At 45.6% G+C, this 288358-nt stretch overlaps 1 protein-coding gene and 1 long non-coding RNA gene across 2 annotated transcripts; one reads left to right on the top strand and one right to left on the bottom strand.

Annotated features, from left to right (window-relative positions):
- Positions 1-86255: 86255 nt before the first annotated feature.
- Positions 86256-243976, bottom strand: Kif5c (kinesin family member 5C). Its single transcript, XM_052182458.1, has 27 exons — positions 243921-243976; positions 242230-242826; positions 191274-191364; positions 181405-181478; positions 174652-174756; positions 169748-169796; positions 169445-169500; positions 168657-168744; positions 166630-166754; positions 164197-164301; positions 163696-163844; positions 153165-153313; positions 141786-141958; positions 136841-136909; positions 134685-134891; positions 132282-132428; positions 128917-129105; positions 125409-125526; positions 122785-122861; positions 122131-122240; positions 119568-119669; positions 119267-119327; positions 114169-114240; positions 111780-111884; positions 105116-105332; positions 103787-103897; positions 86256-89897 (listed from the first exon to the last, which is right to left on the bottom strand). Exons 2-26 carry the CDS (start codon positions 242353-242355, stop codon positions 103794-103796), a joined length of 2868 nt encoding a protein of 955 aa, XP_052038418.1. The 5' UTR covers positions 242356-242826; positions 243921-243976; the 3' UTR covers positions 86256-89897; positions 103787-103793.
- Positions 134800-167175, top strand: LOC127685353 (uncharacterized). The gene is made up of 4 exons (XR_007977851.1): positions 134800-134912; positions 149864-149964; positions 159128-160489; positions 163321-167175. It is a non-coding gene; the product is annotated as an uncharacterized LOC127685353 (long non-coding RNA).
- Positions 243977-288358: the final 44382 nt, after the last annotated feature.

Genomic DNA, 288358 nt, shown 5'->3' with positions numbered 1-288358 from the left:
GCGGCAGCAGAGAGCAGGCTTGCAGGCGGAGGGAGGCGGAGTTCTGGCAGCCGAAACCCTAGCCAGCAGGCTTTCAGTCTAGAAAGTAATCCCTTCATCCTAACTGCGGGCCAGGCTTGGCTCTGTGTGCTGAAGGCTTTTCTGGGGAGGGCATTGTTTGACTGGCAAACAGGCTTTGAGATTAGCAATTTGTAAAGTGGCCACATGTTTGCCCGCCTGGGTTTTGCCGGTGGAGAGGTTTCAGTGGGGGGAGGGGAGGAGTGATGTGAAAAAGTACGTTTGGCAGAAAAGCCCAACTTCCTTCTAGAGGCTCTGGCTGATGGAATTGGACCAGCCCAACCCTTAGAATCCATCCCAGCAAGGGCAGCTCTGGATAAATTACTGAAAGAAATCTTAAATGGCCATTCCTTCATCTCTTCCTGTTACCTGGCTGGTGGGTTTGGCCTGGGGAGAGGGGCGGAGCACTGTTGTAACTGGTATCTGAACTTGTGGAATCCAGGCTCTTTTTCTTGTAATCCTAACACAAACAAGCAGAAAGGTCACTGGCTGGAGAGAACCGGAGACTCGCAGTTCTTTGACAGGGTCGCCTGATTTATGAGCTATCTGCTATTTGGATTATCTGTCACCTTGATGAACTCCATTAGAGGAATTAGTGAGCCACCATAATAACATGGGTGACGGCCCTGCTGCTTCAGCTTCAGAGGCATTAGAAATGATCCCACTTCTGAGGGTTGCTAAGGACACAGGGCTGAAAACACAAGACTACTCTTGCATGCACACCTGTTGGTAATATCATATGATCCCAACTTATACAATGTTTCACAACCCCTGCCTGCAGAACAGACCTATGCTCAAAATGCCCAACACACACCACCTGGATTTCCCATGGGCATATACCTGCCCTGAGTGTGTGTGTGTGTGTGTGTGTGTGTGTGTGTGTGTGTGTTCGTGCGCCTGTACATGCGTGTGCGTGTGTATTATCTGCTATCAGCAAACTGGAGACTATTTTCTCTCCCAAACTGCTGCTGGCAGGTGCAGTTTGTTCTGTATCCAAAAAGAATTGCATGTTGGTAATCCCCAAGAAGTCTGGACTTCATCAAGGGCATTCTTAAGTAGGACAGTAAGAGTCAAAAGCCAGAGATTATTATTTTCAAAAAAATGGAGTTTATACTTTAGAAAAAGAGTCAGTGATTATTATTTGTTTTTGATTTTGTTTTTGGTTTTGAGTTATTTTGAGTTGTTTTTGGATTATTATTTTGTTTTTTGGTTTGTTTTTTATTTTGTTTTTGTTTTGTTGTTTCTCTGTGTAGCCCTGGCTGTTCTGGAACTTGCTCTGTAGAACAGGCTGGCCTTGAACTCACCGGGCTTCCCCTGCTTCCCCCTGGCTCCCCCTGCCTCCCGCGTGCTGAGAGTAAAGTCATGGGAATCAGTGATTATTTATTATGAAGAGTTAGTTATGAAGCCGTGGCCGTAGGAAGATCAGTCCTTTCATGTCACAGGGAAGAGGAGAAAGCACAGCGCAAGTGAGCCAGGTGGGTAGCACCACTCAGACATCTCCTAGGTACGGGCTACTGCACCACTCAGACCTCAGGAATTCTTGAAAGGAAGATTCATAAGGTCTTTTTAGAACATTTTGAAAAATCATTCTCCCTCCCCCTCCTCTTGCTTAAGTCAGTTCACAGAGGCCAAGGTCACCAGTTAGCCATCCTCACCTCCGTACATCAATAATATAACTTGAGTAATGGATAGAACGTTTTTAACAGAGAGTGTTTTCTTCGATATTAACCTTAATTATTCTTATTAGTGTGCCACCTAGACAACTACCAACAAAAACTCAGGGACAAGATCTGTAGAGATAGTAGTGCCCTAACTTACACAAACAAAGGAACAGGTTGAAGCAAGGCATAAAGCCAGTAGCACACAGATTAGTCCCATTAATTTAACACATTGTGTAAGGCTCTGCCAAACACACTGCTGTCCAAAGGGTCATAGCCAGTACTGCTCGCTGTGGCAAGAGCCCTCTTGCCCTCATCAGGCATTCCCTCCCAGGCTCCAAGTGAGGAGTGGATTTTCCTACCAAAGTTCCTAGGAGATCTACTGGGTAACTCTTCTTTATTGACTGTGAGCAACGGTCATTGGCTGTAAACAGTATGTTGGTGTCATTTATGAAGACCCTTCATTTTTACCTAGGGATGTGGTTCAGTGGTAGAGTATTTGCCTAGCATGTGTAATGCTCTACCTGAGTCCCAGTACCTCAAGAAGGGAAAGAAAAGTAAGGATGTAGGGTACAAGGGAGGGAAGAAAGTGTTGCTATTTACCATCAAAACTGCTCAAATTGTCCCAGCTGCAAATGGTACAAGTTCCTTGCTACCCGCCCCAATGTTCTGGATTCCCAAGTGAAAGACACACAGGCAGCTTTATATCGTAATATGCCCTAAACAGCTCAATGACCAGACCACTCCCAAACCTCCACGTGGCTAGCACTCTCTCCTCTCTGATATTCCTGAATTATTACTTACTAAAACCTATATTGTATCCTGGCTGCCATGGACCCAAACCTACAAGCCCTCCTGGGCCATGATCCCTGACTCTTACTTACATGTTGTCTGTCTCTCTGTCCTCTCTGTCTGGCCTGATCTTCCTACTTTCTTGGCATGGCAGTTCTATATCCTACTTCTCTCTGTCCCCTTGCCCATGAATCCTAAAGTTCTGCCTCTGTCTCCCTGCCCAGTCACTAGCCAACATCAACTTTATTTACTAATCAGAACCAACTGGGGGTAGGGACCTTCAGTGTCTTACATGTAGAATTTTCATGCAATTTTGGGAGTCCAATTAATATAATACAAGTGTGAAACCAAATCCACCACAGGGAGGGAGGGATCCTTGACCTTAAAAGCAGTTCTTTAAAATCATGCCCCAGTGTTCAAGCCTAAAACAGTAATCTAATGATCCAGAATTTGTTTATATTAAACCCACAAACCCCCAGATTCGTAAATGCCCAGAGACCCTCAGCCAGATCCCAGAATGCTATCTGGCCATCAAGTTCTTTCTCAGACAAGCTGTGTAGCGTGTAGCCAACACTGGAAACTTTGTTCCACCAAACATGGAGTGGGTAGATAAGGGAACTTAGAGGGATGGAGATGTGGACACGCTGATGTGAGGAGTGAAGCCAGAAGTGCTGTGGGTGACAAGACTGCCAAGGGACTGCCAAGAGACTTCCTCTTGTCTTGTCTTCCTGGGTGATTTTTCCAACACTTCCACTAGGGAGACAGTTTTAATGACAAAGGAAATGCAGTCCTTCAAGCCTTGAAGCCCTTCAAGCTTTCTGAGAGGGATGTGAAATACAATGACCCAAATGAGATTCTATATGTGCCCACACTGCTGTGAACACAAACTTCCCATCATTACTGTGCTGGGCTGGGTCTTATTGTATTTGTTTGTTTGCTATTTGCCCCCCCCCCTTCGTCTAGCCATCAGTGTCTTCTCTGCTCTGTCCCAGAAGGGTGAACACCTGTCCTTGGTTGATTTTTCTTGCCCCTGTGACTCAACATCTTACAAGAAGCAACCTAAGAAAGGATTTGATTGGGTTCTTGGTCTGAGGGGATACAGTCAATCAGTCCTGATGACAATAGAATGATTGAAGAAGGGAGGCAGTCATTTGCACCCAGAGGCAGCCAGGAGGCAGAAGAGGATTCCAGTGGAAGTGGGGCTGACCTTTAACTCCCAGGGCCCTAACTCTGAAAGGTTCTACAATCTCACAAAACTGTATCATCAGATGGGGACCAAGCATCCAAACACAGACATCTACAGGGGACATCTCATATAGATATTCAGGCAATGAAATCATTCTGTGAGGTTAGTGTCAACCAGGTGCCTGTACCAGGGAACTACTAGCTGGGAAACGAGGAGGAATGAAGAGCCAGAGGTATGAGGCCTATGTCTTGTTCCAGCCATTATTGATACAATTATCACACTTGGTTAGGCGGCAAGTCAATACTATGTCTATTCATGAATACTAGTTTGGCCTCTCCAAAATCAACAATGTAAATAAAGAAGAAAGGTCACTTGATGTCTCTCAAAACCTATAAAGGTAAGTTATACAAACAGTAAAATGACCTTGACCCTCTAAATCCATTCTTCAAAACTTTAACTTAAGAAAATATCTTAGGTGCTAAAGAAATAGCTCAGTGGTTAAGAACACTGACTGTTCTTCCAGAGGTCCTGAGTTCAATTCCTAGCAATCACGTGGTGGTTCACAACCATCTGTAATAGGATCTGATGCCTTCTTCTGGTGTGTCTAAAGAGATCTACAGTGTTAATAAATAAATACATCTTTTAAAAAAATCTTAGAAAATGAAAACGGTATCCTTATGAAGGAATTGTTTCATTATCATAGTCATCAGAGGAAATATTACAATTTAAATGTACAAAAGGAAGAAAATGGATAAACTGTAGCACATCAACTTGATGAATTAAAAAGATTATTAAGAAACGTTAATGATAAAACTTCATAACTGCAAAAGTTTATATTAACACTGATTTAAAAACATATTTGAAATGCATCAGAATTTTAATTATATAAAAACATATGCATGTATCTAAAAGTGAAATAGAAATTTCACAAAGCTAACTCCTATGTTGGAGGACTGGAATTCTAAGTACTATATTCTTATTTTCTTTAAAATAAGTATATTATCCTTTAAAATAAAGCAAAAGGAATAAGACAAAGGACACGACACTCCCTAGAAATCTCATGGCTACAGCTAGCGTGGCAGGGGTACCTTCTGGGAGCAGGGCCCTCAAGGCTGTCCTCTGCCTTCCAATCCATTCTCAGCTTTACCAGAGCCTTTCAGTCTCAGCATAGCAACTCCTCACCCACTCACCTCGATGTGAAGTTAATAAAACCTCATCGAACAGCAAAATGCACTTTCCCACTTTCATATTCGTGCCTGGCTGTATATACTGACTATTTGCTGACTCTAGCTGGAACAATTTCGAACAAAAGCATTTTCTCAGATGATTCGTGTTGTGCAGTGATTGTGGGCTCTTCCAGACACTGCATGCTTTCATCAGGAAGCGGCAAGACAAGCTCTGTCATTGGAACCCTCATTGGTGGCTTTAAGACATGCCTCGTACCCCCCTTAAAGAGAGCCCATCTAGCACAGTGATAACAGATTGATGGCCATGACCTTCTTCGCATTCTTCTAACTCCTTTTAAAATGAAATCAAGGCTCTTGCTGCTGGTGTCTATGGGCAGGGTGCCAAGGCGATGTAATGAGGGCTACATATCATCGCTCACTCTCAAGACTGTCTTCAAGTTCATCGTTAATGTGCTATGCCACCGAAGAGCATGCCAGAGTGGGGGTGGGCAGTCCAAGGGAAATGTGCCCTCCCCGTACCCAAGGCCTATTTTCTTGAAATAGTGGTTGTCACAAAGGCAATGTCTTCCTATTGAAGACAAACATGACGCCACATTGACATTACAGCAAAACGCTTCACAGACGTGCCGCACTTTATGTCTTAACGTTCGACTGACGACTTGACATTGCCCTGAAGTTTCGAGCCTAACAGGATTTCCTGTCTAAAACATTTACCATCCAGAGCACATTCTGACTTGAAATAGTGCTATTTCTATTCCACATCTAAGCAAATGGTAATCTTCTGTAACCACACATCAATTGCAGTGTACTCCTTGGATTGGCTGCTATTGTTTTAATAAGGCAGGGCACTAATAGGCGGGTCCTCTATCATCACCTGACCGAAGGAGAAAAACAGAAATTGTGCACGGCTCATTTTCCTCCTCTGCTGAGCTGATTAATAACGCTGCGATCGTGCGCTTATAATGCACTTTTCAGCTGTAAAGTGTTTTCATACCCAGAGTTACCTTTTACCTTTGACAGGGCCTTTCAAATAATGCACAACTCCAAAGCTTTTCAGTTTTCTGATTTTCAAATATTGTGGGGTATATGTATGTGTATGTGTATATGTATATGTATGTGTATGTGCATGTGTGCGTGTGTGTGTGTGTGTGCGTATGCATATGCATATGTATATGTGTGTGTACATGTATTTTTGTATATGTGTGTCTGTAAAACAGAGAGAGTGGGGGCTGGAGAGATGGCTCAGTGGTTAAGAGCACTGACTGCTCTTCCAGAGGTCCTGAGTTCAATTTCCAGCATCCACATGGTGATTCACAACCATCCATAATGAGATCTGATGCCCTTTTCTGGTGTGTCTGAAGATAGCTACAATGTACTCATATAAGTAAAATAAATAAATCTTTAAAAAACCAACATAGCAAAAACAGAGAGTGTATACATATGTGTACATTAATATAATACAATACAATAGGAGGCAGTAGATTTCCCTTGGCCTTCAAAGATAGACACTGGTTCAAGTCTCAGACCACACGTCCACTTGTATGCCTTGTATGCATTATTCTGTCTGTTTGCTGGGTTTAGAATGGAGATGTCACCTTCTGTGCCTGGCCTTTCGAAGGACTATATAAGATGTGACTTACAGAGAGGGCCTGGATCACACTTTGCTGATTGTTCCTGTGGAAGCTATCTCTACTCTCTTTTCAAGATCCTTGTGCTTCCTGACTGGTCCATTTTCTTTAAAATATTTACAGTCTGAGAAGAGGGAAGAGAGTGGAAAAGGTTACAAATTACAAGGTTAGACTGGGAAACTGTTCCTGAAGGCACTGCAACCTGTAGCCTCAGAAACTCTCTGACCCTCAGGTGTTCAAGCAAGTGACCCACAAGAGGCTATCCTTAACCACATATTCAGTCCTGTGTGAGGTGAGTTACACATTAAGCAATGCGCAGGGCTCATCAGTTGGCATTCCTGAATTTTGATTAAATAATCATACAATGGTCCCAAAACATATTTGGTATTACACCTTTGGCACCTAGTACACACACTGAGGCACATAACCAATAGAATTGAGTAGAAATGACAATATGCAACCTTAAAAACATTTATTTATTTACTTATTTATTTATTTATTTATTTGGGGGGAGGGGTGCTATGGCATGTGGGTGGGGGGGCTCACAGAGCAACTCGCAGAAATCAGTTATCACCCCTGACCCTGTATATTCTAGTAATCAAACTCAGGTGGCTGGGCTTGGCAGTATGCCAATTTACTAATGATTTCTCACCAGCCTATGATATGCTTCTACATTTAAGGAGCCCGCTGTCTATCTACATCATTCAACATCATTTCATATAACTGTACAATCCCTCGGAAGATAGAGGACATCTTGAAACTTCCATAGAGAAAAAAATAAAATTACATACAAAGCATCAAAACTCTGGATGACATTCAATCCTCCTCTCCCTTTCTCTCTGTCTCTCTGTCTCTCTCTGTCTCTATCTCCACCCCCCACCCCCATGTGTGTGTGTGTTTTAATACATGTCTCATATTTTAGCCCTGCTCACCTAGATCAGAGATCCAATGTTTGAGGCTCCATCTTCCAGCCTCTGGAATGCTAGCATTATAAGCTTGCGTCACCAAAACACGGCGTGACATCTCATTGTCTTTTATTCTAACACAAAAGGAGCAGGTTTCCCTTCAATGTTTTTATACATACTTGATTTTAGTTGACCCTCTCTCTACCTCTTTCCCGAAATCTCCTTGCCTGTTTCTTCCACTTACACCCTCACTCCCCAACACTCCCCCTTCACGTTCGCACCACACCTGGTGCTCTTGACCTTTCTATTTCCCTTCTCTAAACTCTTCCTCCCTCCTTTCATGGGCCTCTTTCTAATCCCCTGCCATCTCCATATAGTCATGCCCACACAAATGCACACATACAAGACCAGATACTAAGGTCGGCATACGAGAACATGCAGTATTTGGCTCACATGATCCGGTTACCACTTTAGATCATATCCCCCAAAAGACTCTTTATGTTATTATAAAGGATTTTGTTCATCCATGCTGATGCCTTTTCTAGTCACAATATCTAGGAAATAGAATCAGCACAGACATCAATCAACAGATGGAAGGATAATGCAAATATGGTGCTTGGGATTTTGATCACCTTTGACATGTGACGTCTGAATTTAAACTGGAGTTTCTTCCTTGGTTGCTTATATAGCCTTCACAGGAAAGCCAACACATGCCTTGAGGATTCTCGGGAGCTATGTGAAGCAGCCCGGATGGAGAGAGACCTACTTGTCAGCACCAAATGCTAGGTGTGTATGCCACCTTAGAAGTAAATCTTCCCAGTCCCAGAAAAACTTGTAGATGACTGCAGTCCTGGTCAACATCTAACACATCATGAGTGAATGATCCAGAATTGCCCAGCGGAGTTCACAGATGATAAATGCGTTGTTACATAATGTCTACTTGTTATAGTAACAAAGAATATTTGGTAAGAATAAGGCTAAGAATAGCACAGAGCTATATGATGCAAGGAACGTGGCCAAATAATGATGAGCAACTGCCATCGCCCAATTCTACAAAGAAAAGTGGCTTTCATACACAGACCATTCTCGCATGTTTAACAGGATCACCTCACATGATGACAATTGGCCCAACTCCTTCCCTAATTGCAAAATCTAAAAAAAAAAAAGCCTTAACTGATGCATTTGTGTAATTAAGTAAATAATTTAGATGAAAAGACAATAACTAAAGTCAAAATCCAACAGCCTATTAGGAAAATTATTAGCAATGAATAGACAGAGGGTTATGACTCTATGTATAAAGGAATGGACACATCATTAAAGCAATTACTCAATAATAAAATAGAATGCAGATATTACTGAAAGATTTAAAGAAAAAGGGTCTGGAGTCTGAAGGCAAGTGCACGCTGGTATTTGGAATAAGAATGAAAATTCAGCAAAGGAGACTGAAGAGCAGTCGCTGAGACAAGAGGGAAATGGCAAGATTCTGGAGTCCAGGAAAGCTTGGCTCAAAATAGTTTGAAGTTGTCTTTTGTTGCTAAGAACACAGCGCCACAGACTGGATTCTTTATATGCAAATGAGCTTTGTTTATCTCTGCAGTTTTGGTGGCTGGGAATCCACAAGCCATGACATCAGCTCTAGTGAGTGCTTGGTGGGTCACAGCATCACAGAAGCAGAAATGTACAACAGAGGAAGACATTGCATCACAAGGTGAAGAGGAGCCATAGAGCTAGGGTGGAGTCAGGCTCAGGCTTTTGTAAGAACTCACTCTGTGAGAGCTTAACTCGGGGGTTTCTGCAAAGCTAGTTTCAGGCAGCCACAGCGATACAGAGATGCCCTGTCAAAAATAATAGAAGAAAGGAAGGAAGGAAGGAAGGAAAGAAGGAAGGAAGGTAGAGAAAGAGGGAGAGGGAGGGAAGGAAAAGAAGGAGGGGGAGGGAAGGAGGGAAAGAAGGAGGGAGGGATGGATAAAGGTGATGGAAAGGAAGGGAGGAAAGAAGGAAGGAGATGGAAAGAAAGATGGAAAGATGGGCATAAACAAGTGTTCTCAATAGAACTCAATCTAGATCTATTTCTTCTTGCTCAGAGTCCACTGTGGGTCAAAGCACCTCTCCCATATCCTAGCTTCCTTGATGTAACATCCCAAGTGACTCTGAACTCTGGAAGCAAATCTCCTAAGTCACCAGAACACAACATGAGAGATCCAACGGACCAACACCATCAATCCAATGTCTCACACTGAAGTGACTCATGCCAAAGCACCACTCACATGGCCAATCACATGATGTGTGGAGTCAGAAAGATGAATTCTCCCACATGATCAACTAAACACAGGTGAACATGGAAGCCTCCATCACAATCATACTTTAAGTTCCTCAAAGGCTCTGGCACCCAATCATCCATGTCCATGAAAATATCCCAATACACTCTGTAGAAACTAAAACAACAGAGTCAAGGAGATGTGTCCAAAGGTAAAGGTGTTTGCTGCTGACCCTAGTGACCCGAGTTCAAAACAGGGGACAACTGGACTGGAAAGAACATTGGCTTCTTTTCCAGAGAATCTGGGTTCAATTCCCAGTGTACACACAGTGACTCATAACCATCTGGAACTTCAGTTCCAGGGGGTCTAGTACAATCTTCTGGCCTCTGTGGGCATCAGGCATGCAGGCAGAAAACAGACACACATGCAAACAAAACATTCACATACTTAAACATAAATAGGGAAGAGCTCTGCCCTGCAGAGTGGGAAGGAAGGACACACTCCTCCCACAAGTTATTTTCTGATCACAGGCATATGTACACAAATCATTAATGTAATAAAAATTTTTAAGTAGAAAAAGAAATCGAGGCATCAAAAGTACCATCAATGTACCTAATAGTTGTAATAAGGACTCAAGCCTCTATGATGTGGACTGTCTTCCAGTTATACAAAGTTTCTTTTCACAAGCTTATATTGGTATTAGCTCAAGAAAAACATCAAGGCGATTGAAATCTTAGCGACTGTGGTATGTATACCATAGAATGTGACACTCAGTGAGTCTCTAAATACATTATGCCAAAGATAGGCCTTTTGAAATGGCTGGGATCAGTTCCTTCAGACATCTTCTTGGCGGTTACTGACTAATACCTACATACGAAAGCCAAAAGGGCTCAGGATGGAAGAAGGCTTGGGGTTTCCTAATAACACTTGAGTCTCCTGTCTCTGCATCTGTCACTGAAGATTAGCCCTCAGAATAGTTGTGTGTGAACATCCTCCATGCTAATGATCAACTTTAGATTTCAACATTCCCTACAGTTCCAATTTGCAGACTGCTGACAGCCCAGATTTAAAAGGAGACCAGCCTCTATGACTTATGTGTTAAGCCTTAAGGTACAATTTCCTTCTCTCAGATACGGTTTTAATACATCAGAAAGAGTTGCAGTGGGGGGAGAGGTCTTTATCAGGAGTTACTTAATTAACCAGAATAGAATTAACATTTTCCCAAAGAAATATTTATTTAAAAAAAATCTAGATTCCAAGATCAAAACAAAATACAACTTGGCATTGAAATAAAAGCATTACTCAGGATGGTAAGATGTTTCTCCAAATAGTATTTATTCAGGAGTGATTAGTATAAGCTCTTTTTTTCTTCCTTTTAATCTTTAAATTCCATGCAGTAGCTGTTGACTCAGAAGTTGGTGTGTGATGGAAGTACTCAGCAAGAGCCTTGGCTGGCACCAGGTTGGGTCCTTGAAGTCTGGTCCTCAACTTCCCTTTCCTGTTTACTGAGCTTTTGAACAGAAAGATAGAAGGATAGCAATTCCTACGTCAAGATGAGAGGCACATAACCAGACATCACAATGCTCAACCAGCTTCACGTCAGAAATGAACAAGTGAGTTCGGCATTAAAACTCCACATCTGTTTCTCAATGCTTTATGTAGCAAAGGACCTTGACACAGTGTAGATGACTTGGTAACTAGGAAGGGGGCCACTCAGATCACTCCAGAAAGCCACCCCAGCTCACTCCGTTGTCACAGAAGTTCCTGCAAGAGTATATGGCTGGGCCTCCCAGAAATATGTTATCATGGAAAAAGCATGAGAAAAATATCTATATTTTTATTCCTCTATCAACCAGCTTTCAGAAATACCCATTTCTATTTTTTAACCTCTAGAGAATATGGTGGGTCTCAGATGGAATCATATGCATGAAAAGACTGTACGTTTGAATCTTTTCAAGGCTAATAGTTTGCAACGTATTTCACTTAATAGAATTTCCCTGGACTCTAAGAACTCATTCTTATACCGCTCACTTAACCAGGACAGAAAATTTCACGGGAGAGACTCTTCCCTCGTGACTGTTGTTCATTTTTCACCTCTTCATCATAGAATCCTGAATCCAGAAATTGACCTTGAATCTTTATTTTATATGCATTGGTGTTTTGTCTGGATGTGTGTCTATGTGAGGTGTCACATCCCCTGGAACTGGAGTTCCAAACAGACTGAGCTGCCATGTGGGTGCTGGGAATTGAACCCAGGTCCTCTGGAAGAGCAGCCAGTGCTCTTCACCACAGAGGCATCTCTCCAATTCTTGACTTTGATTTTTTTTTAAATCAAATTGACTAATCATCCAACTCCCTAATAAATGAAACATGCGCAATACCACCAAAGAGCATTACTGGGCTGTGTGAAAATCTTTAAGGGTTCCACATTCCTGAAACAGAGGGAGCACAGCATTCATCAGCCCAATTAGGGCATTTCTCAAAAGAAAGGGGGACTATAAACAAAGGCACTACAATGAACAAAACTTACTAGCCACCCTCCCTCAGTCTCACAATTAGACTTCAGCTTGAACCAAAGAGGAAAGCCTGAAAAGTGTAAATTAAATAACTTTTTCGTTCTGGTACCAGGTATTAGACCCAGTGCCCTGGGTCCTTGCTAGACTAGTGCTCCGCCACCAGGCTATGCCCTGCCTGAAATCCCATGTTTACTCTTTTTTTTTTCTTTTTAATTTCCTCCCATTGATTTTTAAACTGTCGGTACCATCTGAGCTTTTTGTTCCAACCATAGGCATTTTTAAAACCTCCTTTTGTTGGCAGTTGAATTTAAAGATCGATATTTGAATGAACACAAAATGCCTATCAGTGCAGACAACCAGCAGCTGCTTTTCTGGTATATTTTCAAAGCTTCCATTTTTAAATTACAATAGTCAACTATGACTAGTTTGCCATTTTTAAAACTTTAAAAAAATGTAGAAAATTAGAAAAATACTATAATGACCAAGAACCTGGTGATTTGGAGGCACTTAGCATACATTATTTCATTAAGTCTCATACTCTTCCCTGACAGTGAGAGATAATTAGCCCTAAACTAAATTCTACTATGGGCAAGTCTAGAAAATATCAAACTAGCACCAAAAGTGGCAAACTGTTCCCAAGAACTTTAAACGTATCCTAGAACCAAGTTCAGGAATAAATAAAGGTCCCCCAAGACTCGTGGATCTATGCAGAGAAGGGGACAAAAAGATTGTAAGGGCCAGAGGTAGAAAATGGCCTCAGGAAATGGTGATTTGGAGATGCTACAGAGCAGGCGCACATGTGAACTCACAGAGACTGGGACAGCACACATAAGGCCTGCACTAGCTCAAGCCAGACAAAAGCCCAGTACAGAGGCAGGGAAGTGGGCTTGAAGAGCCACCCCTAGCCAAGAAGTCACTGGTAACTGGTAGCTGCGAGCAGAGAGAACATCAGCCTTCTTCAAAGGAGTGACAGTAGGTCTGTCAGCAGCAGTCTAGGACAAGATCCATGCTCAGGATTAGTTATCCAACACAACTGGACTGCGTGTCGGTCTTTTTTTTTTTTTTTTTTGTTTGTTTGTTTGTCTTTAACAGAGCTGAGGACCAAACCCAGGGCCTTGTGCATGTCTGTCTTAAGAAAGAGAAAGAACATAAAGTAGGGCGTTTTGGGAGGTGGGGGGAGGGTCTGGGAGGACTTGAGGGGCGAGGAAGAATATGATCAAAATATACTATATGAAATTCTCAAATAAAATGAAACTATTACTCAAAAGATTTCTTACAGAAATGCAAAAGCAGCTAACACTGCACAATAAAAATCCCCAATGTAAAGTATCCAGTTGTAGATTCTGGAGCCGCAATGGTTGGGAAGCCAAGCTGCACAATCATAACAACCCACAACCGATGGGTTGGAGAAAGCCAGTTAAAACCAGCCAGAGCACAGATGTTAAAATTAGCTTCCAAGAATGCTGAACTATTATAACAGTAGTTCATAAGAAAGGTTACCAGGTTTAAGATTAATATGTAAAAGTCACCTGTATTTCTTTGAAAAAATAACCAATCATCAGAGATTAAAATTTCAAACAAAAACCAAAACAAAACAGAATCACTCATTGTGCCTTCCCAAAGAAGCACTGAGGGGAAATCCTGACAAAATAAGAAAATATTGGTCACTGTAAATTATATTACATTGTTACATTACTGCAAGAATACAGAAAACAAACTACACAGTGTTGTTCATGGGCTGGAAGGTTAAACCTGGGCTGCAACGGTGCTTCTCCACCAATCATCTACATATTCTACTGCTAATCGAAGTTCTACCAGGCTTTCTGTAGAAACTGGCAGGCTCCTTCTATAATGTATATGAAAATTCAAAGGGACCCAGACTAGCCAAGACAACTTGATTGCAAGACTTACTACCCAGCTGCAGTAATCAAGACAGCATCAGCGCACAGATCGGTGTAACAAGAGTCCAGAAAGAGAAGCAGATAGAAAATTAGACAAATGACTGAAGGAGTATGCAGGATGATGAAGTAGTCAATGAAGGAGTCAGTGAACATGGACATGGTATAGAATAGAGTTTATTCAGAATAGGGGATGGGAGTTAGTGGAGAGAGAGAGAGAGAGAGAGAGAGAGAGAGAGAGAGAGAGAGAGAGAGAGAGAGAGAGTGAGTGGAGGCCGGCCATGACCACGTGGAGGGGGGGGGAAGAGCCCCAGGGGCAGAGAGGTGAGAGTAAGTGGGAGAGCGGTGAGCAAAAGAGAGAGAGGAGGAGCAAGTAGCCCCTCTTATAGTGGGCCAGATCTCTGGGGCGGGGCATACCTGGCTATTGCCAGGTAGGTGTAGGGTGGAGCTTACACAAAACCCCAACAATGACTGCTTCTCACAAATATGCAGCAGCCAGTCAATGAAGAGAAGGATCAACTGTCACAAGAGGTGCTGGAGCAAATATAAATTTGCAAAAGGTGAACCAGATCTTACTCCCTGTGTGGAAAATCATCCGAGTGGATTGAAGAGCCGAAAGCAAGACCCGAAATCAGGAAAGCTCCAGTAGGAACCGACGAAGAAAATCTTTGTAACTTTGGGTTAAGGGACAATTTCTTCATTTTCACATGCAAATGCAAGATCCATTTTAGCAAAACAAAAGAGTTGACACATTGAATGTTATCAAAATTTAAAATTGCTCTTCTTTGAGAGACACTATGATAACATAAAAAAGCAATACAACACACAGATGAGAAAGGAAAAGTTTGCCACCCCCCACACACACCTCCCCACCCCCAGCCAGGGAAGGGGTGGAGAGGAACTGAAGGCATGAATTTCCAAGAAGACCTGAACACATCTGAGGTGATAAATGTGTTCATTGCCTTGATTGTGCTGATAATTCCACTGATGATGGGTGTCTAATCTTGGTATAGAATTCATAGAACTACTCAAAAAAAAAAAATGGAAGAGCTGACAACACAGTAAAAATGTTCAGACATCTCACAAAAGAAAATACACAAAGAGTCAAGAGGCCATAAAGAGTCCTCAGCACATGGCAGTACGGTCTGCTTGAGTAAGGATGTGGTGAAACCGGGACTCTCAGGTACCGCTTGTAGGAAGCCAGGAATAACAACACCCCTTTCCTTGATAAACAGTGTGACAGCTTATTAAATTGGTCTGACCATTTAATCAACAACCACAGGAACTTTACAACTACTCCACTCTTAGGTGTTTACTTGAGAAAAATTAAATGATACACACATAGATAGATAGATAGATAGATAGATAGATAGATAGATAGATGATAGATAATCATACACATACAAAGATTTTTACACAAATGCTTACAGTAGCTTTCTATGTAATAGCTCAAAGCTAAAACAACCCAAACGCCCATCAGCAGGTGAGCATATAAACAGATCATGGCATTTATGCCAATGGAATGTCTTTCAGCAGTAAAACAGTCTGAGCTACTTATACACGTGACAGGCATAAAACTCTCGAAAATTACCTAGAGTGAGCAAAGCCAGACCAGAAGATAATACACTACACTCTTAATTTAAGATTAGAGAATATGCAAAGTAAACTACCCTGACATAATGCACCCCCACCCCCAGGAAAGGGGCGGAGAGGAACTGGAGGCGAGAACTTCCAAGAAGACCTGGAAACACTTGAGGTGATAAATGTGTTCATTACCTTGATTGTGCTGATAATCCCACAGACAATGGGTGTCTAAACTTGGCAAATCGTATGCTTTAAATATGCCAGCTTATTGTAGGTCAATTATACCTCAGAAAAGCTGTTAAAAATAATAAGACAAGACTGCCTATTTGAGGTCACCCTTTGCCAACCTAAATTTTGGCCTCATTGCAAAAATGTCTTGAACAGCATTTAAGAACAGACTGGCATTGTTAGGCTTAATGTCCTGTGAAATAGTCTAAAACTAATTGTTTCAAAGGCCTGTGGCAGCAGTTTTCAGAGATTATATCAGGCGACACTTTTTTTCTTTGTATCTACATAAGCTATGTTGCCACTGGATACCAAACAATGCTTTTATTGCAGTCATCTCCCCGCAGCGGGGATGTGTTATTTCACTCAAGAGAACTGAGAACAATGCCCACGTTCCCTGTGTCTGGGCCAAGCCTGTGCCTGTACTGTTGTGGCTTCCGGCTTCTGCAGCAAACTGTTCAATGAGGAGTACTGGTCTGAATCTCTGGCAAGTCGGTTGGTTCCCAAGCACTCAGAAGGGAGAGAGAAAGATAGAAACAGGGAAAGAATGAAGGACAGAGAGACTCAGAAAGAGAGCCTGAGTCAAGTACCAGTTCATGGATGGGCCCCCCCCCCATCCCCCGCCACTGCCGCAGCCACCACCACCTTTGCCCAAAACTTCTAGCTCCAACCAGCTATCTCTGCCCTTCAGAAAGGAATGCGGTGGTAACTGCTTATTTCTAAATAGCTCTCCCAGCTGCATCTTCTCATTCTAGCCTCAGGATCTCAGAGGCCGCAGACAGTTTCTCAGCATGTGTTTAGGGAACAAGCACACACAAAAACACGGAGACATGCACGCACGTGTCCATCTGAAGTCAACTCCCCCACAACAGCGCAGACATTTCCTTTCTTCTGCCTCTTAGCAACACTGTCAGAGCCCTGCCTTTCTGTGAAGGCCTCTGTACCTCACAACGATTCCACCCCGTAGTAGGTCTCATGCTAATCCATGTTTCCGGAGCTGGGCAGATAGATCAGTTCATAAAGCACGTGCTGTACAAAGCATACGAACATGGGTTTGCACCCCTAGAAGCCACACAAAGCCAGGCACAGGAGTATGTCTGAAACCCCCGGGACAGGGTCACAGGCAGGAACAAGAGAACCCCAGGAAGCTTGCGGACCAACTAGCCTGGAATAAGCGATGGCAAGGCCTTGTCTCCAACAAGGCAAAGGTGAGAACCAAGGACATCCAAGGTGTCCTTTGATATCCAAATTCATGCTATGGTACCCCCTTCCCTCACACACACACACAAACACTCTCTAAATCCATGTTTCTTAAATGCAGTCTCCAACAGTGACAGCTTGGGTTTTATTAAATCAACATCTCTATTTACCAACTATGTTTTTTTAAATAACTCACTTCCTGTACATATTTATGTTTAATAAAACTCTTCCTTCCATGTTCTTCTTCAATAGGAGAGCATGATCTCTCGATCTCTCCATCCTTGAGGTCAAAAGGGTTCAAATAAAAACCCAGTTTACTCTGCTGACCTGTTGGGAGCTGAAGGAAAGGAGAGATGGTATCCAGACAGATCATCTACACAGCCCTCTACACAGATCAGAGAGGGGATGGTTTCCTTGAGAGAATTTTAAAAGGCCTCCTTCTTTCCAGGTCAACACAACTTCTGACAAGCAGCTCGTGAGCTGAGTTTGGCCATGTTTAACCCTTGGTGAAGCAGAGCGCCCAGCTCCACATGGTGACTTGCTCAGTGTGACCAGAGCTTGCTCGCTCGCTCCACTGACTTTAACTCCCTGATTCCTTTTCATTCCCAGCTCTTGGGCTGTGCAGTCAGTCACTCCACCAACAGTACTTCCATGGGGGCGTAGAAGGAGACTATATTAGGGACAGAGCAGTTCCTTTGAGGTTTCCCAGCATGCTCCAGGCAAGGCAATGATGGACGGCTGAGGAAATGGCCCTCTTGGAAGTGTGCCTCTTTGGCCAGTGGCATGCTAATGAACTTCAAGTCAAGGTGAGTTACTGACACCAGCAGACATAACAAGAGGGCCCATTATTACTTCAGGTGCTGGACTGTCTGAAGACACAGCTCTTCCCTGAGAAAGGAGGGCACTGACAAAGTTGGTTCAAACCGTGGATGTGTAGATTTCAAATAGCAGAAAGAGCTGGGCACAGGAGAGGCTAAGGTTAGCACACAAAGGAAGAAGACTGTTTGCTTTGTTTAGTCCATGCTGAATGTGGGGTAATCAAAGCCCTACATCCATGGGTATTTTTAAAGTCTTTTTCTTTTTATTTAAATAGGAACTCACCATGTCTCCAAGGCAGACTTCTAGCACATGCCTCTGTCTCCTTAGTTAGTGCTGGGATTATAATGTGGCCACCACAAGCATGGGTCTTTTTAAATATTCCAAATTACTAGTGTTAGTACCGAGACCTGAGAGACCTGTGACATCATGTATGCGACAATTAGCACAGTGTGACTATAGGCCTGTTGCCAAGGCAACAGCCACCATCACCCGTATATAATTGGGTAGCGTTTCTCTCTCTCTCTCTCTCTCTCTCTCTCTCTCTCTCTCTCTCTTTCCTTCCTTCTTCCCGCCCGCTATACCTTTCCCCATCTTAAATAAAGCCCCACGTGGAACTGTTTGGCCTGGTGTGATCTCATTGTGGCCCGAATCCCCACCACATCCCCGCCGCATCCCTGCCACATCCCTGTGGCCCACAAGGCGGGCAAACAGGTGACCTGGGTGGCATAGGTGTGGAAAAACCAACAACTAGCAAATTCAAAGACTGTTTTGTTTAGTGTGTAGCCACTGGTAGATGTCCCATTCTTCAGGGGATTTTGCCATACCAACAGCATAAATTGGACTTAGTTATTAGTTTATTTTCTGTTGTTGTGAGAAAATACCATGTCCAAAGAGTTTATTTTGGCTTACAGTTTCAGAAGGATAAAGTCCTTCATGAGAGTAAAGACAGTGCAGCAGAAGGAGGAAAACTGACCCCTTTATCCACACAGACGGAGACAGCAAGACCAGGAAGGCACTAGAAAGCCCAGAGCTCACCAGGTCACCTACTGCCTCCAACAAGGCTCTAGCTCACAAAAGGTTCTATACTCTCTCCAAAAGGCACCGTTAACTTCGGTGCCTTTGAGCTGGGGTTCAAATATTCAAACTGTAGTGGTTTGAACAAGAATGGTTCCCAAAGGCTCTTAGATTCAAATGCTTGTCACAGGGCAATGGCTCTATTTGAAAGGATTAGGAGGCAGGACCTTGTTGGAGGAACTGTGTCACTTGGGGGCAGACTTTGAGGTTTCAAAAGCCCAAGCCAAGCTCAGAGTCGCTCTCTTCCCGCTGACTCCAGGTTCAGATACAGAAGTCTTACTACTTCTCCAGCAACACGTCTGCCTCCATGCCTCCATGTGCCATACTATTGCTGAAACTGTAAGCAAGTCCCCCAATGAAATGCTTCCTTTTATAAGAGTTTTGTCGTCACGGTGTCTCTTTACAGTAATAGAACACTAAGACAGAAGCCCATAGGGAATGTTTCTCATTCGAGCCATCACTGTGGGCTATTTAAAAAAAAAAAAAGACATGAGGTTGAGAGGAGTATCAGGGACAGGGTACTCACATACATAAAATAAATAAATCTTTTTGAGAGAGAGAGAGAGAAGTTGGTAGGAGAGTTCTCCTCAAAGCAGAAATATAAATCCAAACACAAGGAGTGCCGAACATTCTCTGCTGCCTCCGGCTGAGAAAGCGCCATGAGGCCGATGAACTTGGGAAACAGCTGCGAGGCAAGCCCAGCACCACCGTCACAAAGCTGGGCCCAGTAGGCTCACACATGGGAAATCCTGTGCTGGCAGTTGTGCTCTGACTCAGAAGAAATTATGGTTTCAAAATCTCTGGGTTTTATATGTGTATTCAGAAACACTGAGACACTAAAATCAGAGCCGTTCCACCCTAGACTGAGCTTGTCTCTGGTCCCACACACAGAGTTTTGAAAACTCCAGATGGCCCAAAATGGACCCGGCGGCTACCTATGGTCATCAGTTAGGACTCACTCACTTCACGACATGGAGTCTGTGGCATCTGCCAGCTTTAGAATTAACTACTGGGTTCCCTCCTATTGGCACTGATGTGATCCTGCCCGGAGAGAAACCTTACGTGGTTCAGAGCCCTCTTCCTCTATAGGAAACAGATGGGAGAGAAGTGTGGCCATCCTCAGTCAAAGGGCCAGCAGCCAAGCTGTCTGTCACACAGAACACCAAGTACAGCCACCCAGCCGAGCCTCAGGCTCAGCTCCTAGCCAGCTGCAGTAGGGAGTGTTAATGGTCACTGGCCCCAGGAAACATTTACTTAAGCAATTGTTTTGGCAGGCAGTGAGGAATGCAGGAGGCATTTTAAGCTACTGGCCATTGCTATGACAGTTTACTGTGTGGGAAACCAAACTGACTGGGAGCCTTGTAAAAGTGCAGGACATGACCTGCATCCAAGTCCTGTTATCTCACGTTTATCTCAAGCTGTCCACTAGAAAGCAATGTGTGGAAAAAGAAAAGCATATATAGCATATACAGATGTAGATATGCACATATACACACATAAACATACAGACTCACACTCACACACATAAACATATACACAAACATACATACATACACATACATACACACACTCACATACACAGGCACAAACATACACATACACACTCACACATACACATACACATACACACATACACACTTACACCTACATACACACACATTCACATACACACACATAAACATACACATACACACATATACACTCACACATACACACATACACAGCACATACACACATACACACATACACACTCACACACTCACACATACACACATACACACTCACACATACAAAACATATACACATACACACATACACACACATACACAACACATACACACATACACATTCACACATATACAACACACACACATATACACTCACGCATACACATATACCACACACATACACTCACAACACATACACACACATACACTCATACACAACACATACACACATACACACTCACACATACACAACACATACACACATACACACTCACACATACACAACACATGCACACATACATACTCATACATACGCATACACGTACGCCACACACATACACTCACATATACACTCAAACACATACACTCACACACAAACATACACACATATACTCACACACATACACACACAATGTGATCACACAGTAAACTATTCTGAGCAAGTTGTGTATAAAATCAGATCTATTTAAAAAAAATTCCTTGGTCAGGTTCTACAGAATTCACACAGGAAAAAACAGATTAAAAACATGGATCAAAACAACCTGCAAGTGTAGAAAATTAGAACAACTTCAACACTGGTACTCACTCACGAGGCGCCCTGAAGTCCAGCTTCAAGCACGGGCCTGGGACTTCTAACTCCTTGGATTTTCCACCTCAAAATCAAACAAAGGACAAAGTTAACATTCCCAGTTTGTAATTTTTGAGATCGTTGAAAGATGGCACCTCAACAGGATAAGAAATGCAGTTTTAGCTCTTCGGTGGCACATCTTATGTCTGTCATAGGAATCGTGGGAGGAGCTGAAGAGACATCGTGGCTGAGAAGGTACCAGGTCTAGCCCCAGGGCCCCCATTTCTAAAAGGCACATTGATAATTCCAGTGCTGCAGAGGTAAGAACCTCCCTGAGGCTGACCAGACCAGTGACAAGATTCGTCTCAAAAAAAAAAAAAAAAAAAAAAAGAACACCTGACGTGTCCTCTGGCCTTCAAACACACACACACACACACACACACACACACACACACACACAGAGTAATCATATAGGGATATAGTGAGATGAAAAATTCCTCAAGGGAACTGCCAGTGTTCAGATTCATGCACGCTTATGTTTATCACAAATTAATCAACACCTATGATCTTTACCAAAGTTGGTAATTCAACCTAATGGATTCTAAAGGCCTTTTGTTTGGTTGGCTGGTTGGTTTGGTTTGTTTTTTCCAGACAGGGTTTTTGTGTGTAGCCCTCGTTGTCCTGGAACTCGCTCTGATTTGGTCTGGCTTCCAAGTCAGAGAGATCCACCCAAGTGGATCCCAAGTGCTGGGATTAAAGGCATGTGCACTACTACCCAGCTTCTAAAGGCCATTTTTGGTGCCTTCTACTGCTTCATTTATATCTCTAGTGACCCCCAGATCCACAAAGTTGTTTTCTTTACTCACAGTTATTTCAAAATCCATACACTCTACCTACTAGAAGACAGAAGGATTCCCACAGCCCTGGGAATGGCACTTGTAATTACTGCCCAATTACGAGGCAAACGGTCTGGCAACATCCAATTCAGGTGACTCGCCAAGTTAGCAAAACAAGCATGGGATTCTCAGTCAAATTTGAGTTTCAGACAAACAACCAGTCATTTTGTACGAGTTAGACTTGGTATCCTATCCTTTACCTGGCAAAGATGCTACCCTCTGAAAGCATTCCCGTACTCCACAGTGTGTATGAAATGATAGTTTTAGCGTTCTGCAGAAGAGCTTGCAACTTGAATGGGTGCAGAGTTGTGAAGAACAGTGCCCACTTATTTCTGTAATTGGTCCCCCAAGACTTCCTGTTTCAAGACTTTCAAAGCAGCCCTGCCTCCCACTGTCAGAGGGAGAGGACTCATCGAGTCTGGACTACATCAGAGGACAAGGGAACCTAGTACTTGTAATCTTATAAGTATCAATTTCTCTAATAACACACAGATCCCATAATATTATCGCCCTCCTCTTCTGTATGTTGTGGTTTTAAACAACTGTTTATTTTACAGAAACTGAAATGGGAAACATGTTTGGTGTTTCCCTCCCATTAAAGACGTAGAGCAAGCTCCACCTTCTAAGGGCTGGCTCAAACATCCGACAAGATGGCTCAGTGGCTAAAGGTGCTTGCCCTGCAAGCCTAGCAACCTGTGACAGCTCCCCAAACTCCACATACAGGTAGAAAAGGAGGACGGACTCCAAAAGTAGTCCTCTGACCTACGCACACTAAATACTTTTCATTTGGAAAATTCTTGTATGAAAACAACTGGAGTTTTCAAGATTCCATTCCATTTTTGTTTTTAAGTTTTCTCTTGGGGGAAAAAAAAGCTGAGTTTTTTATTTTTGGGTTTTTTTGTTTGTTTGTTTGTTTGTTTTTTTTTCACCATCAGCTCTAAAACATTCCAGTCATTCCCTCCTTTGGTTGATGAGAGTTCTGCCTGCCTCAACTAATGAACCCTCGTCAGCAACTCGCTTCTTTCTCCACCTGCAAAGTTTAGTGGGAAAAGAAACCACACACACACACACACACACACACACACACACAGAGGAAACAGAAAAGAAACATCAACCACCCAGAGTTTTAATTGTAGCCTGGAAAGCAACACCCTTCCGCAGCTCATTAGGACTGATTTTCATAATTACTTACTGATTGAAACTGGGGCTTGCAGCCTGGCAACATTTCCATATTAATATTAAGCAATGACTAATGCAGCCCAGGACCCATGCTTAGGATCGGAAAGGAAAGCGTGGACTTGGTGGGAACTAAAGCTGGTTAACCTGTGGTTAATCTGCTACTTTTCACAACTTTCCATTTGCGAAGCAGCAAGTCATAATCTTATTCTTGTTCCACAGCAGTCACAAGGAGGGCGTGTGGGTGGATGTCACCACAGCACAGGGAGGACCTCCTCAGACCCAGTCCCTTGCTGTTTCCCACTTCTGTCCCCTTCAGGCTCCTTCTGTCCCCCTCTGGCTCGCTTCTGTCTCTCCATCTCTGTATGTCTCCCCTGCCACTGCTATCCCTGTCTCTCCATCTCTGCATGTCTCCCCCCAATCCCCACACTCCACCCCATCTCTGTCTCTGCCTGTTAGAAAAGTGTCTCCCTCTGTCCTTCCGCCTAACCCCTTCAGTCAGTCTCACACCTCAGGGTGACACAATCTCCCTGCTTCACTAACATCATCTCTTCTTCAGGACTCTGCACTCATTACTTTCCCCCTCTGCAATCCCTTACACAGCAAACGGCAGTAAATGACCTACAAAGGGGAGACATTTTTATTTTCAAGTCATGTGTGTTACAAAGCACTAAGCACTCCTGGGTTTTACCAAGCTCCTACTTGGAAGAAGAGAAAAATTACAGGCAGGCAAAATGGCTCAGAGGATAAGCGTACGTCATAGACATGTACAATATTCTTCATTGGAAGTCAAATGGCTTCTGCTGCATTTATCTAGAACACGGTTCTAGATTGGACTGTTACTTTCATGGCATAGTATCCTTAAAATTCTTAAGCATTAAAGAAACATCCAAGCTAGAAGAGCGATAAGGCAATGCTCTCTTATCCTCTTGAGAGCAATTTGGAAATTCCCCTTGATAAGAGCCTTGTCCAGCTTAGAAAGCCCTAGAATACTGGGAAACAATGCCAAGTATACTCAATATGGTAGGACTTAAAGTTCACTCACACAACCAAAACACAAGTTAAGTTGTTGACAAGGATTAGAAATGAAGGTTTAGGGGCTGGAAAGAGGGCTCAGCGATTAAGAGCACTGGCTGCTCTTCCAGAGGTCCTGAGTTCAATTCCCAGCAACCACATGGTGGCTCACAACCATCTGTGATGGGATCCAGTGCCCTCTTCTGGTGTGTCTGAAGACAACAGTGAACTCATATACATTAATAAGTAAATCTTTTAAAAGGAAAGAAAGAAATGAAAGTAGAAAATACAAATGAGGTGTATGGTTATATATTTCCTCATTACAACTTGTGATTTTTATAAATGGTTTATAATAGTATAGAATAAAATAAGGTCTATTTCTGGCTTAGTACAGTATAGAATAAGGTCTATTTTATTTCTTCTCCTTCACAAAGATCCTGAGAGCTACAAAATGTGCTCAAGATGGGCAGCCTCATGGAAAATGCAGCATTATTTTATGTCCAAGGCAGTGAGCCACTTATAATCGCACGGGCCTGGATGTGTGGGAGGTGGGGGCCGTCAGGGCATTTTTCAAACAAGCCTTTGGATATTTGGTTTAGCAAATCGAATTAGGATCTTTATGAGCAAAAATGTTTTCACAAAACAAGTCCCTGGCTTTCTAGAAGTTACAAGTTTTTAATCAATTTTTCCTTTGGGAACTAAAATTCCATTGTCAAAACTTCATGTATATTTATTTGATAAAGCTACATGCTGAATGAAACACATTGGGAAAGTGTGCTCCTTTATATATCATTTATTATGCCTATTCATTCTCACACTGGGACCAAAAATAATTAAATCAGTACCAAACATTAAAGAGATAATTATTTTCTTATTTCCTGGACAAAATTTCCTCATGCATTATACATGTTTATTTTATCTGTTATGGCCCTAAGACTTTATACCAACTCCATAATATCAAAAGCAGCTTTCATCAGAAATAAAACTCTTTTGTCATTATAATTAGAAAGGTAGAGTTGTCGTAACAGGGTGTCAGAGTGATTGATAAGATCGCAGATGAAGGAACAGATACATTAGTAGACCAGCACAAGAGATGAAGAATACAAAAGAAAATGAAAGTGACCATCATGAATTTAAAAAAAAAAAATCAATTTAGTCACAGATAAGAGATGAAAAGGTAAATCAAAGTATAAGTTCATAGTACATGCAGGAAATGTAAGAGAAAACTTCCAAGGAAAACCGAAAATTGCAAACTCTTGTGACAGCTCTGAGTGTGGAACTGCATGTGGTAGTAGAAAGTAAAGTGGAGAGAAGAAAGATGCCTAGCCCTGTCCAGATAATAAACAACCAACCACGCAGAGCTCAAAGGCCAAATCTCAGGGGAAAGACCTGAATGTGAGCTCTAAAGAGATGACCAGTGAGCCCTCTCAGGGAATGTGCAGATCATTAAAGCACCACACACGTCCAGAAAGTTGAACGATAGTCTACACTCCCTTCCTTTTTGAATAGTGTTTCCAGTCTTAATGGGAATATGGTAAAAGAGCTGACAGTTTATCAGAGGTCCCTTTAAACCACGGTCTAAGCTTTGGCACCCACAGACTTTACCTCCACACATGTTAAGCCTGCAGTGATGGAGACCCTTGGAGGCCAGCTTCTACACCGTGCACACATGTTCTTTGTTTGTGTACTTCTCTGTTCTCTATCAAAAACAAAAGCCCCCATGTGTCCCGAGGGCCCTGTGTCCCTTCTCACTGTTGTTTGGTTTTGTCTCTCCAGCACTTTCCTCTATTCCCTGCCTTCCAAACTTTTCTTCCCCACTCTGCCTCTGGTAACTTCGTTTAGGCAGCAGTGCTTAGGCGTCCATGGGCTTCCCGGAATACTGTTTCTAACTTTAGACTTCAGTTGAGATCTGGCTCCCTCTTGAAGATACTGCATCTTCTCCTGATAGAAACAATCTCTTCCTCCCATCCTGAGATATGGAGGACTAGTTTGTCTACACTGGGCAGAAGCCCAAAGGTAGCAATGGCTTTAGAGACTAAGAGGATGGGGTCTTGCCTTTACCCTTTGAGAAGGAAGACTTCAGGTCAATTGGATCTATCAAAGCTACTGACACCCTACTGGCCAGAACTCGGTCACGAGACGACATGTAGACACAGGCAGCTTGTGAAATGGCTTACTCTGAAGGGCCACATACTGACAGAAAAGTCATCTGTGTCTTGCTAAGGAAGACCCCACACAGGCAGTCAGCACATGATATCTGCCTCAGACACTCGACCTCTAGTTGCTTCTGTTTACTCTCTGGACCATCTCAAAGCCTGTCATCATTTTCTTCTTTTTCAGTTCATGCACATGGATATTTTGCCTTCATATATGTTTGTGCACCATAGGCATACCTGCTGCCCTTAAGGGCTGGAAGAGCGTGTTGGGTGCCTTAGACGTAGAGAGATAGACTGTTGTGAACCACCCGGTGGGTGCTAGGAGTTAAACACAGATCCTCTGGAAGAACAGCCTCTTAACCTCTGAGCTATCTCTCCAGGGGTCCCTTTATCATCACCTTAGACACCCATCCCATTCATGTACAAAGTCTACCTAATTAGCAAGCACTGTAACACTTTAGTTGTTCCATTTCCTAGATCTCACAGCTTCCTCCATCCCAGATTTCCATTCTCATCCACACGTCAGACTCAGTCATACAGAAGATCCCCAGTTCCCTGCTTGCTGCAATTCTTCCTTCCCACTTTGTTGTTCCTGTCTCCTCCCCCTCCCTCTCCATCTCTTCTCTCTCCCTCTCTTCTCTCTCCATCTCTTCCCTCTCCCTCCTCCTCCCCCTTCACCTAACTTGGATACCACAGCTCAAATAAACTGTCTGCAGCATCCCAGATTTCCCATGGAAGCACAACTCATCTTGTCGGCAAACCCCTATCCCATGGCAGTCAATACTAGGAACTGGCTTACATTTGTTGGTCTCAGTCCTAGGGTGCCCCATTCTCCTCTCTTGGATCTTATTCATAGCCTCTGTGCATTTAATTTGCAAAAAGAGGCACGGTGTGTCATAAATGTCCATTGGTTTATGAACGGAGTAATGGAAAGCAGCATAAATGAATTAATGACAAAAAGAATATCAACTACACTCAATATGCTCCCATAGATTTCTGCATGTGTACCTTTGAAAAACAAACAGTGTCATTTAAGATGAAAATAAGCCCCAAGAAGACCAAAAAGGTGCAGCTCATGATTTTACCACCAGCTCAAAAGTGAAGACAACATAGTTGGAATGATTAAAACTATTAAAGTACTGAAGCTAGGAGTAACTGATGACAACAATTCAGAAGCAAGATCCAAACTCCAATAGACAAGAATAATGTCCAAATCTCTAACCTTTACATACATTAATATGCATTCTACATAATGTTAATACAACATTTTAAAATATGTGTGTATAACCTCTTAGAATGTATAGAATCTCTAGATATATAAACACATTTATTGTGTACATATAATCATAGTGTTAAATATTTAACATATTATGTACTATATATATTTAATATGTATATTAATATATGTATGTATTTTAAAAAGACAAAGGTTAAGTCCTTCATTTCATTTAGGTCCTTTACTTGGGTTCTAACCTCTTACAGACACAACATAGAATAAACAAAGTAATTCACATGAAAATACATACAAAATTTTATTCTATAGCAAAGCTCAAATAGAGAGTGCCCTAAAAGGTAATCCCACTTCCACCTTAGTAGACATAAGACATCAAGAATGGAGAACTCCTTTATTGCATGCATAACCACACGTTAGTGTATAAAATTCCAACATTTGAAAACATCAGTGACTGGGCATGGGAAATCCAATGGTGACTGTAAGGTACCATTGTTTGAATGTTCTGGTCCATTCAAAATACTCTGAAAATGTGTGGATGCCCTACTACAAGTTTGACTCCCCTGACTTGCAAGCCGTATCTAAGAAATGTCCTGATCGGCTTAACTGATGTGGGGAGACACACCTGAATGTTGGCAGTGCCTTCTGGCAGCAGCCTGGGTGAAAGGGGCGTGGCAGCGGCAGCACAGTATTCTTTGGCAGCAGGTCTGCACCAGCCCCTTCTGTGGCCTCCCCATTGGCCATAGAACTGATACAAATGCCTGCTGCTGATTCATTCACTGATAGCAAAACCGGTCTTTCCAGGTTTCTATCACTGGCTAAGGACCAGTGTTCTCCACGATTTTCTGTGCCACATTGGAACTGCTGAGGGACCCAGCCGTGTGAATTAAGCAACTACAGGGTTGCGTGTGGGCCTCCACAGTGTGGGCCTGCCACTGGTAGGCCCTCAGCTGCTCAGAGCTGTTATTGTTTTAACAAAGGCTGATTCAACAATTTTTTCATACAGAAATAAATACAAGGTTAGATAGATAGATAGATAGATAGATAGATAGATAGATAGATAGATAGATACAGAAATACAGACACAGATATGCATCCTATTGACTCTGTTTCTCTACAGAACAGAATGGAAATATTTAAAAAATTAACAAAGATGATTTTCACTCTTAACATCTCTATGACTATGTTTGTTTTAAACCAAAAGAAGAAAAATCTAAAATAGAAATGAAAGATGAAGAAATGCGTTATTTCAGGGCAAGCCAATTCACTTGTCATTTAATTTACTACAACCCTCTCTCGCCAGTTAGGAATTATATCTAAACAATCCTTGAAAAATCAATCCACATGCCAAAATACAATATAATTGTGTGTAAGTCTATGTGATGTTAATGGTGTGGACTCAGTCTATGCATCTTAGAAACCAATTCACATATTTCTGACCTGTATGGTCTTTTAAAGGATGTCACCTACTTTTGGCATTAATTCCTCACCTTGTGATGACACAACATTTTCACCACACCAGAACAGTGATTGATACACAGAAGGAACCACCCAACTTCCCCACGCCATACAGACAATTCGGGGCAGAGCCGCAGATTTTAAACTTTCCAAATAGGTTGTCTCCATTCCTATCACACACTCAAAAGTGAATTCTACAAAAGAGGGAGAGAGAGAGAGAGAGAGAGAGAGAGAGAGAGAGAGAGAGAGAGAGAGAGAGAACAAAGATACAAGTACAAGTGGCCAATGACTCCATCCCAGCTCTGCAGAACGCATGTTTTAGAGCATTGACTGTGTTCTGACCTTCACGAATGCAGCCTCTGCACAGCACAGTCTGTTAATGAGTTTTCCATTGCTGGGATGAAACACGCGAGACAAACAAATGAAGGATTATCAGGGCCCACCATTTCAAAGGCTTTAGCCCATGCTACTTTAGGTCTGTGGAAGCATGGCACATCAACAGGAGTCTGGTATTTGTCTCCTGGAACTATGAAGCAAAAGCAGAAGATGGGTCTGAGTCCACAGAAGCTCCCTTAAGGGATGCCCTAGTGACTTGATCTTCTCCCCTAGTCCCACCTTCTAAGGTCCCACCACCTCCCAGTGGTGACACAGGCTGGTAACTAATGTTTTAACATGTAGGCCTTAGAGGGACCTTTGATATTCAATTTATAATATAAGTGGTTTTTCTTTTTATAGATTTTGAATAATGTTTCTTACTGGACCAGTTAATACTTTTCAGTAAATAGTTTTTGAAACTTGACAGGTTCGGAACCAGCAAAACTACACAACAATTAAAATTAATCAACAACAACCAAAAAAAAAAAAAAAAACCCCAGAAAGTTGCTAACAGATGAAAAAAGCTGGCTATCTGAAGCTTATTTCTTTTATTCATTTGAAGTGAACACCTTCTATTCATGTTCTACCATAAATACATAGATCGCAAATATCATTCAGGAAAACTATTAACACCAGCTGGACCTCTTTTAGTTTCAAGATCATGGGTTGACATCAAACATAATAAGAGGGAAGTATAGAAGAAAGCATTGCTAGATCAAAGAACTTAGCTATGAGCTAGAGGGAAGGTGGGCAAATGTTTGCCTTGCGCATTCCCATCATCCCTCTAGAACCTGTACAGTTTATCCCAGATCTTCTCACTGCACCCCGATGCAGCCTCACCAGCCTCAGTGCAGCGTGCCAATCAGCCCCTTCCAATTTGCAAGAGAACCTATTAGCCAGTCCCAAGCAGAGCTCATAATAGATCTCTACACAACAGAAGGAGCACTAATTGCCTGGCATGTTCTCTTCCCTTTGTTTGCTATACTACAAGCCAAATGGCTCTTGCTTTAGAAACAACATTCATACAATTTGGAATATGTAAACAAATGCACCTCTAAAACGCCAATTCAGTACTATACCCTTTACGTGCACACATTTATTCTCTGGGCCTCACTCTGTCAGGTATTATCACTGTGTTCAAAGAGAGAAACCCGAGTCTTCAAGAATTGGAATAGCTCCTCAAAAGACGCCCAGGACATATCTGGTAGTTCTGTCCAGTCCTTGTTCCAGAAGCCATGTTCTTAGATGATGTAATAAATGTCTCTTATAAAATGACTTTTTTTCAACAAGAGAATTTTGAAACTTCTTTTGTCCCGTTGTCTCAACTCTAAAACAGTTAATCACCATTTCCAAATTTCCCTACATTGTCAATGGTTTCACACTGAAACTGTTAATCATTATAACCACTGCCTATGGTCCCAACATGAAGCCTGTAACGTTTAGTTTTGCAAAATGTTTTTGTACATAATTAAGAGAATTACTTCTCCTAGATTCCCTCAGAACCAGCAGGCCACTCTGACCAGCAAAGTAGCTAGGCTAACTATAGATTTTCATCTCTCCCCGCATTCCTGCAAGTCTCACCCCAGCTCCGGAGCAAGCCTCCTGTACCCTCTCCTCACTCTCTACCCCCATTCCTGCTGAACTAAGCAAATCCTGGTGACACACACTGATTTCTCCCTCCTGGGCACACTTACCCCTTCCCCAGCCTATGCTCATTCCTAGGTGTCAGCTCTCAATACCTAGAAACAAGTTTTACCTGGAGAACCAAAGTGGCCGCACCTAGGGGGAATCCCAGAAGAATTTCCTACCAGGCAATACACTCACCTAAGAACCAGACAGGGCAACCGAAACCATGGAGTAAACACCCATCCAACAAAGACAAGACCAAAAATCAGCACCTAGAATTACAATCTTCCCAAACCCAGATGCCTAAAATGCCAGTGTAAAAACACAATAACAACCAGGATAATATGTCTTTGTTAGAACCCAAAAAGCCTATCACAGCAGACCTTGAGTATTGCAACATAGGAATCTACAGAAACACAAACAAATTGTGAAAGGAAATGAATAAAACAGTTCAAGACCTTAAAGTAGAAAAATAATCAATTAAAAAAACTCAAAATGAGGGAAAATTGGAAATGAAAAATTTAGGAACTGACCAACAGAGTACAAGAGATGGAAGAGAGAATCTCAGGCATTGAAGACATCATAGAAGAAATGGCTATCTCAGTCAAAAAAAAATAATGTTAAATTTAAAAAAAAAACAATCCTGGCACAAAACATCCAAGAAATCTGGGACACTATGAAAATAATAAGAATAGAGGATAAGAATAATAGGAATAGAGAAAGGAAGAAAAACCTAGGTCTAGGGCACAGAAAATACTTTCAACACAATCATAAAAGAAAATTTCCCTAACCTAATGAAGGAAGTCCCTGTCAAGATACAAGAAGCATACAGGACACCAAATAGATTGGACCAAAAAAGGAAGTCCCCTAAGCACATCATAATCAAGACATGAAATGTAAAGAGCAAAAAAAACCTATATATATATATATATATATATATATATATATATATATATATATATATATATATATATTGGAAGCTGCAAGGAAAAAATACCTAGTAGCATATAAAGGTAGACCCAACTTCTCAAAGGAGACTTTAAAAGCCAGATGGGCCTGGACAGATGATCTAAGGACTCTTTAAGACCACAGATGCCAGCCCAGACTACTTTACCCAGCAAAACATTCAATCACCATGGATGAAGAAAATAAGACATTCCATGATAAAACCAAATTTAAGCAATATCTATCTGCAAACCCAGCCCTAAAGAAAGCACCTGAAGAAAAATTTAAACCTAAAAAAAGTTTGTTTGTTTGTTTTTTTAATAGGCAGTGGAAATTGGAAATATGATAGGTAGTAGATGATTTAAAAACAAGATCTCTGTTTATTCTCTTAGGGATAATATTGTACAAAGGTGGTCTAGAAAAATGTCGCTCTTCTCGAGGTGCTTTCTAAAGTATTTAGGGGCGGAATGCTATGAATGAAATGAGGAAGGGAGGGGCAGATACAGAAGCATGGAGCTGTTGGCAGCCGCATCCCACCTGGAAATACATGAGCCACTCTCCTCTGCGGTAGCTGTCCTACATATTACCCTACTGTGCCTTCGATTCCCAGCAAGGACACTCTGCTCAGCACCCCTAGACTCCAGCAGAGGAACCTGGTGGGGCATTGGCTTTGTCATCTGGCAGCAGGAGCATTCCTGTTCCAGCACTCAGCCTCTCTCTCCGGAGGCACAGCAGTTCAGCCAGGCATTCAGGGGGAAGACCGTTCCACACCCTGAATTCCTTATTTCCTGAGGGCAACAGGGTAGAAAGGGACCCTTGAATTATGGCTGCTCTCAGCTAGGTTCGGCTCACAAGCCTTTCCGCCTGCCTCACTACAGTGTGATCATTAACCCCATAACACAGAAACCTGCCAAACCTGGGGCCTCCACTGGGACAAAACAGTAATAATAATTTAAACCAGAGCGAGCACTACGGTTCTTGAGGTCTTATCATTCGCCAGGCGCCAAGTCTCTTATGAGTATCCTGATTCATGGATCCCCACGTGGGATGAGATTAGCCACCATCATTAAGCACTACTATCAAGAAGCAAGTGAAACACACCTAGAAAAGGCGAAAATAGTAACATAGACTTCATATTCAGAAGGCTAAGTCACCTTTGCATTTAAAGGAAGGAATTAGGGGTTAGGAGGATTATGTCTCCTAAAGCCATTCATCACACACACACACACACACACACACACACACACACACACACCTCCATCCAAGCTGCTGCTAGTCTCAGCACTCACGGTCATTTATCACGAGAAAGAATGCACCTCCATCAAAATCACAGCTTGCTTCCTGACACAGGCCCAGTCTCCCCTGCAATCAAAGCAAGAATAGCAAGGACAGACTAGCTCACCCTGCCCTGGCTCCAGGGCATTCCTGAGTGGCCTGGTTGCCCTTGCTCACATCTTTCTTCTCAGGCATTACTGTTAGAAACTGCATGGTATTGGCACAGTGACAGACAAGTGGACGAATGATATAGAACTGAAGATCCAAAAATGAACCCACACACCTATGGTCACTTGATCTTCGACAAAGGAGCCAAAAACATCCAGTGGAAAAAAGATAGCCTTTTCAACAAATGGTGCTGGATCAATTGGAGGTCAGCATGCAGAAGAATGCGAATTGATCCATTCTTATCTCCATGTACTAAACTTCACTCCAAGTGGATCAAGGACCTCCATGTAAAACCAGACACACTGAAACTAATAGAAAAGAAACTAGGGAAGACACTTTAGGACATGGGCACAGGGGAAAAGTTCCTGAACAGATCACCAATAGCTTATGCTTTAAGATCAAGAATTGACAAATGGGACCTCATAAAATTACAAAGTTTCTGTAAGGCAAAGGACACTGTTAAAAGGACAAAACAGCAACCATCAAATTGGGAAAGGATATTCACCAACCCCCACATCTGATAGATGGCTAATATCCAATATATACAAAGAACTCAAGAAGTTAGACACCAGGGAACCAAATAACCCTATTAAAAAATGGGGTACAGATCTTAACAAAGAATTTTCACCTGAAGAAATTCGGATGGCCGAGAGGCACCTTAAGAAGTGCTCAACATCATTAGTCATTAGGAAAATGCAGATCAAAACAACCCTGAGATTTCACCTTACACCAGTCAGAATGACCAAGGTCAAAAACTCAGGAGACAGCAGGTGTTGGCGAGGATGTGGAGAAAGAGGAACACTCCTCCACTGCTGGTGGGGCTGTAAGATGGTACAACCACTGTGGAAATCAGTCTAGAGGTTCCTCAGAAAACTGGACATGGCACTTCCAGAGGACCCTGCTATACCTTTCCTGGGCATATACCCAAAGGATTCCTCGACATGCAATAAAGACACATGCTCCATTATGTTCATAGCAGCCTTATTTATAATAGCCAGAAGCTGGAAAGAACCCAGATGTCCCTCAAAGGAGGAATGGATTCAGAAAATGTGGTATATTTACACAATGGAATAGTACTCAGCAATTAGAAACAATGAATTCACAAAATTTTTAGGCAAATGGTTTGATCTGGAAAATATCATCCTAAGTGAGGTAACCCAATCACAAAAGAATACACATGGAATGCAATCTCTGATAAGTGGATATTAATTAGCCCAGAAGCCCTGAATACCCAAGGCACACATTGCATAACAAATGACTCCCATGAAGAACTATGGAGAGGGTCCTGATCCTGGAAAGGATCGATCTAGCATGGGAAGGGAATATAAGGAGGAGGGAGGTTATTGGAGAAGGGATGGAGAGAAGAAGGTTTATGGGACATATTGGGAGGGGGGATCCGGGAAAGGGGAAATCATTTGGAATGTAAACAAAGAATATAGAAAATAAAAATATTTTTAAAAAAAAGATACAAGGAAAAAAAAAAGAAAGTTCCAAATACCCAACTAGGAGTTCCCCTCAACATCGCTGCCAACACCCTTTAAGGAGAAAAATATAAGCTCCACACATCCCACGGGCACAAAATAAAGATCTTTGGGAGACCTTCAAACATCGCATCTTAGAAAGCTGCAAATAAATTATATGAGTGTTTGTTTGTTTGTTTGTTTGTGAGAAAGAAGGGGGAGGGGATATAGTCAGAATGTGTCTCCTGTACAGCAGGACAATGCAGAGAAACAGTATTTGTCATTACTAAAATAGGAAGGCTTCCTGGAATATCACACAAAAGTTAGGAAACATGAACTCTCAATGTAGCTACAGCATAGATGACACCTCATGTGGCAACCGATAGAAAGAAGCCAGGGACTGACAGCACAGCTAGCGTGGCCAAAGCTCTGATTTCGATCCTTAGCACTGGGGAAAAACAGATAATTGTAAAAAAAATTTTCTTATTATGGGAGCTGGGATGCTGGGCCAATCGTAGAGTGCTTGCTTTGTAAGCACAAGGACCTGAATCTGATCCCCTGCACCTTTGTTTGTTGTTGCTTAGTTACAGTGGTTTGGGGTTTTAGGTTTGTTTTTGTTTTTCTAAATGAGTGTTTTGTCTACATGTATGTGTGTGCACCACTCACATTCAAGTGCCAGGGATAGAACCCACGGTAACCGTAGTGCTGGGAAGTAGAGATAGGATCCCCATGGGACTCACAGACTACGCAATCTAGCCTGTAGGCGAGCTTCAGACCAGTGACAGATTCTTTCTCAAAGGAGGGAGATGCCATTCTGGAGGGTAATATCCACAGCTATCCTCTGTCCACCACAGACACACACATACACACACACAAATATACACAGACACACATACAAACTCACATACACAGACATGCACATGTGCACACTCATGCAAATATACCTTTTAAAACATGCATACCAAAGCTGGGCAGTGGTGGCGCATGCCTGTAATCCCAGCACTCTGGGAGGCAGAGGCAGGTGGATTTTTGAGTTCGAGGACAGCCTGGTTTACAGAGTGAGCTCCAGGACAGCCAGGGCTACACAGAGAAACCCTGTCTCAAAAACCAAATCCAAAAAAACCAATAAATAAATAAATAAATAAATCAAAAACAAAACAAACAAACAAACATGCATACCAGAACAGTCAGGGCTACAGAGACTCTACCTCTTGTGTGTGTGTGTGTGTGTGTGTGTGTGTATACACAATATGATATATATTATATATCACATATCATTTATTATATATCATATATATATACATAAAATTCTATACTAGAGAGGGATAGTAACCATGAGGAGACATAACAGAGGGATCATTGATAAGGATCTATATCTCCAAAACTTTCTAAAAGTTCTGTTCAGTGAACTGTGTTTTTATGGGTTTTCTGTAAGCATGCTACACCTCAATAAAAGAGTTATATAAAGTTGTGAATATGATATAAAATATTGCACGAAGAGCTCTCTGAGCTAAGCTTCTGAAGCAGCCCCAGCAATGATGGTGTTACATAAAACCATCAACTTAAAGACAGAGAAGAGCTCAAGGCAATTTGGAGGCAACATCTAAGTCTATATGTAAAGTGAAATTAGACACAGTCCCAGCAACAGCTGACAAATAACTCTGCAGGCATTTGCAAGAATTGCTGGGGGGGAAGTAATTACAGAGGCCTTTGATCTTCTATTATGTCTATCTGGGATCTCAGAAAAGCCAATAAACAAGAGAGGCCGCCACAAGGCCACCTGTGGCTTCATCTGTCTACAGCCCAGGCCAGATGTAGTCACCTTTGCACACTGCAGCTCAAACTGGGAAAGAAAACATCATGACATAAACCAAGGCTTCACACATGCATACTTCTGTCTGCTCTGCTGTCATAGACTGAATCTACCAGTTAGCATTTCCTGATTTATTAGATATTTTTGGTTTGGTTTGGCTTGGTTTGTTCTTGTACCTTTTTTTTTTTATAAATGTGCATGAGTATTTTGCCTGTGTGTATACTCTGTGCCTGGTTCCTGTGTGACCGGCGGAGGATCTTCTAGAACTGGAGTTACAGAGCATTGCAAGCCACTATGAGGGTACTGGGAAACCAGACCTGAGTCTTCTGCAAGAACAGTAATACTTACCTGCTGACTTGTCTCTCAGTGTCTCCAGCCACATATGAGATTGCTGAAAGCAAGAAGGGAACCTGTATGACCTGTCCCCCACATTGCCCAGGAAGTGAGAGAGGAAGCACGACCTGCCCCCACCCCTGCCCTGTGCTGTTTGACTTCCTCACTGTTACTTGCCCTGAATCAAATTGTCATGGTCACATTCACATACTCCACCCAAATCCAAATGCTCATTTCAAGTCGTAAGTTTCAGAACTCAACCTTATTTAGAAAGCAGATTCCTCACAGATATAATTAGGCAAGATGAGCTCCTTCTGGAGGAGGGTGGGTCGCATCCATCCGACTGGTGCCCTCTTAAGAAGGGTACGTTTGGGTACAGACATGCCCACAGGGAAAAAAACATCAGATGCAGATTGGGAGTTACGTTGTCGCAAACCAAGGAAGTTCCAGAAGCCAGAGAAAGGGGAACAGCAGGGACAGAGGGGCACAGCCCTGTCAACTGCTGGTATTCAGTTTCACCTCCCAAGTGAGTCAGACCATTGCTGCTGTGTGCCCCTCCCCCAGCCCCTTGCCTCTCCACCCTACCCCACCCCCACCCCTACCCCCACCCTACCCCTTTTGGATCCTTCACCATTAATTAATATTATGGTGGTTCTACCTTCACAGTCCCTGCTGGCAGGTGACCATTGAGCCTGAGCCATTCTTGCTTAACAGACTAAGAAACAAGCACAGAAAGATAAACAATCACCTGGGATGGCGGGCCACAGCTGAGTATAGGATGCAGCAAGCGAGAGAGACTGTGCTGCAGAAAACTGCAAGAGCAAAGCATCAAAGAAATGACAGGCTGTGCCTGCCTGCAGACTCTCATCGAGTCCTCCATGCCGACTGGCTTAAGAGGCCTCCGTTACTGCACGGGACAAAAGCACCTTCCAGAAGGTGCCTCCAAACCCCCCAGATCGAAACACCGTGCAACATTCCCTGTGGGCTGGTAATTCTCACTGTGGGAATGAATTAGTTTCCAAATTCCTGGATCTGCTTTTTAAAAAAAAAAAAAAATGTAGTTGCTGAAAAAGAGGCGCACAGGGTTGGGGAGAATGGAATAGAAATGGCATTTTAATAAGTAATGAGACTTCAAAGGAGTGTGGGGGTTCACAACCATTTTTGAACTTTAACACAGAGTGAATCTATGTTGTCTTCCAAAAATGTCGGCCCAGCCGCAGGCAAATACTGTGCCACAGAAAACAGAAAACAAAACAAACAAAACAAACAAACAAACAAACACATGCCTCAGAAAGCAATCAGCATTACTGTGGGTCTTAAGATTTGGACTCTGGTATATACCCGCTATGGCTCAAATCCAAATTGCATTAAATGTCTGTGATATCTAGATTAGATGTAATACTAGCTGGAACTGTGTGGCTAGAGTTAGATTCTGCAAAATGCAAATGCGCTCATTTAAACCACTAATTGAATGTCCTTACACAATGGACACTAAAAGGTCGGCCAGAGGGGAATGAGTACTGACTGTTCTTACAGGCACTACAGCTTAGCTCACAACCGCAGTTCAAAGGTGGTTGCACAGCTGGCGTGGTGGCATACACCTGTCATCCCAACCCTGCAGAGGCTGGGTTGTGAATTCAAGGCCAGCCTGAACTACATCGTCCTACCCTGGCTCTCAAGTCGGACAAACAGGTTAAACTCGAAGACAATAGCATCCGAAATTTCCATTTCTGACTCCGAATTTTGAAATCAGCCATTCCTCTGTGACTATCTCTGAAATCATCTTAATGAACTGTATAAAAGGGACAACCTCCCTTTGTGCTGTGTGGGAAACAAACTCAAGACTCCACTGGAAAAAGCCAAAGATTAATCCTCAAAAGACCAGGTGACTGCTGGTCCTCATTACCCCTGCTGACAGCCCACTTGTCAAGCCACTGGTTTGCAGGAAGGGATTGTGCCCTCCAAACCCTCACAGCTGGTGTGAGCAGAGCAGTCCATGCATACAGGAGAAAGCAAAATGACCATTCCACTGTGGCCAGACACCGACACGGAACCTCTGTCTGCAGCCTTGGCGCCTTCGGGGAGCAGATAAGGCTGAAATAGCAGGAACTACCTGCCACTACTGGTTGGATCTCCTCAGTCCAGGGACCCTAAAGCCAGCCTGTGGTGAGGCATTATTACCTGACAATGTTAGCGCACCAGACAAGCTAGCAGTGTTGACTGTCACATTCCTCAAGTGAATCCTGCTGCGAATCCAACAGCACAGAGACAGCCTCTTTCCAGGTTTGTCATCAGGGAACAGCAGCACGGCCAGCCTAAAGCCACACCATCACGACTTACGGTCATTCCAAAACACCTTCTTTCTTGGTGTCATATGGTCACCTTTGGCCTATTGACAAGTTGGAAGAACAGGTACCAGCTTGACCAGACGATGTGAGAACTTCAGCATTTGCATTATTAAATTTGATATCTGTCTACCAAAACAATGCTTGCCAAGGAAGGTTAAACACTGTTAATGGTACGTGTCTTTCGCTGGGGTTCAAAATAGGACAATTAAGCCAGACATAGAGGCATGCACCAGAAGTCCCACTCTGCAAGAGGATCACTTGAGTTTAAGAGGTCAAGACCACCTTGGTAACATAGCATGGGCTCACATGATCGCTTGCTTTCAGTAATAAACCACATTTTTAAAGGTAAGGAGACCGTCCTTCGAAGCCATTCCATTCCCATCCAGTCACTTTAAAAAAAAAAACAGGCTAAAAATAAATACTGTTCTTTCTACAAGCCACACTGTCTTAAAGAAAAGAAAAATGTAGTTGGGACACATGCCCAGAATCCCAGCATATGAGAAGCTGAGACCAGCAGGGTAGTGAATATGAAATCCCCGGAGTGAGGAAAAGACAGGAAAAGAGAGTGGAAGAGAGAGATGGGGAGGTGTTAGATCAAACTGTAAAAAAAATAAGATTTCTGTGTGAAAGGAGAACATGCTTTCTGAGTAGACCTACTATGTGCAGGGAGTCAGCTTTCCCAGATACTGAAGGTTGGAAGTCTTGGTGCTCTGCAGAGCTTTGTGCAAAGACAGGAAACAGGCAGCTTATCCTACAGGCACACCTGTACTTTGATCCTTTGCAATCGACTTCCTGGGAAACCCACTGAGCAGACACCTGTGGAATTCTCCTTCCTAGACTGGTCACTAAGTGTCTATGACTATAGTCACTGCAGATGACTAATATTGAGGGATGCACTGGGTTAAGGTGGATGCTGTCGGTCATCTACACCCTGGATTAGCAATGGTTCACTTCACCCAATTGTCCTTGACACACAATCAACTCTAGTAACAGTGCAGCGTTGCCTAGACACTATACAGCTAAAGAACTTACCAAAATGCCTTCAAACACTTAAACTCTAATTACTCGTGTTAGAACCCTTTACTGAATAAAGATAACAATGTGTTTTAACCCATTTCCATCTCCTGGTTTGTTTGTGTATTTATTTATTTATGCTACTTTTTAAAGTAATATGTCCTCATTATATTTCACTAATAGATCCAGAATGGGTTTTGTTCTTGTTGGTTTTGTTTGTTTGTTTGTTTGATCGTCTTACATGGGCTGTATAGCTCTAGGGTTAGGTGTGCTTTGAAGACCCAAGGTCAATTCACAGCACCCATTACAAGCAGCACACTACCACTTGTAGCTCCAGCCCCAGGGCATTCCCTCTTCTGACCTCTATAAGCATCCTTGTTAGCATAATCACAAAAAACATATAAATACAAATAAAATATTTTTCAATCATTTTGTACATTTATAACCATTGCTACCGTTTCCTTCCTGACTTTTCTCCATACAGCTTTTACTTCCTAAATATTATTTAGCTATAAAACAGCCCATTGTGTGAATCCACTAGGATTTACACATCCGTGCTCTCTAGTTAGATACAACCTCACTTTCAATTATTTATTATGTATTACCTTTGGGGGTGATTTGGAGGTTTTTTTTTTTTTGTTTTGTTTTGTTGTTTTGTTTTGTTTTGTTTTGTTTTTCTGAGGCAGGGTTTCTCTGTGAAACATGCCTGGCTGTCCTAGGACTCCCTTTGTCGATAAGGCTGACCTTGAACTCACAGACAAGTGCCTGCTTCTGAGTGCTAGAATTAATGTATTCTATTAATGCAGTCAATTCTATTATGTATGTAGAAAGTATGTCTTCTACTGTAAAGAGCATGTTTATGCCAAGTTGTCATCTGTATGTCAAGCGTTTCCTCACAAACAGATTTGTAGAGTTAAAATTACTCCGGGTGTGATTGTTCAGGTAGGCGAATCATTTTAAAGTTTTAATAATGACGCTGTCAAGGGGCTCACATTCGGTTTGGGGTTAAACCTGACATTTCATTTGTCACGCTGCAAAGCCATCCTGCCACTCATCTGGAATTCTTCTCCGGGGCTTTGCTCACTCTAGACCATCCCTGCCTCCCTCACCTTCCTGCCTCAGGAGCAGAGCTGGGCCCCCCTTCCAAGACATCAAGCTCACTTTCTGTTGCTGTGATAAAAGACCATACAAAGCTGACTGGGGAAGAAAGAGTTTCTTGGCTTACGTGAGTTCATAACTGAGGGAAGCCAGAGTAGACACTCAAAGCAGGAACTGAAGCAGAGACTAAGGTGGGCTGCTACACATTGGCTGGTCCCGAGGCTCGCTGAGTTTGCTCTCTTATATAGGAACTTGTGCCTAAGGTGGGTGAACCAGCCACAGTGGGCTGGGCTCTCCCACATCAATTGTAACTGAAGACAATGCCCCCAGAGACTTACCTGCAGATCCATCTGATAGAGGCACTTTCTTAAGGAAGGTTCCCCCCTTTCCAGATGACCCTGGCCCATGTCACAATGACAAGACACTCAGCAGCACTTCCTGTACACAGTCTCACTTCTGGGGGTTGATTTATATTTTCTTTTTGCTTCTGTTTATTTTTTGTTCATCCACCTGTCCTGACGTCCTGACACACTGGGTTCTATTAACACTGCTTTTCAAAATAGGTCAGCCATGCCTGTGTTTTGGAATATGAACATTTATTTGATTATCTGCCTCCTGCTCTCCCAGATACCTAGACAGTCTTGTGATCAACCTTATCACCTTTGGTTTTTTTTTTGTGGGAGGCATTCGGTTTTGCTTTAGAATGATCTGCAAGCTCCTGGAAAGCTCAGACTGCTCTGAAATTGTTCTCTTTGAAAATCCCTTCTACAGAGGAGTGTCCAGTCATTTCTGCCTCTGGTCCTTCATTTGTACAAAACAGACAATTTTCTTATTTTTTCCCACAACTTTGGCACCTTTTGCAGGGTAGCAGCTGCCAGTGTGTAGCTGAGGCTGGCCTCCTGGCTTAGTCTCTCCCTTGAACTGCTGGGACTCCAGATGTACTCCACCACAACCCAGGTCTGGAGAGTTTTTTTTTTAAGGAGTTTAAAATCATGGTTTTCTGGTTTACATCCTGCCCCCTCCCCCAATATCTCTTTATATATTACCCCATGAACAGAGTTAGGTCAGCCATACAAGTTTAACTGCTTGTCCACTGGTGTGGAGTTCAGTAAAATATACACAGTACAAAACACAATGCAAAAACATCATATGCACATAGACGGCAGCCCAAGCAGCTGCTTCCAACCCTTTTCACTCTTGTTTGTTTCTTGCTCTCAGTCAGAACCTGCACTAGACCCTAGAGAAGCAACAGGAGCAGCCAAATAACTCAAGACAAATTTAGGAAATGAGGAAGAGCCCAAGGAAGAGGAACAGTCCAAACTGAAAAGCCAGAGCCAAACATGGTGGCACACAGGCATGACCATGGTTTAAGGAGTCAGAGGCCAGCGTGAGCAGCTAAGGACGAGCCTCTTTGGAAAAGGAAAGGAATGAAGTCCAATTATAGGCGTCCGAAAGAGCCTGAACTGCGGTTCTAACCAAGAAATGGTCACCCTCATGGGCCTTCGGCCCCGCAAGCCTCCAGAGAAGGAATGAGGGCGGCAAAGATCTCCTTCCACAGCAATCTCTCCCTCGTGTCCCTCCACATAGACACAGGACTGGCCAATTCCTACTGTCAAGGTCCTGTCTCATCCCCTGCATGTGGAAAGCAGGTACTGATCTCCAAAGGCCAGACCGAGTTGCAAGGATGTATTATTTGCCATCTAGGGACCTTACAACTTGAGCTTATGATTTCAACAAATGATTGTCCTGCTCACTCTGCTTTATAAAATCAAGTTGTTACACACCTCAGGATCTGAGAGGCATGGGCTCCTACACCCCCTCAGAGGTATACAAGCCCCTAGACACCCACGTCCCCCTCATATTGAGTGGCATCAATTCTGCAATTAGCCAATAGTTAGCCCCGTTCCTGTTTCCTCTGATTGAACCTAGGGCCTTGCCCATACTGTGTGAGTATTCTAATGTGGGACTGGTAACACAGGCTCAGCCTTTTTTTTTTTTTTTGCTTTTTAATTTTAATAGAGGATCCTGATAAATTGTTGAAGCTGCCCTCGGACTCACTTTGTACCCCAGATAAGCCTTGACCTTGCAGTCTTCTCCCCCAGCTTTGAAGTTCCTGAGATCACAGGCCTGAGCTCCTAAGTCTAGCTTCCCATGTTCTTTAAATCATCTCTAGATTAATGCCATGTCAGCACTATGTAAATAGTCATTATGTTGCATGGTTTAGGGGATCATGACAAGAGAAAAGGTCTATATGTGTTCTATACAGGTGCAATTTTCTTCAAATATTTTCCAATTGGGGGAACTGTGGGTGTGGAATCTAGTGATGTCCCCTTACAGTTACTATCACTTCCTGGACACGGCACATCATGTGTTAACATACAAACACGGTTTACTTGTTAGGCTATCTGAGGAAACTCACCAAGTGGAATAGGAGGGAGGGGAGACTTTCTCAGCTTTTCAATATTGAGTCATACGAGTAAATGACCTATTTAGGGAGTAAATTGTATTTTAGCATTTTTTAAGCAACTCCATAGAAAGTTCTGGAAGCTCAGTAAATGTTCATTCAAATTCATCTACTCATCAGGAACATAAGTAATAGGTACAGGGAGACATCCTCCTTACATAAACTAGTTAAGGGAACACACTATTATGTAGCTGCCTTCGAGGATAATATTATGTCTTTACCATAACATTTCTTCAGCCCCATGACTCATCTCTGGGGCTAAAGGAGCAGAGAGCTTACAACAAGTCATGGTCAAGTGGAAAAGGCTCCGTGTACACATTGTAGGTCAAGTTCCTATGGCCGGAAGCAGGAAGAAAAACAGTAAGAGAGCACGCACCCGTACACTGCTCTGTGACTCTGAGAGTCCTGCCTGTTTGTGCGATAATTGCTCAATCAGTGACATGAAAGTTGGTGTTTTAGAAGGAACCGCAACAACAAAATCTGAAGTCAAAAGAGAGGAGGGAGAGGGAGGGGAAGAAAGAGAGAGAGAAAGAGAGAGAGAGAGGGAGAGAGAGAGAGAGAGAGAGAGATCAGAGAGAGAGAGGCGACCTGATGGATGACCCACCTGAACCTGTGCTAACTGAACCCTGCCGCCGCTGTGCACTCACAGGTCCTCATGCCTCACATTCTCCTTCCCATAGTTTGGTTATGACTTGGCTCAGTGTCTCTCGGAAAGCACTCTCCATCTGCACTTAATTAATATTTGCCCTTAAACCTTTAAACCTTATCTGGTTTCTGGTCATCTATCCAGCCATCATGGAGCCAACAGAACCCTGTGTGTGGAAGCTGCCTCTCCCCAGACCCTTGATTTGTGTTGTCCTTCTGTACATGCACCACTATCATCCTGTCCCTGTCATCTCTGTGGGCCTGTGCTCGTCCCTAAGAGGACCAGCAGCCTCTTAGGATAACAGGATAAAACAGGCAAGTCCAGCCTCCAAGGAGGCTGCACGCTGCCTCTTGCTACCCCACACGTCTTGACAAGAGTCAAGCATGTGTGCCGGCGGAAGCAGAGCCCACCGTAACACTGCAGCTTCCAACCCCATTGCCCATGCAGTGGTATAGAAGTGGTCGGTACACGGGCACATGCTCCTTTCTGTCCTTCCTGCTTCCAGCCACAGGAACTTGGCCTACAATGTGTACCTGGGGAGCAGAATCAAGGCCTCAACACGCACTGTCACTCTTCCTAACTTGTCTGTCATGAGGCCCAAAGAGCTGCAAGAACGGCCCCAAAACCAACAACCCCTGGAACATGTAGCCGTTCTTCAACAGTAGAGCAGCTGGAACTAGGCAGATCCAGCATCCAGCCAATGGGACTGCAGATCCTGCTCCAGCAAGAATGCATACAGCACCACACAGAAGACTGGAATAGAAACCAGGGAGTGGAGGCAAGGACGACATGCCTGCTTCCTCCCAGGCTTGAGCTGGTTTCTCACCTGCCTGTGCAGCTGCCGTCTCACCTGTGCCCACATCAACAGTGGGTCAAGAACGGAGACGCTAAGCTGGGCCTGCCAGCGGTGCAAAGCACGGGGTTGAAAAGAAGTTACATCAAAGCTCCTCTTAACAGCGGCCATTATCGTCACCACAAAGCCAACAGCACAGAGCAGGTGACCCCTCTGCTTCGTCATTCACTGCTTCCCAGCGCTCTGGCCAAGTCTGTGCTCCTTAAACTAGGCACAGTGGCATCCCAGGGCACTGGAGCTTGCTGTTCCCTCTTCCTAGAAGGCTCTTCTTCCCAGCACTTCCTCCAGGCCTCTTCCCTCCAATGCCTCAGTGGTTCCTACCAATTTATCATTGTGAGCCCCACCCCCTTTCTCCACCTTGCTTCTCCGTTTCCAGTTGTTTTCCTAGCATGTGTGGCATTGCCATTCCGTGTTCTCTGCTTATGTGTTTGTGGTTTCCTTCACCAGAAGACACGTGTTGAAAGTCTAGAAGGGCCGCAGGAGACAGAAGACGTGACAAGCAGGGCATACGTTTGGTCAGGTTCCCTCTTGCCATTCCACTGCTGTTACCATCACTTCCTGACCAATACCAGGCATGGAGGAAAAAACCCGTTTTCCTTCAGGGTTCCTGCTGCTTCGTTTCCAGACTTCCATGCTCTTGTCTAGTTCACATGAAAGTTCACACCAGCTACCGTACCCACCTCACTGGGCTGCTTAGAGAATTAAATGAGATAATTCACCCTCAGAAGAACACTAGGCCAGTGACTCAACCCTTCTTTTATGCCGTGCCCAATAAATCCCACCCACTGTAATTACCTGGGATGTGTGTTCTGCACTGTGTATACTGACTCCGGCTGTATTTCTGCAGCTAGGACTCAGGCAAAGCCAGGACAGAGACCTCATCCTGTGATTCGGAAATCCCCAGAGTATTTACTACAAAATCTTTTCTTGGTACATATTTATTTTATTCTATTTATCTATCTTCTTTGTGGTGATGGTGGTGGCAGTAGAGATTGAACTTGGGCAGGTAATACAGATTTTTAGTAACTGCTTGCCAATTGCTTAAAACAAAACAAAAAGTTCACCTTTTAAAATCCAGTTGAAAACCCCTAGAACTTCTGTTTAGACAGAGATTCCCAGCCTTCCATGTTCCGGGACTGACCTGGTGTGCAAACACAGCAAATCCTTAAAAAATAGCATTTATAATAGGAACTGTGCTATAGCACAAATACCAAAGCCAAAATACTATATAAAAGATCAAACAAATATTGACTCAAAGAATTTTCCCCGAGGCAACTGTTATAGTCTTATCTTGAATAGAATGTTTGCACAGTTAATTAAGTATTCCAGTAGACTCAGCAAGATCTCAGGCAGACCCTGCCAAGCTGAGCACCACATCCTACAGCTTACCACTGTTTACAAAGTCCTACAGGAATCCCGCTCCTCCTAGCCCCTCACCTAGCAGTGGGGCTAATGGAGGGTGTAGGACTCAGTGTTAACTGAATCCTACACCTTTTATGTGTGGACAAAAGAAAATGGAGTCTCAGTGCCGGAGATTCCATTTGCCTATCCCACGGCGAATATGCTCCATCATTACCTCCCAAAAATCCACAGGCTGCATCTGTTACCACCTGTCTACTTCCTAGAAACATATGAAAGACTAGAAATGTATATACACAGAGAGAACTGATTCTGGCTTCCCTGAACATATTTTCCAACCCCAAACTCAACTGAGAGCTCATTTCCTGTCAGTGCTAACAGCCAGGCCTGCCTCAAAACTCACCTCAGAGTGACAGCCCAGTCTGCACAGCGAGTGGGCTGACTCACAGCTAATTTTGGGTCTAAACTGTGGAGGTCAGCAATGACCAACAAGTGTCGGTAGTACTTCTTCTCTCCCTCCTATATGGTGAGAGTTTATGATGTTCCACATGCTAGAATCCAACTGGGAATAAAAATCTAAACTCTGCCATGCCCTTAGGAACAGTATATTAGATGTATCCAAGCGTGAGATAGAAAGTAGTCAGCAAGGTAATTAATATATCTTATGCTATTTGACGTTGGTAATTCCAAGGTTAAGAGAAAAAGGGCAGGAAGCAGGCTATAGACTGCGGGAGGCCCACAAGGCGAGGCTGACATCACAGATGGCTAGTCAGGGACACGCTCAGTGAGAAGGCACTCTTTGGTCTTGAAGGAGAGGGGCTAGAACATTCCAGGCAGAAGAAATGTTTGTACCAAGGTCCTGCAGCAGACCGGCCAGCAGGTTAGAATGCGGAGGAGGTCTGGAGCCTTGTGTTCAACACCACAGACAGAAGAGGAGAGACGAGAGAAGGGCAGGAGTGAGCTCATGCAGAGCCTTGGTGCGGGATGTCCTCATTTCTCAGTCACAGGAAAGCCACCCAGTTACAAATTTTCATTTATTCAAAACCCCAATGGTTATTTTCCCAAGAACTTTTACACCAACACTTCAAAAGAGCAATTTGGGGGTGTAAGGGGGGAACTTCGGGGATTAAAAAAAAAGTTATACATCAAGTTAACATGCTTGCCTGAGGGGTAAATCCTAAGCTTCTTTGAATACAAAAGCAAACTGTTCATGCTTGCACTATAAATCTCCAGAGATCTGGGAGCAGCTGGGACAAAGCAAAGCAGCTACGTTCCACAGACAACCACATGATGCTATACAAAGATGGCGGCTTGACCAACAAGAACCTGTAACCTGCAGCCGCAGGGTGTAAGAATTTTGAAATTCACCACAAGGACATTTTAAAAAGCATAACAAGGCCTCAACATCTTTGGCAAACTTCAATCAGGCTCATGTAATATACAGATGATACCTCCTTCCTCCCCAGACAGCTTCTCAACAGCAGACACTATCAGCCAAGATCTGCAGCACAGCCTAGATTGGGATGATACCTCAAGATCTGTTATCCTCCGTCAAGTCTCTTCAGTCCTGATTAACTTCAGTCTCGTATTTGGTGTAAACAGTTGTCTATTAAGAAATGATCCTAAACAACTCTAAGGCAGTGACTCGTTAATCTACATAGTCTGTCACCAAGATAACAGGTGTGGACTGCAGGGCACGGCCTAGAGCTTGTGTAACAAAAAGATTATACTATTAATGACTCATTAGCCACGGTCCTTCCCACCAAGCTTGCCCAAGGCCGCTCCCACTCTCTACCCACAAAATGGACAAATCTTTTTTTGCTGGTTTTGCTGGTTCACTCCCTTGCGTTCCTGGGAAGAAAAATAAAAGCCGTCGCAGAAGCTAAACTGATCTGTATAATAACCGTTTCAGGGAGAAGTGCCTGAAACTTTAACAAAGTAGGGAATAAGCACTGAGGATGGGTTTTGAGAAGAAATCCTAAAAACTGTGTGAGGCAAGACAGAGTAGAGAAAGTTATCATGGTTATTACTTGGGATTTTTGGAAATGCGCTTTGAATCTCTGCTAATGTTCTCTGAAAGACACGATCAGAATGAATGTTTGGAAATGCTTTCTGGTTGCCTCTGTTTCTGAGCTGTGTCCTGGGCAGCACATGAGCAAACACCTAGAATTTAGCAGTCTGGTCCACTGACAGAAGGATGTTCCTGCTTCCTCGACTGTCATAACTCATCCTGAATTGTCTAGGATGGTGATGTGTTCTACAGCCAAATGTGGCAAAGAAGCTTCGGGGAAAACCCTAACAGACCTTTCTTCCCTGTCTTGAAAATAAAAGCCAGTTATTCTGAAGAGGTTAAAAGCCACGTGTCAATTTCCTCTCAAACTGCCTTAGGAAGGTAGAAACATGGGCCAAAGTGTTTCTACCTTGCATTTTCCCAGTATAAGCAAAGAGGCCCAAATAATAAAGTGAGCTTCCACTATCACTTAAAATCTTCTGAGCAGTTGAGCTGATGTTGTCTAAGTCTGCACTCCCCCTCGCCATCCAGGGATCGGACCAATGGTAAAGGGGGGAGTGTCCACACCGTGTTTCCTCCAAAAGCAAGAGTCACCTATAGTTCAGAAAGTTTGTGGCAGAAAAACTGACGCATCTGAACACAAGATATGCCACACTGGTGAGTCGTTAATCAAAATCTTCAGTTGTACAAAGATGAAATCATAAATCTTACCTATTTCAGACGTCAGTAGTTAGGATGATTATACTAGAACTCTTTTTATACAAAGTAAACTCAGAGAAATGATGGTCTTTCAAGACTAAAAGTATCTTAAGAGATTTTCTAAATCTAAAGGAAAGCAAGAAGGCCTGTGAAAAGCTACTTTGTAACATAAAAAAAAAACCTCTAACACCTAAATTAGCAAATCTCTATCTCCAACTTTTACACTTTTTTACTATTGCTTTACTTTTCTACAGTAACTACACAGAATGCCTACAATCAGGAAAAAGCACAATTTCTCAAAATTATGGACAGAAAAGAAGATGGACTTGTAGAATAATCAGAGGGGAGTGAATTATTTTACTTTTCACTTTTGTGTATTCTCGGGGCTTTTATAGTGAGATTTTAAAAATTTATCATAAAAACAAATTTGAAATGTTTTAATTTTTGAAATGTGATGGGACTAGGTTATTAAGGGCCATGGTATGTAATAAAAAGCAGGATCAGAATAAAGCTTTCGCTGACAGCCAGCTATTTTGACCAGTTAAAGACGCGGCAACGGTAAATCCCCAAGCTTAAACATCTCAAGAACCACCTGGAAAATGCATCAAGTTGCAGATGATGCGGATCAAGAAGAAAGCTGTGGACCTGCCCATCTAAGCTCCCAGGTGGGTCGATGCTGCCAAACTGCAGACTGCATCCCTTACAGGCAGGTTTGAGACAGTAAGACGTTAAACAGAGTCTTCTAGAAAGCACACAAACGCATTCTCCTTAGAAACAAAACACACTCAAGAACCCACCACCTTCTCTCAAAGTCCTAAAGCAGGAGCACATGTCATCCCTGTGCAGCCTACCAGTGATTAAACACTTAGTCCTAACAAGGAGGGCCAATGGAATTCAGATAAGCACGATCCTATGATTAATGAGCTTTTAGGACATATGATGGAACTAGCCTTTGGCTCGAACTTGGCAGAGTGCCTCTGCCCTTCCAGTTCTTGGCAGTACTCGCCAAGCACTATGCTGTTTCCTACAAGCATCTTGTCAGATGCCCACAGACAGCTGGCCACAAACTCAGTGCCTACAAAGGAGGACAAAGACAAGGGTGAATGTCACAGGCTGATCACAGGTGCCCTGCAGGGGCCTCTGAGAGCAGTGGAGCGACAGAGGCAAAGAGAACTGTAAACAGTCAGGTCAGCCCCTACCCTTCATTCCCAACCTCACCCTGCCCAGGCGCACTGAGATCCTTCAAGAGAAAGCAACATAAACCACAGTGGGAAACTCCAGAAAGGCTGAAATGCTTTTAAAACTTACTCAGGCCCACACCCAGTATCATCAGCCAGTGAGCCCGTCAAACACCTTGGGGTGACTGAGGTGTTTTCCTTTAACCTAAGGAAGAAGTACTGAGAGGCTTCCACATTCTATATAGTGAGACCGTCCATGAGACACTAAGTTAATTAACCATTAAGAAGAGTACAGAGCATTCCCACCAGCTACCAGGTCCCCAAACACCACACCTGTCATTTATTCCCAGCGCTACCATTTCCTGCCTGCGGTGAACTAATTACACACAGTGGGAATTCAGGAGCTGCCTGTTCCAGTGTTTACCTGCTGTTAACTTGTCCTGTGACCTCAAAGACAGGTCTCTAGTGCCTTTATTTCCTCTGCTATAAAAGCAAGATAAGGGACTGGCATGCTTGACAAAAAGCCCCGGCCTAATACTATGGTCATGCCAGCCTGGAGACGCTCCAGGATGGTAATTAGTGTGTCTCTTTTGGTAAAGCCTTTAAAGATAATGATGACGTGCTGTGAAGAGCGTGGGACCTCAGATGGTATTTCCTCTTTTGCTAAGACAGGTTTCAATGGCAAATGCCTCTTTTAGAACAGTGGATAAAAGCAATCGCTCAGGCCTCTTGGTAAACCATTCAGTTTTGTTAAACATCTGTCCATAACCACAGTTTTAATGATAGATTCTGACTACATAAGTAGATGAAGTACTAGGAAAAAAGCACAAACAAACAAACAAACAAGCAGAAAAGCTCCTTGATTTCCCTAATCCTGAAATCCAGCACTGAAAGCATAGTTTGATATTTAAAACTTAGTTAACTTGGGGCGCCACTGTTTCACCAACAAACACTCTGACACTGTGTAAAACTATGCCAAAGAACTGTTAGAGACATGAGTTGTGCTAATCTGTGAGAAGAGCCAATCACGATAAATTCTGAACGCATAACAATCAGTATAATCAAATTCTGTAAATACTAAATACAGATGGACACAGAAAAATATGCACTAAGGGGTAGCTATTATATTTCACACCCACCATATTAGGATCCCAGCCCTTTTCTTCTACAACATTTCAGTAGGAGATGCACCAAAATTGTGTGTTATAAACTACTTAATGTAAATTTCCCAAGTCTCTTGCATCTTCATCTGTACAAGTTTTAGCTTGTTTTGTTTTGTTTTGCTTTGCTTTTTTGAGACAGGGTTTCTCTGGAACTCACTCTGTAGACCAGGTTGGCCTAGAACTCGGAAATCTGCCTGCCTCTGTCTCCCACGTGCTAGGATTAAAGGCGTGCGCCACCACTGCCCAGCATGCTGGTTCTTTCATAATTGGCTTTATAAAGTTCAATTCTCTGGAGTTTATTTTTGTGTACAGCATGTTTGTGGGGTTTAAACTGATAACTTATTGTGTGTGGATCATTAATTAAATAAATCTTAGTTATTATCATGCTTGGAAAACTTTAGCATCTTTGACCAAAAATAGTTTGTAAATTATTTCAAATCGTTGTAATATAAAGTTTAAATACATATATCGAAGCAAACATATACATTATTTTAAAAGAAATCTCTAGGAAACTATGAGCAAATCCCATTATTATTGAGTCAGTTCAGCAGGAAGTCGGTCGCCTCAATAATAACACGGGTTTGAAATCAGTTCACCCATTCACGGAGGACTGTGAGAGTAATTGCAGGGTTGGTAAGTACTTACCAGCTGAGTCACTGACTACTGTTTGAATTTTCTGCTTATTTCATGGGCAGGGCTATTACTTCTTGGGTGGTAATGTTATTCTTTGTCTGAAACATCTGGAAATAACACCCCTTAGCTTGAAAAAAAATGTAAACCAAAACAGAAGAGTAGAAGATTCCATTGTTTAGTATGAGCAAGGTTTAGAACCTTCCAGTTCTATGGTATATGAATATAGATTCACACTTGTATTCAATTCTCTATTCACATTAAAATTAGAAGTTCTTGGAAGCAAAGGGTATGTCCATTTGGAGAAGGAGGAGAGTGTGTGAGGAAGGAGGAGGGCAGATACCTGCTCACAGCTACCTGCTTGCAGAGGTGGACACTCAGGAAGGCTGACAGCCGACCAACCAGTCTAGTGTTTCAACTGTCAGTGATGCTTCAGGGTGGGGGAGGTACACCTGGCCCTGACAACTTCCATGTGAAATCCACCCCCTGCATAGAATAACATGGTCCAGCCCTTGCCATCAGTTCACACCCCAAAGCCCAAGACCTGATGATCTTCCTTCCCATTTGCATAGCTAGGATTCGTCATTAGCCAACCCTATTTTTTTTACTCAACAAAACAGCATTGCACCATTAAGATTTCAACATGTTTATTCTTGCAGCGAATTTGACTTGTGCCTTTTAGAAGCAACCACTTGAAGAAGAAGAAGAAGAAGAAGAAGAAGAAGAAGAAGAAGAAGAAGAAGGAGAAGGAGAAGGAGAAGGAGAAGGAGAAGGAGAAGGAGAAGGAGAAGGAGAAGGAGAAGGAGAAGGAGAAGGAGAAGGAGAAGGAGAAGGAGAAGGAGAAGGAGAAGGAGAAGGAGAAGGAGAAGGAGAAGGAGAAGGAGAAGGAGAAGGAGAAGGAGAAGGAGAAGGAGAAGGAGAAGGAGAAGGAGAAGGAGAAGGAGAAGGAGAAGGAGAAGGAGAAGGAGAAGGAGAAGGAGAAGGAGAAGGAGAAGGAGAAGGAGAAGGAGAAGGAGAAGGAGAAGGAGAAGGAGAAGGAGAAGGAGAAGGAGAAGGAGAAGGAGAAGGAGAAGGAGAAGGAGAAGGAGAAGGAGAAGGAGAAGGAGAAGGAGAAGGAGAAGGAGAAGGAGAAGGAGAAGGAGAAGGAGAAGGAGAAGGAGAAGGAGAAGGAGAAGGAGAAGGAGAAGGAGAAGGAGAAGGAGAAGGAGAAGGAGAAGGAGAAGGAGAAGGAGAAGAAGAAGAAGAAGAAGAAGAAGAAGAAGAAGAAGAAGAAGAAGAAGAAGAAGAAGAAGAAGAAGAAGAAGAAGAAGAAGAAAAGTACATACTTGGTGTTAGAAATTAAACTTTCCGAGTGCATTTTTCCTGTTGCTTTTTGGGTGGAAAAGGAAGAACTTGATGTCTCAGCCCTGTGCTCCATGCCTTTGCTTGCCTCCCCAACAGACAAATGTATCATCAGAGCTACATTTATTTCTCCCACAACAACCACATCACCCATTCCTTCTTCTATACACGTTATACTTGCTAGCCAATTCTAGAATGCATTCCCTTTTCTTCCTTGAAAAAACGTGCTGTTTTATGTGTTAATATACTTAATGACTAAGAGCAATCTAGAGACATTGTTTAACTTTTAATCTAATAAGTGCCTAAGATTCAACAAATCTGTTGTGCAGCTGCTTAAATCCTCAGTGCGTAAAATCAAAAAAAGCAAGCCTAGCAGAGAGAGCATCTTCCTTCTGTTTCTCTCTCTTCCTTGTATTGCCCAACAAGGAGGCCAGAGACTGAGAAAGAAACTACCTCACATGCTGGCAAAGGAAGCCTCCCTGACACCTCCCATCACTGTTCCGCCCCCTCCCAGTCCCCGAGGAGTCTAGGGAATCTGAGGGTTAGACTCACACAGCAGTAAATGTTACCCGACTGCCCCTCCCTGTCCTCTACCCCAGTGTTTGCCTAGGGAGGTCAACTGAAGGCTCAGACCAACTCCAGAAGAGCTTGCAAGCAAACACACACATACACACACACACACACACACACACACAGGTCCAGAGCAATTCCTGGCAACTAAAAGAATATGTGTAGTTTTGTACATTTGTGTTTCTGTTACAAAATACGCAAAGCTGAGAAACACAAAGAATAGGTTAATTTTGCCTACAATTCTAGTGACTGTAAAGTTCAGGTTACATGGTACCAGCATCTTACATGGTACCAGCATCTGGCAAGGAATTCCTGGCTATGATACAACAAAGGAGAGAGAGTCGGAAACAGAGACAGAGAGAGATTCAAATGCAAAATAAGACTAGCAGTCCTCACCTATTAAAACAACCCCAGACCTACATTCTTCCTTCCAAAGGCAATTCCAAGTAATTCACACCCTCCAATGGGTTCTTCTCCTAAAGGTGCTACCATTTATAAGTACACTGGGGACAACTCTTTCAGCATGAACCTTTGGAACACAAACCACATCCATACCATAGTGACATAGAAACACACACTTCATTGCTGAATTCAAATAAAATCTCACTCCAGAAGACCACACTCACTGCAGTCATGCTCAAGAATCAACTGCATTCCAAAAGCCTGCAAGAGTACAAGGAATGCTGCTGCAGACACAGCCCTGACCATCTATTTCAACTGGAAGCCTCCATCTAGCCAATTCCATGGGATCTAGAACCAATCACGCTAGCATAGTTTTCCTAAAACATGCACTTTCTACTAAAGACTGAGAAACAGGGAAGAGGGTCTGAGCACAAGTCCCGGTTACTGCTCCTGATGCTGTGATCTAACTCCATGGCATAAGCAGCCTATGGGAGACACGATTTTCTTTGGCCTCATAGTTCAAAGGTACAGTCCACCGTGGCAGGGAGCTCTGTGCAGCAGGGACTTGAGAAAGATGGTCACATTGCCTCTGAGGTTGGAAAAGAGAGAACACCGAGAGCTTACATCACTGAGATTTCTCTTTTTAAAGCTGCCCAGGTCCCAAGCCCAGGGAATGGTGGTTGCCCACTGTTACAGGTGTCTCCGCACTTCTGTTAGAGCGAATCAAGATAATCCCTCACAGACATGACCAGAGGCTTACCAAACCTAGACAGTCCCTCACGAGCACGCCCACAGGCTTGTCTGCTCGCTTATTCTGGATAAGTATGAAGTACTTATCATATGAACCAACACAGCAAGGCTCATAAGGCAATTGTGGGAACCCACCCAACTCCACACCTTCTTTCTCTCCTTAGGAAACCAACGGGTGAAAAAAAAACTATCAAAAGAAAAGGAAAAAGCAGAAGAAACACACAAACTCCAATAAACAACTATACAACCATAATATACAACAAAAGGCTAGTAACCAACAACAAATAGCTACCCAAACAAAGCACTATGAGGCAAAACATCTACAAAAATACCATAGAGTTCATTCTGAGTTGGCCACGTACTACTGGGTATAGTAGCCAAACGTATGGGAAGGCTACAGGCCTACTGGGCCTACCCATACATTTGGCCTCTATGCCCAGTGAGACTCCACTGGAGAGACTCCACTGGAGAGACTCCACTGGGGAACACTCATCTTTCCTTTGCAAGGGGATGCCAATGTCTTGGTTAGGGACAGGTACTCCTGTTTTCTTCACTCCCCTCAGTGCTGGGACCTCATCTGGCTGGGACCCCGTCTGGCTCAAACCTCTGCATGGGCCTGTTGCCATGTTCTCTGAGTTTATTTGTGTGTCAGTCTTGCTGTGTCTAGATGTGGAGAAGATATAAGAGAAGTCCAGGGAGGGAAACTGTGATCAGAATATATTGTATAAAATGTATTTCGTTCAATAAAAAAAGAAAGAAAGAAAACTCCCAAATGAAGCCAGGCTAGGTCCTGGCTCACACTAAGCAGGTGGTGAGTGTCTTTACTTCTTGGAGAGGTCGCCTCTTAAAATCTACAAAGCAGCAGATGCAGGAGCCAATGAGCATTGCCCGTGGCCCTCATTAGTGACCCTAAGTGTCCTATTCCCCCATGGCTTCAGCCGCTAATCTACTACAAGGAGCAGTATGAAGCCCCTTGGTTCTAGATTTTTCACTAGTGAAAGGCCCTGCAGGTGAGAGCACTTGGTGAACGTACTTAGTTATTCCTCTTTAACAATGGGGTTTTTATCACTGTTTTAAAGATGAGGCCACAGAGACTGCAGAATGATCTACCCACAAGTGGATTCAAACACCAGTAAACTCAAAGCCCTTGCTCATAGCAACCATGCCTTGGAAGCCTCAAAGCTCACCCTGCTTACATCTTTTTCTGTGGATTTTGCACCCTTGGGATCAAATCCAAACTGACCAGCATATTAGTACAGTAATTAGTACAATATCCAAGATTCTGCACAGCCTGGTACTCATCATTCCATCCTGTCACCTGCCCTACTGCCTCCTCATGCTCTGGCCTCTGGTCCCCCAACCTTGCTCCAAGCATCTGAGCATACAACCTTCCCAACCTTCACAACCTGCCTGTGAGTTAACCTTGTTCCTGCCTCTCCCTCTGCCCAGATTTCATGGCTGCTGCTCTAGAATGCAGGCCTGGCGCAGACTCCTTGGAGAACGTCTGTGCAAGGCTCCCTCTTTACACGGCTCCTGTCCACACAGCTCTCTCTTGAGGCCAGCTGCCAAGCCCCAGAGGCAAGGTCTGGATGCTTGCCTGCCTGTCCTCCCACCAGTGGTTAGCAGAGTGCCTGGCCTCCCCAAGGACACTCAATAAAAACTAGCAAAAGTAGGAGGCAGGCGAAAGGGACAAGTGCATAATGGAGAGATAGACAGGGAGACAGGAGATGCGGGTTTCCATTTGTAAATTGTCAGCCTTCGCTCCCAGTAAGCATTAATTAAACTGCTCACCACCCCTGGGTCTGTAGCCCTGTGCTCCCCAATTAAAGGGTTCTTTCATGACAGTTCCCTCTGCCAAGTCTTCTTTCAAAGAAGGCTTTCTGTGTTCACCAGGGCATCTAGATCTAGAAACAAAAGGGCACTGCATTTTCTTAAGACAACAGGGAAAGTCAAGGTTCCCCCAAGCATTCGCCCCCTGAGACACAGAAGTATATGCCCTGTGCCCAAAACACAGAGAAGAAGTGTGTGGCAGAGGAAGATGCATTATTAAGGAAAATGGTCCCAGGGCAAAGAGGAGACAGATGAAGGCCTTGCATAGACAAACCCAGACCCACTTAACAGGAGCTAGGAGGCAGTTTGCGGGGGAGGGAGGCCGGTCTCAGAAGCCCATGGGTAGCAGACAGATGCTAATCACCCCTTAACCTCAGAGCCTATCATTAAAGGGTCAGGGCTTAGGGTCTGATAGGTGCCCTGAAGAGCTATTGAGTGCAGGAAGGGTAGACTGAGGCTGCCCTCAAAACCCTGTGGCACCCAGAGTGCTTCCAGTCCTATAGTAAAGAAGAGAGATAAAGTATGAGTAAAAGTGTGGTGGGCCAAAGTGAAGTTGTGCAAACACCATGCCACCCAGAAGCTTCTTAATGGAACATGTGTGTCCATCACTTAAGACCCACATTCCTGTGTTACCTGAGAAAGGCATGTAGCTCCGCCTCCCCATGACAAAAAGTCAAGCTGGGGCGTTGGTGGTGCTCACCTTTAATCCCAGCAATTGGGAGGCAGAGGCAGGCAGATTTCTGAGTTCGAGACCAGCCTAGTCTATGGAGTGAGCTTCAGGACAGCCAGGGCTATACAGAGAAACCCTATCTTGAAAAACCAAAGGAAAAAAAGAGAGACACAAGTCATAGGCTTCAAGCACTCTAATATTAGAATGCGTTCAAACAAAGCTTGCAGAGGCATAAAAGGAGGAGAAGCTGAGGCTCCCTCTTGGAGTAACCGCCAAGGAGCTCCGGAGAAGGTGTGGGCTAATCGGAGATGGATTAATAAGGGACTCTTGTGAGTTCAGCTTGGGATCACACATTTAGTACAAATCTGAATTTTGCAGATATGGCCAGAATGGTTCAGAGGGGCCAGGTACCTTGTCCAAAGTCACACAGCAAAGGCAAGAGAATCTAGAGCAAGACTCAGTTATCTGCTAGTTCAAATTCTCCTGCCTCAGTAACAGCCCTCCACACCCTACTCTGCCTTCCTCCCCATCAGCAAACCCTGAAAGGGAGCTGGAGCAGCCCCTTTCAATAACCAAGGAATAACCAAGCAGTAACCAAGTATCGCTGTGCCTTCTGAACTGCTTTCAGACAAGCACATAGGGTGCCAAAATCACACCACCACCCTCAGGGTGAGTGACCCCCCCCAACAGGTCACAGAAGCTTAAATGCCCTGCAACTTTCTTGGAGCCCTCTGCGCCTCCTTTCCTAGTCTCCCTTAAGCACTAACGTTGGGGTTGTCCGTGAACCTGCCATTCTCCAGTCTGCTCAGTTTGCCCCTATACAGTATTGGTGTCTGATGCTTAAAGTGCTGTTCGCTCCACTTTTTAATCTTATTTTAGAAATCTGCAGGGAGAAAGACCAGTGCTCCATTACAGCAACTGGATGGGACTTCACAAAACATTTACAAGATACAAATAGAGTTGCGGTTTTTCCGGTCCCCTCTGACAGAACTGGCTGCCTCGTCGTGTGTAGTAAACGACGTGAAGCAGAGGATGGATATTCAGCCTTATCTCACTCCCTCACGTAACATAATCAAAGGGGAAAAAGAAATTGCAGTTAAAAAAAAAAGAATTTCAGATTTGTTTAAAAGTTAATTAAACCTGAAAGGTTTGTGGAGCTCATACATTTCTTTTGTAGCCGAGGTCCTCCAGGTTTCCATTCCATTGCACCAGTGGGACAATAAAAACCTGATGCTGTTTTTCATCGCTATAATAAATAGTATATAATAAAGCTAGGACAAAGTATTTCTTTTAAATAGAAAAGTAAAAAAAAAAAATGGAAACACATGTACCATAAAATTCAGAATGGGCATTAAGAACTGTGTAAAAATTTTTGAGGTGTGACCTATTTAATTGCTTCTGCTAATACTGCGTTCGTTCTCATCTGGAAAGACGACTTAACAGTAAGCACACAAGTATGACTTTATATATATCCCAGTTAATCCTCCGAATTGACAAGTTTAAAAGAGATGGAGCGTCCTCTTTTCAATGAAAGTTGAACATGCAATTAAACTGAACAGGAAGCCTCCCCCAAAGCTTTCTCCACAGCTCAGCTTGGCAGTTAGATTGCACATCTCCCCACCCCCACCACCCCCACCCCCGTCAGTTCCATGTCATAAGCATCTACTGGAAGGACAATGCCTTGCACTCTGCACAGGCTAGCAATCCTAGACGAGTCATATTAAAGATGATCGTGGGGACCGGTGTTGGATTACCCACACCAGACACAACAAATGGAGCCAGGAGTGGGCTGCGCATGGATTGCTGACTGCTGAGAAAGAGCGTGAGTGGGTGTGCACACGCCCCCCTGGTGAGTATTTTGGGAGAAAAGACAGCTACTGTTGAGTAAGGTAAGAGGGTCCTTCTGCTGAAAGGTAAGGGCTGGCCAAGAGAATTTAAGTCTGTGGTTCGAGGCAGGTTTATTCTGTGCTGCAGAAATAAATGTTCCAGCCAGGGCCAAAGGGTGAACTCCATATCTGTTTCTTCCCCCACAAGTTACTTCAATGGGAATGGCAGGATATTTAACTAATATCTGTGTCTCCCCTACAAAATCTTCATAAGCACCTTGAGGTGCTCCATCTAATTCATCTTGGTGACTCCAGCACAGTACCTACCACACACAGTGGGCCCCCAAACTATGAAAGGGCAGGATGGAAAAATGAGTATCTAATGTGATCTTCAAATGATGGGTGTCTACGTGCTTGATAGTGTCAGTCAAACTCACTGGCATCTAGATGTCACCTGAATAGACAGATGCTTCAGGGACAATACTTCTTTTCTTCTGGCCACAATACTAAACCTCCTAATGGACAGAACAGAGGAGTTTTTATTTCTAGTTTGCACCAAGTAACTTCTGCTCACTCATCTGGACTCTTATGGTCTAAAACAATCATAGGAAACCAGCACATGTAAGAGTCGGTTACCTTACACTCAGGGCCATCAGACATGTGGGGCAGGATGTCTCTTCTCATCATGTTAGTTCAATATGGCATGGTGATTTCTAGTAACGTCACTTATCTCGAGTATCTCCCCCACAAAGTCTCTGTGAGCATCTTGAAGTGCTTCATCTAATTCATTTTGGTAATGAGATGAAATAAGAGGAAAGAAAAGGAAGGAAGGAAAGACAGAAGGAAGGAAGGAAGGAAGGAAGGAAGGAAGGAAGGAAGGAAGGAAGGAAGGAAGGAAGGAAGGAAGGAAGGAAGGAAGGAAAGACGGAAGGAAGGGAGGGAGGAAGGAAGGAAAGACAGAAGGAAGGAAGGAAGGAAAGACGGAAGGAAGGAAGGAAGGAAGGAAGGAAGGAAGGAAGGAAGGAAGGAAAGACAGAAGGAAGGAAGGAAGGAAAGACGGAAGGAAGGGAGGGAGGAAGGAAGGAAGGAAAGACAGAAGGAAGGAAGGAAAGATGGAAGGAAGGAAGGAAGGAAGGAAGGAAGGAAGGAAGGAAGGAAGGAAGGATACAAACCTAGGAGAAAGATGGTAAAATGCTCCCATTTGTAAATTGCATGATGTCGCGTCTATAAAATCATAATGAATCTTTTAAAATATTGCTAGAGTTAATAAACGAGGCCAGCAATGTTTCAGAATGCAAGATCAAAGCACAAAACAACCATTTCTATGTACTAACAGGCTTCAAATGAAACTAACAATTCACACACACAGCACTAGTAGGTGATAGGTAGACAGATGATAGATATGAATATAGATGACAGATAGATGGGTAGATAGACAATAGATAGTTGATAAGATGCTGAAGAATTTAATAATAGAGCTTCAAGCCTTGTACAATTGAAGTTATAAAAGATCAATGAAAAACTTTAATGAATGGTGGGTGAGATTAAGTCTGATGACAGATTTTGATCCTGGAGCCCATATGTCAGAAGGATTGAAGTAACTCACAAGTTGACCTCTGACCTCCATATATATGCCTTAGCATTCCCATTTGCATGCACAGGCATGTGCATGTGCACACACACACACACACACACACACACAATAAGTAAGATTTTTAAAGTTGTCAAGAACATAAGGAAGACATACACAGTCACTGGATATACTTGTCAGCTTTTTTCACTGTGCCAAACTCCTACAGTTCAAAGTTCAAGGAAGGCAGGACTGTGGGATCATGGTTGACTAGCTCTACAGCTTTTGGACCTGAAGTAAAGGAAGGCATCACAGGAAGGGTCATATGGTAAAGCAATACTGCTCAGCTATGGCAGACAGGAAGAGGAGAGGGGAAGCGGGAGGGGAGGGGAAGAGGGAAAGGGAGATAGTGCTTTGTGTGTGTGTGTGTGTGTGTGTGTGTGTGTGTGTGTGTGTGGTCTTTCATTCATTAATTCAAAGCTCTTGGGTGGGTGCAGTGCATGCATGACCCTCCAGGAGCCAAATGAGATTAACTAAATCACTGATATACTGCCTTGCAAACTATTTGAAAGAAAGTTATGCTCCACTACTTGCTTGGGCACACACACACACACACACACACACACACACACACCAGGTGTGTGTTTACCCATTCATCAGTGTGTGGCCTATTGGGTCTCTCCCACCACTACTATGATTAATGGTTCTCACATGATTGCACACACTGCTGATAACACTCAAAGGGAGAGTTCTCAGAGATAGGACAACAGGCACCAACTTTGTTGCTATGATGTTTTAACACACTGTCTTGCTGGTAGCTCTGGCTGATCTAATACTGTGTACCACAAACTGACCTCAAACTCATGGCCTTCTGAATGATACAATTACTAGGTGAGCAATACCCTAGGTGAGCAATACCCTAGGTGAGGCTCTGGGTCCTCAGTTGCTCTGGGATCATGACAAGAGCTAAGCCACCACATTGGGCTGGTGACTATGTACAAGGAAAAACCAGGGTCTCCATCAAAGAAGGCCCTATTGGAATGAGCCAATACCAGGCAGGCTTATGTGTGCATTATATTTTCTTCTCTTCATATTTGTTTTCAAGTTTTCAATAATAAGCAATTATATAAGAATGATTTTAAGTGCAGATTTAAAAGAAAAATTGAAGGAGGGGCTGACAAAGATGGCTCAGGGGTTAAGAGCACTGTCTGCTCTTGCAGAGAACCCCAGTCCAGTTCTCAGCACCCACACCAGGCAGCGCACAACCATCTATAAGTACAGTTCTAGGGGCTCCAATGCCATTTTCTGACCTCCAGAAGCATGTGTGCACACACGCACACCTGTGAGTTCACATGCACAAGGAAACAATAAAATTCGTCTTAAAATGAAGTAATAAATGAAAATGGAAGTGGAACTGAAAAAAAAAGAAATGGAAAAAAGTGAGGCCCACAATCTCCCCCACCCAGGTTGCACCCCTGCACCCTAGACTGCACCCCTGCACCCTAGGCTAGGGCAGTGAGGACGGGACAGTATCCCCAGCCAGGCAGGACCACTACTCTTGCTAAAAGCTCAGCAGTTTCTGTCATGAAGCCCTCTTCGGTTATTCCAATCTTTGATGGATTACCAGAGTGGTAACATGGTGGTGTCTGTTCATTTTGTTCAGATTTATAGCAGCTTTCAAGGAAAGAGGATTTGCCTATCTCCTCACTGGCCCATGGACAGAAGTTCTAACTCTTAATACAGACTTAAAAAAATAATCGTCTTCTTATAGGGAAGGCTTGGGAAAGAGGCTTCTCACTCTAGGCTATTAGACAGAGCAGTTCATGCTTTCTGAAAGACAATGTGGAGACACACATCCAGAGCCTTAAAAACATTCTAGCTCTTGGCCCAATTATGACACGTCCAGCAGTGTACTCCAAGAGAGTGATGGTGTGTGCACTCTGAGGTTTAGCTGTAAGAATGTACCTGGCAGAACTGTCTGTAACAGCAAGGAGCCCAATTCAAGCTCTGAAGCAACTTGATACATCCTCACCATTAAGGGAAGACGTTGTGGCATTGGAAGCGCTCATTAAGTTTTAGGCTTAAAAATGAGTTTTAACACACCATAAAAGGCAGCGTTTTATTTTTGTGATACATATGTACACATGTACGCAGAATAAATTACAATGACTGTAATGAAGTCAAGACTATTTCTGTGTGAAAGGAAAATATTTAGTTGGGATTAGAAATTGTTATGTCATGATTTTAATAATGAATTTATATGTATGTATATATATATATATATATACATATATATACATATATATGTATATATATCACCATGGTAATAAAAAAGTTATTTTTTTAAAAAAGGGCAAAATCATAGTAAGACAAGAAATATCTATATCTATAACTTGAAAAAAATTATTACTATAATTATTTCTACATTTAGTTCCAAACTTCCTAGCTGCCAAGGCAAAAGAAAATAAAAAGAATTTGATAGATCTTCATTGTTTTATCAGCTAGTAGTATTCTGGCACTGGATTCTAGGAGGAATTTACGATGCTCCTATGTTACACTGACAGTCACCAGGTGGGCCCAACAATGGCTCCCACATGACACTGACCCACGTCCTAACTCCTCTGGCAGCTGGTGAAGGCCTGGCTCCCACCCTTGCTAAGAAGCAAACAACACTGGTTCTGTATAGCACACCCTTCCCTGTTTCCTACCACAGTAAATCAGGCCCAGCACGACGCCGTGTTCTCAACACTGCCATGGCACTGGTACCTTTCGCTGTGAATAAGGACATCCAGTCTGCCTCACAGACAAGGCAGGTCATCAAGAATAGTCATATGATGGGTGCTGAGAATGTACCTTTCTCTGTAAGGCATCTATCTGCTGGAGGGCTCCTGACCAGACAGAGCAAACAAACATTAGCGCAGTGGCTAGGGGTGTCCACTCTGAGACTCTACAGAAGTCACAAGGGCTTCAAGGGCTTCAAGGGCTTCAAGGGCCTTGCCCTGTAGTGGCCACAACAAGCAGAGCACCCTTCCCAAGCCATAGCCTCCAAGGCAACCGACTCACCATTTTTGTCTGGGTCAGATTCCCCAAAGGCTCAGGCATGGTGGAATGATGGCGACCGGGAGGGGGTGGGGTGGGGGGAGAGGTCAAGCCCACTGCCTCCTATGGGCTTTGTCTAAGGCAGTGGTTCTTTTCCTAACACTTCAACCTTTTAATACAGTTCCTCGTGTTGTGGTGACCTTCAACCATAAAAATGACTGTGTTGCTACCTCACAACTGTAATTTTGCTACTGTTATAGATTGTAACGTAGATACTGAATATGCAGAATATGTGAACACAAAAGAGGTTGCAGCCCACAGATTGAGAAACCACTGGTCTAGTGGAAAAGTCCGAAGTAGAATTCCCCTTTGAACCTAACCTTCGACTTCTCTCAGAGCTTGTAGCTCCAAGCCTTAAGATGACAGACCTTGAAGACTACTCAAGCAGCCTCCTCTGCCACATCCTCTCTACCCCAAGCACCCTCTTCTCCACATGCTTCACACTTATCCCCAAGCCTCCCAGGCAACTGTGCCCTTACCAGCGGTATGAATTTTCTTACATATGTGACCTCTGAGAAATCTCGCCCACTGAATGACTCTTTGGTGGGAATCATGCATATGGTGAGTTTTCGCCCAGGCCAGGCCAGGCCAGGCCAGGTCACCAACTGTCTCCCTTGGTGCTTCCCATGGTGCCTGGTACATAAAAGTGGTTGGGATAGTGAGGAAGGTCGAAACATTGCTGGAAGAACCACAGATAGCAAACCCAAGAGCGCTTGCTTTGGGGCAGCAAGCGGCCTGTTCTGTAATACTTCAAAAGCTTGTTTGCTGAGAGATGTGCTGGACAGGTATTTTCATTCTGCAAGAAACAACGCATTTGTGCAGCATGAAATGAATTTAGGAGCAATGGAAGAGTATGTAAAATGAGAACAAGTACTGTTTCATAAAATCTTCGCCATGAGCTCTTGCGCACAGGCACAACTGAGTGTGTGTGTGTGTGTGTGTGTGTGTGTGTGTGTCTGTGTAAACAAGCGTTGAACCATGGATTTCTTCCAGAACTTCATGTAGCATCCAAACCACTGATTGTCCTGAAGGGCATTAGTGCAAACATTGGAAAGTTGGATGAAAACTTTTAAGCGTCCTCCCCGTTCTGTAAAAGCATCAGTCTAGATCTCAGGCAACTCATTACCACTGAGACACAGTAAGAAGAGAAACAATCCCACGGGGTGGATCTATACAGCCTGAAGCTTCATTCATTCATATTGGAATACCGCACCCATGAAAGAGGACGCTCCTTGTGATATTCAGACCAAACCTAGGTGAATGCCAGAATTACCCAAGAAATAGGCAAGACTTGCTTATGACTAGATCATAAAGAAGACCATCTGAGACACTGGCACTCATGTCTGAGACGGCTAACACTCACATGCTGATCTACTGCTTCCTGTGTGAGAACTGAGACCTGCTGAGAGGTCGATTCCTGCTCAGGACATACAGAACCAAAAGGAGTATCTTCCCCATGCTTATGCCAAATAAAAGGTCACACAAATTTCAAGTTCATTGCCTTTTCAAATCCACTGAACAAATCCACAGACTACCCAATCCAAGGAGAAATGTGACCTGCAGGGCAGGAAGTCGTGAGCATTTGTTTACCTGGGCAGATGCACGTCCAAGCTTCAAGAAACAGACAGCAAAGGATTATCAAGAGAAGAGCTGGGAGAGCATGGTGCAGACCACTGTGAGGCACAAAACAAACAGAAGACCTGAGGCCAACAGTGGAACAGCCACTGTGAAAAGCCTAATTCTAAACATAAGGGCAGTGTTTGAAGGAATCTGAAGTCTGCCACCTGGAGGTGCACCAGATCCCGTTCATCTGCGGGCTACACTGCTCTCAAGTCCTCACACAGAACACAAACCGGCAACAGGAAGGCGCACTCATGTCCAGGCAGGACACTTTATCCTTCTTCAGTGTCCTATCAAAGCGTCTAGACCTCACCACCAACAAAATTGTGGGGTATATGAACAGCAAGGAAAACCTACACTGAAAACCACAAGGCAGTAAATAAAACTGAAACAGATGTCATTTAAACATTAAGCTTTCAGGGAAAGAATTTAAAACTATCATTTATTTATATTTTAAAAAAACTGTGGAATGAATAGACAACATAATCATTTATCCATCTGGGAGGAAATAGGTTATTTTAACAGAGAAACACAAACAAACAAACAAACAAACAAAAGACTCCAATGTAAATACTCTAAGAATACTGTTAGGGTCCTGTCTAAGCTCCACCCCACAATTACCTGGCAACATCCAGGTATGCCCCTCCCCACAGTTGCCTGGCAACAGCCAGGTAGGCCTGGCTTATAAAAGAGGGTGCTAGGCCCTTCCTCTCTCTCTTATTCCTCTTACTCCTCTCTCCTACCCTCTCTGCCCCTCTTGGGCTCTCCTCCCCTCCCCCTCTCCCCACGTGGTCATGGCCGGCCTCCACTTCTCTACTCTCTCCCTCTCTCTGCCTTTCTCTGCCTCCTCTACCCCATTAACTGCCATCCTCTGCCCTGAATAAACTCTACTCTAACCATGTCTGTGTGTGTCTGGTCTCTCAGGGGAAGGGATGCCTACTAGGGCACCCCTTCTCCCCATACCACCGTATACCATTCTCTCTAAACCTCTTTCTCTTTTTATGAACATAACAAATACTCCAAAGGCCAAACTCAGAAATAAGTGAAAAATACTCTCAACAAGGATTCTCAGAGTTCACACAGCCAAGTTTAAAGAAAAGAAAAAGAAATAGCAAACTTGAAAACAGGTGAATTAAAAATTACCCAAACTAAACAAAAACAAAAGCGATAAACACAGAAAATACCACCATGCTCAAGATGAAAAGCTATATCAAAAGCTGTAAGCTAACTATAATTGAAATTTCAGAAGGGAAAGAGAGAGAGGTGTGGGGGAGAGGAAGAGAGAATAAAGCAAATTAAAAAAAAAAAAAAGCTGCTCTAAATTTTCCAAAATGAATGAAAGCTACAAACCACAAACCTGAGAAGTTAAGAAAGTCTGGCTAAGGGTTGGTAGATAACCAAGGGGACCCCACTCACTCAAAGAAGAAGGGGAAGGAGGGTGGGGGAAGGATTATGGGCGGGGTCACTGGGAGGGAGCAGTGAGTGGGATGCAAAGTGAATGAGGAAAAAACTTTCAATGAAAAAGAAGGAAGGAAGGAAGGAAGGAAGGAAGGAAGGAAGGAAGGAAGGAAGGAAGGAAGGAAGGAAGGAAGGAAGGAAGGAAGGAAGGAGAGAGAGAGAAAGCCTGTCTAGATAATCAGCAGACGCATGCCTGAATGCAGTAAGACTAAATGCTTCCATACTAGAATCAAAAACCGTGAAAGCCAAAAACAAAGAGGAAATCTTAGGAGGAACAGAGAAGAAAAACTTCTTATCAGAAGGCACAGGAACAAAAAAAAAGCAATAAAAAGATATCTTAAAACTGTTCCAAAGAGAAACAGCAACTGGGAAGTCCGCATCTATTTCTAATTGTTATCAGGGCTAAGAGAGCATCTAAAACTAGAGTCAGAAAGCATAGACCTCAAGCCCAACCCCTGGCCTGTTTTAGTTTGAAAAATTAACAAGTGAACAACTAACAGGTTGTCTCCTCCCTAGGAAAGAATCAACGCCAAGGAGTGCTCTCTCGCCGCAACCAAATATGGTAGAATTCTTAGCCAGCACAGCCAAGCAAGAAAGACATAGAAGACATATGTATTGGAAAAGAAAACTATTTCTGTTCACAAAGCATGTGATTCTCTTTGTTAAAACTCTGAATCAACCTACCAACAAGTCTGCTGCAATATACAAGAAATAATTTTAGCAAGTTCACTGAATATAAATTCAGGACACCAATATAAGCCATATTTCTATATAGTGACTGAAGCCCCTAAAACTAAATACTTAAAGTATAAGCATAGCAAAACCTTATATATGAAACCATTTTTCCTAAAATCTATAAAACATTCCAATGATAGAAACCAGAGGCAAATGACTGGTTATTTGTGGGTTTCAAGACTCAAATATTATAAAATGTCAATCAATTTACAGATCACCTGCAACTCCAACTAAAGAAGCCATGACAATCCTGAGAAAGAACAACACCGGAGAACTAGACTGCACACTTTCAAATGGTACTAAAAAAATGTAATCCAGTGAGTCAGGGTAATATTTACACATAGTAGGAAGAATAGAACCGACAGTTCCAGAGTCAATTAATCTTTATATTTATGACATTTTATCTAATGTATGCAATGGTGCATACATTAGATATGGTGGTCTGAAGCATCAAAATTTATTTTCTCACCGTTTAAATAATGAGCCCTGAGCACAAATGAGCACCTCTGTGGTGTAGCCAGACTCCCTCTGTCTCTGCCACCCAAACTAAACAACTCTGGAACGAAGCGATGACAGGAAAGGCCCTGATTTCCCTTTGCTCACGGTTCTCCACTTGTTCCTCACCACCTGGTATTATGTTCTGCAAGTCACTATAGGAACAAGGTAAGATACAACAAAGAAAAAAATTCTGTTTTAAAATAAATAAATAAAAGATTAAGAGTTGACAGAGTCAGTGGAGATGACTCTGTCCGGAAAAAGCTAGCCACGCTCAAGCATGAGGGCCCAAGTTCATATCCCAGAAGCCACACAAAACAACCAGCTTCAGGGCTGTGCACATGCAATCCCAGGGCTAGGGCCGGGGAGACAAGCAGATCCCTAGGGCGTCCTGCCTAGCCAAACTTGCAAGCTCCAGGCCAGCAAGAAACCCTGTCCCAAACAAACAGGATGGAACTGTTTCACAAACAGTGTGGATCCTCCTGAGGCTGTCTTCTGGCATACACACACACACACACACACACACACTTCACACACTTCTAAGTAATTTAATATTTAACCCACCTCTAGGCAAACGTTTGTTCTCTTTTACATACCAAACCATACCTACTCACTCAGGCAACAATTGTCTGCAGTAAATAAGAGAGAAAGCTTCCAGGATTGTGGCCAGGTGTTCCAGTGACTCTCTCAACCTGGCTCTCAACCCTCCCTGTTACCTCTGTGCGCAGCATCCAAAATGTCGTCTAAAACATGAACGTCTCCTCCTGGGGGACACGGAAATCTCCACGAGAACAATGACTTTCTCATTTCGAAGGATTTTTGGATTTCCCGAACTTTAAACAGTATGTGGCGCACAGTAGGTGCTTAGTGCTCCTTTACGGAATGGATACTGGTCCCGGCTTTAGTCATTCTCACTTCCCTCTGATCCTGCTGACAGCAATCGCTAAATGAGCTGGCCCTTCCCACCTACTTTTTCCTGCGGATCACTCATCCTTCCAACTTCTGGACTGACTAGGAACTGAGGAGAGAGAACTATGGGAAGCTGTGTGTCAGACTCCACAGCAGGACACCAAATGTCCAAAGATGTCCACCATGTCCAATGGAAACAAAGAGCATTATTCACCTGGCACTTCAATTAAAAACAGGATAAATAAATACTTCAAAGCAGCGCTTAACACGGTCCCTAAAGGTCTCCCACTGAGTTCAGTATCCGGACGCCTGTTCACCAAGCCCCGGCCTGTTAGTCTGCAGGCAGGTAACGATGCTGAAACCAAGCCATGGCTCTGAGAAAGGGAGTGCTCTCAGAAGGACTGAGAAAGCCCTGGGCTAGGGTGGGTCGCTAGGGGAAGACCATAGACATCTGTGAGATTTCAACTACACACAGCCCCTCCTGGACCTCTTCCAAGCCATGACTGCTCTGTAAACGACAAGGATACATAGAAGACTGTCACTCATCCTAAGAGGCACACAGACAGCTTAGAAAGTCTTTTCCGGGTTTCGTGTGTAAGTTGTCCAACAAACACCACACTGGGGTCCCAAAGAAGGGTGCCCTGTCTTTCCTGCTATGCCACACCCAGTTCTTTCTTCCCCGCTGCCCCCAGCCACAGCCTACACTTTTCCTATTGAACTAAACTCTGCATTTGCAGGAGGCTTGACTGAGTGCCCACTCTTGCCTGGGTCCTTGCTTGAGGACTTCCGATTGTGCTAGATGCAGGGCTGAGGGAAGATGAGCCCCAGCCCCAGCTCAGAAGAATATCTAGCAAAAGTGGTCACAACCCCAAATCTGCTGCTCAAGGTTGGTCTAGGGGTAGGCTGCCCATTCCAGCCAAGAGCACATGGCCAATGACAAGAACTGTAGGGGAAATGAAATGTTCTTATTATCTAAAGGAAGACAGAGAAGTGAGCCCTGTCCTTCCCTCTGCTGTGGATGCAAAGAAGTCAATGGGATTGACCATAGGACTCCCCACGGAGATCAGGGAAAGCTTATAGAAATTTCTAGAAGGCAACCTATAGCTATAAACACCTCCTTCCCTCTCCCCTCCCCCAGACATCCCAGGGAAAAGGTAATGTGACCTAACCAAAGCTGTATACATTAAAGTGTGACCTTTCAGACCCCCTACCCTGTGACCCAGACAGTACCCCATTGATACTGCTCTACAGTCTGTTCCTCTCCATTTAGAGCTAAGCCGCACTTTCCTAGGGACACTTCACATTGTCCTATGTCCCCATTGAGACAACCTCCAACACTGCCATCGCACATACATCTCTCAGAGCATCCACCCTCACTCTCGGCAGAGGCTCTGGCATACGCCGGGCATTGAGCAAGTGTGGAATGACTGAATGAATTAAACACTGGATACAAGCTGGCAGGCTGGGCAGCCAGGTTGTCCACACTGAGCAAGGCCTCCTTGAGGTGTCCTCAAGGAAAAGCAGACACGGCTCAACATACAGTCCTATTTTTGTCTACCCAGAATCGAAACTGCTTGGGAGCTGGCTTTTAAATGCGCCTGTGCTTGAGTGAGGCAGGGCTGTCCATCCCAGTAGCTGAGCTAATCCTCCACAGAGCTGGTAGCCTCTGGGTAATAGAGAGCCACTCCTCTTAGGGAAACCCACTCTTGATCTACTGAGATGGCTTGAACTTACTATGGTCCAGTGCACCAGGAAAGTCTGCTGAAGGACAGAATAATGGAAGATCTCTCTCTCTCTCTCTCTCTCTCTCTCTTTCTCTCTCTCTCTCTCTCTTTCTCTCTCTTCACTTTTACTCCTTCTGTTTCCTTCAGTGGTAAGCCTGAAGATAGGTGCCTGCTCTAATGACCATTGCATACAAAAGAACATGTCAACCTAGTGGGGAAAGAACTAAGATGACCCTGAGGAGAGGATGTGTCCTGGGAGCTCACAGGCGTGACAAGATCCAGCTTCACTGGAAACTGCAACCCTCAGACATTTCCTTTGGAGGACCCAGCCAATCAATTCCTACGTTGCGTAAGACAACAAGACAACTTTTGAGACACCAAACCCTAACCTTAAGAAAAGAATTCTGACAGTTCATAATGGCAGGAGCAGGTTAATTATACCCTTCTACAAGGGGGGACACGTGCACTGACTGTCTTGATCTTAGCAGCTAGGAATAGCCCCACCCCCCACCATCCCTCCCACTACAATCAGTGTGTCAGAAGGGTGCCTACAACCCTCCCAGGCACACAGACACTACCACTCCTTCTCCTCCCCCCCACCCCCACCCTGGGCCCGATGGATGTCTTCTCTTCCGAAAGATGCAGGGACCTCTGGAGAAGGTGTGGAAGGTGTGTGGAAGGTGTGAAGAAGTGTAGAATACTTTAACACCTGGGGACTAAACCGGGAGGAAAAACCCTCAAGCATCATGCTAGGTACTTCATGGGCATCGGATAATTTAATCGGATGATTATAACACCTATATTATCTTTTGGGAAACAGGCTCAGAGAAGTTAAGGAGCTTGCTCAAGGTCACAGAACTAGGAAGTGAACTGAAATTTAAACCCCATTCTGGGCCACTCTTCCCACTCCATCACTCCGACCACCAAGCACCAGGAGGTGGGCAGCCCCCTTTCACTCCACAACACCCTCGGGCACACAGACCCGCGCGAACTTACTACCTCCTCCTCCACCCCTGCAGTACCCCGCCGACCCGGCTTTACCGAAGCCTACAAAACTAAACTAACCAATGCACTGGTTAGTGATTTAACAACAAAGTCAAGCGCCAGGCAGGAGAGACGGCGGTCCCCGCGGGCCGGGCTGAAGCGCCGCAGAGGGAAGGGCGGGAGCTGGCTCGCACTTGGCCGTGCTGTCGGGGTCCCAGCCTCCGCTGTGGCCTCCAGCCCCGGAGTCACCCAGGAGACCCACGCAGCTCCCCACAGCGCCTGCTAGGCTCTCCCGACCCAGATGTGGGCAGCTGCGCTCCCCCGCGGCTCGGAGAGTCCCCGGGCTCCGCGGGGCGTTTCGCAGTGCTCGCCGCAGCCGCGCGCCCCTCCCAGCGTCTGCTCTGCGGGCTCCGCACGCGGTCGCCCCGCAGAGCTCGCCCGGCTCACCTGCGCGGTCGTGGCCGGCCGCCTGGCTCCCAGCGCCTCGCTCGGCTCCCGGCCTGGGCTCCAGGCACCCGCTCCGGGCAGGCGACGGCTGTGGCCGCGCGGGGCGGGGCGCGGCTCCTCCCCTCCCCGAGCCACCTGGGGCGTCCGGGAGAGGCGGGCCGACAGGTGAGCTCCGCACGCGGGGGAGCGGCCCGGGTGCCCGATGGGGGACGCCGCCTGGGTCCTGAGCCCGGTGGCAAGAAGCCCAGTGAACGCGAGCAAGTCGCTTAATGCACCCGTGCAGGAGGAGCTGTTCCCACCTAGCCTGGCCGGCTGGGAAAAGAGCGCAGACCCGGCGCGGAGCAGCCAGAGGGACACTGCAGCCCTCACAGAGTCGGGTGCAAGAGTCACTCCGGGTGAAAACCGTGAGGCAAAGAGTACAACTGACTTGAGAGACAGAACTCCGGCCTTTTAGACCGTTGGGTCTTACCCCTTCCACGCTTCACCTACCCCTCAAGCGTCGGCTCCCCCTCTTTTAATAATTTCCGATTGCTATGCCCTCCGTAACTCTGGATTTTAGCTTCTCTATAGCTAAATCCCCAAAGCCTTACACAAAGTCAGGGCAGCCCAGGGCTCCGTGAATAGCAAAAAGTATGGTCCCCAGGCCAGATTGGCTCTGGTGTTACTCTCTGTTGTCATTTGAAAGCAAGCTTCCTGGCTTTCAAGCCACTCTTTTTTTTTTTTTTTTAAATCACTTTCCTTCCTTCCTAACACCTCCGATGAGACAGCAGGTTTGTAGATCTATACTCTCAGGACGGCTGTGTAAGTTCAGGCACATCTCTAACTTAGAAAGCGGTCACTCAGAGAGAAAATCACAGAAAGGATGGCTTGTCAGTCAGGCTTGCGCCAGTGGGAACCAAGACAGAGTTTGGACAACTGACCCAGGATGTGGCAGAGTTGAATCTGAGGCTCGGGTCTGTCCATCTCCAAAGAGAACGTGGTGGCCGGGAGGCCTGAGGGCTTGGCATGTTGCAAATCTCCTGTAGAAATGAGGCATGGAGGTGACCACTATAGAGACATGCAGGTTAAGGGACGCCTAAGCCACAGGCATTAATGGGGGTCCCTCACACATTCTAAAAGAGGAACATTTTTTAATTTTTCCTCTTAACAGACAGATGACCTTAACACACATGCAAAGGGTATGTGGTATGGCTGGTTCCCCACTGGTTTCATTTATGCGCTCACAGAGAAAACCTACCCAAATCTGCTACAGAAAGCAGTGTTCATCTTTCAAGATGTACCACGCCCATCCTTCCTATAACTGCTTCAGAGCCCTGCCATGGCTGCGTACTAAACCTGCAAGGCAGAAGTTGAAGGCGCTCTGCCAAGGTGATGTCAGGGACAAGCGAGCTCCTCCATCCCTCCCCCGTGGATCAGACATAAGGAAGAGTTTAAGATCTGGTGCTCCCTGGCAGGTCTGGTGCTCCCTGGCAGGCCTGGTGCTCCCTGGCAGCCCTGGTGCTCCCTGGCAGGCCTGGTGCTCCCTGGCAGGCCTGGTGCTCCCTGGCAGGCCTGGACACCCTAGACAGTCCATCCTGGAGAAAAGTTACAGAGGAAGCCCCACCTGGGTGTGTCTGACCACAGCTGCAGCTCCCCCATGACAAGTGTGGAGGCTGGTGTCCCAGGCTGGAGGCTTGGCAGGGCCTGCCTTGTGGGTCACCTGCAGGTGGGGCTGAACAAAGGAACCGCCCCAGGTCCCACCCGGGAGCAGTGGGCCCAGCCCTCCTGATGTTTTGGTTTCAGTCAATGGAGCGTGCGGTTTAAGATCCTCTGTTGTGTGTGTGATCACGGCTGGGCCAGCCTTGCATCGAGCTGATGCCACCTGGAGAGGCTGCAAACCTTCCTGAAAACACTGAGTTCTGCTGTAGAGCCCCGCCCTTCCCCTTCCTCTCCCTTCCTGCAGCATGTCTCTCTTTTGTTTGGTTTGGGACACACACACACACACACACATTTTTCTTTATTATTGAGACTTTTGTACACATATGCAGTAAATCACGATCGTATTTGCCCTATTCCCCCAGGATCGCCCAATGAGTTCATGTTTTCTTTTCTCTTCTTTCTTATAACCTACTAAGTCCAGTTGGTGTTGCCCTTGTGTGTATGGGTGTTGGGTTACACAGGGGAGCATGGGAAATCTACCCGTAGGCACACACATCTTAAAGCAAAAGAATACTTCTCCCTCTCCAGGTTCCAAGAGCTTCTCAGTAAGGAACGGGGCCAGGAGAACACCTCCCGTACCTGTTTTGGCTGGATTAACCTTGTGCAGGGGTTGTGCGGTAACCACAGCTGGTATGAGTTTATGTGCACATCACTGTGTCAAGGCTGGAAGCTTTATTGCACTGTGCTCTGTCCCAGCCTATGGTGGCTCTTAGAGTCTCTTCCCTTCCCCAAGCCAGGGAGGAGGGAGGAGGGAGAAGGGAGGAGGGTTTAGAGGAAGATGTCCACGTAGGCTCTGCCTCTTATTCTCAGCTTCCTGACCAGTTAAGCACGTTTCTATTGTTGTCATTGTTGTTGCTGTTAATTTTATGTTAATTTATGTATGTGTTTTAATTCATTAGTGCTCTGTCCGCATCTATGCCTGGATGCCAAGAGAGGACATCAGATCCCATTATAGATGTTTGGGGGCTGTCATGTGCGTTCTGGGAATTGAACTCAGATCTGGCATAATAGCCAGACACTGTGCTTAATGGCTGAGCCATGGCTCCTGACCACATGCTACTTGATAGGATATTTCTTCTGCCTGGAAAATGTGAAGCCCCCAAACGAGGCAAGATTTTTTCTGCTGGAAACCCTCTGCTGAAAAGTAGCTTGTGAGATCTGGAGGTCTGGTGCTGCTGTGAGGGAGGGTGAAATAAGGCCTCGGGAGTGTGTGTGCACATTTGCAGGAGGCTCAGGAAATGGGGCTGTCTTAGCTAGGGGTTCACTGTTGTGAAGAGATACCATGACCAAGACAACTCTCATAAAGGCAAACATTTCTTTGGGGCTGGCTTTTAGTTTCAGAGGTTTAGTCCATTATCATCACGGTGGGAAGCAGGGCAGCATCTAAGCAGATATGGTACTGGAAGAGCTGAGAGTTCTACATCTCGATCTGAGAGTTCTACATCTCGATCTGAGGTCAGCCAGGAGGAGACAATGTCTTTGCAGGCATAGAAGGAGGCTCTTTTCTGCACTGGATGGAGCTGGAGCATAGGAGCCTCAAAGCCCACCCCCACAGTGGTATATATCCTCCAACAAGGCCACACCTACTCCAACATTGCCACACCTCCTAATAGTGCCACTTCTCACGGGCCAAGCATATTAAATCCACCACATGCACCCTAGCCACATTGCCACGGCTCTGCCTGCCAGTGTGGAAGCCCACTTGTGTCTACTAGATATTAAAGATCTGGAGAAAAGGACAAAGCTACCGAAGGGCTGGTGAAGATTCTAGGAGGAGGGGGGTAAAATCACTCTATTTGCTATTATCCTTTCTGGTGCCTAGGAAAATTATGTTGAACTCCGTTTTCTCTCAACGTCTAGTTCTCTGACGGAATAATACAAGAGAAACTGAGGCTGGGGGATGGCTCGATCTGTAAAGTATTGGCTGCATCAGCTTGAGGACTTGAACTCAGATTCCCCAGCACCCAGGTAAAAGCCAGGCCTGGTAGCATTGCCTCTGTCACCCCAAGGCTGAGGCAAGAGGTTAGAGAAACAGGAGCAGGAGGAGTCTGGCCTAATCAGTGAGCTCCAGGTTCAGTGAAAGACTCCATCACAAAAATTAATTAATTAATTAAGGTGGATAGTAACTGATGAAAATACCCAGCAGAGACTACTGGCCTGCGCACACAGCACACATGTGTGTGAACCTCCCCTCAACATGAACATGTGTGCACATACACTACACACAATAAAGTATGGATGAACAGAGAAGACATCTAAATAGGGGCAGAATCTTTTTAAAGGGAGCCCTAGGATTAATTTACTTTCTAGATTCCTGTATACATTAACACTTGGTCATGTCTATGTTCTTTTTGTTGTTTGTTTGTTTGCGTTTTGTTTGAGACAAAGTCCCTCTATATAGCTTTAGCTACCCTGGAACTCTCTATGAAAACCAGGCTGGCCTAGAACTCATGGAGATCAGCCTGCCTCAGCCTCCCAAGTGCTGGGATTAATGATGTGTGCACCTACCACTTTGGAAATCAGTCTGGCGGTTCCTCAGAAAACTGTGCATGTCACTTCCTGAGGACCCTGTTATACCACTCCTGGGCATATATCCAGAGGATTCTTCAGCATGCAATAAGGACACATGCTCCACTATGTTCATAGCAGTCCTATTTATAATTGCCAGAAGCTGGAAAGAACCTAGGTGTCCTTCAACGGAGGAATGGATACAAAAAATGTGGTATATTTACACAATGGAGTACTATTCAGCCATTAGAAACAATGAATTCATGAAATTCTTAGACAAATGGATGGAGCTGGAAAACATCATACTAAGTGAGGTAACCCAGTCTCAAAAGATCAATCATGGTATGCACTCACTGATAAGTAGATATTAGCCTAGAAACTTTGAATACCCAGGACATAATCCACAAATTAAATGATGTCCAAAAAGAATGGAGGAGTGGCCTCTGGTTCTGGAAAGACTCAGTGCAAGAGTATAGGGGAATTCCAGAACAGGGAAGTGGGAAGGGGTGGATGGAAGAACAGGGGGACGGAAGAAGGCATATGGGACTTGCGGGGAGTGGGGACCCAGAAAAGGGGAAATCATTTGAAATGTAAATAAAAAATATATCAAAAAAAAAAAAAACTATGTGTGCACCTGACCTGAGAGCACTCTGCTCTTGGTACATTTTTTTCTTTTAAATTGACACTATGTGTGTAGAGTTCTGGGCACCAAGAATCCACTGAGTTATAGTTAACACAGGAGTAGTAGAGAGAGAGAAATAGCCAGAAAGATTTGGATCAGAAAGAGGCAAGCGTGTAGATTTAGTGTCCATGGCTCTGGATAAGAACATGTGAGTTTAAATGAGAAGTTGGGAGATGGAAGACAGAACGATAACTCAACCTAAGGGAGTGGCTATTGTGTGCCAGGCACTGTCCTAAATGCTTAGTCTTAACCTGGAACCCTAGACCCTGCAAATGGATCCAGCGTGTTGGACTTCTCTCCGTTCCCCCGTGTCAATCCTCTTAATTACATTTAGCATCACTATTGGAGTCGAAACTCTTCGTGTGACGAGTCTATGAAAGGTGACAGATGCTGCACTCTGAGGATTAGTCAGCACTGATGTGGGACTTCACGGGAGGGGAGGAGACCAGTTAATGTCATGGGAGTTGTATGATCCCCACCACCTGGGGAACCGTGTGCTTTCCATGCTGGGTCTGACCTGAGAACCGAGCAGGCAGACACAGAAGGAGAGATTAGCAAAGCAACTTTTCCAGGGCTCCTGGGAATGTCAGCTCCAGGGGGATCAGAAGAAAAAAAAATCCAGAATCCTCTTACTGATTGTGAAACTTGACACGTGTATCAAGGACGGCCAAGGACTGTGCGTTTCTTAAGGTTTTTGATGTTCATCAGAGTCCTGATGTAGCAAAAATAAAAAAGTTGAAGTCACCTTCCCGCAGTGTTTGGGGTACAAATCTCACGTACAAGGGCAGCATGCAGAATTTTCAAGGCAGCATACTGTAGCTCTGTAACCTTGAGGAGACTTTAAAAAGATGGCGGTGCCCCCTCCCAAGGCTGAGCTGCAAACCAGATCTTTCTGTCTGCCTTACTCTTCACAGTCCCACTGGGGACCAGAGGGAATTTGCTTGGCTGGCTTGGTCCAGCAGCGGGAGAACATCCTTATCTTTACCTGAATTCACAGCAGCACTAAGCATGTGATGCCAGCCCAGGGTCTGCTCTCAGAATTCCTGGCTAGAAGAATATTCAAATGTCTTTCAGGCTCTATTTGTCTTCTTTTGAGGTACCAGCAGTCAAGGCCCAAGGCTCACGGGCACACTCTCCCACAGAGCTGCCACACTAGCCCCTGGCCTTGTGTTCCCCAGCCCAGGAATCAGTTCTTGAGCATTCCGACTTGTGTTACTCTGGAAGGCAACCCAAACACCCTTATCATCCCCTTCACTGAGTGGGTAGAGAAGAGACTGTTTTCCCAACTAGTATGGGGGAAACTTTTTGTGTTCAAAACCAGTTCTGTAAGTTACTTCTAATATTCCAGCTAGACTCTTCTTCAGCGGCCTTCACAGCTGGCTCCTTCGGCTACAGAAGTCTTCCCTGACCCCATATTTTCTTCACAGCACTGGAATGTTCTAAGTTGTTTTACAGAGTGCTGCTCCCTGGTTTGCAATTTACTCTGAGAAAATGAATATTTTGACTTATTTGCTACCATTCCCCAGTTCTACCGTATACAAGGTAGGCACTTGCCCTAATGTGCTTTCTGTTGCTGTGATGAACACCATGACCAAAAGCAACTTGGGGGGCTTATTAATGGGTTTATTTCAGTTTATAGCTCCAAGGAACAGCTCATCGCTGAGGAAGTCAAGGCAGGACTAAAGCAGAGACTGTGAAGGAACGCGGCACACTAGCTCATGGCTTGCTCGGTTGGCTTTCTCATACAATCCAGCACACCCGCGCAGGAAGGGCACTTCCCTACACCACCAGTGACCTGAGCCCTCCTATCTTAGCCCTTCAACAGAAAATGCCCTCCAGACATCATACCAGCAGATCCATCTGATGGAGGCACTTCCTCAACCAAGGCTCCCCCTGCCTGGATCTCTTTAGCTTTGTGTCAAGTTGACTAAACCAACCCAGCCCTGTGTTCGGATGTTGGTGGAAAGAATGCATAAGTGCTTGCACTTCTGCAACTTTCTAAAGTTCACCACATGTACAACTTACCTGGTCTTACGTGAGGCAGCATGAATTTGAGGATAAGTTCTGATCTGAGAGGAAAGCAGGGTTTGAATTGTTTCCTCTAATTCCAAGCAGCCATGAATGTGGGCTGCTTGAAACTCTAGTCAAGAATGTGGACTCTGACACGCATGCCACCACTTCCTGTCCCTGCTGCTGGGAAGCTCACTCTGCGTTCTTCTCCTCTTCCCGCCGAAAAGGATTCCAAAAGCCAGCATTAATTATTGAGTCAGGCTTGGTCTGAGAACTTTGCCAGGAGGAGCTCACGACTGAAACATTTGATTCACCAAGGGAGGGGAGCAGCTACTGGAAAGCTACTCTTTAAACCATCTAGAAACTGCTCTTAGTCCCAGGATCCCTGGCCCATACTACACACGCAATAAATGACCACGGCAAGGCTAGATACGACTGGTCATGTCACAAGAGCTTCCCATGCTGGGGTGCTTTCTGTGATATGACCGGAGCTTTGATCTTGCTGTGTCAAGTGTTGGTACAACACAGACCCTGCCTGGACAGCTCTGCCTCCCACGTGCAGGAAGTGACCTGCAGAATAGAACCGGGTGGTTCTGTATGCTCCTCTTCTATGCTGCTGTTCCACTGTCTGCCAGAAGACCCTCGAGTCACCTCTACATATTTAGTGACTTGTTCTTTAAGAGTTCCTCTGTTTATTTGCTCCGTGTAAATAAACAAAAACCACTCTGAAAGGCACTGTTTATTTTATTTATAACTGTGGCCTTCCGTAATAGCTACAAGCCTGAACCTTTGAGATAGACCATAACAGAAGGAAGGACCTGAGCTCTGGGACACCGGCAGGTCCCTCCAACCTTCTGCTACGTTGAGTTTCTCATAGGTTTCTAGAGATAACGCATACAGAGCAGTCTGTGGCCACAGTTATCTCCTATTTTTGCACAGCAAGCCCGTGGGCACAATGGCTGCTGCAGTGTAGTGGGTAACTTCTTGTGTCTGTGGAGTCAGGAAGAGAGTCCTCGGGTACCTAGTCTTGCTATAAAAAATAAGCTAGATTCTGGCAGAAGCTGAATGTGCTTTGTGTGCAACTTGGCTTAATGACTCCTGAGTGTCTCTAGTTCCCTGTGGGGAATTTGCTAAGCTCCTCCAAAAGCCACTGGGATTTCATCTCCTGGCATTAACTATGATTACCACTACCGATTCTTCTTCCATCCATGGGAAACTGCATGGGCTTGGCCCATTATCCAAGGTCAGGACTCAACTCCTGTGAAAAGCCTGAAGGCACAGTGTGGAAACTAGCCTGAAACCTCACCACAGTTGCTTACAGGCCGTGGCATGCTCTCTACTCAGGTAACATCTGAGCTGCTTTTCCTCTAAGGAAAAGAGGGTGGGGAGGTCTCCACCCCAACCCCGACTCATATGCCAAAACTTAATTCCAGTGTGATGGTCTACAGAGCTTGGGCCTGTGGGAAGGTGTCTTAGTCACTATTCTATTGCTGGGAAGGGAAACTATGACCAAGGCAACTAATTTTTTTTAAGCATTTAATTGTGAGCTTGCTTACAGTTTCAGAGGTTAGTCCATTACCATCGTGGCGAGGAACATTGTGGCATGCAGGCAGAGATGATGCTGGAGACGTAGCTGAGAGTTCTCTGATGGAGAGAGGGGAGGTAAGGGAGGGAGGGAGAGAGAAGGAGACGGAGATGGGAAGAGAAAGAGAGACCCTGGTTTTGGCATGGGCTTTTGAAAACCTCAAAGTCCATCTGCAATGACCCGCTCTCTCCAACAAGGCCTTCTAATCCTTTCAAATAGTGCTACTTCCTGGTGACCAAACATTTAAGTATATAAGCCTATGGGGGCCTTCTCATTCAGCCTACCACACAGAAGGTGACTAGATCCCCAGAACGGAACCCTCATGAATGAGATTAGCTCTCTTAGGAAAAGGTCTCCAGAAAACCCCTGTTCTGTGAACGTTAAGACACTAGAAGAGTCAGAAGCATGCAACTTGGAGGCCTTCACCAGACGGCAACCGCACTGGCATCTGACCTTGGACTCCCAGGCTCCAGAGTAGTGAGAACAGATGTGCTGTGTATGTGACCTGGTCTCATGGCACTTCATTATAGCACCGTAGCTGATCAGGAAAGAATAAAGGAGCCTCTAAACAGAGGGCAACAAAGAGATTTAACTTCAATGGGTAGAAGCCACCGATTGCCAATGCCCCCTTTATAGTTGGTTCTTCTATGTGTTGGCCGAGATCCATAGAAGGCAATAGATAGAACAGATAGAATGCAAATGCTTTCTCCTAGGATGTCTGCCGCAGTAGCACTCACTTCTGTTTAAGAAGCACCATCACAGAATACTTTCCTACACACACTCATTTGATCCCTACAATACAAATACATATCCAATGGGCAATGAGCTAAATCTTTAAGATCTGAGCATGGACATGAGATCTTTGAGTCTGCAATGTTGAATGCTTGATTATTATCCTGTAGCTGGTCCAACAGGAACTGAGTGTTGGCTCCAGGGTCGAGTCCGTCTTCCTTTGTGCTGTGGAATAGTTCTGCTGACACACTGCCCAATCATCTATCCTCTAGGAGCATCGTGTGTCTACAAGGATTTTGGAGCCGAGAGCTGCGACTGTCTGATGAAGTTAGCAACCCCTCAGCCAGACATTACATGCAGCCCTAGCTGACCTTCGGCAGCTCATCAGAAAAGTCCCCATAGGCCAGGCCCAGGTAATTGGAATCTATGGCTAAGTGGGGGAGCTTGCAAGGGAGCCCCATTGTGTTTCCACCCCTTCCTGCAGTTTGGCTTGCGTGTACATGTGTGGTATGATTGGCATGTTTGCTTTTTCTAAAACTTAAGCTTTAAAATGAAGTCCTATTAATCATTGTGACAGGCCAGGGGGTGGAGCGGCAGCTGTCAGCAGGGGTTGTGTGTGCCTCTAGAAGGCCTCCCATGTCCATGGCGACAACAGAGCTACTGGCCGGTACCACTGGACTTCCCTCAGGAGCCTGTTGAGGTAGGGCAAGCGTGTGTTGGTCCTTCTGACGTAAGTACATGTCATATACTTTAAACGCAAAGATCATTGTCTTAAAGAGAAAACTTACACATGTCAGATTTTTACAGATATACAGTTAGCAAGTTATGACAAGGGTCGATGCACGATTAAGTATGTTATGTATTGAGGAGATTCTGCCGGGGACAAGGGTGCAGCTGAAGTACAGCCTTCCTTCCTAGAGCTCAGTGTCTGCAGGCACCCTCGCAGCCCACTCCATATCACTCCAAGTGACCCTGACTGGTTGAAGCGATTCAAACTATGAGGTCATCTTCAATTCCTGTGAAAAGTTACCAAAGTATGAAATTTTGTGTCTAGTCTTAATAAAAGGTTTCTGAGGCTGGTCACTGATTGTCGATCTGTGTAACACACACACACACACACACACACACACACACACAATCGTTGTTTTGAGAGGCAGTGTTACTGGCTATTGAACACTCAAACCTTGGAAGCATATTTTAAATCCTGCCTCCTCCCCTTGCCAGCTGAGAGAACTTGGACAAGCTATTTAACCTCTCTGTGCCCTTTCCTCACCTGTGAAAAGAAGATAAGAGTGCCTAGCTCATGGGGTTATTAGGAGGATTAGATGGATTAATACATGTAAAGCACTTAAAATAGTGTCTGGCGCACAGCCAGAATGCTCTGACAAACTCATTGACTACTTACCGTGGCTTTCTGGGTTTTTTAAGTTCCTGATGCTGTCACATGTCATCTAAATCTAGTTCAGAGATTTCCCTAATTTACACATTCTGTAGGAATAACATTCTGCTATGCATAAATCTCCATAATAGCTGTATTATGAAAATCTTTTACAGTTCCATCAGGGGTATGGTGAGGGGTTGGAAAGTGCTAGGCTATCTGGGATGTGAAGATGAAATAAAAGCACACCTTTCACAAAGGGAAGAACTAATGCAGAACGCAGCCTTGGCCTCCCATGGTGGTTCTGAGCCACCACTAACCACACAGAAACTGTTTTCTCTGCAGTTTGTACAACCACCAAATGCCAAGGAGAGAGAACCAAACCCACAGCTCGAGGCCTCTTGTCAGGGATCCCAGGCTGTCACCTCGGGTGTGGGAGCAATGCCTCATCCCACTTCTGTTCAGTGTATTATGTCCCTAAGACACATTACAAGACATGGCTGTCACAATGTCAGGATTACACCTGCCAATGTCACCGGCAGCACTGCTCCTGTCACAAGTGACTGCCTTGGCGAATCTCTCTTCAGTTCACTTTGCTTCGAAGATGCTTCAGCTCAGAGGTTCTTGGGAAAGCTTAGGAATATCCCAGAGCCAGGGACGGGAGACCCGGAGAAAGACCTCCTCCCAGGGACTGCCATGGTAGCCCGACTGCAGTGCAGGGCCATGTTCCTGATCTGTGGGGTCACCTTCTAACACCGAAATGTGCTCGGTGATCTGTTTCTTTCAGAGGACTGCTCCCCATCTTAAACAAACAAGGGCGATGTTAACCACATCCATTACTTTCAACAATGTCCTATGTGGATAGCGCCTCGTCTGAGTTGTGTGGAGAATGATTTCTAGATAGGTGGATAGACATCTTGAAAGCACACCATTTGTGGTGCCCAGTTACCCTTATTAGGCATTCATTTAGCACTCCTCTTTTCTATTTAGACATTCTTTAAGTCGTTTATTATCTTGTTTGGGTGATTTTCCTGCATGTAGGTCTATGCGCCATGTGCATGAAGTGCCCTCAGAGGCCAGAAGAGGATATCAGAACCTCTGGGACTAGAGTTAGGAAGGGCTGTGAGTCACCATGTGTGTGCTGGTGACTGAACCCTGGGCCACCTGGAAGAGGAGCCAGTGCTCTTAAACACTGAGCCTTCACGCCAGCCCCAGCTTCTCCATTTTTAATTGATTAAAGTGGAGAGGCTCCCTTGCATCATTAACAATAGCAACAAAGATGTTGTTACATGCAGTTACACATGCAATTCCAGTTGTAGTCACATGGCCCCAGTCACAGGAGGCAGGGAGTTTCTTGTTTAAAAAAAAAATGCAATTAAGAAAATAATCCAGGGTCCTGTCATTGGTTATTCTCCAAAGGCCTCCAACTCTAGTGTCATCTCATGAGACTTCAGATCTGTACCTTAAGATTAAGAACCAACCTACAGCAGGAGCACAAGTGGCCCCATCGGTCTCACAGGATTCCAGGAGGCCTTCAGCAGAGGCAGGACTCCTGTTTTCTCAGATGAAGGACAACAGTGCTCCACACCTGCCAGGAGAACCGGCACTTTCCTCAGGCAGGAAGAAGTTCAGACACTCACCGGCTTGCTGGTCTTCTGAGCTTTGGCTCGACTCTGCCTTTATATAGTTGATGCTACCATTTGAATCTTTTTTGTCTTGCTTTCCAAGATGAGATTTCTCTGGTGTAGCTCTGGAACTCACTCTGTAGACTAGGCTGGCCTCTAACTCACAGAGACCCACCTGCCTCTGCCTTCTGGGTCCTGGGATTAAAGCAGGTGCCACCACACAGCACCCCTGGAATCTTAAACGTTCCCTACAGGCTTATGTGTTTTGAACAGTCAGTCTCCAGCTTCCGTGTGGCTTTGAAGGCTGTGGAGCCTAGCTAACTGAAGCAGGATGTGTAAGGATTATACCGGGCTGGGGTTCCAGCCTCTTTCTCCTATTTCCTGGTAACCGTGATGTTGGTGAGTACTCCCACTGCCAGGGCAAAGCCTCGTAGCCATGCTTTCTCCTAGTATAGTGGAGATACTTTGAAACCATAAGCCAAAATAGAAATCTTCCTCCATTTATTTCTGTCACTCTGATGAGAAAAGACACCTACAAATCCATGTCTATTATTTTAGAGATAAAAGTAGAATTATTATTATTTTAGTTTTATTGTGAAAGCAATTTTTTGTTTGGTTTGGTTTGGTTTTTTAAAGATGGGGTTTCTCTTTGTAGCCTTGGCTTTCCTGAAACTCACTCTATAGTTCAGGTTGGCCTCACACTAAGAGATCAATCTGCCTCTGACTCCTAAGTGCTGGACTAGGATTAAAGGTATGTACCACCACTGGCAGGCAGATACCAAGAGGGGGGAAAAACCCAACCACAGAAAGCCAATAACAAAAGAGAACAAAGCTTTGACTAAGGTAGTGCATATTGGAGTGGCTCATTCCAACACACACTTCCTGACTTCATGTCAGACACCCTGCTGAGGCTGGAATAAGGAAGCCAGACCAGTCAAAGTTTAACTCAGTTTTATTGTCCAGTTTTGAGTATTTTCAAATTATACAACATGCAGTCTGCCAGAGTATCCGTACATCTTCATTTTAGAACCTAGGAGATAACCAGAGTTTTCCAAGGGCCAGGGAGGGTTACTTCCAGATCTTTGGGGACATTTCCATTTCACAGAATAGCTATTTAAATACACATTGCCTTTCTCCCCCATCAAACCACAGAAACAAGTTTATCCACAATTTCTCTTAATGAAATCTACTGTACAGAACATAAAGCCCAGAGAAGACACATCTGCAGTACACGTGACACTTTACAGACTAGACAGAAAGAATTCTACAGAAAGCCCTATTCCCCTTTTATCCACACACATGGCAAGTGTTTAAAATTGATACACGGTTCTCAGTAAATAAGCAGACTTCCCAGACCAGTGTTTCCTTTGGCAGTTATCTGGTCCTTACTCGATAGTTGTTTAAAAACTCAAAATTACGTTAGGAAGCAGTTTTAAACCGAGGTGGTTCTTCAGCTTGCTCAAGATAGTCAGAATGGGACAAGGAAGTGAAGCGGCCCAACGTCAAGCTCCCGCTCAGGACAAGCTTTCCCCGTGTCTTCTACCTGGAGTCCCCATGGCGATGGCGCCTGGCCCACCAAGGAAGGGGGCAATGGAAGCTGTATGCCCCCTTAGCTACTCTTCCAGGAAGAAGAACCCCATTCCCTCAAGCTCCCGTGAAGCCCTGGGCGCGAACTGAGATGGAAACATCCTGTCTCTCTATGGACTTGAAGGCTTCAAGGTGTCACTGCATCTACATTCTAGACAAACGTTTTTAGCCCTTCATTTATTCCAACATTTCTACGAATTCTTTACCATGCGATTCTATATTTTTTAAAGGGCTTAACACCTCTTACCGTTCTACCTGCCATCCACTAAAGCAGACTGCTCCCCATTTGAGGGGATGAGACCTACATACAGGATTCTATAAGGATAAAGCAAATGCAGCTGGTGTTAAGCCCCAACCATAACTGCTATCTTCAATAACATTCATAATCATCACCCCAACAGCTGGCAGGCAGAGGGTATTTGTCTAAATCATCTGGCTGTTCTCATATAGTACCTCAGAGTAAACTTTCAAGAAGTAGGCATGAGATAGTAAATTATTCAGAGAGTATACATTGGCATACATTCCAGCAATGTGGAGCATGTGACCGGAATGGAACGATCTACTTGGTTGTTCAGAGGTGGGATTTTTACAGTTAGCATATAGGATGCAATAGCCTGTCAACAATGAAAACTTTATAAACACGGCCTTTTAAAAAGGTGGCCCGAGAGCACACTGTTCTGATAAAGGAATTAATAGACAATGTGAGATTAGGGATTGCTTGAATAGACCGCATAATCTGTTCCAATGATGTGCCTAGCTTTTAGTCACAGTGTGAGAAAATTAGACTAGAGGTCTTATAAAGACTGGCGCTAGATGAACTGACTGGCTGATCAGCAACTAGCAGAATTATCTCTAAAAGACATCAAAGCCAACTTTCTCTGTGAATAAAAGTACAGTGAATTTTGTAAGGCCCTTGTAGAGATCAAGTAATGTGAACTACAAGCGAATGCTGCCTTTGAAAACTTGAAAGTGCGCCCACAGTTCTTCAGAAGCAGAAAATGGGAACCTAGGGGGCATTGCTTTAGAAAGAATCTAAAATCATCCATTTTATAATGGCTGCTAATGAAAGCCAAGAATAGGATATTACTGACCGGTACCCAATTTCCAAACACAAAGTAGCACAGTTGTTGTCTAGAAGATAACAGCAGTTCTTATAGACAAGAACCATTTCATTGGTGGTCCTCTGAAAGGCCAACATTTCAGCTTCCAAGTTGGAGGCCAACACAGACAGTAAGCTTCTAATCTGGCATCAGTTCGTACTGATGAGGTTGCAAACTCGCCCGGGAAGGACCCTTCCATCAGACCCCAAACAGCAGCCAAGCAGTTATGTCGAGCAGACAGTGGCAACAACATTAAACAAAGTGAACACAGGTAAACAAACACAAAATCATCTTTGTAAAATAAATACTTCAATAGAAGTTGTCTTCTTTCCGTGCCTAGTTAAAAACAAAACACTGTTATAAAGGGCATCATCTAACAAATAAATTAAGTCAAATCAGTGTTAGGAAAAGTCTATACAAAAGAATCTGGAAGGTAATATACGCAACCCCCACCATTTCACACACATGTGCATAAGCACACATGATAACTACATTTTGTACCCCACCCTCACAGCCGTAAGAAAGCCTAAAGTCTCCTCTCACTGCAGAGGTGCCAGCTTCAGAAGACAGTGTGAGCTCACACTTCTTGGGCACATAAGATGGCACCATGGGTAATTTCTCTGAGATGGTGGGGATGTTACTATCTAAACCACGAACGAATGAAAACAAATAGCAGCACATAGTACCGACTTATGTAAGCCAAAGAGTTTCTCTTGAAACTCCTACTACTTGGCAACTGATCCTTTTAGTAGTTACCTTTCAGTTCATGGATCTGACTAAAGTAATAATTAAATGTACAAAAAAAATCCACAAAAAAGAAAAAGAAAAAAAAAACCAATCCAGTTATACTGATTTTTCTGCCCCGTAACTGTGCCTCAAAGAAGAAAAAACTTATCTGGTGCCAAAGGAAAAAATTCAAATCAGCAGTTTGCCAATGATAGGTTACAATAACAACAGACAGGCATAAATCTCATCAATGACTTTCCCCTGAGGGAATTCTTGTCCAACTACTGTATTGACGCTGGATCTCTTTAGGAATATCTCCTCAAGCACACGATGTTTTGCGAGAGAAAGAGGCTAGCCCAAGGCAGGTCCCAGGGGATCCAGAGGAAGCTGTGAGGAGGGGAGGCAGCCTCGTCTCCACTCACCCAGTTCTGCAGCATTTTCCACATGTATAGGAATGGTGTTCAAACAACCGGGCTGGCTGGGACTAGTGACCAGCGAACGGCTTGGAGGTGAATTCTGTGGCTCTTCACATTTTCACAGATGTGTCTGAATGAGCAAATTCTACACTGCTATTGTCAAACTGTTTTTCTGCCTTGAAGAAATCTGCTTTGCATTTTAACAGGTGCCATACTCCATACTAAAAGGTCTATTTTACAGATCCAAAGATATGACCAGGATATTTAAAATGCTCTCTGGGGTTGGTTTTGGAAAAGTGTTCAGAATGAAAATTTTGAACCCTATAGCAGCACTTTTTTTCCCTAAAAATATAAAGTAATGTGTTTATCTTACAGGAAACCAGACAGTCGAGGCAGAGCATGATCATGGGTTCCACAGTACTTGGTTGTCCCTCTAGGATGGCCCAGAAGGGTGTTGCATTTCAGTGAGCCAGTGCCACAGGGGCCTCCAGAGACCACACAACCCGGGAGGCTGGGAAGCGGCGAGGTCTGAGCAGGAAGTGGGTACTGCATAACCACCTCCTTCCAGCTTCTTAGAAGGATCCAAGCACGTATCTGTGCACACAAATTCTACACAGCGCAAACACCTGAATCTGGTGTACTACAGACGGCTGGGCAAGCACGTGTAAAAAGAAACGGAAACTGCCTAGGAGGAGAAATAAAGGAACTGGTGACTAATATAGTCCTTTTCATGCTACGTGGAGTCGTATCTGTTGAAAAAGAATGAAAGAGAGAACACAGGCGTTAGACATCAGCAGATTCACTCCTCAGACTTCTGTTTCAGTCTAGACATTTTGAGCAGAGCTGTCCAATACAAGTACGACACGAGCCTCTTATTTTATTTCTTTCAGTATCTGCATTAAAAAGTAAAGTTGAAAGGAAAAACTAATCTCGATGATACGTTTATGTAGTCCACTATTAACAAATGACTCCAATTGTATGTATGTAGCAATTTTTCACCACGGTGTTGCTACCAGGGGATTTGCACATACCCCACCCCTCGGTGAGTGTGCTCAGCCTGGTGTCTACTGCTCTCTTCTCAGCTGAGACCTGGCCAACATAATGGATAACAGAGCTTCCTACATCCTGGATCTAAGTAGTTTGTCCTGACACAGTCACTGTATTCTCCCAAAAGTCAGTACATTCTGAATCTATGTGTAATCAAAGTAACGCAAAGCACTTCCTGTCCCAAGGGACAATCAGACATCGCTCATTAACCAGTACACACATCACCGAGCAGGTGAGACATGGTCCTGACCGAGGCATTCTACAAAGAGAGAGCAATTTGAAAGTGTGTTTCACACCAATGGAGTCATAAGGGTTTCAGTACAACACCCCCTTCCAGTTGACTCTGTCTCTCAGTAGAGGTCTGCCCATCTGACCTTAGGCAGGTCCTCAGGGTGGGATTCTTGGACCTCTCCTGACTAGAAACCAGCCCTGAGTCACCTTCCATTAACTCTTGTAAGTTTGACACTCGGCATATCAAATGAGTCAAGCCCTGACAGCATCGAGGAGCCCTAACCCTGTGTAATCTGCCCTGTGGATTCCTAGCAGAAGTCCTGGAACCCTCCGGCCGAAGGGGTGGGGAAGGAACCCAATGAGTAGGTACAGCCTTGTCCTCGGAAGTCAAAGGATGTGGCACAACCAGAAATGTGATGGAACCAAAGAAAAACTCATCTGCTACCCTGACTCCATAGCCTGACACACTGTACTTCTGTTTACCTCCAGCCTTCTGTTCATCTGTGGAAGTCTCACAGCCCTGACATGATACTTTCCTCCATGTTGTTTTTCTACAACCTCCTCGTTCATAATAGTGTAAGCAACACATGTTTTGTGTAAATAAACATGACATAAATTATACGTGAATACAAAAAACGGAAAGGTGAGGGGACAATTTGTGCTTTCTGATAACCATTCCTCCTGGACCCACACAGTAAATATGAAGAAATCTCAGTCTATCATTCCCCTGCTTAAAGGGGGAATGATTACCTTCCCTGATTAAAGGGGATGGAAACAACCTTTGATGATAATCTTGTAATTTCTAGAAGTTACAGAGAGATAAAACAGTTTATAGGAAGGACGAGTTTCACATTTGGCCTTTCTTGAAAGACCATGCTTCCTGTTGAGTGCAGAATTACGTAGTCCTTTACAATCCACTTTGAGCTGAAAACCAAAGGAAGGCTTCTGAGCAGCAGCACTGAGGTCCTACTTCACCCACAAGCTGTCCCACTGGGCAGAAGGGACTGGCCTTCCTGTGTGCCTGAGGGCAGGGAGGTGCTGGTGGCATACTTTACTTGAGATTATGGCCTGCAGCAACTACAGGTTACCCGTGTTGACACAGGAGTCTTTCAGCACACAAATGCTGTGGCCCAGCCTCAATAACTCCAGCAGACCATGAAGTGAGGAGATTTCCACTAGAAAGGTGGTATTCAAGTCCCACACTGCCCCCGCATACAAGTCCCAGCACATTTAGGCTGACAGCTTCAAAGAAATGGGGGCCACAATGGAGAGCTTACTTTATTCACTCCAGGGGCAGTGAGAAAGGTAGACTGTGACAGGCTGCTGAATGAAAAAGCAGATCTGCTCCAGTTAACCTCCTCTCCCAGTCTATAGAAAAGATGCTCCCCCACTCGGCAGCAAGGGACTACACCAAGACACCAGGCAGCACTGACCCGAGGCTCTGCCAACCTGAGGCCAGCGATGCAGAGTGGGAATGTGTGGCCGGACTTAGAAGGAAATAAAATCACCTTGTTTTAGAAGGGGCGGAGAAGGCTGAAGAAAGAAGCTAATTATATATATATATATAAGGGGTTGGTAAGAAGTATTTAGACTCCAACCCTCAACTTTGGCTTTTGAAATCGCTTGTGGTAGATTTAAGCTTAATCCAAACAGTACATAGTTTTATCTTTCCCTTTGCCTTTCTACAGTTCAATCCCCATTTATAAGAATTACCAGTTGCCTTTGCTTATCTCGGTGATGCAATCAGCCACGAAGGAACCGTTCCGCATTTTTGCCTGGGAGAAACGCATAAGCCAGACTACTGAAGCAAGGTCTTCCTGGTGCCACCGAGTCTCCTTCTGAGTTCCGGGTGTTGGTCTCCAGGCCACCAGCACTGCCCACCTCAGGTCCCTCTGTCCTGGCCCCTGCGGACTCACCACTTTTCTTTAGACCCTAGCCTCATAACTACTATAACATTAGTACTCTAAGGTCAAGTCTTGCTATGCTCTTGTCTGGGTTTCCTTTAATTCCTTCCATATTGTTTTATCAGACCCTACATAAGGACCCTTCCATCCCTGTGCAATGGCCAAGACTCTTCTCTGAAGGGACAAGGATGGCTGCTCTCTTCATATACTCCCAGCCAAGGCCAGGCAGAGAGACAGATGCAGAAGCAGCTCGGAGAAGCAGCCGCTATCCATTAAAGCAGACAAGGAGAGTTACGAAAATGTAAAGTAATGCCAATTAGCTAAGGGTTTTTAAAAACAATGAGTCATTTCTTAAAAATGCTATTTATGCTTGCACTCATATGCACATAACCACATAAAGACACATAGATGCATAACGTAATAAAAATAAATTGTTTATAAAGGGGCTAGAGAGATGGTTCAGTGGCTAAGACCACATATTGTTCTTGCAGAAGACCAGAGTTCAGTTCCAGCACTCACATAAGTCAGTTCACACCCTTCTGTAATTCCAGCTCCAAGAGATTTAAATCTTCTTCTGGCCTCTGGAGGGATCTGTACTCATGTGTACATTTCTACACATAAACATCCACAAATTTAAAAATAAAAAGTCATTTATGATAATTTATTTAAATAAATCATTCATTTAATGTTTTAGTTTTTAAATTTTATATGATACATATGACAAATAGATACTCTCTGATGCCACTGATCCTCTTGAAGGATACACAGGGTACCTACCTAAAGTCAAGACCCTAAGAACGGGCACACAGAGGCTCCAAGTTTCTGGTCTCAGGCCCACCTTAGTTTGGCCCTTCTCTTTGGAACACAGAATAAGAAGCCCTGGCTAAGTGGTGCGAACATGCACAGAAACAGCATGAACAGAGGCTGCTTCTGCCAGCAACCACTGACTCTCCTGTGGGCCCACAGGGTCCCTGGAAAGCCGGATGAAAACATGGCGTCCTCTGCATACCTCTTCAGTTTGGCACGTCAGCTACTCATAGAGCTCGGTCTAACCTAGTTCATCCCCTTTCAAGACTAGAGGCACAGCAATGTCCTTGTCCTAACGGAGTTTCAGGAAGAGGAAAACCCTCATGATTATTCTTACCCCTAACTTCCTACCCTGCAACACTGTACCCCTGGACCCCCTTTTCCTACATGAAAACAATTATCCATGAGGGTCTTAATGGCTATAATCTGAATTAGAAGTGACCATCTCCTGAGAAACATTGGCCCCGCCAGCAATAAGGGCTTCTGCAGACCTCCCCCCTGAGCCAGAACTGAGACAGAGGATAACCAGTCCACACCTTGACCAGGTCTGCCCAAGGATAACCAGACCACACCTTGACCAGGTCTGCCCAAGGATAACCAGACCACACCTTGACCAGGACTGCCCAACTCTGCTTACACCTCTTGCCTCCTGTATGTTCTCCCTTGTGTAAATGTACAACTTGTGCAAGCGCCCGGAGACAGACTTGGAGTCAGTAGGACCTTCCTAATGTGGCAACACTGAATAAATCTATTTCCGACTTTTACGGTTATTGTCTCTTTGCCTGGTATTCCAGGCAGGTGGTCCAGCCTAGGTGCCCATGGCTACCGGTGGAACCTGCATTTTCACCTTAAAAATCTCCACGTTTTCTCTGGTTATGAGGCTTGCAAATGCCTGGTCTAGGCACAGAGACCCTATACTTTAGGTTCATACTGACACACTTGATCCTCCACGGACCTGTAAGGAGAGGCACAAAGACAAAGTGACTTGGCCAGAGGGTAAGAACCAGGCTCAGACCACAGTGATCTAGTCATTGCTTCTGCCTATAGTGGGCTCCTTGAGTGAACAAATTTTGTGATCATCCAGTTACCAATGGTCTGGGGGTTTAGAGGTGGGGTCCACCTGTCTGGAGGATCCCTGCATGCCATCAGTTCAGTGTCACAGTCTTAGGGACTAAGCTGACAAGCCGCATCTGGTCTACCCTCCCGTGCAGTGGGACCCCATTTCTGCTGAGAACCTCTAGCTGTGTGAACATCTTGGGGGCACACAAGATTTACTTGTGACTGGGTGCCACAACCCTGAAGGGGAGACAGTGAAGGGTCACCCTAACAATGGTGCAGGACAAATGAGATTCAGGTGATTAAGACAAGTCACAGATGACAAGACAGGAGAGAGTCCGAGAGAGATAGGGGCAGAGAGAGGGGGCGGCCTCTTGGGAAGCTCAGCGCACAGCCAAAGACCCAAGCGGAGGTTTTGGTGCTGGAGTAGTCAAGTGCTTAGAGAGGAGACTCCATTCTGCCTGGATGGAGGAAGGGAAGGGGTGGAGAAGACGAGGGTTCTGAGGAGGTTGAAACTTCTGTTCAAAGGGAGACATGCTCATACCCTAACTGGGCCAGGGGTTTATGGCTCCAGCTTCAAGTATGTGAGGATGATGAAGGGTGGGGGGGCACTGGGAGCCATGGAGACATGCAGGAGAAGCCTGCGTTAGAAATACTGACTCTCCTCTCTCTGCCACATATCTGGAGTCTTCCTTGCACGAGCCCAGTTTACTGTGAGGAGACTAGAACACAGTGTGTGCATTCCAGGTCTATGACTCCATCGGGTCAGGGCCAAGGTCTGTACTGGAGCAGAGGGGCACTGGCCAGGCCACCCAGCAGTCAGGATTTCAGGCTGAGTTACAGCTGACTGCTGAGGCAGCAAACAGCAGTGAACACGGGCACAGCTTCATTATCCGTCTATTTCCATCCTGTTACCCAGGAATTTAAAGGTGCTATTAATAATTCACAATTATTTATTTTATTCACATTAGAGATCCTGAGGACGTAGGACCTATACAGGGCAGATATCCTTCAATGATAGTCCAGGGCGTGTGATGTGGAGCAGAGACAGAGGGTTATAGATGATACCCAGGCATCCCCAGGGGCCAGGCCAACCAGGGGATCCTGTCAGGCAATGGAAGGGGCTGTTTAAGCGCTCTGTGTCTCAAAACAAGAAAGCAGAACAGTAAAAAAGAAACCAAAAAAACAAAAACCACTTATTTGCTTTATTAAATATATGTCCCAAGCACTAAAAGAGTCCCTGTAGAATACCAATATGGTTCCAAAATGGCACCAGACATTTTACCAATGGTCACATCTCCATATACCTACAGCTTCACACTTGATTTTTCTCTGACCTTAACTGTCTGCAAACTAGCCACTCGGTAGGAAAGAGATGCATTCCAGACACAAGAAGAGGCATGGTGTGATTCTAACAAAAGCAGTGTGACACCTTGGTCTGCTCAAGGCACATGCATGCGAGGGCACACAAGACTGCAGCAGCAGCAGCAGCACACAGTCACACTACAAACTTCTGCTTATTTTCAACGAAAATTCAATTCATCTTTTATTAAATTATGATACGGTTAAGTGGTTTGGATTTCTGACTTGTGGCTTTGCTTTAATATAATTTTAAAATTTGTTTTGACTTTATGGCTGTGTTAAATATGTAAGAATGGGAAATGTATATTATTTTGAATTTATAAATATTTAAGTATTATAATAAAATAAGTTCAAGCAATATTGGGTACCTCTGAGAATTGTATTTCTTGGAAATATTCCTTTACCTTTCATGTTTGAGAAAATTTAACTGTTAAATATAAGGGAAATAAAGGAGATAAATAGGTATTCCCCCTCTCTATATATGTAGATAGATAAATATCCCCTATACACACACACACACACACACACACACACACACACACACACGGGGTGGGGACAAAGGGCAGAGCACACAAATGGGAGGTTGACATAAATGAGGATTCAGCAATGCCTTTACAGCGCCATCTGGTGGATACATTCAAATAAGTCCTCATTTGGGTTGCCAAAGCATTGTCAAGAAAAGGAGCTCTCTCCAGAGCCCTCAGCACCAGAGAGCTGGATAAATATTTAACTGGGTTTCTACGCTCAGTGTGGAGCCTCAAACAAGCACTCCACACAGCCTGAGAGGTCCGTTTCACACCTTCTCCTTCTCTATTCTCAGGCCTGCAGCCCTTAGCTCCTCAGCCCCTGTTGATAATCTATGCGTACTTGCAAAAAAAAAAAAAAAAAAAAAAAAAAAGGCGGCCCAGTGCTGAGCAGTTTGACCTCTGCCTACCCCACTGCACCTCCACTCCTTCCACCTTAATTGGATGGATACCATCAGTTGACAATTGGCAATAATATCTGCTTTTTAAGAGAAAGGCACTTACCTCAGCCCACATCCCCCGCATCTCTGGCCTCCAGCAATGTAGTTCACAGCTTTTGGCTCATTCTTCACCATCACTATCATCAGCATCAGCATCAGCACCACCACCAACAGCAATAGCATCAGCATCAGCACCAGCACCACTCAACATCCATTTCCACACAAATTGCCTAAAGCTGCCCAAGCCTACCATCTGGCTTTCACCCACTACCCAGTCTCTGTCCCTCTGTGACTTTACATCCTCTCACTCAGATCTTACCCTTGTGTCACTTCACTATTGTCAGTTTTCAGGCCAGTCTACCTGTTCTCACCTTCCACTCCCCTCTCTACCTGAGGACTCCAAGACATAAGATTGTAAACACAATCTGTGGGTCTTCACTCTCTATGCCTCTGACTCTGGCCTCTGCTAAGCTCCAGACTCCTGCCCACCTGTTGTAGAGCAATTTCTCCCAAATTTAAAGGCTCTATTCTTAAGACTATGGAAGTAAGCAACCCACAAGTCTCAGGAAGTCCCTGAAACTAACCAGATATATAAGCATTCCTCCTACCCCAGCAATGTTAGATAAGTAGTAAGGACTACAAAGGAGATTTACTTTCAGTGAGGAAGCTGCCTCGGAGCTACCTACAAGACAAGCAGAGAGGACCAGGGTCCCAGCTGGAGTGGGCATTCAGTGAGGCAGCTGTCTTTGAGTCATCTTTGCCCTTGTTAGTAACTCTAATGAATCTCATTGGTTTGCCAAATTGGACTTTTGTGTAATCATTTCTTTTGTGTGTCATCAGTTCCTTATCTGGGATGAAAATACATCAGTGTTGTATCTCCAGGAATACTGTCACACAACATAAATAGTACCTAATCAGGGATGGATAGGAAACAAAGAAGGGATGGGGAAGAGGGTCACATGGTCCCCAAAATGGTGCTAAGACAAGTAAGTAAGGCTGATCTGTGTGAAGGTGGACTATCTGTGAGAGAAATTCTAATATGGCCACCCTTCCCTATGTGGTATGGGATGGTGTCTGTACCCTCTTGCTGTAAGTGGTGGCTGTAGTTCTCATGAGATTTGTGACAGGACATAAAACCAAGGCCAAGATGTCCTACAGTGGATTTCCCACCTTGGTGGAGAATCCCAGAGTAGCCATCTTCCTCTGCTTGGTATGGGCAGCATGGATCCTTGATGAATGGGGTCTATCTTATGACTATGGGATGACTCCAAAGAGCTGATGGATTAAAGAACGTGTTATAGTCTCTGAGGTAACATGGAGGAGATGAGGTGGTCAGTTGCCAGGACCCTGGTATGAGTCGACAGGCATTCAGCTGTCTTCCCAGGGAGAACTCTGCTGGCTTACAGGGGACTTAGAATGGGAAAAGAACATGTAGTAATGGCTTGCCTTTATATTTGCCCTATTTTGAAGGAGATAGAGATACTGGCTTGCCACCTCTCATGGATGGATACAAAAAATGCAAAATGTTCTGTTAGAGAGCACTTTATGGGATCCACAAAGATGGAGTTTGTGGAAGAAGTCAGCTAATGAGGGAGAAGAGAAAAAGGTAAAAGTGATTCAAAACAAAACAAAAAACCCTCAGGTCTAACCATTAATATAGAGAAAGAGAAAATCCATGGCTCAACATGTACATGGGGTCCTTGCATGGGGGCCCGTGCAGCCAGGTGATGTGATACAGGTCTTTAATCCCAGCACCCAGGAGGCGGAGGCAGGTGTATCTCTGAGTTGGAGGTCAGCCTGGTCTACAAAGTGAGTTCCAGGACAGTCATAGTTACACAAAGAAACCCATGCAAGACCATGATAACCAGGAACTATCGCCCCTCAGCTTCTTGAGCTGGGAAAGATTTCTACTCAGGCCACAAGAAGGACCTGTCACGGGCTAACCTGTGAGGCTGTGGGGCATGAGTGGGGGCAGGAGTGCAGACAGAGCAATCCGAGTGCTGTGGCAATGAAGAAGCTAAGCAGTATTTCTTGGGACAGAACTGTCAACATGAAGGAAACCAATGTCTGATGGACTGGCTCATAGGAGCCATTAGGTCTCAAGGTTTTCCACCAGGTGAGGTCTTCATGAATATGAGGGACCAGAAGATAATCAAAGAACAGATAATCAAAGAACAGGTGTCAGTCACGGAGAGAATCAGCTTGGGAGAGACAGTGTTGATGTCTGGCTCACTGGGCCTGGCCTGGTGGGCCTGTTTACCCAAAGTTAAAAAGGAGACTAACTCAACGGGGACCCCGGAAGAGCAGGGGGCTCCGGTGGCTTTGCTGAGCACCAATGTGACCCTTATCATGTGAGAGAGTCTGAGATCTGAACACGGCCACCATGTAAACTGGGTTCACAAAACACAACAGCAAAATCCAGAGATAAGGAAAGGGAAGTAAAATGGAGAAGAGATCTGCCCGGGTCAGCAATGGTAACAAGATTTGTGTTAGCCAAATGCTGTGCTTCTGGGCTTCTAAAAGTCTTTAAAGCCCGAGCAGGAGCTCACAAAGGTCATAAGTGATAAAATAACATAGATGACAAAGAGTGACCTGGGGTGAGCAGAGTATGTGATATTAACATGCTAAGGTGCACACTATTCACCTAGTCCAGGCTGGTGAAATGACACGGCACAGGTCACAGTGCCACACTGCAGCCTATCTGAACCCAGGGGTCGGTTCTAGCAGCAGGCACAGAATGCAACCCTTTGGACTAAGCTCTAAGTTGGCTGCACCGACAACAGCATAGGTAAAGAGATGACCAGCAGCCTGTGACAGCAGAGTGTGAGACTGGATGGCTTGAGGGTACGGTCTACAGATACAGAGGGCTAAAGGGACAGTGCCTCCCATCCACACTACTAGACCTAACACTGCACAGTGTTTGGTTTGTTTGTTTGGGTTTTTTGTTTTGTTTTGGTTTGGTTTGGTTTTTTGGTTTTTTGGATTTGGTTTTTTCGAGACAGGGTTTCTCTGTATAGCCCTGGCTGTCCTGGAACTCACTCTGTAGACCAGGCTGTCCTAGAACTCAGAAATCTGCCTGCCTCTGCCTCCCAGAGTGCTGGGATTACAGGAGTGAGCCACTACCACCCAGCTACAACAGTGTTTGTTTTTGAAGACAGTTTCACTGTGACACGGCCCTGGCTGTCCTAGAACTCACTTTGTAGACCAATCTGGCATCAAACTCACAGATATCTGCCTGCCTCTACCTCCTGAGTGCTGGGATTAAAAACATCCATCACTATGCCCAGCTTCTAACATTGCATTTTGAAGAAATAATTTGTAAGTGTGATGGGACCTTTTTGTGCTTGTTAAGGTTTTCTAATATTCTCTTAGCTGCTCAAGGCCAGTGGTACTACTTTAAATGGATGAAGATGATCCTTTCAAGGGTTCCGTCCACACTCTGTAAAAAGGTTTCTTTATAGAACGCCAGCTCTTGAGTGTCTCACAGATTTATAAAAGCCTGTGGAAGAACAATTAAGGCAGCTGCTGAGCTTACATGAAGGCATCCTGCATGAGCAGGAGACATCACTAGAAACCAAAATATTGTTACATATTCCCAGTGAAAATTCTCAGTAACAGCATTGAGCTAACTCTCTAGGAGTTGTAGTCTACAGAGAGTTCCACCTCCCCACCCCACAAAACATGGAAAGGCTAGTGCCACTCCTGTGGGCTCCATGACAGAACTAAATGGTGGGCTATGACTGTCAAACAGTGCATGCATTGATTACAAAACAGAGAAATCCAGTTGGAACTGGAGGCTTCCTCCCCTGCTAGCTGGCTTTCATAATGTTGTGAGGTACTGCACAGGCTACTGGGGGAGAATCGTCACCAACAGACCTTCTGGACCCTGCATGCCACACTATCCAAAGGCCAGGCAAGATGTGACTACAGGTACAATAGCAGCACAGATGATTTGGGGTATGACTAACTGCTTTCTGACTAGACTTAAACCCCACTCTGCAGGGGAGAATTCACTTCTGGTACTGTAAGAGACATCAAAAGTCTGAGACTGAGGATGTCCGCAGGCCCAAGTGGAAAATAGCTGCCAGGGTTTTATTAAAGAGATGTGATGTGGCTATCAAACTGCTTTCTAAATACTTGCACATATGCCTGTGAATCACTGATGCTCTCAGAAGTTGGTCATGGAGGGAAACTTCTGTTTGTAAATGATGGCATCCTACAGAAACTCAAAAATCTCTGGTGAAGCTCTTAAGGACAACATAACGTTGCTGTGATATAGTAGCTTAATATAGGCCTTAGATAGACATCTAGGTCATCCCCTCTGAGGTTCAGGGTCATCATAGAAAAGAGTATAGAAAGAACTGTTCAGAGTCAGAGGAAGCCATGGAATGCTGTGTAGCAATTTCCTCTGAATTAAAACATTCCATCCTAGAAGGAACATTTAGGATGAGAACAATTCACAAATCTCAAAAAGTCCCTGAAATTTACCAGGTACACGGAAAGCACCTAGTTATGGGAACTGGATGGATAAAGTATACTTAAGGGGCTTCAATTTCAGCTCAAGTCATTATAAACCACGTGCAACTCACTGAGTACAAAATTATATATATATATATATATGGATGTGAGGATGACCATGAATTCCTGATATTCCTGTTTCTATATCCCAAATACTCAAATTAAAGGTTTGGAGCGCCTTACCGTGTTTGTCAGAGAAGTTGTGACTTTTCAGTCTTCAGTATAAGAGGCCATACCAGTGACAAATGATCAACCTTTGGTTGTGCATACCTAACACAAAATGTGTTTTAAATCTACTGTGGTAGCTCACAGTTCTGACTCCCACACTCAGGAGGCTCAGGCAGGCAGAATGTTGTGAGTTCAAGTCAAGTCTAGGCTACGTAGTGAGTCCCAGGTCAACCTGAACTTGAGAAGGGTTGGCAGAGCTTTACTGAATCCCACGAGGAGGGCGCCTAGTCAATACATAGTCAGGAATCCCTGGCCCAGGATATTTACTAAGAACTAGTTGGAAGGTAAGAACTACAGTTTTTTTCATCATGTGACAACCTACCTACACACTGCATGTTGCCCAGAGTACTAAGCATTCACCCCACCATCCATCCTTCTTATCCTAAAACCATGACTCTTGCTGTAGTCTAAATCCCTCTCCCATAGCCCATGCTTGATAAACACTTGTTCCTCGCTTGGCAATACTATTTAGAGAGACCATGAACTGTTAGAAGGTGCGGCCCTGGAAACCCCTCCCTAGCCCTTCTTCCTGCCGCCTTCTCTGCTTCCTGGTCCGACATGATGTATAGAGCTCCTGTCTCCAGGAACTAAGCTTCTTCTACCACCTTCCCCTCTGTGACACTGAATCTTCTAAATCCAGGAGTCAGAAACAATCTTTCTCTCATTAGGTTATCGCTGCAGGAATTATGTTCACAATGCTGTAAGACCTAACTCCCCTTTGGGGCACCAACGGACCTAGATAAAGCTGCCTTTTCTAGTCTCCTACGTGGCCACATGCCTCTGACCCAATCATGGGGATGTAGACTTCCGCTTTCCACGGGTGCTCTGAGGGAGGCTGCTGTGGCCGGGAGAGCTGCCTTGGCCTCTCCCTGGCTCTCCCTGGCTTTCTCTTGGGATACAACTCCTGGAAGGAAGGCACAAGGCTGAAGGTGTAGCAGAAGTCATTCTGGAGACCATGAGGTGACCCCAAGGAAAGGAGGCACCCACAGAGGACAGTCTAATGGTCTGAGTTTCTGTGGTCTCTGCGGACCTTACTAACTATACCCAGCCCTTGTATTTCCTTCCCATGAGAAACAAACTATAATTGTATATGAGCCCTGCTTACTACAGGGAGGCAGCTAGTACATTTTTTTCTGGATATCAAAACCACTGGCCATTCTTGTTACAAACAGAGAGGCCCAGGTAGGCCCCACCTCACTAACAGCCTGGCCTGTTGTCTGAGGTGCTATCTTTACCTGCCTATGCTGCACTGTACTGAACCCAGGTCCCATACTTGCTAAGTGCATGCCCCACCCCTGCTCTCTGCCTCCAGCCTCCAGAAGAATTTGAGGCCCCCCCCCCCGTTTTTTTTGTCTAAACTGCCCCTAATAACCACCTTTCAGATTTTTTCCTTGGTCCTGACAACACACAATCAAAAATAATTCAGTAATATCCAATTTGATTTTATTTTGGACTAGAAGCCCAGTTTGGACATGAATGGGTGGCTTACTGGTAAACTCACTGAGATACGGTGATATTCCTGGTGTGTTACCCCAGTGCAGATTGCCTAGCCTGCCCTCTGGTTCCCACTCACCTGACCAGACCTTGGCTAAGTCCTTGCTGTTCATGTAAAGGTACACGGAAGCACCCCTCCTGAAGCCTTCAGCTGGGCCTGAGCAATGCTGTCATCGTGCCCTGTTCGAGGGCACTGGTCCGTTCACTTCACATGCCGATTCGAAAAGCACTGGATAAATCAGCTGCTCCCCATCACCAAGGCATTCCTTGATAGAGGCTCCCCTGCTCTGTCAGCTAGCCTCCCAAGTGACCTCGGAGCCCAAGGGTCACTTCGTGACCCCCCTCCCCATACACTCCAAGTCTGAGATTTTCTGAGCCACGTTTTTGGGCCCTCTACTGTCCCCTGTCAGCCCGACTGGGAATCTCTTTCTCTATTCAGTTACTAAGGACAGGCTTGACTCTTCCTCTTTCTCTTCCAAAAGCACATCCGTTTTATTTTCCCTCTGTTACTGTCAGAGCAATGATGGCATCTGAGTTGCAGGAACCGGGGCTCATGGACCACTGTCCCAAAGAAAAAGTGGCCCAGCCCCCTTGAATACAAACCAGACATTCCTCAAAACCCCACGTGTGGAGGTTCACAATAAGGATAAAAACATGACTCTTAACCTGCTCTTTGCAGTCCATTCCTGAGACTTAAAGCCACCTCCTACTCTGTCTTGCTTTATAAATACAAGCTGCAGAGGGAAGTCCCACAGACCAAACCCCGGACGAGGTGATTAGTCCAGGCCTGGCTCAGGCTTGTACCAACCCCAAGCTAGAGCATCCTTTGGCTGTATGTGCTGGTAAAGCTAGGCCCAGATTTCTCTTACCTGGATCCCAGGCCTCTTCCTGGAACAGAGATGAACTTATCTCTATTAGAGAATATGGCTATGGGCCAGGGAGGGGATTCAGGGTGGCAAGAGGGCTGTGCCCCGAATAAGCCCCAGGGCTGCTTTGAAGAGAAGATACCCCAGACTGCAGGACTCACTCTGCATTTATTTCTGGTAGTGAGTAGAGTTTGAAGAGCCACCTCCTCCTCGGACGGCGTGGACAGCTGTTGGAGATGATGCTGGATAATGTCCTGGGCGGATGGGCTTGGCTATATCCCAGAGAGAGGAGAGAGAAGAATGTCACTGGTGACGACAGTTATCAACATTGCGCTGCTTCCTTACCCTCAGAGCTTCCCGGGAAGCAGGCCTGGCCTCTGAGAGAGAAACTAAGGGCACCACATAATTCAGGGAGCAGAGAGAACTTATATATTCATCTTCCTTGTTACAAAAAGATTCTTTTTTCTTTAATAATTTATTTATTTGTATTTTATGTACATTGGTGTTTTGCCTGCCTGTATGTCTGGCGGAGGGTGTCAGGTCCCCTTGAACAGGAGTTACAGACAGTTCTGCGAGCTGCCATGTGGTTGCTGGGAATTGAGTCTGGGTCCTCTGGAAGAACAGCCAGTGTTTTTAACTGCTGAGCCATCATCTCTCCAGCTTCTAACCATTTTATTTTTAAGTGTGAAATTTTTAAATAAATAAATAAATATTAGAAACAAAGGACTTTGGTTTTTATCTGCAGCAGATCCATAGTTCCCGACAGATTTCACAAGAATTCTGCCTGTGATGAGCTTTCTAGGACAAGAGGCCACAATTTTCAGTAGCCTCTCAAAGGGTAAGAAACTGAGCAAATTCAATATATCACTAATCTAAGGGATTTTAAAGGTGGAAACACAAAGGTGCTGTCTCACAATATAGCTACAAAACAATATCTGATGGGAAATAATGGTGCAGGTTATTAAGGCTGTTTCAATTAAAAATAACTCTAGACACCACCTGAGTCCCATTATCCCTCTGGCTTCAGCTGGGCATCTATGATGGAGCAGCTACAATGCTCTTCCTATTTGAGTAAAGTGTCCAACTCCACAGGCCTTGGGGCTTGAACTTCCAGCCACCACTCAGCTTACAACACTATGCTCAGAGTTGCCAGCCTGGCTCTTTGCAGGTTTTTCCAAACCAGAGGCTTTCCCTGAGGCAGACAGATGGTATTCTTCACAGCCCTGCTGAGAAATATTCATGTATTATACTATTTCCAAGAGTGTGCCTCTGTTGACAGCCAAGAGCTCCAGCACGGCTGGCTCCGGATGCTTAGCACACAGTTCTGAAGAACACGCTATGCTCAGGTGGACAGTGCTGCCTGGATCTCATGCTTTTCCAGGATGAACACCATGTCTCCAGGAATCCCAAGTCCCACTGGCTCTACCCTATCCTTCCAGATGAGTGAGGTCCTACGTAAGGTCACTGCAGCAGCTGTAGCGCACACATACCTATCTGAGCAGAGTGCGCCCTCCTGGCCATGTTCTTGGCTCGCACGGCCTCCTTGATGCGGTCCACTTCCTGCTGATAGCGCTTTCGGTCCCTCATGGCGTTCTCCTTGGCCTCTTTCAGCGCGCTCTCCAAGGCCTTGACGCGCTCTGCAGTAGCACGGAGCCGCTTCTCCAGCTTGGGGAGTTCACAGCGCAAATCCGCATTGTCCCGGACCAGCTGCAGCAGGGAGGCAAAGAAGCGAGTTTTGAGCAAGGCCGTGCTACTTACTCCCTGGCAGGACAGGGACATGGAAGAAGAGACATCCCTGATCAGCGGCCTGCTGGGTTGTCTTGATGGTCCCTGTAACTCCAACTGTCAGGAGCAGCAGTGAGGGAATACATGGAAGTAGAGGCTATGCCCCGCCATAGGACAGGTTTATTGTGGGACAGTGCAAGCTCTCTCTTTTGTTTGAGCGTGTTTGGGAAGGGAAGAGGCTGTGAGGGATTTATTAATCTAGAATGTACAAGTAAGCTGAGAAATTCCAGGTCAGTAAATGAGCACATTCCAGAGTCCTCTGCAGACCTAGCAGACCATGGGCTGTACTGGCATTAGGTTGGAACCCAGCTCTGCGACAAAGAGATACAGGAGGGGGCCATTTGTCCCATCTCACTTAGGATCTTAGGTATTGATAGGCTCCAATGCCAGGGCTCTCATCCCTGCCATCTGATTCTGAATCTTACGTGTTGCACCACATAAAACAAAGGGACCAAAGTGAGACCGAAGGTCTGCAGAGATGTGCTCACAGAAAGGCCCACATGGGAACACACTCCTTCCAGCACAACCACAAGCCAATTTCCACCATGCTTTTCCCATCTGAAGGGACTCTACCCTCAAGCCAAGGCCTCAAGCCTTTCACCCTCGACCTCCCTTTTGTCAGGTATTTGGCCAAAGAAAAACAGTTACAAACACAGCAGAAGAGTGAACCCAGAGTGGGAGGGCACCGCTGTGAGAAGCCTGCTGGGCCTTTGGGACAGTTTACGTGAGGGATGAACTGGAAGAGCGCTGCAGTGGGCCTGCGGGTTGAAGGGGCTGCAAGCAGCTTGGTGGACTATTCTCGTGGGGCTTTGGAGAATGCCAACAGAAAGGAGGCCAGTGGTGCCAGGCTCATGAAGTGACATGAGTAACATGGACTCTGTTGTGAACCTACCTAGAGATCATTCATGTTACAACATGAATGGAAAAAAGAAAAAAAAATCTAGCTGTGTTCTCTGTGTATTGTATCCACTCACAATGTAGCTTTGCCTGGACTCCACCACAGTGATCTGTATTCTCTGCCCTGACATCTGGAGCAGAGTTAAATTCAAAAGTTATGGACTAATTAATTTGAGAAGAATATTTCAAGACAGTACAAGATTGAGGCTGTCGCACAGTTATTGTTATTTGTTCTTAGATCTACGGTGACAAGGTGTGGAAAGATCTAAAACACTGAAGTCTGGCGAGGAAAGGTGCCTGAGCTCACGGCTGGTACGGACAGGATGGCAGTAACTGCTAAAGGGATTCAAGCCCTTAAGGGCAAACTTCAAATGCTGGAAATCAGACAGAAGAAAAGTTGCCTTTAGGGAAAGATCCTCACCCTACCCACAAACATGGTTGGAAAACTTTCCTTTGAAACAGAGTACTTGAACTATGACAGCTTCTAGGGCACAGTGCTCATGTAGGGCCAGGTAGGGAAGTGTTTTTGTCAGGCTCAGCCTGGAAGACACCCAAAGAACATTGTAGCTGCGGTCGGATAGGACAAGGCTACATTTTGAGTAGGTAGCAGAAGTTTGTATCATTCACATGATACTTATTTTAAAGGCATGTAACATCCGAAACAGAGGGGACGTGCCTTAGAAGCTAGCACCAGTGTTCAAAGAGCCACTAAGGCGGGTGGCTCTTAAGGACGTGTATTCTACAAAGATTACCTGCGTGGGACGTACGAGTGAGTTGAGCATAAAGCTGTGAAGGTGATGCCTAAGCTGTGGTAGCTGAGCAGCCAGCCCAAGAGAGCACCCACAGGTATCCATGGCAACGGAGCCTGAGGGGCGGGGCTACACAAGACAGGAGCATAGATGATGCTATCACAAACCCAAGATGCTGGAAATGGAGCAGTAGGGCTTGGTGTTTGCCCTGCTGGGTTTCTAACTTGATTTGGCCTAATCTTTTCAGGCTTTCCCCTTGTTTCTTCTTTTAGAAATACTGACTCTGTGCCACTGCCTATTAGAAACACACGTACCATTTTGTTGGTTGTGTTGTTCCCATGCAGGTGCTCACAGTTAAAATATTACCTTGAGTCTCAGGGCAGACTCCGAACTTGGGCTTTCAAACAATGTTGGTGTTGGTCAGACTTAGGGGATTCCTGGAGGCTAACTAAATGCATTTTGCATCTTAAGATGGCTACAGATCTTTAAGGACCAGAAGTGTAATGTTTTGGTTTAAAGGTGATCAGTGAGCTGGAGAGTTGGCTTAGTGTATAAGGGCACTTGTTCCTTGTACAAGACCAGGTTCACTTCCCAGCACCCACACAGTGGCTCACATTGTCACTCTAGTTTTGGCAAATCTGGCACCTTCTTCTGGCCTCCTTGGGCACCAAGCATGTACATGGTACACAGACATGCATGCAAGCAAAACACTCATACACATACAAATACATTAAGAAAATAAAACCAACTTTACAGGGCAGTTGGTGGCACACACCTAATCCTAGCACTCACAAGGCAGAAAGAGGCAGGGGGATCTCTGAGTTGGGGACCAGACTGGTCTATAGATCAAGTTCCAGGACAGCAGGGTTACACAGAGAAACTGTGTCTCAAAAAACCAATGGATGGATGGATAGATAGATAGATAGATAGATGATAGATGATAGATATAGATGATAGATAGATAGATAGATAGATAGATAGATAGATAGATAGATAGAAAGAAAAACATATTGTTTTGGGTGTTCAGTTGACAGGTAGTAAACTTATGATGAATAATTGTCAACATGACTGTCTAGGTATATCTTTGACAATTTCCAGAGAGGTTCTTAACTAAGGAAGGAAGTCCCACCCTTAATGGTGGGCATATAATCCCACCATTCCTATAGGATCTTGAACTGAGGAAAAAGTAAAAGAGGGCCTGATGAACACCGGCTTTCCACTCTGTCTCCATCTGCCCGACTGTGAGCAGATTCTTTCCACTACAGCCATCCTGGCAGGAGTTAAGACCTACAGAGAGACACTTGTATCCCTTCCTTTGGTTACTACTGAGACAATGGTCCCAAGGAATTAGAATTTCCTGAGAAATTTCACAATGGAGAAACAGAAAGGCTGATGCCTGGTGCTGGTCAAAGGAGGAGCTTGTTTCTCAGGGAGAGATTTCATGCAGTTTGAACAATTTGCAAGAATTTGTACCAGAAGCATAGACAGAGACGATGACTGTCAATGATGGGTGGCCATATCTTGGGCAGCTTAGTTATACATCCCTCTTGCCTGTCATTTAGACCTAAACCTCATGTACATACTCCAAAGATAAATCTGGGGTCACTGAACCTCCTTGCTTGTTCCTCTTCCCAATGTGGTCACACTGCAGAACCATCTCTCTGCTTTTCGCTGTTAACTCATCATTTTAATGGATATTATCGATGGCAGTGGCTGAACTTAGCTTGTTATGATTAAAGGTCCAGGTCTGTACCCTAAAAACTCTAGTAATACCCTACAGCTGTTAACTAATCCTGTGTTCATGCACTCTTTGTCACAAAGGATGCTTTCATACTTTCAAGCTGTGAATTAGAACAAATCTGTTTCCCCTGAAGGTGCTTCTTGTTAGGTATTTGGTCACGAGGATAAGAAAAATAAGTGATACAGGTTCACGAGATCCTACTAAAGAAGGGTGAGAGTCTGGTGCAGTTTTATTCTGTCTCTCTTCTTTGGATCGGAATCCTAATTTTTCCACCCCTGCCTAATTTGCATCATCTCCTTCAAGGTTGAAGGCACAGAGATAAGTCACTGTCCTTAATCTTTCCTCTTGAATTATTGTGGATTCCAAGAGCAGCAGGACTGATGCGTAGATACCTTTGTGACAAGGGCCTGACACTGTCCCAAGGAAGAGGCAAGTCTGCAGAACGCCCCACCCCAGGATGAGAACCGTCAAGAAGAAGTTGTTGCAGCACTGCCTGCAGATCACCTTGCTTGGGACCTGCCCAGCCTAGCTGGATGGTGCTGCTGCCAGACGAACTGAGAATTTTGGTTTCTTAAAGAAGCCACAGAAATATTATAAGACAATGTTTTTGTTTTAATCCCAGATATGGGGATGTGAGGCTGCTTCACAGCAGCTGATTATGATTTGCCTTGCACTCTAGCAGGGGCATGATTTTGCCAGGGGCAGACAGTTTCCGCAAATATGTGATATTTGGAATTCTGGGGAACTTTTCAGAGGATATATAAATGCTAGGGCCCCAAGAGGCATGTGGGTTGTTGGTTTTTGGCTGGATGCTGTTGGTTGCAATTTGTCATGTAGTCATGTGCAAATAAAAAACAAGAAGAAGACATTAGATATCCTGACGATGAAGATCAAAATTGCTAAGGAACTGGATGCCCCTAATCAGCAGGAAGTAATCTAAGATAACAGCACCCCCTTGTCCGTCTATCCTTTTCTCTCCTATCTAGCATTAGCGGTTTGAAAGGGTGAAAGATAAAAGAACCCACGAAGTAGCCGGGAGCCTGGTTGCAGCAGGACCCAGGGTTTTGCACTTAAACTCCAGCTACAATTATTGGAATACAGACAGATCAGGGAAAGGCTCAAAACTCAGAAAAAGCTTTATCAAAGCAAGCTAGCGCTGTTCTGACCTATTTTGCTTATGTCAGCAGCAGCTCCATGCCTGGCAGACTTGGATTTTAATAAATATTCCTTGAATTCATGAATAAAATAGTGAGTTGCGGAGCCAGATTTCAAGATGCCTGGCAGTCTTTGCTTCTGTATTTCTCATTATCAATTTGCTTGAATGATTTCACTATATTGATCTGCCATCTTCTCTCTGGGGAAAATGTGATCACCAGCACTATGGAAACAGATCTAGCATGTCAAGAGAAGTGACATGTGGCCAAAAGAATTAGACCATTCGTATCCCAGACCAAACACTAAAGAGGGAAGAGTCACAGACATGCTGGCATTTATAGACAAGGGAGGCGAGTAGCTTGCATAAACCACTGGCTTACTGGACATACTGACTGTACAGATGTCAGAGCAATGATCCTAAGGTTCCAGCCTCTGGGTTCCCACCTGTCTTAGTTACTGTTCTATTACTGTGAAGAGACACCATGGCTACTGCAACGCTTATCAAAGAAAGTGATTGACTGGGGCTTGCCTACAGTTTTAGATGTCAGCCCATTATCATCATGATGGGGAACATAACAACATGCAAGCAGACATGGTGCTGAAGAAGTATCTGAGAGTTCAACATTCTAATCCACAGGCAAATGAAGAAAGCTTAGGCCAAGCACGGGATTTTGAAACCTCAAAGTCCAAACTCCCAGTGACACAGTTCCTCCAATAAGGCCATACCTATACCCAACGAGGCCTTCTAATCCTTTCAAATAGTGAGCCTCCCAGATGACTAGGCATTGAAATATATGAGACTATAGGAGCCATTCTTATTCAAACTACAACACCACCTGTGAACGGAAGCAATGTCTCCTCAGATGGAAACTAAGGGGTCTGAACCGTCATGATCGGTCATGCACTCTGTGGGGACTTCTGCTCTATAGAGAAGCCTAAGAGATGCTGTGGGAGAGCACAAGGCCAGTCAGGATCCAAGGACAGAATGAAAGCAAGATGGAAACACAAAGAAACACAAGGATCAACACCTTACTCTCTTCAAGCTGCGGAGAGCTCCTTCTCTATAAATGGATCCCATCAAAGAAAATCAGTCTCCCTCCCTCTCTCTCTCCCTCCCCCCTCTATCTATCTATCTGTCTGTCTGTCTCTCTGTCTGTATCTCTGTCTGTCTCTCTCACTCACACACATACATACAGGAATATATATGGGAACATATGAGTATATATATTTTTGCCTCATATTTGTATATGTGCAGCTACATGTGTTCTGTGGCACATGTGCAGAGGTCACAGGACATCCTGCAGAAGTCGCTTTTCTTTCTCTACTCTGTGGGTTTCTTGGGATCAAACTCAGATCACTAATCATGCAGCACACGATTATGTAATGAGGTATCCTGTTAGCCAAAGAAAGTTTTTCATACATAAAGGAAGTTTCTGAGGCTACAGGCAAGGGCTTTTTTTCTGTTTTGTTTATTAATTCTCTTAGAACGTATACGATGTATTTTGATCACATCCACCCCTCACTCCTCACCCTGCCTCTCCCTAGATCTACCATCTTCTCGTCACTTTGAGACCGGATCTCACTATGGCGCCCAGGCTGCTCTTCAGCACCTCAGCTTGGGTGACCCCCCCCCCCACCTTAGTAGTCAGGAATACAGTTACTGTTCCAGGGATTTTTGAGGACTTGCATTTTTTTTCCAGCACACATTTTCTCTGACCGTGAACAGACATCTAACATCAGAACTGTTCTCCCTGTCTATATCGATATAGACAAAGCTGTGCCCAGGAGAGAGCAGAGGCTGGGGCGGGCTGCAGTGAGTTTACTCACCTGCTTGTGCACCTTGGTAAGCTGCTCCAGGTTGTTCTCCAGGAAGGAGATCTTCTGCTTCTGGGCAGCACTGCCCCCTCCGTCGTCGCTGTCCAGCTCCACACTCTGTATCCACACACGACAGTCAGTGGCATGAGCCGCGCCCCCGCCCCGATCACCTACCTACCCAGTGTTCAAGATACATTATCACTCTTGAAAAAGAAAAATCCTCAACCCCACTAACGGACAGTCTGAAATGAAGGACAGTTGTAAAAGTTTCCAGTCAGGGGACTTCCCAGTAAAAGTCCCTGCTGGAATAAGAATACCTTCAGATCTGCTTTTGTATGCTACACGCACATTTCTCGCTAACGAAATGTACCTCTCCCCCGAGGATAAAGAGATTTCTCTTTTCAAAAAAAAAAAAAAAAGCTCACAACTTATTAAGAAGATCCGGTGTGAAAATAAGCAGAAGACTCAAGTTCAGCTTAGCCATCAAGATCAGATGAGAAATTACCAAGCCTGTCAGCCAGAGCCATTGTTGCCACTCGGGGATCCTAACAGCTCCTGTTTGTCTCTTAAACACCCAAAGCTACGCAGCTCCTCAGTGAGTCAGGCTCAGCCCGTCACAGCATCCAGGTGCTGGGAAAATCCTTCAGATTTATCAGATCTTGAAACTGGCGGCAGCACCACACTCTTGACAAGCGAGGTGCCACAGATAAATTAGGAAGTGCATGTGGAAACACAACCTGATGTTCAAAAATAGCAAAACATGCCTATCTGACGTGACAGCAGAAGGATCCATCTTCTCCAGCAGGGTAATGGTTTCTACCATCAATTCAGCCCCACACAGGAACTCTCAAACATGATTATATATCAGGAGCCCAGGCCACTAAAACTCAGAGTGCTGGGCCCACTTCTGCCTCTGATTTCTCAGATCTGGGGCGTATTATGTATTTAAACAAATTCCCAGGCAATGCCAATATAACTGCCAGAGGCCCCGAGGCTGGAAGTCTAAAAATAGGTCATCCTTAGGAAGTTTTATAAAATCAAGTCAGGGGATCCTGATACCACGTCTTAACCTTCCTCTGGACAGCACTCCCACCCCCACCCCCAAGGCACAGAGTTCTTCTTCCTTGTTCTCCTAAGCCCTTCAGGTGCCCTTCTAGCCCATCACATCTATGTTGGCCTCCTCCTCCTCCCTGCTGCAGGCCCCAAGGTAATATGTGCTTTGCAGAGTGTGTTCCTCCTACAGTGCACTGACTGTAGCCACTCAGGCTTTGAAAATCTCCCAGGAGTCTCCGCCTTTGCTTTTGCATTACCAAGACTTCAGCTTGCTAGAGCAATGCTGTCAGAGGTGCTTGCCAATTGCACACTGTTGCCTGTTGGGCATGCACTGCACTTCTTCCTAGTAGATTCTACATGCACAAACATCTGAATCTTATCTCCCTGGGCCCCTCCTTGTCTTCCCTCCTCCCTTGAGGACATCAGCCATCAGCTATGGCTTCTTTCCACTGCCCTGGAACTCCCTGCAAATGCTTCCAGCTCGACCCTCTCTGAGCTCTGGGGAAGATCAGCGCTTTCTCTTTACCAAGCAGGACATCCATTTGTGCAGTTAGTTCTGCCCCTCTCAGACCTGCTTCTGGAAATCACTCCCTTTTTACTATATCTGACCTTTTTCTCCTTTGCTCCTTCAAACACACCCATGTGTACAAGCACACACACATGAACTCACACTCAGACGTGTGTGCCTTTCCTGAACATCTGCGCGTGCTTTTCTTAATTCCTCCCTTTAATATTCCCATGCCTCTTCTGGGTCCACGCTCCTCAATTAAGTTTCTGAGCTGATCTACTGAGCCAGCAATTGGGAGCTGATCACGTGATTCTGAGATCTTGCAGACTTACGCAGCCCTTTTCAGTCCCACAATCACACCCAAGCCTAGATCCACACCTACAATGCAGTGATGGCGAACCTACTGTGGTGGCTAGGGAAACAAGCACAAACTCAACGCTAACGCAGCCCACACACTGCACAGACAAACGTGAGGCTCTGTCCGTCTCTCTTCTGTCCACTAGGGGGCCATGCTGTCTTCTGACAAGAAATGTTCCGGACTTTTCTGGTACAACTCAGTGACTTTCACACCGTGGGGCCAGACTAATACATGTCATTTTGAATGAAGGCCAGCCAGGGACAGCATTATAACTTCCTTTTGCTAAGAAGGAAAATCAGATCGTAAAATATTCCTAAGTAATTTCAGCCTGAAGCACATTCTTTTAATAAGGTCTTCTAGCATGAGGCAATTAATTTTTAAGCATAACCAGCCTTAATTTGAGCAAATGATATTTCAACCAAAGATGACGCCTTCCGGCTCCATCTTTTCTCTTCAACTTGTTCAGACATGACACGACTCACCTTTTTCACCCGGGTAGTCAAGTCCTGGACGAAGAGTTTGCGCAGGTTATGAAGGGTCTGGAGTTCTCTAGACTGGAAGAGATTTTTCAGGCGCAGTCAGTGGGGTGATGGACTGAACTGATGCTGCATTTGCTCTAGATGCCATTAGCCCCACCCCACCCCACCCCGCCCCACCCCCGCCCCACCCCGCGACGTCGATGTTGGAGCCGCCATTGACACTGTTGCCCCTGGGATACCACCTGTGCCTTGGCCACTTTTCGCCTCTCACGGCTTCCTGGAGCACATGGAGCAGGAGCCTGGGCCCTCCAAGCACTGCCTGGAAGGCGCTACACAGCCAGCTCCTCTCCTCTGCTCTCAATGGAGCCAAACACAAATTCCTAGTAAGTTACCTGGCAGAATGGGGTCTCCTGTTGGTTTGGTTTTGTCTACTCCCTATACAAATAGTACATCTTATACCAACACGAAAAAAACAAAAGAGAACCATGGTTTATCTGCCCTGGCAGGCATTTCCCATGATTCTTCACCCACCCCAGGCACACACATGTTTGCCTCACATGAGCAGCTCAGGGATGAGCAGTTCTCAGACTCTCCACCTGGTGGCGCTGCACAACTCACCTGAACTGCCTGTGAGTTGTCTCATTTTTGAGATGAAGATTAATGGAATTTGACTCACTGGCTTTGAGACTAAACAGGAAGATCTAAAAATCTCTCAGGATGATTTCTGGCCTCAGTAAGTGGTCAATATGATGACTAATATGAGTTCAGATCCCAAGAGCTGGCAACTGTGATTTCGTCCTTCAATTTGGATTATTTTCTGTGAATGAACTAAGACTGTGAGTGAGGAGAAAGGGACCTGAACCCAACCTATGATCTTTGGAAACAAAACCGGAAGATCTAAACAGTTCCTTCTAGTTAAGTCTTTGTCTATATCTACACACACACACACATACATACATGTAAATATGTATAATTTTTGCATATAAATTTTAGCTGGGATATTATTTTCTGTAGTTATCATTGGTCTGAAATTCATGCCTATGTACATACATAAATGCAGGTGCTGGAGGGTTTGAGAAGAGGGCATTGGACCATCTGGAGCTGAAATTATATGTGGTTATGAGCTGCCCTGTGAGGGCGCTGGGAACTGAACTCAGGACGTCTATAAAAGTAGCAAGTGCTCTTAACTACAGAGTCATCTTTCCAACCTGCTTCTTGATTTTTTTTTTTTTAATTTTTCAAGATAGGGTTTCTCTGTGTAGCCCTGGCTGTCCTAGAACTTACTCTATAGACCAGGCTGGCCTTGAACTCAGAAATCCGCCTGCCTCTACCTCCCAAGTGCTGGGATTAAAGGCGTGTGCCACCACTGCCCAACCTGTTTCTTGATATGTTATTTTACACAGGCATGCATTAGTTTCATGTCAATTACTTCCTTATAAATGAGGAGGAGACAGAGAATCTTCAATGTTTTCATCTATATAAATGGAACTGATTTCTGGGGATGAAATTTACACAGGCTTGCATTAGAAAGGTTGAAACAGGACCCAGAGTTAAGGAAACACTAAGTTCCTTGGAATAAGGTTCTCTGTTAATTTAAGACCTTATTACTAGATCCAATTCTGTGCTGAAATAAGAAGCCCCTGAAGTCAATTGCATCCTTGGACGGGGTAAATTGGGTTCTGCAGGAAGCCGAGCAGGCCTGGTAAATGAGTGCTGTGCAGACAGCCCCGTCCATGAGTGAGTGGCCTCACAGCACAGAAACAGGGCTGCGGGCCAGTGCTCACCAGTATCCGGACTGCCCTACGCCCCTGCCCGCAGGGATGCAGTCCCAGCATCCCTTCATGTTCACAAGTGCTCTGCATGCTGCCTCTCTGCCTCAGATCTCCTCTTTCTGCCTGCCCTGTGATCACAGTTGATATTTTCTGATGAAAAGCACCACCACACAAAGGAAGCCAAGAAGGCCTGACCCCCTGCCCAAGAGCCAGGCCTTCCTGTGCTGGCTCCTTTCTCTTGTCTTTACTCATTTGGCAGGGGCAGTCGAAGGCATTTGAGGTGGTTGATGCTGCTGTCAGGTGGGTCCCTGCAGCAATGACCTTTCCTCCACCACAGTCATAATTATTTCTGCATCCTCCACCTCCACAAGCTACTGACTTCCATGCAGGACTTCGAGGAGGAGCTTCCTATCATGGTGGAAAGCGAGGCTAGCACCTGAGAGGCAGTCCGTGTGGTGCGAGGTGGGATCAGGAGGAAGTGGCCAGCGTCCTGCCTTCAGCATAGAATGGCATAGATGGCGGCCTGGGGTGCGGTTCTCAGAGTCCAATCTGTGGGCAGCGTCCTAGCCCTCCGCACAGTACTCAGGAGGCAGGGAAGGCTGGCACGGAGGCCGTGAGGACAGAATGGGCAGCCAAGGGCAGCACAAACCTGTCTTGAAGATTATCCACTCTCAGCATGGGAGGGATCCAACACTCCAGTCTAAACCAGCACACACTGCAGGAATCGAGTCCTGGACGGGGCACGAAGGCAGTGAGGGAGAGAGGAAGGGAAGCCACCCCGCCTGTGAGTCTGTCCTTGTGTGGGGTGGATGTTTGTAAGTGGGGGACAGCCTGTGAGAGCGAACGTGTGTAGGCACGGCCAGATTACTAAAGAAATAAGGAAATGAGCGTGTGGGAGGGAAGGAGGGAGAATAATGGCGTAGATGACGGAGGCTACTGAGGAAATGTGCCACTTACTACACAGTCAAGAGCCTAAGGCAGCAAAGGGGCTGGCTACTGGGCCTGCATTCATCGTGCTCACAGGGAAAGGAACAAGGAAGGGTAGGGTGTGAGTGAGCCAGGATGTGAGTGGGGAAAGACAGGGAGTACTGAGAGAAAGAGAGAAAGCAGGTAAATGTATGGTACGTGTGGGAGAAAGTGTGTGTAAAAGAAAGTGTGTGTGAGAATGTATATGTGAGAGTGTATGTGCGAGAGTGTGTGTATGTAAGAAAGTGTGTGTGAGAGAGAAAATGTGTGTGAGATTGTATGTGTGAGAAAGTGTTTGTGGAAAAGTGTGTGTGTGTGTTAGAAAGTGTGTGTGAGAGAGAAAGTGTGTATGGGAGATAAAGCATGTGTGAGATTGCGTGTGATGTGTGAAAAAGTGTGTGTGAGAATGTGTGTGTGAGAACGTGTATGTGTGTGTGTGTGTGTGAAGAGACTGTATATGGGAGGGAGACTGTGTGAGAGAAAGCGTGAAAGAATGTGTATATGTGTGAGAAAAAGAGCATTTTGTGTATTTGTGGTGTGTTTGTGTGCGAGAGTGTATGTGAGAGAGATTGTGTGAGGGGAGGGGGTGGGGCCCATGAGAGTGCTGTGTAAGGGTGAGAGACGCGGCTGGGACCAAATGCGCGAATGTCTGAGTTTACTCAGCATCTGTGCATATTGGTCTGTAAGTATGAGGAAAGGTCTGAGAAGAGGCAAACAATCGTGAGTCTGAAGTACACAACAACTTGTGTAAAATGAGCAGAATGTTTTTGAATAAAAAAATCACTAGCGAGATGCAGCTGTGTGTGTGTGTGTGTGTGTGTGTGTGTGTGTGTAGGAACACCTATGAACATCATATGGACAATCAGGGCCTGTGGCCACGCCCAGAAGGCATTGCAAAAGTGAGTGTGTGGTGTATTGACAAGCCGTGTGTGCAAATGCATGTGCAAGCCCTGTGCGAGGACAGCAGAGACACAGAAGGTAAACAAGGGCACATGGAGCACAAGCAGAGAACATGTGGAATTATCACACATCCAGGATGCAGGAACCTAGTAAACTTTCAATGTTCAACATTTTCCTGCACTTCTGTGAGGACATTTAGTTAGGCCTGGCACTGCTCTATTAAACCATATAGAAGAAATGACTTCATGGCTTTGTGTCTGTGTTCCCTACAGACGTCAGCCTTGAAAGGTCCACTCTCCTGTCGGCACAGGCATCTGACCCCTGTCCCAAAGGCTTGTGCCCTCGTTTCTCTGAGGAGCACTTTGGACTGACCCAGGAGCCAGCATGCAGCCTCAGCTCCAGACGGGAGGAGTCATCTGCCCACAGTCTGACTCTCCGGGTTGCTGCGGATGGGCTCTGTCCCACAGAGACTCCCATGACACATGAGCGATCAGAAGGTGCCACTGAATGTAAACACTGAACACATCTTCACTGTGTTATGCTGTTAGGATGGCTTGTGATAAGCCACAGCTGTGATGTGTGACCCTGCTGCTACCCTGCACAGACACCATACCAAAGCCGTCAGCCAACAGCTGTAGGCACAGCACAGTGAACCCCAACAGCAATGTCAAATACTGAGCCCCTTCAGAGGCAAGGGGGTCTCCTGCTCTTCTTTCTGCCCCCCTCTCCCCACCAAGGCACCTGCTCCATCACTGTCCTCCGTGCCTGCCTCTATCCCCATCCAGATGCACACTCATGTCCCTGTTGCGGCCACACGTTATTGCTCCTGCGTGTTCTTCCCCTCTGTTCACCTCATCAAGGTCGGCATCTAGAGGACAAGACCTCCCCTCCCTACAGTGTATACTGATATGCCCAAGCATCTAGGCCAGGGCCCGCCTCCAGAGGTGCTTGCTAAATACCTGTTCGAAGTTGAGCGGAGTCACACAGTACAGACAATGCTGTACGATGGAGCTCACTTCTTATTCAGTATTTCAGGATTACCTCACTAATAACCAACAAAGTATCCAGTGGATTAATTCTGTTAAGATTATAATAAGCCTACCGGCTGGAGAGATAGCTTAGTGGTTAAGAGCACTGACTGCTACTCTTCCAGAGATCCTGAGTTCAATTCCCAGCAACCACATAGTGGCTCACAACCATTTGTAATAGGATCGGATGCTGTCTTCTGGTATGTCTGAAGACAGCAACAGTGTACTCACACACATTAAATAAATAAATAAATAAATACACAGACAAATAAATACTTAAATAAAAGAAATAAGTCTACAAATCCCAGTCTGCCATGGAACGCTTCGTGTCCAAATGCTATATGGGAAAGGTGCTCGCAGATAAAATTTCAGCATAGACAATTCAGTAGATCACAGACAAATCGGGCTCCTGAGCGAGAGCCGGATGTGACTCACCACAGTCTCCTCCAGTCCCTTGAGGTCCTCCCTCGCCTGCTCCCTTTTGTCATTGAGCAATCTGAGAGGCAGAAAGGAATCATGAGCCACTAGGGGAGCACCAGGGCCAGAGCAGATGCAGTTTGCACCTAAGGCACAGGAGCTGGGCGGGAGGGTGGGGAGGGGGGAGGAGACAAAGAACAACCAAGCCACTGCTGCTTTCAACAGTGGCCCTGGGGGGGGGGGGGGGCCGGGGGGTCCCCAGGCCTCCACCAGGGCTGGTCCTCAGGGATGAGAGGTTGGGAAAGTTTAAGGCACTCACAGGAGCTTCTCCAGTTTCACTTCTCTCTCCTGGTCCTCTATTTTCAGCTTGTTATAATCAGAGCTGAGCCTCTCCTGTTCCAGTTGCAGTTTCTGATTCAAACTGAAATTGAGAGGAAAAAAAGCAATATATTCCAGGTCAGCTTGCACTTCTGAGCCATCCGCCTAAAGCTCTGGCTCTCCTCCAGCCCCATTAGTTCTGTGCAATAAAGGCAACAATTCAGGAGGATTTTGAGGGATCAGAGAACAACCTCACAGCTTCTTCCCTGCCCGAGTGAAAACTAATTTCTGGGGAGCAGCTCGGAAGCAAGAAATGAAACAAAGGCTCCACGGGTGTATTTATAGTTTGTTTGTGTGCAAGGGCTTCTGTGGGATATAATGACATTGGGGAAAGGATGATGTCTGAAAATAGGGAGGAGAGAGAGAGAGGGAGACAGAGAGAGACCGAGAGAGAGAGAGAGAGAGAGAGAGAGAGAGAGAGAGAGAGAGAGAGAGAGAGCCCTGCATACACACTCTGCTGCTGTACACACCCAGAGAACAGCTGGATACTCAGTAACTATTTGGCCACTTCAACACTGCCCCCCACAAGTGTCAGAAGCCATCTTCCACGGACAGCAGCCGACATGGGGGTGGCCCTTGCTCTGCTGAATATTCAGACAGGCTTTATGAAGAACACCACTAAGGGTTTGTGGAGATAGAAAGTCAGCGTCTGGCTGTGCTGGCCAAATTTATGTCAATTTGACAAGAGCTGAAGTCATTTGGAAAGAGGATCTCTCAGTTGAGGAACTGCCACCATAAGATCTGCCTGAAGGCAAGTCTGTAGTTTATTATTATTACTACTACTATTATTATTATTATTATTATTATTATTAGTGAATGATATGGTAGGGACCGGCTCTCAGAAGAGGTGCCATACCTGGGCTGGTGGCACTGGGTGCTGTAAGAACGCAGGCTAAGCAAGCCATGAGGAGCAAGCCAGTAAGCAGCACCCCTCCACAGCCTCTGCCTTAAGTTCCTGCCCTCACTTCCCTGGAGGATGAACTGTAAACTGTTTAAGTTGAAATAAATCCTTTCCTCCCCAAGTTGCTTTTGGTCATAGTGTTTTCTCCAGCAACAGAAATTCTAAGACAGGAGGTTCTATTCACATTCTACCCCATGCCAGTGCTCAAAAAACCACTGAGACGCTGAGACCACAAGACTGCGTGAAGGAAGCCAGAAGCCCCAGGAGCCCAAGTCTAAAAAGCTCTCACGAGGAACTCATGCACTGACTGACGCTTTCTCTATCTCCCTTTCTTTCTTTCCTTCTCTTTCAGAAGAATGTCTTAAGGAAGATTAATCATCATTGTGTCCAGGAGAAGCTCAAGGTGCATTGGAACAGGAAGGTGCAGAAGGGGTGGGGACAGGGCATGCTGAGACCTGTCCTTAGGCAGGCTGCGCAGAGCCAGCACACCAGCCCGACTACCGCTTCCCTCCTTCTCTCCTTCAAGATGCAAACGCTCTTGCAAGCAGCTCACATACTCTGAAAAGATTTCGATCAGTAGCCTAGAGAATTAAACGCTTAGCTCCAATCTGATTCCTATTTAGCCATGTGACCTTAAGTAAATAATTCAACCTTGCTTCCTATATCTAATTCTTCATCGATAGACAGTCTCGGTGGTGATGGTGGGAGGGGGAGAGTGGGGGTGGTGGAGAGGGTCTTGCCCCGGTCGGGGGGAGGGGCAGTGGGTGAAATTCTACTTCAGTTGACACGTTTTCTTTGTAATAAAATGCCTTTTAAGGGAATATTTAGAAGGCTGTTCTACAAAGGGGTTCAGAGACTACTAGAAAGATCTACTATGTAAAAAGCATAAAGAAACCTAGAATAAGAAGCCCCCAAGAAGGGAGCTTTGCATCTGGGGGACTTGTGCTACAGAAAAGGAAAGGGTGCTGTTGAGCAGGGGGTCCCAAAGGACTCTGAGAAGGCAGGATGTAGTCGCAATGTTGCAATGATGTCATCTTGATAGCGGGAAGGGTATATTGGCATGTACCGTGCACAGGCACACACTGGCACAGGTCTTTGAGACCTCTGGCTCCAGGCGACCAGATGGCTCTACAGGTGCATAATCAGTTGGGCTGAAGAGGCAGCAAAGCCAAACAACTTCTCTGCAGTGTTTATTAATTCCTGGAGGAGGAATAGTCTTTGTGGGGTTTTTTTTTTTCATACTTTCATTTAATCTTTCTGGCTCCTGGGCATGTATCTTCCAAGCTGAGTCACCCCCTGAACTGCCTGGGGTGATGTGAAGGGCGGCTGGACGTGCATGCCACCTGCTATACCAGAGCCTCAGTGGGACTGGGCTCCAGATGGGAGAACAGACCTCAGAGGCAGCAGCACCTGGGCAGAGCCCAGAGTCCAAGCACAGAGACAAGGGCCCCTGGCCAAAGCCACGTCCTTTAAGCCTGGCTCCCAAGGCCTGCCCATGTCCACCCGTGTCCGCCCGTGCCCACCTATGTCCACCTGAGTCTGCCGGTGACCGCCTGTGCCTACCCGTGCTTGCCCAAGTCCCATGAGCCCCCAGGCAACTCACTCTCGAATCTCATCGATGATTCTCTGCTTCTCCTCAATCTCATCACGAAGTCTGGACAGCTGCTTCTGGTGTGCTTCCCGGTGGCTCTCCATCTGCTGCTCCAGAGCCTTCTGCAAGCCAGGCCAGGAGAAGCGCGGGTCAGCTAGTGGGCGCTGTGCCCACTCGGTGACAAGCCCTGGGTCCCTATCTACCTCCCTCACATGTTAAATCCCAAAATTAAGGGTGATTCTGGCTCCGGCGCCCAAGCTCCTGGCCTTGTTTTATTAGCACAGCAAAGGCCACAGATCTAACACAAAACTGAGAGGGCCCCAGAGGCCAACCAGCCCAACAAAGCACAGAAAGTTCACCTTTGCCCTTCTACCTCCTCTCATCGGTCAGTCAGAACACAGCTTTCTTATGACCCTGGTGACTCCAGACAAGTCACTTAACCACTTCAGGACCAGGGAACACAAAGACATCAGTGCAACATAGGTGTTTGCAGAGACATTTCTGGTTCCCTGCACAGTCCCATCAACATCTTGTGACTATGTCAGGCCCCACGAGAGCGGCTCGGCTCGGAAGGCCCAGCATGGTTCCTCTCCTGGCTGACTGACACGCACAGGTCTAGGGACAGACTGTTCCAGATGTGTACACATCAAATACATTTGCACTCACCTTCACCTCCTCGGCATCCTGCAGCCTCGTCAGGTGCTCCTTTTCCTTATCTTGGAAGCTGACTTCATGCATTTTCTCTGTTTCAAACAATAAAAAAGGACTGGATTTGTTTAACTAGTAGGACTAGAAGCAAAACCTCAGAAAACAAAACCACATTTTGCTGCAGCGCAAATGCCAGGCGGCCTGTATCAGAGCAGCACCGATGCTGGCATGGAGGAGGGCGAGCCTGGCATCCCCCACTCTGACACCTCAGGCTGACCTCTCCTATGGCCTGCACTAGTACGTGGGCACCACGTGGATTGCATCCCTGATGGACTGCATACCCCGGGAAAGGAAGAGACCACCTGGACGCGGGCGGCCCCAGAACTGCATCCTACCTGGCCTCTGGGACCAGGTCCTGAGGATGCAGACATGATCATGCCTTGCAGATTATAAAACTCCTGTGAGCGTGAGGTGACATCTGGATTCATGTCACCACGGGGAGAATTCCACAAGGAGTTAATTTACCTCCCAGGAGTAGCTGTTGATTTTCTAAGAATCTAGAGCAGGAAAACAAGCTAAAGATGAAAACAAGGGAAACAGTACTCTAACACGCCCCGGGTGGGCGGGGCCCTGTGGGCGGGGCCCTGGGTGGGTGGGCCCTGGGTGGGCGGGGCCCTGGGTGGGCGGGACTGTGGCTGGCACTCCTGTCTCTGTCACCCATGGAGCTCATGCCCCACGCACTCATGCGCAAGGGCACTGAGGCGCACATCTGGGAGGGGGCACGGGGCAAAGGCCGCTCGTGCAGTGACATCTGATTCATCATTTCTCTAGTCTAGTTTACTTTATTTTGGGCCTTTTCTGTTTATATTTCTATTCAGTGGCCCCATTGCAGCAAACATATGCAAGATGGGAAAATGTGTTTCTTTGTTCAGCATTATGTGGCACGATTTACTCTCAACATCCATTCCTTACCAAAAAATAAAATGTTACAAAGCTGTGGCAGGGCTCTTTCTTCTTAATTTGCCTTTATACCTGACGCAGCATGTGTTTATCCACTAAACAGCTTTTATATGAAAATAAAAGAAATGAAATAATAACATCATCAATCCTCCTACTCATCAGACTGCTTCTATTTTAAATACTAATTTGTAAGAATACAAGGATCCATTTATCTTTAGTAACTGCAATAAAGATTGTGTCCTAACACTGCATCATAGCCATGGCCACATACGCCTGCTCTGCCTCCGGCATGCGGACTGATATTCTATTAAAGTCTACTCAACTTTTAGATATTTTAGGTGGTTTCCTTTTCTCCTCTTCTCTGCATTCGTTTTTATGCTTTTCTCATCTAATGCTCTGTGAAGAGGGACTGGGAAAATGGCTCAGTATTTCAGAGCACTTTACGTTCTTCCAGAGGACAGAGTTTGGGTCTCAACATCCACACCAGGTGGCTCAGATGCTGATATTTCTACCTACGGGGCACTGAACAACCTCTTCTGGCCTCCACAGGCACACACACACACACACACACACACACACACATACACACACACACACACCATCTTTAAAAATATAAGATAAAAATAAAATTCTGCAATAAATGCTTAAAATTCGAGGACCAGTAACCCAGACTCAAAAGGTGAATCATGGTATGCACTCACTAATAAGTGGATATTAACCTAGAAAACTGGAATACCCAAAACATAATCCACACATCAAATGAGGTACAAGAAGAAAGGAGGAGTGGCCCCTGGTTCTGGAAAGACTCAGTGAAACAGTATTCAGCAAAACCAGAACGGGGAAGTGGGAAGGGGTGGGTGGGAGGACAGGGGAAGAGAAGGGGGCTTGCGGGACTTTCGGGGAGTGGGGGGGCTAGAAAAGGGGAAATCATTTGAAATGTAAATAAATTATATCGAATAATAAAAAAAAAAAATTCGAGGACCAAATGGCCTGAAGAACTGTTAATAGTTAGTCACATTGTTCTATAAAGATTTGATCTTCATTTCAGCCCTTGCTCTATATGGTTGGTCTCATTCTGCATACTGCAATGTTCTTAAACCCTGGTCTGGTTTCTGCATTTCTGATGGCCACTATTTATTTTTGATTTGGTTTGCTCAGATTTATTAAGTGTTTCCTGTGTGTCAGGCACCACACAGCTCAGAGAAGAACGTGTTCAAAAGCCTAGCACTTAATATAAGTTCAGAATCCCAAGGAAGGGCATGGCCCATAGGGTCTGCCGGAAGGCAGGGCTGCATTCGGAATCAGCCCTGGGACCCAGCAGCATGACCAGTCCCAAGAAGACTGCAGTGAGCCTCTCAGTTGTGTTGATTTAGCCACAATCACTAACTAGGTTGCTCCGAGGCAATTGTAACAGAAATAAACAGCACCAGAGACATATTTGACAAGCCTAAGGGACAAGCTCTGCAGAGCAAGAGGCCAACTGAGTTAGAAGGAGAGGATGCTGGCCCAGTCAGCCGGGTGGACAGAGGGAAGAGCAGGCACGCAGGGTAGCACAGGTTTCTTTCAGTTATGCTGTTGTTCCCAGAAATGCTGTGGCTGAACAAAACTAAACATCAGAACTCAGCCAGTTAGAGACTGGCTTAGGCCGAGTGTCTGACACCGGCAAAGGAGTCAATATTTACCTTGGGCCCGGAGCTTGGCCAGCTCCTCGCTGAGGGAGTCCTGGGACTCTTCCAGCTGCCGCCTCTTCTGTTCCATGTTCTGCATGTAGTCTGTCAGAGATTTGATCTTGGCTTCATGCTTTGAGTAAGAAAACAGATCGGAAGGAAAGGTGAGTACCTAGAATCTGGCTGTCCAGGCTCATCTCGAGCTGTGTAATAGGAAAGGACAAGGTAGAGACCTCACTATGCAGTGGCTCATATTGGATCCTTTGCCTGGGACTCAGAACTGAGGACCAAGAGAGTTCTCTGTTTCCTCCATGTACTCTGCAGTTCGCTTCCAGATGCCGCATGGCCATGTCCTTGTGCTCTTCCACTTCATGTGGAGACCAAAAGCCTGCCCTGGTTTCCTCCTTGTGGTAAAAGCTGAACGGCTAATGGGGTAGCTGGGTACTAGAGCACCTGCCTAGCATGAGCAGTGGCCTGGATTCAAAAGAAGCACCAGGAGGAGGAGGAGGAGGAGGAGGAGGAGGAGGAGGAGGAGGAGGAGGTGTATTGAAGGATGTTGGGCAACATCCAGGCTGAAGGCCTCATTCTTTGCACATGTACCTATAGATTCAAACAACAGCACATCTGTTCTTCTTCTGTCCCTCAGAGACAGTTCAACTCTGGCCATTAGAGACCTTGCACCTTAAGGCTTCCTCTCTCTGAAGAGTTAGTTTCCTCTCTGCCAGTGCCCTCCACACACGCACACAATGCCCTGGCTGGCTCCTTACCAGGTTTCGTCATTTTCTCTCAGCCCCTGGCTTCTGTTTGACATCACTGTTTTTCCTCGTGAGGGCGTAGAGTAGATACTTAATAAACACCAGTGGAATGAGTCGATAAATGGGTGGGAACTGAACAGAGTCTGACCAGGCAGAATGGTGACTCCTAGACAGATGGAATATGCAGATTGTTCCCCCTAGATCTGGGGATCTGGGGAGTCATGTTTGGGCAGGACGACCCAGCAGAATGAGTTCCAATGATATAACTTCTCCTCAGCAACTCAGTTGGAAAATATATAAAAACAGCTTTGGGGCTTGTGGGCGGGGACAGCAATATGAACAAAGAATTTCAGTGAGGAATATTCTTAGATTCCTTAAACTACACCAGAAGAAGAAGAGCAAAAGTTTCTGATAGAAATTAAGGCCTAAATCAATGGCTTTCTGCACTGTGGCAGAGTGGGAGCTGCACTGATTGTTAGTTTAGGAAGGTTTTCCTGACTTTCAAAGCATCCTAGCTCTCCTACACCAGTCAGTGCCACTCGGAGGCCCGGGCCCCACACCTGAGAGTGAGTGCCGCTCACCCTCTCCCCGGCTGTATCCACACCACTGAGCAGCGTTCACAGCCCACGGCCATGTGTAGGGCGAACCTCAAGCACTGCAGGTCGAGCTAGCCCTGGTCTAGGGCTCTGCAGGCTGTATGTCCTCCCTCGTTCACCCACACAGGGTGCAGCTAACCTGACCCAAGGAGGCGTGTCTGTGTACAGCGTGCAGGCGGGATCAGGCCGTGGAGATGCTATGTCCAGCTGGACAGAGGAAGGGCTGGGCTGCCGGTCATGGATGCTCTGCCTGTGGCTGTCGCCAGCCCCCAACTGTTGGGAGCAGGAGTTCCCCCCGCCCAAGCTCATGCCACAGGTGACCTAGAAACTAGAGTTCGGCTGTATTTTCCTCTAATGTTTCCCTTATTTTCTCAGATTTTATAAATTGTAAACATGTCTTGCTGCAACTTTTAAAAAAGGTTCTTGTTGCTAATGACAATATAATTATAAAAAGCCACACCATCTTACAAAGATATATATGTATATATGATGTATATATATATTCTACAAAGGTATACAACAGCATAGATTAAACTCTGTTTTCATTTTAACTTATTTTATATACTTATACTTCCCCAAATACACAAGTTTTATGGATTTTTGTAAGTGTCATCACTTATCTATCATCAGGTATTTGGTAATATACTTTACAATAATGTCAAATAATTATGCATCCAATAGTTTCCATATAAGCTTTTAACACTTTAGTGAGGAAATTATAATATCTATGAAATTTTAAAATGTCAGTCCCATAACCAATGAAAAATAGAATACATAAAATTACTGGACCAAATGACACCTACAGGTTAGGGAGAGGCACAAGGAGTGGCCTTCTGTGCAACTATAGCGGCCTATATCTGAGTCCCCAGAAACCGTGTAAAAGCTGACAGTGGTGGTCTTTGCCTACAGCCCCAGCACTGAGAATGGACAGGTGGGTCCCAGAGGACTGTTCCCAGTCAGTCTAGCCAAAACACAAGCACTAGACTCACCATCATGAACAGATATCCTGTCTCAAATAGCAGACAGAGAAGCAGTAGAGGAAGGTACCCAAGGTGTAGCCTTTCGTCACCACATGTGTACATACATGTGAGCATATCTGTACTGAGAACATCACATATGGATTTTTTTTTCTGGTTTTACATTTTCCAAGTGTTTTCAAAAGGATTGCTAAATTATATCTCATCACATTTATCAACTTTCTACCACATAACAGCACTGACTAGCTCTTTAAATAATATTTTACTTAATATAAAAACAACCCATCGAATCCATTTTAGACAATTAGGTGGGAGATTTTTCCTGTTACTGCATAATATGTTTAAAGCCACCATCAGAATCTGATGCTCTGCCTCCTGGTGCTGTTAGGCATGCCAGTCCACACTGGTACCCATCTCCCCAAATGACTCTGTTATGGGGTGGTGAGCAGCACACACACTGGTACCATCTCAGAAATCTCAAACCTAAATGGAAGCTTCCATGTCCGTGTAGCCCGGAACTGACCGATGGTCCCCTGAGCTACCTTCCTGAGAGGAAAGCGCTATGCCCATGGGGACAGAGCTGACTTGCTAACTCCTCAAGGAAACAGACCCTGAGCTTGAGAAACCCAGACTTCACCATGTGTATTTGGACAAAGCATTTAATCACAGTCGTATTAGTGCCGTGTGTACACATGACAAACAATGAGACAGCGTCTGTCACCACCACCAACAGCGGTTTCTATCCACACACCTCACACTGTGAAGGAACGCCTCCCTAGCTAATAGGAGACTTAGAGATACAACTCATATGCTCAACTACATGGTCACCCATGGGTGGGCAGAGAGATAGAGACAAATGCTTTGAAGATAGAAAAGCCTTGAGGGTTTTGTGTAATTTACACAACAAAGTCTAGCTGGTAATACACACCAGTCACCCAGATTCAAGGGGTTGGGGGTGGTGCTGAAGGAGTGGGGCTGAGACAGGAAGATGCTGAGTTCAAGGACAATCTGAGCTACAAAGTGAATTTGTGTGTGTGTGTGTGTCACAAGAAGAGCTGTGTGGGCTGTCTTAAGTGCACATAAGGCCGAGTGCACTGACTGTCTGTAGGACACACTATTAACCCCAAGAGGGCACGGGGTGGAGACGGGACCTCAGTAGAGGCTGTGAGTGGGGATGGACGGATGGATAGCCTACCTGCGAGATAAGCAACTGGCAGGCTGCCAGCTCCCGCTCGCTGGCGTTCATCTTCCTGTTGGAGTCCGTCTGCGCACTCTCCAGCTGCTTGCTGCGGTTCACCAGAGACTTGACCTCCGACTTCATCTTGCTAATGTACAGGCGTGCCATGGTGAACTCCTCCTCAATGACGCCGTTCACGTCTGCCAGCTGCGCACACAAGGCAACATCAGAAGCCTGGGGAACTCCCGAGGCCTGACCACGGGTCCCCGGGACACCCCTAGCCTTTGGGCAAAAACTGTAGCCACGGGGGAAGCTGAAAAGGACGCACAAGTCACCGTCAAGCCCTCAGATGTTAAACATGACAAAGTTCCCATCAAAACCCACGTCAAACATGGCGCCTCAGGTAACCACACACTTCCTTGTAATTGATTTGAGGATGGCAAGGATGGCATGAGAAGAAGCACTGCTGAGGAACTTTTTTTTTTTTTTTTTTTTTTGGAAACAGGGTTTCTCAGTATAGCCCTGGCTGTCCTGGAACTCACTCTGTAGACCAAAGTGAGTTCTTCTCCACATTCCACAGTGGGAGGAGCCCAATGTCTATGAGCAATGGCTGAACTATAAAAGACTGTGTCACACTCTTTAAGCAGAACCTCTAATGCCAGAGGCCGCCCCGTTCATCCAGCGCCTCCTCCGGTGAAGATTTCCATGCTTAGCTCTCTGCTGCTACCAAACATTTTCATTGCCTTTTTGGAGTGCCCTTCCAAGTAGACAGTGACAAGCCTAAGTTTACATTGAGAAGAGGTGGTTCTGACAGAATTCCTGAATGGAGTGTATCTAGTTTCTATCTTTCAGAACTCCACTGGAAACCAAAAATGGAGACGAGGTATTGGGTTAGACCCATCTGCTGATGTGAAGTAGTGTTGTGTGCACTATATTTAACCACCAGGGGGCAGCCTTGCACCTTAGGAAGACTAAGTCCCAGCAGAACACAGCCCAGGAACACAGCAATTCCTGATGTTCCAGTGTCCTCCCACTGCCCTCCCCCTCTGCCCCCCCACCTCTTTAAATGTTATCACTGCTGTCATTAAGTCACATATTTTTCTGTGTAAACATTTGAGAGCTGAGGGAAAATGGTATTGGGTATAAACCCTGACTATTTGTAGCAAACATGTTTTGTGTGCCTGTATCATGATTTTAATGTTCTAAGAATTCAGCAATACCTACCAATGACTGCAACACAATACTTAGTGAACAGCAGGAAAAGCTGCAATTATCAGCTGTGACAAGTTGGGTCTGTGACTGCCTTAGATTACCTCCCGATACCGCTCCCCAATCCATCCCTCCCATAATGCAAAAGCACAGATCCACTTGCAGCCTTTGTCATTGATAGCACGGAAGGAGGCTCTCTGAGAATACCATGATCTAGAAGTGAGAGTCATCAATGACATTAACTAGGGCAACCAGTGTCTAGAACCTAAAAATAATCCCAAAACATGCAATTAAGTATTTAAAATACTCTCATCATACTTAATGGCAAAGCACAGACATGCTTTGATTTCATGAACATGTTCATCAGCTCTGTGTAAGAACTTAGAGTAAAAATGCCTTTCCTTATTGTTATCAGCAGGAGGTGCCAACTTCCCACAAATCAGCTCCGTGTGGTCGTGCGAGCCTTTAATCAGCCCTGTGTCAGAACTGCACTGCTCAACACCAGCATGTGGCTCTCAAAACTAACGTCAAGCACAGACCGGCCGAGTGGGACGTAATAGATTAACCTGGCCGGGCCTGACACTGCCGCCTACTGCGGCTGCGCACACTCCGGGCACTCAAACACTCGCTGCTGGGAACAAGGTGGAAAGTCCCAGACACTCAGCCCAGACTTGGCACCACCCAGTGGCTTCTCGGTTTCCCAGCAGTGACTGCGGGGTCCCCAGGGTTCAACACTGCCAACTCTCTGAAGGATCCTTGAGTGAAGATAAAATGTTTACACTCAAAAGATTTTGTTGTCAGGCTCGTGAGGGCGGCAAGTTCAGGAACAACATTCCTCCATCCACGTCTTCAACCAACACAGGGACTACTCAATCCAAGGTGCTTTGCCACCGGAAGGCTGTGCTCATCAAAACTGTGGACCCTAGCATTACTTAGGAGTAAGGGACAGGCTGTGGGGTCCTCACCATCCTCAGAACACAATTTAACAGTGTACTGTGAAAGTGTGACAATGACTTCATCTTATGTCAACCCCACTAAAGGTGTTTCTCTCCAGTTCTCTATCCTGTTTTTCTGGTTAATGACACCTATACTGAGGCCAACCATTGTTGTTCTTCGCTGATAACATTCTCGCTTTCTTCCTTCTCATCCTAGCTTTGAGGCAACTCTAGACCACACTCAGTTTCCCTCCCTTTCTCACTTCCTCGTCTTCGGGCAACAGTGTTCATGTCTCCAGGGTATAAGCCATTCACAGTACTCTCCTACTATATGCCCCATAAGACCTATACCTGGCCAGCCAGCACCCACTACATCTACTGGGAATTTCCGGCATACAGTCCCCTCTCCTGGATAAAAGTAGTCAGGGACGTAGCCCACTGGATGTAAATGAATGGCGACTGGACAATTAGTGCTACAGCAGTGACCCTGCTACATGAGGCAAACGCTTAAAGATATGAAAATGAAAGAGGCTCAGGACCTGGCAGAAAGGAACCGGAACGGCTGGGTCCTCTGTATTAGCGAGCCGCTGCAATGAAACAAAATTGGTTTCTCTAACTTTAATAAGCCACGAGTCATCTTGTTAAAAGGCAGAGTCTGCTTCAGTACGCCTGAGGTCGGCCTGGGGTCTAAATTGCTAATTAGCCCCAGGTGATGCAGATGACCCTGAGAAACAGAGGCTCTGGTTCCTCCAGTTGCACATAATTAAGTGTGGTTTACTCTTTCGGCCCCTGCTAGCTGCCTGTGACCAGCTTCAGTTGGAAGCCTTCTCAATTCATAGCTGGAGAATTCTCACTCCATTGGGTTCTAAAGTGGGGGTGAGGGTGGGGTAGGGGTGGAGTGGGGTGGGGGCCACTGAGACCTGGCCTGCAGCTTCTCCCAGCTGAGCCCCAATGTGGGGACACCGCAGGGAAGGCTGAAGAAAAAAAACCAAGTCACACAAGATCGGCCAAGACTGGGAGATGCGTCCCAGATCTGAAAGGCCAACTGTTCCTCTCCTCCATCCCCTCCCCCACCACAGCCCCCTGCTTCCTGCCCCATGGCTTCTCTTCCTGCCACCGCGTGTTTCCCAGCATGCCACACGTGCAGAGCACGGCCCTGAGCCCTGGGTGCTGCGCAGCTTGACTCGGATCAGACCCCAGCACCAGAGAAGAGGACCAGAGAAGAGCAGTGGGGCTCACGGTCTTCACGTCGTGGGTGCCGATGATCCCGCCGATCTCGCCCAGATCCTTGAGCAGCAGGTTCAGGATCTCCGTGGTCCTCTTCTTCTGGTGGTTACTAAGCTCTTGCAGCTGACTCAGCTCTCTCTGGGTGGTTGTCAATGTTGTCTGGAAAACAAGCCAGCCGCAAGTTACCGTTACCGAGGTGGCCCATGAATTCCCACCTGCGTGCGACCTCTGGAGCTCAAAAGCCCAGGCCAGACCCAAGCAGGGCGGGCCAGAGCCACCTCTTTAACCATTCCTCTGATCTCAGGGAGAAGGAACTCTGAAGGCCGGCTGTTGCTTAGCACTTGGTTCTGATACAGGAACTTAACAGAGATATTATCTTGTAAGGCTAGATACGTCTTATTACTAGATGTGTAGTAGTAGTAAAGACGCTAGCAAAGTGAGTTACTGGAAATGAATCCGAATCCGGGGCCCAGATCAGTGGGTTAAGGTAAGTACTGACTCCAGCAAACCGTCCTCTGGCCTCTATCCATGCACCATGGTGCATGAACATAAAAGTAAACAAAGGCCTTTTAAACAAATAAAAGGTCAGAGAGACGGCTCCGCCGGTGAGGTGCATACGACACAAGCATGGAGGCCTGGGTCTGATTCCTGGGACCTGTGTCTGGGTCTGGTGGTGCACACTTGCTATCCCAGGACTGGGAGGATCCCTGCGGTCCACTGGCCGGCTATCTACCATTCTCTGTGAACTCCAGAACAATGAGACTGTCTCAAAAGACAAGACGGACGGCACTGGGGAAGGAGGCTGCAGGCTGGCCAGTGCTCTACGCGCACACTGGTGTGAAGAGGTCCTGTGTTTATAGGATTTAGCTACATGTTCTAACTCACCAAAGGTTGTTTCATCCTCCTTATTCTAATACAGGTTCTCAAACAGAAATCTGCTCCCTGGGTCACGTCCAAATACCCTGAGTAATGGGTCTAGAATCAATAGCCCAGACAAACATTAATGAGGATAGATAACATCTTAGAACATCTTCTAATCCTCAGGGAAGCCAAATTAAATACTGTAATTCTTCAAAATTACTCAGGTTCCAGAGCTTCTTCATAAGCAGCAAAAGCTCAATTTTCTCAGCAAATGTCCTCAAGTTAACCTCTTTCCTATCCTCCGTGTTTGTTAGCGGAAGCACCGTGTGTCCCTTACTCGCAGCCTGGAGCTGTGCCTCTCTCGGCCTCTTGGAACTAACTCGGCCTATGCTGCAGAAGAAGTCCTCTACTCCCGGGGCCTTGCAAGTTAATTCAAAGGCATTTGCAGCCAGCCGCTATAATATGCTAAAAATAGTACATTAAAGCAGTCTGATAATAGTTGTTCTGACACAAAATGAGAAGCAGAAGAGGAGTAGCGGCCCTCTCTGAGTGAGTCTGCAGTGACGTCGATCAGCACGGCCAACTGTTTGTTTCACCTTATTTAACACCGCAGATGCAGCAGCCCTGTCTCCTGGAAACCATTCGGAAGGCCTTTCTTCCTTCATACAGTAGGAGGGGGAGCACGCAGCACTTCCTGTCCGCTCCACCGCCAGCGCTTTCCTCCACCCCCCACCCCCCTGAGTGCCCAGGACTGATGTTAAGGCTGTGTGGCACAGTCCAGGACACCAGGCCATTCAGGCACAGGCACCAAGGACACTAGGCTACAGCCACTCAACTTCTCCATGAGCCATCTCCAGGCAGCAAAGGGCGTGGCATCTGCCATATCACCAAATGCTCACTGGCCACAGCAGACTGCCTATCACTAGCTCACCAAATAAAACCCACAGCATCTGTCTCTCTCTCAGGGAGGAACCAGAAATACAGCAATGTCCTGGCTGGAAGCAAGTGGACAGGACCAGCTACGTCTGTCCTCCGGAAGCAGGACAAGCAGCTGGGAGGGGGAGGAGCATCATTCAGTAGGATGTAAACAATGGACTCCCGTGGGTCCCCGCCTTTGCTCTTCAGTAACAATGCTTTCAGTGGTACTCATTGATCACCTTACTTCACCACACACAGAGGCCCTTGCTAAGTGCTTTACATAAACTGTCACTAACACACACACACACACCACTACAGAAGCACATTATTGTCATTTTGATAAATGAAGCAGTGAGCCCTCAGGATGTCTAAACATCTTGCCTCAGGCCAAAAGAGTCGTAAAGTCAGATTTCTCACTAAGCTTTTTCTGGATCTAGAATCTGCATTTAACTATTTCCAGAAAGCATTCTTGCTGGTGTCATCAGCTTCCTGGGTGTAAAACAGCTGTGACAGGCAGTCTGTGGTGAGGGGGCTGCTTGGTGAGGCCTCAGGGAGCAAACCAAGTCTTACACAGATAAGCATTCGGCCAACTGCCTTCCTACGTAAGCCCCGCCCCCTTTAGCGCCAGGCTCCAACCGTTTTCTGGGCCAGCTCATCAGTCAGCTGCTCGTTGGCCCTGGTCTTGTCCTCCACCTCCTGCGACTTCTGGTCGTAATTGACAGCCAGCTCCTCCAGCGCCTGGAGGACTTCTTTGACCTCGTCTTTGGCTGCCTCGTTTTCAATCTGGAGGCGTGTCAGCTCCTCCTGGATCTTCTCGTAGTCCCTTCTCGTGGACGCCAGAAGCTGGGGAGAGGAGAAGGCCAGGTGAGTGCACTAATTACATGTCAGCGACCTGTGCTCTACATGCAGAGAGCAATTTTAAAACCAGATCCGGGAGAACAAGTCGGAAGCATTCAGGCTGTGGAGAACGCTCACTGTGTGCTACAGATGCTAAACATTTTCAAACGTTATTTCAAAAATCTTTTTTTTCTTGTAAGAATTTTATGCTATGTCAGACTCACACACACACACACACACATATACACACACACACATACACAAACACACACCAGGGCACTACAGCTGGTTGGGAGAACTGTTTTTAATGACTACACTGGCAAAGCCTTTGGAAACAGTGCCACAATTTCATATTGTATGTAAGTTGATTTCAAAATCATCCAAACAGTACTTGAAATGAAGTCATTTTTCCTTAATGTATATCAGAACTGTATAGGGGCATATACCCTAAACACTAATACATGGTAAGATGACTTCCTGGGCTTGAGGATATTTCATTTGGCTGTTACCAGTGTTATTTTCTGACTTCCTTACTGGATGTTTACCACTTTGCAAGGAAAAAAATGTTAAAGTTTGAACAGTAACAAAAGGAATTAATCCAAGGCAGCTGAGCGGCCCTTGGAGATGCAAAGAGCCCGTGGAAGCAGAGAACAGAAACTGTAAGTGGCCCCAACCCCAGCAAGACAGGAACCTATTAAATATGTTCCCATGGCTCCAAAGGCACAGCCTGACTCCCTGCAGACTCAGTCATTACATCAGAAAGATGACAGGAAGCAGAGAGGAAGGAAATGGTTACAGTGCTTCCTGGGTGTGCGGGACTGAGACTGGGACATCGATCTCTGCCACCCGCTGTCACTGGATGAGCCAGCCAACTTTGGCAGCAAAGCATCTTAAAGCACAAAAGAGAAAAAATACTTAGGTGATGTCAGCAAGAGAACTCTGTCTCTGGTAGATTGACTGGCTGGGCTTGGCTTTGCTTCCTGTTTATAAAATCCACAGCAAAATGGTGCAATAAAGACATTTATGGTTGACCTGAGTGCCGGCTGGGGGTCTGAGGCCAAGTGGCCTCCTGTTTAGTGTACCAAATACACAGAAACAGCACTGCAGCCCCAGCTGGCTTTCCTCTTTGATGGTATACTTTTGATTTTGTGTTTTCCCTGAAGGACAGAGCAGGGGGACACAGTCTATGCCAAAACAAACGCCAGAGTTTTTGCCAGGTTCCAGAACCTAGGTGTCCATCAACAGACACTAGGTAGAGAAAATGTGAGGCAGATAGGCTGGATGCATGGACGGTGGGCAAATCCACAGTCAGGTAAATATCTGATGGGCGGGTAGATGGCAGACGGATGATTAAGAGATATATAGACTCACACAATGTAGTTTTAGTTATTAGTAAAGAAATAGGAGATCATGTCATTTGTAGGAAAGGATCTGAGACGACATCATGTTAAGCAAAATAAGCCAGTCACGTACTTTCTGTTCTATATGGACTCTCGAGGGCTTGGGGGGAAAAGTAGAGCAGCAGGAGAGGCCGGTGAGACAGGAGAGGCTAACGGGTGAATGTGATCAATTATACTCGGATGCGAAAACCATTCTGTTTATATGAGGCAGTCCATAGAGGCGAAGTATCCTAAAGTGGCAGTGTGCTGTGTGAGCAGGAACCACCCTCACCCAGCCACCAGGGGAGGATGTCCGCCCGCCCCCCAAAGACCAAGTGCATCACAGAGTAACTCCTGAGGCCTCAGAGTACTGCAAGTCAAGCGCCCGCTGTCTATACACCGCCACAACCAAACTTTAGCAGGCACAGATAGAAGAGCTACCAAGAAATCTCCACATGCTTTAAGGATTTGAATAAGGGTATTTACAAACTGTTATTTCTAAGACTAATATTATCAATGAAAAGTAATTGGGAAAAAAATGCCCTCTGTCCAAAGGAATTCGTTATGTCCGTTTACCTCATCCTGATCCAGCATCTGTTGCTTCAGCTTTTCAGCCAGCTGGCTCTGCTGGTTAATTTCATCGTCCTGAAATGAAGCATCATGTTTAATTTTTAGTTAGTTGTGTCGGTTTTGATATCCTGGTTTCCCTTGCAGAATCAGACACAAGAGGCCGGTCCCCAGTTCATTCATCAGAGGAGAGAAGTGGGGGGGGGCCCTGAGGGGGGCGCTCCAGGAGCTCGTTAATTTGTGTATTTCGTCATGCAGAGTTCTTTCTAGGAAATGTAATATCTACCTAGAGAACCCAAGTCCTGCCCATGCAGAAACCAGGGGACTGATAGTTGGGAACCGAAAGAGACTACAGAGACATCCGTCCCCGAATAAAGACGTAAACAGAATGGACTGTCAAAGCTCATCTGCGCTCAGGAGTGTTGCCAAGTGACGTGAAGAAAGGACCGCGACACCAGGCCCATTCTCTTAGAGAGGAAAAACAGAGCTTCCTCGAGCTTTCTCCAATAGACAGCCCTCTTGACTAGCAACCAACAGTCTTGTCAGTAGAAAAGCAAAACAGAAGCCCCATAGCCACTGGGTGTGCACGCAGGAAAACAACAGCTCCCTTCAGTGCCCCTAGGTGTTGCTGTTGAGAAAGCAAGAGTGCTCTGCCTGGCTCCCCCTCCGCAAGCCACCTCCAGTGAAGGAAAAGCAGCAGGCTTGAGGCAGAACCACTATGGAAGAATGTGGCCTTTCCTGCTGTTTTCATGATTTAAAAATGATATTTTAAGTACATTCTGGGAGCCAGGCGGTGGTGGTGCACGCCTTTAATCCCAGCACTTGGGAGGCAGAGGCAGGCGGATTTCTGAGTTCAAGGCCAGCCTGGTCTACAGAGTGAGTTCCAGGACAGTCAAGGGCTACACAGAGAAACCCTGTCTCGGAAAAAAAACCAAAAAACCAAAAAACCAAAAAACCAAAAAAAGTCCTACTGAAATACCCATCTCGGGTGGCACCCCCAAGCAGTCAAATACAGCTCCAAGTATTGCATTGTCTTTGTGCCAGGTCCTGCCTCAGGGTTTTCCTCATTAAAGGACCCCTCTCTCTCCTGCACTTTGGGTCTGATCCAGAGGTGAGGTGAGACGGCAGAGCCTGGACACAGAACCTGTTTGCCACAGACATCTGCCACATGTATGGTGGAGTCTGCGCCAGCACTAGCGCAGCGTTAAGTGGTGGTGTTGCCGGTACTCTCCAGAGAGCGGCAGCACCCTCACGTCTGTGGAGCAGGCTCTGCGCATCCTTATCCTGTGCCTTTGGACTTTTCTACACACTTGATCTCACTAGTCTGCTCAGAAAGCCCATTTCTACTGAATTTTATATACACCAATGATTCTTCAATGGCTGTATAAAATGTTGATTATTTTCCTCCTTGCCAAATCCTTCTGGCAAAAAGAATTAGAGAAATCCCAGCACAGTCAAACTGCTAAGAACTGGCACTTCCACAGCTGACTCCCTGTTTTGCAGGCCATGGCTTTCTTCAACTTCATACATTTAGCATGTCAGTTACAAGGACTGATTTTATATTTCTGCTCCTCAGCACAAGAAGAGTACATGGCCTAACACAAAAGATCCAACAAATTCAACCTCACCCCTTCCCCAAGGCAATGAAACAAAACAACCCAAAATCCACAACTGCCCCACAAGGGACAGAAATAAGAACGGACAGGGTGAGGTGACTTATGTTTGCACACCACACTCTTGGCAAAGCCTGAAGATGCAGCCTTCCTGCCTAACAGGTGACAAGCTAAGATATGATGGAAAACCATCCAGGGAAGTTACAACAGGACTCTGTGAGAAGCCAATCAGCGCTAGAGACAAGCCTTGAAGTAGTTTGCCCTTTACGAGAGCAACTTCCTGAGGAATGAGTGTTGTCTCTCCGATTTCACTGTCATTTCCTAAGCCTTTCTGAACAAGGTGTGCTGTAGTTTCTGCATGCCAAGTGTACCTCTTAGGACATGTTTAAGCACGCTCACTCTGAGATAAAAGGTTTCAAAGCACTTTTCAAAAACTAATTTTGTAGTTCGATTTTTCCTAGACGAAATGGTATGGTCACCTCCGTTGTCAAAAAGTCACTAATCTGGAGATGTTTTTTGATAAGCAGTCATTAGTACAGTATGTAATCAACTTACAGTCCTTGGATGTACTGCCTTCAGTGAGAAAGACAAAACCACCATCAATATTTTTATGCTACAACCAGCCCCCCATCATACTGACACCCCTTCGTGTCACCATATGAGGTTGCCTTCTCTATCAAGCAAGGAGAACCCACAGAGAAGACTGATGAGAAACCTAGTATTTACAGTGTGTTGCTATATTCCTAGGACTTCTAGTCCTCATGACAATCTTTGAAGTGACATCTGTGAGCCCCGAGTTACAGATAAGAACAGCGTGCAGGTGGGCACGGGCACCTTCCCTGCGCCTCTCATCACTAAGACGCAGGTCTACTACAAAGTGTGAGCTTTCCCATCAAGTATGGGGACCTTGGCTTTATCTCTTCTGAGGCCCATGAGGAATAGCACAGAGGGATTTGGAGAAACTGTGGAATCTTTCTCCCACTGTGTCCTACAAAGACTTACTGAGGTTAACCGGATCCTTGGTTAAAGGGCTGAGGCCAAAATGAAATGAGCGTGGGACTCAAGGTCCAGAGCGATGAATAGTCATTCCTGCTCTACCAACTGTAGGCTGTGAGAACTTGAGAAAGACATCAACCACCCAGCTAATGCCTCACTCCATCCCGAGACTTCAATAACCGAAGAAGACAGTGTGTCCCAACTCATGCAGTCTCAAAGTATCTAAACATCTAAGTCATCGGAAGTGTGGGGCTATCCTCTACTGTCTGAGAGGTCACGTGGGAATGACAGCCAATAGGACACAGTCAAGCGGCTCAAATGGCTGAAGAGTAGACCACGAGCTTTGTTGTCCTCTAGGGCATCACCCGGTGCCCTGTTCGCTCATACCTCTCAGCATCACAGAACCAACTTTGATCTGCCGTCCCAGAATTTGTACATGTGGGAATCTGTAAAGTGAGGAAGAGATTGCATGTGGCTTTTCCTCACTGCTGAAAACAAAAGCACTTCTTGGGAGAAATCAAGAAGTTTGCACAAACTATTAACTTACTATTGGTCTACATTTGCATTGAGCTGTTGAGTATAATACCTGGGTTTAAAAAAGGGTGGGAGGACACTCGGAGTATGAAGGGTGAAGTACCCCGTTCTATTGGGTGTGGGTGTCTTCTGAGATGTGTTTGTGGAACGGTAGGGTCACCCTGCTTTAATGTTTGGGTGACATATAACACCCAGAACCACAGACAAGCAAAGGAGAATCCTTATCCAATCACATTCAGCTTGCAAAGGTGATACCAGACTCTGGGCTGTATCCCAAAGACAGAGCCCTGTAAGATTAATGGTGACATTCCCAGAACAAAACTATTACATCCAGGCCAGAGGTGTCCCCATAGCACCTGAGCCAAACCACCCCAGAAAAGATTAAACCAGACTGAAAATATCAGCAAACTTGATGAAATGAACTAAAAGAGCTTAGGATATCCCAAGGGCAATATAACAGGATCACATGACGTACTGATTTAAGTTTCTGTGGCCTCTGGGATTCCTAAGTGGACCTTTACTGGGGATGAGTGATACCTGCTGTTCAAGGAGTCTTTTTTTCTCTATTCTAACGCATCTCCAATTAATATGCCTGAACTACATCACCCAACAGTCTGCCTCTGAAAAGAGCTTCACCAGAAAAAGTTATCAGTCTCGAATGTGATTAGGTCTGAAGCTCAGGGCCGTGGAGCTATATGATTGACCTCACACTGGAGTCTTAGGAGTTTCCTACCTTGTCCCTAGCGGGGCTACTGTTTTCTTCTCCAAGAAGAGAGGGAGAGAAGCAGAGGAGGAAGCAGAAACACCCATGTGTCCTGACACAGCCATTCTCTCCTGCAATAATCTACTCAGACAGATTTGTGGAAGTGAGGACTTGTCTATCTAGACCAAAACCCCCCCCCCAGCCCTTTTTGTTTAGAACTTCCTATTGTAATTAAGTATCAGGAAGATATACATCCATAGTGGTCTGCAGTCTAGCTCAGCTCCAGGGGACTGACTGCGCCTACGACCTCCAGTCCTTGAACCAGAGTGAAGACTACCAGTCTCTGGATAATGTATACAATAGGCACACAGAGCTGATTTCTGAGAAAGCACTGACCCCATGAGGCAAGGAAAAACAGGATAAAGGCCTACAATCTCTGCCTTCATTTTGTATCTTTCTTTCCTTTGTGCCAGTCACCTGATTAACTCTGCAAAGAAGCGCGTTAATCACTCAGGAAGTACCTATCTAAAAACCCCAGGTACCTAACCTATTGGATCCCCTTTCAAGGCAGACAGTACAAAAATAAGAGTAATTGAGGCACTTTGCAATCAGGGTCCTGTCCCAGATTCCCTCAATGGTACCTGAATGTCTGCCGATGCTAACCCAGACCTGTGCTGCCCTTGCATTCCAATAACAACAGAACCTTGGAGACATGTTATCACAGGGGGAGATCAGTCTTCAAATGGGAGCTCTCAGCAGTTAGGAACTGACATGTCCACACAAGCAGTATTTCAAGGAAGCATCTGGCAGAACCAAACCTGAAGCAATCGCCACACACTGACCCGGACGGTGGGCCTCATTACGTGTACCTCTTGCCTGCCACCCCAGTGCCTCCCCTGTTTAAATGGAAAGCTCAGGTCTCTGCCCTGAAGATGGAGTTGGGGTCACAGAGCCCCTTCCACATTCTTACCCCTGACGTGGCAACACTTATCAAATCATCTTCTTATCTCTTCACCATTAGGAGATAACTTATCTCTAACTGGCCCTCTGGGGCTGAGCGGAGTCTTTTGGGCCCACAGAGACAGGCCTCCTGCTCTGGACCACAGACCTTATCATCCAGCTGTCGGTACAGACTGGTGATCTCCTCGTCGTACTTCTCTTTCTCGGCAGAGATGCCATCCACGACGGGTGTGATGTTATCTATGATGGGTGTGTTGTCGCAGGGCTCGAGGCTCTTCTGGTCCTTGGCGCTGATCTGCTCCTCCTCAGGTACAGCTTCCCCTGGGAAAATACAGCAAGTGGGGTGCTGAGGACTAAAGAAATCAAGCACGCAGGCCTCTAGGAAGAATTCTAAGAGTAGTCACTCCCAGTGATGAAGACACAGCAGATATAATAAAGAGTCCTTGTGCGGAGCTAAAGTCCATTCTTTCTGTTTGGAAGGAAAGGTATAGCTAACTGACTGCTGTTAGACCAAGAATGCATGGCAGAAATCAAATGGCCGCACTGGTCACAGAGCAGACCCAGCTGATCCAACCCCAGCCCGCATAGGAGCTCCTGCACACATTCTTTCTTTTGTGGAGAAATACACTAGCGCTGACTAGAATCATATTCTCTCTAGTCACCGATTCAAAGGGAAATAGACCTCTGAGGCATCCTAATTACCAATTAATTATGTTACTGTGTCATTAGCAGACACAGCCAATGCAAGGAACACAGCGCCACTGTTTAACCAGAACGCTGTGGGACTCTGCTCCTCCCAATCTCAGACTCTTCAGAGCCAGTGGAAGTCAGGGCAGCCTGGATTCAAGGACTGTATCAGTCCTGCGTGACCACGAGCTACACCACCACACGCTCCCCCAGGAAGCCCGAATTAATTGGCTCTGCTGGAGAGTTCAAATAGAATAATTCCTTGTGATGTCAGGTAGTCCCCGAAAAGAAAAGGCAGCCAATCTAGAATCTACACACCACTTCTCAGCCTGCTGAGCAGGGTCTGCTGGGCCTTCAAAGGAAGCCCTCCTGGATTTGACAGTGCTAACAGGGGATAAGGCACGGATCTCAAGCTGGCCAAGGGCTGCCCCGGCAGGAAAATCATCGCGCAGAGACAGATGCTATGGAAAGCACACAGCCTCACTCCATCTTTCAGCTTGACTATTGGAAAGCAAGCCCAAACCAAGGACAGGTCTCCACCACAGTGTAGCCAGCAACGTCACACCAGTCCCTGAGCATCAGGACCCCTCAGGCCTCACTCGGCTTCTCAGCTCATAGTATCTGTTCTGCAAAAATTTCCCAGAAAACTGCCCTGAGCCAAAAGTGGGTGGGGTAGGGGAGACAGACCTGGAAAATGTACTGTTCTTTCGTCAACAGTACATTTTGTGCCTCCAGGAACCCACCTGAACACAGCGCTCATTATCTCAGTATACACAAAACACTGGGATGCCCTGGCTGTCAGGCTTGTGTGTAAGCAAGGCTAGCACCAATGCCTTCATGTTTATCAGTTTCATCTAAAGCAACAACGAGAAGCAAGCCCTGGGTAACTCATGCTTCCTGCAGGTAAAACAAAGCCTCCCTATGTTCCCCTGTCTACTGGACGACACATACATGTGAGCATTTCTCTGAAATTATTGACCTGAAATAAAACCAGATCATGGTGGCCTCTGAGCTGAACCTGAAACAAGTCAGTATATCGCCCAGCTCTGATCGCTGGTCCAAAACGTTCATCAACCACATCAGCGTGAGGAATGAATTTCACTCAATTAAAGAATCTCTATTCTCTACAGCCTGTTAAGCCCATGGGCTATCAGAGCAGCAAGATGGATGACGAGATGGATGAATGGACAGATGAGTGGGTGAGTGGATAGATGGAGATACAGACATAATTTCTAACCACCCAGATAATTCAGAATGTGCCTCAAACAACTCAGGAAATGTACAGCGTATGTTAGACCCTCTTTTTTCCTTTCTAATTCTATTCTTCTTAAGAATCTGACACTGATTTGTGTTTGGCATTTGTGAAAGTCCTGCATATGGTTATATTTTGGATTTCTCAGGAATAGTTGGTAAAATTTGGGAAACAGCAACCCACTATTTTTTTTTCATGGCAAAGTATCATTTAATCATTTGGATTAAAACAAAACAATTCCAACATTATTTATAAACATAAACATTATTTAAAAGCACTCATGTAACAATAATACATTTTATCATTATTAACTAATTAGGAATTAGTTAAAAATTATTAATATTTTGTGTATATTAACTATGCTGGGAATTGATATGGGACAGTTATTCTCTGGGCAGCTAGTTCCTCAAATAATCACACAGGGACATTTTAATATGCCATAGCTTAGGCCTTATCTGGACAGACTTCCAACTGGCTCACTAAAGTTAACCTGATCATCTCACCCCTTCCAGCCACATGGAAACTATACCTTCCATCCTCACAGTCATGTCTGTTTTCTCCCATGTTTTCTGGGAGGAAAAAAGTGCGACCCACTATTAATTTAACCTTCCTGCTTCAACACTTTGAAGGTGAATTTCTTAACTCTACTAACCTGAGCTCGAAATCCTCCAAGCATGATCATGTTACCCACAGACACTCGCTGCAGAGAAAGAGAGAAGATCCAAGACATTTGGAAGAGATGTATTCCCTGCAAGCTTTGGTTCCAAATGGCTGGACAGGCAATGGCATCTGTAGGCTAGATGAACTAAGCCCCCCCTCCTTCCTTTAAATTCATCTGGGCAGGCAGAGGCCAGGGATTAATTCCTGTGACCTACAAGTGACCTGCTCAAAGCAAGTCACAGATCGGACTGCCCCTAAAGCTGTCTTCTTCTGACAACAGCATACAGAGGGGTAGGTGATGCCCAGGTTACAGAGGTCCAGAAGGCCGGCCCTGCCGCTGTGGTCCCCTTGAACATGATCAATAGGCTCTCATACACCTCTCCAGTGCTGCCGTGGGTCCCTGAAGCCATGCTGCACATTTTCACAGGTCTAATTAATCACAGCCGTGGGGCGGCTTAGCTTTGCATCCGCTCTCTGTAAAACAGAGGAAGGAAGCAACACCCCTTCATCCCAGAATTCTCTAAGATGCAGGGAGACGGCAGAGGTCAGGAGCACGGCCAGCATCCCAGGCTGAAGTCCACCTCTGCTCCACGAGGAGGGGGCACACACACATGCTTGGCAGTCCGCTTATTCCTACTGGGTCCCAAATAATTTTTCTACCATATTCAAAATACCTTGTGCCCAAGTGGTCTTTCAAAAAGTAAAACACCAAACAATTATGCAAGTCCATTTCTGGGTTATTTTTATCATTATGAAAACCGTGTTGAAAAGCCATAGCAGCCTTTCTGGTTTCTCGTGAGCAGTTCTCTGAATCAAAGCGTCAACACGTCTCCCACAAAGCTACGGGTAAACACCAAGCTCTCGCCAGTTCATATTCTAAAGGTCAGGCAGGATTATTTCTTTCTTTCTTTTTTTTTTTTTTTTTTTTTTGCAACAGCCATTGAGATGGAGCTGAACAAAGCAGCCACAGGCAGAAGCAAAAGCGGCCCAGCTCCTGCCCAGGGAGGAAGCAGAGGGTTTTAAAGCACCACTGCCCTTCAAAGGACAGGGGAATGGCTTCCAGAAGCCACCCTGGTAACTAGGAAGTCCAGCTCCCAGCGATGTCTAGGGACTGTAAATTCCGAACACCGTGCAGGAGCTGACACCAGGCAATCTGTCTCCATGGCAATCTCGCCGTGTTAATCGAGAACATTCCCTGCACTGCAGTGTCCTCCACAAGATGATTTTGGAATAACTGATCATCACAGAGAGGCGGGCTGCTAACCCTCCCTGGAGGAATAATGTCCTCAATCAACCAGAGAGAAAGAGAGGCCACCAAGTGGAGATCAGCAGTGATTTTTATTTCCTCTCCGCTTTATTAAAAGCACATTTCTTTCAGTCCAGCCCATGAGGCTTGTATCTGCTGCCTAGAGAAGAGCTTCTAACCTTGGAAAACATCTGGTTCCCTGCGCTGAGAGGCGTCCTGTCTTTACATAAGCATCCTGGCCTTTACTGTTGTCAGCTGTAATTACCTTTAAGGAGTAAAAAGATCTGTGTTTACACAGGAGCATTCTTTTGGAGCATACCTATAAGGCTTGCACAACCTTCTAATTATAAAACGAAAACCCCCAGAGAGCATAAATAACATATCTTGGGGGGAAAAAGGTGGGGGTGGGGGGGGGCAGGGAACCTATCAATTTCAATGGATGAGAATGACAGACTACCAGAAAAAAAAAAGAACAAAAACCGTCATTAGGTCTATTAGTTAAAAATTCTAAAATGGATTTAATGGGTTTATTTGGATCTTTTTTTTTTCTTTAGGAATACTATTAGACTGCCAGGAAATCATTAAAATTTCACACATGAAATAGCAACAAGCTAGTAATTCTTTTCCTAAGTTGAATCCCCAAAGCCTCTGGAGAGCACAGAGAGGTAATTGCATTTTCTCAGCCACTCCAGGGCAGGGATTTGCAGGTCACTCCCAGCCTCCACCAGAAACCACTGTAGATCTGGCAAACGAGGTGTTTTGTTTTAATGCCAATTAAACAGGCCTGGTGGCAAAGCCTAACGCTGAGCAGTTTCTGTATCGAAGACACTAAAAGGAGATCTTTAAGTTGCCAGACGGGCAGGAACAGCTGGCGACAAGATGTCATTACATAAATGTGAAGTTTAAAAAAAAAAATCATTCCTTTATGAGACTGCTTTGCATACAAATAGCATCCTTCACCCTCGTTCCTAAAAATATTGTAAACAGCCTCTGCACCCCCTAATCCTGTCTAGAGCAATTTTCTAATGCATAGGCTAAGCAGATCCCCTGGCCTTCTTTACCTTCACGACCTTTTGGATGGGCCACGGTTTCCTGAGCAGCCAGTCTTTCTGTTCGCTTAGCTGCACTCTCAAAGGAAGGGAGAACACAGCGAATTACAGATCTTGACTGAAACGCTAATTCCTGTGACCTCACACCTGTGAGGCCTGAATGGACCAGCACCTTCCACAGACTTAATGCTGAAAATATAAATCTGGACAGGCAAAGTGGGCCCCGGCACTGCGCAAGCTGAGGCAGGAGGATCAAAGGTCGAAGCCAGCCTGGACAACACAGCAAAATTCTGTCTCAAGAACACCAAACAAAAGAGAGCATTTACTAGCATGATTTCTGCAGACACCATCCATAGAACCCTACTAAGCTCAGTATACCAGGAGAGACTCTGCAGACCACCTTTCCCCTGCTATCCCAACACCTGGATTTTGGGGTCTTTTTTTTTCCTGACATGAACCCTTGAAAAAAAAAAAGACATTTTGGTTTAGGGGCCAACAATATGGCTTAGCAGGTAAAGAGGCCTGCTGCCAAGCCTCCACACCTGAGCTCAGTCTCTGGGGCAAAAGAGTTAACTCATGAAAAATCCTCTGACATTCACAAGTGAAGTGTGGCATGTGTACACACACACACACACATACACACACACACAAAAATAAACACATGTCATTTGTAAAAATGTAAATTGGGCAGTAATAATTGGAGCACAAAGCAGCCATGGATTTGAAGAACAGCCCGGCCGGGATGTGGGAGGGCTTCAAGGGAGGGAGGAAGAGAAGGAAGAAATGATGTGATAAAATTATAATAGTAAAACTAAATTTAATTTTTAAAAACTAATGTTTTTTAAATTTTAAACATGGTTTTCGTTTTTGGCTTGATTTTCCCTTTTTTCTTGGAAATTACATTTTTATTCAGATATCTATGCCACCTGCCCCCAAATGGAGTTGAAACTGGAAACATAAGAATTTTGTTTCCTCTTTCATGACTCTTTGAGGCAGGGTTTCTCTGGCCCAGGCTAGCTGTTACCTGGAATCTTCCCACCTCTGCCTCTAGAATGCTGGGAGTATAGGTGTGAGCTACGATGATGGGACTTGATTTAATTTAAAACTTACACTTAAGTGTTTATTCAGTGTATGTCCATACACATACGTATGTGTCATAGCCTACGTGTGAGGTAGAACATGATCCCCCAAGTCGGTTCTCTCCTGTCACCCCAGGGACTAAACTCAGGCTTTACCTATACAGCCAAAGTAGGCTGTCCAAAGCATACGATCCCCTCTTTTATCCTGGTCCTCCAAATCTCCAAAATACTGTAGGAAACAAACACCTGAAAACAGGCAATCCTCTGGTTGTTTCCCACTTCAGCCTGTGTTCAGACACTCTTTGGATGCTGTGTCCCCTTCATATTCTTCCCAGGCCTTCCCTCCTGTAAGCTGGGCAGACTTGGTCGCTGCTGCAGCTGCCACAGCTTGCATCCAGAGGACAATAATTGGTTCGCTGCAGGATGAAGCCACGGCCGTGGGGTGGCTCTCCCCACTGCTTCCTTAATAAAAAGGTCTGTGCAGGCGGTGGTGGCCCACGCCTTTAATTGCAGCACTCTGCAGGCAGAGGTAGGCAGAGGCAGATCTGAGTCCTAGGCCAGCCTGGTCTACTCAGAGAATCCTTGACCTGAGTAGGATTCTCTAAGTAGAAAACAAAAAACAAACAAGAAAAGATGGGGCCTCTCCTTATGCGTGTGTAGAGAGCTAGCATACCTCAGTAGCAATGCCAGAAAGAATTAGGCTTGCAGAATATATGCTCCAAGTCACCGGTCCTCATTTGAGAACCAAGGCCCACTAAACAGTATGCAGGGGAGAACTGCCCAATGAGCAGCGCTAAAGGGGCTGCCATCTTAGCCACTCAGAGCTACTATGACGAAGTACCACAGGATGGGGTCTTCTGGGCAACAGAAACATTTCTCCTCACTTGGAAGCTAGAAGTTGGAGGTCAGAGTGGCAACACAGACATCCTGTTCTTGGATTGGATTGGGGGGCTCTTCTGGGTTTGCTGATGACATCTCTTTTTATTTACACCAACTAAGAAGCAGCACAGTCTCATGGAATGACAAAAGCAATATAGTCCTCAAGAAATAGTCACCTCTGTGCTGGCTAGTTTTATGTCACCTTGACACAGGCTAGTGTCAATTCAGAGATGGGAACCTCAGTTAAAAGAATGCCTCCATCCCCTGATTCTGGAAAGACTCAGTGAAACAGTATTCAGCAAAACCAGAACGGGGAAGTGGGAAGGGGTGGGTGGGAGGACAGGGGAAGAGAAGGGGGCTTACGGGACTTTCGGGGAGTGGGGGGGCTAGAAAAGGGGAAATCATTTGAAATGTAAATAAATTATATCGAATAAAAAAAATAAACAAAAAAAAATGCCTCCATGAAAAATGGGCTCCAGGCAAGCCTATAGGACATTTCCTTAATTACTAATTAATGTGGGAGGGGCCAGTCCATTGTGGGTGGGGCCACATCTAGGCTGGTGGCCCAGGGTTGTATAAGTAACCTGCGCAAGCCAGTAAACAGCACCTCTCCATGGCCTCTGCATCAGCCCCTGCCTCCAGGTTCCTGCTCTGTTAGAGTTCCTGCTCTGACTTCCTCCACTGATGAACTACAATGTAAAAGCTAAGCCAAATAAAACCGTTCCTCCCCGAGCTGCTTTTGATTACGGTGCTTCATCACAGAAGTCGAAATCCTAAGTAGGACAACTCCCAAAGAAACCAACACCTAATACCTCAGGATCTATGATCGCAACAAGTGTCTCGGAGGGAACATAAACTTACAATGCATAAGTATCAATCACACTAAGGTTGAAACTTGGTCCAGGTGGAGGTAGGAGGGGATGGACCTTAGATCAGCCTCCAGATATGTAATAGGGCATGCCTCTTTCTTTGTAATGTCTGGTGTCACTTGTCGCCACCAACAGGGCTAAACTTGTGTCCTTACTTATCCTCTTATCTGGCTGCACCTGATTGGTAATTGCTTTCCTCCTGCCTTGTGCCACTGCGTCCTCTGGGATGGCACCTGCAGAAAGACCCAGCGTGCGCAGGCACAAAAGTGTGCACACACTTCTTCCTTGCTCTCTCATGGCTGGAATGGGGCAGTGAAGCTTTTAAATTATAAGCACACCATGCAAGGAAAAGAGTCTCTTTCCCATGGGAAGCACCCATTGTCAGGACTCCTAGAATGCTTTCAGATCCCGGCGTGGAGATATCAATACCCAGGAAATACTGGAGTAAATTAAGTAGCCGCCTCCCGGAAGTTTAGGTCCAGTAATGTATTCCATATTTCAACAGGAACCTGGCACCCTCCTGCCGTTCTGGGATGAGTTGGGAGAGCAGACACCATATCCGTCCCAGCTTTCTTCTCCACGTGGCTACCCTGCCTCAGGACTCAGGTACAAGGAGTCAGGAGTGGTTCGGGACAGCACGGCTCCTGCCTCCTCATTCTCCTTCACTGTTCACCCCCTACCCTTCCCCCCTCCACCCCCACCTGTCAGCATTCTCTGCACTTGCAAACCATTTCCTCCAGAAAAGTCACCTTTAAAATTGCAAATACTAGCTGGGAAGGCAAGGTTCTCAGCAGAACACCTCCCATCCCAGAGGCTGGAGCGTTACAAGGCCACAGGCTATGGGAGGAGTCTGTCAATCTTAGCTTCACCTATAGGAACCTTCAACCTATGCATGCCTTCAACCACAAAAAAAGATCAGTAATATTCAAGTTTCCCTCTTCCAGTTACGAAGACCCTCAGAATTACCTTCTCATATGACCCTCCTATGGATGTTTCTTGGGTACCCCAGGTTTCCTCCTTACTGCACTACACCCCAGTCTGGCTCTTTTCCTGTACTTCCGGTCTAAGGGAATGGTTCTGTCTTGCAGCCAACTTTGCCAAGACACAAACCTCAGAACCACCTTGACACCGTCCTCACCAAACCCTGCCAATTTCTGTTACGATACCAATCCAGTTCACTCCCTTCTGCATTCTATCTTTCAACTGAACTGCCTTCTCCTTGCCTCTGCCACACCTTCTTCTGCCTACCCCAGTCCTTTCTCCAGCACAACCAAGAGACCTTCCAAACGTAACTCTTCCTATGTGTTCTATAGCTGAGTGGCTTCTTATCGCTTGAAGAACAACTCCTATATCTACCTGCCAAGCTCATCCCAGACCACTGCTTCCCCAGGCCAGACCCCACACCGGCCTTCTGCCCCCACCTCAGTTCCACAGTCAATTCAGCTCCCCCCACAGGAAGTGGGAGCTCGCCTTGAATCTCTGGTTTCACCAGCTAACTGCTCTCTCCAGTCACTTTGCTGTATTGTTTATTCAAGGAAGCCCTCGCTGGCTTCTCAGAGAGGTTAAGTGCCTGCTATAAAAATCTCTGGACACACACTCTTTTCTTGTGTGCAGCATAGACTATTTCCATGCACGTATCAACAGGGACCGAAAATTCCCTTTATGTGCAAAGCACAGGTCTCACCCAACTGCCCAGATTCCATGTTAAGCACATAACTGTGTAATATGTGTTTATTGTAGGACTATGATATACCAGAAACTTTGCCTTACTTTCCCCAAATTAGATAGCTTAAGATTTATGTAGGATTTCACCAAAAGGCTCATAAATCATACTTTTTAAAGCTATGCAACGGGAATGGGGAGGCTCAGCCAAAGTGGTGGCATATACAGAAGCCATAGGATGCAGGACCCCCAAAAGATGCCAGGTATGCAGGAAGTCAGGCAACTGAGGCAGGCCAGATTCCACAGGGTGGCCCTGGACATGTGCTGGAGCACTGGACGGCTAGAGCCAGGCAAGGGTGAGAAGCGGTTAAAACAAGGTTATTGTCCAACTCAGAATGATGCTAAGGCCAGCTGAGCCAACCCTTCACCAGAGGGCAAGTGACCCAGGCATCCCACAGGGAACTGACCACCACAAAAGAGCCGCCTCCCATCCCACTTTCCACACCCCCCACTCTGCCGCTCCCGCCAAACTACACGGATCGTCACTCAGTGCAGGTGCTGAGTTATTCAATTGTTTTAGCAGCCTCTGAAACACATGTGGAGCAAGAAACGCTTCCAAGAGAAGAAAATCCTGTTATTTAGGCTACTAGGTCAGAGTTTGATCCTTTCTTGAATTCTTGTTTGCCACATAATTGCTTCTCAGGTAACTAAGTAGCTCGCCGACACCCAATCCTTACTAGCAAGAAGCAGCAACAAACACCATCGCCAGCAGTCAGCCTCCAGCTCACTTCGCAGTTGCAAACTGACCGTGTGACCTCCAGACAGACCAGCTCAGCAATCCTCCCCCACCCCACCCTCCCTCAGGGCACCAGAGGCTGCAGTAGCTGCTGAAATACACACACCACAGGGAAACAATGGATCTGAGGAGCAAACGCCTTCTAGCTAGTCCCATCCTTTGACACACAGCTCCAACCTGCCTTGCTTCCAGATTAAAACAGACTGCTACCGTCTGAGCTCCGTCATAATGCTACAGTCACCAAAATAATGTGTCTGCCCGGAATCTGGAGGCCACCCCTCACACCTCCCGCACAACCCACCCACCCACCGCACGCCAGCTCTAGGAGATATTTTCTCCTATAGAGCAAACCAAAGAAAGAGACTGAAGAAGGGGAGAAAACCTAGTCATGAAGCAGGCCTGTCAGGGTCCACCTTAGCAAAGGGTTTCTTCAGGCCACCATGTCTCACTCTGAGGAACCTGAGTAGGTCAGAAAAGGCAGGTTCTGGCCAGAGGTAGCATTTACCCACAAATAAATGGCAAGACTGAAGCAAGACTAGTTTTCATTTACCGAAAGCAATCCGTATTCAAAAAAAAAAAAAAAAAATCTCAGAAGCTCTCCTGTAAATGGAGGACGTGAGCACATAGAAAGAGAGCATCGGAAACAGATTCTACCCAGGCTAGGGAACTGCTCTCTCAGGAAAGCACTTGATGCTCAATACAAGGACCGAGTTCTATCCCAAGACTATACATAAAAGTGTCAGGCATGGTGGCATGGGCTTGTGATCCCAGAGCTGGGAGGCGGAGGCAGACCGGTCCACGGGGCTGTCTAGCTAGTCTAAGCTATGGGTGAGCTCCAGGGAAACGAGAAACCTGTCTCAAAGGAGGTGGAGGGTTTTCCTGGGTATAACACCGAGGCTATTCTCTAGCCTCCCCACATGCTTCTACACACACACACATACACACACACACACACACCTCCAGATACGTACATGTACGCCCATGCACACACACATACACACAAACATGAACCACTCCCCACACGTGTGCGCCCCTCAATCCACACATGCACATAGACACACTTAAAGAGATAGATTGAGCGACCGATCCGGGTCACTCGGCCTACAGCACTGTGCACGGGTCACAGGACGGAATGAGCTGGGGCACGGTGCCCAGGAATAATAAAGCATTAGTAAAACAAAATAATAAAAACACTCGTCATCACAGGAACTGGAAATGCTTGACTTCCAGTCACCTGCTTCCCCAAGAATCTCCCAAGATGCCAACCGTCCATCCGTCCGTCCGTCCGTCCATCTGTCTGAGGAAGGAGAAGCATGCGCCCCGCCTCCTCCCGCTCTGCTCGACTCACCGTTCCTCCACCTGTTCAGCTCCATCTCCAGATGCTGGATGACGCTCTTCAAGGCCTTGTTCTTCTCTTTCTCTTTTTCATATTTCTTCTTCCACTCTTCTGCTGTCAGTTCCAAGTTCACAGAGACTGTATTCTTGATGGTCTTCGCCCTGGGATGAAAAAGCACAGGGAATAAATTCTGAGAATAGCCGTTAGCCCTTATATAGCCAAACCTCAGATCCCCTTCACGTCTAAAGGGCTGGGATAGCGAAGACTTCCTGTAGCATCTACATACAACCCGTAAGCCTGGGCGCCTTGCCAGTGCTACTATGGCTTTTAAAAAGGGGTTATGTTTAGTAATATATGTGTATTTCTATGTATGCATGCCTATGTGACTGTATGTAAAGGTGAGTGTGAGTGGGGTGTGTGCATACACATCTGTACACATGCCTGTACCTTTGGGGACCAGAAGAGGGCACTGGATCCCTGGGAGCCGGAGCGATGGGTGTTTGTGAGCTGTCTGATGTGGATGTGGAGGTCTAAACCCCGGTCCTCATGAGAGAACAAGCACTCTTAACCACTGAGCCATCGCTTCAACCTCACGCTGTTATTTCTTGAGGCTCCACAGCCATCCTTTCCTCTTCTCCTTCACATTCCAGCCTCGCAGTCCGACATTCAAATCATGCCTCAGGGTCCCATCATGTCTAACTTCCTCTGTGTCGGCTCAGTCTGTGTCAGGCCTCGGGTTATGGGCTTGCGCCAGTGTTCAGCACGCTCTTTAAGCATCCCACAGACCTCTGCCCCATTAGTCTTCTAAACAGAATTCCCAATCAATTCAGTAAATACTTACAAAACACTAGGAACATACCAAGAAGGATGAACAAAGTCCCCCACCTCTTAGAACTTGGGGTTTCTTACGTCAGTGGCACAAATCGAACAATCAGGTACTTCTATTATTTGTCTGTGGTGCCTAGAACCAATGTGTTAGGCGCATGGCAACACATGGCTTCCTACAGATCCCTCAGCAAAGGCAAGCGCCAGCATCTTAGAGGTAAAGGCTGGTTATTCTGAAATCATCCCACTTTAAAATTAGCCAGAAGTTGTTTTTTTTTTAATATTCATATATCCAAATTCAGAATGTCTTAAAAACATAATGCATGACAAACATGTCTCACAGGCACCAGGTTTTTTTTGTTTTACATAATCTCCTAGGGTGTGATGTCATGTGCATGACAGATAGTTAATGAAAGGAGAAGCTGGGAAGAAAAAAAAATCAGCATCTGCATTGGGTGAGATTAAACAAAAGGCTTGGCTCACCTGGGCCTGCACAGAAACAGACAGGTTCAGCCTTGTCCAGGAAAAAGTGAATTCCTCGTCCCTTTGCCCCCTACTTGTTAAGAAGGCGAATCTCATGTGAAAATACACAGTGTTCTGTCTTTCTTGCTACTGACATTCTCATTTTAATCTCCAAACAATTCTAGGACTGTCATGTTTGCTGGTACAGCTGAAGTGTGATCCAGGTTAATTACTATTGTCATCAAATGACATTCGGGACACGATTTCTATTTTGAAGCAAGTAATTCAACCGTTCTCCCCAGTGCTGCAGATGCCATTGCAAAATTAATTCCTAAAGCAGACAACTAAATAGCCCAACTGTCGAAAGAGGAGTTAAACTACATCAGTGCTTGACTCACTAAAGAATTAGGATAATTCTCATTTGCTGTACCTTGAGGCTGCTCTCCCCAGAACTGCCTCAATTCTAATTCTTCAACAGCAGTAATTTTATTACTATAAGACTTGGTGCAGTCTGGCTTTCTCGTCCCGCCCTCTAACATCCTCAGGCAGTGCTCTGGCCGTGTCTGGGCTGCACGCACAGGCACGGCTGTGTCCACACTATCAACTTAAGTCAGGAAGTGGGGAAAAAAAACTCATAGCTGAGATGCTTGCTGTCACTGAAGGATACACTTTAAGACTACTGATTTTATTTAAGTCATAAATAGTGCCCTGGAGACTCCAAATGTTTCCAGAGAGAAAAAGATGGAGCCCCTGTCCTGTCTTCAGGCAGCATTATTCAGAGGTGCATTCCTCAAGTAAACCTATCAAATCTATTGCAGGACAACTTTCTGAGATGCCAAGAAAATTCTTTTTCTTCTATTTGTATAGTAACCCGGGACCTGGCTGTGAAGCAATGACCCACTCAACTTGAGCAATTTGCCAAGTCTAACAAAGGCGTGGAAAGGTGCTGAGAAAGGGGACAGTGTAATGCCTATTTTGTAAACACAGTGAAGCCTCAAAAAGAGAGCTTGAAGCCTTGTGGGAACCATAATGGCCTGTGGTCTAGAGCAATCCAGCCCCAAATGAGCCTACAGGAAATAGATAGCTTGCACCCATCCCCTCTGCCCTTTTCCATCACCTGCTACCCATTTCCTTACTGGCCTGGCCTGACTAGAGGCCAGAGGAGGGGAGCCACTGCACTGATGCAAACAGAGCCCAGGGCTAGGCAGAGACAGCAGAGTCAGAGGAGATGGAACAAAACACAACCCACTCCGGTCTGGAGCGCATGCAACCGTAGGAATCCACTCTCAGGCCAGATCCTTAGAATTTCTCTCCTCTAAATGGGACTTGAGCAAACTTTTGCATCCCCTGAGGCCAGGAGATGGAGAGACCAGCTAAGAAAACAAGAGATGACTCACCCAAAATGTCTCCATAGACTTAAAATATCTCCCATATCTTAGAAAGAAAGAGCTTATGTGTGTGCGCATGTGCACACATATGAATATCAGTACTTAGAAAGCCAAATCCTTAAAATGATTACATAGTCTGAACGTAGGCTAGAAACCGAATAGACAAATGATCCAGATGGAAACTCACACCGCTGCCATCTGATCTATGGGAAGCCCCTGCCACAGAGCAGGGACATGTTGCTTTCAATAAACACTTAAAAAAAAATAAAACAAAACTCCACATAAGAATTCTATTCCAGATATATCATAGGTGAAAATGGTAAAATATCTAAAGCAAAATACAGAAAATATTCTCAAGACCTTGTGTTAGGTAAAGATTTCTTGAATACAACATAAAAGAAAAAATTGACTATAAAATTTAAAACGTCCCTCACTATAAGTAGGATTTAAAAGCCATGTTGTAAAACAAGAGAGGACACTACAATACCTACAGACAGCAGTTGGCTGGAGTAACTCCCACAAATCCAGAAGGAAAAGCAGGAAAAGACTTGAATGGCAGTTCCTGAAAGAAGTGCTAATATGCAAAGAGAATACTAGATCCTCAGCTCTGGGGGAGGAAAGGAAACTAACGGGATGCTGTTCCATTCCCAATAGACGGGCTAGCCTGTGCGAAAGGGCAGCAACTTCACCTCTGATGTTCTGCTGTGAGTATGGCCGGTTACCATAATTTCAGAAAAGTGGCTTGTAGTGTCTACTAACTATGTCACACCCTGTGACCCATATCTACTCTTCCCAACAGGTACGTTCATGGGCAACAGATACTGTAATGTTATTGACAACCGCCCCTAAATGACAGCAGTCAAACACCCATCAACAGGACAATGAATACATCCAATAGAATACTATATAACTAGAAACACTAAGCTGCTACACCCAACAGTGTGAATTAACTTCCCAGATACAATGAGGCATCAAAGCAGCTGAATAAAAAATGGTACCATGTGATCTTATACATGTAAGGCTCAAAGGCCTTCCATGCCAATCCCTGTCTGTGCGGACTGAAGTCAGGATGGCGGTCACTCCTGAGCACAGAGCACTGGCTAAGCTGGTGCCAGAGGCAAGCTTCTAAGGCAATGGGAGATGGTTGTGTTAGCGTGCAATTTTAAATGTTTATAACTGTATACATTATGTTATACTTCTTACTATAGGTATGCTATATTAATAAAAAAGCATTATAGAAATAAACTTATATAGAAAGGCGATATCTTTCTTTATACCTATATGCAATATATATATATATGTAAAATGTCAAACTAACAAATCTGGAGAGGAATAGGACAGAATGATCAGTCCCTACCCCTTACTATACGGACTGCTTTTCCTCCTGTGGACATCTAGCCATGTGGCGTCAGTCTAGGCTACATAGTGGGATCACAGTGTATTTAAATAACCAAGTGGGTCAGTGGGTTAATAATAAGATATATTTTCAGTCGGGTGTGATAGCACACATCTTTAATCCCAGCACTCAGAGGTAAAGTCAGACAGAGCTCTGTGAGCTTGAGGCCATTCTAATCTCCTAAGCGAGTTCCAAGACAGTCAGCTCTACACAGAGAAAGCCTATCTCAAACAAACAAAAGAAACTGTTTTTTATTTTATGGGTATGAATGTTTGCCCTCCCACATATATAAACATAAATGCATATATAAATGTGTATACACACACATACAAACATACATACATACGTACATACATACATATGTGCATGTGTGTGTACAACATGCATGCCTGGTGACCAAGGAGACCAGAAGAACTTTGGATCCCCTGGAATTGGAGAGACAAGAGGGCTGAGTCACCATAGGTGCTACGACCAAACCCAGGTCCTCTGCAAGAACAGGAAGTGCTTTCAACCTGAGTCATGCCTCCGGCTAGTCCTGGGATCTGACTCGGTTTTCACCTTGTTTTGTTTCGGTTTTGATATTTACTTACTGGCTTTAGAATTTTTTCATACAATATATATTGATCATTCATCCCTGTCCCCCAACTCCTCCTCAGTCCTTCCTACCTTCCCACCCACTTAACTGCTGGTTCTTTGTCACTCAAAGCCAGGAGAGCTTAACTCTACACAAAAAACTACAAGCAACTAAGGACTGCTGAGAATCAAGGAACAATCTTAACCAGGGAAGAGCACACCATTTGGTTATCCAATCCCAAGTGGTCAGTCCTGAAACCATAAATATAAGTAACATTACACAGGCTGAGCAGGTTATATGTAGAATATATGTAACAATTTATCAATATATATACAAACCTATAAACAAATGTAAAAACAATTGAAACAATATATATATACACACAAACATATAAACATATGTAACAACAATTAATGAAACAAAAAGGACACAAGAACAAGGAGGAGCACATTGAAGAGTTTGAAATGGGGAAGAGAGGGAGAAAATCACATTATTATAATTTCAAAAGAAGAAATTCTGAATCTTTTGTTTTTTTCCCCACACATTTACTGCCTACACTCATACTAGAGAGTGTTAGACAGACTTAGACCTGATAAGTCAACACGGATCCTGGTGCCCATGACCCAGATATGTGTATTTACTGTCCAGCTGAGCTTCCAAAAAAAATTCAGTTAATTCACAACCTCACATGAACTCAGACTGCCGGAACTGGGAAAGGCTCTTACAGCCAATTTTATACTTTTATCTGAAGTCTAACAGTCATGCATTGCTTTAAAATAGGGTTTATTCAGAAATGCATCAGGAAGCATTGTACCCCCCAGCCCCTGCCCCCGCAGCATTGTATGATAATCTAACTAAAATGAATTAGATACCACTAGTGTGATGTAGTCTCACATGACGGTTTGTTGATATGCAAACAGCATGGCAGGAGCAGCAATGTCCAGTCCTGCAGTGTGGGGACACTGTCTCCGACACAGGTGACTTTGGAGCTGTAGTCTATTTACTACTGAAGCCGTGAGACCCTGTGATTAACCCTAATGTGTGCTGACACATTTGCACCTTTACATCTGTAACTGTAGCTAGTCCTAGTCCATGCCTCCTTAAGGGAAGAGACCTTGTTTCAGCCCTAACAGAAGGTCCACCTACTGTGTGGGTGCCGTTATCATGGTGTCTGTTTTACAGCTCTTCTTGTGTGGCCTTTCTGCGGAGGTTCAAACACCACTTCGGTAGTGTGTCATCTGGGTTTGCCTGGGTATTAGATCTCTCTTCCCTTCAGGGAAGGAATGAGTCTGGGTATTTTTTGGTTTTTGTTTGTTTGTTTTTGTTTTAGGACCTTAAAGCTAACACCTTGGGGAAGAGTGTTACAGGTGTAGCCAACAGTGATAGAGGACCAGCACGCCTTCTTCACTTGGAGGCAGACACCGATGTGGTTATCTTAGAAACATCTACGGCAGAATGAGGAGACACTCCTTTCGGCTCTCAAGTGTCATCACCTTCCCAGCAGCCCTCAGGCCCTCCATCTTGAATGTCCAGTCTGCACATGAAGAGGTGCACACTTAGGTTCTAAGAGGACTAAGCATCTCTCCTTCAACAGTTGAGCTGAGCACTCCCGTCTAACACTCTGGAAGGTGTCCCCATCACACGCACTTGACCAAGCCCTTGATGTGTCAGAGAACAACACCTACAGCCAGGCCAGTGGCTCGGCGAGCCCCGCCCTCGCCTGTCTCCTCACTCATCTCTTCTGCTTATATTCACTGGCCGCAGCTCTAAGTGACGTGCACACTCAGAGTCTCTTCTAATGACTCTGGCCTCCTTAAGGAGTCAGAAGATGCTTGCTCTCGGTACCTCTCGCTTTGGCACCTTCCTTTGCTCTCCAGGGGTTCCAGAGAGTACTCATATTTGAAAAGGGAGGCTCTAGACATCCTCACAGCTTCAGTGCATAGGAAAAGTCTGCACTACATGCTCTACACAGGAAATGTTGGGTGGGGGTAGAGAGAAAGGGCAGAGGACTGTGGTCTCTGTGGAGGGTAGTCCAGTATCCCAGTTCCATCTACCAGGGTTTACTGAGGAAATCAGTAATTGGAAATCTGTGGCTGGGGCACAGAGAGAGACAGAGAAGGATATCTAGCATATCTCCTTAGTTTTCTAAGGTAACTGGCTCATGCATCTGTGGGTGCCACAAAGCTAAGTCACGTCTAAGCAGCGGGCTTGAAATGCAGGTGCAAGTGTGTATTCTGGTCTTCAGTTCTCCCCAAGTAACATCAGCTTGGCTCTTCAAGGCCTCTGAATGATCAGGAGGGCCATGCTCATGACCCGGGGTCATCTACTTGACTCAGTCAGCTGAGTGCAAACATTGGCCCCCTAAAAACACCATCAGAGCAATAGCTGGATCTATGTTTGATGAAAGAGCTTAGCCATTTGGGTGTGAAATTTACACCACAACTTCTGATCTGCCCGAGTCCTGCTGCTGGGTAAACAGCTACACATTCCTCGGAACTCATTTCTGCTCCAAAGCACTCTCCAGGCCTGGAAAGGGTTCTGCCTCTTAGGAAAAGGTTAGCCTCGAAGGAGAAATTAAAGCTCTTGTGACCAGTGAAGAACTGGCCTCTAATTACACTATACACCAAACGTTCTCTTCCCCCAAGGGCTAAGGCTACCCCACTGAGGTCCCAGAAACTGCTTCTCCACAGAGGTGAGTAAGCTCTTGGTCTCATGTCAAATGCACCAGTGCGCATGCTTCAGCTAAGAGCCACTATGGCGGGCAGCCTGATTGAAGCGTCGGTATGGTCTCCTTCTGAGAGCAATGCACACCAGGAACACAAATACTGTCACTTCCCCAGAGTCACCAATCCCCTCTCACAGTCAACAAACAATAGACTGAATTATTCTTGCTGGACAAGACACACTGATCTGGGCCACCTCCACCAAATCAAGGCACACTAAACGGACTTCCAAGATAATGGAGTGATTTGAGTCCACACATCTGGAAGTCACGAATATATTTTCTGAAAAAAAAATGCTAGAAAAGAAAGTACTATGGAAGAGTAACTTAAAAGTAAAGAAACCATGCTACAGTCTAGAAAAAAAAAAACAATCGACACAATGTTTTCATTTGGCTTTCTGAGTGTCTGGAGGACCTGTTACTCTCTGACACACAGGCGGCAATGGCTGCCTCTGTACTGGCAGAGTGCTGGGCACTCAGAGAGCTAAAGGGAGAAGCTTGATCAGATAAGAGCCCATCAGGGAGGATTTTCCCTGTGAATCCAGTACTAAACCTAGAATCCTAACAGGCTGGCTGGGCTCTTTCCATGGTGTCTTTAGACACCTGTGGACTCTGTTGAGTTTCTAAAACTTCAAAGCACATGCTGGGATTAATTCAGCACACCAGTGCATTTCATCCCAACTAAACTATGCCCCTCCGCTGTGTCCTTGGGAGGACCATGGAAATGATGCTGCCCACGGTTCTGCAACAAGAACAAAGTGATCATTGGTTATCTGGGACTCGGGACCTAGCCGGCAGCTTTGGGGCTCAAAGTGCTTAATCTTATTATTCTTTTTAGCTTTATATATTGGTTATGTATATGAGCACTCTATCTGCACATACACCTGTGTGCCAAAAGAGGCCATCAGATCCCATTTCAGATGGTTGTGAGCTACCATGTGGTTGCTGGGAATTGAACTCAGGACCTCTGGAGAAACAGCCAGTACTCTTAACCACTGAGCCATCTCTCCAGCCCAGTATTTAATCCTATTCACTCTCAGACACCATGTCTAATCTAATGTCCAGACCCATGCCTGCTGTATAATAGGCTTCAGAGCACATAGTTAACAATAAAGCAGATAGAAGGCCTACGGACAAATCTACTATCCCTAAAAAATCAATTAACATGTGGATGGAGAGAAAGGAACAAACTATGACATATTTCAGACTAGAAGGCAAACTAGATCCAAACCCAGGCCAGTTTCTAGGGGCAGCGATGACACAGCTCCCTTGGACTGTCCACCGTGACTGTGAGGCTCGCCTGCTTCACCGATCAGCAAGCACCTACTGACCACTGTGCACGTCCCGTGCTGGAGAGCCGATGCCAACAGCAAATGCACTCCGCTCTCATGCACCTCAGGGTCTGATAAAAGAAGCAGACCAATATGTTTCACCTAGAAATATATTTGATATTGCATTTTATTTCCTGGAATCCTAAATTTCCCGTAGCATTTCTTTATCCATTAGCTTCAGAAGTGAAATTCGATTTCATTCGAACAGTCTTTTATATTACAACACTGCTCCTTCTTTCCAGTCTACTCTTATCCACTACTATCTTTCCAGCCCTCAATATTGCCAGCGTAGTAAGGAGACCTTGGAGCTAGTGGTAGCCTCCTCTGTACCAGCCCTGAGCAACTCACATCATCCTCCCATAAGTCCTTGGAAGGAGATACGCCATCTCTAAGAGAGATCTGAGGCTCAGAGAGAAGGAAGGAGGAGCGGCTCAGTGGCCAGGAAACAAAGGTGTCACTTTGCGACAGTGCCACTGCCTCAAGCTTGCACCAAATCAAGGAGGTCGTTTAGGAGGAAGCAAAGGACCCCACTCCAGTTTAAGGGATAGATTAGTTCTACAACACTGCAGCACAGTTGTTTAGACAGCCCACAACCGAAGAATCCTATGTCCTGTTGAGACTCAGAAAATGTCTACGATGTGTGATGCAGTTTAAACAGCTGTAGCAATTTCCCATACAGAGCGCCCATCGCCATTTGAAATGACTTCCTTGGGCATTACCATACAACATCCTCCCAGGACTAAAGCAGAGGAGCACTGGGAACCCCACTAACACCCAAGGCAGGAGAGGTGCACAGAGACAGACCAGCAGCTGCTTGGCACTGAATGTAATAATGGTAGGAGAATCCACCCCAGCACATCTGCCTGGGCTCCGCACAATGAGCATCAACGATGCTCAGACCATCCAAGTCCACAGTATCCCAAGCTTATGTAGCCAACACCAAAAAAGCACAGCTGAGAAGATGGAGTCCGGGAACTGAACAAATAAGACTGAAGAGGTCAGCTGTGGGCAGCGGGGCAAGGTAGGTAAAAAGGAATGTGTTAAGAAAGACAAGGAAGACAGGTGTGGTGGTGCAAGCCCTTACTCCCAGCACTCGGGAAACTGAGGCAGGCAGATCTCTATGAGTTCAAGGCCAGCCTTGTCTACAAAAAATCCAGGACATCCAGGGATGATTACACTGAATAAACCCTGTCTTGAAAAACTTTAAAAAGGTGGCAGGGGTGGTAAGGAAGGTAAGACCCCGCCCACACATGCGAAGATTGCTCTAGCTCTTTCATGCTTGCACCAGCTAATATTTAGAGGCAGGGTATGTTGACTCCGGCCTTTCCAACAGTGAGAATGTGGTCATCCTCTACCCTTTCCTCCACACACACCCCATGCCTACCACCCTCAGGGTTAATGCATTGCATTCCTATCCTACATCATGCATGCCTTTACCCTTCCTTTATCTAAGTTTCTGATTGTTTCCAGGAACAACTTTGTAATGGATTTCAAATTCCAAATACTGGAGTTAAAAGTGGTTATCAATGCTGAGATATACGTGTGTGAAATCCTACGGAGCTAAAGGAGAGGCTTCGAGTCCACAAAGCACAACAGTGGCTGCACCAACGAGCTGGGTGTTTCGCTTCGCTCTGTTTTGCATCACTATTCTTCTGACAGGAGCATCCCTGACCACCACTGAAAACACAATCCTAGTTACCTTGCTAAATAACACCTCAAGTTTACAGGTCATCTGATAGATGCAATGTAATAATTATCGGCCATTTTGGCCACTGCCCCCAAGCCATTCACACCCACACTCTATTTCCTAGCTCAGAGCATGGGTTCTGAGAACCCCACACGCACCTCTGTCCAAACATCAGCGTGGACTTGGTCTCGGCCTCATTGAAGACTGAAGGAGAACAGCAGATGACAATGGTGGTCCTACAGTTCCCACCCAGGGAGTCCTGGAGAATCCGAGTCATCTTGCTGTCCCGGTATGGCACATGCGTTTTCTATTTAAGAAGAGAAGGAGCATTGGCTTTGACAGCCCATTCAAAGAAAAACTACAGAAGCAAGCTGGCCAAACTTAGAAACATGTGGGATGAGGATCTGCAGCCAGGACTTTGGACCTTGCCAAAGACTGTCCATGCTGTGACCCATGTCATAGGAAGTTAGCGTCACCATTCATACTTCCTAGTGGAGTGGAGCTCCCAGCAACAGACACTCCAGCCAGAAATACCTCTTCCGAAGAGGAAAATAAATGAGCGTCTGGGAATGTGTGACAATCCATCCCAATAAGAATACACAAATCCCAAAGGCTGCTTCCCATAATACTGTGTAATAGATGGTGACAGGATTACTTACTGTCCCTTCTGCCAAGGCAGAGATCACATTTCCGAGAGCAGACAAAGACTTGTTGATATTTTTAGCTTCATCAAGAACAGCTCCCTCGGCACCCGTTTTGCTGACCTACCAAGGGACAGAAAAGGCAGTGAGGACCGTGTGAGCGCAGAGCAGAAAATCTGCGCGCACAGAGGGGCAGCAGGCCGGCCCTGCAGGAGAGCAGGGAGTGAAGGTGAGGAAGAACCACCCCACGCAGCCGTCCCCGGAGCCGGAAGCTGGCGCTCTGAGCTCTCCCACTGTCATTTTCCTCTCAATTGGGTTTTAGTGAAATGGCTGAAATGCGTAAGCGGGAGAACTGTAGATACTTCCCTGGGGGACATCCATCCAGGAAAAGCAGGCTCCTGGAGTGCTGTCACCACAGTGAGCGGGTCCTGGGGGACTAAACACAGCCTCCCAGTTACATGGGGTCTGGTGCGGCACGGTGAGGAAAATATGTATGAGCCCAAATTTCAGGCAAAAGACTGAGGAGTGGGAATGGGTGTCTGACTTGGTTCCTTCTCTACTTTTTTTCTGTAACATGGAGGGAGACAGTGGGGAGCAAAGAGAGGGAAGAAAGAGAGTCTAAAATGCAAAGGCTTGGGGAGACACGAAGAGACAAGGACATATGTGCTATACTATAAATGTATAAATTTGATTTTTCTTCTATGGCCCACTATACACGGTGCCTCCTCTACTGCAGTAGTACAGATAATTTCACATTTTCAGCATTTAATCTAGATAGAGAGGTTTACAAATGCCGCCAATTTTTTTAAAGGAAAGGAAAGGGTTTAGTAAGATTTATTCTGGCTGTCTGAATAAAAGCAGGGTGAACAGCTGCTCTCTAAGAAAGAGAAAAAATAGAAGGAGGGAAAAATAACTTTAAACTGAACAATGGATGGATTCAAATATATATAAAGGAGATCCCTGCACCTCCCAACAACAGAGGGGAGTGTTGTCCAGGAGCGAGGTTCTGAAAAGTCCAGGCTTCTGCCCCAAAACTATGGAGGGCAGCCTGCTTGCAGACAGAACATCATGGGGTAATGGGCCACAAAAATCAGCAGCCTATTACAGGCATTTTCAGATGCATTCTAATTTGAGCATCTTAACTCTATGAAATATTCAAAGCAGGCACCATCCACCACCTTCTTTGGCAGACAAGGACAGTGAACCCCAGAGATACCACTCTGGCACCCTAAGAGAAGGATGACCCTTTGGGGTGATGGGATCGGAAGCCCAGAGCTCTGTTCTCAAGACAGTACATTCATACGGACTCATCCTGGGAAAAGGAAAAAAAAATATGAAGAAAAAACCAAGCAGGGACGCTTGAAACCCCTCATAAGTACCCTTAACAAGTAGCAGCAACGGCCAGTGGGAGGCAGTTGTCAGGTGTACTTCAGCCCTAAATAACTCATCGTTACATGGCTCTCTGTAGCCTGCACCCAGCATGGCGGTCCAGTCAGTGGCCAGTATAGAGCCATGGACAGTGTGCTCCCTTCATCCTGATGCATGGCTGAGAATTGTGGCCAGCCCACAGACAGAACACTTGAGATGCACGCAGACAAGTAAGAGGACAATTCAAAAACCATGACTTACAGGGACGTTTGTAGCCATAATTAGGGTTCAGGAACTTAGCAGTGTGAGGCAGTAAGTGGCAACCACCTGTACAGCTAGGGAGACTGACAGAGCTTCAGGGCCTGCCCTGATGAGGACAACCAGCTGATGTCACTGATGATGGCAGAAATAGGAATTGTGCGTGTGTGCTGGCTCTATGATGCTGGCTACAGGGGTTGTGCCCCACCAGAGTATGGCTAAGGGAACATCCCTGGGTGCTTAGGAAAGGGGGTGGTGTGGGAAGGGTAGTGATTCTGGATGTGGTCTTAGCCAGTGCCTGGGAGCACAGAACAGAGCACAGGTGTAGAAAGAGGATCACAACAAACCAAAGAAGGCTTCCCAACCCAGAGGACCCAAGGCCACTCGTGAGCTCTGTTACTTCAATTCCACTGCCACTGGATAGGAACACTGGCAGAGACCAGGTCAAAGTGCAGAAGCAGGCCAACCATGTATGTCCCAGGGGCAGAGCCCTCCCCAGTCTACTACTTGTAATCGATACGACAGATGGCTCCTTCCATCCTAAGGATGCCCATCCCAACGTTGGGCAGCTGCCTTGCCAGGCTATGTCATATTAACACTTGCTTAAAGCCACAGGCTACAAAGCATAAATAAATCTGAGCCTCTGACATGAACTGGGGACTCAGCCCACAGGACAAAATGAGAAGGCAAAGAAACCTGATGGTACCACTCCTCGACATTTTAAACCTCTTTAAAATCAGTAAGTAAAAGGCACAAAACTTATGCCACTGTACACGTGAGCAAATAACAGAGGGAAGTTATAGATAATATAAAAACCAAAATTACCTTTTCACTCCCGGCCAAATCAACCAAATACAGCTTCCCGCTGAGTTTTTTTTCAGTCTCCACATTCTCTTGCTTAATGTTTATCAGGAAGATACTGTGACTCCGAGAGCTGTGTTCGTTCATGTCTGAAAAGGAAAATGGTTTACTGCTCCGCAGAGAGCATGACAGCAAAGGGAGGAAAGCTCTAGTCTTTAAAACACAGCCAATCATGTCGCCACAGTACAGCTCTCTGCAGTCAGCGAAGCCAATTTTGGGATGTATCTGAGGCCACTGTTTCTTTTAAAAGGAAACAAAGCAAAACATAAAACAAGAAACAAAAATCCCACTCATTGTAGAGAGGACAGTTTTACAATGCCTTCAAATAACAAAGGAATTATCCTAACATTCTTGGGTTCTATAAGAGAGCAGGCTGAGCAAGCCAGGGGAAGCAAGCCAGTAAGTAACATCCCTCCATGGCCTCTGCATCAGCTCCTGCTTCCCGACCTGCTTGAGTTCCAGTCATGACTTCCTTTAGTGATGAACTGCAACATGGAAGTGTAAGCTCAATAAACCCTTTCCTCCCCAACTTGCTTCTTGGTCATGATATTTGTGCAGGAATAGAAACCCTAAGATAGACTACTTAATTTGAAAATTAAAACTGGAGCTGGGGAGAGGGCACAACCCTCTGCAAAGGTCCCTGAGTCCAGGACTCAGCTGGGGAAGGGGGAGAATTGTGAAGACACATGGTGAGATGTTGCCCACAATGCAAGTGGACTTAGCAACAGAGCCCTGTTAAATATACTCACCACTCTGAAATAGAAACCAGAGCTGGAAAGATGATTCAATGGGAAAAGATTCTGCTATCAGCCCTGACATCCGAGTTCAATTCCCAAGCCCCACATGTTAGAGGAAAAGTTTCGGGAGTGGGCTCTCCCTAGCTTCCATGTGCACATCTATATAGTGCGCGCGCACACACACACACACACACAAATAATGTAGAAAAACCCTGACAGAATGATAAGGACACTAGTAACACTGGAGATTCCTCAGCTCTGAAGCTGGCAGCCAGTTCTGGTACACTGTGAATAATTCGTGACTGACAGCTTAAGAAACACATCGAGAAAGTTTTGTTGCGTATATGCGAGTTTCGGGCAGAACAGCCACGAAGCAGTGTTTCCTACACTGTGAGCAAGCCTAGGTCAGCTCTGAAAACTGCCGCATACATGAGCATCATTTCATAAGCTGTGGGGTAAAGAAGAGGCTTAGAATTCTGAGTCGTGGAACTGGAGCCCATCCACACAGGAGCCTTAGACCAGCTCTTAGAAGGTCTTAGACCACTCCTCAACTACTGCTTGAATCTCTTCCATGGCAGCAGGCTTCACCTGGGGCAGCTGCCAGGCTTGGAGAGTCCTGACTGTTGGTCAAGCCTGAGTGCCTAGCCTGTAGCACATCGCATCTTCTTCAACATCAGAGCCCAGAACGTCAACGAACTGCACTGCCCACGCATCCTCTCCTGCTTCTTTTTTTCTCTTCTGAACTTGAAATGCGTAGTTCCTTCAGCTCTGTGTGAACTTACGCTCCGTTGTCCACATCCCTCTGAAAAGGATGGCGCCAGTCTCTTCAAGGAGCCTCCGCACCTCTGATACACACGTGCAGCAACCTGGGATGTGACGCCTGGGCACAAGCTGCCTGGCACCTTGGCTCATGAGTGTGCCTGCTGGGAGCACGTGCTGCAGGGACTCCTCGGAACCTGCCCAGTCTCCTCTGAGGCTCTCTGCATTATTCTCCCTCCACAGAGGTAGAACTCCAACTGTTTTTCCTTGTGTTGGGCATGAAATCATTAGCTTGGGTTTTCTTTCTAAGGCTTTTATCAAAAACCAAGGAATCTCAGGCAGTGGCTTCAAGACCTGAGTCCTGCATACACTCCCGCATCTGTCTGCTCGCGGCTCTCTGCTACCATCCCCCATACCCTCATCACCCAGCCAACCCGCACAGAGGGCAGATATCGACGTGCTACGTGACAGCACGGGCACCACCCCCGCACTTACTTGTCACAGCTACGTGACGGTTCGCTTTGCCCTCATCGATCACATCCATGACCTCCTCCGGGCTTGACACGAACCTCTCAGTGCACCCCTGCAAGAGTCAAAGGCAGGGCAGGTCGGCCATTATTACTGCGGTTGCAAAGCCACAGCATCTCAAAGCAGCTAAGCATCCTTTCTCCCCTAAAGGCACAGCTAAACAGAAAGGCAGTGATGCTGACCAGTAGTGCTTCCCCCTTGCCTGGGGCTTGGATTCTACATTAAAGAGAACTATGAGCTAGCCCCAGGAAAGCTAGCTGTAAAGCTGGAGAAACTGCTTTTTAGGTTCATGTTCAGACCCTAAAGCAATGCTTTCAGAAGGCAGAAATTAAAAGAAAAAAATCTATGAGAGGGGAGGAAATGAGAATGTCCCGCCTCCCCCTCCATCATCCGCCATTTCTGCCATCACACAATAGACAATGCTACAGTAGACTTCTGTGAGGTGCACAGCATACACCAGTGCATTCAATCCCCAAACCTCTTTGAAATACTAAATAGTAGTATTTAATTAATAGAATTCATAAAGAAGGCTGGGTAAAATACTCATAGCTTATACACAAAGTACTGGATTAGATTCCCAGCAAAAATAATAATAATAATAATAATAATAATTTACAAAAAGAAAGCTACATTGAAGAAGATAAATGCTGGATTTTTATAACTATGCCTTTTGGGCACTCTTTCATAGCATCTCATGCAGTATTTGGACAGTGACCACAGAGAAGTGCGCCACATTGCTCCAAGTCTTTGCATACCTTTACATAGGGGACTCTGTTTTTGTCTTCATGAACAGCCAAGTTGGTCTTGGACACTGTGGTGGTGAAAATGACCGCATATAAAGAAAGAAAGGGAAGTTAAAAACCCTGCGCTCTGAGAAGAATGGCTATGGTTAAAAAAGAAACAAGCTTAAGCTGTGGCTGGGAAGAGCGCACAGCCGGAAGGCAAATGGCGCTCTAAATTGTCATCAGCTGTCCAGGCAGACATGCTAACTCCTCTCCACCACCACCACCCCCAACCTCAACTGCAGAGCAAACACAGTGCGTTCAGGTGGAACTTACCGTCAAGCAAGTCCCTTATTTTGTCCAAGTAGATCTCAAAATAGGAAACCTAGTTAAAGACAAATTGAAATTGAAATAGAAATACCATGCCACATTTAAAAGAACATCGCTATGAAACTCATGAAAGCTTTCACAGTGGCTGAGAAGAGGGGACACAAGGGACAGATCAGAGTCCAGAGCACAGAGCCCCAGCCACCCCTCATGTGTTCCTCTTGCTTGGCCACTGTGACCTACCCATCTGTCAACCATGGAACATTCTCTCGCGCTGCACTTCTGACTCCTCTGGTCCCAGGTGTTCCTGACATCACTGCTAGATAGCCTCTTACACGAGGACCCAAGTTTAGCCTTAGCTGAATACCAAGCAAATGTACCAGGTGTGGTAACAGCCCTAAGAGAAAGCATCCTAAACTAAACAAGTGTTGGGCAAACATAGTAGACTTCACCCAATAACATGATGCCACAGCCTCGTCAGATCCACGGGAACACTGCTTACACATCAGCATGAAGGAAGCAAGGGCAGGCTAAGGATGCCTGGAACTACAGGAGCTCAGACAGATAGGTCTGATGAAGACCTATCAGAGAAGGTACTGATGAAGCCACCAGGTTTGGAGTCTGTGAAGAATTGGAACAAATGTGGTTTAATAAACACTATTGGCCAGGTGTGGTAGCTATGCCTATGATCCCAGATCAGAAGGCTGAGTGAGAGGATTGTTGTGAATCTAAGGCTAGCCGGAGCTACAGAAGATATTCTTTCTCAATAACCAAAACCAAACAAAAGATGATTAGACTTCAGAAGGAAAAAGAAGCCTTACAAATAATTACTCTCAAGCTTTAGCCAACCCCACTATATCAGTGTCAACCTCAGAAGCACACAGCCCTAAAAACCACCGCGCTCCTACTGCCTCAGAGCCTCAGATGCCAGAACCCAGAATGAGCTTCTGAATTCCCAGCTGACTCGTCTGATAGCTGAAGTAATGTGATGCTTAAACTAAGAATGAGTTCCGAGGAATCTAATGTACACATGGCCTCAATTTCCTGATCTGGCAAATGAAGCTATTAGTCTTTAAGACGTGAAAAATTCTTTCCAGAATATTACACACTGTTTATATCAGACTCTTTCCTCCCAGATAAGATTTCCCCCATTCTCATAAGCATCTATACAATATAAATAAGAGAACGCACAGCATGAAAATGCAGAGATAGAAAATGGAGCAGAAACTAAAGGAAAGGCCATTCAGAGACCATCCCAACTTGGGATCCATCCCTTGGGCAGGCACCTAACCGGTGCCATGCTGAGCTTGCAGACAGGAGCCTAGAATGGCTGTCCTGAGAGGCTCTGCCTGCAGCTGACTGAGACAGATGCAATTACTTAGAGCCAACCATCTGACTGAGGTCAGGGACCCCAATGGAAGAGTTAGGGGAAGGATTGAAGGAGCTGAAGGGGATTCCAACCCCATAGGAAGAAAACTGAATCAACAAACCGGACCCCTCAGACTAAGCCACCATCCAAAGAGCATGCATGGGCACGCCCATGGCCCCCGCTACACACGAAGCAGAGGACCACCTTGTCTGGCCTCAGTGGGAAAGGTTGTGCTTAATCCTGTAAAAACATGATGCCCCAGGGAAGGGAGATGCTAGCAAGGTGAGATGGGTGGGGGAGCACCCTCTCAGAAACAGAGGACAGGAGGGGGTGAAGAACTCATGAAGGGGGGACCTGGATGGCACAACATTTGAAATATGAATAAATAAATAATTAATTTTTAGAGAAGAAAAAAATAGTCGCGGGCTACATGATAACATAAACAACAGACCACATATATGGTAGCAGTCCCATAAGATCATATTACCTAGTGATAGCATAGATTCCTGGTTTTGCATAGGTTATCTATGATGTTTACACAATGAGCAAACTGGATAAATCCCACCATTAAGCCAATCTCGATAGTCGCTGTTCAGTTGTGAAGCTGCACTGTGCCTACCCAGGTGAAACTTCAGAGCTGGACCTCCCCTACCTCTGACCTAGACCAACTGCTCACTCCAGTCTTTCCCGTTGCCACACTCACCTCTGTGCCGTCCTCAAAGCCCAACTTCAGTCATCTGTAACCAGGCTCTCCTGAGGCTGGCCTCATTCTGGTGTCAGTCTATTCTAGTTCATGACTGTCTAACTGCCACTGAGATGCCCCACTACCCGGAGATTTGTTTTTAATGTTTTTCATACATGCACACAATGCATTCAACCATATTCACATCTCAGTTTTGGGGATCCTAAACATGTGATTTTACTTCCACAAAATTACACAGAAAAGTCGGTTACATCTAAAAAGTAGCCATGAACCATGGACCACCAAGCCTGGCAATTAAGTTCCTCTTCCTGTTTAATACAAGTTAAAACAGAATGCTCATGCATTAACTTCAGCTTTCTGGAGGTGTCAAATTTCATTTTGTTATTTCAAATGCTTTGCGAGACCAGGCAGAAGGGAAACCAACAGGCATTGTCCGGCAGAAAAACAACAGCATGATCACAAATAACATTCAAAGCCTCTACGGGACGCATTAAGGAACAGATTTTCAATATTGCCTTAACCGGGCCCATTTGGCTTAGCCTGTTAGCACATAAGTTCAGAATGCATAGTCCACACAGCTAATGTGTCCATTTACAATTCTTATTAATAGAAAGGCAAGTTTAACTAGGAAATGCACAATGGGAGCCTGCACGGTAAGATTTGACTCAAGAGACTGAGGGAATATTCTTCCCCTCCCCCCACCATTTCAAGCCAGGGCCATTCTTAATCGTAATAAGATTCTGCCACAAGACACTATTTCCAGGGCAGTAATTGGTTTAACATCTTACTCAGGATTATCGCTTAAGACCTCTACAGTAGTTTAAAGTGTGTCAGCATAAACAGCCTTACAGAAGCACTAAGCTTCTAAATCTTGATCCCATCAAAGCAACAAGCTGTGTATCCTCAGACATAGGAAGCCTGGCTAGGTTCAGAGAAGCAAGCTTTCAGCGACAAAGGGACCTGGGGTATGCTGGATGTAACTCATAACTGTACAAACAGCAATAGCTTTTGAAATGTAAATTTAGGAACAGCTTGCTGTAGAAATAAATAAGGGGAGAGGCTTTTGAGTGCTGCATTTATTTATCTTGTGCAGGTGTGGGAAGGGCCTGAGCCCTGGTGCACATGTGGAGAAAACTTGTGGGAGGCGGTTCTCTTCCACATGTGGTGCTCAGAGGCTAAACTTGGATTGTCAGGCTTGGCAGCAAATGCCTTTACCCATTGAGTCATCTACCAGGCCAGAAAGAGGCCTAATACAATGAAAAAGGTACCAAGTACTAGTTGGTGCTAGGGTCTGTACTGTAACTCGGACATCTGTCTATGTCTGAACTTCTGCTCCCGCATTACTAACCTACTGGGTCATGTGTTGGTACCAAGGTTCAAGCCTCCAGGACAGCTTCTGCACTAAGCTACTCTGCCATCTTAGAACAGCCTCTCGTCTCCCTGCCCTTCAACCCCTCTAGGCACAAAGATGGAGAAGCAGACATTGTGTGTATCGGAGCACAGAAGCAGGGCAGGGACTGCTCTGGGCTGGCCAGCCAACCCCTCCCCAGGAGAAGGCAGGATTGCAAATACAGACCATTCATCAAGGGGCTGCCATGCTGCCCAAGACCACGCCCAACAAAACAGAGAGCAAAGTTCAGAATCAAAAGAAAGAAAAAATGGAGAAGCGTAGGGGCCCAAGGCAGTATGTTTTGGGGTGGTGGAAGTATTAAAGATTGACATGAGAATGATGATTATATAGTTTGGGAAATAAACTAAGCCCCTCAAAAGAAATGTGTTTTTAAAGGATGAAATTTATGCCATATGAACTATATTTCATTTTTTATAATTTAAAAACAAAGAAAACCCAGGGCTGGAATTTCCTAATGCCCAGTCTGTTCTACACTGGCCACACAGTCTCTCTTTCTCTGTTTAAACAAGTAGCCTTCTGGAATTTACAAAGAAGTTTAAACTTTCTTTTTTTTTCTCTTTCTGATTTATTTATTTATTTACTTATTTATTTATTTATTATATGTAAGTACACTGTAGCTGTCTTCAGACACTCCAGAAGAGAGCGTCAGATCTCATTACAGATGGTTGTGAGCCACCATGTGGTTGCTGGGATTTGCACTCAGGACCTTCGGAAGAGCAGTCAGTGCTCTTAGCCTCTGAGCCATCTCTCCAGCTCGAAGTTTAAATTTTCTAATTTAACAGAAATAACAATTGAGTAGAGGTCTCTCTTTCAATTCAAAATTAAGCAAGATTAGCATTTCTGGGTTAAAACAAAATAATAACAAAGAGGAAGAGAAAAAAGGCAGGCGAATTCCCAGCCAACACTTCCCAAAGCAGGGTGACTGTGTCATTATACAGGGAGTGGGGGGTGCATTCCTTCTGAGAATCACACTATTCATGACAGCATTTGAACTTGTGATAAGTTTAGCACTGGTCAAAAAAGTATTTTCCAAGTTTATTTGGCCACATAATGCTTTTCTCTGGCTGCTTCCCTGTTGGTAACGCAAGGGATTGTGTTCCAGGGAACTCACACTGAGAACCGGTGTCTGGACCCACACACATACATATTCCTGGACAATCCTCAGAAACACATAGGGAAAAGGGGAGAATCCAGGCAATGGGTATGATGATTCCATCCTAAAGGGAGCGGCGTGTATGTTTTTATGTTCCTATTTCAAGCAAACCAATCCAAATGCTTGGTACTGACCGAAATTAACTTAGGGTCTGCTTCCCAGAGAGTAACACTTGAACTAAAAGAAGCCATCTTGTCCATCTATATAAAAGGAGAAAGACTGAGTAATGTGACTTGGGGCCTAGTGGCCTGCCTTGTTCTTAGTGAAAAGCACTTACCTTGATATGAAACTCCAGGTTCTCGTCCATGGAATAGATGTGATCAAAAATATCATGTGCAATCCTCGGTATGATACCCATAAGCTGAGGATCGTGCAGCTTCCCCTGTGAGCAAAAGATTGAAAACAGTCAAAGGAGAGCTAGGAATAGGAGAGCAGTGGGGTTTGCCTTTTCCAGGTAACGCTGTTACGTCTGTAAAATCCAAGTTGACTGTGTGGGTCATGTTTTGTTTGTTCCTGTATGACAAACACAAGTTTCCAGAACGATTGGTAGGGAAGGCAAGAAATAGGTGGGCATAAGTCCTGGATCAATCCAGGGCTTTTGAAGCAGAACCTACAAAACAGGAAGCACACACACACACACACACACACCACACACACACCCCAGCTGTTGGCTCCCTGGGGAGCTCGCCTCTGTTTCCAGCAGAAGGCTGTCCTGGCTATGTGTGTGAGAGGGAGGGGCACCATCTCCCCTCCTGTGTGAATCTACACACATAGAAGCAGTGGAAAGGAAGGGAAGGAAGAAGGCAGGAGGAGAGAGAACATGCCTTAGTTTAACTTGTAATAGAGACTGGCCAGAAAACAAGTCCAGATAAGCTAATCCCAAGTAAAATCGACTTCAGAATGGACAGGTTCAACCATCGTTCAAGATTTTCTAAAATCCTTACTCAAAAATACCCTCTTCAGGATCATTTTACAGACCAGCCAAGAAAATCCATTCCATTGATCTCTGTGAAATCAATAATTCTTCTACTGAATGATTCTAAATATGCTTTTTACTCCTTTTAATACGTAAATTAACTTAAAGGGTATTCTTAAATTCCTTTTCCCCAGTTTTATACATTTTACCAACCAGGTGGAGGGATAAATACTTATTTTAAGCATTGCTAAATACACATTTATGCCCAGAATTTCTTTTTCCATCTATGAGGGATCTCAAAAGATGCCATGAATATGTAGAAGCCCTGTGGGAGGGAATGGGAGAGACAATATCTGACAATTCTCACCACAGGAATCCTGAAGTCCTTAAAGCCTTGGTGTAACCTTAAGGTACACAACTCCACAGAATCTTCTCATAATCTCATGGTGAAATGACTATTCAAGTCTTCTCCCAAGGACAACTTATTCACCATGAACACAGCCTGTAGATCTACAGTGATGGTATACCGGAAGATTTTAGACTTTTAGGGAGTTACAAAATTCTAGAAACAGTTTTCTCCTTAGTCCTTGGGGATGCCCAGCAACCTTTATAGATTCGCACTGACACCTGCTCCACACCTTCTTAGTCAGCAACCTTTACAGATTCACACAAACACCTGGCCCACATCTGCCCAGTCAGCAACCTTTACAGATTCACACAAACACCTGGCCCACATCTGCCCAGTGCCCTGAAAGCCAACTTTGTTTTCCTTGATTAATCCTTTTTCCTCCAGGTCTTCCGCACACAATGCTCTCCTAAAAGGAACTTCCTTTTAGGAGAGCATTTGTTCTTCCAAACATTTGAGTTTGGAAGAGCAAAATCCCACATGGACAGAATCATTAAAGATGTGCCACCAAGCACTTGACATCCCAATATCTTGGCACATCTGGCTCCTGACTCCCTACTTATAAGCAATAGGAACACAGAGTTCAGATATGCCTGGCTGCTCTAATCTGGCTCTCTGGCATGCTACCCTCATCTATCAAGCAATAAATCCAATGATGTATTTACACTGTGTTTTTGTTTGGTCCGAGACACATTCTGGGGTTACTGCATAACATTAGTGCAGAGTTCAACAGAATACATGACGTGTTCCTGCCACAGGAAGGTCTCAATACATGTTAGCATATAGCATTCAGCTCCCCACAGGTGCTCACTGCGCTGGGGTGGGGCTGACCTGACCTCAGAAGTTATGAGGCAACGCCCTACTCCAGGCTACTACCTGATGGCACCTAGGAAAACAGCACCAAGTAACTGAGCCTCAGGCTTTCAAATCCTGATCACATTTAAATCACATAGGTCATCATAAACACAAGCAAAACATACGGCCACAAGCTGTACCCTGCAGAGACTATTGGCAAAAAGAATTCCTAGGATTAAAAGATAGATCTTCTTCTAGTTAAATTTTACTGCTCCACTCAGCCAATCAAGTCTTTTCTACCAAAGGCTCCAGGGCTCTTGAATAATCCATGATAATCCATGAGAGCTTCTTCTCCGTGGTCCACAACCAGAGAAGAATGGTTGGTAATCTAAAAATCACTTATACTTGGCTCAAAGTTGTTTTCCTAGATGGTTCTCTTCCAATAGATCATCTTTTATTGACTCCTGACTTAAAATTAGCCTACCAAAATAACCTGGGGCAGGGAATATGTGTATAATACTGAATAGTATCTGCATCTGCAATGGCGAATATATATGCACATGTAGGATATATGTGTGGTATATGGGAGGGTATGATATATGTGACATGTATCTGTTTATTGTGTGGCAGTGTGAAAAGAAATGTACGTATATGTGCATGTGTGTGTATATAATGTATTTGTGTGGGATGCATGTATGTAGAGGATGTCTGAACAGTAAATGTGTGATATATATGGAATGTGTGTGGCATATATATAAACACGTGACATACTGCTGCATAAATGAGGTGTGTCTGTGTCTATATGATGTATGTGGGAGATGTATGTGATCCACGTAGAATGCTTGTGTGTGACATATATGGAAAGAGTATATATAATATATATGGAATGCCATGTGTGTCCATGTGCATGTGTATGTGTAAAGATCATACTGTTTCCAGATGAAACATACATGCACAGATATATTGTGGTTACCAGAGTGTGAAAAGAGGTAAACTCAGTGACCATGAAGGCCCTTCCGGCTGAGGTAGCAGAGACGAGTCCTTGGGAGCACCCGAGTGTACAGGATGATTGCCATCTAGGCTGGGCAAAGGCTGTGCGCAGCAGGGGCGAGCTGGCAGCAGCAGAAGCAGGAACTGAGAGCAAGCAAGCCTATCAGAGACAGCCAGCATGTAGCTTGGCTCAGGGCTAAGAGCGGCACCGTGGAGAGAGGTGGGCTGCTGTCTATCGCTCCTCTCAGGGAGTAAATAGGACAAAGGCTTCACAGCTGTGCTCTGTGCGACTCTCTCCAGAAACTTCTCCAACTGAATGCAGCCATCCAGGAGCAAGGACGGAAGAAGAAACAGGGCATGGCCCACTGGCCTCTCCACAAGGCTCTCCGTGGTCTCTGCCAGGGGCCTCCTTGACATCCACAGTTTCCTCTAACACTGCAGGTGGGAAAGCAAGAAGCCGGCAGCATTTGCGCACCATGTACTCTGCGTTTTGTTCAGAATCATTAGGCAGGTTTGCAAGGTGGCTGGAGAAACTACGGGATTCCTATGGTCTCCAGATGTCCCTCTGAACAGAAAGAAAACCACAGACTGTCTCCAGCCTTCTCTCTCAGCGTGCTGAAGAGACCCACTGAGTGCAGAGACCAAGCATCATCCCTTCCAAGCAGCAGACCAAGTGCTGAGACAAGCCCCACCCCAGCCTGTCTGCAGCCAGCATCCCATCCTCTCCAGCGCCCTGATAGGGCCACCGTGCATGGTGGCGCCTGCCATCCTCAGGGCCAGGCCTATTTTACCTGAAAATCCCCTTTATCATGAGGAGCTAATCTTTCCAGTTTAATGGGGGATAATTATGTGTTGTTCTTTTTTAATAGATGATATGTGCAACACCACTGGGATATCAGGCCCAAAATTGGAGAATTAAAAAAGAAAAAAACATTTTAAAATGTGACAGTCTGCTTACTTGGGAGCTAACACCCCTTCTGGATGCTTTTCAAAGATTTCTGTGTGTAATGCTGAATATCTACAATCCTCCTTTTAGAAAATGCACTGCCTCAGAGCATTTCTTATTTAATTGCATTCCAGGGTCCTGAACTTCTGTTCCCTACAGTCTATGATTTTTAGCTTGCAGCAATCCCCTTCCCCCAGCTTCTGCTCTACAGACTCCTACCCGCCCCCCCCCAACCCCCGGCCTCTCAGCACCCACAGAGCAACAGGATCCAGCACAGGACAAGGTTCAGCCAGCTCCTTCCAGCTGCAGGCAGAGGTCATAACAAAGAGAAGTAACTCATGATGAATGACAAACACGCACAGATGACAGAATCTGGGGAACTCAGGTGGGAACTGTATGGAATCCAGCTCCTCTGAGGTCCCTTGGGGTGTGTTCAAGGCCCCAAAGGCTCAAGTGTCCCCACAGCAGTCCAGGACCGCCACAGTCTTCCCCATCAGCTACACACACCCACTTTCCTCTAACACATTCCCCTGCAGGGCAGTCTCTCTCAGTGTCTACAGTTTTTAAGTTTCTGACATTTCACAAAATATTTTACATCTGTCAATGATAAATTAAACCCAAAAGCTTAGAGTTCACTCTTGCAAGCATTCCCTAATAGTTTGGTGATTTGAAATAGTAAAGGGTTCTTCTTTCATGTTATAGAACACCTTACTCATTTTCCAAAACCTAAAAACTGATGGGTTCCCTCTTGAGATCCCAAAGGAACACTCTCTCTCCCTGCCTTTCTCTTTTTCCTCTCTGTCTGTCCTCCGTCCTCCATCTTCAGCAGAAGTGGGGCTAGGAAAGTATGCAACTACAACTTCCCCAGAGCCTGCAAGACAGACCCCGGTTGACCTTGAGAGAAAAATGGGGGGCCAAAGTGAGGGCATGGAAACGCCAAGGCCAGGTCTTCTGGAATGGACTGCTTAGGGAGTGAGGTGTGCAGACAACTAGCTACAACTAGCTAATGTGACCCGTGTGTCCGGCAGTGGTCCTGATGGAGAACAGGAGGCATATGCGCCTCATGTTTCTTTAATTTGCACAGTCTCCAAACCACTTTGTCTTCTGCAAACTGGGCAAAAGAAAGTCAACACAACAGAAATGAGGTCCCCAGCATCCCAGCCCACACTCCAATCAGTGCACAGAACATCAGAGCGCTGAAGAGTTTAGCCCTGCGCCTTTGAAATCTCCTCTTCAATAGGAATGATTCATGAGCTAAATCTATTCTGCAGCAGCCGTCTCAGGGCTGTTCCCAGGAGGGATTCATAAATGAAAAAACCTTAGTTTGGAGGATTAAGGATTCATCCTACCCTGCTGCTTGTAAGCTGAATTCTCCAAACTAGCTCTATGGTTCTGTCTCATATAATAACCTTCCCCTCTCCTCTCCTCTCCTCTCCTCTCCTCTCCTCTCCTCTCCTCTCCTCTCCTCTCCTCTCCTCCCCTCCCCTCCCCTCATTGTTACTTCATAACTGTAATTTTGCTACTGTTATGGATCATAATGTAAATATATGATATGCAGGATATCTAATATGTGCCCCCAAACGGATCGCACCCCACAGGTTGAGAACTGCTGCTTTAGACAAATTATCCAGCACCAGAGGTTCTCAGGAGCTCCTGGTAAAAAGCAGAAAGGGGGGCAGTAAAGAGCTCCTGTTCAGAAGACAGCCTGAAGCCACAAGCTTCTCAAAGCATGAGTGAGGCACCCCTTCCAGTGTCTACGCAGTTCTAGCGAGTTCCCTACCAGGGCACAGGCAATGAGCATATCGGTTCATGTTCATTCAGGCTGTGGGCAAAGTGTGCTGGGCCTGCTGGAGAACCTAGCCCTAAACACAGGGCAGGCAGAGCTAGCACACTGGTGCTGCTTTAACAAATGCTTTCTGGGGCCTCTTCTCAGTGACAGCCACTGTTAAGACATGTTAAAAGAAATGGACGAAGGCTGAAAGCACAGCTCACTGGCAAAGTGTCTGCTTAGGATGCAGAAGGCCCTGGGTTCAAGCCCAAGCAATGAAAGTAAAGAAAAAGAAATCACAAAGATAAAAACAAGACCATGAAAATTCCTGCTCAGGGAAATTGCAGTTTCTGCTAAATTCACCCAGTGCTACAAAATCTTCAGTGTTCAATCTAAGAAAATGGAAAAACCACAATCGTGAAAACGTTAGAATTTTGTGAAACTATTCCATTTCAAAGATAAATCTCTATATACAGACATACATAGATACATTCAAACAGGCAGGCATCATGAAAGTCAAATAAAAGTCTCTGTAGTCCAGATTTAGTCTAGGACCCAACCTCTTTAAGTCTCTGCCCTATGGGGTTTTGCTTTGTTTTATTTTTAATTTATTCTTAAGGGACTGCCTTCCTCAGAGGACTGCCCTGCACATGGAAAACGACCAAATGATTTTTACAACAGGTCCTGTCAGGGTGAACTGCAGTCCATAAGAATTGACACTGCTAATTACCTATTCATAATGGTTGTAGCAGCAGTGGTGTGTGTGTGTGTGTTTCTGTGTGTCTGTGTGTGTTTCTGTGTACGTGTCTCTGTGTGTGTCTGTGTATATGTGTTTGTCTCTCTGTGTGTGTCTGTGTGTGTATGTGTGTATGTATTTATGCATGTGTGTCTGTGTGTCTCTCTCTGTGTGTGTGTGTGTGTGTGTGTGATGCTGGGGATCTAACCCAGAGCCTCCTGCAAGCTAGGAAATCTCCTTGGCACACCCCCCTTATCTGACTGTTTTTTTAATGAAATCAATTGTTTCAATTGAACAGACAATTCAACAAAGGTTTTTTTTTTTTAAACTCTAAATTCTTGAGACTTTACTGCTCACTTTAAAACTCCCCAAGGACAGACACCAGGTGGCTAACCCAGCCATCTCTGCTGTCACACGCATCCCAAGCTTGGCTGGAGCACTAGCCACCTCGGACACTGACAATACAGACTTACCTCCATGGTATGAGTTTTCCCCGAGGACGTCTGCCCGTATGCAAAGATTGTCCCATTGTAACCCTCAAGGACATCTGCAAGCACAGGAGAGATGAGCATTAATTCATTGTGTCAATCCTACACTGGCATCGGTGGCATGGTGTAAACTTACAGTTGCCAATGGCCCGCCTCTGCCTTCCCATACAAATGATAGCTGCCTACTGCGGTTCCTTTTTAATTGTGATTGAGAAACAAGAACAGAAATGAGAGTCCGCTCTCCCACAAACAAGGAGAAAGGGATTCTCATTTCTACAGACTGAGTGTCGGAAGGGGAAGAGCCTTTTTCAGCTCCCCGAAGCTTTCTTTCGCCGAGGTGTTAGTAGTCTCTTGCGCTGTTGGGGAGGAAAAGCCAGCAGGCTTGTGGTTTCTGGAGACTAGAACATCTTGCCTGGAGGTTTGGTCTCTGTCAGCTCAAATCTGGATCCTTTGGGCCATTTCCCATGAAGGCCTCACCAGAGTCCCATCACACAGACTAGAACTAGGGGAGCGAACGCACCACAGTGCAAACTGAGCTCCACAGTGGATCCAGTCGCCCTGGAAACCAGCAGGCCTGACTTAAACTTAGAGCCTCTGGTTTTTTCAGTGCCTTGCTAGCGGGCCTGGACCCATCAGCATCAGGAATTTCTCTTAATTACACAATAAGCACACTGTGAAAGTCCATGAGCCAGGCAGGCTGGCTTCCGTTTCACACAGGGAGGAGGGGAGGTGTGCGGGTGGGGGCTGCTTTAGGTTGTGGAGCTGAAGATCGTCAGTGGGAATTCTTTCAGAGCAGCAGAGGTGATTAAAACATATTCCCTCCTGCCTTCCCCTCCTCTCTACAACCATCGAGGAAAGGGAAACAATGCATAATTAATATCCTTGACCCACCACTCTGCACCAAGGGAGGAATTCTTAATGTGGTTGACGGTGAGGGCAAGGAGAAATGCCCTAAATAGAGGAAGCCACTTGGGGCCATGTGAGAGAGTGTGCCAGCCAGTCACCTCCATTTACTTCAGACTGGGATGGTCCCCTCTCTTCTCTGAATCTTATTATGCTGGCTTTGGTGGTGGCTTTGGTGGTGGCTTTGGTGGTGGTGGTGGTGGTGGTGGTAGTGGTTTGTTTTGCTTGCTAGGTTTTCAAAAGAAAAAAAAAAGAAGAAAGCATACTTATTTTACTAATCCAAAATTGTTAGAGTATGACTTAGAATCAGAGACAGAAGGAGTTTCGGTGAACTAAAAAAAATAAAATAAAATCCTACCAGCCCTTCCATATGCCTTTGTATCAAGTTGGGGGTGGGGAATGCTCCCATGTATCTGTCTTCTACAACTGGTTTTTGAAAGTGGTTTCCCTAGTAACAGCAGAAAGAAGAGAAAAAAAAAACCTGAAGAAGTCGGTGTTAGGGTTAGACGTTTAAGCTTCAGTTTCTAGGAAAATGTCAACTCTCGGAGAAAAGATTCCTCTGGGGCTGGAGGCAGCGCCAGCGCCGTGAGCCTCCACACTATGGTGAAACGTGATGAACGTGTATTTTGAGGGACCCAAAGAAGGAGGTTCCGTCCTTCCTTCAGTTGTGATGTTAATGTTTAATACTCGCAGCACAAACACCTTCAGACAGTTGGAATGTCAACTGCTGTCACATCAGAAAGCTTTTTATTTATTAGAAATCAAACATCTCTCCTCAAACTCAAGGGACTTCCCTGCTTTACGTGCCTGTGTTTGTAGTGCTCCAGGTCTGGCCGTCCATCCAGCTTCTGACCTAGCTCCTTTTCTCGGAAGTGTGGAAACCTGCCATACTCTAAAGGAAACTGACTTCGGGGCCTGAATCCAGTCTGTACTCCTTCCTCCACCATCTGCCTCTTCCTCTGGCATCTCCATGAGGCTTCAGGGCTGTTCTCACCAAGCTCAGGACAGTGTCTCACCAAGCAGGTAGTTTACAGTCCCCGTTCTCCTGTGTTTACAAACTGGGTCACAGCATCAAGTCTCGGACGGGTGGGTAGAGTAGTTCTTTAGCGGGTACAAATGCTGGCTTCAGTCCTCAGCAACCCATAATCAAGGAGTGACGTCACACACCTATAATCCCAGCTCTAATGAAATGGAAACAGAACTTGAAGGGAACCCCTAGCTCCATGAGGGTCTGAGGATACCCTGAGCTAAATGATAACCCATTTAGGACCCCATTAAAAAAAAGGAGCACGCCTACGTGACTTTGGCTCATGCTGGGCTGAGGTACTGAGAGGCATGTGGGACTGTACTCAGAGAAAATCCCTTATCTCTATTATGTCAACACTGAGCACAATTTTCTTATGTTTTTTAATAGAGAACATATAGAACCCACTAAAGCACATTCTGATTGGCCTTTAAAGTACCCAGAATCATCTTACAATTAATACATTTTAGAGAACATCCCGGATCAAAATTGAACAAAGCTGATGTTGCCCTCTATTGACTCAATTCTGAACTAAAAGATAATTTTAAAAGATAAGGTCCTGTTAACCTAGAGTTGTCTACTTTCTCAGATTTGAGAGGGTGCGTTTGTTTATTCCATGTGTGTTTTGTGGTTAGTGGAGAGTGCTGGCAGAGAAAGCCAAGGGTGACCAGTGCAGCTCAGGGGCTGAACCAGCTCGCTCTGCTGAGAGAAGATTCGAGCACCGGCTCGTGCTGGGCCCTGTGCAGACAGCCACATACTGCAGATCAGGCCAAGGCTCCTAACCAAAAGGCCTACAAACTTTCCATCGCAGCAGCAAATGGCCGACAGTACTTGGGCTCCAGAAACACATTTGTGTTAGTCTCTGTGGAGCAGAATGACTATTTCCACACACTGGCCATGTTCTTCCAGACAGAAGCTCCCTTTGTGATGGTGTCTGGCATGATGTGAGCTTAACTCCCACCACTGAGCCCCACACCTCTCAGGCCAGTGTGTGTCCAACCAGCAGCCCGGCAAACCTAGAAGCTCCTGCTACAAGTGACAAGTGGCATCTTATCTCCCAAGAGTGAGGGAGAGGACAGAGGACACTGGCTGGCTCAGAAGCTCCAGCACGTGCCCTAGGCTCTGCTTACTCCTGAGTAAGACAGGAGCAGAAGTGAGTGCTTGGTGACAACTGGGGACAGTTCATCACACCTAGACGTCAGCATTCCTAAGAGGCTGCCCAGCCGACTAAACCTCCCCAGGTGAGATGGTGTTGTGTCGGGGGCACTAGGTCTTTGACAACAGCTAAAGGCTGCTCTGTTTGGGATCCTAAGGTTTGCCAGCAAATCAAACTACTCAAGCTGCCCATGACTGCAGAATGAAGGCCCAGGCTCCGTGCACCAAGGGCAGCAAAGAGACACTTCCATCGCAGTAAATGGCGGACAGTTCTGAGCTCGAGAAACACATCTGCTTTAGATGCACACACTGACCCCTCAAAAGCCTCTGCATTTCCCAATGGAAGTTCAGCCACGACCGACCAGCACAAGGCTCTGGGGCCGCAGTGGCTGTTCCTTCTCCTCTCCCCTCCTCACACACTCACTCCTATCCCTGGGATTTTGGGCTGTTAGTTAATAGTCCATACGGCCTGGTTGAAAAAGAAAGGAAAGGCAAGATAGCCAGTTTGTCAGTCGGCAAACTAGGTCTCAAGGCCCAGACCAGCTCATTCTTACAGATTTGGCCAATGTGCTTTATTCTCTGAGCATCAAATGCCACTTTAATATGGTAGGCAAAGTAGTGTTCACACCTCATCAACTGAAGCTTTAAGATGCGACATCTGAGGTGCTTGAGAGCAGACGTAATACAGAGCATACAGAACGATGGGACGGATCTGAGTGGATCTTCCTAAGCTTAAAGCTTTCCAGTCTGCCCACCAGAGGATGCAGGCAGACCGCCTTTGGCGACCTCATTTGTACTCAAAACCTTACACCACTCCCTCTGAACTACCCAAGTGCGCCGCACTGCTTGTGTCTTCAGGCTCTTGCAGTTCCTGTGCTGCTACAGCTCCAGTATTATCTACAGTCCCAGGGGGAGGGGTGTGCAAACCTTTCTAAGAAGCTTTCCTCAGTTCTCCACTCCCTCCCCTCACCCACCAAACTGGCACAAAGTGGCACTCCCCTGTGTGGTCCTGGCATGGTACACACACCCATCTTAACCTACCTAGCACCTAAATGTACGGTCTATGCAGATGCCTCTTCTATACTGAGAGTTCCGAGCAGACAGTCTTAGATGTTTTGGTGACTCCAGTCCCTGGCGGTGCTTATCAGGTGTTAAGCACTTAATATTACCTGAAATAAATAACTGTAGCTTAAAGAAATCAACTGGAAAAAAAATTTAAAAACCACCTTCTCTAAGCATTTGGGCAGTCCACATTCCATTGCTTTGGAAGGCAAAGAAGGCCTAGAGCGGCTTCTGCTGACTAGGATACAGTTACCAGGACTTCAACAATATCTGGTAACCATGGAGTTTAACGCCTAGGCACCCACAGGAGCCTTATTTGCCGTGATTATAGTTACAAACCTTACAACCTCTTCCCACAGAGATGGAAAGATCTTCACACTCTTTCAGTCAACACTTCGAAAAACACAACAAAGATGGGAGTGTGGGAAATGCCAGGACTCTAAAATCGTAAATCAGGCTCCGGAAGGGTTTAGATAGACAAAGACAGAGCTCATCGGCCTATAGCAACATCATGAGTCAGGAGACCATGCTGATCTTCAGAATCACTTAATTCACATCTCAGACTCCTCACCCTGTCACAATCCTAACTTGGGCAGGGCTCTTATGACAAGATGACCCAGTGGTGCTCTACTGTGTACTCCAAGAAGGTTTTGTTTATACGTGTATGATTTACCTTACTGATGCAGAAAGGAAAGCCATTGCCTCTCGCAGGAGCCTTGGAGGTTACTTTTAAAAGTTCAATAAGGTATCTGTCAAGCCTAGGAAGATAGAGGAGGCCCATGAAAAAGGAGAGGTGAAGAGGTCTGAAGAGCAATACTGGATAAAAGAAAATATAAAGTATGAAGAAGAGAGGATAAGGATCTAAGGTTTTAAATAGGGACAGCGATCAGAAATGAAGACAGAAGAGTTAGGCAGGGTGACCTAACCCAAATTAAGGATGGACAAAGAACCTAACAGAAACCTACTACTTTGGAAATTCATTAAAAAAGAAAATTACTGTTGAGAATAGTTTTAGCTATCCTGGGTTTTTTGTTATTCCAAATGAATTTGAGAATTGCTCTTTCTAACTCTATGAAGAACTGAATTGGGATTTTGCTGGGGATTGCGTTGAATCTGTAGATTGCTTTTGGCAAGAACTTCTGGGGGAATCAGTATCCCAGACCTCAAACATAACTACAGAGAAATAGTGATAAAAACTGCATAGTATTGGTACAATGTCAGGCAAGTGGATCAATGGAATAGGATTGAAGACCCAGAAATGAACCCACACACCTATGGCCACTTGATCTTCAACAAAGGAGCTGAAAACATCCAGTGGAAAAAAGATAGCCTTTTCAACAAATGGTGCTGGTTCAACTGGAGGTCACCATGAAGAAGAATGCGAATTGATCCATTCTTATCTCCTTGTACTAAGCTCAACTCCAAGTGGATCAAGGACCTCAACATAAAACCAGACACACTGAAACTAATAGAAAAGAAACTGGGGAAGACCCTAGAGGACATGGGCACAGGGGAAACGTTTCTGAACAGAACACCAATAGCTTACACTCTAAGATCAAGAATTGACAAATGGGATCTCATAAAATTACAAAGTTTCTGTAAGACAAAGGACACTGTCAAAAGGACAAAACATCAACCAACAGATTGGGAAAGGATCTTCACCAACCCTAAATCCGACAGAGGGCTAATATCTAATATATACAAAGAACTCAAGAAGGTAGACCCCAGAGAACCAAATAACCCTATTAAAAAGTGGGGTACGGAGCTAAACAAAGAATTTTCACATGAAGAACTTCGGATGACTGAGAAGCACTTAAGAAATGTTCATTAGTCATTAGTCATTAGGGAAATGCAAATCAAAACAACCCTGAGATTTCACCTCACACCAGTCAGAATGGCTAAGGTTAAAAACTCAGGAGACAGCAGGTGTTGGTGAGGATGTGGAGAAAGAGGAACACTCCTCCGCTGCTGGTGGGATTACAAGATGGTGCAACCACTTTGGAAATCAGTCTGGCGGTTCCTCAGAAATCTGGACATGACACTTCCCGAAGGAGCCTGCTATATCACTCTTGGGCATATACCCAGAGGATTCCCCGGCATGCAATAAGGATATATGCTCCACTATGTTCATAGCAGCCCTGTTTGTAATAGCCAGAAGCTGGAAAGAACCCAGGTATCCCTCAACGGAGGAACGGATACAAAAAATGTGGTATATTTACACAATGGAGTACCATTCAGACATCAGAAACAATGAATTCATGAAATTCTTAGACAAATGGATGGATCTGGAGAACATCATACTAAGTGAGGCAACCCAGCCTCAAAAGATCAATCATGGTATGCACTCACTGATAAGTAGATATTAGCCTAGAAATGTGGAATACCCAAGACATAATCCACATATTAAATAATGTCCAAGAGGAACGGAGGAGTGGCCCTTGGTTCTGGAAAGACTCAGTGCAGCAGTATAAGGGAATACCAGAACAGGAAAGTGGGAAGGGTGGGATGGGGGAATGGGGCAGGGAAGAGGGCTTATGGGACTTTCGGGGAGTGGGGAGCCAGAAAAGGGGAAATCATTTGAAATGTAAATAGAAATATATCGAATAAAAAAAAAGAAAAAAAGAAAATTAAATTAAATACATACACACACACAGAGAGAGAGAGAGAGAGAGAGAGAGAGAGAGAGTTTGAACATAGATACCCTGCATTAATTGACAATGATCCCCCTAGAAGACATGAGTTATTAAATGAAATCTCAGTATCAAGTATGGGATAGCTCACTAGAGTTATTGCTCAGGGAGGGGTCTGAAGGCCCTGAAACAATACAGGCTTACCATTGTTTTTGGTTTTGCAGCACAACTAGATGACTAGACCTTCCTGCTGAAGACACCAACGCATTGGTTGTATAACATAGAGAAATCAGCGGAAGCTTCTGGAGGCTTCCTCCCTGCTGGTTAGCCTGATAGGACCAGAAGGCGCTATGCAGGCCACTGGAGGAGAGAAGGCATCAATAGCATGCCTGCAGCCTCCATGCTACGACACCAACTCGCCAGGGAAGACTCACTCTGGCGCCATAGTGGCATGAGGTTAGATGGATAACCAACTAGTCTTGGCTTGGATTTGAGGCCTACTTCATAGAAAGGAATTTACACCTGATACTGTAAACCTGACCTTTGCCCATAGCTCAGGAGATCACTGGCCCTAGGGAGGGACAGATTATTTGCTAATCAGTCCTACCATCAAACTGCCTTGTCAATATTTATGCCTATACCCAGTGATTGTGCTGCCCTCGACCTTGGCTTCTCTCTGCTGTAGCCAACAACTAAAGTACAGACTTGGATCTGAGTCTCTGAGAGTGAGTGTCTCTGCGAGTGACTGCTCAGCCCTGATGGGATGTCTAGCTCCTATGCTCCCCAAGGCTCAGAATACAACTCGGAGAGGCGGAGAGGTCTGGAGAAGGAATTGCTGCAGAATGCCGTCTTTGGGACACAACATGGCCATCCCACCATCAACTCGCTGCAGCTATGAGATGAACCCACATTTCAAAAACATCACTAATTAATTTCAGGGTCCAAAAAAGGGGGAGAGGGCAAGAGAAGTGAGACATGTTGGAGGTCCCTGGGGTGGGTGGGAGGAGGGGCGGAGTTGAGGATTTCTCGGGAGAAGGGGAGTGGAAGGAAGAAGGTACAGGCACAAATAATCAAGGTGTATTGTTTCTTGAATGAAAAGAATAAATAAGAGTCTATTTCTTCAAATGCTTAACAAATGTTCCATTAGGCATTTGTCATCCTGACAATTTCTTTTTAAGGAGAATAAGGTATTCTTCATTGCTACCAAATGAGTCCATTCACATTATAGCCATTGTGCCCTAGAAACGTCTGCTTATCGTATGCTGAGCCCTGCTCTTCCAAAGGGTTTTCTTTGTAGATCACCATCTATTTGGGGTAGCAGGTTACCTAGAGTTGGGATATATATTCACAGAGACTGCTTCTTCTTCTTAATTTAATTCTTAGATGACACATTTTAAACACACACACACACACACACACACACGTCCATATTAATGGGGATGAGAATGTCTATTTCTGACACCTCATACTAAGAAAATATCCAAACACTGAAAGAGACCACACACTAGTGAGTGAGAAGGCAAAGACGATTACTATTGTTTGTTAATCACTGTTGGTTTTTAAATGGAGTGCATCCATTTCTAATTACACTGGCACGGAGGTAGCTGGATGTATTTAAATGGCCTTCATGCTTAGCACAGCATGTGGCAAATACTATTTGCTTCCGATAATAAAATTGGGGAGAGAAAAAGAATGGCAATTCTGGAGTGTGTGATTAATCTTACTTTAATTTAAAAACAAAACAAAACAAAAACCAAAAAAACCAAAAACAAACAAACAAACAAACAAAAAAAACAAACCCAAGGTACAAGCTCAGCCACTGGGGTAGGAAAGGCAGGCCTGACTAGAAGGAAGCCAAGGGAGACACACTTCAAAATCAGAAAAAACCCAAAGAAAGGCAAAGGAGGCAAGAGACAAAAACTATGCCGCCACCGCCCCCCCTCTTCAGTCCAAACCACTAAAACCCAGGCTTATTTTTTCTTGTCCGTTTTCTATAATGACCTCACTGAGAAGACCTTCAGAATTAATTGATGTCTGTAACAAGAATTAGCATACACCTTAGCAGGGAACATTGCACACTGACGCTGACGTGAGCCTCCCACGCATGTGTCCAGGGTCAGAATTAATCTAGCAGATGTACCAGGCCTGAATTTCATGAATTTCAAATAGGTTAGTCAGCTCAGCTCCTGAGAAGAGCAGATCAAAAACTCCAAGATGCTTCTGTCTTTTAAACCCATGGCTGCCTGTACGGGTGGCGGTGGTGACACCAAGCCCTCTGAGCACAGACTGCCGTGGCATTCCATCTGAAGGTGAGGATCTGAGGAGGCGAGGCGGGCGAGCAGGAGATGCCCCTCGGCCCTGTCCAGATGGCAGGTCCTGCCACAGCATGCTCCAGCCTGCTCCTGCTCTGAAAGGGCAAGAGAGAGCAACTGCAAATTGCTTCTGCACCCTGCTGTTATTTTGACACAAATCCTCCAGGGCCAAGGCCAGTCCCAGTGAAAAGAACTGATCTCTGCGACACAGAGGCGAACTTGAAGCTACCTGCTTGGAGGAACGCATGGCGGGATATGGTAGGATGCTTGAAAGCAGATTTGACAAAAATTGAGATTAAGGAATGCTATAGAGCAGAGATGACGACCCAGCTACCTCAAAGGGGGACATCATGACCCCATAGAATATCCCTGGGTGGCAAGAGCAGCCTTTCACCAGAAGACTACATTCTCGGAGTTATTAGTAAAAGAAACCAGCCAGACATGTTCAGCTAAAGCATGGGGCAATGCATTTCCTCCCTGAGACCGTGACAGAAATCCTGTGACTGAGCTGACCCTGCTATTTAGCTCTTAGGTAACAGAATGGCCCCACCAAAGAGGCGGCAATGGTAACAGAGAAAATGAACAAACGCCGAGGTTGAAGGACGGGACTGAAGTCAGTCACAGCAAGTCAAGGCCAGAGACACGACAGCAAATTAGTGTTTCCAATTAACAGGCCTCTGCTTAGCGGAGGCTCACTGATGGCTGGGCTGTAAATGTCACTTCATGTTTTCATTAGTGAAATCCCGGGAGGAAATCAAGGGCACTTACCTTTGACAATTTGCTTTGCACAGGCATTGTAGACCTGCTCCTGGGTTGTGTTGGGCGGCAGCACTCGGTCAAAGACATATGGCTTCCCTTGCTGAAAGCAGAAGAAAGGGAGGGGTGGAGAAAACACATTAGGGGTTTGGGCCTAAAAAGCACTAATATTAGTAGTTACACCACAGGCAACTAAATTGCCAACCCAGTCTTTAAGTCAGTCCTTCCCCTCCCCACGGAACCTTTACAGCACACCACAGTACACCTCGTGCATGCAGGACAGACGGCAGGGGCCTGGAAGGCACAGAGCTCTAAATCTCTACTCGTTTTTCTGGGTAAAAAGCTAGACAATGCCTTCCTTTGAACATATTTATTGAGAATTTACTCTGGACTAGTTGCAGGTCTGTGAAGAGTTCCATCACGTGGAGCTGATAGCTAACAGGCAAGAATGTTGACCCAGGAAAACAAAAGGTGCCCTGGTGTGCAGGAGGTGACAGAGATGACAGAACTGACCACAAGTCTCGGTTCAGAGGATCACGAAAAGCTCAGAAAGATGGATAGCAGGGAAGAACATTCTAGGCACAAGATGAGTAGCCAGCTAAGTGTCTGGTGTATTTGGGAAACAAGATGGCAGCACAAGCCCAGGGCTGGCAAGAAAATCTGGAGGCAGTACATGTCGTAGGGCACTGCTGGCCAAATAAGTAACCAGATAAAGCCTGCCTGTGTTGTATTTACTGGAGAGACAACATGATCAGATTAAAGAAGTCATTCTCAGGAGACACACAGCACTGCTACCGACCCGCAGAATTTAGTCCCCTGTCACACAGAAGCAATGTCTAAACTGGATTGTAGCTTCCAAAACAAAGGAACTCTTCTATGCAACAAAACAAGAAATGTGAGGGAGAGTGGTTGACTAGGAGTCTGGCTTGCAGCTGCATACATGAACGTCAGAGAGACTACCATGTCAGGGGAAGGCAGAAGCTCCACCACAGCACCAGGTAGACGCTGAGGCCTGTCAGTCCCTGTTCAGTCAGGACTGACAGGTATCAGTGTCAGGCACAGCACTGAACACTGCGGGGGACTGGGTAAGACACGGGTCCAAACTAGCTTTCTCTGTCAACAGTGCCCAGGCAAATGAGCACAGCCTTACACAGCCTGGCCCACAAACCAGAAAGAGAAGGACAAAGGACAAGAAAAGAGAGAGGAGGGCTAAAACCACGACTCTTGGGAGTCAGGGACAGGCTGACTCTTCCAAGAGACAACTGCTCATCAGAGCTACAAAAGAAGACGCGCTGCATCCTATAACCTTCCCACAAGGAAACCTGAGGTGTTTGGCCAGGCTAAATGATCACTCATTCATCCCATACTGCCAGGCAAATGGAGCTAAGATCTCAGCTTTAGGCCATATGTTTGACCTTTAGTCTCTGAAAACACAATTGACCTAGCCAGGCAAACAGTCTAATTTTACCTTAGAAAATGGAGAATTCTTAGAAAACATAAAAAAGAGGGGCGGGGACAAGGTGAGCTTTATTCACAGGTGCAGACCTACAGCCATCTGAAAGGAACGATGAGAAGGGATCACTTCCTTACATTTCATTCACAGGCTTTGTACTTTGGTTAATGGACCAGGTGTTTATCTGGTTAAGCAACCAAAAACTATTCCTCACCAAAATTATCAACTGTCTTACTATCCTTATCCATTTTCACATTCAACCCATATCAGGGGCTGGAGAGATTCAGTTAAGAATGAATATTACTGCTGCTCCCCAGAAAACACTATATCCTGAGGCATCCCAGGAGATCTGCTGCACACAGCATTTGGTAAGAACCCTCCTGAAGTCCCACTCCCTAAACTCCCCCCTGTGCTGGGTCAGACTGCTAGCTAGTCTGCTTCCCTGAAGACACCACATCCTGAGGCATCCCAGAAGATCTGCTCCATAGAGGGTAACTGACACCACGGCCTGAGGCATCCCAGGAGATCCATTGCACACAGGGCAACTGAGCAACTGATCAACAGCTTGTCTGCTCCCCTGAAGACACCACAGCTTAAAGGACTCCCAGGAGCTCCTCTATACACAGGACAACTGGGCAACAGACACCACTGTCCAAAGACCTCCCAGGGGCTCTATAGCATGCAGGGCAACTGATCCAACAGACTAAAAGTCTCCCTGGAGTTCTGCTGTACACAGGAAAACGGAAACTACAGTCCATAGGCGCTCCTGGAGAACATCTTCACACAAGACAACAGTTTGACTGCTCCACTGAAGACCCAACAGTCTGAAGGTCTCCCAGGAGATCTACTGCAGCCAGGGCAACAGCTTCTCTGCTCCAGTGAAGACTCACAGTTGGAAGGCCCCACAGGAGTTCTGCTATAGCCAGGGCCGTAGACCTACCAGAAGACCTGAAGCAACCCAGGGACAAAAGAGGCCAGACAGAGTCATCCAGACCAGCAAACACCAAAGATAAGGAGATGGTGAGAGGCAAGTGCAAGTCCATAAGCAACAGAAGCCAATATATGTGGACATCATGAGAACCCCGTTCTAGCACCACAGAAAGCCCTGAGTGCACCCACACACCTGAGAATCAGGAAGCAGACCTAAAATCCTACCTCATGAAGAGAATAGAGTCCTTTAAGGAGGCTATCAATAACTCACTGAAACAAAAATACAGGAAAACACAGGTTAAAAAAGGTAGAAGCCCTTAAAGAAGAAACAAATAGATCCCTTAAAGAAATACAGGAAAACAATCAAACAGGTGAAGGAATTGCATAAAGTGGTCCAAGACCTAAAAGTGGAAGTAGAAACAATAAAGAAAACACAAATGGAGGCAAACCTGGGAATGGAAAACCTGGGAAAGAGGTTAGGAAATATGGATGTAAGCATGACTAATAGAATACAAGAGATAGAAAAGAGAATCTCAGATGTAGAAGATACCAAAGAAGAGATTGACACAACTGCCAAAGAAAATTCAAAATGTAAAAAAAAAAAAAAAAAAAAAAAAAAACTCTTAACCCAAAACATGCAGGAAATTCAGTACACAATAAAAAGACCAAATCTAAGAATAATTGGAATAGAGGAGAATGAAGATTCCCAGCTCAAAGGACCTGAAAACATCTTCATCAAAATAATAGAAGAAACATTCCCCAACCTAAAGAAAGAGATGGCCATAAAGGTACACGACGCCTATAGAACACCAAATAAATGGGACCAAAAAGGAAAATCCTCTCGTCACATAATAATCAAGACACTAAACACACAGGAAAAAAATAATATTAAAAGCTGCAAGGGAAAAGGGTCAAGTAACATACAAAGGTAGACCTACCAGAATTACACTAGACTTCTCAAAAGAGACTGTGAAAGCCCGAAGAACCTGGTCAGAGGTTATGCAGACTCTAAGAGAACACAAATGCCAGCCCAGGCTACTTAACACTACAAAACTCTCAATCAACATAGATGGACAAAAACAAAGTATCCCAGGACAAAACCAAATTTAAATAGTATCTATCTACCAATCCAGCCCTACAGAGAATCCTAGAAGGAAAACTCCATCGCAAGCAAGATACCTACACCAATGCATCTCACAAAAAGCCAAACGAAGGGACCAATAAGCACATAAAGCCACCTACAAATATAACGGGATCCAAAAGTGATCTCTCTTTAATATTTCTCAATATTAATGGATTCAACTCACCTATAAAAAGACCAGACTGGCTACACAAGCCAAGATCCAGCATTTTGCTGCATACAAGAAACACCTCAATAACAAAAACTATCACTGAGTAAAAGGATGGAAAAGGTCTTCCAAGGAAATGACCCCATGAAACAAGCTGGGTTGCCATCTTAGTATACAATAAAATAAACGTTCAACCAAAGTTATCAAGTGTGATAAGAAAGGGCACTTCATATGCATTAAAGGTAAAATCCACCAAGAGAAAGTCTCAATTCTGAACATCTATGCCCCAAATTCAAGGGCACCCTCATTCATAATAGAAACTTTACTAAAGCTCAAGACACACATTGAACCCCACACAATAACAGTGGGAGACTTCAACATCCCACTCTCACCAATGGACAAGTCACTGAAACAGAAACTAAACTAAACTTTATTAGTGAAACTAATAAAGGTTATGAACCAAATGGATTTAACAGATATCTACAGAACATTTCACGCTAAAACAAAAGAATACACCTCCTCAGAACCTCATGCTACCTTCTCCAAAATCTATAATTGGTCACAAAACAACCCTCCACCGATACAAGAAGACTGAAATAATCCCATGCATCCCCTGAGATCACAGTGGCCTAAGGCTGGTCTTCAGTAATAGCAAAAACAACAGAATGTCCACATACACATGGAAGCTGAAGAACTCTACTTAATGATAACGTGGTCAGGGAAAAATTAGAGAAAGAAATTAAAGACTTCCTAGAATTTAATGAAACTATTGGCACATCATATCAAGCACTCACAAAAAGAGACCTATCATGACCACACTCTAGAAGACCCAAGCTGAAAGCGTCAGATGCAGATTTTTGCACCCAACCAATGAACAGAAGCTGCTGATCCCCGTGGCTGAATTGGGGCAAGGCTGGAAGAAGCTGAGGAGGAGGGTGACCCTATAGGAGGACCAGCAGTCTCAATTAACCTAGTCCCCCCCACACACACCCCGATCTCTCAGACACTGGACCACCAATCAGCAGCATACACTAGCTGATATGAAGCCCCCAACACAATATACAGTGGAGGACTGCTAGGTCTGGCTTCAGTCTGAGAAGATGCACCTAACCCTCAAGAAACTTGAGGCCCCAGAGGTCTGATGGGGTGAGGGGGGGTGGGGACATCCTTGTGGAGACAGGAGGGACAGAGGAGGTATGGGATGTGGAAGAGTCGGAGGGTGGACTGGGAGGGGAATAAAATTAAATAATGATGATGATGATGATGATGATGATGATGATGATGATGATGATGATGATAATAATGATAATGATAATGATAATGATAATAATAATAAAGAGTGAGTATTACTCTTACAGGGTACCCAAATTCAGTCCCCAGAACCCAGGTCAAGTGCTTACAATGGTCTGAAACTTCAGCTTCCTGGGATCCAAGACCCTACTCTGGCTTCTTTAGCCACAAGTTCTCATGTATACATAGCCACACCCCCTTATACTAACTCATAAACACTATTTAAAATCATTTAAAACATTTTTTAAAAAGTTCAGCCAATACCAGAACAAAAAGTACAATTAAACATTTACAGAGGGCTTCAGGTGCATCTGAGTGGCAGAGCTCTTGCCTGGCACACATGAGGCCCTGGGGTCCATCTCATGCACTGAAAACATAGGAGTATAAATATTTACAGAATTTGCCCAAGTCATCCACTGAACTCTCTAGAAACTTAAAACAACTTTCTTATTTCTCCAAGCTTAGATGGAACACCAGTGTAGACTGTGTTGTCTCCATGCCATGGTCCTACTTTCAGTTTTAGAGAAAATATATGTAATGCAGCAGGAAAAATGACCTACTGAACGATGGTGTACAGTATGGAGTCGGGATGCCCCAATTTTGCCTTCCAGTTTAAATGCTTGCTGTAATGCCGCATACTTTCCTTTAAGAGAGGTGGAAGACAAGAATTTATTATCCCCCCTTTAAAAATACTATCAATTATCAGTTGACAAACAGCATGACACTTTTAAATCCAAAGTTAAATCCCCCAAAGCAACTACCTCCAAGATTGTTGACACCGAGAAAGATGAACCGCTGAAAATCATTAGTTACAGGACCCGATTTGTCAGAGCTAGCCCATTAGTTAGAAATGCTCACATTTCAATGCCCTTCATGTGCTCAGTACTCACATAGGCTTTTGTTTTTAAATGAACCTTAAAGTATTAAGAGAGAGGGAGATTAGAATGTTGTTGAATGCTTTCAGAGAACTGACTTGTACCAACTATATATACAATTGCCCCTCCTCTCCTTTCCTCTTCCCCCCAACACACACACACAAACACACACACACACACACACTTTACTACTAAGAATATCTCACAAAATCTGATCAAAACAAGAACAGAGACCGTTACCCAAAATTCCCAAGGAGACAAGAGTCTAATGTTTCTGGTGCTGCAGTGGCTGGGGATTCTGTAGGCAGGCAACGAAAGCCACCTGTTCTACTGTTTGCAGCTAGAGGAAAAAATCAAATAACCTTGCTGTGTGGGTGCTGGACACTGGCACTTGGCCTGGATGGGACCACCACCCACCATCCTCTGAAGACCCGTTTCCCTCCAGGTGTCCTGTCAGCACATGGCCTCTCCATCCTCTCTGAGGGCATACGCCAGAGTCCTCTGCTGGCCTCTCTTTCAGGCAGAAATAGTCAAGAACTGGCCTAGACCCAAGCTTCTTTGTTGTGTGCTTGGCTTTTAGGAAACTGAAATGACTATTTCAGCCTTCATCTAACATTGAGGTTCAGGAGTTCCACCACTGTGGGTGCCCCCTTAGCCACCCAAACTTCACTAGAAAAAAGAAAACCATCATGCTCTCCGTATCTGACTACTCCAGCAATCACCCAGATATTCCCACTGAACGCCCGAGCTCAGTGTATACCAGAGATCCCATCTGGGATATAGCCCCAATCGTTATCAAATCACAGTATCTAACCACACAAGTCTCTGCATCAATTTCTTACACGAAACAGCCAAAACCCCTGGCAGGTCCCCTTGCTGTTCTTCATCCCTAATAATCCATTTCTATCACTGGCCAGAGTGAGCATTCCAAAAATAAGATGACATCACTTCCTCCCTTGATCCCCTCTTGTTCCACACACACTAGACTCTTTGCCCAGGGGTGCCTTCACTCTCACCCCTCCTGCAATGTGGCCTGCGCCCTATTCACTCCCTTCTCAAGGCCTTTGTTATCAACCTCCCTTCCCCTCAGAGTTCTCTCAGCTCAAACCTGAATTTGGCTACCCCTCATGAACTGCTGTCATGAATTGGCTTTTACGTTTTTGTAATAAAACATTATGATGGAAAGCAACTTGGGAGAGGAATAGTTTTATTACACCTTATAGGTTAGAGTTCATCATCAAGGGGAGCTAGGGCAGGAGCTCAGGCAGGAACTGATGCAGAGGCCAAGGAGGAACGCTGTTCGCTGGCTTGCTCCCTGTGACTTGTTCAGTCTGCTTGTTATACAGCCCAGGACCACCCGCACAGGGGTAGCACTGTCCATGGTAAATGGGGCCCTCCCACATTGACCACCATGAAGAAAATGCTCCCAAAGACATGCTCACAGACCAATCTGATGGAGGCATGGTCTCAGTTGAGGTTCCCTCATCTCAGGTGACTCCAGTTTGAGTCAAACTGACAAAAACCAACCAGCACATTCGTCATCCTTTGGGGCTTTCACGGTTCTAATTAAAGTAACCCCACCTCACATTGACATAACTATTACCTAAAAATTGGGTTTGCTTAATGACAAGGAGTACAACACCCATTGCCAACCAACCAAATGGTCCATTGCAATTAAAGTATCCCACTGGAACGGAAGCTGCAAATCCTAAGCTGACAGGCAAACCACTGAAGCTCACACAGGGGATCTGGATGGCACACGCCACACTTAGTACTGATACTGAAGCTTGCCCCCATTGTCATGAAGGCGTGATGCACTGCACAGGATGCAACTGCACAGGAGCAGAGTACTAAAATGAATGACCTATGGGGATCACATACAAAAAAACAGTAGCAGATGGTCCTTACACTTCTCTAGTTAAAATTAAAAACAAAAATCATGCCACCAGAATTCCTCTCAAGTTGTCGAGAGCAAAATGTCTGCGAACCATATGGCCTGCCTATTAATACATTGACCTGTTACCCAAGAACTTCTTCCCGCCTGCAAGCAACTCAACTGCCAAAGACAAAGGGAAGATGATGTTCGGAAGATGAATAACAAGAATAAGGCACAGTCAGTGAATTGTTCTTTTTTTTAAATATTTTTATTTTCTATATTCTTTGTTTACATTCCAAATGATTTCCCCTTTCCCGGATTCCCCCTCCCCATATGTCCCATAAACCTTCTTCTCTCCATCCCTTCTCCAATCACCTCCCTCCTTTTTTTCTCTGTCCTTATATTCCCCTCCAATGCTAGATCAATCCTTTCCAGGATCAGGACCTTCTCTATACTTCTTCATGGGAGTCATTTGTTATACAATTTGTGCCTTGGGTATTCAGGGCTTCTGGGCTAATTAATATCCACTTATCATCCACTTATTCCATGTGTATTCTTTTGTGACTGGGTTACCTCACTTAGGATGATATTTTCCAGATCAAACCATTTGCCTAAAAATTTTGAGAATTCATTGTTTCTAATTGCTGAGTAGTATTCCATTGTGTAAATATACCACATTTTCTGTATCCATTCCTCCTTTGAGGGGCATCTGGGTTCGTTCCAGCTTCTGGCTATTATAAATAAGGCTGCTATGAACATAATGGAGCATGTGTCTTTATTGCATGCCGGGGAATCCTTTGGGTATATGCCCAGGAGAAGTATAGCAGGGTCCTCCGGAAGTGAATGAATTGTTCTTATACAACGATCATTCTTACATTATTAAGAAATCCAAGAACAATCCTAAAAAAACTGAACAAGAGTTGTGACCAACGGTGGCCATAATTTGAATGTTTGTTTCCCCCATCTTCATTAAGAGGAATGCAAAGGCGACTGTTTCCACTAGAGAGTCACTGGCTGCTGAGAGCAATCAGTAGCCGTAGGTGCTCAGATGACTTCATTCCCGGAAGGGCAGGAAGGGAGCACAGGCGAGGATGAAGTCTTTCCTCTTCCTCTGACTTGCTCCATGCTGACCTTCCGAGCAGCCCAGTCAGTCCATCTCGCTCCTCATAAGGACTTTACAAGGTATTACAGTCCATGTGTCAGGAGTGGGAAGCTTGTTTTCAGCTCCATGCTTTGGAGAGGTGCCTTTGTGGCTTTGATTTTCCGGTGCTCTTCCTTTACATGGTGCAGTCTTCCTAAGAGGTTTACTTTTGTTTTTTTGGAAAGCAGAAGAAGCCAAACAGTGTGTTTGGAGATTAACAGGAATGACTGAAGTAACCTAATGAGCGTGGTAGCAAAAGACAAAGGGCGATGCAGTGTTAGGCATGGGCAGGGCACTAACCTGGAGCCAGAGGAAAGGGCTTGAGATCTGGAAAGAACTCAGAAATGCAAGAAAGCAGGAAAGCATGCTTACGGTAAGCACTCTCACCAACAGGGAAAAGGAAGACAGACAGACAGACAGATAGACAGCACTCAATCAGAGGCAAGGAAGACTAAGAAAAATTCTGGAATTGTTCAGCACCCAAAGGTCCTTCACAAGAAGAGACATTGGGAGAAGCAGCCAGGTAGGCAGCAGTTCATGCCTGGGGCCTAGACTCAGGGCCACTACCCAGAACACTAACATCTCTGCTTTAAATCACTCCCACTCTAGGAATCAAGGAGACAAAAGGCATGAGTCTCTGGTCCTTTCTTAAGATATTTCCGTGTTCTGTTCCCGTCAACTCTAAATGACTTCTGAGTACACACACTAATTATGTCAATGAGGAAAGCCAGGGCTGTAGGCGCCGCCAGCCAGCCGAACATGCATGGCGGCCTTTCGATCTGCTTACACTGACACTGCCATCTCCATGAGCCTGCACGCGGCTCAGCCTGCAACAGCCTTAGGAAGAAGAGTGCAGGGTCAGCTGTAAGCCCCCATCCCCCACCCCCGGACACAGAGCTTGGCACTACTTCCAGAATAACACAGACAAGGCCAAAGCCTAAGGCCGCTCTGCCTCACTTGGGAAGCTGGTGCCCGCCCTCCAAAGCACTTTCCTCCTGTGGGAAACAAATGGAAGAACAGGTGGACTTGCTTCTGAAAGCTGTATGGGTTTGTTTTTAATTGAAGGACTCTGAAGATACCCACAATAGATCGAGACATCAGTAAATCGTCACGAGGGAGAAATTAAACTACGAAGGGCTTTCCTAACAGTCTGAAAGGGTGTTTTCAAAACATTAGCTAAAAAGCCCAAGTCCTTTTTACCAACATGAATACAGTCTTCAGAAGCTTGAGAACTTGTATGATAAAATATAACTGATGCACAATAAACGTCATCTCTTTGTGCAATACAGTGTGGGGAACATTCAAGTCCCACATTACCGTCTAAGTCCGGAGCCTTCCTATCACCCTCAGAAGAACCCCTTACTGGATTAGCAGCCGGTCACCCCAACACTCTCCCTTGTTCTAGGCAACCACTAGCTCTGCCTCCAGACTTCACAGAACCACCTGTTTTCGGTGTTTCACATAAGGGGTCATAGTGTGTGCTCTTCTGAGCAGGTTCCCCACTTGGTACGTTTCAAGTTCCCTCCACAGTGTATCATGACTTCATTTCAAGACCAAACAATAGTCCACTGCTTGGATATATAATACTTTATGTGCCACTCATTAACGGATGGGACCGTTGTGTTGATTTTAATTTGGGGCTATTATGAATATTCATGTACAGGGTTTATGTGATTGTATGCTCCCTTTGGGAATGTATCTAGTAGTGGACCTGCTGGGCCATATTATAACTCCACATTTAAGTTCAGCTTTGAAGAAATTATTTTCCAGAGCAACTGAGCCATTTACTCTTCCCACCCGCAGTGTGTGCAGGTTCTAGTGTCACTATATCTATCCTTGCCAACACTTTCTGTTGTCTGTCTCCTTTATTGTAGTTCTCCTGCAAAGCCACAATTCAGGCTTCCTGTGAGCATCAGCTATAACCATGCAACGAGAGGATCTACCCCAGTGCCTAGTGCTGGCGAAGATGCTGAGACGTGAGCGGTATTCTCTATTGCAAGGTTCGAGGCCTGACTATCAACTCATACCAAGAGCTTGAACTGAAGCGAACTTCCCAGGCCATGAGCCCACACGGGAAAGATACAGAAAAGTGAAACTTTCCCTGCACCTGCTCAGAACCTGGCGCCCTGTTGCCCTCTTAATACCCAAATGTGGAATCGTATCCTGGGCTCCCTCAAGCCCACAGGCCTGTGACTCCAGGCCTTAAGGCTTGGCTCTTCAGAATGAGGAGGGGGCACAGACACAAAACAGTGGCTTTTCCCCCAGAACAGCTGTCTACATAATTCCAGAATAATTAGTGGCATGTTCAGTCACAAAACCCATGCAGGAAAGGTAAGGAACTGGGTCTGATTCAGGCCCAGACTCAGTCACGTTACTACTATAGCTTTGAGACCTTCAAGTCACATGAGCAAAATACCCACTGCCACCATGAAGCAGAGTTCCAAGAACCTGCATCGCCTCTCAGTCTTTCCAGACTGGCCTGGCTTCCACTGCCGGCTCCTGCATCCCTTGGCCTATTGGCTAGCAGTTGTAATGTACAGGCTGGCTGGACTGTCTAGGCCTCCAACCCAGCAGTCCTCAGTAAATAGCAGATAAAACTTGGGGGTCGGTCAGTACTTCAGCTGTCTTGGCCAGGATTGGTGAGAGGTCACTGGGTAGGTATTCCACCTGGCCCCTAGAGTTCCATTTGCTCATGGTAGCAACGCCAGAGAGGCGACACCAGGGCTTAGAACCCCAAATAAGGGAAAAGCCCAGACACTTTGCTCCTTTTGCCTTTTACTTTATATTTGCACTGGGTACAATGGGAATTCAGCCTGGTGAAATCACTGCCAAGCATGTGGCCACTACCCGGTATACACAGACAAGGCAAGGAAGTGCAGAGGGGCGAAGTGGAAACTCCAATCACTGTTAAAATTCATTGAACTGATCCAGTGCAATGGCAGATGGCTGTAGTGCCAGCAATTCAAGAGGCTGGAGCGAGATCACCTCACCCCAAGATCCAGGGCCGGCCTTGGAATACTGCAAGACCTTGTATCAAGACAAAAAAGAAAAAAACCAACCAGTTTTGCCCTGAACCCTTGGGGGGGGGGGTGTGACTTTACCTTCATACAGGTGCTGGTCACCTGCCAAGCTGGAAACACGTAGGGCCACACTTGCCCAGATCACTAAGCCGTAATTCATACAAAAGGAACCCTGCTGAGGGTCCTGCACTAACATGGTACTTGGGTACCAAGGAGGCTAGAAGTGTGATGCTAGGACCTCATTATATGATGCAGGGTTAGGAGATAGGAGCTGCATCTCTCTTTGAGTGAAGAAGTCTATATTCTCCTTCTACCACCCCTAGATTTTAATGTCCTAGGGGCTCCCTGTCTTCCTCTACCCATTTATCTCTCTTTACTGCTCATCTACCCTCTTGTTTGTGGGGAAGCTGGCAGAATGTCCCCAAGGCAAGGGGAGGAGGGCTCTGCACATTAGGGCAAACTCCCCATCCCTAGTAGTGACGGCAGTCCGCTTATCCCATCCTTGCCACGCCCTCCCCAAGGCCCGGCAGTCTCCAGCTGCTAACAAGAACTGTGGTGGTGCCTGTAAATCCCAGCACTCTGGGAGGCAGAGGCAGGCGGATTTCTGAGTTCGAGGCCAGCCTGGTCTACAGAGTGAGTTCCAGGACAGCCAGGGCTATACAGAGAAACCCTGTCTCAAAAAAAAAAAAAAAAAAAAAATTAAAACAAACAAACAAACAAACAAAAAACCCGGGCACCGGGAAGACGCTCCAAACGGGGCTGGAAACACTGTGCCGCAGAGCATCCACACTGCCGCCCGCCCCACGCTGGCTGCGCCCCACGCTGGCTCGCTGCCCTCAGGAAGGTGGCCGGTGCCCATGCCAGCTGAAGCCAAGGCTGCTCCCGGGAGAGTCAATAATGAAGCCGACGACGTCCACAAAGCAGTGCCCAGCTCCCGGCGGAGTTGCCAAGGCAATGCCAACCACTTCACAGATCGCAAAGGAACAAAAGCCGCACACAAGGATGAATCTTGTAAGCCTTCTTCCTGCAGGAAACCAGGCTGCAATCCTCTCCTGCCTGCCAAACTCCCTGCTGCGTGGACACACAGGCACTCTCAGGACCGCAGACAGCTGCGAAAAAATATTCCAGGAGGCTTGCTGCCAGTGCAATAATAAAGAAATTCAGAATCATCGCCTGGCTAACGGGAGAATGGAAACAGAAGGATAACTTCGTTTAAGGAGAATAATGAAAAACGTTTCAAAGACATGGTGATTTTTTTTTTTTTTTTTTTTTTTTTTTTGCTTCCAATCAAAGCAAAATGCGCTCCCTCCTCTGCCACCTGCCAGGATACAGAACAGAAGAGGTGGGAATGGCTGGTCCTTCCCCCGAAGCTTGTTCCTCTCATTCTACTGAGTCAACACGCTCACCTGTGCTTTCTGCTTTCCCTGAAAATGATGGCTCTCTGTAGCTCTAACACACTGTAATAGGAATGGGAGGTAGGAGTCTCTAATGCTCTCATAAGTGGCTTCTGCCTCAGGCATGTGACAGTCCAGAGAGGGCGAGCTTTAGGCTTCAACAGTTTGACGTTCTCTGAGTATGTGTACTCTGGGAAGGGAATAAGAATCTCTGCTATGGTTACCTCAGTAGATCTGGTACCAAGTCAAGTCTGAGAAAAACCAATTTTTTTCCTCACAGGGGAGGCAGGAATTTTTTTTTCACTAAAAACAAAATGGAGAAATTATTTTTGCCAGATACACAGTAACAGGAAATGTCTACCTTCCTTTGGGGGCATGGTGGCTTAGCGGCAGCTTCCAAAAACCACAACGCATACTCAGTGTGAGCAGGCTGAGGCCTGTGGCGGCACACACACCAGAGCCACACAGCTGTGCATTTGATGTCGATCTGAGAGCCCAGGCCATCACTGACCAGCTGCTCAGCGAGCCACACTGCAGGGAACCAGAGATCAGAGTTAGTGCTTACTCATTTTCTCGCCCACGGAAAGCATCTCACAGGGTAATAATTGCCCAGCACGCTGGACGACCACCTTGCAGTCATGGTATGTTCAGGTGCCTCTGTTTCTCCTTGCTTTTCAGAGCTAAGGGGGGGAGGGGAACGTTAGCCTCCCTTTCTGAGGAAAGGAAATGGTTTCTGAGGACGTGTGGAAAGCCGTGAGGTGAGCTTAGATGAGCGCCAGGATTCTAGTTCCATGCCAAGCCCCCACCCATAAGAGGCATTTTGTCACTGTTCCTCCAGGAACACATATATTCCTCAACTATGGATTTGCTAAGAATTTCATGCATTTGACCAAATCTGTGAGAGGTGGAATTCCTCTGTCTCTAACATGCTATGATAACAGAACATGTCATGTTCAGGGCATTACATGGCACAACTCAGAACGCAATAGCTTGCTCTTCCCTGTTAAGATAACTTCATATTGGCAGAAAGAAGTCTCCCATGAAGATGACACTAACTAAAAGCAGCAGAAATTAGCAGGCTCGGGCAGCTCTGTCTTGATGGCTAAAGACACACACAGTCACGCACACACACACATGCACAGTATGGATTCATGGGTGCTGGGAAGGGGAAGCTGATGGATATAAACTGTGAGCAGCACTTCCGTAGCTAATCGCATTTAGGCTGGAAGGGCAGAATGTGGCAGCCTGAAGCTTAGACATTCTAGTCCAGGGGGAGGGCATCCTTACTCAGGAGACAGATAGGACATCTGGTCCTCAGTGCAGTGCTACAATGCCCAATCAGAAGATAAAGTATTTAAAGCCCCTCTCCCTGCAGAAATCTCTAGTAACAAAAATTACTGTCCCTGAATGCAACCACAACTTTCTAGACAAAAACACCTGAGTCCCGTCAAGTGTCGGAAGATCACTTTTAAATGATTTTACTTTTTAACTTGATGACAAAGCACCTCATATTTCAGTGCTTAAAGTATTAGAAAGACTAGGTGGCCACACACAAGAGAAGGCAAAATTCACGTCTGCCCAATACTCTCTGCCTCACCTGTCTCTTTTCTGATCCTGGACTGGACTCCTTGTGCCACTAGTGGGCTAGACAACAATGTATCTTCAAGATCAGAAGTCCAGTCTTCCACCAGGAGCAGCAATTCCCTTAACAGATTCATTCGTTAACGGAACTATGAAAAACCAACTGTTTGCTTCTGAACCCCAGGCAACATGTTGAAACTACCATCTCCCTGGGTGCTGGACCCTGCATGGACCAGCCCAGCATCTTTCTTCTGACCTCCCTAGCTCAGTCACTCGATCTCCCTCTTGTCAATCCAAGTTCCATCATGTCATCATGCTCTCTCTCATTCTGCACCATCTGTTTTGTCCTGTCTGTGCTGGTAAGGCTTTAAAGTGTATCTGCAGTTTTGGCCATTAGTCTCAAAAGAAGACAGCAAAGTCTACCTCTAACTCAGGGATCTAGACCCCTGTTACTGTCAGACAAAAACAAATATGATTTATTATGCAAGCAATCTAGAGATGATTTGAAGGGTAGGATGTGTGTTGCTACTTGCAAACACTATGTGATTTCACACAGAGAACTCATGGATCTATGAGGATTGAAGCCCAAAAGGTACCTTGAAGCCAGTCCTGCACAGATGCTGAGGGGTAGCTGTAGGCTGAAGACAGAACTCAACTCACCTCTCCATCTCCTCTGCCTCCTCCTCTTTCTATCTCTAGTTGCCCTGGCTGCCAAGCTCAAGGCCATCTTCTCCACATCAGGGTCAGAGTGGTCCTTCATGCCTCTGGTCTCTCTTGCCTTACATCTCAGTTACTCTTGCCATTTTGTGCCAAACTCCCGCACAAGCCTTCTCAGTGGTCATCTAGTCTCCTTCCCTTCAGTGCATCCCTGCATCCTTTTCCAAATGCATCTTCCTTAGCCAAGGTGCTCAACAACTTGCTAGGATGTCTATTATGCCGCCCACAGCCCACTGAGATGCTTTTCACTATTCACCAGGTGGGTCTTTGCCCATCAAACATCTGGCAATGAGCTTGCAACCTCCCTACTGCCACCCCACTGCTGGCCTCATCCCCTCTAATATAAACGCTATCTAATAGCTTGACCGTATCTGTCAAAAACTCAGCCCATCCTTTAAGACTCATGCCAAACGTTCTCGTTTCCAACATAAGGATAAAGTCTTTCCCTGAGACTCTTTGTCCCTCCCTCTTCCTCTTAGAAACCAGTGGGATGCTGTGTGACCTTAGAACTGCTGTCACGTGTTCACCTAACAAGTGCCCTCTCTGTCCTTTGAGCATCCACAGCAGTCCTCCTCCAGGGGGTCTCTAATCACAGTCTACTCCAGACAGCAGGCATCTGGAAGCACCGTGTCGCGGAAAGAAACAAGATTCTGGGTTGCAGCGCAAGGTAAGGCAGGGCTGACACATTTTATCGAGCACACTAGTCCCTCTGCTGTGTACATTTCTAAGAAACCACACTTTCTTGTAATTGCTCCTCTGCATCTTACAGGGAGCAAAGTCAGATTCAGAAAAGCCCACATCTTTCCCAGGGTCAAAGCAGACATCACTTGCTTCATATGTTGGTTTGAGAACATGTAACCAAGGGACAGTCTAAAGGAACTCTTTGGCTGCACTCACTTCTAAGTAACTTTGAAAACCACTGATCCCAGTGGTTACATAGCTGGGCGGTGTATTATTTGTCTCCCATTAGCTTTGCTCCTGATAATACTTTGTATGTGTGGGTTGTGATGACAGCTGTTGCCCGGGTCACTTTCCAGAAACTCAAAGGCCACTTTTGTGAAATCACTGATTCTTCATTTAGGCCTACACATGGATCTGGTGGATAAATGAGACAGAAGTAATGACACCATGATGAAGAAGTGGAGATAGTGTCAACGTTTACAGGGCCATCGTGACCTGGTCACTGAGCAAACCGACCGTTCCATTTCCCAATGCCCCACTTCACACCATCGCAGTGGCGTGCAGAGGCCCAGTCACCAGCCTTGCCTAAACCAACCCTGTCATCCCTTTACCTAAGGATGAAAGGAGCCTGAAACGTGTGCTTGACTAGGATGCTTCGATTTCACTCCATCACCTTAATTTACTAGCATCCCAAGGAAATCCTTTTTGCTTTGTACCAATAGCTCGTTCAAAACTACTCAGGCCCCTGTCATAGCAGTAAGTAAACCAGTTTGAGTTCAGTAATAAACCATCTTTAAACGACATATAAAATCACTGTACACGTTGCAAAGCATGTTACTAATATCACAACTTTCAGAGAATTTTAGCTAAGAATCTGTTTTTTGGGGTTGGAATGATAGATCGGTGGTTAAGAGCCCTGGCTGCTCTTCCAGAGGACAAGGGTTCAAATCCCACTTCCCACATGCAGCTCACATCCGTCTTTATGTCCAAGATCTGACACCCTCACACAGACATAAACCAATACACATAAAATAAAAACAAATTATAAAGTAAAAAGAAATTGTTTCTTACCTCACTCATCTCTGAGTGGATCCTTGCAGTGCTTAAATATTCATTACAGACATTTAAATGTCGCTCCAGAATACTGTCAACATAAAGTCTATGTGCCAAAAGTAGACTGCCATCTTGAACAACTATAGCAAAGCTCTAATGTGAGTATTACACACCCATCTTAAGACACAGAAATCAGAGGTCAGAAATAATACTTAACATTGGCACAGTAAAGCAAGGAGCAAGGAGCATGAAAGTCTGATTCAGACCCCACAGTTTCCCAATGTTTCCCACACAAATCCAGTCCATTGTATTTCAATTGAGCACTTCTGCATGTAACAGGGAGTTTCTGCCAGGTTGTGTCGTGGTTCCAGAGAATGTCACTGCAGAGCCAAGTCCTGAAGGCTTGCCAGCCTGAGAAATCAAGGGCAGAATGCTCCAGGCCCAGGTAACAGGAAAGGAGCCTTACTTAAGAAACATTTGATCTGCTGAAAAGTGGGTCACTCCATCCAGAGGCAGCAGGCAGAGGATGGTAGGAGGTATGTGGGGAGCTCAGAGAGCAGTGCTGGGACACCCCTCGGTACAGTCTTCTGTGATATACTTTTAAGCAAAGGAATAGCCTGTTCTGGTTTCTATTTGCAGCTCTGTGGAGGCCTGATGCTTGGGGATAGAAACTATAAAATAAAATAATCATTAAGACCAATCAGGAAGCCACAGTAGGAATCCTGAGAGAGTTGAGGTAGCTTGGCAAACAGATGACTGGGCAGGGTTAGGAAGAAGGCAACGAGGCAAATACAAAATCAAAGAACCATGACACAAGTTCTTATAGAAACTACGATCTAATTTATTGGTCACCATGTTGAGCCACAAGTCACACATCCTTCTTGCACCAGTGCTGACTGGGACAAGAAAGGTTGTCGTCTTAACCTGGCAAACCCTTTAGAGACTGTCTCTCCTCTTCCCACCTGCAAGTTCAAGTGTGTCAACTGGAAACAAGGGAGAGAGAGAACCCAGGGATACCACAAGGTGACAAGTTACAACCCCACAGCAAGGAACCTCATGTCATCACCTGTGACATGACAGGGACGGCAGGTCAACTCCCCAACATAGTCAACAGGTAGGTAGCAATCCATACCCGGCCCAGTGTCTCTGACGCCAACGCCCATGTTCCTTCAGCCATAGTCTGTCCAAAATGTGAAGATCTCTCTGCAGACAGAGACCATCACAGTAGGTAGAGTAGCCCCGACCTGGCCAAATCATTCTTCGTACCACTCTGACCTTAACTCAGTTCCAGACCTTAACTCAGTTCCATTTTGTTTGGCAAATTTGTCTAAGGACAAGTCTCTTGACTGTTTGCCATGTAGTTGTCATATACATGTTAGGCAGCCTGCTAGAATCTAGAAAGCCAGTAGTGAGGAGACAGTTCCCAAGTGCCAAGGTCTGGGGTCTGATGAGAAAGGTAAAGAAGCAAAAACTATGAGAAGCGCATACTTCAAAGCTCTATAAATAGGTGAAAATTCAGACAGTATTTTTAAGTACTTCACTGCTTTCATGCCACACTGGCCTCATTATGTAGATAACTTCACAGATCCGTTCCATTGTATTATTCTGTAATAGTGCTGTCTGGTGAAAAAAGGTGTCAGTGTTAAGCATGCAAAGTCTCACATGCAGTAGGCTTCTATTTTGAGGAGGCATTCAGAATGCTGGCGGTGCTGTGCAGCCCATCCAGCCACGGGCGGTTATGACGAAGGCTACGCACGGAGAGGGAACACGATAGTGATGGAGAAGGTTGAGCAGAAGCAGCTCTGTGACCCGCCGTGAGTGGGGTGAGCTAAAGAAACAGGCTCACTGAGTCCTCGGATGGGCCCACAGACCAGCTATTAGGATGCCCACTTTACAGTGGGGGAAACTGAGGCTTGGGTGGCTGCATATTAAAGTTCTTACCTAAGTATGTGTGGGATGGAGCTCTGTTCTTACCTCTTCTGTTCTGCTAAGGTCAGGACGGGCCTTGATTGTGTCTAAAGGGTTAGAAATCACAAGCCGGGCTCGTGGGCTCAACTCTGTTGTGTGTGGGACAGCGCCATTTTGCAGGATGCCCGGTGCTCATTCGGGATATTTTAAAGTTAAGCTGAGATCACTGCTCTGTGTCACTTCTAATGGTAGTCAACGAGGTCTTCATGGTCCAGGTGGCCGGTGAGGTTAGGAAATGCAGTGTCCAGACCTCAGGTTCTTGGGGGACTCAGGAGAACTGCGGTGTCTGTAACTGCTTACCAACCAAACTCCTCTTCTGATCCCTTCGCTGTCACTCAGCCCACCTGCTTCAAAGCCTTCTCCCCAACGGTACTCCTTTCTGAGAGGACATATTGCACATGGCAGCTAGGACTTTCCACCTAGTCTACGCCCAGTTGAGATACTGGAAAACAAGTATGGATAATACTTCTAAGAGAGTCATGTAAGCTGCCGGGAAAGATTTATGCCCACCCCTGGTAAGCCTGGGGATGCCTGTTCCAGACCAGTTCCACATCTGTGACTGTGGACAGCAGCGACCAACACTGTGGATGGCAATGGTGGCAGCAGAGACTGAGCAGAATGGGCAGATCTGAGATCAAAAGAATGACGAAACCTCCAGTCGCGCCTCCCAGTCTGAGGATGAGGGGCTGGTCTCTCCATTAGACAGACATTGACTTTTTAACCCGAGAGTCTGCCGACCCTCAGACTCTCTCATTTCCTGGTGAGGCATGTGAGCAAGGTGGCAGGGTTGGGGTACACGGTACTCCCCTGCCTTCCCTCACTGTGGGCCACTCAGACACACAGGCCAACCTTGTGAGTCAGATCCTCAGAGGTCCCTCTCCCCCCTGCTTTCTTCCATCTTCCACCGATGTCATGGGACTTGGCTTGAGGTCAAGAAGCCTCAGACTTGGAATTGCACATGGAAGCCATACCAACCCCACCCCCAGCCCCACCCCCAGTCCCCAGCCCCAGTCCCCAGCCCCAGTCCCCAGCCCATCCCCAGCCCCAGTCCCCAGTCCCCACCCCCAGTCCCCAGCCCATCCCCACCCCCAGTCCCCAGCCCCAGTCCCCACCCCCAGTCCCCAGCCCATCCCCAGCCCCAGTCCCCAGCCCAGCCCCAGCCCCAGCCCCAGTCCCCAGTCCCCACCCCCAGTCCCCAGCCCATCCCCACCCCCAGTCCCCAGTCCCCAGTCCCCAGCCCCAGTCCCCAGCCCATCCCCAGCCCCAGTCCCCAGCCCAGCCCCAGTCCCCAGCCCCAGTCCCCAGCAGAGTACTTCCAAATGACACTGCTCCCACATTTGGAAGGAAAAAACCCAGGGGAGCGAACACAAACCAACTAGACAATAAGAGACCTTATGTCCTCCATCAAAGCTTGGAGCCTGTCCTGCAATGAACTGGGTGCCTTAATGTCACTGTGTCTAAAGCCCTTGACCTTCACAACCTCCAAGGTGAAGCCCCCAGTATGACAGTGGCAGGTTGCCAGTCACAGGTCACATGTTCAAGTAGATCATCCCTGTGACACAGACTGCTGATCGGCTCCCGTGAAGGGAACCCTCTCTGAAGCAACAGTGGCCTAATGGGGAGATTTAAACTGAGACTTTGCCAAGACTGGCTTTCCTCAGAGCCACTCGGTTCTCTAGTGTGCAGAGCCCTTCCTTGGAAGAGGCCAGTCAGTTACAAGAGTGTCCTTCCTTGGGACTACTAAAGGACCAATGAGCATGTGCTGAGTTCCTGTTCTCTCACAGCCATTGCATCCCTCCAGGCAGCCAACCTCAGTCTCCACTGTCACTTTCTGCTGGATTATTTAACATCAAGAATCAGCTAAAATCTATTTTCAGAACTTAACAGTAAAAGAGGTGACCTGCCCCGTGTCCGGCCCCTCTCTTGGCTGGCCTCAGAGACAGCCTCACCTTTCTCTCTGTCCCCGGGGAACCCGTCCTCCCACCTCCTTGCCCCTGAACTCTTCGCAGCTTCTCAGGCACACTTATTTGCACCATCTCCCCCCAGTTACCCAAAAGCGTGCACCCTTCTGTAACTCTAAAATACGTAAGCCTCCCATCTGCCTCTGCTCCGCCATCACATACTCCAGATCCTACCTCTAAGCCAGTGGTTCTCAACCTTCCAATGCTGTGGCCCTTTGGTACAGTTTCTCCTGCTGTTCTGTAACCACATACAATTCATTCTACACTTCCCTTGATGGTTTCTTAAATAGTTCTTCCTTAAATATATTGCCAACAGAAGTTTCATATGACTATCACGAGTGAAAATAATTAGGTGCTACAATGGGAGACATTAAGGATGGACAAAATGCAAACAACACAACATTAATGAGTTCAGCTTCCTATCGGCTGCTGGGCATGGGCTGCCAGTCTCGGAGTCCTTTCCTCTGTAAAGAGGGGAACTCCAAGGAAAGACTAAAGATCATCAGTAAGCTGAGGGCTTCTCCCTTTGATATGTTCACAGGGCCTGACAGAGAAATGAAAAGGAGTCTCTTTCCCTTTATGTTCCTAAGGCCCCATCTGTGTACTGCTTAAAATGATCAGCCACCAAGACCACAGTCCACTGTGTGCTAGGGTTCCCTCCTCTCCCCCAAGTTTATCGAGTTTTTCGGTTATACTTTCTTCAATAGTTAACTGTATGTCTCAGTTCCATTTCACACACACTTAGGAAATGAGGGTACAGACAACATTCTGAAGAAATAATGAATACTCTAATGTCAAAAATAGTACAGAACCACAGCCATCCGTCCAGGTTGGAGCCCACGATTACCCCAGATGGGGCCACACATTGGGAATGGAGCCTGTATGTGTCTAAAGCCTGTGGTCAACTCATTATCAATAGTAACAAACTAAGACAGGATGGGGTATGTTACCTGTAGTCCCGGCATTCAGAAGGCTGAGACTAAGACCAGCCTGAGCAGCACAAGCAAACTCAGGCCACAAAAAGAAAAACAATAATTAATAATAATCATCATCACCATTGTTATACCATCACCATCGCCATCACCGTCATCGTTGTCGTCATAGGCAACTCTGAGTGATTGGCATTCACGCACCTCATACACATGCTAGCTCGGCCTTGCACTACCTCCTGAGGTTGCTGCCATGTTTTTCCCAATGAGAGACTATCATTTCTAGAAGTTAAACCTGCCTGTAAGTGGCAGATTCAGGATTTGCACGAAATCTGCCCAATTCCAGAGCCTGTACTCTTCCTAATTCTTCTACTTCCCTGACTGCCACACAAAGCAATTTTAAACCTCACAAACTGCAAAATAACAGCCTGCTGCTCTTAAGCACAATTAAAACAATGGGTTGGGACAACAGGAACACTGCTTGGTGTGCAATTAAACATAATTACTGGTGTCCTCTAATTGTTTGGGAAAATAAGTCCTTCGCTCTTGACAAGCTATAATTCTGGAGTGTGCTGAGGTTCTAGTCCTCACTAGGATCTGTATACCTCCAGCAATATTTATTATTATCAAATCTCACGGTGGAGCCCATGGAGGCTCAAGGGCATCTTCAGTGCGTGACTGAGACCCAAGTCAACTGGGGCTCTGGAGAGAAATAAGCCATGACGCTCAATCCTTCCTTTTACAGCTGGGAAAAGGGGGCAGAAAAATATAATACAACTTGCCAAAAACAGACAGAGCTCTGTGTCGTTAGGCAAGCACTTGAGGCACTGTGGGGATTACAATAAGCTAAATCCAGACATCCCAAAGCTGGAAGCCAGACTCTACTATCTAGCATCAGAATGACTTGAGGCAAGCCATCCAACCACTCTGAGCCCCGAGTCAGGATGGTAATAAAAGTAACCACATCTTCATGCTTTCCTGAGATTAAAGGACTTGATGCATTTGAGAACCCGGAAGCCTGCAAGCATGCGCCTGGTGCTGCACCCAGCCACTCAAGTTACTGCCTCAGAGCTTAGAGAAACTAAGAGCAATGACAAAGTTTGAGGAAGGAGGCTTTTGAACCTTTGTGCTTTTGATTCTACCAGAATGAGTAGGAGAGGGAGCAGCCTTGTTCCTATGGCCAGACTTCCTGAGTCTACTGATCAGTTTCCAAAAGAACAAACTCCAAAACAGCAACTGAATAAGTATTTATTTAGCAGGAACCTTGCACAAAGTAGCAAGTACTATCTGACACAGAAGGAGATTTAGGAAGGACTTCACCTGCTAATTTGGAAAATGAAAAGTAACAAACGATGTTGCCTTCTTCCCTGATTCTCCTGGCAGACACCACCCGTCAATCACAAGCGGAAGGCTCTCTGGACAGCTCACATGTGGAGTTCTGGAAATGAAGGTCTAAGCAAGCAGCCAGAGAATGAGGCTCGGGACTAAACTGCAGCATCCAGGTTACTTCTGCATCCCTTCCTTTGATAAGACACTTTGTCATGAAACCTTTGAGAAGACTCTTGACGTGAAACCATTAATGATATGATCATAATCCATCTTGCATGAGTTGCAAAGCAAAGAAACAAAGGGTCCAAAATCCAACACACTGCAATGTGAGATGCTTCCTGCCTGGAGCACACAAGCATAATACATCCCTATCTGCCCCAGGGGTCTCAGGCAGCATCCTCATCTGACAGACAAGAGTGAAGGAATGCCGCTCTGGGAGGGAGAGGCAGGCGGATTTCTGAGTTCAAAGCCAGCCTGGTCTACAGAGTGAGTTCCAGGACAGCCAGGGCTATACAAAAGAAAAAATAAAAAAAAGTGAAGGAACACAGACTGTGATACGGGGTGGTTGTTACAGAAGTTCAGAGGAGGGAAGAATCCTGGAACAGGAACAGAAAAGAACATCCTCTATGCACTTATCCATGAAAGGTTTGAACAGGTGTTAAGTCCAGTCTGCTAAAAAGCAGACATTAAAACAAGAAAGGCCTTCGGGCCTTCATGCCCTGGGTATAGCCTGACTATAAGATCTCAGCTTACTGTGCAAGAAGCCAGTAAGCTTAATGAAGAGGTCTTTGCCCTGCACCACCCACCCTGAGAGATAAGAATCAGATGTGAGTTCCTAAGACACAGGGGCCTCAGCAGGGGCTACCAAGCCTCTAAGAAAAAGTTGTCACTATAAAGGGGCCTTACAGAGACTGATCATCTAGAATATGAACATGGTAATTAAGGCTTCCTCAGAAATACTAAAGAAAGCCAAGGTATGGTGGTTTATACCTGTAATATCAGCATGTTAGAGACTTAGGTGTGATTGCTGTGCATTCCAGACCACTCTAAGCTACACAGTGAGGGGAGGAGGAAGAGAAGGAGGAGAAAGAGGAGGATGAGGGGGGAAAAGAAGAGAGGAGAGGAGGAGAGAGAGGACAGGACAGGACAGGAGAGGGCAGGAGAGGAGAAAGATGGATAAACAGATAGAAAGAAGGAGAAGGAGGGGAAGGCATGACTTAGGAATTTGTTCAGGATCTGGCATGGTAGATGCCCAAAGAATGAAACTCCTCAAGTTATCCTCTGATTTCCACGTACACATATGTGTACACACAGACACCCATAACAAAATACACATAAAAGAAAGCGGAAGGGAGAACAGGAAAGAGGAGGAGGGAGAAGCCGACTGAGGCATCCTCAGGAGCAGGAAGTCAGGAAGGAAGAGAGAGCCAAGGACTGGAGCGCCTGCTATGGACACCCAGGCATAGGGTAACCCTTCTATCAAGTTGTTACCATAGCACTGCTCCGAGGAACCCACTTTAAACATTTCACTTGTAAATGTCCTTTCACAACAAATAATTGAAACCACTTCTAGCTTAGCTTCAAAATCATTTAGTTCTGTGTCAGTGCGGTTTTTTTCCTTTAATTTTTTAAATTGCATGGTTCAGACACCGAAGAGTATCTTTAAGGAAGCACGGAGCCTCTGTATTAACTCATCTACTGCAAAAAGAAGCTTCTCTGGTGAGAGCTGGGAGATGTGTTGATCTATGGGTACAGAGGAGGCAGTTTATTACTCTGCCCATTGAGCAGAATAATAGCAGCAGGTTCCTCTCCAGAATGGCCAACGAACTAGCCAGAAACAGGTTTATTTCCCAGTTAGCGGTACCAAGCCTGGGGGACCATCTTGAGAAGGCTTTAAAAACAATTAAAAGGCGATAGGTTACTGTCATAATATTCATGCCACTGTTGCACTGGGCGTATCTTGCCAACCAATCATTATTGTAGCTCACGGGGTTCACAGCTGGGTGAAACTACAGATGTTTTCTTCTCCGGTAGCATGTGAAGAATATGCTTCCAGAACATGGATAGAGCAGTCCGAGTTCTATGAGAACCAGCCAGTAGGAATAAAGCATCCAGTTGATATAAACTTGATTTCTCCATGTTCTATGACTCAGCAGGAGAGTCTGATCATCAATTAGGAGAATGAGTTGGGGTGAGAAAACTCAGAGGGGATGGAGGGCGCCCAGATGACCCCCACCCACTGCCATGAGGCGTGGGCAGGACAGAGAAAAACAAGAGGTCTGGGAACCACTAAGATGAGTAAGGATGTGGGGGAGAAATGGGAGAGAAAGAGGAGGAACAATGTGTGTGTGACGAACAGAGGCGAACAGCCTCATGGGAGAAGCCTGGACTGCCACCAGAGGCCATAGTGAGGTCCTAGGTCACACTGCCCCTGAGGACCACGGCTGAGGCTGTAGCCCTGTAGCAACAGGGAGAGCTGGCCAGCTGACCAGACCCAGACTAAGGGCTTTGAGTTGGTCCACCCCAGTAACTACCTCATCTATGAACACTGGAGCTGGGCCGGTCCTGCTGAACCAAAGTTGTACCTCTCTATGACACAGGACAACAGCAGGGTATCTGAGAGGATCCCTGTGAGGATCCACTATTGATAGTATAGCAGAAGCCAGAGGCCCTGAACCAGGCCAGTGACTCACTGCAGTGAACATCTGCAAGTAAAGCTATTTGGGCAAAATGGTATACTTTGTGACACACTGTGACATACCACAGCTTCCACAGGGAGATAGATTTTGTTGTTGTTGTTTTACTTTATTGTTTGTTTTCTTTTAGTGGGGAGGTTTCAAGGGTGGAGGGCTGATATGGAGAGGTGGTGAGATGTGTGGGATTGGGGTGCATGGTGTGAAATTCACAAAGAAACAACAGTAAGTTGAGAGAGAGAGAGAGAGAGAGAGAGAGAGAGAGAGAGAGAGAATATGCAAGAACAATGGCAGTGGCCTGTGATGCGTGGCTGCTTCCTTGTGCCGTAGATGACAACAGAGAGACCACGACTGCTCAACATGCTGAGAACTGGAGACTGTAGAACACTCATCCCGAAATGAGACATCTTTATCAGATCCCCTCCCTGACAAAGCTCAGGGATTATTGCAGAAGAGGGGGCAGGAAGATTGTAAGAGCCAAACGGAGTCTGCAGCAAAACAATAGTTACCAGATAATTTTTACAGAGAATATTATTCCGAACAATATTTTCCAGGCAGGGCCACTGCATACATGAGCCCACAGTAGCTGTGACTACATACTCCCGACTTTCACAAGATCAAGCCAGCATGGACGGAAGAGAAATTCGTGAAGACCCACCTTTATCTCAAAAGCTATTGGCAAGTGATCGGTTCTGGGAAATTCGGAGGTGGATTTCTTCAAAGATGTGGGGCCCTGAGAGGTTACCCATGCACAGTAGATAGTCCCACGCCCATGGGCACACAGGCAGTACTAAGTGGATTTAGTGAGTATTAAGACAAACAGACATGCATTCAGTGGACACACACATTCTCTCTCTCTCTCTCTCTCTCTCTCTCTCTCTCTCTCTCTCTCTCACACACACACACACACACACACATCCTATCACCCCAGAGTGCTCTGTGCGTGAGCAGCAGACTTTCATCCTTAGCACCCTCTGGCTGTACTGAAAAGGGACATTTCATATAGTTCTGTCTCCACCCTGTTTTGTTTGTTTGTTCGTTTTAACAATGTAGCTTGAGGATTTCCCCCTAGATCCCTAGTCTAGGAAGTTCTGCATTTGGGAATGTACCCACTAGCAGATTAAAATTATCTCTTAACTGTTTTTCTGTGCATGTAGGCTTTTTGCCATTATTCCCTTAGCAACAGAATATAGCAACTAGCTTCAGAGCGTTTACATTATAGTATATGTGTAAACAGCTGGGAGATAAGTTCAGGGATACATACAGAAGGATGTACACACGGAAAATGCACATCCTACCCTTGTATATAAGGAACTTGAGTGTGTGGATTTTGGTGTCTGTGAAGGAGAGATGGAGGAGGCATTTGAACCCATCCCCCACATTTGTGGATGTGTAACTGTTGTTACACAGGTGGAGAGCATCCTCATACCATTTTATTTTTAATTTGCAAACATATGAACAGTTCCACTGGATGCCTTTGACTACATATGTCCTTTTGTAATAATCACCTCAAACTATTGTTCGTGTCTTCCCTGGTCAGCTCCATGTCAGCAATTACCCACTGTTACTTTCTAGCACAGTATGGTGTTGTGGCGCTGTGGAGTTGCTTTGGTTTTGTTTGTGTTTTATAATGATACAAAGACAACCCTTTCAGCACCCACCATGAACATCAGGAGAAGTGGTGTCTCCAGCCAAGCTCCCTGCGGCATGCTGTCCTGACCAGGAGCCCGACTGCTATCCCACACCTGACTTCCGTCCACCACGAGTTACGGTGGCCTCTGAGCTCCATTTTACTTTTACCAAGCTTCTCTGGGATCTATTGAGAAGGAACCAACTAAATGTTTGTTAAGTCCTTTCCCAAAGCCAGTTTATAATTAGAAAGCAGAAGTGTCATTCCCTGCTCCAGGTTGCTATGGAGATGACTAAATGCAAATGTCATCTCCCAGTGACAGTCACTGTCAGAGGAGGCAGGATGCTTGCAGAGAGCCAAAGAGCCAAAGGTGCCTGAGATGGGAAGGACACGCAGGGGCCTGCCTCAGCCATCTGCCTCCAGTGGTGGAGAGAATAAATATCCCAAGAGCTGACTTAGAAAGTGTGGGGTGAACAGGGAGCCTACGTAGGACTCACATGAAGCCATCGCAGATAAGGAAGGCATTCCAGGGGGTGGGGGGCGGGACAGAACACTGGACTGTGAGCTCAGAGTAAGACCACCGTGAGGAATGGGTGCTCAGACCGAGTGTCCACAGTGATTACGTAGAGTGCTGCCTCAGTGGTCCAGGCGGAGCCTACATTCAGTCTCGAGATTGGGAACCGTGCATAGGGAATGGGAGAGAGTGGAATCGAACTCAAGATTCTGGAGGAAGAAATACCCGTGGCTCGGGCCATTCTGCTGGCCCCACTGTTTAGGAGCCTATGGGAAGGCAAGTGTGGAGTGTGAACTGCCTGTCCAGTTTGTTTCTTACAACAAGCAATGCGGGCCTAGGATCTTCCCCTTCAACAGAGGTACAAATCCTCTCAACTGTTTCACCCCTGTCTGCCCAAGAGCTTAGACTGCAGGGGAACTTAACCGGAAAGGAGTCTGGAAACAAAAATAAAATCAAAGGGGAACAGTAAGATATAGGCTTTCTATGCTTGGTCATGTGATTCCATTTAAGTTTTAAACATCTTCTGTGTCAAAAAAAAAGAAGTACATAAAAGCAATTTTCAGTTCTAAACTAACTGCTCTCTCGACAGCAGAGGCTATGGTCTTCTGCCACACAAACAAGGCAGGCACACGGGCACGCCCACAGGCACGCCCATGGGCACGCCCACCGCATAGGGATGTCCTATTGGTCGAGACGCCTATTGGTCGAGAAGGTGAAAAGGAACTCTTCAGAACAGTACTGTTCTCTCATTCAGTTTCATCTCTAGTAAATGAACATGTGTTTGGGTTATAAAAGGTATACTACAAAGCAATGGCAGACGGTGCTGGTTTCCCACGGCCAGTGTAACAAATGACCACAAATCCAGAGTTTCAAAGCAACCATCTGAGCTGAGGACCTGATCTTGGTCCTTAGAAACTGGTCATGGGGGATGAAGGTGTCACCCCCTCCCTGAGGAGGATCGCTGGGCTTACTGGCCAGCTAGCCTAGCCGAAGTGGTAAGCTCCGAACCAGAACAGATCCTGTCACAGAAAACAAAGTGGATAGCTCCTGAGAAATGACCCAAGGTTGACCTCTAGCCTACACAGACACACACAAACACCACGAATCTATGATCTTATAGTGCGGGTGTTATGCACTGGTTCACAGTCTGACCCCAGTCCCCCTGAGCTAAGATCCCCCTTCTATCTTCACAGCAATGGCGGCCCTCTTGTCTTCCTCACAACAGTTTAGCCTGGGCCCACCTTGAGCATGCGCAATAATCTTCTTGAATGTCAGCTGGCTATCAGCTTAATTCCATCTGCAATCTTAATTTCTTCTCTTACGGGCACACAACATATTCCAGTTCTGGATTAGAAATTAAACATGTATGGAGACCATTATTCTGCCTACCACAGAGAGGCATCTCATGAGCTCCACTGTCAAAGTCCTGCATTCATGTGCCTCTCATACAGCGGTCTCAACATACGAATTCCCAACCCTTTGAGGATAAACAACCCCTTCACAGGGTTGCCTAAGACCACCAGAAAACAGACATTTACACTACAATACATAACAGTAACAAAATAACAGTTATGAAGTAGCTATGAAGTAGTTATGAAGTAATGAAATTAATTTTATGGTTGGGTGTGGGACCGTGGTGTGAGACAGTCTATAGCTTGGTTGGGCAAGGCCACTCCGGAGACTCATAATCCTGCGGCCATCAGGAACACAAGGGACTGTGTTAATGGGTCGCTGCATTAGGAAGGTTGAGAGTCACTGATCTGATAGATGGTTTGGTGGTCACATTTAACATAAATCCGCCCATTCTGCTTCAAGTAAACTGGCAAGCTGATTGTTTTCAGACTGGACAGAATTGCTTCACTTGACTCCAGATGCCTGAAAGCCTCTATAGCTCCATGCTAGAAGAGGTCCACCTTCTGATGGAAGAGATGGAAGAGAGAGAGGGGGAAAGAGAGAGAGAGAGAGAGAGAGAGAGAGAGAGAGAGACAGAGACAGAGACAGAGACAGAGACAGAGACAGAGAGAGAGAGGAGAAGAACAAGTTTTGATATTCTCTGGCCCTTCAAAGGCATCATGGGAAATCTAGTACTTGGCAGGGATCTATAAACCCTCACAGTCCAGTAAATGCACCTGTTATGTGCTGGTTTGCAAATCACATTCATTAAGTTATAACCAGTGTCCTGGCTAATTTTTATGTCAACTTGATACAGGCTATAGTCATCTGAGAGGAGGGAGCCTCAATTGAGAAAATGCCTCCAGAAAACTGAGCTGCAAGCAGACACAGCTGTGGGGCGCTTTCTTAATGGGGGAGGACCCAGCCCATTGTCGGAGGGAACAACCCTCCTGGTGGTCCTGGGTTCTATAAGAAAGCAGGCAGAGCAAGTCATGGAGAGCAAGTCATCACGTAAGCAGCACCCCTCCATGGCCTGATTTAGCCATTGTTTATTGCTGTGAAGGCATACGAGGACCACATCAACTCTTATAAGGAAAAACATTTACCTAGGGCTTACTTACAGGTCCAGAGGCTTAGTCCATTATTACCATGGGCAGGAACATGATGGCAGGCCTGGCAGCATGGTGCTAGAGAAGTAGCTACGGGCTACACCCTGATCCACTTACAAAGAGGGAGAAAGAGAGGCCGGCCTGGCGTAGGCTTTTGAAACCTCAAAGCCCACACCCACTAACACACTTCCTCCAATAAGACCACGCCCCCGCAAATCCTTCTCAAACAGTGCCAGTCTCTGGTGATGAAAAATGCAACTATATGAGCCTATGAGGGCCATTCTTACTCAACACTACAGCCTCTGAATAGGTTCCTACCTGACTTTCTTCACTGATGGTCTACAATATAAAAGTGTAAGCCAAATACCCTCTCTTCCTCAATCTGATTTTGGTCACAGTGTTTCATCATATCAGTAATAATACTAAGAAAACTAGCATTCTTTACAAAGGGTCTGTGACACAGACAATAGGGACTATCAGACTATCTGTATTGTTTATGAAACCAGCATGTCAAGCATGCATCGCTGAGTCTGTGCGCTAAGCTGTGACCTGAACTCTTTCTTGGCTTTCTTAGTAGAATAAATAAAGGTACCTAAAAACAAAAGGGAAAGTGAAAACAGCTGCTCTAGAAGAACTATTCTCTAGTTCTAGAAGAACAAGAATCCTGGCTTTTGGCAGATGATGCTTTTACAGTAGCTGGGTCCTAAACAGATGTCAATTCTCAGTTTCCTGGTTGTGGTTGTCTTTCGTCCCAGACAGTTCCAGTGAGGCAAGCTAAGGGGATGAGGCTAAGAGAGTTCTTATCCTCTTTCTGTACAGGGATACTCTCAATTCCTTATCAAAGTATCTGTCTGAACTTCTCTTCTCTCCTTGAATAAAATAGCCAAGGCATCACTATCATGACGCTCCAGAGAGGAATGGTCTGAGTGCTGTCGACCTATGTCTATGCAGGATATACAACTACAAAAGAAGAACCGGATTTCAGGGATGTGTCTCCAGATATACAGGTCTCAAGGTCCAATAAATCCACACCGGGGCAATGAGGGAAGACATGGCCCTATTGCTCCCTGTTGGCAGGCTTGGAACAGGTCTTGTTTTTGCTGTTTACAGCCCCCAATCTCTGAGAGGGTTCACCTCAGGCTCTCTGCTGGGGAATCTTGACCATGTTCTTAGGAAAAAGCCAGTAAGCCACCATAGGCTCTAACCTCCAGGCAAGTCTGATGGGTTAGCGAATACAGTGTGTCTTGTTAGAGACAAAGGTACATCTGTCCTCAAATTTGGATGTTGAAGTCCTAACCAATGATACAGTCAGGTCCAAAGGGTACCCTGTTCCTTCCCCCAAAGGGCAGCCTACTTATGACTCAGTTCAAAACTGAGTCTAGCTCCATCTTAATCTGGACTAGAAAAGAATTCCCGGCAGTTAAACAAAAGCCAGAATTGCTTGAGAACTTTTGAAACCGGTTCTCATCTGCCAAAAGGAGTCACTTCCCTTATACGGGTCCACTGGCACATACCTGTGGTTATGTACCAAAGCCTATGTGGGCCTCTGGCCTCCCTCAGTCCCTGTTGGCAAGTGCCTGTTAAACATTTGAAAGGCCCAAGCTGGCCCTTCTCACCTCAGACTACCGCTTCTCTCTGTCTCTGTTCTCTGTCCCTGGCTACTCCTCCTGATATTCTCACGTGTATGTGTGTCTGTGTGTGTGTGTGTGTGTGTGTGTGTGTGTGTGTGCACTGTGTGTGCATGTGTGTGCACACATGCATCTGTCTTTCTGCAGTATCTTTTCTTGCTTCGCTTCCTTCTTTCACAGACAGCCCCAGCCATGGTTTCTTCCTTTCTCTGCTCTGGACTCATCCAGATGTCCCTGGCTGCTTTCTTTCTCTTCTCTACAATAAAAACCTTGCTGCATCACGGGGTGGGCATGTCAGTGGTTCTTTACTGTGCCCACTCTCGTGCATACACTACCTAAACAGAACCGGCTTTCAGTGCGCTCTTATTTTCTACTATCAGATCTCTCAGAAACTACAAGAAACTATTTTGAAACATAAATATTAAGATAAGATACAGAAAGCACACAATATCTGTAAAAATATTTCTACAGATTCAAGATGAAGCAAAGTCACACACATGATGTCCTGCCAACTCAAGACTTACCCACTAAGCCATCCCATCGTCCCTGCTTACATATTTCTTTTAATTCAATTCCAATTGAACTTTAGAATTGAACTGATACGCATGGAATTGAAATAATTTAACCCATACCAGACAGCTATTCAGGGACAAATTGGGGACATTTCTACTTTCCAATTTTCACTCTCACAAGTATGTTTAATGATCCTAAAGAATATTTTATAATTGAAATAAAGAGAGTCAAACAGAGTTAGAGAGAGGGCTCAGTGGTTAAGAGTGCTTTCAGGAACCCAAAGTTCTAGTCCGGATAACCACGTCAGATGGCTCACAACCACCTGCGACTTTCACACCAGAACCAATGCCCTCTTCTGTCCTCCAGGGCACCTGAAGACCCACGCACATTCATATGTGCATACCGAGAGAAGGAATACACATAAATGAAATAAAACAAAAAATAAGAGAAAACAAGCAAAATAAAATATCTATGATCAATGATAGCTTCTTTAACCCCCCCCCCCTCTCTTTCTTCATCTCTGGTCCCTAGAACAAGAAAGCTCAACCATCCTTTTTAAAGGTGTATTAGTTGACCAAAAACTAGCTTTGAACCTCAGGTCTTGTGGCTCAGATTGTTTTATTATGGGTATTGCACGGCTGTGGAGCTGTGATAGTGACTCTATGGCTCTGCTGCCTGCCTATGAGGGAAGCACCAGGAACAGGCATCCAAAGGAGGAAGTTTCTTGTTCTTTTCTTTTCAAGGTAATTTAGGTAAATTATAGACATTTTCCTTTCAGAGTAGAGGACTATCAATAGACTGTTAAGTGTGCCTCATTTATATTAATGTCTTCAATTTAGGGCTTCTTAGTCTCATCTTCTTTTATGAAATCAGCCTTCAGTTGAAATTAAAATAATTTTTAAGATAGGATGTTGCAAACCAAGAGAGGAGTGTTTGTGTGCAGATTCCAGGTTTTAGTAGAAAAGGAAATAATTTCATAGCAATCATCTCCTGTGCTTAATGAATCTGAGCACATTCAATCCAAAACAATATGAATGTATTCACTATAAAAGAATTTTTATTACTTGCAAAATGAAACCACTTTGCCAAATCTGTCATATTCTTATGCTTCATCTTCAATGAAACTATTCAGTGGTGTGTGTGTGTGTCCCAATGTTTCCGTGTGTTTGCTCATTTCTCTTACTAGACAGAGAGTTGTTCTGGATCATAGTTTTGAAGGTGTAAGCCCATAAACTGGCCCTATTGTTTTCGGGTTTTTGGTGGTGGCAGAACATGGCCAAGGGAAGGGAAGAGGCAGGGTGGCACACTTTGAGGGCACACTCCAGTGACCTGTGATCTTCCAATAAGTCCCACCTCTAATGCTTCTGCCATCCCCTGCAAACGCCACACTGGGCAGTACTCCTTAACACACAGGCATTTCTAGAACAGTCTAGAAGCAAACTGTAGCAGTGCAGAAAATGGACTCTGCTCCTTAAGGAGAATCTGTATTTCCAGGTGGTCCCTGTAACAGTGAGGCACACACGTGTCACACGTGTGCACATGCCTGTAAAAAAGAAAAAGAAGAAACTCTGTTTCCCTCAAAATGTGAGGAAGGCAGCTCCCTGGGAAAGCATTTACCTCAAATGAACAAGGTGTGGGGTCCAGTCTCCAGTTATTAACAACAATGGAAAAGGCCAACAGACATAGTGTGAAGCTACTATTGTAGAGGCCACGGCCTATGACAGATGCCAAACGAGACAAGTCTCAGCCACAATGGAAGACCCTCCCACGGACATGTACACCATGACCCTCCCACGGACATGTACACCACCATGACCCTCCCATGGACATGTACACCATGACCCTCCCACGGACATGTACACCATGACCCTCCCACGGACATGTACACCATGACCAAGACAATATGTGGAATGTGTCTCGGTCACACACACACACACACACACACACACACACACACACAGTGTGCCTGCCATTCTGGGACTGTGGTGATCTATATGCAGCCTCCAGTAAAAAGAATAACTTGGTCCCTCAGCTACTTGGATTAAATGAGATTTGTTCATCCTTTTGACATCAAGACAAAGGCATCCAACAGGTGAAAGTCGCTTGGGACTGATGGGAAACCCATGTTCTATATTATACCATGAGCTATAAAATTGTGGAAAGCAAATATTAATCATATCCTCCTTCCTGGGAGCCTGGGGGCCAAGGGAGGCAGCATTTAAGAAATGTCTTGAGGGAGTTATTTCTAACCCAGTTGCAAGGCACCTTCCTCCACACCACTTCCCAGCCGTGGCCTCTGGCGGCAACGCTGGCCTCTGGCCATGGAGTCGTCCGCTGCCCTTCTTTCCTCCCCTGGGAAATGCTTACTGTGCCCTCTTTTCTCTTTATCTCCTTCAGCACCATGTAGTTTGTATCTTCATTTAACAAATCTAAAGTAATGATTTAACTGAAGTCAGAGATAACATTTTCACAAGCCAAATACTTTAAGTGAACGATGTTCAATGTGACAGTTAAGGATACAGAGAGGGGTCTCTGGGCTTAAGTGACGAAACCCATGGAAGAGAGAGCAGGGAGGGAGGGAGGGGAACGGGAGGGTAAAAGGAAGGGAGGGAGAGAGGGAGGGAAGGAGGTTGAGGGAGGGAGGGAGGGAAACACAGGCAGCAGGGAAGGACCACAGCAGTCACACCCTGCCTTCCTTCTATTTATCTGACTCAACTCAGTTGGTTCTGGCTGCCTTTGCAGACCAGGGCTTGCCAGTGGCACCCACCAGAAGATAGGACTAGTATATATTCTCTTCCAGGAATAGAGTGCTGGTCCCTAGATGACACATAACCTTCAAAATGTGAAGTAATCTCTTTTGTGCAGTGTGACTCCACCCTCCAGAAAAATGAATTCCCACCTCGGTCAGCACGGCACACGCCAGGTCATTTTGTAAAGCACCCCCATGGGTGCTGCTGGATACAAGTTAATGTGCATCCAGTGCAGTGGGAGAAAGAATCGTAGCTGAGGATTTGTGAGAAAAGCCTTGAGTCATTCCAAATATAAATGGCCATCTCCACTCAGTTCTGTCAGCCATTGGATACTGGGGCTATGGTACAGCGATGCCCCAAATCTCTCCTTTTATATTGCCAGGTTGGACACACACACACATACACACACACACACCAGCAAAGACCAGAAGGGAAAATCCCTATGGATTTTCATTAGAGCACGGCCATACCAATCACCCTTTCAAATGATTCGGTTCCTTTACTTCAGACATGGATTTGCTGCCAGATAGGCCAGGCACACATCCCTGAAGGCTGTGGGAATTAGTAGAGCCTTGGCGGAAAACAATAGGCTGATAGTTAGTAGGATCAGATGTATATGTTTCCCCCACTGGACCCAGGAAATCTGCTTCTAGTTAATGAATTCTGTACAAACAACCGAGCTAGTGAGAAGAGCTCTGTGCACGGGGCTGCTCAGCAACTATGTCTGAGGTAAGTGCAACATGAGGAATTCGGTGTCAACACGGACAGACGCTTAGCAAACTGCTGTGCCAGCCCAGTGGACACTAAGCGATCACTGAAAAGTGGCATTATGAAGGTATTATACCACATGGAAGAGGGACTACTTGTACATCCACGATTGGTATACATTTTTTTTTAACAATAACAGACCAACGGGAGAAGGGAGGACAGGAATATTAAATGGTAAATTTGTGATGATTTTCATGGCTTCTTTGTTGCGTTGCCTGCGCTGACCTTACTGCGGGTTTTCCACAAAGAGGATCGATCAATCCTGCATTGATCCAGATACCAGGGGCCTGGGGTGGGGAGGGGAGGGGATTCCTGCAAAGAGCTATGCAGCCTTCTTCACCTTCAAGGCAAGCTCTTCCAAGGATGCACAAACAAAGAAAAGGCACCTGAGAGTGACAAAGGGTCTCCTTGGCTTCTAGTCCAGCTCTGCATCCCCCACACCTAATGGGTGCTTTTATCCACTAGGCAGAGCGGCCTCATTAGAACTCACCAGGCTAATGGAAAATGCATTTCCGGGACAAAAGATCTCTTCATTCCTACACCAGCGACAGGCAGTGACAGAGGGTACGGGGCAGTCCAGGCACTGTGGTGCGTCTTGCCTGGAGATTAGAAGCAAGTCTCCCAGGGAGGCAACAGCAGGTACTCTAAGCTTCAGGAGCTGTACAGGCATGGGCAAGGACCTAGGCCTGCAGTTCCTGACAAACACTGGCAGCAAGGCTGATGCGGGGCTGACTACAGAGCCAGGAAACAAGGTAGTATGGCAGCATTTCCTAGAACCCATGGGATCCAGTCACGCCTTGGTGCTCTCTCTCATTCGTTAGTCACTAGTCCCCCCCATAATCTTATCCTTAATAGGGGCACTGTTGGGCTGCTGCTCCCAGGACTTCTCAAAAGTGACCCTCAGGCTCCCAGCATTATGGGATGGGAAGGGACACTGATGATTACAAACTGGAATGCAGGAAATAATTAGAGAATTGCAAAGGAACTTTGCAAATATCCTCCTCGAGAGGAGGGACATTGGTCCCTAAGCCTGCTGTCCCCAACAAAGAACCAAGTCTTCTATCAGCAAGACTTCACATCCACTTCTCTGGCCAGGTACTTACAAGGTTCGGTTTTTTCCTTCCTGCTGATGGCAGGGCTCTTGATGCTTAACCGAGCTGAGTATACAATAGGCCCTCAGTACACTGGAGAGGAACTAAATCCTACGACTGTAAAGTCAGAACACTATGCCCAAACACTAGGGCAGTGTTATCCAAGGGAACTAATGCTAGGCCCAGATGCAATTTTAAATTTCATATTAGTCACATCTTCATAAAGCAAAAATGAAATCAAACACATTCCATCCAAAATATCATTGCAATATGTCATGGGTCTTATCCGTCTATGTTAATGATGTCTTTTACTGCAGGGTTTTTTGTAGGTTTGGTTGAGAGAAGTGCTGTTTTATTGTGTGTGTTTTTTTAATACTAAGTCTTCAATGTCTGGTATATGTTTTGCAGCTACCAAACATCCCAGCGTGGACGAGCCATATTTCCAGTTGTTCAGTAGACCAAATGTGACCAGTGGCCACCCGACTGGGCGATGCACAAAACACTTCTTTAAAAATGGAAACATTTTTGAGTGATAATGAATGTATTTAACATCAAATTCCCCATAATCTACCTGCTACTACTTTAGATTTGGTTTCTATAAACTTTGTGGGTAGGGGACAGGTACACAAATTCACTTGTGTGTGTTGAAGCCAGAGATCACCTCAGGATGTCTTTGTCTTGGGCTCTGTCTCCAACTTACTTTCTGAGACAGTCTTTTAACTGAGCCTAGAGTCACAGGATTCATCCATACTGGCCGGCCAGAGAGCACCAGAGCTCACCCTTCCCTGCTCTCCACACAGCTAGAAAGTGGCAAACAGGTATCTATTTTCCCCTTCGCAGATGTTTTTGGACAAAGATCTAAATATTTAATATCTAATATCTATCTAGATCAGAAAAATGTATCAAATAAATCTTGAAGGAAGCTTCTGCTAAGAGCCACGTTTACCACAGAAATTCAGTGAGTGCATGTACATGCAACTTCTGTGTGTCTGGGATAGAGTTCGCAGGATGTTGCTTCCTATTAGTCTAAGCACATAATAGGTTGTACTGTTTTGTTTACTTTCTAAAGAGCTACACATTTTTCTTCTAAAGCTAATGTTTCTCTCACATATATTATAAACACGAATTTATTGGATGGTATCATGAATTCAATGGATCATGATGGCATTAGCAACAGCAACCCCAAAATACCACAATCCCCTTTAAAATTTAGCCCACAGGAATCCCATGACACACACAGTATGTATCATGGCCTAGGCAGGACCCCGCATCTACCATCCCAACACAGACATAAAACTCAAGGTCAGGCGATGAGAATTAAACCCTTCTTTTCTTACCCCACAGCCTCCTCCACTGCTGCCCAAGCCTACAAGAAGTTGAGACAGCTCGGCTGGGCCTGGAATTTGTGAGCTACTATTACTGCTAACAGTTAACAAGGAACCAGCCCAAAAAGCTAGACCCTGCAGAGGCCAGTTTGCCTCAGTTTCCCACAGAAGTCAAACACAGAAAGTACTGAGTCAGGACCTTAGTCCATCAGAAATCAAATCTAAGAGAGGTCTAGACACCAGTCAATCAGACGGGCATCTGTCCCTGTCTTTGCAGTAAGTGGCAGCTGTAGGAGAAATAAAGTCCCTCCCCCAGAGACTCTCCCAAGTTTCTGATGTCAGAGGCAGCGGTTTTTTGCCCCAGTTCCCAGGTGGAAATCAATAACCTCTGAGGGGCAAGGTTCCAGGCAGGTTTTGAGGAAAACTACAGAACAACTTCCCCAGAGAATCAAGCAGACAGCTCTGGGCTCCTCTGGAGGCCAAGGGCAAGCAAGGACTGGAACAAAGCCAGGTATGGAACCTGGGACAGGTCCCTGAGGCTTGTCAGTCCAGTGCTAGGGAACCAAGATCATCATAGAAAATCCTTCTAAAATAATATTACTGGTCTGCAGCTCCTAAGAATGCATGTACCCTGCAAAGTGTCAAAACATAAATTACCTGAATTTGGTTTTCTCTTGTCTTCTAATGAGAAAATAGAAACTACTGAACTATTTCCTTATGTGCTGCACCAAATTTTGTTCTCGAATGCCCACTTCACCCCCTGAAAATATGTTTCCCAGTATCCAATTCACACCACATATGAAAAGATAAGATGAAAGTCTATCTCTCCAACACACCTGAGTGAGCCTCTCCAAATAGCTGATCAAACCGAGTATCAGGGTTGGAAGACAAACAGCTCACATTTGCCCGTCCCTGCCGATTCCATAGGCAAACTCAAGCCAGGGGGTGGCAGCAGCCAGGCAAAGTCACAGAGTGTGGGGCTTTTTCAGCTGACTTGTGAAAAGCCTCGCTTGATTAGAAAGGGTAATGTTGGCAGAGCTGGCTCTGGTTAGCTCTCATGGTGGTGCATGCTCCTGCCTCCACAAGGGCTGGATCCCTGTATGGCTCTGGTTAGCTCTCATGGTGGTACATGCTCCTGCCTCCACAAGGGCTGGATCCCTGTAGAGACCCCACTGGTTTCAAGGTGAGTATGGCAAGAACATTTCTCTCTCCCCAGTGGAATCAACAGTACCTGCCAATCCAACCCAAGTACACTTTCAAGATGAATTTATGAGGCAGCGGGTGCTGGTCTGCAAGGAATCACTGGTAGTAGTTTAGTTACTGTGGTGTTTCACATTACATTAAAGAGTGCTGACTTTTTAGAGATATGTAATGAAGGTTGGGGATTGACTTACTGGAAATTTGAGATTTCTACCGTAAAGGAATTTAGAGAATATGGGAAAGGTTAGGAGAGGCTGGGGGGTGGGGGTGGGGTGGGAGGGTGGCTATCTGGTGATGATGGTTAAGCCTGGTCCTGGAGCACCTGTTTATTCTTTCCTCTCTGATGTACATTTGAATTTCTACTAGTTTTGTTTTGTTTTGTTTTTGTTTTCTGTTTTTTTTTTAAATAGTAGCTAGTGACCAAGGAAAAAGAAACTAATGTCCTCTTCCCAAGGCCTTTCTGAGAGAAGTATTTGATCCCTACTTAGTGCCCCACTTTCCAAAGCTATCATAGGCCATCCAATGTCAGCACAAGAAGGCCAAGTACACCCATCCTTGGCCTCTATCTCTGTCTAACTCAAGAGAAAGATTTAGCTTTTGATCACCTGGAAGAAACAGCATCCTCTGGGATACTGAAAATGACGATGAGACAGACCTCCCCCCACAACACACACACACACAAACTGCAATAGTCCACACTGAAAGTCTGAAAGACAGTGCCGCGCTCTGGATCTAGCGGTTAACAGTGCATGACGAAGACACGCTCTGGTAAGAATTTAATTTAGCACAGACAGGGCTGCCTGATGAGACAAACTGGCAGTAATTCTAGGGCGAGCAGGGAAGCGAGACTAAAACACAGGACAAGATTCCCCATCCTCAAGCTGCTCCTTCCCCTAAGGATACGCTGGAATCAGAGTTAAACTTTATGCTGCAATCTCAACTCTAGAAACATTTTATCAAAGTAACTGGGCAAATTCACAAAGAAGGGTGGTGGGCTGAGGTGGATGACATCGTTTATAATGGGTGGAAAACAGAGAAAACTCCTTAGTACGAAGCAGTTAATTGAATGTCTGAAGTATGCCACTTAGTAAGCTGGGTTCTAAAAAGCACTCTATAAAACAGAATCTGTTTTAAAACCAAGTATACGGGAAGGAGAGGTAGTCTCAGGGAAATGTTAACTGGTATTTCCTGCTCAGTGACAATGAGCTATTTTTGCAGCCTTCATGATTTTCATGATCTGACTTTTTTCAGTAAGCATATATTTTTAAAGCACCCTCAAAAACTATTAACTATTTTTTTTTCCTTTCTGTGATACAATCTCACTATGTAGCCCGGGCTGGAAATGGTCCTGCCTCAGCCTCACAGGTTCTGGGATTGCAAGTGGATACCACCACGTCCAGGCCAGAGAAAGGCTAGTCCTATTGTTACAATGATAATAACAAACCCACGAATGTAGCTAAGGTGAGAAAGACATGTTTCCTAAGCCAGGGAGTCGGGACTGTGCCCCAAGGGAACAGGCACAGGCTCAGGCCAGCAAGGGGAGCTGCCTTTGCAACAGGCATCTCGCTGAGCATCTCTGTTCCTGGCACCATTCCACATCTTGAGAACAGAATGAATAAGCACGTTCTCTGCATTCGTAGGGTTTTCAGCCCAATGGGAGAAAAGCAGGTATTGTGCCTCACTGGGAAAATACAGGGAAAGAAGGGCTAACCCTTCCTTACTGACAGGAACAGGACAGGAGGGCTGGTCGGGGTCCCTGAGGAAGCCCTGAAGGCGCAGAAGCAAAGGGGATTAGATGCTCACTAATGTCAGCATTAGAGGGCAGAGGATGCTATGGAGGCAGCCTCTGGGGCATGAGGTGTGAGAAGCTGGAAGGGGGGTTCACTGAGCCAGGATAGTCGATGGAGAGGAGGTTTTCAACCTGTGGGTCACAGCCAAGAGATCAGCGAAAAACAAAGACATTCACATCACAATTCATAACAGCAACAAAATTAGAGTTATGAATAGCAATGAAAACAATGTTGGGGGTCACCACAACATGAGGAACTATCTTAAAGGGTCGTAGCTTTTTTTTATTATAATCTTTTATTTTCTATATTCTTTGTTTACATTCCAAATGATTTTCCCTTTCCCGGTTCCCCCCTCCCCATAAGTTCCCTAAGCCCTCTTCCCTCAGCCCATTCTCCTATCAACCCCCTCCTACTTCTCTGTCCTGGTATTCCCCTACAATGCTGGAACAAGCCTTTTCAGGACCAGGGACCTCTCCTTCCTTCTTCTTGGGAGCCATTTGATATGTGAATTGTGTCTTGGGTATTTAGAGTTTCTGAGCTAATAGCCACTTATCAGTGACTGTATTCTTTTGTGATTGGGTTACCTCACTTAGGATGATATTTCCAGATCCAACCATTTGCCTAAGAATTTCATGAATTCATTGTTTTTAATTGCTGAGTAGTATTCCATTGTGTAAATATACCACATTTTCTGTATCCATTCCTCCATTGAGGGACATCTGGGTTCTTTCCAGCTTCTGGCTATTATAAATAGGGCTGCTATGAACATAGTGGAGCATGTGTCTTTATTGCATGCCGGGGAATCCTCTGGCCGTAGCTTTAGGAAGACTGAGAACCACTGGAAGGAGGGGAAGAGACTGGGCCAGTGAGCTAACTCTCAGAAGCATCTGGGTCCCTCCTGCAGACACCAAGGAGTTCTAAAAGACCTGTGGTTTCCCAAGGTGAGTCAGTCCCACAGGAGTACAGGGATCAGCCACTAGTCAGCCCACATCAGAATGATTTCTGAATGCTTATTCAATACCAGCCTCTGAGTCTGTGGATGAAGTGCCTCACACCATGCTAACCCCAAAGGGAAGTGCTGCTTCCCTTTCTCTTCCGAGTGAGGAAGCTGGATCTTGGCCAGGCAATTTCCACGCTAAGAAATGGCAGATCCGGGTGTCCCTCCCAGGCTGACCACGTGTGTTTGGGGCTAGAGACGCTAGAATGTATGTCACCTGTTCACTCCAGTCTCTCCATACTTACAAATGATCACAAATGTGGGCAACAATTTCTACTAAAAGCAATTTAGTTGATGTGCAGTAAGTGGATAAGGAGAGAGCTTTCTCAGCCACAAAGATAAGATTTTTTTAATTGTTTAAAGAAGGAAGAAATAAGATGAAATTGGACCCATTTCAATGAGGTAAAACATTTTTTTTTACCACAAGAGAAATCATTGGAAAGCAGGCCTTTTTATTTTTTCTTTTCTTGTTTTTCCTTCTTTTTCTTCTTCTTTCTTTCTTTCTTTCTTTTTCTTTCTTTTTTAAATAAGACACAGGAGAAACATGAGGCAAGGATCACGGGGAAAATATAGGGGAGTGTTCTAAATATGGCGGACAGGGAGTGGAAAACGTTATTCTTAGCATGCAGAGTTGGGCCATATGAGTGCAAGTAAACAGAGGAATATCTCCTTTTTTGTTGTTGTTTTTATTTTTGTTTTTTGTTTTTCGAGACAGGGTTTCTCTACGTTGTCCTGCTGTCCTGGAACTCAGTCTGTAGACCATGCTGGCCTCGAACTCAGAAATCCACCTGCCTCTGCCTCCCAAGTGCCGCCGCCACTACCCAGCAAATATCTCCTTTAATAACGTGATTCTCACGTTATTTAAAGAAACACAGAAATCAGCATTATGCAGACTTGCTGTCATGCCGGGAGAAAGATCAACTTCAGTTAGAATACATTTACATTTACAAGTGACTCTACAAATTACAGTAAAGCAGACAAAATCTCTTAAATAAATAAATAATCAAATACATAAATACAGGAACAAGCAACCTCTGCCCAAGGAACTTATGACGCGGCAGGGTTGGACACACGCTCGCACGCAGTCTTGGGAATGATTGCTTCAGATAAAGAAGCAGCTAGTGGCGCCTGTAACTACATGGAACATGAGTTGCCACCACAAATAAGATGAAGAGTGGCTACTCAAGCAGAAGAAGGGGATGAGCAGATGCCTAAGGCACAGGAAGGGTGTTCAGACGAGAGCCAAGGGCAGCAAGAACTGCAAGAACAAATCTAACTCTGGAAAGGGGGGGATCTGTACAGGGTATAGGAAACCTGGGAGATAATCAACACTGGGCATGTTCTTTGTGCCTCACAGTGACCAGTTCATTTTAGCCTGTTACCCTGTTGCACAATTCTCTCTACTTTAAATATGAGACCACTAAGGCCCAGAAAAGGTAAGCCACTTGGGAAAAGTGCCACCACTAGCTAGGTTACCTGTCTTGTTAGGGTTTCTATTGCTGTGAGCAAGGCAATCCTTATAAAGGACAGCATTTAATTGGGACTGGCGTACAGTGTTAGAGGTTCAGTCCATTATCGTCACAGTAGGAAGCATGGTGGCATGAGAGGAAGCTGAGAGTTCTACATCTTGATCCACAGGTATCAGAAGGAGACTATGTGTGATACTGGACATGGCTTGAGCATGGAGACCTCAAAGCCACCCCCACAGTGACACAACAAGGCCACACCTACTCCAACAAGGTCACACCTCCTAATGGTGCCACGCCCTATGGGTCAAGCCCTAGAACACATGTATCTGTGGAGGCCAAACCTATTCAATTCACTACAGTGTCGGGACTCAGTTTTGCCTGACTCCCAGCTGCCTCTACTTAGCTCTTCCTTATGCAGCGCCTACTGTATCCCTCCGTGGGAACAGTGAGTCCCCTGAGTATGCGCTGGCTTAGAACTACGCCCCTGAGTTCCTGCACTCTGATCTTACGTGGCATTTTTATAGAAAATTACTAATCTATTTTCAGGAACTAAAAACATCTCTGAATTTAGAGCACAGGGGATGAAGGACTGATATACTGAGATTCTACTAGTTTAGCATACACTTAAAGTGACTGACTAAGCTATTTAAAACTTTGGCTTATAATGTTACCACTTTTAGATAGGAATGCAAAATGGTCCAACCACTTTGAAAAAGACTTTGGCAGTTTCTTACAGAATTAAACATATAGTTACCAAATGATACAGCAATCCCACTTCTGGGCATTCAACCAAGAGAAACAAAAATGTATGCTCACACAAAATCTATATGCAAAAGCTTATAGTGGCTTTCGTCATAATCACACCAATTGGAAACAATTCAAATGCCCTTCCAAAGACAAATGGGTGAGCACTACGGTGTGTCCATACCCACAATAAAAAGTTATTACACAAAATAGCAACAAACCTGTTTATATATGGATATATACGACAGAAGTAAACCACAAAGAGCTGCTAAGTGAAAAAACCCAAACTCAAAAAGATATTTAACATTTTATGACAACCTGGCAAAAGCAAAATTACAAAGATGAAAAACCGAGAGGTAGATAAAAGGATGAATAGTTTGTCTGTCTGTCTGTGTGTGTTTTGTTGTTTTGATGAAAATACTTTATATCGTAGTATGGTGTTATATGGTAAGCTGATTAATGTTCCTCAGAGATGCCCATACTCCCTAGCCCTATTATATGTTAATGTTATATGACAAATGGGACATTGTACACAGAATTAAGTTTGTTAATTGTCTTAGTCATGGTTTGTATTCAAGTACAAAACATTATGACCATAAAGCAAGTTGGGGAGGAAAGGGTTTATTCAGCTTACACTTCCGCGTTGCTGTTCATCACTAAAGGAAGTCAGAACAGGAACTCACACGGGGCAGGAACTTAGAGGCAGGAGCTGATGCAGAGGCCATGGAGGGCTGCTGCTTACTGGCTTGCAGCTTGCTCAGCTTGCTTTCTTACAGAACTCAGGACTATAGATGCCCAGGGATAGCACCACCCACAATGGGTTGGGCCCCTCTCCCCTGGATCACTAATTGAGAAAATGCCTTACAGCTGAATCTCCTGGAGTGGTTTCCTTTGTCTGCGATAACTCCAGCTTGTGTCAAGTTGATACACAAAACCAGCCAGTACAACATGATCTAACAACATGATAAGAAGCCGGGCGGTGGTGGCGCACGCCTGTAATCCCAGCACTCTGGGAGGCAGAGGCAGGTGGATTTCTGAGTTCCAGGCCAGCCTGGTCTACAGAGTGAGTTCCAGGACAGCCAGGGCTACACAGGGAAACCCTGTCTCAAAACAAAAAAATAACATGATAAAATCTTAGATGACCATGAAGTAGGCCTACAAACTACTGACTTTTTGAGTGAGCAAAGCTATAGCTTCTGCCTAGACCTCCCAGCCAGAGCACTGTCCCACCAGCAGTTAGGTTTGGACTCCTAGAGACTCAAAATGGAGTAAACAGCCAACGTACTGGGTTTCTGACCTGTGTAAACTGACAATTAATCTGGGTTATGCTAAGCCCCTAAAATTACCACAACTTGCTACTGAAGCGATACAAACCTAAAGGAAGAGTCATCAAACACTATTTTCAATCAAAACTATACCCTTAACAAAGTTCTAATGCTGAATAGTTTTTCAACTCCTACTTTGAAAGATCAATAAATAGAGTGGACCAAAAGAAAAATTCTCAAGTACTGTTGCATCTCTTCACACCTTAATCTCCTCCAGGCTCTGTCAGGCGCCTTTCCTTTCTGGCCATCAACTGTGGAAAGCTAATGCAAACTCCTAGCTCCTAAGGTCACTTTCCTCACCCAGAGCCAGTTCTGGGCTTGTGACTGACTCAGAGACTCTCAGAGATGACACTATCTCAGGGGAAAGTAGCCATGTGTAGCAAGGCCTACGTTCTCAGGACTGCAAACAGAAGTACCCAAGGAGAAGACACTGTGAAAGGCTATCTTAAAGAACCAGTAGAAACTGGCCAACCCGGAGATCTCCGATCAGTACAGGCGCTTCACACCCGAGAGGCAGAGCCCCCAGTAATGAATGACTCACCAGGATTTTAGCAGATAATGAAGGTGTCCTCTGAGAAATCCTCTAAATCCAGTAATTTTCTCTGAAGAATTAATGCGATACAAGAAAAAGGCCCTTTTCTAGTCATGAACCCTCCCCTCCCACTCTGGCTCAGCACCAGAGTCACTAGCTCTCCTAGATTTCAACAAGCTGAACACAGCATTTTTTTTTCTCCAATTTTTATATCCCTTTAAGTATAATTAATGTTCTCAGAGTATTTGTTTGCTTTAACTATTTTCCACCTCCTGTTTATAAAATTAAGTGAGTGAGGTAAGTTAACTATAACAAAGTAGAGACTAGAGGGATAGTTTAGTCAGGAAAGTGCCTACTACACAAACATTAGGACCTAACTTATACCCCGGATACCCACACAAGTAGGCAGGTGTAATGGCAGCCACCGGCCTCAGTGGTCAGCCTGTCCTGCCCGATGCACAAACTCCAGGTTCAGTGAGAGACCTTGCCTCAAAAAATAAGGTGAAAAACAAGTGAGGAAGACACCTCTGGCAGTGTGTGTGTGTGTGTGTGTGTGTGAGTGTGAGGTAATTCACTCTCATTTCATTCAGAAATGAGAGTGAAGAAAACAGGAGTTTGCTCTCTCTGCCTGAGTTTGTGTTTGAGGGCGTGCTCACTCAGGTTCTGGCCCAGCTGCCCGCTCTAGCTGTCTGCTCTCATGTGTCACCTGTCATTATGGACTCGCCCTCCAGAACCAGGCGCCCAAATAAACTCTTACAGAAAGTTTTCAGTCATGGCTTTCTATCACACTAACAGTACCGTTTGTTCAAAGTAAAGAGACAGCGTTGTGGATGGAAAAGTCAGGGCAGAGGAACAGCGGAGGAGAGGATTTACATAAAAGCTCCAAACAGAACGCACGGATGGTGAGGAAACTTCCAAGACTGCATGTTTCCTAAAAGAGAAACCTAAAAAATCCCACCTGAAAATCTTTCTCTCTTGATGTACAACTCCATAAGAAAACAGGAGTTCAAAGGGGGGAAATTAATCTCTGCTTCAAAACTAAGAACGTCCAAGTTTCTGACCTGAGCTAAGAGCTGACTCCATCAAATGTCCTCCTTTACTTGTGTCTGCCAAGACTGACAGTGCGGTTCCTGGGTGGTTCGACGTTCCACATTCTTTGGACATCCTCACCATGCACCCACTGAGATCAATTCTACCCAACACTGAGCCACACACGCTGCTGTCAACTTGGGACCATTCCACATGATGCTTAAGAACCACACATGCTGTTGGGCTATATTTACATCTACATTAATAATTAGTGCATGGAAGGGTCCTAAGGCCACGCCAACACGAATCTTAACACTTATTATCTCAGAGTGATCTGTTCTGTATACTCATGAACCAAAAGATGCACACTGCAAGGTTCATAGCAGCCCCACAAATGGACGCAGGGCAACCATCTCTCTTACTGGGCTTGGTGGCTCACACCTGTACTCCCAGTATGGTGAGGGCTAATGCAGGAGAATCATGAGGTCAAAGCCAGCCTGGACTACAAAGTTAGACCCTCTTCAAAAATACCCAAGGAATGAGTAAATTCAGGCATAGTCATATGGTGAAATACCACTACAAACAAGACCAATTTGGCAAGCATAATGCTGAAATGTCATTGCCAGAGACACAACAGACAACCTACTGTAGGGTTTTACGCTGGGGAAAACAAGCAAAACTAATGTGTGGTATCAGAAATCAGAATACTGATGCCCTGGGGTGTTGGGGTCTGAGGATTACACTGGAGAAATCTCAACAATCCCGGAAAAAAATGCTTGTTTCTTTGCAAAGTCATCAGGCTAATTTAATGCTGTTCTATATGATGCTTTATTTCAATAAATTAAAGTAGTGGGATACACAAAATCCACCTTACAATTGAAGTGCAGTACCTATGTTCACGTCCATAACTTTTTGTTAAAACGTTTGTGTCTGTTTTAACTTGGTGTTATTTGCGTACACTTGGACTGAAAATAAGCACGTACTCATAGTAATACAACTAAACTTAAGACTCTGTTTTGCACAGAGGATTTACTAGTCTCCTTCACTGGTCCTTGTAGAAGAGGAGGAAGGTGGGGGAGAAGAAGGCAGAGGAAGGAGAGTGAAGCAGAGGTAGCTATGAGAAGAACTTCAGGTCCTTTAAAGCATCGAGAGAGAAAACAAAAACAACAACAAAACAAAACAAAAAACAAAACAAAAAAACCCCACAAGGTCACCAGAACATTTTCAGGCACTGAGCAACTGTTACTTTAAAAACTATTACAAGCCAAGAGGGAGGGACTACAAGTCCCTAGCAACTGCTACTCTACTTGAACCACACCTCACTCAGGTAACCGGGCGGATCAGACAATGGTGGGGTCTCAGGCTAGGAGTTGTAACCCTAGCTCCAGGCGGCTATGGATATGTCACTAACCCATATATGCCATTGAGTATAAAATTACCTCATCAATAATTGTAGCGCACGTCTTTTCTGCAAGTTAACCCTAAGCAAAGGGGAGGAAATCCCTTTCTTTCCTTCCCCATAGGTCAGATATCAGAATATGTGGCTGCCCATCCACGGAGAATTCAGAGCTTCTCATTTCCCAATAACTGTGAAAATCGGGAGGAAAGGGATCCTATTCTGCAGGGGGTCAGGGGAGGCGCCTTCTTAAGCAAAATACAAGATGAAACCTCCAGGCCAAGGCTTGGCCTCTAATCCTTGATAGTGGAAAATACCCGCCTACCAGTACTAGCACCTGCAGGTCCAAGACCTTTGCAGTGACTGCAGCAGACAACCTTGCCAAAGATGCTGGGGACAGACTGAGTGAAGAACCACAGGGCTCGCGCTTGAAAAAAGGCTAGGTGTTCTCTAGCTACACACTCAGAAAGCTGTCACCTGTCAATCACTTGACCTAAATACAACAGTCACTGGGGGAATGGGGGGGAGGGTGCAGTCCGAGCATGCTCAGTGATGGAGATGACATCACTTAATCAATGCTGGAGACGGGAAGGCTGCATCAGCAGCCTGGAGCGGGATGCCAGGAACGTAGCAGTGGGGACCTAGAGGCTCGCATTAACTCAGTCCCTCTCCACGCGGCTCCAATACAAAGAGGGCACCATGGGCCACACACTCTGGAGAGAGCAGGCTAAGAAAGGGGGCGCGGACAAAACTAGTTTATTTCCTTCGGTATATTCCCTTAAGAACTGCCAGGGAGTATTCCCTCCCCTTTCCAACAGTCAGACTGCAGAAAGGGAGCTAACTTGGAGGAAGCGATGTGGGAGGAATGGTGGGGAAGGGTGATCAAAAGGGAGACCCTGGGTTTGCTTAAGTAACTTCTGCTCTTGACACAGAGGGGTTATTTGGGAACTCCGTCTCTTAGCAAATTGGAGAATCTTCTCTCCATCTAGAACGAAGCATATGAGGCTATCTGCAGACACTAGAGAGAAAGGATCTAGTGGGGGGCGGGGGCAGTCCACAGAAAGCACAAATCCAGGACAATTAGGGTGATAGGACTCAGGAAACATGAGAGATCTCCCAGAGACACCAAGAGCACCCCTCACCTTCCGCAAGGGAGCAAGGTGAAGCCGCCTATGCAAGGCCCAGGAGATTTTGGTTTTTCTTGCACCTTTCCTCCCTACCTTTTTGACTAAGGTCTTGAGACAAATCGAACCCTGGAATGCCTGGATGCATCTGTGGGTTGTAGAGCTTACACTTTTGACCAAGACCTGGGTATCCCTACTTGCTGGCAAGCTGAAACACTGCCCACGCGGCAGCGAGAGTGGGAACAATAGGCCCACCCGAGCCCCCACCCGCGAACAATGGCGGACCTCGCACTCCCCCGCCGCCCCGTGCCACCACCGACGGTGAGGAGTCGCCGGCCAAGGGCTCCCTAAGATCCACCGGAGAGCCCAGCCCCGCTGGGATGTCCGAGGTAGCGTCGGGAAGATCTCCACTCAGGCTATGGTGCAAAGCCGAAGGAGGGGCAAGACACCAAGGCCACTTACCCCGATCACCACTGTCTCCTCGCCTTTGAATTTGGGGATGAATTTGTCCCCGCGGAGGATCTCCGCTTCGTTGAGGGGCCGGAACCGGCACATCACTTTGATGCTGCATTCGGCTGGATCCGCCATCTCGGGCCGCGGCAGGAGGGGACACGGGGATGGGGTGGGGGGCCCGGCTGGGCAACGCCACCGCGGAGGCCGCGAACTAACCGCTGCTCGCAGCTAGGCCGCCTCCCGCAGCTTCTCAGCAGGTCATCGCAAGCCTGCGCTGGACGCCCGGCAGCTCCGCAGCCCGGGAAGGAGAGCAGCGTTTCAGCTGGGCCGCCCTGCTGCTGACCTCCAGTCCGGTCCTGCGCCCCCGGCCCACCTGCCCGCGACCACGAGGCGGGCGGACTAGGCGATGCTCAGGGAGCAATCCCCGCCCGGCTCAGACCTCCCGGGCTCCGCCGCGCTCAGCCATCCTGCATCAGCACCACCGCGCTCCGGCAACTCCAGGCCCGCCCCTCTGCCCCGCCTGGGCTCGGTGACGTCACTGCAGAGATCCGCCTCACCCTGGGTGTGAACGCGGCGCATCCCGGGACTTGTAGTCAGTCACCCTACCTGCAGGTGGGAGGGCAAAGCTTGAATTAGCTTGTGAGGACCTCCGGGAACTGCAAGACTGATGGGTCCCCACAAGCCAAGTACAGAATGGAAGTCATAGTTGGCATTCCCAATTAAACTCTACAAAAAAAAAAAAAAAAAAAAAAAAAAAAAAAAAAACAAAAACAAAAACAAAAAACAAAAAACAAACAAACAAAAAAAAAACAGGTCACATCTCTTCCTGAAAGAAAAAATACTCATCAGCACCGTGTTTCCCTGTGTTGAAGAGTTCAAGAGTTGAAGAGTTGCAAGAGTTCTAAGGAAAGCAGGAAGGACATCAGACTTGCATGGAAGCCAGTTATAACAGAAATGCTTGAACATAGGTAATTCAAAACAAGTCATATCTGATCAAAATCAAGGATTTTATCACAATCAGAAAACAAATTCACACACCCACATATTTAGTATACTACTTTAGAACTTGAGGGGCGAAGCTGGTTTTTTGAATCCTAAGTCGGGAACTTCTCAGTGTCGTGTGACTGTGCATGCTTGGAATCCCAGTGTTCAGAAGGCAACTTGGGACAAAAAAACCAAATGAACAAAAAATAGCCCCCCCCCAAAAAAAAAGAAAAAAGGAAAAAGAAAACAAGACCTCTCAGTTGCATCTAATCATAGATCAAGTTCTAATTATGTTTAGAATCCTGCAGAAATGATCAGATTGTATAGAAGATCAAATCCCAGACAAGCCCAGGCTCTCATGGTCACAGTTTTCTCTGCTTATGTCGGCTCCCTTCTCTCCTAGAACGTCCACGACACTTACAATCTAACAGATTCCAAACTTCCCGTGATTTCTTCCCTTCCGCTTGTCCTGCCTTGTTTCTGATATTTTCTCAGAGTCATGTGCTCTGCCGAACTGGCCCATTCCCATCTATCAGTGAAGGAACCTCATGGCATGAAGGTTCTTGAAGGAAACCTGATGTATTCCCACCTCCCACGAGAATGCATTGGCCAATAGCTGCTGTCCACTGGACTCTGTCACCACTAACTTGTCAATCCTAAGACTCTTTCTACAGAATAATTTCCCAGATGGCCTGTAGCTGGTTGTCCTTACTTACCGCCCCAGTGTCCTCTCTTCATCACTACATCTAGACGGTGAATTCCTTGTTGCCTTTGCTCCATCTGAACAGGAAGTGCAGAGTAGGAAGCACGCTGAGTGGGGAACTCAGTCAGCTGAACATGAGTCCTTCCTCTATGACTGTGGCAAGATATTTACTTTCCTTCACACTCTGTTTCCTATTCTCTGGTATTAGAATAGAAATATTGCCTCGCTGAATTTTTTTTAATAAGTTAAGAGCAATATTACTTGTAATGTGTTTAGTATGGTAAAATATTTAGCATTATATATATATATATATATATACATACATATATATAATGTATATGTATACATACACTACATATATATCATACACCACATACATCATAGACATAGACACCATAGACATAGACATAGACATAATACATAGACATATACATCATATACATAGACATATACATCATATACATAGATATATAAATCATATACATAAACATATACAGCATAGACATAGACATCATACATATACATATATGTATACATATACATATACATCATAGATATAGACATAGACATATGCCAAATCTTAGGTAGTAGTATTCTTACTGGGTACTGAATAAATGATTGTGAATAACGATTTCTTTAATTTTAGAAATCTATCTGTTGCATACATCTAGTTGTACCCAGGAGTGCAAGTTTCCTCCCTACCAGAAAAGACAGAGCCACTGAAGTGAATGCTCTAAACCATTGTAAGAAACACCAATTTGATTTTCTCTCTTCATCACAGCTAATGTAGAGGGGAAGAATCCCTGGTGCTGCGCTCTCATCTATGTCACACTAAGCAAGTCTCAGGCTCTGGCTCACAGATTCCTTGTTCTTTGGAAAACCTGTGTCAAAACTTGGTTGAGAGGCAGTGAGGGTTTTAAGAGGTATCTGGGTCATTAGAAGTGGCTCAGACCTTTTGCCCAGGAGTAAACGCTTGCTCTTGTGATTCTACATTAGCTAGCATGGGCATGTGTACGAGTCTACATTAGCTAGCATGGGAGTGTGTATGAGTCTACATTAGCTAGCATGGGCATGTGTACGAGTCTACATTAGCTAGCATGGGAGTGTGTACGAGTCTACATTAGCTAGCATGGGCGTGTGTACGAGTCTACATTAGCTAGCATGGGAGTGTATACGAGTCTACATTAGCTAGCATGGGCGTGTGTACGAGTCTACATTAGCTAGCATGGGCGTGTGTACGAGTCTACATTAGCAGGCATGGGCGTGTGCATTACTAGCCACACTCAGCTTCCTCTGCTCTCTTTCTGGTTCTCTCTTTCATTCATGGTGTGATCTTGCCCACAGATGCTTCTTCTGGTTGTCCGCCACGTATGAAGCAGGGAATGGTCCTCACCAGAAGCCAGGGAGGAGCAATCCCAGGTCCATGAGATAAATCAAACTAATTTTTATAAGTCACTCAACCTCAGATTGTCACAGCAACAGAAACAAAACTAAAACTCAGTATACCAGTAAGAACAATCTTACCAGTTCCCTTGGGCCCACGAGAGGATGTGCAGAACTCTATAGATGCTCGTTTCTTTGAGAGTGTCCGAACTATGAATAACCCAGGATTCACAGAGATCTGCCTGGGTGGTGATGAGCTCCCTCTTCACTCATTAATTCATCATCCATGTTCAAACAAATAACATTGCTTGTTACCTCCCAATTGCTAAGATGTACAAAGTGAACCCTGACCAAGGAGGTTATCATATGAATCCCACTTACGAGGTCATAAGATACAGAAAATAAAGTGTTCAGTGTGTCTGAGAAAATGGGCCAAGTAGGATTCAAGAAAAAATATGAAGGCCACAGAGTAATGAGAAAATTTAATAAGCTTAAATACATAAAAATGTAAACTCTAGAGCCTGGAGAAATGGCTCAGGGGGTAAAGACCAGCTGTCACACTAATGACCTGAGTGCGACCCCTTTCAGTCACAGTGGTGGAAGGAGAGAACTGACTCCTGAGAATGGTTCTTAGACCTCCACAGGTGCACCATGGCTGGCACACACACACACACACACACACACACAGACTCAAATCAGGCATAGACAAAATAAAGAAATTAAACATAACTTACAACCTTTATATATTAAAGAATGTTAAGAATAACAATGAAAACAATGTACAGAACAAAAGAATTTGCAAATGATATATATGATACAGGTTATCATATGTACCAAATATATAAAAATAACTCATGCAACTTACAACCAAAATAAAACAAGTTTTTTTTAAGTTGCTAAAGGAATTGAATAGACTTTTTCTGAAGATGTACAAAAGGCCAATAAGCGCAGGAAAAGATGATCATCACGCATCATTAGAGAGGGAACAGCAAAGTAAAAGCTCTAAGAGTCATCACTTAAAGCCGGTTGGGATGATTATACCAAAGGAGAAAGGAAGAGAGAGAAGAAACAGGGAGACAGGGAGGAGGAGGGAGAAAGAAAACTTTCACAATATGAAGAAATTGAATCTCCCGTGCATGGTTTCTGGTAAAAGTGGTAGATCTATTGTGAAGAACAGCATCAACCCCTCAAAAATATAAGTGTAGATTTTGCAACCCAGGAATTCCAGTTCTAAATATATATTCCCCAGTCAGCTCACAGCCAGGAATTTGTACATCAGTGCTCAGAGCAACATGAGTGTTCATCAAGGATAAATGTATAAACATAAAATGAAATATTGTTGTCTTTAAAAGCAAGGAAATCTTGACCTATACTGCAGCATGAATAAGTCTTGAAGCCGGGCAGTGATGGTGCACGCCTTTAATTCCAGCACTTGGGAGGCAGGGGCAGGTGGATTTCTGAGTTCGAGGGCAGTCTGGTCTACAGAGTGAGTTCCAGGACAGCCAGGGCTACACAAAGAAACTCTGTTTCGAAAAAACCAAAAAGAGAAAAAAATAAGTCTTCAAGATTCTGTTAAGTAAGATAAACCAATGACAGAAGAAAACGGGCCACTCATGGTTCCTGGATGCCCTCCATGAAGATAAGATGTACAAAGTGAAAGGAAGCTGAAATCTCGCCTAGAAAATGGTATAGTTTTCAGACACTACCTATACGCATCTTTCTGTGTCCTTTAATTCATCTCGAGGTTACTTCTTTTTTAACTTTTGATTGGTTCCTTATGAATTTCACACCATGCACCCCAATCTCACTCATCTCACTCCCTCATTCCCACCCTCTCCCCTTGAAATCTCTCCCCTCAAACAGAAAAAAAAAAAATCATCATGGAAGCTGTACTGTATCAGTGTCCCACAATTTACCCTTTTGTCCACATTTCTTCGCTTATAAATGTTCTTTGCAATGAGTCATTGGTCTGGTTCTAGGCCTCTGGCTTCTGTGACAGTATCAATACCGTATCCTCATAGAGACTTCTCTTGAATATCCTGTTGCCTTGTCTCATGGAGATCCTGCAGCTTTGGATCTGTAGAACCAGACCCTTCCTGCACTCCAGCAGTTCATAGGTGAGCTACATATTAGAAAAGACTAACTCAGAGCCCTGTATCTGGACCTAGGAAGCATCTGAACCAATCAGCCTGCCAACTCTCCACCCTACCACCAGGGTGAGCTCTCCAGCACAGCCCCTGCTAGCTCATTCACTGTCACAGTTAGGAAAAGGCAGAGGAAGCTATCCCACTCTCTTGCTCTCCAGGCTGGATCACCCTCACCAGCAGGGCCAGCTCTACTTTGCTGCACAGGCAAGGTGCAGGTTGAACTCTCCCACGTGCTGCACCTGGTGAGGGGCAGGGACAGTTCTCTTGCTCTCATATCCTCATGGCCAGCTCTTCCACAATGCCCACATGAGGGGTAGGGCCAGTTCTGCACAGCCCTCAGAGATCAACATGGCTCCAGGCAGGATCCCCGATCAGGAATGCTTGCCTGGCCTTTGGGGGTAACGCTATACTAATACTAATACTAATACTAATACTAATACTAATACTAATACTAATACTAATACTAATACTAATACTAATAATAATACTGCAGAGCCACAGACCTAGACATGTCCCTCAGTGGCAGCGCAGGCCAGCATCTCACCGTGGCCTTGGGAGGCATCACCGGCTACCCACATCAGGCTGTCCCTCACTGCCCTCGAGTCTCCAGGTCTGCTGGTCTTCACTGTGCCCACATCCTTCTGCCTTTCTTCCTCTTCCATTTCTCCCCCACTTACTTGCTCACCTTATGGGTTCCCAGGGTCTCTGGGTGTCTGGGGCCATCTCAGGAGTGGTCGCAGGATGCTTTTGTGCCACCCAAGCCGTGTAGCATTCTATGGAGGTCCACCTTGACTGGGCTTCTAGGCCCTGGACTGATGGTTGTTTATCCTTGCTTCTTCCCAGGACCCTGTGGCACCAGACTGGCTGTCATCTCAGGCTTGATCCCCACCAGAGCCCTCTAGGTTACTGCCCATGTCTAGTTCAACATAAACACTACACAAATAGTTGGTAGACATGACATGAATGTGATGGAATTTTAGCTAGGTTAACGGAGGGGAGACAGTCCACCCTGGACATGAGCCATACCATTCCGTGGGCTGTGGCTCTGGACTGAATAAGAGAGAAAGAGAACGGAACACCCCCGTCCCTCCCCCATCCCTGACGGCAGATGCACTGGGACCATGATATTCCTGTATCATGCCTCTCATCCCAGTTGCTTTTGTCAGGTATTTTATCACAGCAGCAAGAAAGCAAAACAAAAGAACCAGTGCAGAAAATGCATTGCCAGCAGCAGAGACGTTGCTATGACAAACCTGGCCATGCCCTTCATGTGCATGAACAGCATGAAGATGTTTGGGATGTTGGGCTAGAAGGCCATAGAAGACTGTAAGCAGAGCTTGATTGACTATTCTGGTGTGTGTGTTTTGGGGGGGGGGGGGTGACAGGGCAGAGCGCCAAGGAAAAGGTGGACAGTTAAAGGCCTGGTTCGTGAGGTTTTGCGAGGAGTGTAAGGACCCTGTTGGAAAAGATGCCAGAGGACATTCCATTGCATCTTAGCAAAGAACCTGGCTACATTCTACCTGCAGCCTCAGAACTTGAGTGACTCTGAATTCAAAATAATAGACTAATTTCTTTGGCAGAAGAAATTTCAGAAGCACATTACATTTAGGCTATGGCGTGGCTACTGCTCACTGCTCTTCTTCAGATCAGCAGAGAGGGGAGGGTGTGGTTTAGTGGGGAAAGGTGTGAACAAAGCGGCTTTAACTGTTAAAGGGATAGTCACGATTAAAGAGAAACCTTCTCCGAGATGCTAGGAAAGGCACTCAAAGGGAAACATCCTACTCATGTGCTATGACTGCATGTCAAGTTAATTGAATAACTTTGCTTTACAAACTGTCTTGGTCATGGTGTCATGGTGTCTCTTCACAGCCATAGAACACTAAGACAACCCAAAACAAAACAAAAGCAAACAAACAAGAAAACAAAACAAATAAGAAAACAGAAAAACGCCCACAAAACTATAACAACAGTAACAACAACCAATCAGTAAGGCACACACACAAAAGTATGGAGTCTTTTCGTGTTGGCCAAATACTGGGCTTGGGGTCTGCCCCAGAATGAGGTTGATAAGCAGTGACACTGCATTAGGCAAAACTGATTTTCCCCTTTCCCAGCAGATGACAGTTGCAAATAGTTTCTTGGCTAGGGGCGGGGCATCGTGCCCAGTTCCTCTTCTGTGTGCTGGGAATTTGTCTGGCTTGAGTTTGTTCAAGTCTCAGTCTGTGACTCATGTGTGCATCAGCCCTGTTGTGTCTGGAGGATGCTGTTCTCTGGAGTCACACACCACCTTTGTCTCTCACAGTCTTCCTGCGTCCTCTTCCGCAGAGTCTTCGGAGCCCTGAGCAAGAGGGTCTGATCCGATCATCCCATTGCCGAGTGCTCAAGTCTCTCGCTGCATGTTCTCCAGGTGTGGGTCTCTGTGTTAATTATCATCTATTGCAAGAAGAAGCTTCTCAGATGAGTGTTGGATGCAGTAACTCAGCTGAGTGTGCTGGATGGGAATCCCTAGGAGAGAGAGGGAGAGCAGTTCTGCAGGCCAGTAAGGAATCACAAAGCACTCTCTCTCTCTCTCTCTCTCTCTCTCTCTCTCTCTCTCTCTCTCTCTCTCTCTCTCTCTCTCTCTCTTTCTCAATTGGCTTCCAGGAAAACTTCTTCCCACCCCCACCACCAACCCAATTCCCTGAGACAGGGTTTCTCTGTGTACCAATGGCTGTCCTGGAGATCAGGCTGGTCAAACTCAGAGATCTGCCCATCTCTGCCCCTGAGTTCTGGGATTAAAGGTGTATGCTACCACTGCCTGGATGAAAACCTTTTTAAAAAAAAAAAAGCATAAATGACTCACATGGTGTTTTGATCAAAATACTGGTCTAGCTGCTAACATTCAGTGTGGTCGATAAATAAGCATGAGAGACTGCACTGACGAGGAACTGTGTGTCCCGTTGATGATCTTAGTTACTTGGACTCTGGGAAATGTTAAAATTACAGTGTAGTTTTAACCATGCTCCCTCAGATCAGGATATTCTGCATTACTATAACAAAGGCCTGGGGCAGGCTTACTTCAGTTTTAAAACAATTATTTTTGCTCAGATCCTAGAGGTATAAAGTCATCTGTTAAAGGTCCTCTTTGCTATCAGAATCTTGATGGGGTACTCAGCATCACATGACAAGAGATGGAGAGGTGTGTGTGTGTGTGTGTGTGTGTGTGTGTGTGTGTGTGTATCTCTGTGTGTGTATGTCTGTGTGTCTGTGTGTCTGTGTGTCAGTGTGTCTATGTGTATGTGTGTGTACTGGTCCTCTCCTTTTTCTTCTAAAGCCACTGGGGGCAATCATGATGCCTCCACCTTAGTGGTCACCTCACTAAACACGACAATTAGATAGGTAAGTTCTGACTGTGCTTATATTCATACTAGACATTAAATTTCAACACCTATATCTCAGAGGACACTGAATCCACACCTAAGCCGTATAACCTCTATGATAACATTTTTTCTAAATATCTCCATCCCATAAGACTCAATCTCCCACAAAGATATCAGGAAGAATGGCAGGTTAGGGCAAGGACTGTGTGCCACGTTGATAGCTGCCTGAGACCGGCATGGAGGTAGCAGTAGCAGCAGCAACAGCAGCATTTTGAAGGAGAGCCAGACCTGGAGCACTGGAGCTAAGATAGGAGGAGGCGGAGAACGCTGTTCAGCAGGGCTGACATGGCGCTTAGGAGCACACCACTGAGGAGAGGCGCTATTACCTTAGGGAAGGATACAAGCCCAATGCCCATTTTCTCAAACCTATTACTGGAAGGCATGCCAGTCATGGTGAAACACACCTTTAACCCCAGCACTGGGAGGCAGAGGCAGATAGATCTTCACGATTCAAGGCTAGCCCAAGAGAATCCCAGACCAGCCAGGGCTACATAGTAAAACTCTGTCTAGTGAATAAACAAACAAAAGAAACAAACACCAATTCCTGGAAGATGATCCTGAGAGGAACAGGGCCAGACGTCCCTGTGGACTGGAGGGGAAAATCCCCATAGGTCTGCCAGCCTCCCTCTCATCCTCTGCTCCAGGACCCGGGCTGCTCAAGCTCTTGACCCTACTCACAGGGTCAGCTCCCAGTCTGTCGGTGTCTAGAACTTTTCTCTCGCCTCTCCAAACCCCAGATATTTAAGAACTTATCAAACGGTTTGACATGCCATTGTCATCTGGAGCCGTGAACATGTGCTGAAACTAGAAGGTGGAAATGGTTAAACAATGTTCCGACATTCTTGATGCCAACCGAGTTAGGGAGGGGGGGTCTTACAATGGTTTAAGATGGTAAGTTTTATGATTGCTTTCCTTACTACAGTGAAAGAACTTAAGAGCGCCTCATTCACTTTCCACACTCATCTTCCTTTGATGCAGAGCCTTACAGTGACCTTCATGCCAAAGGCTCTGTGTGCATGCCTTGGTCCCACGGCAAGAACCAATGAACGGGCAGAGGAACCTGGAGGCAATGATGCTAAGTTATATATGAGACCTCTGCATAGGGTCCTCTGATTTTCATTCCGAATATGCTGCTAACAAATTCTGTGGTTGAGAGAGTCTATTTTTTTTATCTCTTCTGCTGAAATGGTACTAAAAATATACAAGGATTGAAAAAGAAATATTTGAAAAAAAAAGTACTTTGGAAATAAAATCTTTTAAAGACTGTGAAGAGATTAAAGGAATTATTTCTCCCAAGAAAATTTGAGATAAAGAAAGTAGGAATTATAAATATATGTATGCCCACATACATGCGTGTATATGTATATGCACATGTATATACATATAATGCATGTACCTTTTTGTCTGTTTCATTTATTATTACTGAGGAGGGCGTGTGAAGACTGAAGACAATTTTGTGAGGTCAGTTCTCTGCTTCTTCCTTAACGTGAGTCCCTGGGATGGAACTCAAGTTGTCAGGCCTGAGCCGTGAGCACTTTTACATCTGAGCTGCCTCTTTGGCTCCTAGGTTTTTAAAGTAGGGTTAGCTTTAGACTCATTATACAGCCAAGGATAACTTTGAACTCTTGCTTCTACCTCCCAGGTGCTGCTGGAATCGCAGGCATGAGCCACCACCGCCACCATCACCCTGGCACAAAACAAGCTTACACTAATATAAAGTTGTTTTCTAACTCCAAGGCCCAATGTAACACACACAATTCAACAAATGTTGCCTCATGAATTCATCCACCATATTAGCCATTCTACCAATGTGGGTTTTCAGATTTTGTAAAATGGATCCAGGGGACCCTAGTCAAAAACATTCGATTCCAGGAATGATGGTCCACTCCTGCTGCCTTGGGTTCTGTTCATGGTTAAATTCACAGTGTGATTTCCTTGCAGACCGCTTGCCCACTCTTGAGCTTCCAGGCTCAGCGAGGCCTCCCAGCAGCAAGAATTTGCAGGTGCTCTCAGAGGTTAAAGCACGCACGGAGGAACTCACAGCTTGCAGGAAGAGAGAGGGCCTCAAGCAGACTGGACCACCCCTAGTCTCACCTCACCTTTACCAGCAAGACTTGCACAGCCTGAAGCTTCATTGTTGAGAGGAAACAGAAAATGGAGAAATATATGAACCACTCAGACAATGAGCAGTCTCCCTTTGAGTGACTTGCATCTGATAGGAATTGAGGCCAAAGCACGTGAGTTTTTTCCACCCTCCTGATAACCCTACTTTATCGGAATCATTTTCCAGCACTCTGCCTCCCTTTATTCAACCCACTCCTAGAGAATAGTTTCTGTCCCCATCTCTACTGCCAGTGAGAACTGTAAATTGAAGCAATTATCTGGATTGTTCAAGGAAAAAAAAGCCTCAGAAAATTCTTCTGCCTGAGTGATCCAGGTAATTGCTTCAATTTTCACGTCAGCTCCTGTCTTGGCAGTCCCCGGGATGGCCATTTAACTGAAACCCTGGGGTCTGCGGATACTATGTGGGTCTAATCATTTCTGATTGCCCAGGCCCAGCCCCATTCTTACAAGTGTGAAAAGGAAAGTTCTGACCCTGGTGAAGATCGAAACCAAAGGAGTAGATGAGCTAATTTTAAAGATGCCTAAAAAAAAAAAAAAACCCTTTAAAACTTGCAAAAAAATGTGTTATTATATATTAGAAAAATCTGGATGTCTTTTAAAATTTAGCCTCAATGAGGTAGAAGGAACAACTATCCCATCCCATCAGTGTGTATGGGAGAGGCCACGTTTCCCTTTCATGAGGACTGACACATTAGTCAAGGTTTTACTGGATTAAACGCCTTAGTGTTCTTACGGAAAAAGAATAAAGGATATGGAAGAATTACATGGGGGAATCATTGGTTCTATGAAAGGATGGGAAAAGAAATGTCAAATTTCTAAAATGTAAGAAGGTACCTGCAAGTGAGCATTGGCTGTCAAAGGTGTTGGAGTTTCAGGAGGTGAGGGGGGTACGTAGCCCTCTCAGGGCTAACCCAAAACAGTCAAATTTCTGTTATTTATTCAAAACCCACTTTGACACAAAATTCAGCATTGGTAGTTGCTCTAAAATTCACTGAGGGGAAATCACTAAGAGGATCAAGTTTCCTAAAATGAAGCAGGAAACACAATTGAGATATCTGCTATATACCACACAGCAAGCTCCGTAAAAAAAAATCACTGGAAACTTCATGTTGCTGAGTTTCTCATGTCCTGTAACCACAGGGAGTCCTATCTTTTATGATACCCTACGTGACTCCTTTCTTCTGAGAAGAATCCTCCCTGACAGAGTCAGTACATAGTGGCCCAGCTCCATGTGGGTCCCAGGTTTGTAGCCCAACTCTAATACCATGCTCCAAGAAACAAAGCATGCTTTCAAGCAATCAGTCAGCACTCTGTCTCCTAGATGGTGGGAAGAAGAAAGGAGAGGCTGAGCTTCTATTGCCCACTGTGGTGGTTTGAATATATTGGCCCATGATGGGTGTCATGTCCTTCTTGGAATAGGCCTTGCTGGAGGAAGTGCTTCCCTGTGAGGGTGGGCTTTGAGGGCTCCTACATCTCAAGCTCTGGCCCCTGTGGAGTCTCTCCTAGCTGCAGTGGATCAAGATGCAAAACACTCCCCTTCTTCTTCAGCACTGTGTCTGCTTGGAACCCTGCCATGCTTCCTGCCATGATGATAATGGACTGTACCTTTCAAACTGTAAGCCAGCCCCAATTAAATGTTGTCCTTTATAAAAGTTGCCTTGGTCAGTCATGACATTGTGTCACAGCGATGGAAGTCCTAACACGATGGACACCCATCATGAAGACAACGCTGCATGGACAGCAGACCCACTCTGAGGACATAGTCTGAGTACATAGATCCTGGAGGCAAGCTGTGGGGTGGGGGCAGGGCTCCCCAAGGAGTCTTCTTTTCCTTTTTAAATGATAAATGAGGTGAGATTTTCTTCAGTGGAGGTCAAGGGGAAGCACATGGTTACTAGATGCTTTTTCCAACAGGAAGCACACGATTATGAGGGGACACTTGTGTTTGTCATCTGTTGCTGATAACAAATCACCTCAACTCTCCAAGAAGCACTTGCTGTTTTTAGGTCAGCAATCTTAGGCCCTTGTAGCTTGGTCTTGTGGCTCAAGGCTCTGTCATACAGCCGGGCTCTGTAGTCATTTTAAGGCTCAAGTGGGGAAGAATCTACTTCTAAGGTACTTCATGGTCACCGGCAAGAAGTTACTCTTAGTTCCCACTTATGTGGGTCTCCCTCGGTGGTAGGCATCATTACAGTAGATGAGAAAATGGAAACCACTCTCCAGTTAGTCTAAGCATATCACTGGTTTAGTGGACTTTCAATGGAAGGGCTTCCACAGAGTGACTACTCAGGGTACTGGCTCACTGGGAGCCATTTTAAACAAGCAACCATGTACCCCTGGATCTCTTACACAGAATGGAGCATAGAGGAGAAGAATAAACATAACATTGAACCAAAATACACCCTTTTCTCCAACAGCCTCAGTCTGAAGTATAAGCTATAGAAATATATCACCATTTAAGCAATATCATATTCAAGACAGCAGTCATAAAGGAAAATAGCAATATATAACACCTCATTGAAAATGGAGTCCTATGCATCAAAATCCATACCAGAGAATACATTTCAAAACTCAGCCGAAGAAGTTTTTTGGTAACATACATAACAAAGAGTCAATACCTTTAATAAAGAATTCTTACAAATCAATATGACAGTTGTAAAAGCACAGGAGAAAAGCCAGCCTGGTTCACTAAAACGCGACACACAAAAGAATTATAAATTACCGGAAATGTGTGGAAAGCTATTTGGCCTCATTAGTAACCAAGGGAATGCCTATTAAATTAGCAAGGATGACAAAGAATAATAGGACTGTGTACTCTAAAGTAAGCAATGGAGGCAGCCTTCACTCATCCTACTGGTAAGGAGGTAGATTTGTGTGTGTGTGTTTTTAGGAAGGCAACATAAATCTGAAATTGACACATGTACAGATATGGACCCACCGGAGGCAGAAGCCTCAGGATATAAGCATGTGACCCCAGCCCCACCTCCAAGGGAGACAAGAATTGCAACATTATGTAAAGACATCTGGGAACTGAAGTTGGAAAATTTGCCAAGTCTTAGAGAGCCTTGAAAAACAGGTGGAGCTGCTGGGAGCCTTGACGGGCAGTGGAAAGCCCCTGGGAGTTCATAAATAGAACAGACGGGTTAAAAACAAAACAGAACAAAAAAAGGCCCTAAACATTATTCAAGCCCTCTAGGAAATATTGGGATCTAGAAATAGCATTTGGAAGTCATTTTCCTCTCCCCACAGAACTCTGGCCCTCTCTCCTTGCTCTCACAACCTCTAGAACTCAGCTGCTGGGCTTCTTCTGACATTGACAGGCGAGGCCTACAGCCTTGTCAGCTGTATAGCATCATGCCAGGCCCAGAAATGCAAGAGAACTGCGAGGATGGAGATTCCTAAGCCGTGGCAGTTAGTCAAGAGTCTTTGGGTTCCAAGCAATAGAAATATACGTAAGTTATCTAAAGCCAAAAAAGCAGAGAAGGAGTAGATTCTATTCTTGACGAGTTTTAAGACTAAACTGCAGCTCGACTCAAAAGCAAACCGGATTCAGCGAGCTGAGCGCTGAAGGCTTCTCCTCATCTGGTCTTTGCTGCTTGCTGAGTGTACCCTGTGTTCCTTTCTTCTTAAGCACGGGCTCCTTGCTTTCTCTAAGCAGCTCCACACAGTATCCAGCTGCCACACCTGCTACTTGTAGGATGACAGAAGCTCTTTCCCTCTGTTTTAATATCTCAGCTCAGGGCCGGCCAATCAATCCAGACCCAGGACAATATCATGTTCAACAATCCCGGGTGTCATAAGTGACCTGGTAATCTTCGGGTTGGACAGAGAAGGGTAGGGAGCCATGTGCCAGGAAGGCGTGGCCTGGGAAACAACCGCGGTGTTGATAACAGTGAAACTCAGGGAGTAACTTTGTCCCCTGGAATCCTCCCTCAGACAGATGACAGGGCAGTCAGTACTGTGTGTCCTCCACAACGCCGTGCAGTCCTACCACAAGTGAATGCTCCACCTTCTAGATCTAAAGGAGTCCCGAAATGGCCACAGCCAGCCTGCGCTAGCAGGGTCTGCTTCCACCAGCAGACTCACGTGGTGTCTCTGGATGGCCAGTACTGGAACGTGGCTTTAGTGTGTTTTTCCATGACCTGTTCGTTTTGAGAGACAGACAGCCATGGGGTTACCAAGTAATTAACTGAATAAGATATTCTGAACTAACCCAGAAAACAGATGAAGTTGCATGGCACTTTAAAAAGCCAACCCTGTCATCATCGGAGAAGATTCCACACTCTGCTCATATAAGCACATAGTTGTGGGTAGTACCACAGCTTGCAGCCATTTGGCAAATAGTCCCAACCCTACACGAAGGGCTCCTTACTCCTCCAGTACTAACATCAGCACCATAGGGCTCCACGACTCTGATTAACGAAAACTAACAGTCTAACCTGTTTATTTGTCCAATTTTACTGGCATTCCTTCGTCACCTCAGCAAACCCTTAGTCCCACAGTGAGTTCTACCATTTCGCAGGATGAACTCCATGCTCTAAGCAATCCGCTTATATGTTGATATGTGTAAATATGGGCACATACATAGCGCATGTACATATAGGATAGAGATCTTGATCTAGTGTTTTGAAAGAACCACTCATTCATTCATTCTAGCCTCATCTTTAAAGTTTCTCGTAGGTGCCAGCCACTGTCTGAGGTGATCAGATAGGCTCCAGGCCAGATGGAGCTAGCCAATAAACCCATAAGTATAGGGCATGATAGCCAAGCAGTAGTAAGGGCCATGGACTAGAGCAAAGACGTAAGGAAGGTAAGCCGCCAGTGGGGAATGGGGTTCTATTCTAGCTCAGGGGATCAGAACTTAGAAGGAATTTGGAACTATGCTCCAACTCTTAAGTGTCAGCCTCCCTATACACAAACCAGAAAAGGGGTGGGTGGATGAATGGAGAGAGGGCATTAGGAATTGCTATGTAACCAACCACCCCAAAAGTTGACACTGCATGTGTGAGCTTACACATATGTACATGTGTTCATGTGAGTATGTACATGTGTATGGTATACATGCATGCTCGTGCGTGTGTGAACCAGAGGTCAGTGTAGGATATGTGATGTCTTCCTCACCACACTCCACCTTAACTTCTGAGCTAGGGTCTCTCCCTGATCTGGAGCTCATGGATCCAGGGACACTGGCTATCGAGGAAACTCCAGGGATCTGCTGTCTTCACCTCACTCCCAACCACTAAAGTTACAGAGTCGCATTGCTACCCAGGGCTTGTTTGTTGTTTGTTTGTTAGTTTTGATACTGGGGATCTAAACTCCATGCTTGAGCAGTAGGCAACTATTTTACTCATCGAGCTATCTCTCCAGCCCCTTAAACAACTACCCATCTCTCACCACCCACAGGATGCCAGGGGAGTGTTGCTGACCTCTGCCAGGTCCCTCGGACATGGGCTCAAAGTGTTGGATGTCTGTCTGCTGATCCTGACAGGATCTTGGCACTACAAGGCTTGGCTAGGAACATCCCCATGCAGAGTCAGAGACCCTAACCCTAACCTTAGCTCTAACCCTAACCCTAACCCTAAGCCTAACCCTAGCCCTAACCCTAACCCTAACCCTAACCCTAACCCTAGCCCTAACCCTAACCCTAACCTTAACCTGAACCCTAACCCTAACCCTAGCCCTAACCCTAACCCTAACCCTAACCTTAACCCTAACCTTAACCCGAACCGTAACCCTAACCCTAGCCCTAACCCTAACCTTAACCCTAACCCCTAACTCCTAACCCCTAGCCCTAACCCTAACCTTAACCCTAACCCCTAACCCCTAGCCCTATTCCTAACCTTAACCCGAACCCTAACCCTAAGCCTAACCCTAACCCTAACCCTAAGCCTAACCCTAACCCTAACCCTAACCCTAACCCTAACCCTAATCCTAACCTTAACCCGAACCCGAACCAGCTGACAAGACAACTGGGCAAGATAGCCAGTGAGCTTACGCCTTTATGATTTCTGTTACCTCACAGTTGATAGCCTTGACCAAATCAGACCACACAACTGAAACCAGACACACTTAGAGGAGACAAAGATATTATACAGCAAAGAATGTGACTATAGAATATAGACTGAATTGTGCCTCTCCCTCGACTCTATAAGCCCTGGATCTCAGGTGACTTCATCTGGAGACAGATGTGTAGGAGGGAATGGAATTTCAATGGGTTTGCAAGTTTGGGGTCCGTTGGGGTCCTCTCTGTGGATCATGAGTCCAGACAGTCTTGGAAATCCCAATCCCCCTGACACAGCCTCCTGAGTTGCTGTGGTTATAGGCAAAGTTGCTGTCGTAATCCAATAGGTATATTGTTGTGGAAAAGAGAGAGAGAGAGTCCTTCTCTACACATGTGAACACAACAAGAACATGTTGCAGGAGAGTAAGGTGGTCCTCACCACTTCCTAAACTAAATAACCTCGACCTTTAACTTCCAGCTTCCAGAACTGTGAAAAAAATCACATTCTGTTGTGTGAGACCTATGCTACTTTGTTTCTTTGTTGCAATAATAAAACTCTCTTTTATTGTGGCAACAAATAAATTTCCTCCCAAAGGAGGAAAGAATTCGCTGAGGAAGCCAGGGTAGGAACTCCAGGTAGGAACTTGGCGGCAAGAACCGAAGCACTGGTTGGTCAGGACGCTAATTACTGGCTTGCCTAGGGATGGTACTGCACTGCCCACAGTGGGCTGGGCCCACCTACACCAATTAGCAGTCCAAAAAAAGGTCCCACAGACATTCTCACAGACCAACAAGATACAGGCAGTTCCTCCACGAGGTTCCTTATTGAGGTGATTCTAATTCGTGGAAAATTGACATTGAAACCAAGCATCGCAGCCCCCTTGACATTTCATTCTGGCAGGAGGAGCTCACGTCCATAGGTGTGGGCAGAGAGAGGCCAGTCCTAGTCTTCTACCTCCAAAAAGAATGAGGGGAAGGTGATGAGAGGGGGGGATGAGCGGAAGGAGGGGAGGGAAGGAAAAACAGAAGGGAGAAAGAAAGAAGGGATGGAAAAGGCCTCCTTCTCTTATCTGGTAATCAGGTTTGTGACTTATTTGCAGTGTCCATCTGTGACCAGACACAACAAGAAGGGAAAGAGCGTTGGAGCCAGGGACAGAGAAGGAACCTGGGACCAGCTCACCCTCTTCCGAAAATAAATGGAGATGATTTGGAGACGTTCCAAGCCCGGAACAGAGAGTGCGTGAAAAGCTATGGTTCTGCCTGGAGGACTCTCGTCATAGCCGACTCATTTTCTGTCTCAAGACGACAGGCAAGCTTTAGGAATAGATTTATTTAAGAATTATCTTTCTGAGTAATGGAAGCAGACAAGGAAACACACCACCAAACATCAGGCAGACAGAGTCCGGGGAGTCTTGTGGAAGAGTGGGGGATAGAACTGAAGAAGGTGGAGGAATCAAGGGCACCACAAGAAGACCCACAGCGTCAACTAACCCGGGACCAGGGGGCGGGGTTACCGAGCCTGAGCCGCCAATCAGGGAGCAAGGAGGAGCTGGATATAGACCCTGCCTACACATTTGTAGCAAATGCGAACCTCGGTCTTCTTGTGCATTCCTGAACGAATGGAACAGGAGCAGAGCTTCAGTATCTGTTCTCCGCCATTGGACCCCCATCCCCCTACATGGACCGCCTGGTTGGGCCTCAGTGGGAGAGGATATGTCTAGTCCTGCTGGGACTAGATGTCCCAGGGTGGGGTGGTACCCAAGGCCCTGAGGGGGGGCAATGGGAGGAGGGATTTATAAGGATGGGGCTGGGAAGAGAAAAGGAAGGGGCTGTGATTGGGATGTAAAGTGAATATAAATAAATAGAAAAATTACCTTTCTGTTCAATAGAGTATACTTGTAGGTTTCCTTACTTGACAACATAAATAGAAAATGGCTCTAATGAGAAAAGCTTCTTTAAGATGCTTTGGCTTGAGCTTTTACAAGATCTTGCAAAAGAGAAAAAATATTCATGTATGTATTTGTTTTAGGAAATTGTGCTGCATACCACCTAGGACTTTTTTGTCCTAAGGTTTTGCTGGGCATTGAACCTAGGGCTTCACACATGTTAATCCAACATTTTACCACTCAACTCTGTCCCCAGCCCTCTCTAAGGCTGCTTTTTAACTGAAACACAAAATAAAAAGCACACATATGCAAACCCAGTGTCACATCCATTCTATTGTGAGGACCAGTAAGGTAAGCAACACATGGTTCCCACCTTCCCAGCATTTACAATCTAACAAATACACAACGGCAGAGGGATGAGCCCCGCAGAGCACCGTGTATGTACTGCTCTGTGGTGAATGTGGGGCTTTCTTCTATGCATTCAGAGGAATGAACCTGTGCCAGTTACAGGAGAAAGACGAATCCTACCAGGCGGCAGGCAGTGTCTATGAGTAGGGAAGGGAAGACATGCCCATAATTGACCTGCTGGAAGAGAAGGCAACTCTAAGAGAGTCAGGAGAGAGGTCCGGTTCTCCATGGAATTTTCTGGAAGTTGGGTGCCAAGTGGTTGGGTGGTATTTGGACCCCTATCATCTATTGCCAAGTGAAGCTCCCAGCCTTTCCTCCTGTCTGCTGCATTCAGATTAGGGGAATGGAGCCAAAGAAGTGACTATTGCTCACCAAGGCATAAAGGCTCTATGCCCAAGACAGGTTTCCTTAGCTCTCAGAGTTGTTAGAGTAGTTCTTATGAATACCCACTTGTGGTGTCTCCTCCAAACCTGCAGGCCTGCCTGACTGGGGGAGTTTTCTTTGGGTGGTGCAATCTGCACTCAGGAGCCTGTGCAACTCCAGGAAGGAGCCTTTTCTCTAGTGGGAAAGCACCGTGGAAGGACAGAGATACACAAGACACACAGGGCCTGGGGTCTGAGGCGGGGCACAGGTAGGGATTCTTATGAGCATGGTTCCTCAGGGAGTGGAACAGGACCCAGAAGGAAGCAGGGAAGGGTGTGGCTCTTCAGGATCCCACCCTCAGCCTGCCAGTGAGGAAATCCTAAAATTGCATCACTTTGAGGTGTGGCCTTCTATCTAGTCAGTGACTGCTGTGTGCTGCTTCCTCCCAGAGAGCAGGCTTTATTCTTAGTTCTTTGGAGGAAGGTCATCCATTAGAAAAAGAAAAAGTGTGGGGGGAAGGGGCACATGGCATCCATAGTAGAGGACATGCGCAGTTGAGAGAAAGACCTGCCTGTGTACCATGTCCAGAGCTTCGTACACTGGTACCAGTGAAAACATGGAATGCCTTGAGATGACAGCCAACAAATCCAGATCTGTAATTCTCGCAGGTTTGATGTCAATAAATATAAAGTGTTCTCTGTAAACTAGAAGGTACCATATAACTCCTCATTCTTTAGGATATGTCTTGATCCTGGCCCACAGGTGTAAAAGTGACACAAATTATGGGGATAACCAGCCAATTTCTGGTTAGGATGTAAGGCTTGCTCCGCAGGAGGAAACTCATGTCAGGTGCTCTACTAACTCTGGCCAGGACTCATGATTTGGGAGTTCATGTCTCCACTGACTGAACCTTCTTTCATTATTCTGCTCAGTGGTCATGATCTCACCCTGGCCTCTAAATTCATATCTTTCTACCCATAAATCAGCACAGCTCTCAGACCTCATCAGAGAAGTTTCTTTGTTCAGAGGATAGTTGTTAATGCAGGATCTCACAACCGGTCAAAGTACAGAGAAGGAATGTTTGTGGAGTGCTCAACTGCAAAGGGGTATCTGAATCACACCCCTCCCCAAGGCTCAGAGACAACTGAGGGAGCTGAATAAAAAGATCATATATGAGCAATAGGTTGGGGTGGAGGAAATCAAAATGGCGTCTTCCAGATGAGATAGGCCTGCTTCAGTCATTAACCCACATCAGGTATGGTTACCTGCACTAGACTTACATAAAATCAAGCCAGTAAACACTCATCAGCAGTGGGGAGGGGTTCACCATCCTCACCCCTAGCTGAGGGCTGAGGACAGTCAGTGGCTTCTGAGGGAAGGAGAGTCAGTTTCTTTAAGGATGTAGTACCTGGTTAGGGGGATCATTCTCCAGTGGATGGCCCCAAATAAGATGAATTCATAGGCTGCAGAAATTGGACTCAGTGGGTTATCTTTTTAAAGGACACAAAATTGGGGGTGAGTTCTAGAAGGAAGAGTTAGGGAGTGGATGATTTGGGGGAGAAGTGGGAGTAAATATGATCAAAGCACATTGTGCACATGTATGAAATTATCAGAGAATAAATGCGTAATTTTTAAAAGGCCATCTGGGTAGTCATGAGTACATCGTATCCATCAGGGGTGAGCAAGATGGGCCTCACGGAGCTCAGGTCCTGACACCAGTTTAGGTCAGGGAAACAGAGCACACAGTCATGTAAACGCCAAACTGTCCCAGTAGAAAACATCAGAAAGGGGAAAGATAGTGAAACTGGTCTCTGGGCTGGAGTCATACTGAAGGATATCTTGGGCAGGAACCATCAAACCAAGATGGCGGACGAATAAACACCAGAATCGGGTACAACACTTAGAAGGGAAAAGATGGAGGGTCCAGATGCAGAGAGCAACTCGTGGCTGAGGCCAGCAAGTGAAAACAGGGACTGACAGGAGAGAAAACCAAACCGTGGCACTTTAATTGTAAAAACGATGGTGTTTATTTGTTATCACCCATAATCCAAGAACACAGGAGTGTGAGGCAGGAGGATGGGGAATTTGAAGCCAGCTTGGACAACACTGTGAAACCCTGTCTCAAAACAAAAGACATATGCTAATGCTATCCCGGATGGAGACTGGCATTCCGCCTCTGACGCTCACCTCTGACTCTCGCCCAGTCATATGCTCTCAATAGATCCTTACTATGGATTACTGTTAGATGTTACTGTCCCATAGATGTCTTGGTTTCAGGTAGCATGTATTTATTTTGTAGCGTACCCACAGGTAAGGTTGTTCTTTGCCCAAACATCTTTCAAATGTGTCCTTAGCGGTCATCCTAGATCAACAATTTTCATATCACACATAAATTCCGGCAATAACACCGTATGCTCTTCTCTCATATAGGTCAGTCTGACAACACCAGGAAACTCAGTTTTATTTTTATCATAAATGAGAGCTGATGTGGTGAGGTAGAAAATAGAAGTGGAAAACATAGCTACAGAGAAAGTGCAAACAAAATCATGTGAAATTATAGGAAAGATGATTATCATCACGACACAACACAAGGAAGTCAGCTAAAAAGCCAACAGGACTAATACCTGAGGGTGCAGTGGGGTGACTGGGTGAAAAATAAGCAGATGAAAATATGATTGGCTTTTCTGTTCTATAGAGATAGTCAGCTTCGTAGGGGATGGTGACTCCCACTGCTGAGAGCTGCCAGCACTCAGGGCTACAGTCTGAATGTTCAAGGCCATTTGAGATTTGCATTGAAATGTAATCACCAATGTGGTGGTGTCCGATGCAGGGGCCATTAGGAAGTGGTTAGGAGATTTGGACAGATTGCTCCTCACTGCGACGACTGAGCTTATAAAATAACCCCAATATAGTATAGCTCTTTTGTCAAGTGAGGATGCCAGAGAGAAGGTGCAGATGAGGAAGATACTTGTCATATGCCAAGTCTCAGAGGCTTGACCTTGGACTTCCCGGATTCTAGAACTACACTATTTCAACTGTTTATAAACTACCAAGTTGATGGTGTTTTATACCAACTCATAAATGTGATCTTATGTAGCAATGGGGAAAAGGGGGCTCTTACCAGAGTGGTCTTAATAGGGCATAGAAGCACGGACTCTGGAGTCCCTCTTGGTCTCAGTTGAGTGACTCTGAGGAAGTTAACCAGTCTCCCTCTGCTTAAACTTCCCCATCTGCAAAAGAACTGTGCTGTAACTGTACTGTGATGTTTAGTGATGTAGTGGACATCAAGTCAGAGCCACCCTGACAAGGAATAAGCACTAAAACATTTGTTGTTAACATTACCAATTAATCTTACTAGCGTTTGACCACATTTTGTCACCTCCCTTGAAAATTCACCCTCAACAGAACTTCAGCATCTCAACCTCTCCTGTGAATATCTTTCCATTATTTCCCAGCCTCTGGATACAGCAGCTCAGCTGAAAGCCAAGGTCAAAGACCAGGTGATATTTAGTTTTCCATCATTAAAGAAATCAAGGTCTGAAGAAAGCATAATTCCAGCAAAGTCGAAGAGTTCATGGTGTCCGTTCTCTGTTCAGCCTGGAGAAACTCACATAGTCCTTTCACTCGGGCAAGAATCTTAGTCTTACAAGGGACCAGCTAAGATCTCCATTTGCTGTCAGGTCAGGACCAAAGCATTATTCTAAATGCAGATTTTTAGCCAGTGGTAACTGTTTTAGGTCTGTGATGTCTGATCTTCCCTGTCAACTGATCAGACTCACCAAGGAAATACAACTCGGCACATCTACCTAGTGTTTCCAGAGAGCTTACACCAAGGAAGGAAGACTCACCCTGAAAGTTGGTTGGCACCATCCTATGGCCTGGAGTTCTGGACTGAACCAAAAAGGAGACAGTAAGCTAAACTCCAGCATTCACATCTCTTCAATTGTTGACTGCAATTGATGTGACTTAATGTGACCATCAGCCTTACATTCCTGCCATCGAGCGTTCCCCACCATGATGGACTGTGCCCTCAAACTGTGAGCCAAACTAGACCCTCACTTCCATAAGTTGTTTTATTAAGGATTTCGTCGTGTTGAGAAAGGTACCTTTTGTTTGTTGTTAATAACTTTTGTTTGTTTGTATCTTCTTTGTTACCAGACTTTCAATGATGTTAGGATCTGGGCTGGAGGGATGGGTGGCTCAGTGGTTATGAGCTCTAGCTGCTCTTGCAGAGGACATAGGTGCCACATGTTTGCTCATGATGCCCATAATTCTAGTTCCAGGGGATCCAATGCCAGCCTCTGGCCTCCATGGGTACTAGGTACACCTTTGGCACACAAGCATACCATGTAGGCAAACCACTCAAACACATAAAATAAAAGCAAATCTTTTATTTTAAACTTTTTTAAAGATTAAAAATAGATATTAGGATCTATAATTCAACACAACCATCCCAGACACACACTCCCACTCCCTTCCTGTTCCAAAAGACTTTAAGATAAGGGACTGATGGTATCTGTGACCTGGAGGCAGGAAAGAGTGCAGCAGGATCCCTGAGCTGAAGATGACCGGTAAGATAGATTGCCCAATGCTTTTTACTGTCGCCATGTGTGTCTCCTCTGCTACCCCGAGGTCTTGATTAACTTTCTGCCTGTCCTTAGCTGTCCCAAATGGAATTAAGCGAAAGGTCCTGTGCCTTAATACCTGGGCTAAATGTTCAAAAGGGAAGCGGAGGTCCCTGGGGCCAGCCTGGGGGCAGGAATGGTGATTGGTGAGTACTGGGGGAAAGTGAATCTGGAAAAGGAGCTGGGCTTTGAGGTCCAGACAGCAGTCCATACTCAGTGGTTCTTCCCCAGCAGCAAGTCTTAGAGGACATGGGCGGGCCATCTGGCTTCCTTATAGTCTGAAACCTAAAAGCATTAATATAAAGAAAAATACAATTTTGAGAATCCATACTACAGGGAAGTCAGGGGCGCTAAGAAAACTCAGAAAAACCAAGAAATTATTTTATTTGTCTAGAGATAAGGCAAATTTTCACAGGGACAATAATATTTGAGGGAACAAAATAGTAATTTAAACACACACATAACTTTATGCTCTTCAACTTAGCATGAATACGGCAGCTTTGCAAGGTTACAGAGCCAGAATGAAACCAGACAGCCTTCTGCTTCTGCTCTGCCATCCTTAGCGCAGAACTTAAGGTTGCTTCTCTGCCCAAGACAACTGCGAGTGTGGGAGCCTCCGAGGCCACATTCTAGGCAACAAGAAAGGCCAGGGTTCACCCTCCTGACCAAACACCTCACTCCGGCAGCTTTCAAGACACAGGCAACATTTTCACTTCAAACTCCCCGACTAAAATGGATTTTTACAACCTCGCTGAGCAGCTGTGATCTTTAGGAGGTACCTAAAATAGGTAAGCCTCAAATAATGCCGAGATTTTGTGTGTGAGGAGAAACTGAGATATGAACATAAAATCTTGATCAGTATTCCCTAGCACTGAAATTCTGAACATTGCTTTAAAAAAGAAAAGAAAAGAAAAAAATCAATCAATATGCCCCAGATAAGAATGCCTCATGAGCATGGGATAATATGACGGATTGGATGAGAATTCTCTTTCCAATGTACTAGCACACAGTGTTCTGCAGCATTCTCTCATTCTCCAGCAAAATAGGTCAAGTCGGAAAAAACAATCATTTCAATTCTGTGTAAAGTGTCCCTGGGGCCATGAGTTAGACTCCAGACCACAGCAAGCACCTAAGGCGCCTGAGCAGACCTTCCCTCTCCTAACTCTGGGTTAGCTGGATGGAAGCCCAGGTCCCAGGAGGAGTGGTGGAGAACATAAGGGCTCCTGCTCCCAGATGAGGCATCACGTCTCCCTGAATGCACCAGGCCACCCCAGCTCTTCCTCTCCTCTTGCTCTAAGCAGAAAGCTCATTGGCTGAAGAGCTTCTCCAGGCTTTTTACACCAGCGGCCCAATTGCTTTTAATCTTACCTTACTTGTAAGGATCAAGGCAAACGGAGAAGGCAGAGGCTGCCACGCTGCCCACTCATCTGTCAGAAGAGAGTCTTGGAGAGTCTGTTCAACAGGAAAGGCAATCCAGGAGAGAAGAGAACTCCGGCCAAAGAAACGGACTCCATTTCAAACAGTGACCGGTAAAGCCTAAAAACACTCATTATTTACTGAAGAGCATTAAGCAAAACCACAGGCTAGCCACTTTACCACAAATAACGAAGGACGAAGAGCCCTCTAGGATCCGAGGGTGTGTCAAAGACTGGCCCCAAAACCTGTTCCTGGAGGATTCTGGGAAACAGCGGAGGAAAGAAGCACCACAGAGCTAGCTCTATCCCTAGACACCCCCAGAGTCGGACGAGGCTACTGTTTTGGAACCCTGAAGTCATTGTAGGTCGTAACTTCTAGAGGAAGGCTCGAAAACTTGAGTAAAGCTAATTAAGAACTAAATTTAGTCTATCTCTGCTGTTAGCGCGGTAGCGATCAAAACCAACTCCCCGGGAACTCCAGGAGAGGGGTACAATCAGACTTCCAGAATAAACTATAAAATCTAAAGGACAGATTTCAACCAAAACATCATATAGCATAAACAAAAGGATGGGCAACAAAGGCAGAAAATGAATGAAGTTGGCAAAACCTAAAAGGAACAAAGAGAAGTTTTAGACCCAAAGTCAGAGGTAAATCATTATAGGAACCGAGGTGGGGCGGGGAGAGGGCGGGGAGAGGACAGGGGAGGGCAGGGGAGGGCAGGGGAGGGCAGGGGAGGGCAGGGGAGGGGGTCAAAGTGAACGACAGAGGGAAGAAGCCACTATTTAAAAAAAAATCAAATAAGGGAAGTTGAAAGAAAAAAGCCGAAGAAAGCCGCGGGGCATGTCAGCTGGATGAGGTAACAGCTGGATTATAGATGTCCCACAAGAACCAGAAAAGGTGAAGCATGAGACAACAGCTGCAGAACCAGGGGTGAAAGCATCTATTTGCTGGAAGACGTAAACAGACTTCCAAGAATCTCAATTAGCTTCAAGCAGGGTAACCTCACAGAGCCGGTCTAAAATGCACTGCAAGGCCAGATGTAAGGTTTTAGACAGCAGCAAGAGAAAGAACTCATCCCTAACAAGGAATCCCTGCCAAGACCCTGCCGAGCAATCAGTCGGGGGTGAGACATGCCTTTAGTCCTACCACCCAGGAGACAGGCAGAGTGAACAGTGCGCTCGAGACCAGCCTGATCTACAGAGCGAGCTCCGGGAGAGTCAGGGCTACACAGAGAAACTCTGCCTCAAAAACAAAAAAACAATAACCAAAACAAACAACAGCAAAAGCCCACCCTGGCAAGCACCCAAAGAACAGAGAGAAAATATGATAAGAAAGGGAACTATGCCTCTTAAAAATATGAGCATGGCTAAGCACATTAATATGTTAGAAAGGAAGAAAAGAAGCAGAAAAAGTATTTAAAGAAATAATGGATGAAAATGTTCCCAATTTGCTGTAAAACACCAAGCTGCACATTCCATAAGCCCAACAAACTTCAAGCAGGATAAATGTGAATATCCACAGACAGCCTTATCATGATAAAGAATTTGGAAGCAAAAGGTTGGAAATAAGCTTGAAACCTACGGAAAAAAGAAAGAAAAGACCGTGCGCGGGGAAAGCCAGTGATGGACAGCTGACTTCTCGGCAGGACCGCTGAGGGAGGGAAGCGGTGGAATGATGGTTTGGCACGATAAGGAAAACCAGCTGTCAGCTGCCTTTGCAAAATGGAGAGGAAATAAAGGCGTTCTAAATAAACAGAGAGACTGTTGCTGGCATAGCTACTATAGAAGAAATACTGTGAGAGGTTCCCTAACTAGAAACTTAGGTAAACCAAAATGGAGATTTTGATCTGTATGAAAACACACAGCACTCATAAAGGCAGTCCTGTAAGTATTAACAAATAGGATGGGACTGGAGAGATGGCTCAGTGGTTAAGAGCGCCAAGTGAAGGTTGTGAGTTCAAATCCCAGCAACCACATGGTGGCTCACAACCATCCGTAATGAGATCTGATGCCCTCTTCTTCTGCAGTGTCTGAAGACAGCTACAGTATACTTACAAATAATAAAACAATAAATGTTAAAATAAAACAGTATGGATTGATATTTTCTACCTAGCTGTATTTTAAAAGCAACTTTATTGGTAATATGTTAATAACTATGCTGTTTGACCTACAAATATAGAAAATAATAACAGTATGTAGTTATTAGGTGACAGAGTTGGACTGAAGTAACTATACTAGGTGGTAATTCAAACCACAGGTGTAGTGAAAACCAGAAATGGCAAGTTTGAAAGTGAGTATATTATGCTTTTAAAAAGATACAAGTATTTTCTTCTTTTAGACTCTTTAATAAATATAAAATTAAGTACATAGTATTTTTTAACAATTAATTACTGGGTGTAACATTTATATATATGACACCAATATCATAGCATAAAAATGAGGAAGAGAAATACAGAAACATAGATATAATCAATGTTTCCATATTAAGTAAATTTTGATAAGATTTTAAAGCATGCATACAGAAAGCCCCACAGACAATGGATTAAGGCCTGGAATAAGAACTATGGCCTCAGAAGTTGGTTCTGTAGAAAGATTAACAAAACTGGCTTCATCAGGTAAGCTGAGGAAGAGAAGAAGAGAAAAGCCTAAGATTCTCAGAGATGAAAAGGACACTGCTAGTCAACAGAAAGGACATGAAGGAATGTTGGTGGACTAATCGAATCGCTTGGACGAGGTGAACAATTTCCTAAAGAAACGCAAGCCCCGGGCACTGAGCCAAGGACAGGCTTAGCTGTGGACTCTCCACACAATGGAGTATTGTTCACGGCGCATGAAGGATGCTAAGTGCTATGTTATGGGGTAGCCATGGAAATACTGATAAGCAAAAGTATTTTCTTTTTTGAGTCACAAAGAACACAGGTCACACTATTTTATTTGTATAAATGCCCAGAATAGGCAACGGCCACAGAGAAAGGAGGGGAGAGTGGTGGCTGCCTCCACTGGGAAACATGGAGGACCTATAGGGGGGAGGGACAAAATGTCCTTGGGGCTTATGAAAATATTCTAAAGCTGGTTGTCATGATGGTTACCTTCCAATATCATACGAAATAAAGAAATAATGTAATAAAAAATGTAAATAAAAAAGTAATAAATAAATGCACCTGCTCAGAGCACAAGAATATAAGAAAACAACAAGGATCTTGGAAACAACAAACCACATGCATTTATGAGAATTTGCCACAAGTCTACTTGGTAATGGAGGAAAGGGGGATGGTGTGTGGCGGATTGTGATCAAGAGGAAAAGATAGCCCTGGCAAGGGAAACGGAAGCTCCCAACCGAGGCAGGTATCCTCGGGTACGTACTCGTGAAATATTAAGAGTCTGCCATGAACGACACTCTGGATGTACCGCGCTGAGGAGCCCTCCAGCTGCATGGAGATTCCGACCTAGCGCAGAGAGGAGAGAGGAGGCGCACACAGCGAGCGGCATGCTAACGGCGGATGGGGGGACAGAGCCGAGAGGTCTTATGTGTCACGCAGATACGTGGTGACATATGTGAAGAGTTGAGACACACAGTCCTGTGGCTACACGGACCAGGCATCTCAGAAGAGGCTACTACAGACAGGAATGAACTGGAGAGCTTGAGAACCGGCAAGAGCAGCAGGCCAATGAGCGGAGTGGAGACAGCAAACCGGAAGTCACAGAAGCCAGCGGGGACCAGGTTATAAACTAGAGCTATAGAAACAAAAACAAAAAACAAAAACAAACAACGTAGTACGAGTGTAGAATTCGGGGGCTGGGGAGAGGTATCTTATTAAGTGTTTGCCTTGCAAGCCTGAGGATTTGATCTTAATTCCCAGAACCCGCTGGACAGTGGGGGAGCGTGCCTTTAATCCCAGCACTTGGGAGGCAGAGGCAGGAGGATTTCTGAGTTCGAGGCCAGCCTGGTCTACAGAGTGAGTTCCAGGACAGCCAGGGCTACACAGAGAAACCCTGTCACGAAAAAAAAAAAAAAAAAAAAAAAACAGCAACAACAACAAAAATCCCAGAATCCACTTACCTATATAGTTACATCACTGGGAAGGTAAGACCCACCTGTCTCTGTGGTATATTGTCCAATACCAGCCTGCCGAGTTGAATTGATGTGTCCTAGGCTAGTGAGATACATATATATGTATATATATATATATATATATATATATATATATGTGTGTGTGTGTGTGTGTGTGTGTGTGATATATATATATATGTGATATATATATATATACACATATATACATATATACATACACACATATACATATATATATATATATAGTGTAAATATATAAATTATTTTTTAAAGATACGGATACATACCTAGAGCAGTGTTAACAGGTAATTGCTGATGCATTAGGTTGGGTAGGCTGATGCAAAATCTTAGTCCAGGAACGTGCTTGAGGAACACTTCTAGAAAAACTCTTAAGACCAGTAAAGAAACCTTTGACTATGGAGTTGTCCAAGGGAAGAGATAGAGCGACGGAAACTTTGGAGGCTGTGGGGGTGTGAAATGCATGCCCACGAGTAAGCAGGCAAGGCTGACTGGGGTTGCAAGTGCCATGCCTATGTTTCTGTGGGGCCATATCAAGGCCAGGTTGGAGGGCACCCAAAACCAACAGGTCACAAGCAGCTCTATCAATATATGAGGCGTATCATAGGTCTTGAAGACACTCCAGAGTGACAAGGGGAACTTGATGCCGGAGTGTGACTTTACTTATGGGCTTTGTCCAGGGAGGCTGCCAACCCTGTGAATGGGAGGAATCCTTACCAGGTTTCCTTAGCCACACTGGACATTGAACCTAAGGGCTTAAGGAAACCTTGATTCCAAAGCCAGTTCCAGGTACCCGAAACTATCAGTCTGCCCCGCTGGAGGCTGGAGAAGTTTATGGAATTGTTTTGGTGGTGGTCGGTGGGTGTGCGCAGAGTTCTGCAGAGTAGCAGTTGACTATTGACAATCTGCCATGCGTAACAGTATGATACCGATTTTACGTTTGCTTAAGTGTCCCCTGAAAAGCACAGCTGCTGTCTCATTTTACAGCTAAAGAGACCGGAGGGGTCAGAAGCATCCAGTGCCTGCCCAGCAACCCCGCCTCTGTATCCCTAACAGCGCTGTCAAGCATCCACGATGAGCTGCTGTAGCTAACTAAAATAAGGCAGTCACTAGATGGGAGCTGTCCATCTGTCACCTGGCCGGAAGAAACACGGCAGCCATCTTTACCCAACCCTGGTCTAGCCTCTTCGGTAGATGGTGCTCTGTCCCTTGAGGTCCATGTCATTGCGCCACCAGTGACAGCAGATATATTTGGAGCACAGTAGGTGCTCAGTTTTCCTCAGCTATCAAAACCAATGCTGAGAGACACACAGGGAAGAGGCTGCTACAGGAAGAGGTAAACTGAAGGCCACCCCTGCGCTTGGCCTGAGGTACCCACCCGGTTCTGCACTCCAATCCATCATCATCCTTTAGAACGATGCGATGTCCTCAGCAACTTGTGTTTTTCCAAATTCTGTATCGGGTCTAGCAAGTGTGCCAGCACTCCACTTTCTTGCATTAAACATGTCTCTTCAATTTGTGATGACTGCTCAAGCCACCAAGGCAACTCGGCTTTGAGCTCTAATGAGCAGTTGGGCAGCTGAGCTCAGAGGACCAGCAAAAAAAAAAAATAAATAAAAAAAAAAAAAAAAAAGCTTTCTGAAGTACGGCTGTGTAAGAGTCCCTGCGTTCTCTACCCTGGACCCCCCAAGCTTGGCTCCCACCCCCTGCATGCACCTGCCAGCTGCCCTCTTACGACTTCTGCCTGCGTCTGAGCACAAACATAGCTGGTGGACAATGTATTGTGCAGAGGAACTGTCACTTGGTGAGGTGTCTGGGAAGTGAAGGTCACATGAGGATGACCAAAAAGACCCAAAACCTGTGGAGCCTCACACCCAGCATAGCCTGTCCCTGCTCGAGGCAAGAATGTCCTCAGAGACCTGCCTCTGGCTGCCAGTTCTGACAGCCTGCCCAAGCCCCCACAGATAGAGATGAATAGGAGGCCATGTACAACCTGTTCTTCTCTTCCACCCATGCAGGACTATGTGTGCCTGGATTCTGAATCCAGTCCTGGCTGCAGTCCTTGAGATTTTTCTGTTGCTTTCTTGACCCCAGAGTCTCAGCTCAGCCTGTGAACTGCACATAGCTTTGTACAGCTGGCTCTCCTGTAGACTGTTTCTGCATCCAAGGATGCATTCAACTGTAGATCAAAACAATTTAAAAAGCTGCATGCATAGAGAACATGGTCAGACTGTTTTTCTCTAGACAATATACAATGTAACAAGTATCTGCATTTCATTTATGTTACTTTCAGTAGTATAAACAACCTGGAAATGATTTAAAGTATATGGAGGATGTGCAAGGTTATGTGAAGATGCTATGCCATTCTGTAAGATAGAATCGAGCATCTGTGAATTTTGGTGTTTATGGGGTCCTGGAACCAATACCCTGTGCTGCTGAGGGTCAACGCGAACCATTCTCTGCAGTTCCGGGCATCCGCACAGCAAGTTCTTATTGTTCTGGCTATCAGTCTTCTCCCTGTCCAGTTAATTGCCTAAACCCGAGCCCACTGAATGCTACAATCAATCTGTGTTCAACTTCTTGGCAAGTGCCTGAGACAAGGAAGCTGCCCTCCCTCTCCTTACCTGTGCCTGCATTTCTGTGGCTGTTTACCTCAGGCTGGTAGACAGGCACATCTTGAACAAAAGTCATCAGTCATGTGTAAAAGCTGGTAGCTAGTCACCTTTATTGCATGGCAACACCCACCCTGTATTACACTTCTGTCTATTAGTTTTTAATCCAACCCAGGGAAGCTGACCGAACTGTAGAATCGGTCTCTTGACACCGGTAACAGAGGCAGACTTGGCCCATGATTTTTGTGACTTTGCGTAGGTCTCCTAATGGAAAGGTGGCTGGAAGAAAGTTGAATAGAAACATTTATCCCGAGGTCAACTAACCTTGATGCTCACTATCACAGATAGTCAGTCAGCAGTCTATCTGGGGTGGGAGACTCGGTGTGAGCCAGGCTACTGAAAAGTGAGATCAGGAGTGCCCAGTGCGCAGCCTGACCTGGATGAGGGAAAACTCTGTGATCCCTCTCTTCAACAGCTCAGAACCTGTGCTAGTCACCTCTCCATGCCTGTGGCAAATGCCTGGTATAAGTCAACTTAGAAGGAGCAAGGGTTTGTGCAGGCTCGCAGACTCAGGATTCACAGCCCATATTTGCCTCCGTTGGTTTAGGGTTTGGGAAGGCAACACATTATCATAGAAGCATGTGGAAACTACCTGCCTCCTGGCAGCCCAGAGGGAAAAAGACAGGAAAAAGCTGGAGTCCTAATAACCCTTCAAGGACATGACCAACCTTCCTTCTACTAGGTCTGAAAATTTCTAACATGTTCAATTAGTGCCACAGGCTGGGTGCCAAGCCATTAGAAAACACAGCACTTAGGAGACATTCAAAACATAAGCTACAGCCTATTCTAACCTGAGTAATGTCAGACAAGAGGCGACATAAGAAACCGTTTCCTTGGTGACAGAATAGACTGTGGTAAGGGGATGGTAGGATTATTTCCAACCTAGGGTACCAGCTTGAAAGCTCAGAGAGAAGACACAAGAGGAATAAAAGATAAATAAGGCAGGGAGGACTTTGCTAAGTTGGAAACGATGGGCACAGAACCAGAAGAAAGTACATCAACAAGAGAACATTGAATGGGGTCCATTAGGCCTGGTCTAAGTGCAATCAAAGGAACGGACAGAGGAGAATTATGGGTAAATCAGATAGAATGAACACACTGCCAAGGCTGGACGTCTTACCAAGCTGTGTGACCTTGGATAGGTTGGTTGTCTCTCTACACCTCCGTCTCCATGTGCGGGCGCTACTTGCAGTATGCTGCAGAGCGTTAGGTGGTTTGCCCACCCCACCCCACCCCAGCAGCTGCCTTTGGTTTCAGCTGAGCTAGTGTGGACACTTCCATTCTGGGAGCTTCATACTTAATGCCAACATCCTTGCACCAGATGCTCAGGCCAGAGCATCATAGCGAGGGTCCTCACCCCGTACTGCAGCATCCCTGAGGCAGAGGGATGACTGCTCTGGGGATCCAGGAAAGAAATGCTCCAGGCAGCTTGGGTGAAGGGAGGACAGGAGCTGCTGCAGGGGTCGCAGGTAAGTGCGCCTGTGGCTCCAGGGGAGGCAGGCTGTTCTCCACTGTGACATTGTCTCTCTAACACCTCTGAGTCGACACCTCTCATGCCACCCCTCATTACATCTCTCCGCCACCTTTGGCTTCAGTACTTACTGTCTGTCCAACAGGCAAACTCTAGCTCGGACCTTGTCCCTGGATCTGTGTTCTAGAACTAAGATAAAATATTTTCCTTTTGAGGTGTTATGTGGTTAGAGGAGTGTACTGGCTGGTTTTGTGTGTCAACTTGACACAGTCTGGAGTTATCACAGAGAAAGGAGCTTCAGTTGAGGAAACGCCTTCATGAGTTCCAGCTGTGAGGATCTCATTTAGGGATCAAAGGGGAGGGCCCATTGTGGGTGGTGCCATCCCTGGGCTGGTTGTCTTGGGTTCTATAAGAAAGCAAGCTGAGCGAGCCAGTAAGGAACACCCCTCCATGCCTCTGCATCAGCTCCTGCTTCCTGCCCTGGGTGAGTTCCAGGCCTGACTTCCTTTGGGGATGAACAGCAATGTGAACGCGTAAGCTGAGCAAACCCTTTCCTCCCCAGCTTGCTTCTTGGTCACGATGTTTGCACAGGAATAGAAGCCCTGACTGAGACCAGGAGCTAACCCATGGAAAGCTTTGGAAGAAAAAAGCAGCACCGTGAATGAAAAAGAAAAGTCTCAAAGCCCATGATCCGGTCTCATAGCTAGCCTTACTGTTTTAGGACACTCCTCTAATGTTCTACATTTTCTATGTTCATTGATGACGCCTTGGAGGGCAGGTGTTATTCTTTTGATGGCCATACCCTTGACAAGGGGTCTTAGGTCTTTGCATACTAGCTGCAAGAGTTATACATTTACTGTAGTAAACATTTCCTTTCTTTTCGTAAATGCCAAGCATGTGGTGTGGTTTGTGGACAAGGGCTCAGTTTTACCTCTATGTGCAAAGCCATGCTTGATAGCATAAGGAGAAACATCCAGGAGGAAGCCACAACCCCAAACAGTCCCCTCTTCTTTCATTAATTAAACACCTGGAGGCTATTTCTAGGTATATATTGGCCACCTACTGTGTGTAGAGTGTTGACCAGCTGAGGTGGGTGCTAAGCTGCAAATCAATCAACAGAAAGGCACAAACCTCAACCCAGAAATATGGAGTAGATAGATACCACATGCTTATAGGAAATAGCTTGGATCCTTATATATGGTAAATAATAAAGTTCCCACCCTGGGTTCTTCACTGTTTCAGTTGTCTTTTTACTAGACTCTACAAAGTCACAAAACTACACCTAATTTAATTAATGTATTTATTTCTTTTTTTTGTCTCATTAAAAAAGAGAAAGACATTGCATGCTACTACTACTTGTCTCTAACAATGTCTCTTGGGAATGTATTTTGACAAGTTCATGTGGTATAAACATGTCTGATGATCAAGTTCAGCATCATCAGTGATGTCATGCTGATAGCTGACGCCTTGATTGCAGCCAGGTGATGATCCTCTCAAAAACCCATAATCAACATCAAACATCAAACCATGAGACAAACACTGGGAGACATTTTACAAAATATTTAATCAATACTTCTCAGAACTTCGAAGGTCAACCAAAAGAAGGAAAGTTTGAGAATGTCACAGCTGAGACGAGTCTGAAGAGACCTGAGTGTCTTAGTTACTGCTCTATTGCTGTCTCCAAGGTGACTCTTATAAAAAGAAGGCATTTAGTTGGGGTCTTGCTTACAATTGAGTTAGTCCATTATCATCATGGCGGGAAGCAGACAGGCACAGCAGTGGAGAGTAGTGGAGACCTTTACATCCTGATTCACAGGGAGCAGGCAGACAGAGACACTGGCCCTGGTGTGGGCTTCAGGAACCTCAAAAGTAACACACATCCTCCCACAGGGCCATACCTCTTAACCTTCCCAAAAAGTTTATCAACTGGGGACTAAGCCTGTAAATATGTGAGCCTATGACGCCTATTCCCATTCAAATCACCACACCTAGTGACTAAATTTCCCAAGTAGGATGCTAGGATAGAGTAAGAACACTTGGTAAGACTTGAAGAAAATAGTAGCCTTAACTATGAACATCCACACTAGCTAATCAGCTGTGTTAAACAAACCATAGTAACTTAAGATACAAATCGTAGTGGAGGCTGGATGTGTGGGAGGTAGGAACTCTGTGAATCTTTGTGGTGGGAATAAAAAGGCAGTACATGGACCTTCTCCAGGCCAAGCAGTCTCTGCCAATAGATAAAATTAGTTACCTGTTTTTGAAATATTTTATTACCATTCCCAAAGCTAATAGCTTTACATAAAAAACTTAGCATAATGTTACATTGTGTTGAGGTTCTCCAGAGAAATGAAACTGATAGATGATAGGTAGATAGATAGATAGATAGATAGATAGATAGATAGATAGATAGATCCCACATACATAGAAACAGATACATACATAGATACATAAAACACAGATAGATGCTATTGGATTTATTAGGAGAATCAACTTACTAAGTTATAGTAGCTGAGAAGTCTTTCAATATGTGAGAAGTCTTTCAACAGTGAGGTTATTTGGTCCACCAACTTGGAAACACTCTCATAGATATATCAGAAATTATGGCGGGCAGTGGTGGTGCACGCCTGTAATCCCAGCACCCTTGGGAGGCAGAGGCAGGTGGATTTCTGAACTCGAGGCCAGCCTGGTCTACAAAGTGAGTTTCAGGACAGCTAGGACTACACAGAGAAACCCTGTCTCAGAAAAAAAAAGAAAGAAAGAAAGAAAGAAAGAAAGAAAGAAAGAAAGAAAGAAAGAAAGAAAGAAAGAAAGAAAGAAAGAAAGAAAGAAAGAAAGGAAAAGGAAAGAAGAGAAGAGAAGAGAAGAGAAAGAAAAGAAAAGAAAAGAAAAAAGAAAAGAAAAGAAGTGATGTTCTGGGGCAAAGTGCTGACCTCAGCAGTTCAGATTTAATTGGCCCTGGGGAAGCTCTCAGACACCAATATTTTAAAATTTTCCTTAGCTGATTCTGATGACCAGAACATCTGATTCAAAATGTACTCTGAGTCCCCTGCTCAAGGTTTGGCTCCTAAGAATCGCTGGCCCATCAGCTCAGAAAGAATTAAATAGCAGACAGTCCTGAGCCTATATCAGCGTCATCCCCAGACTGTGCGCACAGAAAGAGCACTTGGCTGACGCAGTTCTCGCTGTGAGACTGGAGATGCTTTAGGTTTTAATTTAAGAGCTCTTTTTAAAATCCACTCTGTCTTCCACCCCCACCTCCCAGGAGGCAGCACACCCAGACGTCAGCTCCAGAAACCAGGTCCAATTCTGGGGCCTGCAGCAGCCTGGGGAGCCATGCAAGGTGTCCTTGCAGGCAGTCAGTCACAAGTGGTAAATCCACACTTGCGGAGGGGGTCTCAGTGCTTCATGCGAACAGCTCTCTCTCACTGACAATTTTCAATTTGCTCTCATTTAATGAGGCTTCGAGGAAGGCCGCAGTGTCGTGGGGGAGGGGCCCCACACTGCTTTGTGATGTTCTACTGACAGATCTGTGGCTTTAGATGCCTGAGCTGTATTCCCCAACCACCAGCAAATAGCTTTCTCTAAAATAATAACCTGTCCTGATGTTCCTCCCTGTGATGTTTATAGCTTCTTGTGATGAGTCCCAGCGATCCTTATTTATTCTAGAATCAGATCCCCGCTATCACTTGGTTGAGGTAGGGAGGAGAGGAATTTCAATGAATGACTCCACGGAGCACGTAGATTGCCATCATCACTGGAGTGTCAAAAACAGTGTATGTTTGTTTCCAGCCACCGGGCTCTGTAGAACACAACATAAGGATTGTTTCAGGGAAATCAAACGATCCTTACCAAGAGCCATTCTCACCAGAAAGCTCAGGACCCTGTTCATCAGAACAGAGCCAGGGGCTAGGCTCAAGGATGGGTGGGGTCTTGAGGGCACACACCCAGAACAATGGCTTTCAAGGGTGGTCCATGGGCCGCTAGCACGAGATGAAACTCCTCAGCTGATCTCAGATCTACAGCAGAGTCTCTGGGGCTGGGGTCCAGCCACTGGTGTTTTCACAAGCCCTTCAGGGGATTGTGAGGGATTCTGAGCCACTGATAGAATCTTGGAACATTTATCCCTCTTGGAAAATGTAAGCCCGCCCCCTGCCACCCCGTCTCCCCAATTTACAAGCAAGAGCCTGGTAGGGAAGAGCCCCGATGGAGTTAGTTCCTGGTCATTTTTTTTTTCCCCCGGACATGTGGGGGCGGGGTGGTGGTGGTGAGCTGGGCAGGTGAAAGTTGAGAGCGAAGCTCGAAGCTCGAAGCTGACCGCTGGCTGCTGCTCCAGGCGCCTGCTGGGAGAATCGGTCAGAACCAGTGACGTAAGGGGCATAAGCAGGGGCATAAGCACACAGGGCCCCTCCTCCAGATGCACCGGGTCTGCGGGCCAACCTAGAAAGGAAACAGGATGAATGGAAGCTAGGGGAGCGGAATGGTGGGAAGGAGTGGGGGTGGGGGTCTCAGCTCAGAGACACAGACTGAACATCAGCCCTTGCCGACTGCCCCAGAGCAGTATACATTACATCGTGGAACCTTGCTCAAGAGACAGGAGCGTAAACAAACAAGAAGAGTTTCATCCTCAATGCAGAGAGACATGGAGAAAAACAGATTGAGGGTGTGAAGATGAACCCCCACATCAAGGTATTCTTACAATGCTAGGCTGGTTTGGAAAGACGCATAAACAGAGATCACTACAAAGAAAAAGAAGTTTATTGAGCCTGCGGATTCCAGGAACGAGGTGTGGGGGCTGGGGCTTGGTATCTTATAGGGACTCTGGGAAGCCAGGAGAGGGAGAAAGCCTAATTAGAGCCTTCCTTGGACTCCCGCACCTTTCTGCACGGTGTGGTGGGTGGGGGCAGGGCCCACAGGCCTAGACCCAGCTAGTGTGAATCATTGCCCTAGAGCTGCGGCTGGGGGCTGTCTTTAGTTATCTGCTTTCTTGGCCCTGCGATGGTTAGAGCAGGTGAAGGGTATCTCCATCCTGAGACAAGGAAGGGGCTATGAGGTGGACTGTGCCTGCCTGGTGTATTGGAGAAGAAAGCTTCCCCATCTCTAGGAATCCACACAACAGAGCTTCTCTTTCCCTGCAAAAACAAAGGGCGGGTTAACACAGGAAGTGAAGCGATGGGCTTCTGAAAGGCTCCTCCACATTGGCCACCTGCCATCAGGAGCTGTATCATCTGCATGATCTTCGGCCATCAAACATTTGGGGCCTGAGCAGCCTGGACTGACTGGGGACCCGGATCTTTGCATTTTGATTTAGCTTCTACATATCCACAGAGGAAGCTGGTGGCAACCCATGCTGAGCATTGGTCAGGAGAGGTACTTGGAAAACGGCATACAAATCAGGATCTGAAAGGCTCTATGGGGGAGGCAGACCGTGAGAGGGCTGAAGAGAGATTTGCCTCAGTTTACCCAGCTAGACAACAGCCCACAATGCCTGAGGCACAGGCACAATTCATAGCTTTCTCGGGTTGCAGAAGCCCACGAGGCAGCAAGCCTACATGGAATCCTCTGGCCCTCTTCTCTGCCAGAAGCTGAAACTCTGAATAGAGCCAAAACCAGGCAGGAAGAAGTGACTGCAGTCTTCAACAAGCCTGGGGTCCGGGTCCCCAGCACCCACATTTGAACAGCCCTCTCCCAGGCATGCTCTTGTGTGGCCGCCAGCTCTGCGGAGAACATATGCTTCACAGATGTCCTCAAGGTTAGGTGTGCACAGCACTGTGAATAGAAATTAGCACAAAAGGTTTCTTGGCATTGGATTCCGGAGCTTTGGCATCATGTCAGGAGCAGGAACACAGCTCAGCTGATGGGGGTGTGGGAGGCACGGGAGGATGAAGGATCAGGGGCCAAAGCTTTTAGAGCAAGGACAGAGGCCATGTTTTTGGCAGGTTCACTAATGGAACCCCAAGGTTGAAGGGGAACTAAAATGGGTGACCCATAGGGAACCCCAGAGGAAAGGTGCTAGGGTAGGCACCCCACGCTCTGTCCAGAGGTGGGGCTTAGGGAGCCTGGTCTTATGTGGTTGGGAACCCTGTATAACAGGCAATGAAGTTTTTCTCACTTCTTAGGCACAACTCATCCAAACAGATCAATAATCAGAGAGCAGATGATCACAAAACTCTGACTAAAGGCCATTGGATAAAATCTTCGTGCCCTTGGCTTTGATAGTGTGTTCTTAGATAATGGGACCCAAATGCACAAGCATCAACAATGATAATAAGCTAAACTTCAAAACTGAAGACTTGGGCATTGACATTCTCAAGGAATGGGAAATGCAGGCTGCAGAGAGGGACTCTTCACAGATCATATCAGCCATGAGGATCTAGTATGCATCCTAGGATGGATTGTCACAGAGCCCGTGTGGGGGCAGAGGCTTGCGGCTGAGCCAGGCTTACTATTGCTCTGATGTAACACCATGACCAAAAAGCAAGTTGGGGAGGAAAGATTTATCCGGCTTACACCTCCGTATCACTGTTCATCATCTGAGGAAGTCAGGACAGGAACTCAAACCAGGCAGGAACCTGGAGGCAGGGGCTGATACCGAGGCCACAGAAGGGTGCTGCTTCCTGGTTTGCTCTTCGTGGCCTGCTCACCTTGCTTGTTTGCCTCTCTCTGTCTCTCCTCTTCTTTTTCTTTCTTTCTGTTTTCTTTTGTGGAGACAGGGTTCCTCTGTGTAGCCTTGGCTATCCTAGAACTCACACTGTGGACCAGGCTGGCCTCAAATGAATACGGACTGCAGAAGCCCCTCCCTAATGCTGGAATTAACGACTCTGTTAATTCCAGACTTGGCTGACTAGGCCTGCTTTCTTATAGAACCCAGGAGTACAAGTCCAGGAATGGCCTCACCCACAGTAGGCTAAGCCCTCCCCGATAAGTCACTGATTAAGAACATCCCCTACAGGCCTGGCTTTAGCCGGATCTTATGGAGGTATTTTCTTAATTGAAGTCTCTCCACTCAAATGACTCTAGTTTGTGTCAAATTGACATAAAACTTTCCACCAGAGCCTGTGATCCCAGCACTAAGGAAGTAGACGTAGGACGGCCTTAAATTTGAGGCCAACTGAGGCTACATAGTAAATCTTGTCTCAACAGACAGACAAAATTCCCATAATCTAACCAAAAAAGCAAGCAACACAGCCTTTAAAACGGGCAGAGGTCTTGAAGACACAAAAATAGCGAGCAAGCATATTAAGTGTATTAAATGTCATTACTCATCAGGGAAATGCAAATTAAACCCATAATGGCCATGATTTTTTTTTAAAGTAAATCTTGGTGAGGGCATGGGGAAATTGGAAATCTTGCACAACAATGATAACAACATAATGGTTTGCTAATGGCTAGAAAGAGCTCCGTGAGAATTCAAAAAGATAAACACATAAACACAGAACCAAATACACATGTCCATAGCAGCATTATGCTAAGGGTGTAAATGATCCAAAGTATCCTTCAACACATTAGTTAAAAATTATATATACATGTATGTATACAGTCATAAAAAGGATGACTGCACTGAGACATGTCACAGCACATGTATCTTAAGAATATCGTGCCACGTAAAGGGAACGAAGGAACATAGGTAAGGGGCATAGAGTGTCCCTTAAGTGTGAAAAGATGCTCAATCTCTTTCATTATAAGAGAAATTAAACCTACAGAAGAAACAGGCCTTACTTCTCAGACTGACTGATGGTTTGTTTGTACAAGCTCTGCCTAGGGAGTGGCCCTGTTGGAATAGGTGTGGCCTTATTGGAATAGGTGTGGCCTTATTGGAGTAGGTGTGTCCTTGTTGGAGTAGTTGTGACTCTGTTGGAGTAGGTGTGGCCCTGTTGGAATAGGTAAGTCCCTGTTAGAGTAGGTGTGTCCTTGTTGGAGTAGGTGTGGCCCTGTTGGAGTAGGTGTGGCCCTGTTGGAGCAGGTGTGGCCCTGTTGGAGCAGGTGCAGCCCTGTTGGAGTAGGTGTGGTCCTGTTGGAGTAGGTGTGGCCCTGTTGGAGCAGGTGTGGCCCTGTTGGAGTAGGTGTGTCCTTGTTGGAGTAGGTACAGCCCTGTTGGAGTAGGTGTGGCCCTGTTGGAGTAGGTGTAGCCCTGTTGAAGTAGGTGTGGCCCTGTTGGAGCAGGTGTGGCCCTGTTGGAGCAGGTGTGGCCCTGTTGGAGCAGGTACAGCCCTGTTGGAGTAGGTGTGGTCCTGTTGGAGTAAGTGTGGCCCTGTTGAAGTAGGTGTGGCCTTGTTGGAGTAGGTGCAGCCCTGTTGGAGTAGGTGTGGCCTTGTTGGAGTAGGTGTGTCACTGTGGCTTTAAGAGCCTCATCCTAGCTGCCGGGAAACCAGTTTTCTGCTAGCTGCCTGGAAACCAGTATTCTACTAGCTGCCTTCAGATAAAGATGTAGAACTCTCAGTTCCTCCTGCACCATGCCTGCCTGGATGCTGCCATGCTTCCTGCCTTGATGACAATGGACTGAACCTCTGAACCTGTAAGCCGGTCCTAATTAAATGTTGTCCTTTTGAGAGTTGCCTTGGTCATGGTGTCTGTTCAGAGCAGTAAAACCCTAACTAAAACAATGACAAAGATTGCAAAGTTTAAAAAATTCTGTTGGTCATGACCTGTAGAGTAGACACAAAAATATTACCGGCAAGTGAACACACAGCAGCCTGCCTCAGTCCCTCCCAAACTGCAGCTGTATATGTCCTCTAACTCTCAAACCCTGTTTGAGAGCTGCCACAGACAGAGTTGTACACACTGGAACTTCATGGAGATGGAGCTGCTGAACCATGGCCTGAGGTCAGATCTCATGAGGCTGTTGGGAGCCCCCTAAGGGCTCAACCGGCCTGGCAGAAGCAGAGTTTGAAACCAAGCCTAAGGTCAGCTAGAGCATTCGCTCCATTGGGACATGCTCAACACCCCCAGGGGAGCCATGCCTCTAAAACCTTATGCTGTCAACAGTGCCCCGGGTGTTTAACCACAGAGAATAGTCAATAGTTGCTGAATAAAATGATAGACAAACAAATAAACAAAGGAAGAAACAAGTCACTTTGGCCTGATTTCCATTGCGATCACTTTATTCATTTTTCTTTCTTTGATGTTTCTTATCCTGGAGGACTCTCATATCTCACCTCAAACTGGTGTGTAACTTATGTGGCCTGAGCTTACACTGAACTCATGTTGACTAGCCTGCTTCAGTTTCCTGAGTCCTGGGATTATAGGTTGGACCATCTAAAATTTTACAAGTATTTTAAGGTCGTTAATTGGATATCCCCCCTACGGTAGTTTACCTCTTTCTAGTGAATTTGCTGACTTGAAATATATACCTAATAAAGATAAATGCAAAGAAGGCCTTCAATCCAACAAAATTAAGCTAAATTATTGAATAGATTAAAATGTCTAGACTTGATGTTTGTTTAGAAATTGCAGTTTGGCCCGGCATGGCAGAGCAAGTCTACCACCCCTGTACTTGGAAGGCAGGGTCCAAGGAACTTAGGTCTGGGGCTAACCTGACCTACATAGGGTGTTGCTGCCTGCAGCTACAGGTGAACCGGAGACCTGAAAGAGAATTCTGGGGATTACAGAGGGGGGTGGGGAAACGATGAAAGAGAACTGAACCTTCTCCGATCATGACCAAAACTTTGATAATTATTAGTCAATACATAGCTTAGGAAGAAATCCCTCCCTCCTCCCCCCCCCCCCCCCCCAGACTTCAAGGAGAGATCCAAGAACTCCTTGGCTCCAATCTCAGCAGGTCGCCTGCTGGGATCAGAGCACTTCACTTCCAGCAGGTCCAGGATGCTTCCGGGTGAGGCTGCCCGGAGGCTGCCATGACTTCCGGGTGAAAGCAGCTGTATTGTTCTCTGAAGAACAAAGGCCAGGAACATCACAGGCGGTAGCAGGGGCTGGCGGCCAGGAATGTCCAGGTTGACAGAGGCTGAAGAGCCTAGCTCAGTGCTGGAGGGGGAAGGGACAATAGGGAGATCCCAGATCCCCAAAATCAAACTCAGACAAATATAACTAGGTAATTTGGTGAGTTTCTACTTAGATATAACAATCTTAAATCTCACCCTAAGAGCAAATGACCATTTAACAGTACTGATTTCAAGGCAGACAATATTTAAGAAGCGTCCCTAACCCAGTGATCTTAGGTTCTTGGTCGAGACCCCTTTGTGGATGGAACAACCCTTCACAGAGTCGCCTAAGACCTTGGGAAAACACAGATATTTATATTATGATTCTGTAGCAAACTCACAGTAGCAAAACAACAGTAGCAAGATTATCATTACAAAGTAGCAACAAGCATACTTTTATAGTTGGGTGTCACCACAACATGGCATTAAAGGGTCTCAGCATTAGGATGGTTGAGAACCACTGCCCTAGCCTATACAATGCATAGGACAAAGCACCTCAGTGTTATGAGTAATAGTACCTGGAAGTCACCTGACACTTCCAGGTTTTATGACTACGAGCTGAACGCTGCAGAAGCAAGTTGTGGCACTGCCCTGTATGTGAAGCACGTGGACCACTCAGCTCTGACTCTGATGAACTTTCACCTGTCCGACACCCAGTTGAGGAGCAGATCACATCATCCGATAAGTTCTTTCTTCAGCTATAAAAATCTTATGCCATTTATTCCCCAAGACACATAGAAAAGGGAAAAGGCTTGGGTAAAAGGGTTTGTCACTCGTTTGTAAACACAAAAATAGCTCCTTAAAGCAGCTAGAGCAGATCAGCTCGTAGGTGACAAATTAGCTCAGTCCAAACTACCTTTGGATAAGGGTGTTGAGCATCAACATCTGGAGACAGAGTCCATATTTCACAGTTGGATGTGTCTCTGATGGCTGCAAGCAGCTTCCTTCCACACTAGCTGACCTGGAAAGCTGACATTCGTTCACTGAGTGACTGATTGGTCACTGTTGACAAATCACCTGGACAACACCATGAAGAAGGGAGCACAGAAGATGCTGCCCTGTGTCACACAGTAACCATTGATGAAATGTTACCAGCTTACAACCAGGATGGCCACAGGGCTGCGGTCAGGCTGCTCCTGGATTCTCTCACACTCGAACACAAGTACTTTACTCCTATAAATATTCACACAAAAACCACTTTGGGACACTTCGGGAAGTCCTATTTTCTGCCACTTTCCTCCCACAACCATCTGCCAGGCGGTGGCTGAGAGATGCGTAAGATGGTCACTACCTCCCAGAAAGGCTTCCCTAGGAAAAGCAAGTTGTGACGCAGGGGTCAGCCTGTTTCAGTAGAAATTACTTTAGATTTCAGATCTGCTGGGCTAAGATTTGAAGCCACGTTTGGTGGCCACTGTATTTTTCAAGTGATAATAGATGGGAGTTTCCTATGCTTATTTAATAGCACTATAGTTCCTCTTTCATTCACTTATTCAAAAAGCATCACAATAATTGCCTGGTGCCAGGTGCTTGAGATGCAGTGGAGAACAAGCCCTAGCTTGACAAGGCTCAGGAGAAAGATAAAAGGACTGGTGACCTCACACATAAAATAGTCGCATCATTCCTAGCATTCCTAGTAAGGACTGGGACAGAATATCAGGTCCCATGCTCAGAGGGGAAGATGGCCAGAGGGCGAGTTCTTGAGCTAAAACAGCAGGGATTCTCAGAGGAGGGGGAATTGCTAGGAACTGAAAGATAAGAGAGCAAACCAGAGGGTGCTAGGGGCAGAACAACAAGGTAATAAAATAGGAGAGTGGCAGTCCAGGAGCACAGTCCTGAGTTAAAGATAAACCTGTTGAAACCTCAGGATAAAATGTGAACTAGGATCCTAACCCAAAGTCATAAGACATAAAGAAAGAAGGTCATTCATACCGACTAAGGCAGCAGGCCATCGGGAGCACATCACAGTTCTGAATATCTGCACGCTGAACCCAGGTGCAGCAGACTTCACGAGACAAAGAAGCATTAGACTTAGTCACAGTCTTAGAGAGTAGCTAACAGACCAGCTCTCAGAGTTATTCCTCTCACCTCCACACCCTCACCATTGTATGTGCAACCCCATGTACATACAGAAACACACACACACACATACACACACACACACACACACACACACACACACACACACGTAAAAAAGAAAAAAATGAAAGAATTTCTAGCTGTATATGATGTAACAAAATTAAGTCAATATTGTATAAATGAGTTCAACATCAATAAGATTGAAGCACTAATTATTATTATTTTTTCAACTTAAAGAAAGAAAAAGAAGAATCAAGGCCCAGACAGATTCATTGCATTGTAGCGCCCAGATAATATTTTTAAAAAACTAACACTGAACTAGGTGGTGGTACACGCGTTTAGTCCCAGTTCTTACTGCAGAGCCAGGCAAACCTTGTCTACAGATCAAGTTCCAGGGGTACAAGGAAAACCCTGTTTCAAAAAACCAAAACCC

The sequence above is a fragment of the Apodemus sylvaticus genome, chromosome 5 (genome assembly GCF_947179515.1).
Source record: "Apodemus sylvaticus chromosome 5, mApoSyl1.1, whole genome shotgun sequence".
NCBI lineage: Eukaryota > Metazoa > Chordata > Mammalia > Rodentia > Muridae > Apodemus > Apodemus sylvaticus.
Note: the sequence above shows the minus strand (reverse complement) of the source record. Positions and strands in the feature narration are given on the sequence as shown.

Coding starts and splice junctions, on each gene's coding strand:
- Kif5c (XM_052182458.1), bottom strand. CDS start 242,355: ATGGCGGATCCAGCCGAATGCAGCATCAAAGTGATGTGCCGGTTCCGG. Junction 168,745..169,444: donor ACAGAGTCCCCTATGTAAAG/GTATGCAAAGAC, acceptor TGACTCTTGCAG/GGGTGCACTGAGAGGTTCGT. Junction 122,862..125,408: donor GGCCAAGCTCCGGGCCCAAG/GTAAATATTGAC, acceptor TGTTTGAAACAG/AGAAAATGCATGAAGTCAGC.